General features: G+C 40.3%; 5 protein-coding genes across 16 annotated transcripts; 3 read left to right on the forward strand and 2 right to left on the reverse strand.

Annotated features, from left to right (window-relative positions):
* Window positions 1–491: 491 nt before the first annotated feature.
* Window positions 492–43,850, forward strand: CFAP43 (cilia and flagella associated protein 43). 3 transcript variants are annotated; one of them, XM_064717065.1, is made up of 39 exons: window positions 492–541; window positions 2,480–2,733; window positions 3,550–3,646; window positions 6,375–6,542; window positions 7,475–7,625; window positions 12,047–12,197; window positions 13,606–13,668; window positions 14,598–14,677; window positions 15,383–15,514; window positions 16,294–16,410; window positions 17,505–17,585; window positions 18,393–18,541; window positions 19,597–19,700; window positions 20,709–20,849; window positions 21,707–21,876; window positions 22,602–22,754; window positions 23,241–23,371; window positions 24,771–24,921; window positions 25,549–25,617; window positions 26,404–26,481; window positions 26,929–27,054; window positions 27,491–27,595; window positions 28,321–28,431; window positions 29,059–29,262; window positions 30,184–30,390; window positions 31,608–31,697; window positions 32,419–32,496; window positions 33,314–33,439; window positions 33,986–34,105; window positions 34,186–34,293; window positions 35,493–35,579; window positions 35,886–35,974; window positions 36,343–36,544; window positions 37,305–37,417; window positions 37,885–38,041; window positions 38,879–39,043; window positions 40,968–41,048; window positions 41,957–42,110; window positions 42,755–43,850. In XM_064717065.1, exons 1-39 carry the CDS (start codon window positions 498–500, stop codon window positions 42,910–42,912), a joined length of 4,965 nt encoding a protein of 1,654 aa, XP_064573135.1. In that variant the 5' UTR covers window positions 492–497; the 3' UTR covers window positions 42,913–43,850. The 3 variants fall into 3 exon arrangements, with proteins under 3 accessions (XP_064573135.1, XP_064573136.1, XP_064573137.1); XM_064717066.1 differs by lacking the exons at window positions 492–541; window positions 2,480–2,733; window positions 3,550–3,646; window positions 6,375–6,542 and adding an exon at window positions 7,293–7,334 and having other exon boundaries at window positions 42,755–43,847; XM_064717067.1 differs by lacking the exons at window positions 492–541; window positions 2,480–2,733; window positions 3,550–3,646; window positions 6,375–6,542; window positions 12,047–12,197 and having other exon boundaries at window positions 7,513–7,625; window positions 42,755–43,847.
* Window positions 43,851–43,856: 6 nt separating this feature from the next.
* Window positions 43,857–48,696, reverse strand: SFR1 (SWI5 dependent homologous recombination repair protein 1). 4 transcript variants are annotated; one of them, XM_064717072.1, is made up of 5 exons: window positions 48,495–48,696; window positions 46,771–46,886; window positions 46,621–46,699; window positions 45,285–45,671; window positions 43,857–45,164 (listed from the first exon to the last, which is right to left on the reverse strand). In XM_064717072.1, exons 4-5 carry the CDS (start codon window positions 45,666–45,668, stop codon window positions 44,973–44,975), a joined length of 576 nt encoding a protein of 191 aa, XP_064573142.1. In that variant the 5' UTR covers window positions 45,669–45,671; window positions 46,621–46,699; window positions 46,771–46,886; window positions 48,495–48,696; the 3' UTR covers window positions 43,857–44,972. The 4 variants fall into 4 exon arrangements, with proteins under 4 accessions (XP_064573142.1, XP_064573138.1, XP_064573141.1 ...); XM_064717068.1 differs by lacking the exon at window positions 46,621–46,699 and adding an exon at window positions 48,285–48,370 and having other exon boundaries at window positions 48,495–48,686; XM_064717071.1 differs by having other exon boundaries at window positions 48,285–48,686.
* A 1,048-nt stretch (window positions 48,697–49,744) lies between these two features.
* COL17A1 (collagen type XVII alpha 1 chain) lies at window positions 49,745–106,051 on the forward strand. Its single transcript, XM_064716425.1, has 57 exons — window positions 49,745–49,893; window positions 73,733–73,798; window positions 74,471–74,515; window positions 75,333–75,431; window positions 77,035–77,172; window positions 77,527–77,574; window positions 78,509–78,544; window positions 80,153–80,200; window positions 80,520–80,663; window positions 81,849–81,992; window positions 82,701–82,772; window positions 83,182–83,265; window positions 83,598–83,663; window positions 84,622–84,783; window positions 85,143–85,232; window positions 85,371–85,415; window positions 86,009–86,158; window positions 86,588–86,803; window positions 87,101–87,139; window positions 87,272–87,298; window positions 87,759–87,785; window positions 88,272–88,334; window positions 88,508–88,612; window positions 89,110–89,172; window positions 89,560–89,595; window positions 89,746–89,799; window positions 90,178–90,213; window positions 90,416–90,451; window positions 90,836–90,898; window positions 91,242–91,277; window positions 91,644–91,715; window positions 92,068–92,094; window positions 92,756–92,791; window positions 93,329–93,364; window positions 93,610–93,690; window positions 94,361–94,396; window positions 95,096–95,176; window positions 96,392–96,445; window positions 96,565–96,606; window positions 96,872–96,925; window positions 97,078–97,137; window positions 97,635–97,661; window positions 97,738–97,779; window positions 97,938–97,994; window positions 98,369–98,416; window positions 99,055–99,168; window positions 99,441–99,587; window positions 100,164–100,247; window positions 100,918–101,046; window positions 101,664–101,753; window positions 102,278–102,391; window positions 102,651–102,803; window positions 103,525–103,932; window positions 104,120–104,260; window positions 104,843–104,905; window positions 105,132–105,203; window positions 105,369–106,051. The coding sequence occupies exons 2-57, from the start codon at window positions 73,744–73,746 to the stop codon at window positions 105,416–105,418; spliced, it is 4,545 nt and encodes a 1,514-aa protein (XP_064572495.1). The 5' UTR covers window positions 49,745–49,893; window positions 73,733–73,743; the 3' UTR covers window positions 105,419–106,051.
* A 235-nt stretch (window positions 106,052–106,286) lies between these two features.
* SLK (STE20 like kinase) lies at window positions 106,287–155,713 on the reverse strand. Of its 2 annotated transcripts, XM_064717413.1 has the most exons (19): window positions 154,945–155,713; window positions 134,651–134,815; window positions 132,273–132,321; window positions 131,719–131,868; window positions 129,121–129,193; window positions 128,716–128,910; window positions 127,960–128,041; window positions 126,849–126,977; window positions 123,721–125,100; window positions 122,333–122,463; window positions 121,937–122,060; window positions 121,493–121,672; window positions 119,443–119,535; window positions 116,288–116,417; window positions 115,925–116,049; window positions 114,821–115,009; window positions 113,550–113,675; window positions 111,907–112,020; window positions 106,287–111,408 (listed from the first exon to the last, which is right to left on the reverse strand). In XM_064717413.1, the coding sequence occupies exons 1-19, from the start codon at window positions 155,092–155,094 to the stop codon at window positions 111,262–111,264; spliced, it is 3,732 nt and encodes a 1,243-aa protein (XP_064573483.1). In that variant the 5' UTR covers window positions 155,095–155,713; the 3' UTR covers window positions 106,287–111,261. The 2 variants fall into 2 exon arrangements, with proteins under 2 accessions (XP_064573483.1, XP_064573484.1); XM_064717414.1 differs by lacking the exon at window positions 119,443–119,535.
* A 143-nt stretch (window positions 155,714–155,856) lies between these two features.
* On the forward strand, window positions 155,857–194,320 carry STN1 (STN1 subunit of CST complex). 6 transcript variants are annotated; one of them, XM_064717428.1, is made up of 11 exons: window positions 160,191–160,232; window positions 161,213–161,419; window positions 169,129–169,262; window positions 173,772–173,867; window positions 177,895–177,966; window positions 179,703–179,864; window positions 181,111–181,222; window positions 181,995–182,157; window positions 188,857–188,979; window positions 189,498–189,570; window positions 193,365–194,320. In XM_064717428.1, the coding sequence occupies exons 3-11, from the start codon at window positions 169,136–169,138 to the stop codon at window positions 193,520–193,522; spliced, it is 1,086 nt and encodes a 361-aa protein (XP_064573498.1). In that variant the 5' UTR covers window positions 160,191–160,232; window positions 161,213–161,419; window positions 169,129–169,135; the 3' UTR covers window positions 193,523–194,320. The 6 variants fall into 6 exon arrangements, with proteins under 6 accessions (XP_064573495.1, XP_064573497.1, XP_064573499.1 ...); XM_064717425.1 differs by lacking the exons at window positions 160,191–160,232; window positions 161,213–161,419 and adding an exon at window positions 155,857–155,985; XM_064717427.1 differs by lacking the exons at window positions 160,191–160,232; window positions 161,213–161,419 and adding an exon at window positions 156,023–156,323.
* Window positions 194,321–205,680: the final 11,360 nt, after the last annotated feature.

Genomic DNA, 205,680 nt, shown 5'->3' on the forward strand with positions numbered 1-205,680 from the left:
CCCCTAAACCACATCACCCAGCAGCAGATCCAGACCACTCTTGAACAGCTTTAGGGATGGTGACTGCAGAAAGACACAAGACACAATGGGAAAATAGGTACAGCTGTCCTGCAAAGAGACAGGCAGATGGCACTGGATGAGATGCAGGGACATGCAGGGTGACCAAGAGATGGAACCCACAGACTCTCTCCCAAGGCTGATGCGCTCCTACACTTGATTCAGCAGCAATGATTGCCGAGGTGAAAGGGCACAGATATCGGTGGCTCAGGGGCAGAACTACCCCAGCCTATTAACAATAAGAGCTGCCACAACAGCCCTCACACTTCTCACAGCTCAGGTAACAAGCAATGGCCCCACCTGGGTTCTTAAATACCCGCCCGTGCTCATTGATTGGCTGGCGCAGGGGCGCGGGCCAATCAGCTGCGTGCTCCGAGCCGGGCCAATGGTGGGCGCCGTTGCTGTTGCCAGGGCGCGGGGGTCCCGCGGCGGCGGCGGGCATGGCGGAGGGGCCCGGCGCGGAGGGAGCCACCCTGGAAGTGAGGTGGGGGCGGCCGGCACCGCGCCCACACGCTCCTGAGCCCGCCTGGGGGGCGCCGTGCCCTCAGCTGTGCTCAGCCCGCGGCGGCCCCGTGAATTGGGCGGTCAGACAGGGAGGGGAGGCTGCGCTGTCGGGGACTGTCAGGACAGCGCGGGGGGAGAGAATAATCATGGGCACGGATGGCAGGATCACGGAATGGGGCGGCCCAGGGGACCTCAGTGGTAATCTGGCCCAAGCTCACTGCTCAGGCAGGGTCATCCCCGAGCATGGTGCATGGGATTACATCCACACGGTTCTGGGAGAGCTCCAGTGAGGAGACTCCACAGCCTGTCTGAAAAAACCTGTTCCAGTGTGTGGTCACTCGCACAGTAGTTACCTATCTGTCTATCCGTCTATCTATCCGTCTATCTATCCATCTATCTATCCGTCTGTCTATCTATCTCTCTCTCCCTACCTACCTACCTGTCTCTAAACAGCCTGACCCCTTGTCCCCGTAGGCCTTTACTGGATGTATAAGAATGATAAATTGGACTGTCACCCCCATTAATTTATCCCTACATACAAGTTTTCTAAATTCCATTTTACCTCCTCAAACAGAAGTTAGGAATACTTCATTTCCACTGATTCAGAGCTAATGTTGCAGAAAAGCACATTAGCTTTTAATAAGCGTGTTCAAACAGGTCTCGTGTGCCGTGGCACCCCATACAACCTGGTTTTGTATGAAGGAAGGCCCAGAAAAACATTGGCAGCTGGAATGTTGTTGTTGCCATGGCTTTCAGCTCATCTCCACAAGCACGTCCTCAGGGCTCCCACTCCTCTCTGGCTCCACTTGACTCCTATGTAGCAAAAGAAGTCTAGAGCAGAAATTCCTCAGAAAAGATAATAGGAAGTTATTGCTGGAAATAAATTTATCTCAAGACCAGCAATTTTAAAATGTTCCTAAGTATGAGAGTTCTGAGGCTTTAGTACCATCTTCTCTGAAGAGTACAAAGGATCAGCAACTGAGCTGATTTTATGACTGACTTATGTTTGTGAAAGGAGCATAAAAATATTTCTGGTCATTGCAGAGAAGAAAAGTCCTTCCCAGTCAAATTGTCTGATTTGGAAGAAGAGAAGAGATGGGATGTTTCTGAATAACAGTTCAAATTATTCAGAGGGAGGATGCTAACAGCAGTGTTGTACACAGAGGGTGTCTCTTACACTGCTGGAGCTTTCCTGCCATGGTACCAGCAGGCTGAACTGACATCCTCACTTGGTGGTAAATGCAAATCCCTTTGGTAAGACCACCCTGTTTGTCCACACACTTTTTCAAAAGTAAAAACATCTGCAAGCAGTTACAAATTTGTTGACATATAAGCTCATAAACAGAGTCCTCCTCAGTAATTTATTTCAGTCCTTGTGTAACACATCCTTTTACATTCCAGACTTTTACCATGTTAAAGTACTGGAGTCTTTAAAGCAGAACAGTGCTCCTGGTTTGCTTCATATAAACAGAAGCTGTACCTTTATATCTTTTATGTGTATGAGATGAACTATGAAAGTGCAAAAAAGTTAAGTAAACACAATTGGGTCCCAAGTACAGATCCTACCCATGCAGTTCTTTCAAATAAAGTTACACCCTCTGCTGGGATATGTGAAACCAGAGCCTGTGAACTTGGCTGACTTTATTTTTAGTGAACATTGAAAGAAATAAAAGCATCTCTCCATGTTCTTATGCCAGTTCTTTGTGCATTTTGTGACTATGTTTTTGGAAACAGTGAACTAGTGACTCATAGTACCAGATCTTAGTTGTTGTGGTTTTGCAACATTGGTATGAGGATGAGTCTAACAAATCCCAGTCATCAATTCAGTGTAACTTAGGCTGCAGCATTCCCTTTTGCACAGCATTTTGAGAAATTTGTGTCTGATTCATGTTTTAACATTCAGTTACTCTGTTTGCAGCTGGGTTCAGGGGTTCTCAAACAAGAACTTGGCCTTTATCAACAATGAAACTGTCTGCTACCCTTGTGGTAATTACATCCTCTTCCTGGACATCAAAACAAAGAAGACAAGAGCAGTGCAGTGTCAGAATGGCCAGGTGGGAGCCTTTGCAGCAAGTGCCAGCAGCCAAGTGGTGGCTTTTTCTGACCGGCAGCTGAATCCCCTCATACACATCTACACTTTTCCAGAACTGAGAAAACTGACAGAGTTAAAAGGTAGTGATGTGGTAACCCTCATCATCATCATGATTATTTCATTAAAACAGTACTTTAATCATCAGTTTCTGAAGTTGTGGGGCCTTCTTATAACATTTGAAAACCAGGGACAGTTTGTCCCTGTCACATGTCCTGTCTCATGAAGAGATTCATGGAAAGCAGTGCAGGGAATTTTCCACTGCACTACTTTTATTTAGGTTTAAGCTAGGGAGGAATATGACCATACATAATGAAACTAATTTAAAAGGAAAAGAAAAGAAGTTAAATGGAATTAGTTTTAGGAAAATGTAGTCAGAATAAGCAATAAAATCATACTGCAGTAGACTCCCAGTCAGACTGCTGAAAGCCATATGAGAAATCCAGAATGTGAGGGATGAGGGTTCTTGCAGTTAAACTTTGGAGTCCAGGTTCTAATGTATGGTTTTGCCTGCTTCATGTAATTACTCTCCTTGGTTTAGTAGCTTACCCTATTCATGTTTCAGTTCCCTTGCCATTTAAATAAGGATCATGATGCTTGCTTTTTCATGTATTTGAATAAAATTATGACTGCAAAGGATTTCATGGGACATGGGGAAAAATACTTTACAATTTCAAGGTATTATTGGAAAGGAAATTGAAAAAATTCCAAGCAGTGATACATAGGGAGCATTTTTAAGATCAAATCAAAAGAATAATCTGCAGTGAACAAAGAAATCAAGGGCCTGAAGAATATTTAAGGAGTTAAATGGATATAAAGGAAGTGAGAAGAGTATCTGTGGTATTATAAAATAAAGTCTGGGACAATCAAAGACCATATTCTTTATTTTTACATTTCAGGTGATGCTCAGCTGGACTATACCTTACTTGCATTAAGTTTTAAAGGCCCATATTTGGCCAGTTACTCTTCAATCCCAGAGTTTGTTCTTTCAGTATGGTAAGAGTAAAAAACCAAAATTCTCTTATACCATTTGTATTTAATTCATATTTTTGTGTGACTACTGTTTTAGCACAGATTAAGCTATGAAGGTTGCCTTCATCTCTTTTTTTTTCCTGACTGATCATTGTCTGCAAACTTTCTGAACCAAAAATGCTGTTTATTTTCTAGTATTAGTAGACACTAGTCAAAATGGCTGTTAGTGGTAGTAAAGTTATCTTTTGCCTTCTTCAAAATTTTGGTTTTGGAGTGCTTCCAGAGCCTTCAGCATCAGTTAATTATCTGTTCACTGTTGGAGGGGGAGCACCATGCTGGTTGTGGAGGAAAGTTGCCTGCTGAAAAGAGGAAAAGGGTTCTAAAGCTGATTGGCACTGGTTTGTCCCCCTGGACTGTTCAGTGGTCCTCTTAATTACTTTTGCTTCATCTTAGTTCTGGCTTATAATTTTGCTCAGTGATTACACTAACTTGGATCACTGGGTTAGATCATAATTTTCTGCTCATTGATGTGAAGTATTATATAATGCAGTGCAGATACAGAAAGGTAGAATATTTAATATTTTAATTGTACTATAAAATATAATCCTGCTCTTGCCTTCATTGCCAGCAAGCTCCCATTGACTGTGGAGTCTGAGCACTTCAAAATAAATGTGGAGGGTGGAGTAGGAGAGAGGCAAGTGAGGACATGTAAGGAACAGTCAGTATAGTCCCATTTTACTGATGATCTTTTCTTGTACAATTATAAGTGAAGATGCAGAAACTTCTGGAATTTCAGAATTTGAGTAATGAGAGTAGATACTATTACAGATGCCCCTTCTTTATCCCTTCTGAAGAAGAATAATGTTTTCTGTGATCCTACACAGTAGTTCAAGAAGGATATCTATGCATATCACACTGGAAACCAGCAAAGGCTCGCTGGCCTGACAGCTGACACACTCATCACCTACAGCAGAAGTAACATACCTGGTCCAGTGTGTTCATTGTCTGCTCTGAAACAAAAATGTACTATCATGAAAGACTTCTCTAGATTATTCTTAAAACCAGGAATACCTAGAAGTGTTTAAATGCTTTAAATTAGTAGTAATTTCCAGGGCCAAACAATTTAAACCAGTTTGAATCAGCGTGTTACAACTATCAGCAGGTAATTGTCATAAAAACCATCCTAAGTCACAAAGAATTTAGTAACAAAATACAATTACATTAGAATATTAAGCTTAGAATGTGCAATAATTTGAACAGAGGTGTGTGAATTTACTGTGAAATCCGGATCTTCATTTTTGTGATTGGATTATATTGTGTATTCATGGAAGATCTATGTGTGTATAAAGGTCAGAAGTCACAGTGTAGAGCATTAGATGTCATGACTATATGACAATTGCACAGCCCCAGTACTTTAAGCAGCTAGTTTGGAATCAGAGGTGTAAGAGATGTTTTGAAAGATGTCAGTCTCAAAATATAAAGAGCTTGTGGATAACTAAAACTGACTTTCATCTGAGATATTTTATCCCTAATATTTATTCTTTGCTGTTCAAAGGAGAAACTTAATGTCAGATTCCTTTTCAGATACATGTTTCACCATAGTTTCAGATCTTAGTAAATTTTCTGCTATAAAACCCTGTTGGCATTATCTGGTAGGTATGAGACAAGAACATGCTGACAGAAAGCAAGATAAGCTGATATCTGTAAAAGTCAGAATTGCAGTTTATAGCTTCCGGTAATTTTAATGAGGGCAACTGCATATGTGTGAATAATTCCCATTTTTTGCATATGCTATAAATGTTAACCATTGTTTGCTTCGTGATGGTCTCTGTGAGTGAATTTTGTACAGCCAGGCTAATGGATTATACTGAATCTATTTACAGCAGTGTATGCATTTTACATTTCTTCTCTCAGCAATAATGACAAATACTAAAGCTATAAATGTTATTTAGATTAACAGTCAGATAGATTGTCCAATAAAGTAAAAAACAGTTTTAACCATTTTTTTCAAATGTTGTTAATCAGTTCTTGGATAGCACCTAAAAATGCAATTACCATCAGATATTAATCTGAATATTGAAAAATATTAAAAATAGATGAGGAGGTCATAAAGTAGGTTATACTGGACAAAAGAAAAGTCAGCAGAAAGCAGATTCCCAGGTTTCTGTTAGCTACACATAACAGCTCCACACAAACTCTGCCCTGGTTTCTGGCCAAGTTAGTTAATGCAGCCATAGCTTGTATGTCTGCATTCTCAACACAATTACTGTATTATCTAGGTAATTAATCCATAGATAATCAGAGGCTGAATGTGGTTTCTTTCCTCATTATCACACCGTTCAGCTGCAAGCACTACAGTCATTATGTTACAGATTGGAAAAGCAAGGCTGGGGTGCTGAAGAGTTAATTGTTTGGGCCCATTTTAGTTGTTGCTGATGGAGCTAATGACAAAAAATCCATTTCTCTTGACCATTAGTCTTTTCACAAAAGGGATTGACTGATAATGTTTCTAAAATGTCAGTTATTCAATCATTTTCTAGCAGTAATAATCTTATGTGTGGCTAATTAACCACATCCTTTTCATTCTCAAGAGGACCTTACTGTTTTGACAGCAGAAATTTTTTGTCAGTGACAAAGTATTTGTTTTCCAGACTGGATCTTGAACATTAGTCCTAATCACATCCTGACCTTTGGCTTCAATATTTTTTACCTGTTTAATGGATTTAATTTTCTTTTATTCTCCTTAATGAAGGAACTGGCAAGAAAATATCCTCCTGTGCAGTGAGCATCAGCCAGGGCTCACAGGAACCTCTCTGAGTTTTAACCCCATGAATTGGCAGCAGCTGTGTTTTGTTGCTGAGAGCTCTGTTACCATCTGGTGCATTGAAAAGAGCAAGGACGAGCATCTCCTCATACGACAGTGAGTGGAACCACCCTCAGGCTAAGAGCAACATCTATAAGTATATTTTAATAATTAAAGACTGGCTACACACATCTGTTTGCAAAGGATTTAGTCCCACTTAGTTCACCTAGGTATTGCAGTCAGTAATTACTAAATCACAACCACTATAAATCTGTCTAGTCAAGCAAGTGAATTAAATTTATGATTTCATTTCTTAGTACTCACATGACAAGATTATGCACACCATGAAGCTAATACTAATCAGCTGCTTTGGCAGCCTTGGTCAAAAGCTGTGTGACTGAATAAAGATAATGCCTGGACTGCTTTTCTGTACATAGCTATGTTGAGCATTACTTTTGTAGCTATGAAAGCATCAAATTTAGATCAATTTGTACAAGCATAGTTAAACAATATCTTGTTGTAGTCACAAATTGTACCAAAAGCTGTATCAGTTTTTCGATGTGATTTCCAACTTCTGTGGCTAATTTACAGGTCCAGAGGGCATAGCTCTGTCAACGCAATTCACTGAGCACAGCAAAACTAGAATTTATTTATGCCAAAATGTGTTTTGAGGTTGGTGGAAAAGTAGCATGTACCAGTCAAGTTGGACTTGTTGACATTTAAACCTGTGCTTTTCGAGGTGGCAGCTACTCTGCCATTCCCAGCTGTGTTTAATCTCATTAACTATTAATGTAATCAACATATTGCCACATTCACAGTTACACTAATGAAAGTATAAACAAGGCCTTAATTTGTGATCTGAAAAAAATACTGAAGGGCTTTTGCCTTTTGGCATTACAGAATGCATATGTAAATACATAGGCATACTTATTTTTCCTCCATTCAGTTTGCAGAAATAAAGCCCATTTTAAAAACAGCTTCTCCATTTTGTATCAGTGGTTGCTATTCATATCTCTGCTCCTCTGACTGTGTCTTTTGCCTTTTCACAGCCCTGTGAAACTCCCTGATGAACAGGGGGTGATGAGTGCTCAGGAGGATTTGTTTTTCCCACCTTCTCGTAAAGATGATCCATACTATGGCCCTGATTTGCCAATTTCAGCCATTGGTGGACTGGAAGGAGATGAAGCAGAAACATTTGTGGTAGTTACTGAATTTTTCCCTTTTTACTATTGCCAGTCATTATATTTTCTATACAAATAGTTGTTAATAAATTCATAATTCTAATGCTTATTGAATAGGTACAACCCAGTAAATAGATCTGTTACCTCAACAATATTTTTGAAATCCATTTTTCCAGGAGACTGAGAAGGCACAATGCTGCTGCATAGTGCAGTACAGTGTTGAGATGTTTGACATAGCTCCTAGCATATATCTGTGCAGTGGAGGTTTGAATCTGTGTCAGCATTTAACTGTGCCCTGCTAAAATGACCTGCTGAAAACTTGAAAACTTATTCCCATGCTAAATTGATGGTAACCCTCATGTATTCTTACTTCCCATTGGGATTTTCTTTTTGACATTGAAAATATTTCAAGCTATGAAAACATTGAAGGGTTTTTTCCAGATAGAAACCCCTGCTTCTGAAATACATTCCCATACCACTGTAAGTGTTGGACCTTGCCATTGGTCTCACTTGTATTTGATTATTTACTTTTTATCCTCCTTGAGGTGCCTCTTTTTAGAGGCTTCAAAAGTCTTCTCATTTTTTTTGAAATTTTACTTTCACATGACTGCCAGAAGTGTGAAAACATTTAGTTTGCAAATCTGGGATTCTCTTCTTAGATGAAGACCATCAATTTCTATTTGGTGGCTTGTGGTGTATATGAGACACCAAAACTGGCATGCATCAAATGACACTGGCATTATATACTGCATCTGCTCAATGGACAAATGGGTGTAGAGTCAAAAAGTAAAACCAGGAAATTATGTTTTCCTGACTTCATCATCTTTTTGTTGCCTCATGCTTTCACAATGGTAGAGGTTTTTAACTGTGTAACTAGTTTCCTATGGTTTTCAGGAAAATCAAGAACTATAAAAAAAATCCTTTATTGATTCTAAATCCATGTGAACTGTTCATATTTGAGATCACTTAGAACATTGAAAGGGAAGATAATATATGCTCATCTGGGGCCTTGTCATTTTTTTCTGCATTACTGCCTCTTAGGTTACGTGCAGATGATGAACTCTGCAAAACCCACTTTGTTCTTTATTCTGTAAAGTGAATTACAAGAAGTATTGGAGAAAAAACAGTTCCTGTGTTAGGTCTGTGAGGCTTAATAGAATTTGTCCTTGAATAGATGCCATGCTGTGCAGTAGTGGTGGGTTCTCATGGTTGAACTTGCAGAACTATGTTGGGGACTTTTCTACATGGAAAAGTTTGTGCTTTCAGCCATGCTAGATACATGTACTAGAGATCTTTATAGGGTCTTTGCATTCCCAGCTGCCTTCAGAAAACCTAGATTTCTTTTAAGCACCTTCAATGTGATTATGTTCTCCTTATCCATAGAAATATTTCTGGAGTAAGAGTAAACTGTTCTAATAGTCTTCATTGAAGATTTCATTTTCTTTCAAATTATATGGTAAATATTTCAATAGTTATTTACTGTCCAGTTTTCTTAGATGGGTGTATTTTGGTTGTTAGTAGTGGTAGGTAATGCACAAGTTGTTTAGAAATTAAATGGGGTTTTTCTCAGAAATACAGGCTTTTGTCCCTTTTGTTGTGAGGGTGGTATGTTGTTTCCTGTGTACTAAACTGTGAGGTTCTACACTCAGAGTTTACCTCTGGGAGGCAGTGAATCTGTTTCTGGCATGTTTTCACCTTGCTCCAGGAAATGGTAGCTGGGTAATTTTTTTTAGGACTTGAATTTATTGTGCCTTCCAGCACTAATTCTCTCCTCCACGCATGCCTGTGCACATAAACTCCATCTCTAACCGAGCAGAAAAACTGAACCCTCTAAGATCTTCTAAGCCCTGACACTGGAGGGAAATCCTTGTGATTGTGCTGTCACGTTTAGCACCTCTTTCCAACACCCCAGCACTGAAAAGCCAGCCCAGTGTGCTGGTTTGCCTCTTGGAGGTGCGTCAGTGTTCCGTGCTCCAGAGCCACGTACTGAGGCTGGCTACGAACCCAAGTGTAACCACAGCGGGGCAGCAGAGGGAAAGGATTGAAATATCCCACAGCTTTCCATCCTTTTCTTCCTTCCTCAGAGTTTTCTAAATGTGCTTTACCACAGAATCACAGAATGGGCTGGGTTGGAAGGGCCCTACGAGGATCATGGAGTCCAACTCCTGGTCTTGCACAGGACCATCCCCAGGGATCACTCCCTGTCCCTGAGAGTGGAAGTGGAAACTCTTCTTGAGCTCTGTCAGCCTTGGTGCTGTGGCCTCCTCCTGGGGAGCCTCTTCCGATGCCCAGCCAGCCTCTGGTGAAGAAACTTTCTCTAATGTCCAACCTAAACCTCCCCTGATACAGGCCATTCCCTCGGGTCCTGTCACTGTCACAGAGCAGAGATCAGTGTCTGTCCCTGCTCTTCCCCTCACAAGGAAGTTGTACCTGCAGCGAGGTCTCCCCTCTGTCTCCTTTTCCAGGCTGAAAAGACCAAATGACTTCACCTACTCTTTATATGACTCCCCCTCTAGAGCCTTAACTATCTTCTTAGCCCTCCTTTGGATACTCTCTAACAGTTTATTATTCTTCTTATATTGCAGTGACCAAAACTGCTCCCAATATTCCAGGTGAAGCAGCCCCAGTGCAGAGCAGAGTGGGACAATCAGGCCCACTTGAATCCATTTCACCTCTAGCACCAATTTTATTCCATTGTCTTTTTATAAAACTTTTTGTGTCAAGGATCCATCATGGATTTTTTTCCCCTGATGAGGTGCTACTCAAAAGGGAGAGAAGTCAAAGAAAGACAGCATTATTATTATTATTATTATTATTATTATTATGCACCACCATACCATTGTACAGTCCAAGAAGCAACCTGGTTGGGGATTTACATAATCTCATCCTAGGCTTAGCATATTTTTATGTGTAAAGACAGTCATGGCAGAAGATACAAAGGAACACTGCAGAAATTGTGTTTACCCAGAAAGCTTCTGTTTTGCAAAAGTTCAGTTACAATCTTTCCAAAGATTTGTGATGTTCAAGCCTTATAAAATCAGTGAAAATGCCTATATTAGATGTTTTTTCTGGGTTATGTAAAGCCCTTTTTGCTGTAAATTTGTTACTGTCAGCCTTATTTGATTTATAAAGTAAATATTAATATACTTTATTCCTGTAACATTTTTCCCCTGAGAAACTAAAAATGCTTTGTAGGCATAAATAAATAGAATGTAAGTTACTTACCCACAGTCACATAACAAGGGCTTGGTATATTTTGCTAATGAAATCTAGGTACTTATGGATCTCTGTCCTATGTTTTCATCACAAGTTCATCCATATTTTCTCTTTTTATAGAACCTTTAGTGAGACAAAAGGTGTTTTACAGAATCATACATAGAACCTTCTTTTTTTTCATCCATCATATTGTTTAGTGACCCTCACCACTTCTGCACACATGTATGGTGCTTTGAATCCTCTCTTTAAAATGTTCTCCCAAAGTTTTCTTGTGTTTTGTCCCCCTCTTCTCCTCCCTGAATTCTCTTTCATCTGGTTCTTTCTGTAGAGGTATTTTTATGACCTCTGTCACTGTTTTATCTGAACAGGCCACTCTCTGTCTTTAATAATATTTGCTGGAGAAGTTCTGTTCTTCCTGTTTTATGGAGGACAGATTTATGAGAGTTATTTTAGCAAAATGAAATTCAAGGCACATGGAAAGTCCAGGTCAGGGGTATTTCTAGCATTTATTTGCAGATGACACAAAGATTGACAAAGCTGTTTTACAGAGCAATTTGGATTATACAATAAGATAAGCTATTCAAACAAAATGTGTTTTAGTACTGCCAGGTATGCAAGAACCACATGTTCACGTTTTGGCAATAAAGTGGAAGAATATTCTGAAAAGCAGTTTGAAAGGCATTTGTTGTGGTGAGATCATAATAAGTAACCATTTAAATTTGGGCTTCTAGTGCCCTTCTGACATTTAAAGAACCCTCTAGGGGCTCAGTGTGTTGAATTTTATCATAATTGTATCATTAAAGGTTTGGGAGATGCTCTTGTTATGGTGGGTCAATATCTTTGTGAGGATAGGGAAGATACTGGAGGGATTTCCAAGCTAGAAATAAAATTGTAACAGATGCAAGTGCTGGAGAATAAATCCAGATAAATGCAAATTTAAAAATAGATAGTTTTTCATTGAAAACATAATTCATCATTTAAGCAAGTTTCTAGAGGGAGAAATGACTTCTCCACCACAGTCTCCAGATATACACTTTTTTGGAGAATGTTCTCTGTGAAGTTACTGGTTTCAGTGAAGGGATGACTGAATAAAATAATGCTGATGTTAAACACGATGTCAGACTCTGAGGGAATGATTTTTTTTTTCTTATCTTGAAATGTATGTAACAACTTGTAGAGATATTTGTCAATTGTTGATTGAACTTGTTTATTTTCATGCTGAAGCCTAGAAATTGCATTAAGACTTCAGTGCATCCCACTGCCCACTGCTGGACTGCAGCCTCAGAAATATACATGGGCTGTAAAGAAGGATATGTTTTGGCAATTGATGCTGAGCAATACAGTGTTTCTGTTCTTCAACAAAAATCTCCACCTGGTAAGAAATAGCTGAGTGTGTTTCATTCAAGCAGGAAAGAAAGTAGATAGGTGAAAGCTTTTTGTGCTTTCTTCTGTTCTTCTATTGGGTACCTTACAGAAATTATAAAGCTGTTTTGTAGAACCCTTTTTTTTATTACTAGAGTAAGCATATGAGAATGTCTTTTTAGATTCTGTGGGGGTGTTTTTAACAGCCAATAACTGACTTCCATTTTTCTTCATTAAAAAAAAACCAAAAAAAAAAAACCCCAAAAATTGTAAATACCTCAAAATTTATTAAATTAACTGTGTTTCCAGGAATCCTGAGGTGCTGTCTCCTCTGCTAAGTGCCACTACTCTTCTGTGCCCATTAAGAGGGCTCCTAAATGGAGGATGCTGAGACACAGCCAGCAAAAATTGTTCCTTAGGCAATGTGTACCCCATCATCCTTTGATGGGATGGAAAGTGTCAATCCTGTGGTGCACATGAAGTTCATACCTTGGTCAGGGCTAGGAGGAGTACTGGAATATACTTCTCCCTAACATAGGGATGTTTCCCTGACAAACACTGGATTAGTGGTAATAGATAATCTCCTGGTAATGTTATTTTCTTCTGTTTACATATAGCACATGATTTTTTAAGCTGCAGTAAGTACCCCGACTTCATTTTTGATAGTTAACACCAAAATGGAAGGCTGCTTTTAAAACAATCTAACAAACCAGCATTTTTTTCTCTTTTTGAAATAATCAGACTTTTAAATGTAGCAAATCAAGAGTTGGAAATCATCAAGAAATAAAAACCTGAGGTGTGACCAGAACTGTTTTTGTCAGTTGAGTAGAAGGCAACAAGAATATTGGCCATTTGGGCCTTTTCTTGGCCTGTGTATTCATCTTCGAGTCCTGTCCTAAAACTGTTTAACAAAATGCTGTGTATTTATATTATACTGAAGCTTCTGCTTAATTTAAACCAGGCTGCAATCTGTATCTAGCAGAATGCTTAAGTGCATGGCCAGCTTTAAGCACATGCTGAACTCCTGATATGCTGCTGCAAACAGAATCATAAGGAGCCACAACATTTCACTTAGGTATTGTTTTCAGAGTGGCTGAATTTTCCTTCTACGTGTATAAAAAATAAATTATTGTTAGAAATAAGAATACCATAACTTAGTGCTAGAAGATAAATCTGCATCTGAGCCACTTTTCACACCCAAGTCCATGTTATCTCCTTGTTACAGCTGTAAACTGAATAACAGAACTGTGCTTGCTCAGTTGCATAGATGGCAGAAATGGTAGATATTAGGAAGAATGCACATTTTTCATTTAGCATACTGAAGCTGGCCTTTTGTTGAATAGAGTGGAACACAACTGACTTGTTTTACAATATTGATCTACAAACAAGGTTGACATTATAAATTTTTTTCTTTTGTGCAGAGTTCATGCAGAAAATAGCAGATGTGGTGTCCTATGCTCGTAGTGAAGTGCAGAAGAAGAAAGGTATTTCCATGTTCCAATGAAGCTAATAGATTTTTAGGCAGCACTCCTGATGTCTGGGAGTAATAATATGTGAGTGCAGCTGGAAGCCACTGGTTAGAAAAACTCATCTCACACTGGCCTCTGCAAGACACATTGTTGGCAATCTTGTGTGTGTTTACATGACAAAAGATTAACAGCTTTTCTGCTAAGAGACAGCCAAATTAAAAGCCTCAGGAGAAACAGTGACAGTGGGAAAAATTGTGTTCATTCTAATTTAAATTGGAATAAGTGGTGCTAGAAGAGGTTCCCTACTGCTTAGTTTTAGCATTTCTGTAGAACTGCAATCACTCATCATTTATCTGAGTTAGGATTTAGGGGTTTGTCTCAAACACTTTGTTTTGGGCACCACAGTACAAAAAAGAATGGATGAAGTTCAGCACATTTCCACAAAGGTTGTTACAGTCTTGTTACATTACATACAAATTTGGTGTGAGAAAACTGTTTGTTCAGCCTGGAGAAAAGGAAATGAGGAATTTTACTATTGCTTTAGCTATCCAGTGAAAGGTTACAGAGAAGATACAACCAAACACAGTTTGCATCAACAGGAATTCTGGGTATATTTTAGGAAATAAATACTTTCCAGTGAAGGTAGTCAGACATTGGGACAAATTGCCCAGAGAAGACATGGAATTGCCATTTTTGGGTATATTCAAACCTTAGCTGATATGAGTCTGGGCAACATAATTCAACTTTGCAGTTGGTTCTGAGTTTGAAATCAGCTCTGTGCTGAGCAGGAGGTTGGATTAGAGGACTTCTAGGATCTCTTCCAATCTAAATGACTCATGATCCTTTTACTCACAAATAAATAGTAAATTATCCCGGATTTGGAGTTGCAATACATGGATGAAATAAATTAAATTTGATAATTTTTGTTGGTTTTGTGCTTTCAGGTCGCAAACCAAGCAATCTGCAAAAACCAGTTTTACTTGCCATGGCATTTTGTAAAGAGGGACTGTATGCAGCTGGACATGTAAGGCATCCTTTGTGCGTTTGATTTACTCTGAGTGTGTGAAAATCTGCATTCAAATGGAGCATATTTGCAGAGTTCACTGCAAAGACAGGAGTTAGGAAAAAGTGAGGGGCTGCAGGACCATAAAGTTCCTCTCTGGTGTTGACTATATTACTTTGTTAAAGCTTGATACAAGGGAGCAGAGTGTGAAAGGATTCCATTTTTGTCCTCAAAGAAGCAATAAAAGAGGATAATCCTGGTTTTATTTAAGAATATTGTAGAGGAACAGAAATGAAGGATGGACAAAATAGGAAAGGAGAGAAAATGGCCAATAGAATTACCAAATTATTTTGTGCAATATATAACTCAATATCTAACTCAATCTGAAAATGCCATTGTACATTCCTGCTCAAGTGGGAGACAAATTCTTACACTGTTTCAAAAACAACAATATGAAATCAAAAGCATTATCTAATGAGAGAATCTGTTGTCATCAAACATGGACTGTCACTAAGAATTATATTAAAGAACACCTTTATGTTCAATAGATTTATTATCTCAGTTTAGAGTGCTTTAATTTAAACCTACTAAAGACAAATGACACCATTGGTGATGGGATGCAGTTAAACTCTGCTGCTCTAGTGATATTCTTAAGATCTTGCAGTTTATTTTGCCAGATAGTATAACTGACATAGACCTCATGTGGATTTGTACTTTTCTGCACAGGAGAGCATTTTAATCTTTTATCACATCAAAGATCTGCAGTATGAGATAAAAATCTGTGCTGATATCTCAGAGCCCATATCCAGCCTCGTGTTTTCTCCTGATTACACCAGTCTGCTGCTTGTCACTGACCAGGTACAACATTTGAGATAACAGCACTACATAATGCTATGTTCCTGGGATTTTATATGAGTATGCTAATACTATTAGTACAAAATGTTTATGTAATCACACAAGTATAAAATGTTTAATGTAATCACACAAGTCAACAAATTATATGAGAAGAGAACATAGTCCATTCTGTGTTTTTACTGAAAATTGGAAAGACTTTTAATGAAGCACAGAACAATTGTCTCCTACAGATGATGGAATGTAAAGTACCTCATGTTGGGATTTCCCAACAGAAATCCTTGTGTGTGTTCAGTTGAGTACACGTTCAGGGTCTCTCATGTGTCCAAGTCATGGATCTACTGGGCATGAATTCCAGGCTTGATGTGTGCCTGCAGAGGGAGAAAAGTGTAGCTTGGGTGTATCAGACCTAGTGTGACTCTGCAGTAGAGTTGTTCTCTCTAGACATGAAGTTTTGTGCTGGTGTCTATTTATTCATTTCTTGAGTAACATGCAATCGCATGTGTTTAAATTGCTTTATGAAAGAAAGTTTGAGAAACAAAACTTCTTTGAAAATATGGTTAACTGGAGTGCTCTAAAAGGAACTAACATTAACCAGGGTAAATTAATATAATCCTCTAAACTCAGATGAATCCTACTAGGCACATTTTACCTAAGGTTTGAGTCAAATATAAAAGCTCAAAGAGTGAAGCTCAGAAAGATGGGAGGGTTTTTTTTAAGTCTTCAAAAGCTTCTAATGAAGAGTTTCATATGCCAGTGATGGATTATTTCTCTGTATTTGTCAGGGGACAGTCTATAGTTACAGACCTGCCCATAGTGGAGAAGCTGTCAAACTCTTGGATGCATCTGGCAGTTGTTTTCTGGCAGCTGATTTTCTTACTCCAGGGAACAACTACTGTGTGGTAAATAATTGTATTATTTCTAATATAGAATAATAGCTCTTTTCAGGTAACCAATATGTTCTAAGGCACAAAATGAAAAGCCTTGCAGAAATCAAATTGTTCTGATATTTGTTACAGTTATGTAACTTCTCATTAAGGAAGTGAATAGCATTCATTCAGCTATAGTCTATAAAAGGGTCAGAACTTTTATACTGGGTTTCATGTTGGATAATTTATGTTGTATTGGTTCTGATGCTGATTTGTGTGATTTAGATTGTTCAGGAAGATAGCTGAGCAAAAGATGGATTCAGTTCAGAGAACTGATGTTGTCCAACAATTGCTACTGATCTTTTCAGCCCTCTGCACAGATTGGAGCATCCTGAGAGATACTTCTGTGCTGAGTCCAGGGACCAAGAAGGCCTTACTCATGCACCTGTCCATTCTTAGAAATTCCTTGTTTTTCACTGTCTTTTACCCCTGCAAGACATATATCTTAGCCACCAATTCATTTCCAGGCCATGAATTCTCCAGGTAGCCAGCCTAGAAAACCTGGGGTCATAGTCTATTAAATTGGCTGAATCTCTTTGTTCACCATTAGCATGGGAAAGCTAAATTTTACCTGACTGTGTGTGAGTAGTGTGAAGGTTGAGTGATCTCTAGCCTTACTTCTTGTAAGCCTCACTCCTTGTAATTATGGAATTACAAAATTACCTGGATATAGGAAGAACTCAATTGTTTTGATGCACATCATTTTTCCTGTGAGAAAATGAGACCTCTCCTCAAGGCCTTTCCTTTGCAAATAAAATTATAAGCAGGTTGTTCTATTGCTGGCAGGATGGCAGGAGTGCTAATATTGATCAAGCTGACAAATTTTGCTCTGCATTGTCTCATTCTGCTAGAAGCTGCAGGAATGCACAAAAATTATTGAAAGTATTCCTTAAGTTGATGAACCTTGCAGCACCTGGATTTAATGAAAAGCTAAATAATCCCAAGTAAACCTTAATCTGCCATGCTCAGTGATTATTTGAATCTATATTGTATAGGAGATCACTAGTCACTTCCAGACTATTTGGTTGTTTCATCCTCTTCTGACTCTGTTTTTCTCTGTTCAACAGTCTGTAACAATTACAGGTGAAGTACAAGTTTGGTCCTTGGAAGATGGAACTTTCCTCAGCAAGATAAACCTTGATACTGAGGTACAAGTAACCAGGAGCTTATATCATGGCTGATACTTAAAAATTTCTGTATTTTTAAATTGATAGCATCATAGTCCTACAGATTTGCATCAATCAGTGCAGAGGAAAGCTCAGTGATGTCTTTGAGCAACCCATCAATGAGATTTAAAGATTATCTTTCAGAATGTTTCCTTGAGCTAATCCTGTCATGTTTTTATCTTGACTTCAAAGCAGAGGAAACATTTCAGCCAAATGTCCTCATGATGCATCTTTCAGCACATCTTTGTAAAAAAATCTAAATTTTTATGGTATTCCTTTTTTTTTTCTTTTTAATGAGTAACAGAAAAGCTTCAAAAGTATATAAGCTAAATGCCTTGACTGATAATGAAAAACAGGTTTTAAGAATTGAATTGCTAAAAGTATTTCAAACTGTTAATGCTTTGTCCTGATTTAAGATGCATTCAGACCCTGAAATCTGACATAGTAAAGAATAAAACTCTTTTCTATAACAGCTATACACACAACAGTGCACTCACTGTTTTATTTAGGTGAAACTTCTTTCACTTAAAATCTAGAGTGTGGGTATAATGGTTGTTTTTTTCTCTGTAAAGAACAGAAGTTTTGATGTGTAGCTCCAAAGCATAGATAAAATTTCCATTATGTCTCTAAATACTTTCTTTGTTAAAAACATGTTTTTTAAATAAACCACTTGTGGTTTCTTCTTCAAATTTTAGGGACTTTTAAATAGCAAAGGAAATTGCATGCTAGCAAATAGCATAATATATAAAAATATGTTGAATTGTGAAGTATCTTCTACTTCTCAACCAGGCAACTTCTATGGCTTGCAGTCCCTCCTCCAAGAGTGTTGCTGTAGGGACCCAAGGAGGTCAAATCTGTTTCCTTGATGTTACCAAAGCTGAAGCTCCAAGGGTTGTTCACAAAACTTTTCTTTCCAAACTTCCAGTGCTGTCTTTGCAGTAAGTATGTAGTAGGGTAGAGATATTGTCAATTTATTGCTTGAGTAATGATATTAGTTGAACAAAAAAAATTGACTTTTTTATGCTACAAATAAAAAATTAAAATATTTTAATAGCTTCTACATTTTTTGAGCATATTCTGAATTGCTTGCAAGAGGCAGTAGCAGGATTTATATGAGAGAAATATAATAAATCTCTATTTTAAGAAAGTTTAACTGAACACAGAAGATACTGATGTATAAGATCCTTTCTGAAAAATCACATATGCAGTAATTATGCACAATTCCATGTATCTCACTTTAGAGGGTTATTTCTCACTGAATATAAATTTAAGGTTTTGTGAAGTTAAATTTAAGCCTTTTGGTCATCTCCTCCTATATGATGGATTTTTGTTACCATTGCTAATTATTCATTTACTTGAAGTTCTGGAGATTACCAGTCCTCTTGTAATTAGCTCTAGTTATCTAAAAGGCTTTTGGTGTTTGGTTGGGATTTTCTGTTGGTTGGGTTTCTCCCCCCTGCCACAATTTTTGAAAAATCTGAGAGTATTTTACTCTACTTTGCAAAAGATAGAATGGATTTTGAACTGTTCAACTTTAATATAAATCTGCCTGCTATTTGAGACTCAGATGTATCCCTTTTCACAGCTACCTAAGACAGAACTTGAAAAATAAATACGGAAAGCAACTTGTTCAAAGTTGTTCAAAATTAAATCAATGCAAAAATGGGGTTTTTTTCAAAATAATGTCAAGATCTGTGTAATAGTTTTATTTCCAAAAAAGTGAATGTAAAAGAAATTTAGACTTTACAAAGTTGTTAGTGCAGACTGCTGTGGAGTAGGATCAGCTTTAAATTGACCTCTCACTCAATTAGAAACTGCACTTATAGTACTGAGCTTTATATCTGACCCTAAACTGTAAACCCAGGAGCTGAAATTTATGTTTATGCATTCAGGCAAGTTATGGGAGTGAAATTATTTGACTCTTTTTGTTGACTGTATTGAATTGATTTCTGCTTGGACTGTATTGAATTGATTTCTACTTGATTTTACCTAGTTATGATCAGATGGGCCAGTTCCTCATTGCCAGAGCTACAGAAGGACACATCTTTATTCTAGATGCTCGTCCATCAAAATTGTTCCAGGTTCTGGGATATATAGGTAATACATGTAACAACATTAATTACATTTTCTTTTCTTTATTTTATGCATTTTAAGTATACTTATCATTCAGCCTAAGCCATTCACCTTCCTTCTATTAATTTTCCTGGGAGACTAAACATGTTCTTCCCACCTGTTTTCTAAGGGCCAGAGTTCTTTTTGGGGTTTTTTGTTCTGGTGGGTTTGGTTAGTTGGTTTTGGTTTTTGCTTTTGTTTTCCCCTTTGTAATTTTAGTTAGCAAATGTACCAATATTACCTTTCTTTCAAAGTATGTATAACTCACAGGGAAAAGAATGCACTAACTGACAAACTGATCACAGCTCCAGCATAAAATTAATAGTGATGGCAAAGAAACTAAAGAACTTTGTGAGAATTTGGACTAAAGTACTGTAGGTTATAATCATTGTTCGATCTCCTATTTCAAATTTCTACCACAGACATTTTTTACATGGGAACTGCTGAAATGGTCAGCTTTGATGATTGATAGTGAGGAATAAAATATGATGAATTTTAACTCACAAAAAAAAAATTGGAAATTGTGAATTTATTTTTCCAAAAGCATTATTCTTACAGATCATATCTGTGTGTATAGATCTTCACCATAATTTTAAGTATAAAGGACATTATTTTATCATTTTAATTGGTTTAGCAAACAGAACTATATCTCCTTAAATAACTTATGTAATTTTCCTGATCATATATATTCTCATTGTCTGGAGGACTTGTTAGAGGAGGGTTTTTCTGTTCTTTATCTGGCAGTTATCAGCAGATAGCCTCAAAATTGCTGCAATTCAAGCTTGAGGTAAATTGAGATTTAACTATTTAATGTAATATTAATGTGCTGGTGTTTAGGGATTCCCAGCACCCAGTGCCTCAAGGGGAGTTGAGTGCATGCTCCTGAGCTGTGTTCCCAACAGGAGTCTCATTTTTTGTCACAGGATATTTTAATAAAAACAATGTTACCATGCCACAGTAACAATTTCCATTGATGTTCCTTACCTGCTTCAGTACTGGACGGTGAAGTGCTCCATCTTTGTGTAACTCCTGACTTAAAGCATGACTTAGTTAAAGTGATGGTACTTCTTAATGTAGCAGAGGACCAACAAGCAAGACTGGAAATTTTTCATCTGACTTCAGCAATGATAACAGGTAAAAATTGAAATAGATACTTTCATTTTCTAGGGCAATTAAGGCTAGTGTCAGATTTTCAAGTTTTTTACATTTAATTTTGAAAAGGCCTTACATTTTACAAACTTTTCAAAAAGTAGTTTTGTAGTTTTCAACAAAGTTAGTATTTTCTTTAAATATTCACTAATTTTGGACTTATTTTTCTGCCTGTGTTTAGATACATAAAATGGGGCTTTATTTTCAAAGCTGCTGAAGAACTACAGTTATTGTCTTCATTTCAGTTTTATATCAGGTGCCTTGTCAGTCTTAATTTCTGGTGTCCCTTTAAAGCTCAAATTAGGGAATTAATAAAATATATTACCTTTATATGACTAACTTTTATTAACTAATAAAATATATTAATTTTCTCAACAAATAAAATGCCCTTTTGAAGATGTGAACTGCAGTGCTTTAACCAATACCACCCAGGCTGTATGTTCCTCCTGGCAGAGATTCCTAAAACAAGTTCTAGATGAAGGCAGTGGTGACATGAACCTGCATGCAAACTAATTAGCACTAATTATGTTGACGTAATACTCAAGAAGCAGAGTAAATTAGTGCATGCAAATAGTTACATCATGGTGGTTAAAGTGTTTCCAGTACTTCTTTAGAGCCAGTAGAGCTATTGCTCTGCTTCTCTGCAGTGTCCTGCACCAGCACAACTCACTGAGCTGGTGTTAAATCTAAGTGTTAATTAATTTCCAGTCACTTCCCTGAAAACTCACCTCATGCTCACTCCTTGCTGAGGATCATTTTCATAACTACATGATAGACAAAGCACCTGTATTAATGGTAGTCATGCCTCTTCTTTCTCTCTCTTTCTTTTGTCAATCCTTTAGATAATGAAAACTGTGTGAATGAACAAGGAATATTTAATGCTAGTGACCTTAAAAAGAAGCAATATGATGTGGATTACCCTTTGTGCTCAGCAGTCAGACTGAAGAATAACACTGTGTATGGCTACTGCTCCTGTGCACCTCTCATCTGTCAATACCAACTCTCTGAAGTGGTAATTCTCTGAAGTTGCATTATTTTGGGTGGTGGTTAAATACTAGCTAAATAAAAACAAAGGCTGCAGATGAAATTAATATAGCAGGACATTATCTTAAATCTTCTCTCTGGTCAAAATACCTACTCCATACATACTCATCAACTTTCAGTGTCCTACCACTTGCTCAGAAAACTGGCAAAAATAATTTCCTTGTTCTATTATTTGATTCTTAAAATCCACACAGCTTGCAGGCACTTAAAAGTGGCTTCTGTGCTGGAGCTGTGGGTTTGTGCAGTCTGCTCTGAGGACATGCAGCTCTTGAAGGGACTGAGCCAACATCAGCCCAGGACTCTCAAATGCAATCCCAGCCCAGCCTCACAAGGAAGCAGTGGGGGATTCAGGAAGCCACTCTCACTGAGAGCTGCAGCTCTCTGCAGGTCATAGTTCTCCCAGAGTTTATGAGTCAAGGCAGGCAAAAAGGTGAATTCTAATAAAATCTTTCCTCCTTGACATGTCCCATCCTTTCTAAGCCAAGAAATTTAGGCTCGAATGTACTGAATCCAGACCCTTTTGCAGAGATGAGAAGCAATCAGCAGCACAGCAATGGCACTACTTCCTCAGCTCAGTAATCCAACAACAGTTTAAACTGCAATGCATGTGGTAACCCACAAACCTCTCATTAATTTTCTCAAAATGGCATAGATATCATCTGAACTGCTGCTAACCTTTTGCTTGTTTGGCAGACTACGTTCGGAGGTCCAACAATATTTTCATCAGAACTGACGGTTCCTAGCAAACAGTTTGGATCAGGTTTGCTCTGTTTATCACCCAACAGCCAGTGGCTGGCAGCAGCAGCCAAGGATGGTGTTTTGTTTATCTACAATACTTCTACTCTGGTAGGTGGGCGTCTGGGCACAGGCTTTGTTTGATTTATGTGAGACAAAAGTGTGAAAATTACTTCCTTGAACTGTAAACTTTTCCTCACTTGCATAGAAGTTGTGTGAGAAAAATTTATGTTGAAAATGAACTGGCTTAGCATTATACAAGACAATTATTTTTATAATGAGTGTGTATACATAAAAAAAAAAGCAAACAAACCACTTACTTCCTTCTTCAGTAAATTGTGTAGTATCGATAATTTTGCTATTGTTCTCACCTCCTGCAAAATCAATATACCTCAAACTTGTCCCATGTGTAGTCAAACCTTTTTAAACTTAAAAACCCTAGTATTTTATGTACTTTGTACTGCCATTTTGGATTGAATTTTATCTAAAAATAAAGAAACATTTAAATATTTTTTAAATCTAAGTAATAAAAATATTTTAAAGACATATTCTATTATAAAAACATATTTGCTGATACTGCTTCTATGACTTCTCTAGGATGCTCTTGCTCAAAACCATTGTCACTCATATCAAGGAGGGGGAATCAGATCCATGATATTTTCCCTGGATGGCAATTTCATCCTAGTTAACGGTGAAAATGATTGTGCCCTGGTGTGTCTGAAGTGGAAGTATGTATAAAGTGGCAGACTAATATTGATTGTGTCATTTCTTGTATCCTGATAAATTTTTCCCTCTACTTGTGATTCTAGACTTCTTTTTCCTAGTCTCAAAGTAAGGAGAAGAGTTGGATAGAAATAAAATCATTCCTTTCATCTTTTGAGGCAGCCTGACCTCCCTAGCTCAGGAAAAGTCTTACACTTTGGGTCTGATTGCAGCACAACATACAGGAATATCTTCTGAGAATTTTTACGGAATCACTGAGTTGGAAGAGACCTTCAAGATCATCAAGTCCAACCCATGCCCTAGACCATGGCACTGTGTGCCACGTCCATTTTTTGAACACATCCAGGGATGGTGACTCCACCACCTTCCTGGATAGGTCATTCCTGTAGTTTATCATTCTTTCCATAAAAACTTTTTCCTAATAACCAACCTATATTTCCCTTGGTGCAGCTTGAGACTGTGTCCTCTGGTTCTATCAGTTGCTGCCTGAGGAAAGAGACCCCACCTGGCTACAACCACCTTTCAGGGAGCTGTAGATGGTGATGAGCTCACCCCTGAGTCTCCTTTTCTCCAGGCTGAGCACCCCCAGCTCCCTCAGTGGTTCCTCACAGGGTTTGTGTTCCCAGCCCCTCTCCAGCCTCGTTGCCTCCTCTGGGCGTGCTCCAGCGTCCCGACGTCCTTCCCAACCTGAGGGGCCAGAGCTGGACACAGCACTCAGGGTGTGGCCTCACCAGTGCTGTGAACAGAGGCAGAATGACCTCCCTGCTCCTGCTGGCCGCACTGTTCCCAATCCAGGCCAGGATGCCATTGGCTTTTCTGGCCATCAGGGCACACTGCTGGCTCATGTTCATGGCAATCAGCACCCCAGGTCCCTTTCTGCCAGGGCACTGTCCAGCCACACCGTCCCCAGCCTGTAACACTGCAGGGGGTTATTGTGGCCAAATGCAGGACTTGGCACTTGGACTTACTAAACATAACCTGATACCTCTTATCATTCTCACATCAGCTCTGGAAAGGGCTTTCTGGGCATGTAAGGGATGTAATCTGAGATACTGTTTTAACTCAGCGAAAAGGAGACATCACAGCTTTAATGGAAATTCTACTGTGCCTGTAGAGAGCTCTTAGCACACATTAGGATTAAGAGGCACTTGAAAGTACAGCTTTCCTGCAGGAAAATAAGTGTTCAGGTAGATTAATAAAGATGACTCTGTCAAAGCAATATTTCTAATATGGGTAATCCATCTTTCAGAATTTTTATTTATGTGCAATTCTAGAACTCAAACAATACAAAAATATTGAATGTGCATTTTTAACAAGTTTATAATTGTGTTATAAAGAGTATTTAATACTTTGTCCTTTTTCATAATATATGAAAAATACATCAGTTCCCTTTCTGTTTACCAGGGAGACAAAGAAAACTGAAGTTGAAAAAGCTGCTCATTACTGGCAATCTCTACATGATATACTGAACAAGTCTATTTCAGCTGAAGACTCTGTTTTAAAATCTATGGCAGAATGGAATTTTGACCCAGAATCCACATCAAGATCATTTTCAGTAAAGAAATTTAAAGTGCTTTCTTTATTTTTATTGGGGGGGGAAAGTTTGATCATTATCCTAAAATTTTACATGATAAAAATTGTCCTTAATACACTGATCCTTTTGTTAAAGTGGAAGAATACCCTTGAGGATAGGCTGAATATGCTTAAATAGTACTTTCTGAAAGAGTACTATCAAAGAAATAGGATATTTATGTGAAGATGACATTCACATCTTGAGTTTCCCTTGGTTTCCTCACCGACAGAAAACTCTGTGAAAGTCAGTTTTTCCTCATGTGAAGTTACATGTCCTTCCCAGTGAGATGTTACTGCTGTACATTGTGTGTTACTAATTGTATGGCTTTTCATTGAAACCAATAAAATAGGGATTACAGAGATTAGTCCAGTCAATCATTTCAATCAAAAGGCTGTGCATAATAGCAAGAGTTTGCAGGATCAGATCTGGGGACTAGTTAAGCAACAAAATTGTAGCACCCTCTAATTTGGTGGTGGTGCTGCTGTTTCTAACGGGAGTCCACTTTTTCTTTCATTTCCATCTTTCACTTACTCTTATAGTACCTGAGCTAGTTGTTTATATCCTTAATATAAACATCAGGAGGCACCACTGAAATCTTTTCATGCACAGGTGACAGAAGAAGATGGAGACATCACAGATACTGATGGCATGACATGGATGGGCCAGAAAATACAGAAGGTACTTTCAAAAAACATTAATCAAATGTAAAGTACTAATCAAAACCAGAGTTTTCAAGGGTCATTAGTCACTTGGGGTACCAAAGTATTTGCTGTAAACAAATCTAGTTTCAAAAGCTTTTCTCACATGTGACCCTTTCTTTAATCATTGTGATCTCGACTTGTAGAAATTCTAGGCCAAAGGCCAAGGTTATAAACACATCAGAGAAGGTGCCTAGCACAATGGGAGCTCTGAAGACCAGAAGAACAGTTCTATACAAGGAGTATACCAGAAAAAAAAAAAAAAAGGCAAATAAAAACAAGGGGGAAAAAAGCCTGACAAATTCACTTATTTTAGAAACTTAAAAAACTTTTTATACTATATGTCAAAAAGTTGTCAAGAAGATTATTACCAGAAACCAAGCAGATTACTCAATGAAAAGTAAAAACATTTGAAAATTTTCCACAATGAAAAATCTAAGGATTAAAAAATTCTGGGAGTAGGCTTTATGCAGTTTAATGTGTCTGTAAGCATTGCAGTTGTAATTACATCTTTCTTTAGTATTTTCTTTTTTTCAAGTGCTATTGCCCTACAACCAGTTTACAATGTGTCCTGGCTGTAAAATCTGTTTTCTCTTGTGCAATTCTGAGGATCATCCTATTGAATTAGGGTTGTGTCTGTTTCAGTTATTAACCCCTCTGGCATTTTATTTTCTGTACAGATAATGTTCCTTGAGATTACTTCTGATTTTTTTTTTCTCTTGCCTTTTTTTTTTTGCCTTTCAACAATGCATTGGTTGTATGTCAGGTTATGAGAGAAGAGACTCTGAGGTTTGCTAACCAGAAGAAAGAGGTGCAAATGGGAATTAGAAATCTGCGTGAAACTGTGAGTTTCTTACCAGGGTAATGGCTCAGCTTCCTGGTTTTGTTTACAAGAACACTTCCTTTATGGCTGTGAGCTCTAGTGCTCAGTTACATTTTTGTCATAGACTCTGAGCAGACAGGTATTAAAGAGATGTGCCTCTTCAGGGACCAATGCTGAAACTGCCAGGAGCTACTGTCTGCTTCTCATTTTCCTTTGCTCCAAATGAATATTTTGTGCCAGCCTCATACCTTGAGCTATCTGCCCCCTCAGCAAGCTAATTTCTGCCTGCCTAACAACCTTCCATTATAAAAAAGACTGTCCTCTCCTTTTTCTTCTGTTTCTTCCCATAAGGCAGTTAAAACTGCAGATAATTAAAATAATTTTCTCTGATGTCAAGTTAAAAATAGCAGTTCCTCTATTCACATTCAAATTACTTTTTATTCCTTATATTTTTTTAAATAAAAACAGATTCAGAAAATGCTGCATGAAAATGAGCAGGTGCCAGACATTGAGAAACTCGAGCACAGGGAGTTCAACCTGGATTTAGAAGAACAGGAACAAGTGCAAGCAGAGGCTGAAGAAGATGTGGCCAGGGTATGGCAGAATGGGGGAACATTTTAAAACTATCAGTGTAAAGGAGAAAAGTTATTAAATAACAGAGGATTAGCTCAAAGTTGCTGTTCACTGCTGAGAAGCAGAAAACCAGGAAAGCATTTAAAGTCACTTTTGAAGCAGGTGAAACTGCTGAGGCAGACAAGGCAAATTGGAATATGATTTATGCCAGAAACTATAAATCTCACACTGTGGCCTTGGGATTGTTGGTTAAGATCTAGAATGCTTTTCTTCTAGAAAATGATGCCTTCAGTACTATACAGATAGTTTTTGGAGAAGACAGCTGTGATAGTCTAAGATAATGAAATATTGATAATTCATTTCATTTGTTAGTCTTCTTTCAGTAACTCAATACAAATTGTCCTTATATTGTTACTTTGCACCACATCCTGTTATTTTCTCTTCTTTGTCTTGAAAGGCGAAGAGGGAGATTGAGATGGAGATTTTATCCTACCGCTATTTGCAGGATTTAATCAAATTTGAGTGCTGGGATAACATGTGTGTAAAAGAACGTGCAGTTAAGGTAACCTCTGCTTTCTAAGATATTTTCTGCAGTAGTTTATTTATTCCTTAAGGTACAGAGACAAAATAATGCATTTCTGATTTGCTTACGGTGTGGAAAAAACTTCACTTCTTCCCAAGGCTTGGGGAAATCTTTTATTCTGTTAATTTTGTCTGAGCCTGATGAATTTTACCTTCTAAAGTGGAAAGTAGTGCTGATAAGCAAATAGGGAACTCTAATTCCTTTATATCAGACAATATATTTACACATTATTGCTAATGTTCAGCAATAATTTTTCTTTGTCAGTCCATATGAGTTCTGCTACAGAGAACATAAAAGCAAAATTTGACCCCAAATTTTCCTATTTTAAATAGAGGGAGATGAGTCAAACTGATGATACTGAATGATCCCAAGGGTAGTGAAAGACCAGCTCATTTTACAAAAAAACCAAACAAACTAGTTCTGCTTTAATTCTGTGAATGAAGATGGATAAAGAGGCCACACCCATGGATTATTTTTTTAAATACAATTTTAATGCACAGGTGACAGAAGAAGATGGAAACATCACAAAACAATGTATTAAATACAATGTATTTAATACATTGTCTGTACTAATTGATCCTCAATTTTATTCCTGATTTGAAGCAGTCTGTAACTGTTTAGCATTCAGGTATTGAACAAATGAATTGATAGAAGCATGAAGAAGAACTCCTTACTGTGGATTTTTTTATTTTAAATTTGAGCAGTGCTTCCATGTGGATTTTGCAGTGAGGAATTTTCCACTGAAGGAACGTAGTAAAGAAGAGCTGGAAACTTTGAAGGAAGCTCTCCAGTTAAAGCGGACAGCTGATCTTCAGGTACAGATCATGATCTTCTCAGTTGGCATTTTATCACTTCTTTAACTAGTTACATTCCTAAGGCCCATTTTCTTGCTCTAGGAGTTGGCCAAAAAAATTTAAAAACATAAATCAAGGTGAAATGTTGTTAAAAAAAAATGTATTAGTCTTAAATAATCACAGAATAGCTGAGGTTAGAAGAGCCCTTTGGAAGTTACCTAGTCCAGCATTCCTGGAGCATTTACTCAGGGCTATGTCCAGTGAGGCTTGGAATATCTCCATGGTGAAAGAATCCGTAAGCTCTCTGAGCTACCTTTTCTCATGTTTGACAACCCTCACAGGAAAAAGAACCCTCCAAGCCTTCTCCTTCCTGAGGGTAAACAATTCCAGTTCTTTCAGTCTGTCCTCACATATGAAATGTTTTAAATCTTTACTGATATTAGTGCTCTATCACTGGACTTACTTCAGTATTCCCAGTGTTGTACTGGGGAACCTACCAATGGACCCAGTATTCCAGATATGATCATTTAAACTTGGATTATTTTGATCACTGAGTTAATTGAAGAATATAACCTCTAGAATTTTCTTCATTGTGTGCCACTGGATCGTGTACAAACTTAACACAGTTGCCATGTTTCTGATATGCAGGCTCAGAAGAAAAATCTTGACTCTGAGATTGGTTTATCTGAGGAAGAAGGAGAAGGGGCAGCATGGGAAGTGGCTGATCATGGTGCACCTCTCTGCCTCAATGGAAGCCTCAGCTCTCAGTATGGTGGGGACACATCTATCCTCTACCACCAGTGTGACCTGCACACAAAGGAGCAGAAACTCAATCAGACAATATTATTGAAGGTGATATCTTCTGAAACCTGTCCTGCTGCAGTGACACTCTTGTATCTGTTGGTTTTTAAACCAATCACAGCCACTGTTAAATTTTGGACATACTGACACTAAACAATGGAGAGTGGCACCAGTCTCTGAGTAACTGAGACAAAAGCTGATACATGCACAAACTGCTCTGGCTTTGCCAGCTTGGGTGTGCAAGAACAAGATTTTATGAAATTGGTTATCCAGTTTCAGGGTATCTGTATCCTTTTCATGGTGCATTTTAGTAAATTGACACAGTAAGAGAGACATATGCTTTATCCTATTTAAATTTCTGCTTTTCTTTGTTGAGATCAATTCTTTATGCTAGAAGAAGAATTTATCCAGTAAGAATACAGGCTTTTTTAGATGATTGTAAGGTCTGAGGTGTTCTTAAAAAGTCAGTTTCCAATGTTTGTTTGTTTAATGGGCACATTTTACTTACATGGAAGCATATTGAAACTGCAGGTTGCATCAGGAAAATATATCCTTTGCCTCCCTGAACCTGTGATTCACAGTCTCTAGATTTACAGGTCACATGTGTTTTTCTTTGAAGCTCCTCCTTCTTTTACCTGGAGAGGGCCAAAGAAGAAGCAAATAGAGGAGCTAAATTTTTTATCTAGCTTTGGCAGCATCATGTTTCCTTCAGACTCTTTCTTAAATGCCAAGTGTACGGCGGAAAATGAATAAAAATTTCTGGGGAAAAAAAAAGGAAAAAAGACATCATCTGCCAAAGTCCATTTAACAAACTTGAACTCTATGCTTACAATTTTCACAAAAAAGTTTTACCATTTATTTCCTTGCCACACACACAAATACATTCATGATTCTGATGGCTTGAGGAGTAGTATATAAACATGGATGGATGTGACCTGAACAGTGCTGCTGTTTCCCTTTTTGGTATTCCAGGAAGTCATTTACAAAGTGAAGGCTGCTTTTAATGAGGAATTTGACATAATTGTACAAAAAAAGGAGCAGGAGATAGCACGAGTGAAAGAAAGAAACCTGAAGATCCAAGAAATCTTGGAGCAGCTTGACCTTCAAGTGGAATTGTGGGAGCCAGACTTTACAGATGATGAGATTCCAGAGCGAGTGCTCACCGTTCAGGATTCAGAGGTGTCTGAAAAATGCATCTTTGTATTTGACCCATTCAAACCCAGCTTTCTAATTCTTGTCATTTCCACACATTGTGTCAATACTGAAAAACCCTCAAGCAGAGGGTGTCTGTATACTTAAAATCATCTTTTTGGCCCATTTCCTTTTTAGGCAGAAAAGCCTTAATAAGTTGATATGAAATGAAAAATGTATACAAACTTAATTTTTTGCTGTTAAAAGTTTTAAAAATGCCCATAAATGAGACAGAAGTTCTTTGTTTCTAACATATAAACCAGGCTTTCAGGAATTGCTTCCATAGTTAAGGGTTTCTCTGTTTTCTCTGAGTGCCATTTAGAAACAAAGTAGTTTTAAACTAAAAATCTAAGTATTAGAGCATACTTAGTAATATACTTATAAATTCAATTAATTATTTACAAAGAAACATGATATTTCTTATGCAGTAAATTCCACTGATCTTATCTGATCATGTGGTCAATCTTTTCCCATTTTTCTTTGCTCTCTCACCAGTCCATGTCACTGAACTAGAAGAGAAGGCATATACAAAACACAACTATAGCAACAATAGCAACAAAATAATGATGGCTTATATTTTAGGATATTTAAATGTTAGCAACAAAAGTGATGATGGTTTATATTTTAGGATATTTAAATGTAGTTTCTGTTGCTGTTCAAAATGAGAATTTTCAACTTGAGGAATATTGTCATAGAGCAGAGATACAGCAAGCATTGAGAATTTGTAGTACACCACTGTCATGCTTTAACCCCAGTCAGCAACTATGCACCACACAGCTGCTCACTCACTGCCCCTTCTCACCAGGGTGAGGGAAACAATTGGAAGGGTAAAAGTGAGAAAACTCATGGGTTGGGATTAGAACAGTTTCATAACTGAAATAAAATATTATAATAATGACAACAATGATAATAATAGTGTAATTAATGCAATTAAAACATAATCATAAATGTAATTAAGAGGAAAATAATGAAAAGAGAAATAAATAAAGCCAAGACAAAACAACTGATGCAAATGAAAAAGAACTGCTCACCACCAACATAGCAATCCCCAGGCTGTGGGATGCACTGTACACCAGCTACTTGGAAGAAAATAAACTCCATCCCGGCCAAAACCAGGACTACCATTTTTCCAAAGGTTCTGAGTCCCTGTGATCACATTTGGAGAAAAGAATCCTGATACAAACTTCTTCATTTTCTGCCTTCAGATTAAAGCTGAGAAATACATGACTGAAGAGGAGAAAGAGCAGGCAGAAATGCTGGCTAAGCTTGAAAAGGAAAGACGCCTTGCTGCTACAGTAAGTGAAGAAACATCCCTTTTACATCCCCATTGTCTCTGTTTAGGCTGTTTAATTATTGCAGCACTGAAACATTCCAGTAATGTAGTATGAGAGAACAAATCTAAACTGGTAGGTATTGATGATAGGTGCTTCTTCCTTCTTATTATTGTTTACAATCAGAACTACATAGGTCAGCTGGGGGAAGAAAAGATAGAATGTTAGACTCACAGTTTTTAAACATGTGCTTAGGGGCAATTTAAAATACCATATCAGGTGGCTGGGAGCTAGATACATGTGCAAATTCATGCCTCTCCTCAATCAAGATCTTTTTGCTTGATATGTGTTTGTTGATTCAGCAGCCTCTCTTCTCCATGGTTCAGACTAAAGACTGTACTGCTTTCCTCTGGCTTTAAAATGCATCTGTAAAAAAACTAAGATGGTTGTGTCTCCAAAACAGATGCACAATTACAACTTGCTTCTTCATAGCTTGTCAGAAGTAACCTATGCCTGTGTTCTTTCCAAAACTGCCAAAATGGCAGTTCTAATAAGTTATTTGGCATATAAGTAACTTCACCAGAAAAAACTGAAACTTTTGGCCTGTTTCACACACATCCCCAAAAAGCATCAATCTGCTTTTACACGCTGAATAATCTAGAGGTAAACACTGTTATCATGCCCAAAACTTGCAATTGCTACACTTCCTTTTGTACCTTCAAATATTTTTTGTGGTTCTTCCCAGGATGATGATCGACTGCGTGCTCTTGAGGAAATGATGGGTGGAGTGCTGGAACTCAGGAGGGAAGACATTTTGAAAATGGTGAGATGTGTTTCTGCCATGTCCTTTAGGAACCCTGTGGGCTCTTCTGGCAATGTGAAATTCAACCAGCAAATATCTCCAAACTCAGTGACCAGAAAAAGCTGGAGAACTGCAGAATTGCATTATGACCAGAGGGACTCCATAAGAGAGCATACACATAAAAAGACCACAAGATTTTACTGCCTGTGTAGAATTACCTATCAACATTGTTCCTATCACATTGGAATACTCTGGAACATCATGTATTTAATGTACATCTAAGATATTACCATTATAACACCTATATTGCTGGGGGAAGGCTGTGATCTTACAGCAAACCACTTTGTTTCATTTAACTTACCAAATATAGATAGTACAGCAATAGAGAAAGGAAAGGATGTGAAGGAGGGCCACAGGAAATGGGTTGGTAGACCCAAGCACTCCTCTGAAATCAATCTGTTTTGGAATATTAGGACTCCACATAGAAGCTTATGGGAGCACGGAGTTAGGTTTGGGGTTCTGAAACACAAAATTTGGATTATCTTGTACTGCCAGTAGTACTGGAGTATGAAGTTCTTGTATTTTGCAAGATCCAGTAGTGAATTCCTGTAAGCCAGTGAGTCTGCATATATGTATGATATATAGACAATATAGATACACTAAAATTACTGGTGCAAGTAACAGACCAAAGCAACAGAATATATATGTTACTTTGACTTAAGACTTGTACCTTACTAAGAAATACCTTTTGTTAAATTTAGTGCATGCTGTAGTTTCTTAGTGTGCTGATGTAGACTTAATATTGCTTTTTAAACATGTTATTCTTCAATACTTCCAGGATATTCCTCCACCTGATTTTTTATCCAAACCTGAGGATCTTTGGACTGAAGAAGAAAAGAAAGTATTTGAAGAATATGAAAAAAAAGTCAATGAATTGAATGAAGAAAAAGAAGATTATAGACAGGTAAATTAAAATGAGGAAAAGATGGGTTTATTCACAGTGCTCATGACCAAAGCTTCCAGTCTTTCTTAGAAGCAACTTCTAAAAATGAATGCTAATAAATAGGATAAACTAGGAATAAATGATCATCAAAGAGCATATGGCATATTAAATAAATCCTACCTCAGAATCAGGCAGTCTCCACTTATAACAATTACTATGGGCAAAAACCTGTAAAAGATGTGATATCCTGAGAAGGTAACTTTCCTTCACAAATGTACCAGTATTTCTAAAATGTGTTTTTCAGGTTCATTCCCAGAGTTGCTGATGCCATACAAAAATAATAAAATTTATTTATTCTTCAAAGTGGTATTTGAACAACATAACTTTGTAGCCTGGCAGAACTCTCTTTCCAAACAAGTAATTTCTGTGGCCTTTTGGCTGAATTATACATTTCTATATTGTACATTCTCCATCATCTCATGTATATAGATATATATTGAGAGAGACATAAGAAGTTACTTGTTCCTCCAGATGTAATATTGGTGCTCTTGTCCTTCCCTTCCCCAGTTTCTGAGAAATGAATGGAAAAAAATTGAAGCTTCCATCAAGGAAACAACACAAAATTTTGATGAGCTTGTCCGCAAACTCTCTGTAAAGAAACTGAAATCACAGATGGTCATCTACCAGGTATTGCAAAAAGCATTAATTTTTCATCTGTACCTCTGTGCAGCAGAATTTTTAACTTTTTTATTACAATCATTTCACAGGAAGAACTCAAAATAATCAATCTCATTTACACTTTACTGTTGGATGAAGAGTTGGACACCAGAGAAGCTGGACTTCATAAATTCCTTATGAAAAAGAAGAAAGAAAAAGTATGTTATCATTTGGAATGCTGTTGTTGGGAGTAATGTAATGTTTAAAGTACAGTTTCATGTGAAGTCTGCTCTTTCCAAACCAAAATCTTGCCATAAAGGACTTTCTGACAAGTTACAGTCTTTTTTTTTTTTCAATTTGTACAGGTGACATACATTATAAATACTTCTGGTTTTCTTGATAGGTTCTCAGCTCAGTTCATCTTTGGTAAAACTTCATACATTCAGAAGGGCATGCTGCTATTTGTTTGCTATAAAGAATATTCTTTTCTACCTGGTATCAAGCTGAAAGCACAGAAGTAGGTCTAGGTTTCAATGCAAGTCTCTTACTGTGGTAGTCTGCAGGTTGCTTCTGGCTTTTGGGACAATATTATCCCATTTGCCCACTTTGACTTCATGGAGCTGTTCATGAGTCCTCAGACAATAAATATACAGCTGTCTCCACATGTCAGCTCTCCTGCTCAGCCTGTGTGTGTTTGGAGCTGCCAGCAGCCCATTGTGAGCTGCAGGGAGGGATTCCCAACGGGCAGCTAGCCCCCACCACTGAATTGGCTGGACTAATTTTAAAGCCATCTGAGGCCAAGTGTATACCAGCTTACAATTTTCAAATTTTTTTCCCCTCATTTTCTAAATGGCCTCATTGGTACAACTTTTGGTCCATGGAAACTGTCAAAAACTGTCACAACAACAAGTTTGTCATACAACAGAACTGTCTCCCCACCAGAGCATTAGAATTTAACAGCCTCTATAAAACATGACTTTAGTATCCTTATACATAGCAGAACTCTGCCATGACAATGGGGAAATTGCATTCTAAAGTTAAGAACTCTCCACTGAACAACATTTGGGATTTTTTGACTGGTCTTACCTGAGATGACATGAAAGTAAAGAGAAATCGCTATAGAAAAAAAGCGATGGGTATCAACATACATAGTTACATTCAATGTTTCAAAAGGCTTGTAAGCATTTCTTTTGAAATGTGTTACATTCTTAAGCAGCAGTAAGTTTAATTTTACAGCACTTCATCTTCTAGCAGTACCTGTAAGTGACCACTGAAGAAGGCACTGTATGGTTACTTAAAATAACTCACAAGGTTATCTCTAGAAATAAGAAAGTGTGAGCTTCATCACTGTATGTGAATAGCCATTCTCTGCTTCTGCTGCCTTTTTCATTCCTGAAATCTCTCGGTTTTACTACAGGTCAAGGGTGCAAGAAAAATCCTGGCTGCAAAACAGGCTGTTGAGGCTTGCACAGGCCCCTATAAAGAGGCATTACATGAAGAGAAGGTGAGACTTTTGAAAACACAAGGAGTTTCAGAATTCAGAGTTTCATTAAAAGTTAATGTTATACCTTCATAATGAGAAGAATGTACTGCTCTGTAAGCAAGAGTTCTGGCCAATTCACTGATCAATGAAATTAGGCAGTAAAGGACACTGTGTGCATAGAAGAGTTTATGAAATAGTGCAGATTCCTGTGATGTTTGGGAGCACTTGCAAAAGCACTGCATCCACTATTTCTAAGATATGGGCAAGTTGATGCTTTTTTAAAAAATAATATTGTGGTAACAAAAAAGCTTTCTTCCTCACCCCCAGAACCTGGAACATGGTTTTATAAAGCAGTTTGCTCATACACCTGGCAGTCTCTTTGAGGAGCTTCTACAACTTTACAAACATCGACCAGAGTAAGATCCCCTCTGATTCCATTATTTAAATACTAATCTTCCTTGTGAGTCAAGAATGAGAATACTATTTATTCTAATAGTCTAAATTTTATTGCCTGCTTTTTATGGAATAGTTGACAATAGCTAATTTCTAATCACACTAAAAATTGCTATTTTGAATATACATTTCCTTATTTATTCCACAAAATCTATTTTAAATGCAATCTAAGCAATCATCAGGTTCCAAGACAATATTATTGTTTGGTATAGTCTTATCTGTTTGCTTTTTGCAAGAGATTGAGAGTATGAAACATTCTTAGTTATTTGTGACCTTCTGCGATGCAACAGAAAATACAAAGTACATCCTGTCTGTGCTGTGTGTGCTGTAGGATCCCAGACACAGAAATCCTCCTTGACACAGCTAACCCCTATGTGAAGGGATCACCTGAGGATTACCAAGGTGCAGTTTCCCTTTTAATGAAAGCCATGGATGAACTGGATAGACCTGAGCACATGCCTAGTGGCTTAGACCGGTCTACGTGGGAACGGTTTTGTCTAGCTAGAAGAAATAAAATGGAGAGCGAGGAGCTGGTATGTAAAATTCTTTATTTTGCCCATATACTTCTTGATATTTTTGAGTCTTAAATTTTAGTGGAGTTCTCATGTAGAGTCAAGCTAGTGGTGAAATAACAATGCAGGGTACATATACTCCCTTGGCCTTTGAAAGTTTGTTCTGGCTACATTCAATTCAGAATAACAGGTGAACCTATTCTCTAGTTCTAGCTGTAGTTCTTCAGAGGAAAAATTAGCCTATTAATATGGATGGATTTGATCAGAATGATTGTCACCTTGATATGGTTTCATTAAAATTAAAACCCATCATTTTCCTTTTCTCTATCCATACAAAAAAACCCCTATAAGGTATTAGATTCCCTTTATCTGTTGAAGTCATCCTCTCCCATAAGCATTCTACACTTGCACCAATGCATTCTGATATTTTTCTAGACTTAACAAAAGATGGTTCTGGAGATGTATTTGTTAATTATAAAAGCATGAATGAATAAATCTGAATTATCCAGAGACAGATATACATGAAATTTGACCAAAAGAGAAGAAAATATTATTTCCCTCCACATGAATATTCATATATGAACAAATAATTTCCTGAGCATAGTATAAGGCTTAACCTTTATGTCTTATATGCTGTACTGAGATTCTCAAAATACTGGGCTGCATATTTATATATAAAGATATCTTCTTAAGAACTTGGCTTTTCTGTCCTCAAAGAAGCTTGCCCTGACATACTGACAAAGTTGAAAAGGTTGGGAATGTCACAATGTTGCTTGCCTAGGTGAAATGGAAGACCCTAGCACTAGCAGAGATGCAGGGCTGTCTCCATAGAAGAACAGAGGAAAATGATAAGATGAAGTCAGAATTGGAGAAAGCTTTCCAAGAACTCACTTGGTAATTTTTTATCTTTTCCTATGTTCAGCTGATCTTTAATGCTCCACTAACACAGAACCAAAAGTTACAAACAAAATCATTCACTTCTGTTCTCCTGCACTCTTTTATCTAGGTTTCATAAATTCCAAAGTAAAATATAAAGGAAAATGGGCTCTGGCTGGAAATCTCTTCTGTTTTCTTTCCAATTGATATTAAGATTTCATTTCAGTAATGACGTTTTCCCCAGAACATTGCTAGTGTATGTTAAACTGAATCCAGTGCTTGAAAACTTTAAGTGTATATATACACCATAAGTTCCAGATTTTGTAGTCACTTCAGCAGCAAACAGAAGACAGAGTCTGGAAAAGAGTAAGCCCTACATGAACATACCACCTGCCAGTAATAAATATAAACATTGAGAATCATGGGAGGATTTCTGTAATCCTGTTGAAATCACTAAACACTGTTTTTGTTTTTTGCCATCTTAGGCTGAAGGAGGAGAAGATGAAGCTTCAGCAGAATTTGATTGTCCAGTTTTTGCTAAAACAAGGACAGGTGGAATTGGATGGTACTCGGATCCCAGAGTACAGTGATGCTGTTCTCATTGATAGGAGCGTTGTTGAGGAACTGAATCGCACTGTTGCGGTAATTTACATTATCTGGAGGAGATTTAAGCTTCCTAAACAAATGTATTGTCCTTCAGGGGCTCAGCTTTTTCTCCAGTCTGACATCTAGTTTCAATTCATTACAACACACCAGCAGGCTCAATTGTAATGTAGAAGCTGTTAAGCATTCTCTGTCTGTTCTCATGATGTAGAGATTGCAGTGCAGACTGCTTTCTTGATGTTTGATCAATACAGTTCAGGTCAATGAAATGGTGACAGGCTTTGGACACACCATCACACACATACATTGTAACTAGAAAATGCTAATATCATGGGCACCAGTCCAAAAATTCCCTTGAGGCAAACTTACAGCCATGTTAAGAAGCATTCAAATAGTGGCTCACATTAAATTTAAAAATTCAGTTTCTTATGTAAGGTAAAATTGGTGATGATACTTAAAATAGTTTTTCATACCCTCATGAAATGTTCTTTTTTAAGGCATTCTAGCTGTACAAAAATTGTCTTTTACTGCTACTGCACAAAGCCTTCAGTAACATATGCAAAATACCTTAAACAGAGCAAGCTTGTATTTTGTAGACCTAAAATGCCTTTCCATTCTTATGTAAGATAGATCGATGGGGTGAGAGGTCAGTTGTCATTTTCTTCATCTATTTCTATGATCTAAGGCTGTGACACAGAACATAAAAGAGAAAGAACTTCCTTAAAAGATAACCATCTGGAGCAAAGTCTGGAAAGAGGCTTGCAGTATAGCATGTTTAATTGACTAAAATTATGACTTTGGAAACTTGCCCATCTTGTTGCAAACAATTATTCCATAATCTGTTGTGTGTTAATTAAGATTGATCTATTTTTTTAGGCTCAAGGAGAAAAAAAAATTAATGCCATGGTAGAATTTAAGGACTTCTCCAAAGGGATAATACAGCTGGAATGGGAACACAAGAAAATGAAAATGCAGATACAAGATCTGAAAGAGAAGGCTCGGGATATTGTAATCCTACCTATTTCAAAAGATTGCCAGCTAGTGAGTTGCTTTTTCTGATTTATATTTCAACTGTAGAAAATTATGCTGCCTATACCTATAAGAAAGATCATTTATATTTGTACCTCATAAATCTCTTATTACCAGAGAAACATGATTCCTAATAGGTCAACAATTCAGCTTTCAAATGGAAGTCTTACTCATGAGATTGAGCAGTGATGAAATTCTTTGGGATGTTACAGTGTTAAATTAAGGCAAAATTAGTCCTAACTCAGTGTTTCAAAATTGGTCTTGAATAAGGAACCAGAATTTTGCAGCCACAAGGAACAGATCTCTTAAATCGAGCAGTCCTTTGTAAGTGGAAGTCTGAGGTGCCCCCAGCTGGTATGGCACAGACATTTTTTAGCTTTGCTCTGCTCGGAGCCGGAGGTTCCTGGGGGAGCCTCAGCGGGTCCCACCCTCTCGCTGCCATTCGCTGGCCCAGCGGCAGAGCCGGGAGCCAGGAGGGGCGGCCGCCAGCATGTCAGCACCTACACAGCTTCCTACAAGCCCAGCTGGCAGGCAGCAGAAACAGGTAAAGGTTGTGGGACACGGCCAAGGATACCACTGGGAGAAGGAAGGTTGTAGGGAATGCCTGGGGGTATTGCAGTATGGGACGTTGAAAACTGTAGGGAAATCTTACAGTGATATGCTGATGATGTGGGTGGCATAAAGGTTTGGAGTAAGGGATGTTGAAGGATAGGTAGGCTGAAGATACAGCAGTGGGGACAGCTGTAAAGCACAGAGGAAAAGGAAAGTGTTGGACAGCAGGTAAGGATATTGCAATTCAACCAAAGGATTAGAAGAAAATTCAAAACATATGTTTTGCTTAATCTTCATTTGTATTGCTGCTCTGCAAAATGCATGTTCTGAATCACAGCCACAGGACTTTCATAACTAACACAAATCACCAGAACAGCTTTCCAAAGAGGTGTTGTGACAGTGCATTGAAAAATTCTTGTGGCAAGTTTATCACCAGTGTTGCCATTAAGTCTATTCATTAAACTGATGTGCAGAGCTCTTGCCCTTCAGAGAGTTAAACTGCCCATAGTAAAGGCATTTACCAGCTTAATCAGAATTTGAATGCCCTGAGGGAATTGACTTAGGTCACTTTTGGATTAGAAATATGGGGTTAGTGGGAAAGACAAGGTAACAGATACCCCAACAACAGGAATGGAAAGAAAAATGGCTTATGAAAATGTGAGCAAGGACTTGAGACCATTTGGAATAAGGGCTGTTAATGAAGCAGTGAGTGAAAGAAGTTTAATCCTGTAGGCAAGGAGCCCCTTCTGGGTCTTTCCTGTTTCTCCTCCTGTAACTAGAACAGTCCACAGGATTCTCCCTGTCACTTTGGTGGGACAGTACTCTGGAAGGATGAATCTACATCTACAGAAACCTGTCTACTGCCTGTTATAGATCCATAAAACATTATGTGGTTTACCATTTGTCATTTGATAAAGAGGTATTTTAGTAGCAGAGTGCTCAAAGAAAAAAATCAATAAATTCTGATATGTCAGTTACTATGCAGATAGAACAATAAAAGAAGTAAGAATGATTAGGAAGCCACTAGACAGAAAATAATAATTTTCCTCTGTAGCCTAAAGACAGACTGCCTCCAGCTATGTTAGCTTAGATTACAAGCAAAAGCATGCCTTAGGGTTTCTGACAGCCTCAGCATACTTGCTTGGCCCTTGTTTCCATTACAAATATATAATAGATAACATCCTTTTTAACAGCTGCACAGTCTAGGTACTCCCACAGCATCCAAGCATATCTTTACAAGGTCCATTTATGATCACTAGTAAGCTTTACCACTGCAGAATTCCAGTGTTTTGAGTTCCACATGGTATGATTTTCTTCATAGAAGGGTGGAATTGTTGTGAATGAACAGGCATAAGATCATTTCTTTCTGGTTTTATTTTTTCAGTTCCTAACTGTGCATAACTATGACACCCACACTGCTCAGCAGCTAGCAGGGATGGAGCAGAGCCTCAGCGTCATGGATAAGGTAAATCCAAGGGAACCACCACATCTGAGAGACACATAGATATATAAATATAGATATATCATGTATTTGTCCATTTGGCTTTCAATTGTTTCCTCAACTTGAGCTGTGCTGTCTACAGCAGCAGGTCTCTAGTGTTTGGAAGCACTCATCACACATGGATTGCTGCCGAGATGAAGCCTAGCTTCTTGCTTCTTGCTCTGCTCTTGCTTCTTGCTGGAATTAAATACTTTCCTACCCTAAATGCAGATGTGCTAATCATTTCTTACACAGCACTGCCTATAAGTCATTTCTCCATTCCTAATGAAGCATTCTTTCCATCTTCAGTGTTTAATGTTTCTCTCCAGGAGCACCAGCCTGTTCAAAGTATCCCTCCCCTTTGTATTCAAAATAGGAGACACAACAATCTGATCTGCAGGCTGCTTCATGTATTTCATCATTCAAATTATGATTGTCCTTTTTTTTAAGTGATTTCACTGGATTTTTCTCCAAGTTGTGCTAATTGGCATCAGCTTCCTCTTCCTCTTAGAGCTTCAGAATTTATCTTGTCCCTTTACAGCCCATCCATCAGCTTCAGCAGCTCAGAGCATGTCCTTAACTCACCGATTCCATTGACTTCCTTTTCTCCCTTTGCCTTTCAAGTTTTATCTTTAATATCTCTTTCTTCCTGACATATACCTCTTTATTCCTTGGCTGCTCCTTAAATTAGAACTCCATAAACTGAGATACCATATGTGAAAGACACTTTCCAAAGTAAATCCTATCATGTGCTACTAGTCAATTCAACATACACTAGAGTTTATTAAGGTACAACACAGTGCTTAAAATTATAACTTTTTATAATTATAAATGTGTCTGAACAGTTTTTCTATGACCTCATATATTTGCTTTATTCATCTCAAAATGGACAGTTGCACAAGAAGAATGTGAAAAACCATCAGAAAAAAGTCAGAGAGCTGAAGAAGTGCATCTGTCTGAAAGAGCAGGAGAACTACGAGCTCAGCCTGCAGCTGAAGGAAATGCTGGTCTCTGTGTCAGAAAGGATGCACATCTTCGAGGCAGCTGGTGAGTCCAGTGAGGCACTTAAGGCACAGGCAAAGAACATTCAGAAAATAACTGCAAGGCTGGGCAGTGCTGTTCTCCACCATCAGCTGAGGGGCAGGGAATGCCTGTTTGTTACTGTATGTGCACAGTGAGCAGAGTCCTTCCTGCCAACACCTACCATGGTTACTGAAGAGTTACCTGGAGACTCTTGTGGCTCTTGTAACCAAAGCTAGCTGAATTCCTGGAAATGTTCAAGTCAAAATGTTACAGTCATTAATGATTTCATTAGGCAAATTATTTCATTTTTTTCTGAGAGCTGTTCAATGGGCTTCTTTCCACCCTTCCAAGAGAACGGAGAAAGTAATGTAGAGCTAAGAATAGTATTCACTATTAGGAAAACTTACAGAAATCTTTCCACTAGTGGAAAACAGTTACAGATTTTCAAGACAGTGGGTACTTGTAGAAGCTGAAGAAAGCATGTCCGGTGCCTTTTTGAAATATTTTGCTTTATTCAGTACTATAAAGGCTTTTAAGCCCAACTGTGAGCCTTTTTTCAAAATGCTTGCCTATTTTATACAGAAATTGGAATAACCCCAGGACAGGTCCCATAGAGACCACACATCCCCTATGAGCACAGGCTAACACTAACACTTTGTTTTCTGCAGACACACGGGATATTTCTGAGAAGACCACAAGGCAGCGTTACCGAGAGATTGTGAAGCAGAAATATCTACGGAACCTTATAAAGGAACAGGAAAAGCAGCTTGCACTTCTTCAGTCAAAACTTGAAAGTTGGAATCCAGGAACACTCAATATTGTTTAAAAATCAGAGGTGAATAACAGATGAATAATACCATGGTCTTATCTAAGGGAAAAGAATTTTGATAGCTTATTCTTCTCCCTGAACTTTTCTTTCCACAAATTGTTTCTTCCGTAATTCCTTTAAATAACTTCCATCTAAAAGATGCATAGGTGTCTGATTTGTATTTTTTTACACCTGGTCTTAACCTCATTATATTTCAGTTGATGAGATTTATTTCTACTGGTTTTATTATATAAACCATATAGGTCATTATAGAAAAGAACCATGTGTGCAAGCTGGCCCCATCCCAAAGGCAGCTGTGCCTTACTGTGGGATAATCACCCACAACCAGCAGGAACTGTGGCTGCTGCCACGGGCAGAATCACAGGAAAACCAGGTTTGGAAGCATCTGGCCTCCTGAAATAGTTGCTGGCATCTCCCACCCTTCTACACTGAGGTCCAGAGTATTTTCCTGCCAGCTCCTTCTACGACAGCTAAGAAAAATAAAGGACCTGTGATATAAAGTTACCGACTGCTGGAGCCCAATCTCAGGCATTGTCCCTGCTTTTTATTTCCCTGCTCCATGGTGTGGTCAATCCTTCTCCTTTCATAAAGTCACATAACATCTTAACCCATTTCATTGTGAGAGCAACAAATAGCTTTGATGCCTTAGCTTAAAATTCTGCTATGTCAGTTGTGATCCTGTACATCTGGTTTTTCGCTTTGCCATCTCTACCTGGGATTTGTAAGGATTCTAATTACATCTCACTACAAGACCTTTTGTCTTCTGCTGAAAAAGAAGCAGCATCATTCCAACTTCAGGGAAGAGAACTGGCCCCTGCACCAGGCACCATCATCTTTTTGCACATGCCTAAAATGGTAGAGAAATAGTATTTTAATACTCAAAATGTGATTTGCAATAAAGGCTATTCTGCATTAATTCTCTCTGGACAGCAAGAGTCAGTATTCTTAAGAGCAAATTGTAAGTACAGGCTGAAGTCTAATGAGCCTGACCAATGGTTAAAAGGCTCTGTATGATCTTTGATTTTCTTTCTCTTGAGCTAAGAAATTACTCCCTTATTAAGGTAACAGGATATAGCACCTGCAAACAAAAAAGGCAGGGTATAACCAATAAGAAAACAAGATTCCTAGCAGGGAGAGTTGTATAGTCATTAAGATTTATGTATTGCTACACTTGAGAAGCAGTGATTTTAGGGAAAATAAAAAACAAAAGGTACCATGATGAAAAAATAAGCAATTTCAAGTTAAATAAAAACAACTTTCAAAAAAGGCATTTGTTGGAGAATAAATGGAATTGTAAAGATTTATTCAGCTTTACGATGCTGTATTTGAAGCAATCCCATTAAACAAGGCCTTGTTTTTCTTATTTATTTGAAGAGAGGAAACACCTTGGCTCTAGATGTAGTAGAATAGAAAGCTGGTTTCAATTTTCTTGCCTTCCCTTCTATTACCTCAGGCTGTGGCAGAATGCTTATGAGACAGCAGCTCTGCAGAGACTGTCTGGACCAGAACCTGAAAGCAACTGCATTATGACACATTTTCCTCAGTAGGAGTTAAGATGTTTTCACTAGCTTTATCTCAGCTCTGGAATATTACCATCATGAAAATCAGTTATCTTCACTTAACTCACAAAATGCTGTCATTAGCACCAGGAAGACGTGTAAAATGGGTGTATCTGTAAACAAACTGCACTCTTCCCCAGCTGAACATCAACAGAATTGACAATTTGAGTTATTTCAATACAAGTAACCATGCAGAGACTAATAAAAAAAATTACTTCTTTCTACCTGTTAAATTATGACTTTATTAAATAAAAATTCACTGACCAAGTCATTAAGCCAGATTCTCCAAAACATCACCAGTTTGATTTTTTTCCATTAAGTAATGCCTTTTACAGTGCCTACTGTATGTATGCACACAGCTTTACATGTATCTCTGGAGAAAACCTCCTAACCTCAAAGCATAAAGTCCATTGTCTGACCAACACTTCTGACACAATCAGAATTTATTTAATCTTTTCTGCTTTTGTGTCTGTGCAAAGAAAGCTCTGCAGCTGTAGATTATGCATCTACAAAATCTTCTTCTGTTCTGCTGTAGTGCAGTAACTGGTCTTCTAACCCAAAGGTGTCGATGAGCTGAGTGAGACTCACTTTCTTGCCATCTGCAGAAAAGGCCGACTGCAGCTCATACAGCATCAGCTGGGTGCTGCTCCTCCACTTCACTATCAAAGCCTGCAGCTCACACAGGTTGTTCTGAAATTGGGACACACAAAAAAGAGTCATCATCTGCTGACAGCAGATATTCTTATAAAATGCCTTCACCTGAGACAATACACACGCAGCACAGTAAAACACCAGTGAGTATTGCCTCACCTTGGATCTGTACATCTTCACCATTTTGAGCCTACGCAGCAGCTCTTCCTTCTCCTGCACTTGTTTCTCCAGCTTTACTTTCTCTTCAAGGGACTCTTGCTGACCAACATCAACTTGCAGCACATCTGAATTCTCTGCTGATCCACAGGGATCACTCTCCTGTGAGGGACTTTTGAAACATGTATGTCCAGTGCCATTTCCTTCCAGGCTTTCAGAACCATCTTGTAACCTGGAACAGTCTGCCCTTGTCTCTGGCAAGCACTCAGTGGCAGCACCAGCAGTGTCTTTTTCTTCTGTGTCTATTTTGAGCCGCTTTGCCACTGTAAAATTGGCATTAAATGAACGTCTTGTTTTCCTTAATCGTTCCCTCAGAGCTGCACTCATTTGCTAAAAAACAAAATAAATAAACCCAGAAAACCCAGGTGGTCAGAATATTCTTAAATTTTCATCAAATCTCAAATAACTGTTTAGCAATCATTATTATTTACATAGAATGTGTAATATGTTTAACTATCATTGTAAAGCCAGACTTCCCAATTCTCTGTACAGCCTTCAAAAACTTGAACAAAGTCAACTTCTTCCTCTCACATCTATTTGCACACACAGCTGCAAGATATGGAAAGGTGTGGCTCCACATTTTCTTGGACAAAATCCTGTATTCTAGTGAGGTAAACTTACTCATCTAGTGTTTGTGTAAAAGAAATATAGAATAAAATTAGCCAAGTTGAAATATGCTATCGATTTCCCCTCTAGTTTAATGGAGATAGGGGTTTAATGGAGGTATGTTCTGTATTCTAGAACATACTAGAAATACCTGTATAGTTTCGACCTGTTCATGCTTCGAGAGACTTCACAACCATCTGAAAAGATTTTTTGTTCTTCAAAATAACTATTTTTTATCATCTGTGTCTAACATTTTTATTTATAGAAATGCACTAAAATACAGGAGTGAGGGATTAGTTACGGAATACTTTCAAACCAGGCCTGTCCTGCATAGATCTGGGTGCTGAGTGTGACAGTATCACCATTTCAGACCCCAGGATAAGACCAAAGCAGAGCTCAGCACTATGGAGAAGATACAAACTGAAAGCATTGTACTTTGTTCCACTCAGGCAGAAGTCACAGAAAGTCATCCTGCATGCACAGCAACCCAGAAAATTGGGATTTGAGAAAACTGAAGATGACAGGTTAAAAGAAAGAAGCAAAAAAATCCATCACACACCCTATATAATATTTAAATTTATTAGTAAGACATTGGGTTATGTTGCTCCATCACTTTGTATTCACAGCAAACATCTGCATTTTCACAGCAAAGTACCCCAGGCACCTTCCTTACCTGCACAGCCTCCTAGCTACAGGTAGAAGGTGCCTGTCTCTAGCCCTCCAGCAAGCAGCATCTCGGTGACTTCTGACTCCTGCATGATTTCACAAGCATTCCTGTTACTGTGAACAATCATATTATTGGAAAAGTAGGAAGTTTTCATACCTGTTTCCCTGAACTGGTCCCCTGGGCAGGTGGTGCCCCAGAATCCTTTGGAGTACTGCACAAAGATGGCAATTTAGCCAGCACTGACTCTTCCATCTCGAAATGAATAGCTGTCTCTGTTAAATGACAGGATGAATTATGGTGTCATTGTCACCTGATTATAATGAGCCCTTGGCTGCAGAAACGAGTAAAAAGCTCTAATATAAAATTCTAAGGCTTATTTTCTAACTGGCATGTTCAAAAAGGACATCTGCATAAGTTACACAACTGTTTCATGTGCTAAGTAGCATCTTGTTTTGTGATCAGCTTTTCTTTACCTGCCATAACTAACTGCCATAAAATCCTTTACTATCCATTTAATATATTATTTTTCCCCTCACTCCTAAAGCTCTGTGGAGCCAGGAAGGTTTTTGTTGTCCACAAAAATAAACAATTAATCTTTTCTATAGAACAATATAATTGGGTTTCCAGGTCTCTGAAAACAATCCAGTCTCATTTGAGCCTTCTGGGGGTGCTGCTTAAAAAAGTAATTACTCACACAAGTGGAAGTTTTGATTAACAGGAAACATCCCAAGCTCACTCAGAAAGGCACCTTAATTAAAATGGTTAAGTCACACCTCCCAGCATGAACCAGCTTCAAATCAATTTGGCAATGTTTAATTTCATTTAGCAATTGTGAACCACCTACTAATGACCAGAATGCAGCTGGAAAGTCAACAGCTATACCTCCACTCACCTGCAAATTGCAATTACACGCTTTGAGACAGAAGCCTCTCAAGAATAAAATCCTGAAAACCAAAACTAGGCAACAGAGGGCTGGCACAAGGGGCTGCCTCTTCACAGGTGAAAACTGCCAAAGCTTCAGTATGCCAAAGCCTTAATAGCCCAGCAACCCTGGTCTTCCTGCCTTGACACCAAAGGATGGAGGTCCTCATTTATCTTAGAAGTCAACATTCCTTCCCAGCTGTTCAAAATTGAACATATGGTACTCCATTAAAAAAACCCAGACCTTAGTAAGGAGTCTAGTTAATTGGGTATTTTAGCAATCTATCAATTAAACAGGAAGCCCACAGCATCCATTAAATATAATCAAAGTTTAATACTATTATTTCTTTTTGTAAGGAAGAGCCTAGAAAAAGCAACATCATTCTTATCCATACTGTATATGACAAATATGTTGTGAGTCTTTCCAAGGAGCAAAATAATTTTAAGCCTAAGAGATAGCTTTAAAACCCCCAAACAATCCCACGATTCTCTGCCTTTACTTTCTAATGCAAATTCGTCTTTAAATGACCATAACTAATACTTTTTCCGCTGGTTTACTAATACTGTTACTTGGCAGCATATTCACACAGATCTCCTGCACTCTTAAAATCCTTTTCCTGTATCTTCGGCTAAGAATCCTTGGCATTCTCAACCAGTAATGCTGTTCATCACACAAAAAAATTCTGTCCAGCAAGTAAAGAAATTTTGAGTTAGAAGGGGAAAAGACAATTTTGCTTTTCAATACTTACTTGACTTTTGCACTTTGGGTACGTCTGTAACTGTCCTCTGTTTTCCTGCTAATAGCTACGTTATATAAAGGCACTCACTCCTTTTACTGTCTCAACAACAAAAGGCTCTATTAACACAATACAATTAACACTCAAGCTTTTGCCCTGCTAGTTTTCCACCCGCAGAGAAGCAAGATGAACCCTGGGGAATCCATAAGCACGGCCACAGACCTGTGGAGCTCGTTCTGAGGTGCTATACCCCAAAAACACAGCCACAGCACCGACCCGCAGGGCTGAGGAGCGAAGGGAGGCCCCTGGGGGAGCACAAACCCCAAAGGACCGGGGAGAAAGGGGAAAGAACGCGGCGGAACCGCCCTTCCGTCCCCCGCTCCCCTCAGCGCTTCAACCTCCCGCGGCCGGGCCGGGGCGGCCCCGCGCCTGCGCACTGCGCGTGCCCGGGCGGCGCCGGCTGTTCGCGCCTGCGCGCGGCGGGAGGCGCTGTGGGGCTGAGGGGCGGGCGCAGAGCCTGAGGGAGATCGTGGTTCCTGTCCCGGTCCCGGTCCTGGTCCTGATGCCGATCCCGCGAGTGGGAAACGCGGAGCATCCCCTGGGCCTCGTAGACTTTCCTTTTCCATATGGGCATGCCAGGGGGTGCTATCTCTTAGGCCAGCGTGGGCTTGCCATTCATGGCTGGGGTCTGGGCCGAGGTCAGGTGTCGCCTCACAGAATCATTTAGGCTGAAAAGTTAAGATCATCGAATCCAGCCTATAACCCAGGTCTACGATGTCAACTAGACCATGACACCAAGTGCCATGTTCAGTCTTAAACGCTTTCTGGGGTGGACCAGGACCTCCCTGGGCAGTCTTCAAATTCCACTCCCCATTTCTGTGAAAAAATTTCTCCTAGTGAGCAACCTAAACCTTCTCTGGCCTAGCTGAAGATGATAAGACAATGTCCCTGCATGTGTCCCTGTGCCAGGGAGAGGGGTTCTGCCTCCCCATGGATAGCACAGTAGGCCTTTTTTCACAGCTAAGAGAACCACAGCTCTCCATCTCAAGCTGCAAAAGCCTTTATCGCAGGAACTCTCCACACATAAGGGGAAAAAGTGTAACTGAGGGACTCACTGGGAGATGTGTGACCTGAGCAGCACTGTCATGGTTGTGGGAAATAAGAGAAAATTAAGAAATTTGACTGGAGAAACAGGGAGATTGTGACTGTGAGAAGGAGCAATCCCAGCTGTGGCTGCACTGTGCAGTTCAGGATTAGAGAGCTCCCTAACACTCAAAGTCATTGGTAATCTTTCTGTCTCCATCAGCTGCACACCTGGCTTCCCCATGTGCATTTCCTCAAAACTGATTTGTACAAAATGTTTCTCAGCTGTAGCTGTCAGGACCGACAGGATGAGCTGAAGAAGCCACAGCAATGACAGCTGCCAGCCCTTAGGGGTCGTGTCCCAGCGGTTCCTCCGCACTGCCCACAGCCGAACGGCCCCGAGCTGTGCCTCGATGCCTCACGCAGCCGTGCTGAGAGCTGCACGTGGGGTGCAGGCACCCACATGCCTGGATCGTGCCCTTGGCTTGTGTGTCAGGGCTGCATTGATTTCCTGCCTGGTTCCTCCTCTCTGCTACAGGTGAGGACACTATTGTCTCTTCACCTTGTGTAACTCCTATCTCTATTGAGACCAGAGAGAGTCTGGAGCTGAGGTGAGTAAGCATTGAGTGTTGTAGGTGTGATAACACGTTAGCAGTTGCTGAGGTTTTGACAATGAGTTTTCATAGATTCGCACACTTCAAAGAGGATTTGACAGGGATGATAGCAACCTTTTACTTTCCTACAGTAAAAGGTATCAAAGCATTCAAAGGCCATCTACAACAAGCTGTTTTGGGAAATGTGAGAACTTGAGGCCTTAAGGTTACACCTTGTATAAGATTTTATCCGTGAGTGAAATTGATTTAGAAATAATATTTTCAGTAGCAAGTGTGGGAATTTACCTTATGTGGTGTTGTACTATATTTTGTAACCATCTACCAAAAAATCCCCGTTGAACAATACCCCAAGTGTTGAGGCAGTTTGGAAGCATTTTTTAAATCTGCCTCTTTTCTGGGTTTTGAGTTTAGTTTTTTAAACCTTTAATTTAATATAATAAATATTTTAAATTTTTAATATGTTAAAAATGGACTCCTGAGCACAACAGCAAAAGTGCTAATAGAACTTCTGCTGCAAATTTATCAAGAAGGCTGGATCTCAGATACTCTGGAGCTTTGTGGTGGCATGTCTCCAAGCTCACAGGGTATTTCCTTCAATCTCAAGGATGGTCCCTACTTTAAATTACTCATGCTCTGTTGTACAGACATGCTAACAGATGAGTTGCACAAGAAAAACAGCAAGTTTGAGATTTTAGATCATTTGCCAGGTGAGATTGCAGTAAGATTTTACAGGAACATAACACATGAAGAAGTCATCCTGTGCATTATCATTGCCCTTAATGAGAGCAACGCCCGAATGCCCCACCCCAGTGAGATGACAGATTGTTTGGGACTGGAATCCAGAGCAATGGTGCCACATGGGTGTGTGAGTTCAGTGTGCTACATCTAGAGTAGAGGAAAGGAAATATTGTCATCAGTATTCACTGATGGGCAGTGACTCTAGGAAAAGGTCTTGTTCAGGTTGGTAGTGTTTAGTTGTATTTACTCCATTTACCTCTGAATTTACCTGAGTTTGCACAGTACTGCACAAACATGGCTCACCCAACACTTGGCTGGAAGCCCCTGACAGAGCTGGGAACTGGAGTGCCACCAGGCACTATCCAGTATTTCTATTGCAGAAACACAGTAGTGATGGATATTATGTTTTCTTCAATTGGCAAACCAGAGTTAGACTGAAACCTTCCTCTCAAAAACTGCTCATCTGTTTCCCTTGAGGAAAACAGATTATCCATGTGTCATTGATTCTGGCATGTTTATGGCACTCTGCAGAGTGTTTCTCATGCTGTTCAGCTAAGATCACCAGTATGTGCACACAGTAGAACATTCATTGCAATACAGTCTTTATTAAGCACTGTAATGCTATTGTTTGATTTCTTTGATTCCTCTTGTGACAGAATAGTTTGGGGTAAGCGAAATAATTGAAAAAAATGTAGGAAATTGTGCACTGGGCAATAAAATTATTGATCTCTATTTGCTGAACATACCACTTCCCTTCAGAGAAATTAGTTTCCCCAGGGAATCAAAAGGAAAATGTGCTCCTTGGTTTTATTTCCTTTGGTATTTCTGTGTTGACATTTTAGAGATCAGATTATTTTTTCTTCCAAGTGTACACCAGTTTGGCTGCATAGGTAAAGATATTACCTATGTACCCTCAGAATTACCCTGTGGTAGCAGGAGAGCACTGGGGCTGACATATCAGCGTTCTCAGGACAATGACATGTTTTAATTCCCCTGAGGGCATCATTTGTAGTAGCAAAGGCAAAATGGAAGGTAATAGTAAAGGATACTGGCTTTGAGTTTAGAAACTCCAGTTTGTGCTTCATAGGTCCTTCTCTTCCAGGGTGTCAGGAGCATTGCAACACTTCCATTTGACTGTTTGCTGGGCACAACAACCAGGCCTTTTCCCCCTAAACATTGCCACTGAGTATCTGGGATGTTGGTGAACATGTCTTAAGGCACATATGTGTTACCCCTTCTCTCATTTTCTGAAATCTGTTGATCTTGTTTAAAGCCAAGTGATGTATCCTGATGCACGAGGTACACTGTGCACTGTCTGCATATTCCCTCTTGCCTGGGGCAGGAGGGTGGGGTGCTTTCATGTGCCTAACCACTAACTGCTGCAGAAAGTTTTAAAACCCTACCCACTTCTGCATCAGCCTAGGGCTGTGTTTTGCTGGCTGCAATTCACATCTCTGAAAGATGTTCTGACTTGCTTATAGCCATGTAAATATACCAAGGGAAGGACTTTATAGACCAGCTGGAGTAAAACCAGTTTACTATAACAAAACCTGTCCTTGGGAGATGGATTCTGCTCTCATAATGGTGCAAATGCCCAGTAACTAAAAGTGAAGTCTCTAGAATGACATCAGCATAAGCTAAACCAAAAGTAATTTTTTTTTGCCTTGTCTGCTTTACATCTGTGGCTTGCAATTTTTGAGGTAGCTGTCTTGAAAAGAAGAACTGCCTGGATTTATTGTAGCTGAGGGGCACTGCAATTTGCCATTACCAAAGATAATGTAGGAGCCAGGTGAGATGAGCAGTGTAGTTCTCACTGCTGCCTGTGTGAGTAACCAAGTGGTGAGGCACAGGGCTAATGAAAGGGGTCAGCATATGATTGTCTCTTATTTCTGTGCCTGTGGGATTTTCTCTGACATAACAAGTCAAAGATTACAGTGTGAAGTCTTTATGAGATGTAGGAGATGAAGGAAACAGTAAACAGATGTCAATGTTCTTGTCTTTGCTGGAGAACTGGTTGATCATTATTTTAAGAAAATTCAAGCCTTTTGAATCTAAGCCCTTGCCCAAACTAGTCCCCAGTACAGCTTTTGCCATCTCTGATGGTCTGAGTACATTTTTGTGTTAAAAGTATTTGAATTGTAGCGGAGCTTGAGGAGTTGTTTCATTTTCTCACATACCTGCTGTAAGAGCTCACTCTGTGCTGTGTGCACATAACTCTTGGGTTGCTCACATGTATCAGTACTGCTGGAATTGGTGAAGCTGAAAAAGTGAACGTGCTTTATTTGCAAGTGCAGACAAGCTGCTCTGAGCAGCTACCTGTAGTTTGGAGGCCTCGGTGGGACCCAGTGGGTTAAACTGGTGTACCAAACAAGTCATCCAGTGAGTGTGTAAGCAGAGATGGAGACTTCTCCTATTTCCTGAGCTTCTGGGGGTTTCCCTGTTGCTCTGAGTGCAGACATGAGTGACTAATGTTCATCATCACCTCAGCAGCACCACTGGTTATTTTTTTGTTTTAGAATAACCATTCTACTGAGCACACCCTACACAACTGCAGCATCAGCAGGCAAGGTTTAAAAATACACTTCCTCCCTGGAAATGAATTAGATCATTTACCTGAGGCTAGAGAAAGCCTTATAAAGTAAAATTTTAGAAGTCTTTTCCTGAGGATGAAATATTAAAGTGCTCATGGCAGTTTTCCATCTCTTACACTGCTGAGAATCAAGTCATATCTAGAGGACTGAGATTTCCATGTGGCAGAGTTATTGGGCTCTACCACCACCTTTTGTGGCAAATCAGGCTCACAAGTGAGTGAGAGCTGGCTTAAAGCTCTCCCCTGGTTGCCATACAGTTAATGATCAATGTAATGTTTCAAGTGTGCTTGATTGCCGTGAGATGGGGGATATGTCTATGGAATATTTATGCAAACCACATCACATGTCTAAGGACAGCTGCCTCAGAATTGTGAGGCTGGAAGTTCATCAAAATTTGTGAACAGGTATGAAACTGTCACTTCTTAATGTAAACGTTGAGGCAAATTCTTAAAATTCAAAATATTTAAGATACTCAAAACCAATAGGAACTCAATAAATACTCTTTCTATCACCCCTTCTCCCAAAATACTCAGCTAAAGGGAAGACAGCATAATTGTCTTCAGTGCCATTTCCTTTAGCAAGTAAAATGGGCAGGGAAGCTTCTTTGACTTCTGCCTTTTACTTGAGTGAAATACACTGTTCATGCTAGTAATGGCTTTTAAAAAAGAAATTTTTCAGTATTTATGACCTGTATTGCTTTTCAAAGCAATTTCAGTGCAAATTCAGTTAATATCCCTATCTGAAATAACTGTGTTTTAAGTCTCTTTCTCTACACAGAAGTGTGCAGAAAGTATACAGAAAGCTTTACTGATGAGTGTGTAATATTTTCTTACAACCTCTGTGGGTTCAAGTGACTACTGTTATATTATTTCTACTGTTGTGTTGTCTTCCTGTGGAAAGGCAGCTTAGCCCTTGTGACATTTGCAGTCATTGAGAAAGTTCCTGCTGACCTGAAGGGAAGCAGAATGTGCTGTCCTGATGGAGCTTTGGTGAAAGTGTGTGTAGCATGTGGAGTCAGCTAATGATGTTATTTCATGTGGTGCTGAGGACACTGGAATTGCAGCTGCCTCACGAGTGTGTTTGACACTGTGTGGGACAGCCACCAGTCTCCCTCTCAACACATGAACACACCTGTATTTTGGGTGAAGAGCATTTGTCTTAACTGACCTGATGCTGAGTGAACCAAGCTAGGGAATGCCACCTGCTTTAACTGATGGCAAGTTTTCCCTTCAGTAATCCAGGTAACTTCAAGTCTGTGTCCTGGCTGCAGTGACCTCCACCACACACATCAACAGACACTGAACAAGCTCTCTTTGTCACCAGCCTCTTTGGTGACAGCCATGCCACACCATATTATATGACACTCCTGAAATGAGAAATCTTGCAGTTCATTCACAGCTGAAAGAGTTATTCTGGTTTTGATGCTTTAAATTCAGTGCATTTTTTCCTTGAGTTAATTACAAGCATTTCATGGGTAAGATATGCCAGAATAAGCAATTTCATCACTGTTAAATGCATGGTGGTAACTCAGCACATGGGTATGCACTGACAAGTTTTCTCTTGAAAGGCTCCTCAGGATTTAGATGAGCAGATAGGCCACTCTTAAATTTGACATGGTGTACATCCTGCCTGTTCTTGAGACTGTGAGACTGGGCATGGATAGTCTTGAAGCTGTTCACATTATGTCTGGATAGGAAGTCTTATGTGGGATTCATTTTTCTAGGATCAACAGTGCACATATGGGTGTACACTACTTAATCATGTGTGACATGTGGGTGCAAAGATTAATCATGGATATCATCATCTCCTCCCTACAGTTTGCTCTGTTTGGTGACATGCTTCTTTTCCATCTCACTGAGGAATTCTGGGTCAGACTTTTTTTCCTTAAAGCAGGATTCTAACTATGTAAAATCAAGCCTAGAAGCTGTGAAACTCTCTGGCTTAACACTTCCTAGTCCTAAGGTTTTCTCCCAAATACCACCACAATGCAAGAGCTACTTCTGCTTTGCCTAACCAGTTAATGTGCCTAGCTGTTACTGCTGATTTTCAAAAGATCTGTTTAACAACACAACAGGAAAAACAAAGCAAAAACAAACAAACAAAGGGCAATAGATAGAGCTGAGAAAGTACAATGAGAGCAGTGTAGAGGGATAGGATATAAAAAAATACAGATAGTGTAGAAAGTAATCTTTCCCCTAAGGAGTTGCAGCTGAGCCAGTTATCAAAGATTAGGAACAGGCCTGACTTTAACAGGCCACAGCTGTAACCAGTGAGACGAAGATGCTATAAAAGAGTGGGTTTGGCTGGTTGAGGGGGTAACTGGAGTCACTTGGCTGCTTTGTGAGGACGAGAGAGTCAGGGCTCTGAGAAGCTGCCCATAAGAAATACCAAGCAAGTATGAAACTTTTGTGATAAGGAGACAGCAGTATGGGGTCTCTGCAGTAAGATGACAACAGAGGAGGATCTCTTCCCCAGAGAGAATGTTTGTGCCAGTATCTGTTACTGAAAGATCTTGGTGTTTTACCTTCTCAAGGAGTTTCAGGTTCCATTTAGTACAAATAAATGGTGCTCCTTACCTGTATCCAGCTTCTCAGATAAACATGGGTGCATCTTGCAGGCAAGAAGTACAAATACATCTCAAAAGCCAACACTGAGAGAGATGCTGCAAGCTTATGCTGGCAGGAAAACTGTAAATGAAGAAATTACCCTTTCTGCTCAGTGCTGCAGCCAGATCTCCATCAGCTCTGCCAGTTTCTTTATTGTAGATTTTTCACAGTCAAACCTGTGGTCTGATTTTTGACACCAGATAGCCAACCTGAGGTACAGCACTCTGAAGAGTCTACCTGGCAGTGGAGAGGCTGAAAGAACCTCAAGAAGCTAAATAATCAATAAGTTTTCCTTTTAATAAAAATTCTAGTCCACCAAAGATTGATTGCCATGCATGTTGCCAAGCCTCAGGAGCAGGCCAGAGAGGTGAAGTCATTCAGTGATGCACTTTTATAACTTGGGTGTGTTACCAGGAGGATGGGAGCAATACCAGGGAGGAAGAACAAAATTAAGAAGATGTGGCTCATGCATATTCCTTACAAAGAAGTATTTATTTTATTAAGTTAATCTATGTGTGAGAACCATCCCCACAGGTATGATGGAGAAATAGCAATTTACCATCCAGATGTGGAGGATCAAACCTCACACTCTGAGGTTACCATGACAAGCTCTATTGCAGCTGTTAATTATTGCTGCATTTATTTTTAAATGGCAAAACCACATGGGCCAGTTTCATCTTTAGCTTAGGTGATTTCATGGGAATTGATGATTTTATATCAACAACTAATTTTGTTTAATTAATTTGTAAGAATTTTGTTCATCTGCATAATCTGGGCAGAAGAAAGAAAAGTAAAGTGAGGTAAGATCCAATGCTCAAGTGCTTTTTTCTGGGAAGCAGCTGTGTAGGAGATGCAGCCTTCTTCAGTGTTTTGGTCTGTTAAAGCCATTACTAGAATTAATGCAGCTGTACTCCAAGATTCCCTTTACAATTATGTCCCACAGCCATGTTCAAACTGGTGCTGTAGGTAATTAAAGTGTGAATTCATCAGCTTAGGTGGAGGAATCCCAAGGGGTGGTTACCAGATCAGGAAGGTTTTCATGAAATGATGGGTGTGTGTTCAGAGTATCTTTAGGATATATTCCACAAAGGAATGTTGAGTGTGTTTTTCCACTGATTTTACAAAATGGAGATCCTAAGTAAAGTTTTAAAAAAATTCATTGAAGGAACACTGTTAGTGTATTCTTCTTAATTCTTTAAAATACTGTTTGCATTTGTCCCTGACAGTTCCTGAATACTTGACACAGACATATTCTATGAATATTGCACATTCACACAATGCATAACAAGCAGTTGTCTTGTGTTAGATCATACATTTGCTTATTACTAAGTTGTTTTTGTGTTGGGAACTATAGATTTCTAATTGCACTTGACTTCTATTGGTTCTAGATGCTGGTCTTTTTTTACTGCTTTGTTGCTCATTCATTGTGCAAACACTATGCATTAGTTTTAGGAAAAGCTGGAGGATTCTGCTGACACTGGAAATAGCTACAGTTAAGTAAACAGAACAGAAGTAGGAGCATGTAATTCTTACAGCCCCTTTAACACCAGCCCAGCCATGGTTCAGTGCCCTCCCACCTGTGACCTAATTGCTCTTGACTCTGGCAGTTGCTTAGTCTCTGTTTCCATTCCATCTTATTCCCACTTGGTCTCTGTCTGCCTGAGTTTTCATTATAATATTTTATGCACATGTATTGGCTTGTTGATTTCTTTATGTTTTGCTTGATTGCATACACTTGGCATGTGTCAGCTGCCACAGATGCTGTTGTGCTGCTTTTGGGTACTCAGATGGAGGGGATTGAACCTCCTCGTGGATGAGGATATGTGTGTGTGTCAGTGTCTCACTGTGCAGTAGGTATTGGGCATGGCTGTTCATTAGCAGATGAATTTGGTTCCAGACATTTTAGGAACACCAGTGTCCAATACACCCTGTTCATGCCTACCCTCTTAAGGAAATACCTTACAAGTATTAAACACTGTTAACAAGTTACACACTGCCTGCTGGTCAGGTAGATATGGTGCACAACAGTTTGGCACTGCTTGTCCTTCATTAGCAAAATAGGGTAATTTTTACCTGCAGTTACAATTTTAGTCATTTGCAAAACTGCCAGATTTATCATCAAAACAGTAATTAACTGAAATGTCATCCAATTGAGCCAGACCAGCATGTGTTTGACAGCCTTGGGCAACACTAAAAATTAAGTCCCCAGTTCAGATCAGTACTTAAAATGTGTGTAGCTTTCATGGGTACTCCCTGTGAAGGCTGGAGGTAGCTCCCAATGGTGGGAGGTCTGGGAAACGATGTCTGAGGAAAGCTGCAGGAACAGGAGAATCTTAGTTTGGTGTTGAAATCTCTCATGGCATATGTGACAGCAGCATTCAAATACATAAAAGGTGACAGCAAGAAAGGAGATGAGTTACACTGAAAAGGGAAGAAAGGAAGTGATTGTTGGCTCAAGATACTTGTTTGGAACTTCAAGACATTTTCTGACAGCAAGTATGAGAGGTACAGAGCAGATCACATCAGGAGGCTCTGAAACCTCATGGAAAGTTTTAAAAGTGTTTTAAATAACAATTTGTGAGGAATAATTAACGTGGAGGTAGGCTTTGGACAGAGAGATGGACAAGAAACCTAATTGAAGGCCTTTTCATCCTTAACTTCCACTATTGTGTGATTTTATGTGCTTAAAATTTCACATGTATCCTCAAAGTAAATGTATAAGACTGAGTGTTCTTCTTTGTAGGCTTAGACAAATGCTGTTCTGACTGAAGTGGGAACAGTGGATCAGTGCTTATTTGGCCTCATCTTTCAAAATGAAATGGCTTCAGTGAAGTCAGTGTACTGAACTCCAAAAAATACAGCCACTTGTTAGTGAGGGTACTTGAGATCACCACCTATACTGTGTTTTATCCATTAGTTTTATATTGCTGTTGTGCCTAACAGAATGATTTCTTAATACTAATTTTAATATTTGGGGAGGAGGTGTAAATATTTTGTTCTGAACTCTTTAATTTATGCTGAAAACTAAAAACACCTTTAGGTGTTGTAGTTACAAAGCCTTCAGCTGACTACTTTAATCATGGATATTATTAAATTAGAATCCAAAAAGCACCTTTGCAGGCACTGGGTAAGGAAAGCAGCCACCATACCATGCATCTGGCAACCCTGTGATAACAATAAAAATACCCAAAAGGCTCCATGCCAGCAGGAATGTCTGAAATACACAACATATGGAGTGAGGATGAGCCCAGAATGCCTTGATTTTAATAAGAAAAAGCTGTGTGTTATCACAGGTCTCACAAGACAAATTTCTGATGGAAGCAAATTAATGAGAATCTGAATGGCTGTGAAATGAAAAGTTTGAGTAACAACTAAGTTTCCAGCCAGTCATCTTGCTGAGAAGAAGTGACAAACAACAGACCTGGCTTTTGGAAAAGGCAGTACTTTAGTGCTTTGGATAAGAAACAGGATTTTTCAAGCAGAGACATGAAAATAGAGATGGGCACAGTCAAAAGGTTCAGAGCCAAGTCAGAAAACCTGCCAGAAACTGGAAGTGGAGGCAACTTAAATAGCTTGGATCCAAGTTTTGAGTGTTCACTTCCAAATGTTTTCTTCAGAACTATTTAGAAAAAATAATCTGCTAGTCTGAAGTCAGTGATCGAGTCCTGGAAAGGAAAGCTTCCTTTTTCACCAGGGTTCTGCCCTTCCAGCTGAGCAACTGGAACACAGTGTGTTTGCCATCATGCCATCTTTCATCCTTATACTTTTGATTTTAAATACCTTCTTGGTACTGGAGAAAAGCTGGTTTGTAAAATGAGATCCTCTTCCAGGTCAAGTTGTATGAAGGAGTGATTGAACCACTGCTGTCCCTGACTGGGGAGAGCAAAGAGTAAAAGTGTCACTTGCAGCTTGGGAACCAAATTATGTAGAGGCTTTCCCAGTAAAGCCACTTGCTGCTCATTGTGTTTTCTCTGAATATTCCTTGTTTATATATTTTTTGTTTTGCTCATTGCAACTGAAACTGTAATGCTAGTTTAGCAAAATGTATACTTGTTTAGCAAAAATAGTGAGCTATTCCAGGAAAACCCCCCTTGTGCAAGGCAGAGTGACCCTCAGCTTGCTTGGGATCATCAAGAGAAATGAGTGAAAGAATTCAGGAGGGAAAATGAAGAAGTGTTCCTGCCTAACTGCACAAAAATGAGTCTTGGTGAAAGGAAAAAAGATCTCCATAAGCTCTGGCATATTGGAGAGCTGGTCCTACAGTTGTCATCTTAACATTGTTGTTTTAATCATGGCAAAGAGTGACTGCTCAATTAAATGAATTGTGATAGATGAGCAACTTAAGATTGTCTGAGTTCCTACTACACGTGAGCTGACTGTAAGACTGCCATGCATGAAGGAGCTGCATGATTTCTAAAAAAATAATGTTAGGTCTTATCATTATGTTATTATTACTACTACACCAGCAGACATGGGCAGATATTCCAGAGACTGCATGCTCGAGAATATAAGGCTGTGAGGTGACTTAATGATGGCACTCCAGTACCTGAAGGGAGCCCATAAGGGAGCTGGAGAGGGACTTATGACAAGCATAGATAGTGACAGGACAGGGGCTGAATGGCTTCCAACTGAAAGAGGGCAGGCTTAGATCAGATGTTTGGAAGAAATTCTTTACTGTGAAGGTGTTGAAGCACTGGCACAGGTTGCCCAGAGAAGTTGTGGATGCCCCATCCCTGGAAGTGTTCAAGGCCAGGGTGGATGGGGTTCTGAGCAGCCTGGTCTAGTGGGAGGGGTCTCTGCCCATGGCAGGGGGCTGGAACTAGATGGTCTTTAGGGTCTCTTCCAACCCAAACCGTTCTGTGATTCTAGAATTCTACCTCTGTTCTTACAAGGCAGAATGAAACAATGTGAGAGGGCTCACACTCATCTGTTCCCTTTTTTTTGTTCTTGAACAGACATTTTTGGGTTGGAATTAGCATATCACTTGTGGTGTGTATGGCAAAGGTGTGTCTGGCTAGAGATTTGCTTGCAGAAGCATGATCTCTAATGAAAAGTGAGAAACTTGGAAAGTTTCCCATACTGAGAGAATGGGAGCATAAACAAAATAACCATGAATGGTGCTGAAAACTGCTTTAAACCCACATGAGAAGAAAGCTGCAATCTAAAAGATCGTCCTAGATTAAAGAACAGTGAGAGATCATTAAAAAAAATTGGAAAATACTTGTTAATGAGCTGTAAGGCATAACTTTTTGCTTCTGTAATATTGCTCAAATATTTATTCTTATTCTAACTATTGATAAATGGTGTGTCTCTAACTGCATTGAGACTCCAGCCACAGTTTCCCACTTTTACAATTGTCTGTTCTTAACTGACTCAGAGTCAAGGCAAAAAAGAAAGTGTGAAGTTTGGCTTATTTTAATCCTTGTATCTGGGGTTTTTTTCCAAATGATTTCTGAAGAGAAGTATGGAGTCTGTGTTGTGCCTGTTCTCTGGATCTGGTCTGTTCTTTTCTGTGGGGACATTTGTATGGTGCCAGGGTCATTGATATAGATGAGAAACTTGAGATTGTTGAAGTGCTGTGTGTCAAAATAGAAGCAAGTCCACAAATGCTATAATTTTAACACAAGATATGGGTGAAAGACACTGTGAAAGGGATAAATAATTACTATTTATAAAAATCTATATTTAACAGCAGAATTTGAGCAAGATAGACCTTGCACCTTTTGGCCAAGATCGTAAAAAATAATCCCAGTGTAGAGAAAAAAAGGATTCCAGTTTCAGTCTGTGCCAGCTTCCTCGTGAACAGAGCAAAGGTCTGTGTTATCTCCAGCATAACCATCAGGGAGCAGGCAGCACACTGCAGACGTTTTACTCTCTCCAAACTTTTTCAATGACCAAGTGAAAAAAGAACACTGCTTTCTGCTAATATCATATAAAGGAGTCTCTTTGTAAACAGCCAGTTGAGCCAACAAGTCAAGACAGAAGCACATTCTAGTGAAGACACCTATAACTTCCCTGTGGAAATGCAGGCACAGTTGAAGTACTAAATTTGAAAACCTCACACATCTCTGTTTCAATGTGAATTGAAATAACATCTTCTCTCCTATGACCACAAAACCTAGGAATTAATAAATTTCCATAACTACTTGCTAAAAAGAGAAGACGAGGAAAATCTGTGAAAGAAGTAGAAAGAAGATTGTTAATATCTCTGTCTTGAGTAGGATACTGGGAAATTCCTGAAGACTGGAAGAGGTAGAAAAGTGTTGGAAACAGAATTTCTACAATGTAGGAGAATGTTTCCACAGAAGAGACAACTGAAGTGAGAGCTACTGTCTCAATGAGATTGACTCATTCTTTACTTCAGTAATTTTTGCATTTTGAGAGAGGAGGGTCTCCAGCCTCAGTACTGACAACACATCTGAAGCTTCCAGCTGCCACGTGAGGTGTGCTCTGGAGAGCGATTTTACCCAGCCTCATGTCCCATCTTGTGCTTGCAGTCTTGCAGGAGATCAGCAGTCTTCTAGTCATGTGTATCGGATAATAATATTTTATGCCTCTGGAATGTATCCTCTAATAAAGGAGTGCCATTTAAATTGGGGCTTTGCAAGCCTGCACATGGCAGCTTGAGCCTGTGTGCCCCAGGAAAAGCAGGTGCAGCATGACAGCAGCCAAGAAGGATTCAAGTCTTTCTGAGGACCAGTTCAACTAATAAATAGCAGTAGAAACAGGAATAAAAGCAATTTCACACACTTTCTTGCCACAAGCAATTATAACAAGTGCTTTGTCACCTTTGGAACCAAAATCAGATCCAGAATGCTCTTTTATAGTGTGTTATTAATCCAGATCTAAACAAATGCAACAGGAACAAGCCCAATCCAGCTTTATGCTAATGGAAACAAAGCTCTTGATTTAAAACTGTTTTGCAATATTCAGATAAGCATATGTTTGGAAATTGATTTATGGTTGTGAAGAACCCAGGAGAACAAAAAGCTGGTGTGAGCTGAAATGCCCATCCCTAATTATAACACCAGTCTGTACTGTGATAAATTCCAGTCCATGATGAATCCATAATGATCCGTGGCAATAAACAGGACTTAGAGCAGAGCATGTTCCCTTAGAGGGAACACTGTAGTAGCCCAGCAGGGACTTTTCATTCTGTTGTTTACCTTGGCAGTGAAAAGTGAGCGCCACCCTGAAATGCTTGAGAGCCTAATCACAGGAAGTGCCTTCCTAGCAAAGAAGGAGGATGATGTTGTCGGAGCCCATCTCTGAACAGAAGTCTTGTGGAACTCTGCAGCCTTCCACTCAAAGTCTGACCCAGGAAATTTGCTAAATGGTCTCAGTCTTTTTCATGGGGGACAGCCAAAACTTCTCAGGATATACAGAAAGCATATTTTCTAACATGTTTGTACAGCCCCCCTTTTTTTTCCTCCCTCAGAAACTTTGCACCTAAGCTTGACAATTTCCTCAAAAGCCTCATTATTTTAAAGGAAGCATTTCATCCAAGCCCCTTCAGCTCAGGACAGACTGTCTTATCACAGAGTTGAAAAAAACAATGCAAAAATCACAGGTTTAAATCCCTGTACAGTACATGTTTGCATGTCTCAAGTGACTGTATTCATCATTGCGATGACCTTCTCTCAGTTCTCCACAAAAAATCAAGAGTGTTTTGATTTCCATTTTGTCACAGATTTCAGACTAAGGTTGCAGTTCAGCTGTCCCTGCAGCAGGAGGCCTGGGGCTTTCTTCATTTATTCCCCAGCACTGGTCCCAAGTGCTTGGCCAGGTTCCTTGCACTGGGTGTGAGCTGTGGGCTTTAAGCACAATCTTGTGCTTCATTTCTTCTCAGTGCCCAGGTACTTCCAGGAGATTTTCTTGTTCTATGCACAAACTCACCTGAGTGTCACAGCATCAGTGGCACTTCCATTCTCAGATTCCTGGATTATGAAATAATCCTTGATCCCAAAATTACTGTTTGAAACTTAGTAGCGAAAAGGACTTGCAGGGCAGGAATGTATGGGACTGGAAAAGGGGAAAGCAAAAGAAAACTGCTCTCAGAGACCCTTCAGGCACTGTCCCCTGCATTTGCCTTCCTGCTAATGAGAATCTGTCTCTCTATATAGGAGGTGAGTTGCTACGAAAACTGTAGCTTAGCCTGCCTGAAATTTTTCATCAGGATTTTTTTTGCCAATGTTTGCCTTGAATTTTCTGTTAAGATTGCAGACAGAAAACATGCTTATTTGCCAACACCCATAATTTTCTGGGGCAGATCTCCAAGATAAGCAGAGGTTTTGTCCAGCTTTTGTCTCCAGCTTTTGTCCTGTATGCAGTTTGCACTGAAATTCTCCCTGTGTTGCTTTATGTAAGGGTGCTTAAACTTGAAGGCTTTGGACTGGCACAGGTAGAACTGGTAGAATTATTTGCTTGAAATACTAATTGCTTGAAATTTCAATCATGGGTGAGCTGGTGAGCTGTTCACAAACCATACCTTATTTTCTTTGGAGCTGCCAGAGAGACTTTTTAAAAATATTTTGTTTGGGTTTTGTTTTGGTTTGTTTTTTGTTTGTTTTTTTTTTCCCCCATGGTGACATTTTTTTGTAAACTGCTTGCTTTGACTTTTCTCCACTGTGTGTGTTGGCAGCACCACAGCCAGGTCATCTGGCACTGGTTGTGTCCCTTTGCTGTCTGCCTGAAATGTTTGATAATCAGATAATCAGATATTCAGTGATTCAAATGTGCTGTGTCACAGCCCTGAAATGTGTGAGGTTAGCGCACATTGATTTTGTCTAAAAGGCACTGGTGCTAAAACTCTTTTAAGGGTTCACAGGTGGACTTTCAAACAGACAGGAGTTCTCTAAAAGCCAGAGGACAGGAAATTATTTGATTCTCTGAGTGCAACTTGCACAGTATGGTAAGCAAAATAGTCAAGGACTGGTTCCTTTTGACCCAGCAGATTGGGCAGTGGGCTCATTGGGAATAACTGCCAGCATCAAACGAGAGCCTCAGCCAGCTCCTGGCTGTGCTGCCGTATGCAGCTTGTGCTGCAGGCAGCTCTTACCTAGAGGACAAAGTGAAAGGGATTATTCATCATGCCAGCACTGCGAGGGAGAAGAATCTTATGGATGCAAACGACTTCACTTAAACTCACAGTGAAACCCCTCAGAGAGGCAGTGATCAGGTTCATCTGCTTCACAGCCCTGTTGCCTGGCAGATGCTGTGGTGTGCTGGACAGCTGGGGTAGCGCCTTAATTTCTATGGGGACAGTGGGGTGGGGTGTGGAGGGGGAGATAACAGCAGGTCACCTTTGCACACAGATCTGTTTACGTTGCAGCCTTGATGCCATTAGAGGTGAGAGGTGAGTCTGACATGGGTGATAACTCCTGGTTCTGCCAGCCAACTCCTGCTGTACAGCCTGACCTGTACTGAGATGTGCAATGTGCCCGAGCACTGATGTGAATAAAAAGCAGCATGAGGGACAAGGAGGCCTCTGAGAGGTGTGTTTTGTTTGGATTTGTCTGTCCCCAAAACTTACATTATCAGGAGCAGGCCCAGGCACAAGACAATGCACATGTCCATCCCCTGTCCTTGGACTGGGCTACTTGCTAGTAACTATACGGCAATTGTATTGCAGAGCACCAGGGCCCTGGTGTCTGTACAAACTTGTCTCTGAGCAGAGATGCACAGCTGTCTCCAGCTGCTGGACAGACCCACTCCTCCTGTCTACATGGTGATAAAAAGAGCAGCAAGCCCAAGTCTTCAGCAACTTCCTCCCAGTTGCTGTGGCCCAGCAGAACAGTCCAGCCCCACCTCTCGGGGCCAGTACAGTTCAGTTTGTCCTGCACTGTTGAGGAGCTGTGTTCTATAATACTCCATAATATGAAGGTATAAATTTATAATAAATATTATTATTTATTGTTTGCACTGAGAAGCCATGTGGAATGCTATATAAGGCCAGAAGGAGAGAGGAAAGGCAGTCCTTAGCTGTACAATCTTGATATTAATGAGTACAAACAGCCAAGACTCTTGATCACTGAAGTACCCTGAGACCTGAGAGATGGAGTTAGCAAAGTTTTTTTGTATGCTGACATTATTCACCTTCCTGCACCCCAGAAAAGATGATCAGTTCCCAGCAAGGCTTTTATTCATGCCCGAGGTTACTCACAGTGAGTTTCCCAAGTGATGTGCGAACCATGGACTCGGGGCATTGAGTCAAGGGGTGACTCAAGAGGCTCTGGTTGGTTCAGTGGCTGCCTTGTATAAAACCAAGGCATGGAGGGAACTACAGTTGCTATACAGAAATAGGTGTGGTTTCTTCTTCCTTGTGCAAACCATCCTTGTGTGGGCCTGCACTATTCCAATCAGCTTCTTGGCTGATTCACGAGTTGTGTAATTTATGTTCCAATCAAGACAGAATTATCAGACCAATGTGCACCTTATTCATTCCTCCACAGCTTCCTTTGAAGGTGACAAGTTACCATAATTTGTCTGCTTCTAAACCATGAACACACCTTAAGCTTTTAGAGAATGGCCACAACAAAACAAAAGCTGGTTCAGCTTTGAGAACCTTTATACTGGACTTCCCTTGCAGAGTAAGAAGTGATTCAGATGTGTTGTAGCACAGCCCAGCTCCAGGAGCAGTGACTGTGCAGAGCTCTGCCTCATCTTCTTAACTTTTTCAGTGCAAACATCAGGTGCTGTAAATTCTTTGAGTGTCTTTCACCAGGAAAATGGTGCTTTCTTCAACTGAGATTTGATGTCTCTAACTGCCAGACCAAGACATTGATGAAAGCTCAGTGTCTCTGCAACTTCTTGTGCTGGGAGCAGGAAAGGCAGCAAGCTGCAGCTGGTAGAACATTCCCAGGTACACTCAACAGGAATATGTCTCCACCTCAGCAGACTTCTATGGCTTCTACAATCAAAATTGAGCAGGACAGGTGGGGGATGGAATGATGGTGATTGTTACTCCAGAAGGAGCTCACAGTGCCTCCTCTGCTCTAACCACCAGCCCACACACCACTGTTAGTGCAGGAGTGGCAGCTGATGACCTGAAGCTGGGTTTGCTGCAATTCTTTGCACTCTGCCATTAGACAGCTGGCTTACAGTGCTCTGAATATCTGAGGCCATCACTGACTTCAGTCAAAGCTGTGAACAGCTCAGGACCTCTCTAACTTATATCATTGATGTTGACACTTGCCCAGCAGGGACCTGAGTGACCTAATCAATGGGTTTCAGCTGGCAGCATGCTCAACTCTATCTTATCTGTACTTCATATATCTGTGAAATATGATGTCAGTTCTCAAGAGGCTCTCAAGATGTGATTTATTTTCAGTTTCCTTTTAAATCACCTTCATGTTATACTCTTACCTCTGCCTTCTTTAACTTTCCGGTGAGAAATTGGCCAAATGTCTCATGAAGAAATGCTCCTTGAGCACCTTGTTCTTAATAAACATTAAACCAGGATCTTTGTCTCAACATTGCAGGGATGAAAATACTGTAATTTTCTTATTTTATCAAAATTGTGATGTCTTCATTTTGTTTATACATTAACAAAACCTGGTAGACAGAGGTAAAGGAGGGTGGAAATTTCTCCAATCCTGAGAACTTTGTCTGAATATGTGAGGTCCTGTCTCTTGCTCCAGTGAAATCTGTGTGCCATTCCAGTAAGTCTCCCTCATACTGATAGATTTTACAGAGTTAGAACATTCCAGTTCTTTCAGTGCTGTGTTTCCTTGAACAATGTGTGTGTCTGATGCACACACTGGATTGTCTGAAAGTGAATGTAGAATAAGTTGAATGAAGTGCAGGTTTTAGGTGCAGTTGATGACAAGAGGGACAGTTTTGTGTCATGTTCAAAGGGCATGAAGCTCAGAAAGCTAAAGCCACTTTTATCCTTTTGGTCAAGGTTTAAAGCCAAGTGCAGTTTGACCCGGTCTCAGGCTGAGTTCTACACCTCTAAATGACTTAATTACCAGATGCAGCTTGTTTAGACAACTAAGTGTTCTTTGATTAGTGTTCCAGAAGCACAGTAATAGCTGCTTCCTGCATGCAGGGAAAAAATTATGCTGCATAAATACCTGACTAAAGATAAATATAAGTACAAGGTCTGGGATTACGAGATGGGTTGATCAATTCTGAAAAGGTCCTGATCCCCATCAAAAACACATGGCATAGCCTTTAGAGTGGAGTGCAGGGCTGTAGAGCAGCCATGTCCCTACACACCTTTGGAAATTTCCAACATGGGACTTAAAAGAATGGGATGCTATCTTGACAGTACAAGGCTACACCCCCTCAAAAGTTCTGGGCAAAAATCCCCATGAAGTGTTAACTTCTTTCCTATTCAGCAGAACAAAACTGTCAAAATCTGTAGGGTGGGAAAAGCCAAGGTGAATTCTGATTCTTACAAGAAGCACAGGGCAGTGAATGGCACTGTTATGTTCAGTAGGAGGGAAAATATTTACACAAGGTATAGTTAAGCTACAAAATCTTTGCTGTAGTACACTGTACATATAAAACGTACAGATTCAAAAACTAATTGAACAAACTAATGGAAAGCCATCTGTCAAAGAATGACTGCAGTGCTGTCACTTTTGACTCTGTACACCAGGAAAAAATCTGGATGTGTTTGTCCTGTTCAGCTGGTGTTCCCAGAGCTGTTACAATGAGCTGTGCTAAGAAAGCAGGGTCCTGAGCTGGATGCAGGTTTGCTCTAACTCACCATAGCTGCCCTTCTGCTTCAGTTCCTATGCAGTGAGAAGTTTGCAGGTAGTATTCATGGAAGAAATTTTGTTTCTTACTTAATTTGGTGTATTTTTACTTATTAATATTGCTTCTTCTGAACAGACATAAATATCTGTGGGGTTGGCAAAACACTTCAGATCCCTGACTTAAGGTGTTTTCAGCCAGTTTGTCATAGCTGGTACTTCAGCCTGCTGTATTTGCAAGCAGCAGAATATGCTTAACTTGCAGGCAGCTTTGCAGTGGCATCAGCAAGTGCTGTGTAATTTCCTGCAAGAAAATTCCCAAACAGGTATTAGATCATGTATCAGAAAGTACTGCTAGACCTGTTCACATTCCCTGGCATAAACCTTTATACCTTTGGGATCTTAATAGTTAATCTACCTGAGTGAATAGGAAGAAGCAGTTTTACTTTCAATAAAGTTTGATTCCTGGAGGCAGATCTTTTTTTTCAGTGAGTGTCAGATAATTTGAAGGTTAGGGTGAGGCAGGAAACCACGACACGCCTTTGTTGGGACTTGTATAAGAGCTCGGGAATAGAAAAGCAAAAGAAGGGTGAGAATAAAACAGGAGAAATAAAGAAGAGGTGAACATTTTTGGATGATCACTCAGGTTCCACACACCTTTGGAAGGACATGATATAAAGTGCAGGTGGCAAATTTTTGATAGAAGGGAAGCAGTTGAGGAGAAAAAAAAGATTTTCATTTCAGTAACCAAAGCACTGCAGGTAAGTTACATTACTAAAAAAAAAAAAAAAAAGGCAGAAAAAGGTATCCTTTATTTTGTCTTCCAGATTCCTTTAAGAGCAAGGCTGACTTTTCAGACAGGATAAAGCTGGTGTTACATTTTTTATGGGGAATACAATATAAAAACAAATTTGCTTAAGGGCTGGATCATTGTGGGTTTCTGTTTGTCAGTGAATACTACTCATTTGAAGTGAGTATCCAGTAAAAGGAGTTTACCTGCTGGGAGAAACCAAGTGTGAAGCCAAGTTATGGATACATTGTTTATGTGTTTTGTGAAACGACTGCAAAATCTATAAAGTTTAGCTGAATTTTTCTGTTACATAAGGGTACCAGAATGGTGAAATGCAGATCATCTGTTGGCTGTTTTTAAAAGTGAGCAGAGCTGGAATATGCTAGAGGAGTAGTGATTGTAAATTGGAGCATCAGATGTTGGGTGCAGGGTGTAATATTAAGGAATAAATCTCTAGTTGTGAGAATGCCTAGAACTGCTTCTGAGTGAAAGTTTGTGTTGCCATGGGCAAACTGCTTTGTCTCAAAGAAGTGAGCTTGTTATCAGCAGTGACTCATTGATTGTGTATTGTGTGCTGTATTTTTGTCATGAAAATTATGAGGTGTTTTGGTCACAGTAAGTCAGAAGAGTATGATTTGAGAATCAGTTTGAATCCTTTCTACAGGAAGTCCAGCAGTTTGACTGTAGTGGCATAAAGTAAAAGATTTGCCTTTTTCTGTCTTTAGACTGACTTGAGTGACTTTAGAGAAGGTGCTTTTCCATGACTAGTTCCTTCTTGTGTGAAATGGTGACAGCAGATCTGTCCCATTCTGCAAACACTTTTTTCATTGATACCAGATTGTTTGTCTCCTTTTCTGTGCCAGAGCCAAGAAGTTGGTGCAGGTCAGAACGGCCTATTTCTTTTTCAGCAGCACAGTTAAATAGAGATGGCAAGGACATATTTTTGAAAGGAAAGGTGTCTGGCAGAGCAGAGTGAAGTCTGGGCAGCGCTGTTGCTTGTGCTCTGAGATGTGAGCACATATTGGTGTCAGAGAAGCCGGGACAGGCTGCAGGCAGGGCACAATTTGGTTTGTACAGCATGACCAAGCTTTGGCTGGGCATCTAACCTGCTTCCCTGGAATTTGCATCATTTCAGCCTACAAAATCAGCAGGCTTGGAAGAATGATTTGGTTTATTCAATTCTGACTGTGTTGGTTTTGTTAAAATGACTTGAAAGTAACAGCTTTTGCAGCAGAACAAGAAGATCAAATTCCCAGTCTGTGGGATCAAAAGAGATACGGGATCATTTTTAACCAGTTTTAGTTCCAGGCCAGTGGCAGGAAAAGTCTTGGTTAAGAGGAAGGGGCACCTAAAAGACAGGTGATATGGTGGGAGGCATAGTCAGTAGTATCATTTGGAGACATCTGCTGAGTGTCAGAGTATTTATGATCAAAAGGTTCTGCTGACATTAAATATTATTAATCTCAGCACCTGCAGGTGCCTCTTCCTCCTAATGGAGTGTCTCACAGCAGGAACCTCTGGAGAGAGCTGAAAGGATGTGCTGTGAGTACAACAGCATTGTGAGATGAAAACTGGGAGATCATTGTGGAGGGATCAAAGTATCTGAAATGTGCTTGCTTTTATTTTTCCACCAAAGGACACCTTTGTGGTTATTCCACTCCCCTTTGAAAGATATCAGTAATAAACTTTATTACCATTGCATACAATACCTAGATTCTAAAATGATAAGAGAGGATTGAATGTCCAATATCAGAACAGCTTAGTGTCCTTGCCAGTGTTGCACTGCAGCAAAGTGGAACAGGAGATGCAAGAGTTACCCTGCATTGTCAGGCTTTTGTGGAAAGCACAGATCTGAGCACATCTGGCAGTGCTGGGCAGTTGTTACTATCCTGCTTTCAATGCTGTTCAGAGAAGAAGCAGCCTGCACAAGTGTGGCAGTGCCACACCTCTCCTGGTTCTGAGTGCCAGCAATGGCTGCAAGTTCTGGGTGTCTGTGGGTGCCACAAGCACACCACAGCCCCTGGCTTATGTAGAAGGGGCCATAGTGTTGCTGCCTTACCTGCCTGCACTGTTTGAGTGACTCCACAAGTTGCTGCTTGTTGCTCTGACATGACTGCAGATGACTTCTCTGATTCAACAGCGCTGTTGCTGTGGCACAGACATAGCCCCCAGCTATGCCTTTGTGACTCCAGAGAGGAGCCTGGGAGATGAGTCAGGCCTGGCAGGCAATGGAAATGCAGCACAGTCAGTCTGCTGGCACCCATGTGCCAAGCACACATGCAGAGGCACTGTGTGCTGGGGCTGGACTGTGGCATGCATGGCTCCAAAAATGGACTTTAAACTTCTTTTTTTTCATAATTGATACAGCAAGATACTTTCTTTTCTCAAGGGAGGGCAAAGATGCAGAAGATGCATTCACTCCATGGCCGTGCTAGCCTCTTCCAGCACCCATAACCAGCACCACCTCCCAACAGCAGAGAGAAAGTGGAGTTCTACAAAGCAGTAGGAAAGCAGTTTCCAAATACAATTTGTGCTCCTTCCCAAAAACACTGATAAAGCCAACAGTGCTGGCATCTAGACAGCAGCTTCCAGCATCTGTTTTTAGGGAGAGAGCTTGAAAGATGCTTCCACTGTTGATGAAGTAAGGAAGAGTTGCAGAGATAATGCCTTTTCTTGGAGTGAATGACCAGAAACCCTTCTGTTGCAGGGGACTGTTACCCTGCTGGAGGAGGAACTCTCCTAATGCATGTAGATCAAGCCTTGCATAAGTGTTGGGATCAACTCCCTGGAAAATCCTTTGGAAATCCCTAATGTTAGCAAGCATCCTGCTGCCACCAGGTTGTGTCAGGACTTGGATGTGGCCTCAGGAGCTCCACTTACAGAGCTGTTAGACAAGCTCAGGGTCAGCAGTGCAGAGTGAGGGCTGTGGGCACTGTGGTGTTCTCTGCAAAGTGCAGATGAGTCTCTCATGGGGGCTAAAGTGGCTTGCCTGGTACTGTGCCTTCTCCACTCAAATTGTTCCTGTCCAGCTCTGGGAATAGCAGGAGCTGGTTAAGGACAGAATTAATCTGAATGTGGAATATTCCTGCAGATTCCCTGCTGCATCTTGCCTTGTGTCAGTGTTTGTGCTTGTGCAGTACAAGTGTAACATCAAGGGGGCTGCAGTTTACAGAAGAGAAAATGGAATCATGAGGATCAAACTCAAATCTAACAGAACTGGGGGACATGGTCTTGGATTCTGCATCAAGCTGGCCTTTAAAACTTGGAAGGGATTTTGCCCAAAGTTTTTTTAGACTCAGCGTCTTAAATGTGTTGGTTTTGGTATAGCTGGGCCTTCAGTTTAAAGGAGGAGACTTCAAATCTGGTGAAGAGTTTTGGCCTATGGTGAGCTTGTGTGTAAATTAAAATATCTTCCTTCTCATTGTTTGTGGCTGCACAAGATGAAATGTTATCTTAGCAAGACTAGGAGTGAGCAATTGTGTGGTTCCTTCTGACAGAAGTGTTTTCTAGGTGATGTCTCTTTTTCACAATCATGTTTTTTTTGTGGCACACAGTCATACCTTGGGTAGAGATTATAATTTTGACTAGAGAGGAATCCAGGTAATGAAAAAGAATGTACACAGCATTCACAGCATCAATTCCAGCACTGTGTAGACTGACCTGAATTTGGCATTAAAGTAGATAAGATTCCAAAGCCACAGACAGGGTCTCCAAACTGTTGCTGCACTACCTGTAAAACAAGGTAAAGCACTTCCTACCTTAAGTTCCTTGCTGCCAAAAATAGCTCATTCAAAGGCACCTCTGGTGTTTTTTCTGCTTTGCACTATTATGCACTATTTCTGTTAGCAGAGCAGCAGTATTTCTGCTGAGGCTTTTCTGGCAGTACTGGCAGGGTGCAGGGAGCTTACTCCTGCAGCTTTGCCTGCTCAGTTAATCCTGTGCTGTTGAGTCTTGCCCAGAACAGATGTGTGGGAGTAGTGTTTTGATCCACTGGTTTTCATCAAACCTGGAGACCATAATATAGTCTAGTCTGGTTATTAATTCAGGTCTAAACTCCATCACTGAGTGGATTTGCTTCAAGTGCCTCTATCTCACCTGTTGGCTTTACAGCCCCTCCTGGTGTTTTGGCTCTGCTGCCTTGTGCAGCATCCAGTGTGGCAGTCCATCTGTAATGATCACATGGCTCTGGAAGGGCTCTGTAAACTCCCAGGCACAGACATCTTCCAGGCAGTCTAGTCCCCATCCAAAGTGAGGAAAGTGGTGGGATTTGTGGGGAGCTGTTGTAATTTCTTACTCTTCACAGAGCTCTGAATGCAGTCCCTCTGTTTTCCTTGCAGGTGGCAATGATATGGATTCTGTAACAAAGAAAACGAGGCAAGATGGATCAGAAGTAACTGAAAGACGTAAGGAGGAGATTTTTAATTTTTACATCACACCCAAAAAGCCAAGAAGTGAATGGCCATTTCTGTAAGGGATTAAATGCTGACCAGTGGTCCAGAACTAAATTCTCTTCCTGGCCCTGGAGTCTGTGTTGAAGTCAGAATAAGGAATAGAATGGGCCAAGATTAGACATTTAGAGATGTGTATCATGACCTGATTGTTTAACCAGTTGATTTCCCTGTGGTAGCATTTCTAACCAGTAGTGCAGACATTGGGATGTTGCTCCAACTTCTGGTATCAACGCCCTGGGTGGCCTAGAAATTGTCAGGTGGCTTTGTGTAAAACTGGGTAATTTTCTACTGACTTTAGGAGAATTAACAAGTGTGGGCTTTGCTGTTACAGCAATGGCTGCAGTTCAGAAGTGCCCAGAAATTTTACAGGGATCTTGTACAGAAAAAAATCTTTCATGGCAGTAATGTTCTTATTCAGAGCTAGAAAGACCAGCAAAGAAACACAGCATAGTGTGATAATGAGCCTACAGCTACAGCCCCAGGCAGTGTTGTCTTTAGGGACTTCTATTTAAATGAGTCAATCTTCTTTGAACAAGTCATGCTTCTGCATGGAGAATAGGTAGAACATTGATCCAGTTTGGCTACATTAACATGCCATTAATTCTGCATCCTTTCTTCCCTCAGTTATTACAGAGACTGTAACCACAAGACTGACATCCTTGCCACCCAGTAAGTAATTCTCAGTCATTGCATTGCATCTGCTTGGTGTTCTGTTATTCATGCTGTTTATTTGTCTGCATTATATCCATTATTTCCATAAACCCCTGGCTGCAGCAGATCTCAGTGCATGAAGATCTGCACCCAAAGGAATGTAATTTTCAGAAATGCCTTTCTCCCAAAACACTTGTTACTGGAGAGGAGTAGTATTTGAGGACCTGTCTGGGTATTGTCAGAAACAAAGCCACATAGTGTACTAGGCTAGAAGACCAGACTCTGCAAAGATTTAAGTCCAGATATAGGGTCCCCAGTGGTGATTGTCTCTTGGGAAGAAGGACCAAAAGTGATGGGTATGCAGGTTCCAATGCTGGGGCTGCAGTGTATTAGTTCCCTGTCATCTTACCCAGTTGGCAACAGTGAGTGAATGTTTTCAGTAACATCAAAGGTAACAGGACATTTCTACCTCTGCAGAGAAGTACAAACTCCAAATAGGGAAGAATCCTTCACACTCCTTATCCCACCATATCCTTGATTGGTTTGCTGCAGCTGAGTTGGCAAGGAATTGTATTATCATCTTATTTATGATGAGGGTCAGTCTGTGTATGAAGCAAAACTTGACTACAAACCCGCTGGCTGTGGAGTGTGAATGCTTGTCTGCTCTGCAGACAAGGTACTTCCCTGTACCTCTGATCTCTCACCAGAAATGAAGCTGTACTTGTAACCAAGTGCATGGACAACTTTGGGTCCCTCCTGCCTTCTCTTGCAGTGTCCTTGCTCTTCCTGTCTCCTGCCTGGAGAGAATGTTTCATTTTGTGCTCATCTCTTTCAGAAGGAGGGAGCAGCAGTGGGCTCAAAACATCATCCCACACTGGAGGGAGTGGAGTGGAAAAGCGGTCGTACACCCATGGAAGCAGCCATGTGACCTCAAGTAAGGAAGGAAAGCACTGCCCAGTAGGAGACAGAGAGCAAAGGCAGCAGAAATGGGCTGAGGAGATTCAAGGCAGGGAAGTAGGGTGAGCCAGGGGCAAGGAAAACAGGAGTTGTGAAAGTAGAAGTGCCAAATGCATACACAAAGCAAAGATATTCCTTCCCTAAAGGTGGGTTTGAGAATGTGTGAGTAAATGACAAAATCCCATTTTCCACAGGGAAAACTTAATTTCAGGAGAGCAACAACAAAAAATTTCATTCCTACTGTTTTTAAGAAGTCATTCAGAAACTGTATTTCCCTTCTTTCAGTTTTTCCAAATCACAGTCTTTCTGACAATTTTTGTTCTAAAGACAGTTTTGATTGATCTTTTTGTTGATCTTGTTGAGGGTAGAATATTATTAAAGAAATTCCTAGAAAATGTTTTCTTATGTTTGTGTGCCCATGGCTTTGAACACTTTGCCAGATTTTCTGGATGTGCTAAATCATTGTGTACTGCCTACTCTGTAAAACCATTTCTTTAACAGCAATTTTTTTTGCACAGCTCTTAGGTTGTCATAGCAAAGGCTTCTAAAGACTAAGATTCCTAGCCAGGTACATGGCACGCTTCTCTGTCCCCAGTGGGACTGACTATACAGCTCTCTGAAAACATTCTCTGTGCTCCAAGGGAACTGACAAACCAAAGGGAGTGAAGTGCACTTTGGAAGCTCAAGGGGAGAGTTAGCCATACCAAAGAGATCTGACAGACACCTGCATGCCAGTTAAAGGCCAGAGTGTGGAATCACTTTGCCTCAGGGCACAAGTGAAGTAACTCCACTGCAGATGTTGGGCTAATTGTCTGGACTGGCATCAATGTGAGAACTGAATACAGTGCTTCAAACTCAGAGCACCATTTTTTTTCAGTATGTGGAAAAAGAGAAAATAACCTGAACTTCAGAGACACTGAGCTCTTGAAGTTTCAGAGAGCATTCTGTAGTCTCTTCTTTCCCATTTTCTTGCAGAATGCCTCTAACAGAGGCCTACTTGGCACAGTAGTTCTTTCTGCTGAATTAAACAGGAAAGTTACAGAACAAAACAGGTCCTCTTAGAGGGGAAGCTGGCATGAAAACACTGTTGAGATCAAAAGAACACACTTTTTGTAGGGATGGGTAAACAATCCCTTTGTGCTGTAGCCTGATCATACTCGAGCATTAGATTTTGTGCAAGAGTATGAACAGTTTTTGTAGCCTATGTCGTGTAACGCTTGAGTTAACAAATGAATCTATATCCTTTCCAAAACTCAGCAGCATCCAGAGCTAAATTTGTTCCTGCTCAGGGGAGATGGTTCCCTATTACCCTAGGCCAGAACCTGGTTTCATACAAATCATTGACAAGTTTTGCTTTGAAATAAATACACAGTTGTACACAGTGATAACCAATACTCCTCTCTGCCCTGAATGCTGAGGACAGCCAGAGTTGGACCCTGATATTGTTCTTGTCCATCTCTAGTTGTGAAACACCAGTGCAAGTTTGTCTAGCTCAGAAGACAGTAACATAAAGCACCCCGGGCATCCAGAATGTACTACCAGGACTTCCATTTGCTGAGGGTGTTTTGTTTTGCCCATAGGTGGAAGTGGTAGATTGAATTCAACATCATCATCCTCCAGCTACAGACAAGCCCAGTCTCCCAGCTCTACTCTCACCAAATCACCTGGCTCAACATTTGAAAGAAAAACCTATGTCAGCCGCCATGCAGCCTATGAAGGTATCACAGAACATGCCATAGAAGGGAGGCAATGTGCAGTGCACTCTGAGGTCACATTAGTGCAGAATTGTCCCCAATCCCATTGGGGTTTTCTTAGGAAATAAACCATCAGGGACACAATTTAATGATTAGGTCCTATTTATCCTAGGAGTAATGCTCATTCCTAAAAGGAGTTGTGGCATATTCTTGTTGAAAGACATTAGCAGCTCTTTCATGTGAAACCTGAATAGCTCTTTTTTTTTAATGGAAATGTTTTCTGCCCACTGAGATTAAGTAGTTGCCAGGAAGACATGTTTTGAAAGCTGTTAATGATCTTGTACAAAGTATTAATGAACACTTTTCTGTTCTTTGCAGGGAGCTCCAGTGCCAATTCTTCTCCTGAGTTTCCCAGAAAAGATTTCGGTATGTCCTTTTTAGAGCTGCTCCTCTGAATGTTATGGCAAGGTCATGTGAGTTGATGACCATAAGGGCTTTTTGCACATTTCTGTGTCCTGCTCTACCTTTGCTACCTCTGTACTGGGCCACCATGCAGCTTCTTCACAGGATTTATGTGGGATTTACATTAACAGCTGAAAGTCAGGTCTCTAGCTGATCATATTCAAACAGATAGTGAATACTGTGTATCTGCGACTCTCAACTGCTTTTGTGATGCTCCCTGTATGATATGGACAGGAAAAGACAGACATGGGATGCTTCATAGCATTCCCTTCACCCTTCTAGAATAGCTCAGAGAACAGCTGCAAGCAAGAAAGTCCAGACTCTTGGGATTTTGAGTCATTGCTGGATATACTTTTCTGGTAGCTCATTTCTAGACTTCATCAAGTGCATATGGAAAAATGAAGTGGCTATTCAGTGATATATTTAGTGACAATGTTTGCACTAAACACTGTCAGCAGGTGTTGTCTTGCCCTGTCCAAACTCTGAGCTGCTGATTTTACTCAGTGAAGGTAGTGAAACATTATGATCAGGTCACCTTTTGGCTCATAGAATGAGGCAGGGTTTCACAATATGCAGCATTGGTCAGTGGGATCAACAGGCCTCTTAACTTCTTTTTTGCCATTTGAAATGTGACATCACCATCTACAAACAGCATTTCCCTGTATTAAAAGAAACAGCATCTGGTCCAAAAAGGCTAAAAGTGCTACTGATTCTTTAAAATACCTTATGGTCTAAAGGGGGCCTGATAAAATTACTTAATGGTTCAGTTCTTCCAACTGTGCTCCAAGAAAAGTTACTGCCTGAATGTAAGCACACTGAGCAAGATCAGTGTACTGATTTTCAGAGGTGTCACAGGCAGTAAAGACTAATACAGTGTTTCTTTCATTGCTGTTCACAGCATCTGCCTCTACGAGAGGGAGAAGCCAAAGTCGAGGTGAGTGATTCTGTTCTTTGAGAAGCCTCCTTTTTTCAGTTCAGCATAATTCAGGTGTGTTAAATAGACCTATTCTTGAGCTGGAATCCACCAGTTTAAGTGTGGAGCCGTCAGATGAGGTACATGGATTTGCACCATTTCAGATGTGAACTATTAATCTGTAAGCAGTTGTTTAAACAAGCTTAGTGTAAAAATTGACCTTAGTGAACGTCATGGTAGTTCGGACTGTGTCAGAAAGGAAGATATTCTTGGAAACCTGGATGTGTGAGAAGATGGTCTTCCATCTTGTCTGTTCACTACAATAACCTTAGTCCATCCATGCTCTGGGACCAGCCTCTGACATATTTACAGTAATTGCATTCATGCTTCTCCTACTGTGATCTGTCTTGCAAACCATAAAGCCATACCCTGAAATAATTTCCTGCTGATAGTAAAGAGATGGTGAGGAAATTGCAGACTTACTGTGATCTGTAGCCAGCTCACTGTAAAACTCTGCATTGTTTAAATCATTCAGCTCTTCTAATAAGTTATTAACAGTGTTGGGGAAAGAGAGATTATCTTGGTCTCCAAGAACATAGTATCTGTTTCCAGTTGCTTGAAGAGGAAACTATAATGTCACTTTATTCAAGTTAATTTTAGCAGTGGGTATAAATCACAGCATGGTCTTGCACAGTCCTCCTGGAGAGTGTCACATTCCCAATTATTCTGCCTCAGATCGTCACTCAGATCGTCTCCTCTAGCACACTACATACCTGAACTCCCAGCAGAACTAGGCCATGCATAATAAAGTAGGCACCAGAGAATCAGGTCCAGCTTCTCATATTACTTCAGAAAATAATTCCAATCCATCATCTTCTCCACATGAATGCCAAGATAGTATTTCTTTTCTAGTGCATGCACTGTCAGATTTCATCATGAGGAGCATGTATCACATGTTCTGGCTGACCACTTTGCTTGTGGGAGGCAAGTTTAAAGGTTTACCCCAGCCAAATCACATTAACTGTGTAATTTCTTGTGCTGGACAGTAAAAGTCCAGTAAAAGTAAGGCAATAGTATTGAGTACCTGGTGAGAATGTTGGCTGAAAACTGGGCTGGTTACATTCAGTGAGCTGAAAGAGAAGTCAGTAAGTAGCAAGAGACTGAATCATACAGCCCACTGTAGAGATGTCAGTTGTACCCAAGAGGTAGTACTGAATTTGTGTATTTACTAAACATCTTTTGGCTCTCTAATTTTTTTGTTCAGAAGGAAAATGAAAATAATATTTGTGATGAGTGGAAACATCAGTGTGATTGAGGACTGCATAATTAGATCTTCTGTATATCTGACAGTAGCAACATTATTGACTTCATCAGAGGCCATCAATGAGTGAAATATAATTCCCTGGAATTTAAAGCAGCAAAATGTGGCCCCAAAACAAAAAGTTGCCCAAGCCCATTTGCTACCAATTTGCATGGACCATGAGTACTGCTCAGATTAAGCAGTCAGACAGCAAGGTGGAACATAAACAGCAAGAAGGAAGGAATTCACTTCAGCCTAAGGTTTCATTCCCAGCCCAGGGCACAAATGAATCTCTCTCCATATTCATGATCTGCTTTTTATCTTCCCAGAGAGTGAAATACGAGTCCGACTGCAGAGTGCATCTCCCTCTGGCAGATGTAAGTTATTCCAGGGGTATTGGGGATAAGGTAGAGGGTGTTGCTGCTAGGGTATTACTTTTCCTGTTAAAAACATTAATTTGAGTCCCTTTTCTGGACAAGGAAACATGCTGTGGGTTAAGTGATGCTCTTGCAAATATGTAAAATGCTCTTTAGTCCCAGAAACATCCTCTAGAGCTTTGTCATTAAGTGCCCCCCCCCAGAAAGTAACAACTTCATAGACATGCAGATAAATTCCACTGAACTATTTAGAACCAGAGCGGGATTACAATGAAACACTGGCTTTTGGGTGACTTTGGACATTTGCTTTTCCTGCTAGGGACAGAGTTGGATGATGTGAAACGTTTGCTGAAGGGAAGTCGATCTGCCAGCTGCAGCCCTACTCGGTCATCATCTGGTACCCTCCCGATACCGAAAAAGGCCGTGGTGGAGACAAAGATGGTCACTGAGAGCTCTCAGTCAGGTACTTGGCATTAGCAATGTTGCACTCATTCCAAACAGCATTTGCCATAAAAAGTACTCAGTTGTTAAGACCGTTCAGATAAGAATACATGGTGTTCCTGTACAGAAAAAGGGTCAGAATGCTGAAAGACTGTCCAGGTATTGCTGTAACAAGAGCCATCTTGGGTGTCTTTATAGGGACTAGTCTAATCTCCAAATAAATGAGTCCATTCTTTCTGCCACCAGTTTCAGTTCAGAGGTATTTCTAGCAGAGATAAGAGCTCTAAGTAAATGTGTCTGAGAGTGATTTGATCTCTTATCTCCAAGTGAGACAGAGAGATAGGACTGAAGACAACATTTCAGTGAGTGATTTATTAGCCATTCCATTTCATAATAACTCATCAGGAACTGCATGAGAAGACAAGGGGGAATGGCTTCAAACTGAAAGAGGGCGGGCTTTAATAGATGTTAGGAAGAAATTCTTTACTTTGAGAGTGATGAGGCACTGGCACAGGTTGCCCAGAGAAGTTGTGGATACCCCATCACTGGAAGTGTTCCAGGCCAGAATGGATGGGACTTTCAACAACTTGGTCTAGTGCAAGGTGTCCCTCCCTATAGCAGGAGGTTGGAACTAGATGATCCTTGAGGTCCCTTTAATCCCAAACCATTTTGTGACTCTATAACTGAAGTGGTACTTAAAATACTACAACCTTTTTTAGTTATTTATACACCTCACAACAGGGCTTGAGGATTCCATTATCTTCCATCAATGTCTAAAAACAATATCTTTTGTCTTACTCAGAGCTCCAATCCTGTCTAAAATAGAATTTTAGTCCAGTACACTAGTGAACCAATCAGAGACATTTGGGAAGCAAAAGTCATACATCCCATGGCCCAGGGTGATTTATTAATGGAATGGCAGACTGGGATGGTTTATTCTGGTACCATACCATCTATGAACAATGAAATCTCTTCAAGGTGTTCTGTGAATGATCATGCTGTCAATCTATATTCCATTGGTTAAAATTTGTGTGGGCTGTAATCAGCTGACGTTTGAGGTCAGTTATGCCATGCTAACCTGGAGTTATTGAGTTGACTCTACAAGGGTAATTGAAATGTAAGTTGTTTGCCCTATAAACCTGCAGTGTATGCTAAGCCACAAGCCTGACCTTGTTGAAAACCACTTCTATCTGCTTGGTTTTTTCAGTGTCAGGGACATATGACACAACCATACTGAATACTGCCCTCCCTTCATACATGTGGTCCTCCACTCTGCCTGCTGGCTCTTCCCTTGGTGGATACCATAACAGCTCTTCCTTGATCAATGCCATGTCTCACTCTACAGGATCAGGTATGCTCCCTGGATTGCCCAGTTTTGAAGGATGGAACTATCCTGAAATTGGGTCAAAAGCATGTTTTTTTGCTCAGCACAAGCTAAAATGATGGAATAATCAAAATGGCAAGGGATATGCTTGAATTTTCTCTGGTTTTCTGTCATTTGGTGCTCTCTGCTTCTACACTGAATCTATCTCAAAATCCTTCTGTGTGAGATTTATTGTCCTGGCTCTGTGACTGTCATTAAATTTTGATGTCATCTTTGTAAAAGAGGTCAACCTCACATTCCCTATAAAAACCAGTTTAGATTCAAACTAATATTGGATTATCCTGGCCCGTTGTAAGAATGGCTCATATACTAAAGATATTATAAGTAAGTTTTGTGTGTTCTTACACCTGGTGAGGCCCATTTCTAAATGCCAGGGATTCCACATTCCCCAGCTGCAGAGAAAAACCACAAGAAGCTTTATGATGAAATATTATTTAAAGCTTTACTTTCTCTCACTGTCACATGATCTCATCTTGTCTGAGGCAGGATTTTTTGCCTGTGTCAGTTCAGTAAAAGGGTGATTATTATTATTATTGTCAAGATTTTTCCTCTGTGCAATTATTGTGCATTATCATTAGTTGCATTTCCAAGTTGACTTTTAATTTCTGGGACTGTGCCATTGACCTTTGGGTGCTAGATTTGAGAGCAGTAATAACATTTCACTTCTTTTTGCAGTTTTTGGTGTTCCAAATAACCTGGCTCCCAGCAATCATACTCTGAATGCAGGCCTGAGCTCTTCCTCTACAGGTCAGATTTTTGTTCCTTTCACACTTTGACAGCACTGCATTTCTGGCACTGACAACTACAGTGCAATAATACCAATATACCAGTTTCTCTCCTATCCCTCATCTGAGTGTCAGCAGCTCTTTTCCCCACCTGCAGAAATGTCCATGCAGCCAAGAGACCTCACAATGTAACTCGAGATGATGTTTTAAAATGGTTGCCATGATTGTCCTGAGCCAACAATAACAATACAGCAAGGTGAACTAAGTTACAAGACATTTTGTTGTAAGGCCTGTGGTGCTTCCAGAAAGCTGGTGAAATTTATTGGGAGAGATCATTATTTTTGTGTCACTGGTTTTGTTTGGGTTTTAACCAGAATGCCACCTGCACTGCAGGACTCATATAACCCTCATTGCAATGCTTTTCTTTGCAGTATTTGGAGTTCAAAACAACCTGTCTCCAAGCTCTTCTTCTGCAACCCAGAATGCTACAGCAGTCTCTGCAAGTCAGCAACAAAGTAAGCCTAGAGAAAGTGTGAGGGTCACCAATGTGTGCTTCCTTCTCCCACCTTTTCTGTAGTGATTAGAAGGTTCATCTTGACAGAGGCCTCCTCATCACTTTCTTGTGTGGCACAGTGTGGTATGAAGAGATATTGAGGGACATTTCCTCTGCTGTGCATGTGCAGGAACAGCTCCCAGTGCTGATGCAGAAATTTGCTTGCTGGGGAAACCCTTGGTTATTTGAGTTGTCCTAGGAACACTGAATGAGAACAGATTTTCTAAATATTTTGATGTGTGTAGATCCCTTGTTATCCTTCATCTCAGTCATTGTTGAATTTCTTCTTTGCAGCATATGGGATGAAGAACACTTCTCAGAGCAACACCATGGCAAGTACTGGTGTGTCTGCCTCAGCAGGTGAGTCTGTCATTCACAGGTGTTTAGGCATGGCCTCGTACAAGCATATCATAAAAATGATATGTTAGAGACTCAGTAAGTGACACTCAGGTGCATAACTTGTCACTAGCCAAGTCTCCTACCAGTACCTTTCTAAAAAGAGAGTCAGAATCTAAGAATGAGCAAATGAACTTGTCTGATTCAGTTCTCTGCAATAATTTGGATTGTTTAATTCTGAGCTATTTCAGCTCAGGAAGCTGGATAGAAGATGACATGTGTGAAATTGTACTTTATTTAAAGCCAAAACATTTGCCATGTTGCTCTTAAAAATAATTTTTCAGTTGTACCAGTTTCAGCTTCAACCACTCAAAAATAAAGGAATTGACTTATACATGACCAGAATATGTTTTTTTTAATGAGAGAAGCCCTTTGTCCTTGAACAGTCAGGATTCATCCTTTCCAGTTCTTTTCTGCAATTCTGAGAGTTACAAACTGCACATTTTTTTTCTCTGTATGTAAAGAAAGCCAAGTTTGCCTTGTAATCCAAGGACTCCCAAAGACAAGGCTTAAAAATAGATGTGAAGACCACAGAAGTTATGATAACATTTCTAATAAAGGTTTACTCCAGGTTCTGCTAGAGTAATGGAATGAGTTTCTCTGACTCCACAGGAAGTGTGCTTGAGGAGCAAAGAGCTCATTGAGCAAATCACTTCTACATATGATTGAATTCCAGATGTTCCCCATTTCTGGCAGCAGGGCCTCCCCAGCTAGTGAAATGCACATCTCCGAAGAAACCTAATGACATGCACAGCTGTCCTGTTACCTTTAGTGCCCAGTATCTTACAAGGCTCTTTTTGTACTGGCAACCCCAATCACAATGTGACCGCCTGTTTTTATGAACAGAAGTGATGTGGCTTGTAGTTATGGGCTCAATGGCCCACACTCATCTCCTCTCTACCATCTGTTACTAATATTGCAGGAGGAACTGCTGTGAGCTCCCAGGGAGACGACATTCTGCGCAAAGACTGCAAGTTCCTGCTGCTGGAGAAGGAGAAGGCACCTGCAAAGGAGATGGAGCTCTTGGTCATGACAAAGGACACTGGCAAAGTCTTTAGTGCTTCTAACACTGGCCTTAGTGGAGGTAACATCCCTCGTTCAGGACACGTGGTTATTTTGAGGGCACAGAAACTGATCATAAGGGAAGTTCAATGTTCAGGGCACTACACCTAACTTGTACATCATACAAGAACCTCTGACAGGCAGGCAGCTTTTAACCATGCCAGCTGAAACCTGGGTCTGGCTTTTGCTTTTGAAGCTCCAGAGTGTGCCTTGGGATATTTCACAAAGCTCAGAGTTTTGAGAGAAAAAAAAACTAGATCTGGTTTAGACAGGGAGAGCTATTGTGTCTTCCCAAGAAAAATACCCCTTTACCAATGAAAGAAGATTGGCCTGGTTTAACTTCTGGTGTAATGTTTCTAATTATATTCGGGTCCTGTTCAGGATCTTTTGGAGAAGACACTTTGAAGAAAGAGAAGCAGGGATTTTCCTCCTCTTATACTACAGATACTGGCCTAAAATCAGATGCAAATGGTAAGAATTTGTTCCTGTGGAAGTGCAACACAACTTTCTCCTTCTGCCTCCATTACTACCTTCCCTTTCAAGCCCACACTCTAAATTTTGTCATGCACAGAAAGACTCGTAAAACTTCTTTTACTGTTTTTAAAACAGGGGGGCTGAAATCCATGCCAAAACGGGACAAAGAAACTTATGCAGGTAAGTGATGCCACTCAGACTTTCATTGGAAGAAGCACCAAAGCACAGTACACAAAAAAAGCAATTGTTCTTGAGGGACATGAGTGGTCTCTGAGCAATGAATCAGAGAGAGGGAGGGAATCTTCAGGAGGCTACCAGAGAAATTGGTACCAGTGATTTGATTGTAGATAAGTGGACAGTTGGGTTATTTTTTCATGACTAGAGAAAATCAGATAGCTGACAGTCCAGCTGTGTCCTGCTACTGGGACAGATTTATGGGGAAGAGAGGGTCAGACAGACCATGCTGGCTATGGCTGTCATTTATGGCTCAGATCTGTACAAAAAATTCACGCTCATGTGATCATGTTTTCCAGCTGTTATTTTAAAATACACTGAGTGTTTTTGTCCCCTATTTGAATTCCCTTTGGAAATACTGTTCCCAACTTCCACAGGGCCTAGAATTACACTCACCATGTGCACAGAGTGGCATAAAGATTTTTTCCATAGCCCTTTATATAATGGATCAGGCCTTGATGTCCTTATTGTAAGAGATTCTTAACTCTAAAGTCAAGGAACTCTTCATTAACCAGGAGATTCTTCCTTCCCTTTTCCAGAAATACGAAGTGGTGATGCAGGAGGTGCAATTGGATCAGCACCATCCTGGTGTCCTTGTGGTTCCTGCTGTAGCTGGTGGAAATGGCTCCTGGGTTTGCTTCTGGCCTGGTTGTTCCTCCTTGGATTGCTTTTTGGACTCATTGCTCTGGGTAAGAGATAACTGAGGAAAAAATGTTGAATGATATAGAATGACAGAGGGTTTAAGCTGGGAACAAGCCCAAGCACCAGAGATACCAAGTCAGAGAACTGAGGGAAACATTCAGCTTGATGGTGACTTGCCACTGAGATATTACAAATGGACAGAAAGAATGGATAAGGAATACAGTCTTTGTTGGGGAGTTATATAGTCTTGGGGTGAGTAGGATAGCAAAGCTTCTGAGGTCTACTGCTCCAAAACTGACAGATTCCAAAGCTGTCATTTAAATTCCAGATATCCCTTCTGGGGAAAAAAAAGAATTCTGCAAAATTCAGTGGCCATAGCTACATGACAGTGTTGCCATGTTCCTGTGATAGCATGAGGTGTTTCAGGCATGCATATCTGGCAACATGTTCCCTAGCATTTTCCTTTAACCTTCCAGCTGAAGAAGTGAGAAAGCTGAAATCTCGTGTGGAAGACCTGGAAAGAATCAATGGTGGCCTCCTGGCAATCAACCAAGGGAATTCAAAAATAGAAAAGGATGTTTCAAGAGTAGATTTTCTTCATGGTAGCTCACTCTCCTCAACCTTCCCATATGAAAATGAAGAGTCAGTCTGGTTGATGGTGAAGAGCAGACTGAATAAGGAAATAGAACGAGGTGAGCAGAGTCATAAAATGAGCCCATACCTTATTTCTCATGCTACTTTTGTTAGCAGGAGAAAGGTGATTTACTTCTGTCTAGCACATGATGGAAAGAGATGAACAACAGTGCAGCCAACATTCTCCCATCTTTAGAAATTTCATGTATTTGTGAAAACAAATTTACTGAGGAAACTCACAAAACATACTGTTCTGCCTGTGGCCTGAAAGCCAAATAGAAGTATCCTTGTTCTTGAAATGAGTATCTGCTGTGCTGTATAATGAGTTCTAACAGCCCCTTCACTTCCTCTTACAGGCTACTTCCGAGGGGAGAGAGGAGAACGTGGTGAGAAAGGTACAGCCATACAGTCCTTCTCTTCCCCTGTCCAATTCCTTGGCTCTGGCAATGCACAATTTTGTAGAAGACAAAATGAATGACATGCATGTCTCTTGATTCAATTTTTTTTTTTTTTTTCACTTTTCTCAGGTGACATGGGAATACAAGGTCCCAAAGGTGAGTTTGGAGTTACCTTCTTTCTCAGGTAGATTGGCAGCCTGTCATAGGGCCCGGGTAGAAAATGGTATTTTGTGACTCCAACATGTGGAGAAGCTGATGCCAGTTATCTGTTAGTTCAGATATTGTTGTGAAGGTTGGGGTTTTTCTCCTGTTTTCTGGTCAAAGAAAACAGGAGATCTCACTGTGAATCTAGAAGCTCCTTTTGCCTGGATGAAAGTCATTCCTGAAGCCAGGCTCTACCTGGTTTAATCAGAGAGTGCTTCAGTGCCCAGAGGGTTTTGCATGGTGTGAATGATTCAATTATTTACATGAATTCAAGGGAGACAATTGCTGGGGGCCCTAGAACTTGTAAATATTCCAGGAACATAAACTTCTTTTTATGAGGGTGAGGGTTAGCCAAAGTGACAAAAAGAGAAAATTTATTCCCCACTGACTGTCTCTTTGTTTCTGTCTACAGGTGATCGAGGACTTCCTGGTGTCCCAGGTGGGCTATAGTTCAATTCCCCTTTAAGGGAGGACATTTGTTTATATTACTGTGGGCAAGAACAAATTCAGCACTTTCTTGCAAAATTCCTTGAACTTAGCTCAAGGTGGTTCTCTGAAGAGTCAATATTTAGCATAGATTAAGTCACTTGATTAATACCTTGGTGCTGAGCTACAGACACAGCTCAGAGACTTGGTTACAAGCAAAGCCTTGGCCAGACTTCCCCTTAGTTGGACATGCTGAATTTGTGAAGATTCTAGTCCAGCACTGAAAGAGTCCTGCAGCTGCATAAATACTTGGCTCAGCTTTCCTGTGCTTTTATATGTATTGTGTTCTTCTAAAGAGATAAAGTACCCACCTTATGATTATTATATTCTTTACCCCATAGAATTAATCTCTCCAGGCTTGAGATTTCCCTAAGTTGCATGTTATTGTTTTATGGTACATAGTCAAGAACTCTGAAAGCTTACTGTGTTTTCTTTCCAGGCATTCCTGGTCCAATTGGGCATGCAGGACCAGAAGGACCAAAAGGCCAGAAGGGAAGCATGGGTGAGCATCTCTGTCAGTGCTGAGTCATTCACAACTGACTGACACATGGCACAGGACTACAGACACCTGGCTGTGTGATCATTGATTTCCCCAGTGGAGCCAGCCATGGATCCTTTTGCCCAAGGCCTCCCTCCCATAGACATCTGTTGTTACAAGGCATTTCTTTCCTGTAGGTGAGCCTGGCATGGAAGGTCCCATGGGACAAAGAGGTAGAGAAGGGTTGCCAGGGCCTCGAGGGGAACCAGGACCACCTGGATTTGGAGAAAAAGGAGACAGAGGTAGGAACCAAGTATCTTGTTGTTGGATAAGACAGAGAAGGACAAAAGCAAGAGTTTGGTCCTGATTAATAGAACACCTCAGTGATAAAATTTGATTTCACTATTCAAATCCAGATTTCATATCTATACATTTCCCAGCACAGGTTAATATGTCCTTAGGGATTATTTTTTTGTCAGACTTATAATGGATAAACAAGGATTGCTTTGGTTTCCCAGATCTTACAGTCAAGTCTGAGTCTGACAGAACCAAAATAACTTCACTATCAAGGTTATCTTCTTCCCTGTTATCCAGATCATCAAAGCTGGGCAATTTGTCTTGCTAAAGCCCAGAGAGCTCATATTCTTCTCTTGGACAGTGCATATCTATTTGGATGTTTTGAACTGATGAGCAGATTATTCATGACACTTACCAGAGAAAGAATAACAGTAGATAGGATAATGGAAAAATGGGACCATGGCTCTATTCTACCATGTCTATTCATGCTCTTCTTTTGCAGGTGCTATTGGTGAGCCAGGTCCTCCAGGGCCACCTGGACCCCCAGGTTCTACTGGCCTAAAAGGTAAATGTGAAAACGGAGAGAGAACACCTAACAGAGAGGTTAGGAGTAAATGGGCACCCCAGCTGTCCCATTTCACTTGTGTTGCTCTGCAGTAACCAGAAAAGTGAACTAATAGTCTGAAGCACATATCTCAGCATCTCAGCTGAGATAGATGGCTTGGGTCTCTTTACTTAAGTGGAAAATATTTCTTCAATGTCACAAGGACTACGTTCTCTAAATTTATTGTCCTGGTTTTGAGAATGCCAGTAATGCAAATTCTTCTAGTGGTTGGGGAACTTCCAATCCACTAAACACCTCTTGGGTTGTGGATGCTGTTGTACAAACTGAAAGCAATTTGATAATTTTCTAATTGTGGTGTTACTAAAAGAAAATCCATGTTCCTTACAGGTTTGATGGGTTCTCCAGGCCCACAAGGTCCTCCAGGTGAGTGCTGTATTACTTTGCTGTGGCATCTAAAGACTGAAGAGAAAAAAACCAGAGTGACAGAGTGACAGCTTCTCATAGTTTTTCAGCTTCAGTGATGCATTGTGGTGAGTGGGATGAATGAAAAACCCCCATCTCATTTTTCTGCAGGTTCTCCTGGCCTACAAGGATTTAGAGGTGAAGTAGGACTCCCAGGTCCTAAAGGTAACTTTCTCTTCTTCCTGGCAATTAAAGCAGCACTAGCTGAGGTGCTTTTCTAGCACTGTTCTGAGCAGCAGATGTCATCTGACCGTGTCACGTTTTGATTCTGTGGGCAAAGAAAAGCATAAGACTGAAGAAAAGGGAGGCAAACCAAAATTAGTCAGTGATTGCTAGCAAATATTGAGAAATGCAGAAGACACAGAGGTAACATAGCAGTCTAAGAGAGGAAAAACAGTTGTGTGGATGGAGCTGTGTTAAAGGGAAAGAATTTCCAGTTTGAGTTTGTCTGGTAACACAGAATCTCTATTTCCCTTGATGCATTAAATGCCTTTCCCTCATGATTTGTTACTACCATTGTTCAATCACCCATATCTCTTTCAGGTGAAAAAGGAGCCATTGGACCCCCTGGACCCAAAGGTATGTTGACCAATTAGGTATTCTTTTGTGGCTAATTTTCTTTAGATTCCTTTAGATATGGATACTGTCAATGGGTTTTATCCTTATCCATCTTTGGCTTTTTCTTCTGTGCTCTTGTCAGAAAGCAGACTTTATGTTCTCTGATGGAAACATTTTAAAATGAAGCAATCTCACAGAATTTGTCCCTTTTTTTCTGCCACAGGTGATCAGGGTGAGAAGGGTTCTCGTGGAATGACAGGTCAGTGGATTGAAATACTGGGGTAATAGCCAACCTAATAAAAGCACAGCCCAGCCAATCCCAGTTAGCTTTCTGAAACACTATAGGGATGTTACTGATTATAGGAGTTTTATTTTTGCACCAAAATTATAAACAAATAGATCCCATTCTTGATTCCAGTAATCTTGGTAACAGTCTTTGTATTTAGCTTTAGGAAAGTCCTCCCTTACATGCCCTATATTCACATCACTTGAACATTTCTAATGCCCAGAGACAGTTGTGAATCATGAGGCCTGAACATCCTGTCAATGCTGGTTTTCAGTTGCAAAGCAGCAAATATTGCTGACAGAATTGTCCAAGAGTTTGGACAATTGTTTGATTCATTTTCATACTATTTTGCTACAGGTGAACCAGGCTCAAGAGGATTACCTGGACTTCCAGGAGAGCCAGGGGCTAAAGGACCTGCAGGTGGGTACCAGAAAGCAGCTGTATTTATATGGGAGGCAATGTCATTGCCACCCACATCGTGTTTCTGTGAGCACAGACAAGGATGGGAGTGAAATCATGCTTGTTGTGATCTAGGTCTTACCTTTGGACAGCTGTGGTTAGTCTGTACACTCAGAAAAAATGTCCTACAGTTAAGTTTTGAATGAATGCTTCCTGGACCTTCAGTGATGGCAACCAAGGTTTTTTGCAGATACAATGTGATGAAAAGCCACTCTCAGGGTTGGGGCTGTGCTCCACTTTGGAGGAAGGCAAGATAACAGTGGTACTGTTTCAGAAGTCCCTGACAATCTCTTTCTTTGGACAGGACAAGCTGGTCGTGATGGACAGCCAGGTGAAAGAGGTAAGGGCTTCCTTTGAGGTAGAAGTGCAGGTACTTTCTGATTTGGTAGGAGTTGATTTGTAAAAGGGGTGGGAGAAAGATGGCAGCAGATTCATGTTCTGAGATCTTCTGTCTCAGAACTGTAGAGTCAACCTGTAAACATGGAACGGAGACATATAATGGAGCAGGCTGTAAACTTGTGACAGAGTTACCTCTCTACAGAACTCTTCTGTCATTGATGTTCCCCTCCAGACACTGATGCTGGAGATGGCCACTTGGCTGTGAGAATACAATGGGTAGAAAGTGCTGCAGGACAGCTAGGCTTGAATGGATTTGTAGATTGTATGTCAGTGTCTTCTGTCTCATTAATGGTGATTATATCCCTAGGTGAACCGGGTCTTATGGGAATGCCAGGTGCCAGAGGCCCTCCAGGACCCACTGGAGATGCTGGAGAGCCAGGTAAAAGCATAGAGAGAACAAAAATGCTTTTTGCTCAGTCAGGAATGCTGATGTATTTGCCAATTTCCAGTCTTAATTTGAATTCATGTCTGGCAGAGGATCTCTGTATTCTTAAGGTGGTGATGAAAGGAAAATACATAGAGAATCTAGACCCTTTATGATCCCAAAATTGCCCACAGTGCAAACATCAGCTGCTATGAGCTGATTTACATACCAGTTGCTAGGCCAGTTTCCACCACTTTGAGAATTTTGTGCTATAATTTCACATAAGTGGAATCTTTTTCTCCCTGTCTGTCCTTTTCCCATATGAAATTTTTTAGACATCTTAAGAGTTTTTGCCTTTTTCTGACAGGTCTTACAGGACCCCAAGGACCACCAGGTAGGCTTTTTCATATTCCAGTATATCAATGACACACTTTAATTCGAGTTCAAAAACCCTTGTAATTTTCCCTCTGTGGTACTCAGGATTTCCAGAGTGATATCCCAAGACTTCCACATCTCCTTTGGCTTTTGAGACCGGATTTGTGCAAGATGTGTGATTTTTGAGCAATGCAAGGCTTTTGAGTGTTGAGTTTTGCCTTTCCCCAAAACATAACATTTCAGTTCCCCATGCATCACTGAAAAGTTCCTCTAGTCAGCAGCAGAAACAGAAGGGAGAGGATGTGGCAATAGAGATATAAACAGAGGATGTGACATCTGTAAGCAGAGGTGGCTGGGGGGGACAGTTCAACGGGGAATTCATCCAGGAGCCTCAGGACAGGTAGCAGTATCTAGAAGATGCTACAGGTAAATCTGTGAAGCAGTGTCATCATCCAGGGAGCAGTGGCACCAGGGAAGCCCAAGGACACAACCGGCTCAGTCTGTTCCTCCACTGGCTTATAAAGTCCTCAAGAACCTGCTTATAAAGGCTGAAAGCTGGGGTCTTGAGTAGGGAGCTCCTTCTGTAAACTCACCCAGTGAAACAGCTGGGGTACCTGAAAAACATACAGCAAGCAATATTTGCACTAACTATTTTAAATTGTTTGTCTACCTCATATCAGGACTTCCAGGCAACCCCGGCCGACCAGGGGCTAAAGGTGAGTTTTGTTTCTTCCCTAATGCTCATTTTCTCTCTGAAGATTTCATTTTAGCAAGGATTAGCTGCTCCACTGACCAGTCCCTGGATCAACAGTGGCATCTAGTGGCTTTGGGAAGGGAAGGTTTGAGAAGCACGGTAGGCAAAGCTTCTCTGAGCATACACAGAGGGCAGTGGGGACATCTGCTGAGGGACTTGGCATGGCAGCTCTCCTCTGAGCAAACCTCTGAAGCCCGGTTCTGCCCTGAGCATGAGGTGCCTGCTGACTGCAGTGGAAGCTGTGTGCCTGCCTCAGATAAATCAAGCCATTGCCCGTGCTGGCAGATGTAGTGCTTGGAAAGCTGATCAGAGGGCTTCTCTGGATTAGCACAGCTCTCTTCCCCTGACCATCTAGTGCTGTGACTTCTCAGACAAGAGATAAAGGGCAGAAAGAACAGAAACGACATGCTTAATAGTACAATGTTATTGAGCCTATTATAGCACTTACCCACCCACCCCCCTAAAAAGAAGCTCAACTTTTTTACCTTTGTTTTCCTAGGAGAACCTGGAGCTCCAGGAAAAGTCATAAGTGCAGGTATGTAGTGCTGTGAGGGTCACACTTCTGATTTAGGAGGGTTTTCTCTGGGGTTTTGTTGTGCCTCCTCAATTCATCTTGATTGTATGTCAGACTTGTACTGAGCTCCCTGTGCTGGGAGAATGTATGTGCCATAGATGTGGTATTCCTTAAGCATAGATTTTTACACATTCACTGTGTAAATATAAGTGTAAAGATGTGTGAATATTAGTTTCTGTGTGCTAATCTATGTGTTTGTTTATCAGAGGGTTCATCAACTATTACTCTGCCAGGCCCACCAGGGCTCCCAGGCCCACCTGGCCCCCCTGGTCCTCCAGGTGTTCCAGGTGAGTACTGATGACTACAAAGTAGTGATAGGTCAAATCCAGGAACTAGGATCAAGCTCTTTCACTGCTCAGGAAAGCAGGCTTGTGTCTCATCCCTTTCCCAGCACTGTTGCTGAAATTAGGAAGTGCTTGTTTCCCAGTCTCAGCTTTGAGCTCAAGGCAGCAGAATTCCCAGTCAAGCATCTGTAAATCTTTCTCCCACACACACACTGGCTGTGCATGAGCTTGGGCCTCAGACTCCTCTGTCCAGTCACTCACTGCCCTCCAGCATGCTGCTGTCAGGCAGCAGAGTTCCTGAGCCCTAACTCTCATGGCACTTTCTGCCTGGAGCTAGTCCTGGAGCTGGTTTGGCAGAGGCAGTCTCAGTTTGCAGTATGGAATGTGAGAGGAGGGTTAGGCCTTTTGCATTCCATTTCTTTTGTGGTCAGTAGCATTCTGGTTATTTCCCCAATCCAAGAGGCACCAAGCATTTTAATTGCCACAGGATGGAAATTCAAGTAATATATGGGTTGTTGATTAATTCATACCCCACAGCAATTCCATTTGTTTGTGTAGAAAATACATTTTTTCATAGTCTCAGTTCTTATAAAAGTACTATTGATTATTTTCTGCTATTGTAAAATACAGCCAGTAAAATCTAATGAAATTTGGGTTTTTCCTTTGAAACTAGGTCCTGTTGGACCAGCTGGTCTCCCTGGACAGCAAGGTACCATTTTCCTTCAGCTTTGATTATGCTTCTTAAGAGAAAGGAATTCATTAGTTTTTCTTTGTTTCTAATTCTCTAAGCCCTTGGCTCATTCCCTCTCCCTTTTGTTCACAGATTTCTTCCTTTCAGTTCATTTTGTTGCACTATTTGGCTTAATTAATCTAGTAAAGAATTTTTATAATTTTTTGTTTTCCCAGGGGAAGAAGAAGGGTGGTAAGAGGGTGATAAGAGCCAGTGTAATGTGGATGCTGCAAATGTCTTTTTTTTCTTAAGCTATTTTTCCTGAAGGCTGGTATTTCTAAGGCACTCCTCAAGTGCTGTTGCCTTTCTGTGATAGGGGTTATAGTCCAGCTGGATGCCTCCTGCCATTTTGAAAGGCAGGAGAACAAACTAGAGCCAAATTGGGATTAATGTCACTGTGAAAGCACTGCCAGTTGGGCAGACATCTCTTAGGAAGGGCTTGAAGAGACCTGACCCCTAAGAACCTTTCTTAGCTGGTTTTCTCTGATCCTGTTAGAGCAAACTGGGCATAATTTCCACACTTGAATGCAATGTCCCTCAGATCTGGGACTGAGTTCATGCTCCCAGTTCTCATAAGAACAGTCTGAACCTCTTGTCAGAGTAGGTACAAAATGTCACCCTCTCTCAGTTACATAACTCCCTTTCTCTGTTTCTTTTTTTTTTTTTTCCTGGAAAAAGGTCCACGGGGTGAGAAAGGATCCCCAGGTGAAGCTGTGATAGAAACCATCAGAACAGAAGTCTCATCATTAGCATCTCAAAGTAAGCAGCCCTGCCTTTGCACTCCTTTGCCTGGAGGTGTGTCAGAGCTTCAAGGCCTGCTCACATCCACCAGGAGATGCCCCTAACTCTTTCTTCTCAATGTGGCATGGGGCGAGTATGTGTGTGTTATGGTGCCTCTGCAATGCCAGCTACCTCTTCTTTCCTCCTCATCTATGCATACTAAAGTCCTTTCAAAAGGAGGCAAAGGACATCAGGCCCACATCACAGAGAGGGAAGCTGAGGAATGGTGGCTGATGAGCTGCCACTAACAGGGGAGATACAGAGCTGAGAGCTTCCAGCCACTGAGTTCACACAGGGCAGTTCCCTGTGCAATATGAGCGTGGAGCCATCTGTAAGATGAGAACCAGTTTGAAAAGGCATGTTAATCTAAGCAACAGAATAATCTCTCTTCAAATTAAATGATGAATTCACATGAGAGCAAATAAATTTTAAGGTTAAAAAAATGTAACATTTTGTAAAAATTTTAAAATTTTAAGATGAAAATAAGTGGAGCTGAACAGAATAGTTTAGTGACATCCCAGGAAAAGCACTTGCTCTGTGCAACACTGTTAGAGCAGTTGCTATTCCTTAGAGTCTTAGAGTTGCTATTCCTAGGGTCTGGGACATCTGCAAGTTTGCAGCAAGGTAGATGAGGACATAAAATTATAAATGATCCTTGCCTGATCACCAGCTGAATGGGGCCATGTAGTTTCAGACCATGCTTCAGTATTGTCCAGTTCCCCATTCAGGTGTCCTGGATCACAGCATTCCTGAACTTTGAGTTTGTGCCTCAGCTTGGAGGTGAGAGTACATCACACAGTACAATCAAGATAACACAGTGCAGCTGCTTGATAAATAATTTCTGTGTTGTGTTCTCCTCCCAAAATTTCTCTACTCTTATAAAGAATCTTTCCTCTCCTTGAAGTTCTTTCCCTCCTTCTTTAGCTTTTGGTCCTTTGCTCTTTCTCTCAACAACCATTACTCTCCTCCCTGTTTCCAATATCCTACTCAGAGCTGTATTTTGCTTCATGTCTTACCAAACACATCTCTCCTCTCCCTCCTCTGCTTCATCCTGGTCTTACATAGGTCACTCAGGTCCCATCTTAGTCCACCTTTGATTGTAAGAGCTTCTAGCAGCAATATATTGACAGTTTCCATAGCAGCACTTGCTCCATAGCAACAATTTTCCCTTCTTTGTGTTTTTCTTTTGCACAGTGCTGGGAGAGCTACAAGGGCGAGCAGGACCGCCAGGTCCCCCTGGACCACCAGGTGTGTAATGTACAGAGCTCAGCCCCTAAGCATGGAATGCTGACACAGCATGGCATGTATCTGAGCCATGCAATTTGCTGAGTAAATGTTTCTAATACCCCTGTTTCATCTGTCATCAGGTGAATCTGTGCAGGGACCCCCTGGACCTCGTGGTCCCCCAGGTAAGAGTTTGTTCCTCTGAAACCCAGCTGGGAAGTGGAAGGTTTTTCCAAGGCCTAGGGCTGGAAGCAGAATGCCACATAGTGGATTTCTACCAACACAGTTTCAGTGCAGCAAGATGCTGCCCAACAAAGAACATTTGCTTTTGCAGCAGGTTCTAGCCAGAGTACTAATTAGTAAAAGCCATGTATTTTGGGAAGACACTCAAAGTTTTCAACTTGCCAAGGCTGATCCTTCCTGAAGCCTTTCTGTTTCCCTTTTTCCTAGGAGAAGGATTGCCAGGACCTCCAGGCCCACCAGGATCAGCCAGGTCCACCTCAGGTAGGTCCTTGCCACTCATTCTGTCATCTGGTCCTGGAAATGTCCTGTTGGGGTTCCAGAGAGCACATAAAAGGCTAGGACCTAGTGGAGCCAGGGAAACCTTGTTTCATGTTCTGTTGGATGTCATGAAGAAATCTTTGTTTGAATTGCAGAAGCATTCTTCACAGGCCCACCAGGTCCACCAGGACCACCAGGCCCGAAGGGAGACCCAGGTGGGTATATCATGCTGGCTTACCAAAGTGCTAGAGGGGTCTTAGCACCTTAGACTGAAAAGAAGAAACGGCTTAGGAGCAGAAATTCCTGCCTTTCTCTGTCTGTAAGAAAGCTAGCACAGTTGTCACTAAGTAGGACTCCTGTTTGCTGTAAAACAAGTCAATCTTTGTCAAAGACATTTATTAGTCTCCAGTGCTGGTGCCAAGGCAATTGCTGTATTCAGATCCTAACTTCGCAAGCCCATTATACTCAAGAACATTCAGAACTTCAGATTTGCCATTGAAGGGGACAGCCCTTTTGCAAATGCACTGTGGACTAACTCAGTGCAATGGGGTGGCCTGTGAAGTGTAGCTCAGCTGGCAGGAAAATGTGCTCCCTTTACCCATTTCCCCCCTACAAATTGAAGGCCAAGATGATATGCTGCAGTGTGGGCTGGGATGCTGCTGATGAGAATAAAGCAAATCCTAACACTGTTCCTGTGCTTCCCTGTTCGTAGGTGAACGAGGCCCACGGGGATTCACAGGTAAGGAGATGTCAGTGGGTTTCAGGGTAGCTTGCCTGGGTGTAGGAGTGCTCCTTCATTTCTGTGTCTCTTGCAGGAGAACCGGGTGATCCTGGCCTTTCAGCATTCTCCTCCCACGGTTAGTCTGTGCCCCCTTTCCTCCTTTGAATTCATTGTCCCTGGGCTGAAATCAGGCCAAAATCCTGCTCTATTCTTTCTAACTTAATTTTACCAGAGCCAGGATTTTGTCTACATACTTTATTCCTGTCAATCTGACTCTCTTTCTGCAACTGGCAGGTGAAAGAGTCACCATACAGGGACCCCCAGGCCCACCTGGCCCACCTGGACCAAAAGGTGAAGTTAAAAATCATCTTTCTTTTATTGGGGGTGGCCTCACACATCCAAGCATGGTTGAGACTAAAGGATGGAACAGCCCAGTCTTTTGGGAACTAGAGCTGCGCTCACCCCTGCCTTTTCAGGCAAAGCAGGGCCAGAGCAATAGAATTGCTGTGAGCACAAGGCACCTGACCAGGCCACAGAAGGCTCAGGCAAGCTGCCATGGTCTCTTCCTTATGCTCTTTCCCAGCAAGCTGGCATTTCAAGACAGTTATTGCAAGGGCTAGAAAGTTACTTCTCTAACAACATGAAGCTCAGCTGTTTCACATGACCAAGTATGCAAGGTGCAGTCACACCCATTACAAGTGTCTGTCTCCCTCACTCTTTTCCAGGTGATGCAGGTGTCCCAGGTGCACCTGGCATCCCAGGAGCATCTCGAGGTAAGAGGCCAGACCATCATTGCTCTGACATTAAGAAGGAATGTTGATATCTTGTGGAGGCTTTGAAGAAGCTCCTTTGACTTTTACCAGTGTGGGTGCCAACCTGATGCTGATGGGATTTCTGTTCAAAACCCTTCTTGCATGACTTGTCTTAAATCATAACATTTAAGAATTGACAGGGGTTTTTTTCCAATTTACTGGTAATCCTTTAAGCTAGAGTTTGCCTCTGTGTGGACAGGTCCTTGAACTGGTGCTGCCCAAGCTGACTGGGATTGGGAGCAGCAGGGCAGTGATATTAGACTAATGAGCTTGAGCTCTATGATCTCCATCTGTATTCTGCACAGCACTGCACTCTAGTGCTCAAACCCACCAGGTCTGCCTGTACAAAGCCAGAGACAGTCCTGCTGTCTCTGGACTCAGCCCTGCTGAATTATAAGATGCTGAATTAATTGAAGACATTATACTGCCAAATAGCCCATGCTCAGACTGTGTTTAAATATGCAGGGGAAGTCCTTCCATATTCAATTTCCAAAGGTCTTCCCAGACCCGTGGGAAGGGCTTAATGCAAGTACACTTCACTATCACTTGGTCTAATGCAACTGTGCCAAAACCACTTCTCCTTACAATGCTTTCTGTAGGTGGATCCAGACAAATTCAGGGACCCCCAGGACCTCCTGGGCTACCTGGTCCTCCTGGCCCAAGTGGAAGTTCACCTCAAGAGATTCAGCAGTATGTGACTGACTACCTGAAGAGTGAGTATAATGAGATTTTTGCTGTGGGTCAGCAGTTTCCTGCCTCTCTCTCTTGCTCCCTAGGACCTTGTCTCTCTTCTATTTGAAACAACAGCCCTGCTGCTCTGGGCTTATTTCTGTTGAGTACTGTGAAGTGCTGTTGTCCATTGTGGCCTCTGTAGAACTGCCCTTCTGTTGTCCCATTCTTTGTCAGAGGAAGAGGGTCTGGTAATTGTGCATATGGTCAGTCTTCCCTCTTAGTGATGTGGGCATATCCTGGGCTTTTTACATAGGTGACAACGTCAGACATTATTTCACTGGTGCCCAAGGCCCACCAGGCCCTCCAGGCCCACCTGGCCCACCTGGACTCATCACCACTGCAGATGGGATGACCTTGGATTATGCAGAGCTGGCTACCCGTGTCATGAGCTATATGACAAGTAAGCACCATGTTGGTAAACTCTGTACTGAGTCATGCCCTCAGCTGAGCTTGTGCAGCACCTAGGAGGTGAGAACCAGAGGAGAAACAAATCTTTAAATAGCAGCACCCCAACTAGGTTATTCATCTTCAGCAGTCTAGGCCCAGGACTCTACACAGCTGAGGTGTCCTCTGAGCCTTGTCCTTTTTTAATAGTTAGATTAACTAGCAGTTGCTGCTGCTTGAAAAGTCTTATATTAAACATTTGCTGTTAGATTCTTTGACACCCCAAAGACCCCAAACAGAGATGGCTTGTTTAGTATATGTGGTCTCAAGTATTTGGGGGTTGTCTTGGGTGCTCCTAAATTAGATGAAATCCCCAGAGCTTTTGGAAGTAGCCTGGAATCTGAACCAGAAATGAACAGAGCACACAGCTGTCCGTGATGACCGGGATGTGTGAGAGGGCAACTGTTTCACAGCTGGGGGCATGAGAAGGCCATTCTACCAGTTAATTAATTCATCTGTCCTTTGTTCCTTCCTGACCCCCGCTCACCTTCTGTCTCATACTGGCTCATGTAAAACCTTTGCATTCCCACAGGCTCTTCAGGTCGCTATGAGTCATTTTCTAGCTCAGTATCCACTACATCCATTTTGTACCAAGAACTTCTGGACCTGCTGCAAAGTAAGTGACCCTCAAGGGAAACATGGAATTGAGGGTAAAGTATCCTGGAGATCTCTCTTTCCCTTCCAATCTCCAGTCTGCAACTGGAGTTACCTGCAGCTGCTTCAGGCTGTTGTACTTTCCAGCTCCCCCACTCTGTATTTCCCCCATAGCCTTGCTATGTTGTTGTTCTTAAGGTGAAGGAGATCCCCAACTCTGTATTCTTTTCTATACACACTGTTAGTGTGGGCTGACAGGTAAATTCCAGGTTGTCATTTGGCTGTCCCTGAAGGTAATGATTTTGCTGGCCAGCACTGTGCTCCAAATGGCTCCAAAGTGTCACAAAGCTCAGCATGGTCTTTCCCAGCTGAACTGCTTTTCATTTCCTTTACCCAAGAAGTTGTCCAGGGTGTCCTGAAAAAAAACAGACCACAGGGAGGTCCCTTAAGCCATCCAAATTCACATCCTCCTCATACCCTTATTATAGGAGGTTCCCAGCCTTGTCACAAATGTTTCTGGCACCATATACAGAACAATTCACTCAGAAAAGAGGGAGGAAAGGAGCTTTGCATCCATAGGTTTTGGTGGTCTCCTTGTTGGAGAGGGCTCAGCTCACAGGCTGGGATCTCCTCACACCTGGTTCTGTGCAGCAGCTGGACAGCCTTAAAAACTGGTTTTTTTTCATTTCTAGGAGAAGAAATTCGTCAGTATCTCATTGGACCTCGGGGCCCACCAGGACCTCCTGGGCCAGGGGGAGATGGAATGTCTCTGTCACTGGATTATGATGAGCTGACCAGGAGGTTTATCAGCTACTTGTCAAGTAATGGTTTTATTAGTGTGTGTTTCTCTCTGTTCCTTTGGGAGCCCAGCACAAAGCTCATGCTGTCAAGACAGTAGAAATTATTCCAGTGCTAATTGTGTGAATCCCTGTGTACAGAGACCTCTTCACAGGGACTGTAAGAGACTTGGAAGAGAACAAAGATGCCCTGTAGCTAAGATACCACTGACAGACTAGTAATGAATCCTTTCTTTGTTAAAAATTGAGCTTAGAAACAAAATTTCATCTTAGCCATCTTAGAAGTGCCATCAACACCTTTAAGTGCCTTTCTAACCTTTATCTCTGTGGTCAGGATATATTTCTCTGTGAAAGAGTTGGTCTGTCCAGGGGTGTCCCCATCATGTAATGGGTTCATGAGGTGCAGAGCTTTTGTCAGGAGCAGAAGCCCCTGCCTCTCTGTCTGTGGGTGTCCTTGGGATTGTCAGGTCAAAGTCACAAGTCCAGAACAAGGTTTGAGCTCTGGCTCCTGGCACAGCTGCTGATGGGGACTCTGCACTCTGCAGGAGCCCCTCCTGCATTGCCTGTGAACAAGCCCTGCAGCCTGTCTGCTCACACTGTAACAGCCTGTTCTGATAATGTGGATCTGTTGGATTTTGCAGGTTCTGGGATGAGCATTGGACTGCCTGGACCACCTGGGCCTCCAGGGTCACCTGGGATATCTTACAGTGACCTGACAGCGTACCTGCGAAGTAAGCCAACTTCTTCACTCCCCTGCCATAGGGCGCTGTGTGACCCCAGGACCTTTTTTACAGCCTTAGTCTCAGAATTTCCCTTTTGGCCTGTCGTCACAAATAACCCTCTGATGGTCCTTTGTCCTTAGCAGCACTGCAGGCCTCTGCTGGCACCTGCACACCCCACAGGGGGCTGCAGCTGGATCACCATGCTCCTGTGAGGAGCAACAGCAGTGGGGCTGTCTTGGCATGAAGGAGCCCTTTGTTGTGTCCAAACTCTGCAGCATAAAGGCATCATTTCTTATGCCTCTTTAAAAGTATATTTTAAAAATAGGGACTTTACTCTCTTTGGAATCACCTGACTGTCCAATGTGACATCTACATGCAGGAAGTGAGGTACACCAAGAAAACTACACCAGGAAGTACTAGAGAGAAAAAACCACTTCCACTTGGCTGTATCTGGTATAACTTGTATTGTCAAGGAACATTCATTAGGGTTGGGGTTGTTTGGGTGACTTCTTTTCTTCCCTTGTGTCTTACAGACTCTGAATTCAGTGGTGTTGTTGGGCCCCCTGGTCCTGCAGGCCCCCCAGGACCTCCAGGGATCCCTGGATCACCAGGCACCTCTCTGGAGGACATCTCTGCTTACCTTCAAAGTAAAGCACTTATGTTTCTCACAGCTGGCAGGGTGATTCTGTTTTTAGATGCAGGGGGAACTTGAGGCTGAGATTGAGCTTAGCAGGGATGTGACTGCCCCTGGAAACAAAGTCACTGTATTAAGAAAAGAATTTGTCATTGTTGTCTGTAAAGAGATGGAAATAGGGGTTGGAACCTTTAAACTTTCAAGATCATGACAGACATATGAAATTTCCTTATCCTCTCACTGATGAAAAATAATTCTTTCTCTCTCTCAAGATGTTGGATACTCTTCCCTTTCTGGAGTCCGGGGCCCACCAGGCCCTCCTGGCCCTCCAGGACCACCAGGTTTCTCTGGAACTGGCCTCCTGTCCTATGCTGACATCACCAACAGTGACGAGTTCAGGAGTGAGCTGATCCAGTACCTGAAGAGTAAGGGAACACCATCCATCTTTCCTGCACACATCCCAAAATATGCTTCACCTGGTGTAGGTGACTGGCTCTGCCACAGCTGAGACATTCCTGTAGGAGCCTTCCCTCTACTGCCAGGTCTGCAGGAGTGTGCTGCACCCTGTAGGCTTCTCTCCTCTCAGTCCAACTGCCTGCCAAAGCCTGTGTTGTGAGACAGCAAGGACAAGCACTGGGTAGTTGCAGTTGGCCTGTGCTGAACATGGGTCCCTGGGAAGGTCACCAGCAGAGTTTTACCATGGGAAAAGCATTTTCTTTGGCAAACATCTGCCCACAGAGCCATGGATAATGGAAGGGTTGGAAGGCAGGACTGAGCTAGCTGTGAAGCACCAGTGGTCTGAGCTCATGCTGGCAAGCCGTCCAGGGCAGGCTTTCAAAAACACCTCAGTTTTGGTAAACTGGTCACAGAATGGCTCTTCTGGCAGAGGTGCTAAAATTGGTCTGAGTAGTGCAGCCTTCTGCAAAATCATTGGGCATGTTCCTAAGATTGGATACACAGAATTGTGGGAGAGATAGGAAAGAGGTAGTCTTGCCATCTATGAAGTTCAAGGTTGACACATGCCTGCTGCCTGAGAAATGGCACTGGATGGGGGTCACTGATGGTTGGTGAGACAGAACTCCACACTCCAGTCTTCATTCAGGTGGTATCTCTGTCAAGCCCAGTGTCCCCCCTTGTGTTTTGTAGGTGATGAAGTTCGAAGCTACATCTCAGGACCCCCTGGGCCCCCAGGACCACCAGGACCCAAAGGAGACAGTGGCTTTGTGTCTGGGTCTATGTCTTCATCATACAATGGGTTACGAGCTTCTGAGCACTTGCACGGAGGATCCCTTGGTGCTGAGGGCTCCCACGGGGGCTCAGTGGGCACAGGCAGCTCTTATGGCAGCTCCATGAGCAGCAGATCCTCTTACCACGCCTCAGTGGGCAGCGATGGCGCCTACGATGCCTCCATGGGCACTGCTGGGTCTTTTGATGGGCTGCTGGCAGAGGAGGAATCACACAGATCATCAGCAGGGTCGAGATCCTACAGCAACTCCTTCACAGGTTCCCTGGATTACAACGAGCTGGCACTCCGTGTGTCAGAGAGCCTGCAGAGTGAGTGCAGTGCCTGCTCATCCTGACCCTCCCTATCCCAGCCTGCACCTCCACACCCCCTGTGCCTGGTCACTCTGTTCCCTTCCCTCTCCTTCCTGCTTCCTACACCTCTCCCTTACACCTTCTGCCTCAGCATGCAGCCACAGTTCTCCCAGAGTTCCTTTCAATGGCATCTTTAATTCCACAGGCCGAGGTATTCTCCAGGACCTGATGTCTTACACAGCACAGGGACCTGCAGGTCCCCCAGGTCCTCCTGGTCCCCCTGGCATCAGCAAGGTCTTTGCAGCCTATGGCAATGTCACTGCAGACCTCATGGACTTCTTCAGAAGTGAGTGACATTTTGGTTTGGCATTTCTGGCTCATGCATATTAGATCTCCCCAGCCTCTCACAGACCTACTGATCTTCTCACCTTTGCACAGTGCAAAAGTCAAGGTGCAGAGTTGAGGGTGGATGGTCTTTCCATCTCCTTCCTTGCTTGCTGGGGAGATGCAGCCTTATCATTAGGAAGGACATCAGTTTTTCCCACTCTTGTTAGGAAACTCATCCCAAACCCTGAAGGCCTCTGTGCTTACAAGCTCTGTGGCCCATTTTGACATGGCTGGGCTGGCACACGTACAGAAACATGAGCCAGCTGCTCACTCTACTCTCAGATTCTCTACCCTGAGCATGGGCCAGCTCCAGCCCTAGTGACAGTCAGGACACCCAGAGAGAGTGACACAGCAGTGCTGGTAAAATGACACCACAGCCTGTCCTTGGGACTTTGTTGGGACCAAAACCCTGTTTAGAAACCTTGCTGTCAGTCTAATCCTGTGTAACCAAGAGGAATGTCCTTCTAGTGTGACTCACAGCTTCTCTGGATGGCAGTGGTTTCTCCCATTCATTCACTCTCTCCTTCATTTCCCTCTCCAGCACATGGTGCCATCCAGGGGCCACCTGGTGAAAAGGGAGAGAGAGGTTATCGTGGACCCAAAGGTAAGGCTTGCCATCCTTTCCCTCTTCAGCCTTGTCAGGGCCAGGAAGCAGCACTGTGACCACAGAGGTCACAGCACTGCTCAAGGTCACACCCTCTCACAGTGAGGGTGGCACCTTCAGGATCTCAGCCAAAACATTGTCCTGATTTGCTGTCCCTTCCCCTGGCCTGTCCCTGTCTGTGGGTCACTTGTGCTCAAGGGCAAACTTGGTCTTCTTATTCCTTCAGGTGACCCTGGGCCAATGGGCCCACCAGGACGACAAGGGCACAGGGGAGCAAAAGGAGAGAAGGGAGAGAAAGGTAGGAACACCTGCCATTCCCAGGAGAGCAGGGCTGACTGTCACAAATGGCACCAGCCCATCCCTGGGAATTGCTGGAAAACACAGCCTCAGTTTTTTGGTTTGGATCTTTTGTCTTTTTACATGGTCTTTTCAACTAACTCCTTTTGATTTTTCTGGTCCTCAGGTGAACAACTGTATGTTGGCAGAAGAAAAAGAAGAGCTGTTGGTGTTTAAGGAATGAGGTAGCTCAGTTATGCACAGGGCAGCATTCCCAGCAACCTATAGAAAATTAGCCTGAGTCTTCACTGCCTTAATGCTAAAACATCCTCACTGCTCAGCTGACCCCTTAGAGTTGATAGTTCAGATCTGAATGTCTCTTGTGTGTGTCCAGCATGGCCCCAGTGTGAGTGTTTGCTCCTGTTACTGAAATTTGGCTTCATGCCCCTGAGCTCCCAGGCTGATGGCCTTGGGCTGACTAGGGCTTCCTCTCTCACCTAGTCCAGGCTTCTTGTACTACTCCCAGATATGTAAAAACCTGGATTTTTTAACAACTAGCCAACTATGCAGAAAAAAGAAAACAATCCCATCCCCACCAAATGCATGGTTTGTCAGGGATCAGATGCAGCCCACAAGGCCCTGTGAAAAATCCTGGCCTTGCACTGCCCTGGGATTCCCTCTCCACAAGCTTTGCCAACCCCAAGTGGAGCCCATTTATAGCAGCACAGTGAGACAGGGCACACACGGGGCCAAACCAAAGCACTTTTAAAAGTAATTTGTTCATCTTTTAAAAATATTTTTGTACTTTCTTGTTTTTTTTTTTTTAACTCTGGTAAAAAATAATCTTTAATGTAAACAGCCCAATTAAAGTGTGTTTTTAGCCCCATCCCTGGACTATTGAGGATGGCTGTTCTGTGCTTGCAGGTGGTTGTGGGCAGGGTGAGGCATCTGAGATGGGTCTGAGGTACAGTGGTAAATACAACAGCAATCATTAAATACTTTTATACTCAGTTATTTTAAACATTGTAAATCGTCCTGTTCACTCAAACACTTGTACAAATCACTGGTATTTCATGCAAGTTTTCCAACAACAAAATTGAGGCGATTTCAGCAAACTGTGATTTATTGTATTTACAGCAGAATTATTACAATATTCTACAGAAAGCCATGAAATCAAATTACTTTGAAAAACAAGACAAAAAAACTCCCAAAACTGTTGTATGGCTGCTACTGCAAGTTCACTTCCACAAGCTGTACAGAGACCCTTAGCCAATTATTCATCCATCTCATGATTTTTGGTTGCTTTCTGTAAGGCAAAAATAGCTTGGTTTGCAGTTAACACAAAACATTCAACAAACTGCTGGGAGAACACGAGGGAGGCCAGCGGTGCCTCGGGCGCGTGTTCTGTCACAGGATGCTCCTGCTCTGCTTGGCTTCCTGACAGAAAATGGGGTGACAGCACAACACTGCATGTCCCTTCCTACTTTCTGTTCTTTCCACCATTTTAGGACTGATTCTCATTACCAAAGAAGCTTTACCACCTAATTGTAAGTGTGGAAGACTTTGTGAAATCAGGGCAACCCTGGACTCAGCCACTCCCTTCTTTCAGTACAGGGAAAGCACATGAGCCCTTTCTCATGGGTTGGGCATGAGCATGCTTTTGCTTAAGGGATTTTCCTCTGGCAGCACTGATTGCCCAGATACTGGATGTGCAAAGGAGCTACAAAAAACAAAGCATAATGACTGAGCTGGAGAAAAGAGATGCAGAACAAGTAAAAGTTCTGTAAAAGAACCACTGTAATTTCATTTGTCTTCTCCTTCCCTTTATCTGTTCTCATCTTTTACAAGACTGAGAAATGATGGGGCATCCTGGCCTTGGCTTGCCTGTGAACAAGGTTAATTCTCTCTAATCTATCTTCAACTGCTGTGAAGATGGCAGAAGGAGGCTGGGATTGTGAAATTTGCATGGACACATCAACACAAGGAAGTTTCAGAGATCCAGAAGTACAGATTTTGATGTAAAATGATGAGAGTGTAAATGCTAACACTGAACTTATCAACACTGTGATGGCCCTAAACACTCCCCCCACCCTTTCCTCCAACAACCAGAGAGCCACTGTCCTCAAACTTGCCCCTCTTCCCCACAGCAGATAAACCAAGAAGCAGTAGATCAGTGGAAGCAACTAGCACCAAGCTTCTTTGTACATTTCAGTTTTCAGCAATGATATATGTCTGAGGTCCTGGGAGCTACAGCTGCACAACAGCTCTGAAAATCAGGCTACCTGAAAGTGAACTAAAGTGCCTGAATTTAAACCAGCTATTTGAATCTTTCCTATATGAAAGCAAGCTTGAAATACTTGCAAGGCAAATACTATTTCAATTGGAAAATCAGCCTAAACTTCCTATGTGATGCTGTCACAAGACACGGTGTGACAAAAGTGATTTCATTGCTGCTTTGCTTAGCTCTGTCTTAGTTAAGGTGCTATGTTTCCAATTTCCAATAATTCAGTAGAATAGAGTTATCATAAAGTCCTCTGGGACAGAAGAATAATTTCTTAAACTATGTGATAGATCAGATATTGAGTACCTGTGAATGCAATTTTAAAAGAATATTAGCTTAAAAGATTACCTGGAAAAAAGGATGCAGCTCAGACTGAACATCAGTTTTTAATGTGATGTGAAAAATCACTCTGAGTGACTGCTGATGGTCAAGACGTGCAGCCCTGCCAGGAGGGAATTTGAATTCAAGTGCCAATTCAAATAAAGGTTTTCCTTCTGAAATTGTTTATAAATCAGGACCTACATTATATGAATAACAACTTCAGTATCATATCTTTACATGCTGTGTATAGTTCTCATGTACACACCAGCGACAGCAGAATGCTTGGAGAAGGAAAATGTGTTTTATGGGGATCACAGAGGATCAAATGCTGGAGTATGTCTTCTTCATAATACAAGCAGGAAAGTTCCCCTGGAACTTCAGAAGATCAAGAGCTGCCACAGCCCATTTTCTGCCTTGTTGGTAACCCCCTCCTCAGCCAGAATCTCCTAAAAACAGCTAGCAGGTGCACCTGAAGACCTTTAGCCCCAGCTCTCTCTGGATGCCTTAAGCAGTGCAAAATGCACTTTCAGAGCTTGGGAAACACATGGTGTGAGGCTGAGGCCCTGCAGGCAGGTTTTCCATGAGGATCAGTTGTAAACACAGGAGGACAACCCACACGCTGCACTGCAATCCAGGGATTTATTGCCTTTTCTGGTTTTCCTGTGGACAGAATTTACAATGTAGTAAAACACAATGGTGAACAAATACTGATTTGTGATCAGCTTTGGAGGAGCGTGTGGGGACAACAAGATCTGCCAAACAGTAAGAATTTGTAAGTAAGTACATTGGCTGCAGAAAAAACACTTTACCACCCTGGAGATGGAGCTGCTAACATTCATTAGGGAGGTGACGTGAGATAGTACCAAGATTGGATTTCACATCTTTAGGAGATGTCCTTTAGGCCTATGTGAGACTAAATTAAATTTGAATTGAATTTTGTGACACTGATACAATATTGTAATACCTCTGTGACATTCTGCAACACTTAAACCAAATTTTGTCAGTCTAGATGTGTAAGTACCCATGCTAGTTCTTGTTATCACTCAGTGAACATATTTTTGTGCTTGGTATCAATTCTCAGCCCAGTTCACAAGGCTGCAAGTGCTTCACAGGGCTCCCCACCTGGAGACCTGAGCAAGGCTTCCATCACCACATCTGATCCCTCGCTTCATCCCAGAGCTCAGTTACAGTTATTTGTGCAATTTACAATGAGATCAGATTGCAGGGCCTGTGTGAAAAGGATCTTCAGATAAAAGATGTAAGAGATTCAGACAGAGGTAAACATAATGCCAATACATATTAGCAATGTATCACTGAAACGACCAAAAACGTAAGGAGAAGATTATTAACATTTCCCTGTGAGGATATAATGGAGATGAACATAGACATAATCCAGAAGAGGAAATCTGCCTGCCCTGCCTACTCCCCAAGTAAAGCACTGAGCCTACTTCATATGAAATTGCAAACAAATTCTGTTAAATAGAGATGAAGATTATTTAATGTTACCTAAGTAACAGTCAATTTATGAAGGTGGAGCTTAAAAAGCAAAAGGTCTTCAAAGACTTGTTTCTCCCTACTAAACAAACAATTCAAAAAACTTTGCATTCAGCAACAAAGAACATTCTAGAGATATGGTGTGTGAATTTACAACAGTACACAATACACATTTAAAATAATAAAACGCCAGAAATTAAGGCTAGCTATTAAAGTAATTATGCTACCAAAAAGTTACAAAATTTAAATTAAAACATGCATTTTCCAATTTTCTTTTTACTGTGCTGTAAATTAAGTGTCTTCATTGAGAAGATACTGGTTCAACGTCCAAGGATTTCAGCATCCAAGGTTTCAACCAGAGCTGATTAAAGTCCTATGTTAATTTCTGAGTTCACTGCCATGCAGCAACACTGTTCCCATGAAATGAACGCCATGGAATGGGCACCAGTTGCACGGTCAAAGCAAGCAAACAAAACGGGTGCAGTTGATGCCCAAAAATATCAGAGAACGTCAGGCCTCAAAAGACAGAAAGCAAATACTATATTACAAATGGAGCTCCGACATACCCAAGTACAGCTTGTAACACTGCCTTGATATGACTCAACCTCCATCCACCAAAAGGAGTGCAGCAAAAGTGACCTAATCCAGCTTTATTTCCCTACCCTGCTATAGGAGACACAGTTCAGATTTCCCACTACAGATCAGTCAGGCAAATAACTTATGGTACATCTAGGAACTCAAAAAATAAAACCTGCCTATGTTAGTAGGTGGCAACACAAAAGCAAAACACCCAGCTTCATAAAGGAGTTTGTCTGTATATTTAACTTAAATCTTTCCTTAAAATAAAACGACTGAAATAAAAAAAAAAAAATGAAACTAACACTTCTAGTGAAATCAGACTTTAGCCATGGTTATTTATAAATATGACCATCCACCTCCACTTCTGTGATGGAGATCAAATGAACAGACTTTGGTAAAAACAGAACAATGGCTCTACCCATTCCAGGTACAGTTAGAGAAACCACGTGCATTTTGCACACCGCTTTCTAAAAAATACATTCTACAGTTTTTTAATTTGTAGAACTAACCACCTGTATGTAATAGCTAAAGAAAATAATAAACTGTGCATTTTAAAGTTAGCATTTCTTTCACCTTTACATATTTTAGTGCAAAATATTTTAGGGTGAGGATTTACAACAAAAATGGCAGTAGCAGCAAGAAATCTTGTTTTGTACAGTAACAGCAATGCTAAGGAGTTTTGTGTTTTTAAATGACAAAACAGTATCCTGTTGCCAGGATCAGCATATCTAAGTGTTTCAGGCACTGTATTAATTAAACTAGCACCCCATTTCATTATGGAACTAATGGACAAAACATGTCATGGAGATCAGCTCAGTTTAATTTATGCCAGAGGTTTCTTTCAAAAGAAATTGCAAAGGCTTTTGCTTTTGCCAATTGTGTTTAAACAGAAGGGTTTGTTTTTCTGATTACTGGCATGTTCTTAGTAATTAGTTTCAGTCCTTGCCATGAAGACACTGCTCACATTATAAAAATTTTAAACCTCTCATGGCAGTTTCAATTGTGGAATTCTCTCATGGAGAAATCTGATGCTTAAAAACACAGTAGCAGAACTAATATTACACAATTTAAGTGTTCAGATGAGAAATCATTTTCTTATGATGAGAAAGAGCATAATTAATATTTCAGGCTTAAAGTCAAAACCATAGGTAATGTACTTTTAGAGACTGGGATAAAAAGCCCACTTAGTCTTGAAACATCTGAAGGACGTAACAATACCACTGTACACCAACACTTGGTTTGTTTCTTCTATTTAGGGGAGTGAAGAAAGCGCTCCTGACACTGATTGTCTCCACTGAAAACAAGACAAGCGAGGTCCCCGATGTTCATACGCCGCGGGTAAGTCGGGTTAGACCGTAAAGAGGGAGAATTCCAAACACCAAAAATCCTCCAGAAGTTCCCAGAGTTATGACCCAGTGGAGTGAAGACTGGGGATTGGGTAGAATTTGGAAATCCGGCTTTGTGTTGAAGGATTAAGGCATTCGGATTCTCCAGTCATTTTAAAGAAAACTTCCTGTTCCTGCAGTTTTCTGGCAAATTCTTCTTCCAGCATCTAAAACCAAAATCAGATTGTCACAGGATTAACAAGGCAAAGTACAAGAAACCCATTACTATGGAGACATTTTGTCTGATCAATCTCTGAACCGTGTGAAACTCTATTACGTTCCTTTTTAAAATAAAATAATCCCCCCAAGACCAACCTCCACCAACAGCTGTATGTCTGCTACATATCACTCAATTTTTGCAGTAACCTACTGGCTTCTGAAATAAACTGCCAGCCTCAGATTTTCCTCCAGCTAAGTTTTCCATGCAAACCTTCATACATGTTGCAGGTGGGAGCCCTGCAAAGAGGCTGGTAACACCCAGCCTATTTTGGTGCACCTGCCCTTTGCTCAGCTTATGCAATTTTTAAACATCTTTTATTATACAGTGAACTGCAACAGCTTTGTACGGCAGCTTGACTCTCATCCTCTGCAATACTTTTGTACTGTCTGTATTTTCTAGATCAAACCCTTGATAATTGCCTGACTCATGAACTGCTCCCATTTACCTTTTTTCTTGGTCTCAATTTCTCTCTCCATTCCTTCAGTTCTTGACTGTGCTCTTCATCCAGCTCTTTTAGCTTCTGCGTCTCATGCTCAACCAGTAGATGGCATTTTTCATTCTTAAAACAAGATAATCCTTATGTAAAACTTATTCAGATTAGGCAACTCAACATTTGTACAGTGACATATGTTGTCCTAATTCTTTCTAATTAGCTTATTCCGTGTAAATAGTGACGTGAATAATTACAAGATGAAAGTATGTTACAAGGCTGTGTTTCCAAAAGCTGATCTTTCCATCAGAGCCAATTGAGATAAGAAACACTCATAAATCCAAATACACTGCTGAGCATCATTAAGGCAGCTGCTGAGAGTGTTACTCAAAACTGTGTTTCACTGCCTAATGATGCTTTTCAAGGTCATGCAGCATTTCTGCTTTGCTTTTTAAAGATAGTCTGTATAATTTATTAAAACCAATTACATTAAAAAGAAAGCTGTTTTTTGGAAATATTTCAACTCTTGGTGCCAAGAGCTGAGACAAACAATTGGAGCTTAGAGAAGAGACAAAGGTGGTTGCAGAAGAAGCCTCAAAATTGCCCTATGATAAGGCTCAAATCACACCTCAGCTTCACATTTCTCTCAGTAAGGTACCCTGGCATCTGCCTCACTTTCAGAGGACTTTTGAAGCATGACAAGAAAAAAAATCAATTATTTGGTTTCAAGTCTCTGCACTTTTTTAAGAGCAGTTGGCGATGGTTGTGTTCCTAGGGTTCCAGTCCCAAATGCAGAGTACAGAACCACAGCAACACAAACAACAAGCACTTGACTAGACCTGAGTGCAGCAAGTGCCAGTTTTCCTTGTGAAGCTCAGAGCAGCCCTAATCTGCTGTATTTTACTGCAGCTGAAACTCTCACAAGGCTCCCACGGTACTTGGGGATTTACTGGGGCATATTAGTGGCACAGCCAGGGACTGTTTTTGCAGGATGTAAGAAAGTGAATAGAGTAGAATGAGCTTCATTGGTCCTTGCATGATTTCTCTAAGCAAAGGTTATCAGCAGGTGATCATTTAATGCTTTAAAACTTGCCTTGTGTCCCTGAAACTGGGAAAAGCTGATTTAACAGAAAAGGAGATCTGGCCTCTGGTATCCAGCAGAAACTTTAACAAAATGCATACCAAAAGAGACAAATCAGAGCTCCTTATAACAAGAAGAGAATTCCTTCTAAGTACCTTCCAGAAGCTCACATGCAAGTGGCAGCACTTGGTAAAAACCTCCTCATTCCTGTGGAATTGCTGCAAACTTCTCATGGGTAATGTCTGGTGCTGCCTACCTCTGTTCTGATTAATGACACTCCAGCAAAATCAAATTAAAAGGAAATGCTGCCTACAGAAAATAGCCCTGGGAACTCGACAGGTATTCCAGAAGTGATCATCTGCTTCTGGTTCATACTCTTCTTTATTTAAAATGATTACTCATAAATTGATGGGAACATATGAATTGGGCAGAGCAGTGCACTGCATGCAGGCCTTTGAAAACAAAGCTGAAAAAACTATACAGTAAAAGTTAAGGAAAGGTGTTTCTGCTTTGCCTGCATCTGGTATTAACTTAAGTCTTCTCACTGAATGGCCATTTAATATCATCTATTTTTAACCTGTAACTGATGCAGTTCCCTGATGTTTGCTTCACACTGCAACTGAAGGTCCCGCATTTGGTTTTCATGTTTCTGATGCTGCGCCAGTCTCTCATTCTTCTGCCTCTTTTCTTCTTGAACAGCAAACTAAAATTAAAAATAAGACATTATTTATATTGTGCCTCTGAATAAAACAGTTTGCATGAGTCAAAGAACTGCATCTAATAGAATGAACACATACTGAGAAGAACAGTTCTAGAAGATTAAGCAGTAATTTTCTCCATTTTTTCTTTTTAAAATTCTTACAAAGGAAGTTCCGTACAGTTTTAATTCCATTTCTCTGTCTGCACTCTGATTTTTCCTTAAAACACAGCACATTTCACATCCAGATTCCTGAAATTACCTCCCTCTGAAGCTGTGACACAGCAGTCCAGCTGCAAGCATTGGTTTAGGCTGGTGTTAAACAGCTACAGGAGACCGTATTTTCAACATTTGTCATCCTTCCAGTGCTCACCGTATGAAACCATGATTTGTGACTGTGGTGCATTGGAAAGCAAACCTCTCAACCTCTGCACAGCATTTCCTTTTAAAGAATGAGTGAATACCTACAGCTTTAGTTCAAAAGCTCACAAAAATCAAGCACCCTTAAAAATGTTTCACAGAATCACGGAACAGTTGAGGTTGGAAGGGACCTGCAACGGTCAACCTCCCTACTCAAAAGAAGGTCAGCAGGAGGAGGCTGTGCAGGACTGTGTCCTGTTGGGTTCTGAGCATCCCTACAAGCTCTCTGCACAACCTGCTCCAGTGTTTGACCATCTTCCCACTACAAGATATTTTCTCATGTTGAAGCTGGATTTTCTGTATTTCAGTTGTGGCTGCTGCCTCTCACCCTGTCATTGGGCACCACTGGGAAAAGTCTGGCTCCACCTTCTTTGCTCCCTCTGTTGGGTACTTGTACTCATGGGTAAGACCCTCCTGAGCCTACTGTCCTCCAGGCTGCAGCATCCCAGGTACCCCAGGTGGCTCCTTGTGTAACAAGACACTTGAGTCTCTCAGCCATCTTCTTCAAGGCCCCTTGCACGACTCGCTCAATAAACCTGTGTCTGACTTGTACTGGGAAGCCCAGGGCTGGACCCAGCAGAGGCTCACCAGAGCAGCAGGGAAGGATGATTTCCTCTAACTCCATCCAGTGCATCAGCCCAGTTTGGTACCATCTGAGAACGCATGAGAGTGCGCTCTATTTCATTCTCACATTCAGCATTTACACTATTAAATATTAATTTATTAATTACCTGCTTAATTTTTTCACGATCTTGGTCTGGAGAAGCAAATGAATTGATTCTTAAACTTTTCTTAAACATGGCCATCCGGGTCTTTGCTTCACTTCGCTGGATTTTAGGCAGTCTGGCTCTTTCCTGAGTTTGCTTGTTCTTTAACTCCTCTATAAGGCGTTGATTATACCTCTGCATTTGTTCTGTTTCCTGAAATGTTAACCATGTGGAAATATTACACAGTAGCTGTGGTGTTATACAGTGTGCATCTCTTTTCAATAATAAGTCTCTGATGTGATTCAGTGCCTGTCAGCAGAAATCATTCCCAGCCCCAGGAGTAACAGTGGGGAGGAGAGGCTTCTTGCAGAGAGCTCTGGGTCTTGCCCAACCCAAAGAAAATTCTCTAATAAATGTAAATACACATATTTTACCAGCACTTACTCAACTCCTGCACTGCCTTTTACAAAGCCTGTTATTCAAAAGGAGAAACTCCTTTTTGTGTAACTGAACTTATGGGCTACAGCTGTGGAGGGGCAGTTTGCTTAAAAAAGCTGGGGAAAGCAACAGCCCACATGGGATAAATCAGAGTGGACAAAACAAGCCTTCAGTGGAGGCTGCTCACGCTCTGATCACCAAGAGATCCTCAAACAACTCCCTCCTGGTTTACAGTTTCAGAAATTGAACTATTTGCTTTTGTGTAAAATGCCTAGTGGAAAACAAGGATTTAGCTATAAAGAGACAGTTGTCAGCTACTTGCCCAGAAGCTAATCCAGGTCATTCTGCTCATTTAATTCCAGGATTATTTACTTCTGAGCAGATTTGTTTAAACACAAATCAAAATTGGTTTTGGTGGATAAGCAGAATTTGGTATTTTTTATAGTAAAAGACTGATGTTGTGATTGGTTGGTGGGGTTTTTTTTAAAGAATCAAAAGGGAAAATATCATAATTTATACTTCTATATATTACTAAGGTAAGATTTTTTTAAATTTCAACAAAGCATATAACATCTTCAAAATACTTATCTGGGTCTTGCCTGTGCAAACACTGGGAAAGATCCTAAGACTACTTGATTAAAAAAATTGATATTACAATACACAAGAGAAAATGTCAAAGTCAACACTAACTTTTTCATGCCTCTTAAGCAGCTGGTGCCTCTGCATGAAGTACTGATCCTTGAGCTGCTGCTTGAGGAGCTGGTGTTTCTCCTGTAGGTGCCGCTCCTCCAGCTCCCAGAATGCAGCTTCACGAGCTGGAAAAAAGAGAAAGGTTGGTTCAGGAATTTCAGTCCTACCCCATAATTCCCCAGCCTCTGGTCTAGTTCAGAAGTGGCCTATAAGTGCATTTTAAAAACAATGTTATTTCATAGCAAATGAAACAGCATTTTGTTACAGTTCTAGATTGGTCATGAAATTTTTGATTTCATAAAATGAAGAAAGAGCATTGTTTTACTAAAAACCAGTGCCTGTTTCCAAGGGAGTGCTGGGTACCTCTCATGAGCTGCTGTTTGTTGTTGAGGCAATCTCGTTCAATAGTGGCCAGTTCTGTCTTCTGCTGCTGAATTATTTTCTTCAGAGATGCATCCAGTTCTTGTTGCTGTTTCTGCACAAACTCCTGCTCCTGGTAAAAACCAATATAAGTAAATTAAATTGGGTTCTTCTAACCATATTACATGTTAATGAAACTCCCAGTCCTCTCAGCATTAGCTATATTTGAAAACAAATACATCTATGAAAGTTTGAGCTAGGGTGCCTTGGCTATCAAATTATCCATCTTTTGTATTTTCTGTGTACAGTGTAGGTAAGAGCATATTCATGTTTAAATAATACAGAAATAAGACCAAAGGTAACAATCTAGCCAGTCATCTGCAACTCATTCCATCTCTTGTCTCTCCTCAGAACAAGCTGCAGGTTCAGAGCTAGCAAAGACAATACTCAGTATAAAGCTGATCTCATTCTAAAAAGGGTTAATTATTCATGTAGGTAAGAAAATAAAGGTATGTATGGTTATTCTGCTTTGGGTGATTAGCTAAAGCCTATTTATTTACACAGTTGGGTTTCAGATCTGTGTGGTTTATCTTGTCCTTGGGGCAGGGCTGTTGAGACTGGGAGTTCTGCAGGACCACTGTGCAGACACCCCATGGTTCTGCAGGGGTGCAACCTGCTCACACCTGAGCTGAGCTGGCTCCTCACAAAGGGATTTATCACCTGCATCTTCCCATTATCCAGGGCATCACTATTACATCCCATCATGAAAAGCAGACAGCACTGAGTCCCCCTCCCATGCCCATGACCTACTGCTGCCTTTCTTCTTTGCAACCATTAAAAACCACAGCTATGAGCATGCAAGCATGCACATACACACACACACACACTCACACCTGCCTTAAAACAAGAAATTGAATCAGATGCTTATAGCATGATATCAAGGCCAAAAGAAAGGACAATGTCAGAGCCAAGGTGGGCTGCTCAAATCCATAACAAATGGAATTAAATGTTCATTAAAAGTACTTTTTATTTTGACAAAAAAAAATCCTGGTTTTCATCTTCACATAAAGTTATTCATAGATGAGGCTTTCATGTCTCTTACTGAGACAGGTAACATAAAACCAGAGGTGAATTAAGCTGACAGTAACAGACCTCAGGGTACAAAAAGAATTGGAAGGTGATGTCTGTAAATTAAGTCAGACACACCTAACCAAATTTATAGAGGGACAAAAAATCCTGGTTTTTCCCTTCATACCTGAAAAGGTTAAAAAGACTACTACAAGTTGAATGTTCTGAGGGTGTAGACACATAATCAACACTGTTTAATCTGCAGGGAGATTTTTGATTTGGAGGGAGTGGGGGAAAGCTGTTCTAGTGTAGAACAAGGTCATGGTCAAAAAGTGATTATGCTTGAGCTTTAGACATTTAATCATTTAAATATCATTGCTGCTCTCTACAGAGTAACTCTTATGAAGTTATACCTGCTAGTGCTGTAAGATAAACTAGGCAATCTCAGGAAATAACCCTGCCCTTCCCACTTCTCACATCCACTCAAGTATCACATAAAATCAATGTCACTGACTTTACTAAAGAATGTGTTGGGTGGTTTAAAGGCAGACAGTGCAAGGCAGCCAACCTTTTTCAAAGTACCACTTGGTTATGCCCAGTATCTTAAAATAAACTCAAACATCTTTAAAATACATGGTTTCACTGCACACACAGAGTACAAGTCACACAATGTTTCTCACATGTGCTGAACAAGTGTCATGTTGCATGTGGGAACCCTCAGTGTCTCGCTCAGACTGAGTAACTACTGTCTTTTGGAACTTTTGACAATGGATAGTGCACAATTACCTAAATTGGTGCTAACCAGTTTGGAGACAGCAGTGACATTGATCAGCACATATGAGCAGAAAGAGAAGACACACATCTGGAAAATTAGGAAGATAAACTTGCACTGTGTTGCATTTTAAGACTTACATCCTGCATTTGTGCGTTGAAAAGCGTACATGAAGACAACTGAAAAGACTGAATCATAACCTGAGCAACACCCTGTGGGACACAATGTAATTGTGTGTCATAATATAGTGAAACGTATTCCTATTCTTAAAAAAGGGAAGAAATGAGATCTGCTGTACATTAGTAAGAAACATTTGAAATGTCAAGGCTAATCACACAAGTAGATGCTGATGGAAGTTCTAGGTATTCTAAAACTAAGCAGCTGCACCTTGTTTAGCACTTGTCATTCCAAGTAAGGATATTTCACACTTAAAATCTTCTTTCACCTCTCTTCAACAAATTGAAAGCAGCAAAGGAAATTACCCATGTCTCTACAAATACTATGAAAAATTAGATTTTTGTTTCCTTAAAAAGTTTAAAGACAGATATCTTTGGTATGGGGAAAGTGCTGCAACTCAATCACCTTCTATCCTGGGAAATCCCCTCTTAAATTAAACACATAATGGAATAAAGTTGCTATTATTTTCTACTAGGTCACTCACATAAACATTTAATCTTTAAGTTACTCAATCCAAACCTGCACTGCTGTGGTTCAAATTCACTCTGTACAAGCTGTGGCCATCACAAAGCCAGTATTTTTCTGAAATACTAGCCTTCTTTCTAGCTGGGTCATAGAAAAGCAGCAAGTCTGAAGGCATGAAATCACAGATGATGTTTTGTAAAGTTTCTATACACCTACACTTTGACATTTAAATAACATTTTACCTAATCTGTTCTGCTCCTATAAACAAGATGTCTCATGCTTACATATTAGATACATTTTCCTCCTCTGCATTTGTGTAGTTCAAAACTTCCTCCTGACTACAACCTTTAAAATTTGAAGGACCCATGGAGTACTTACCCCTCGTAAAAGCACTGTAAATAAACATGCTGTAGAAAAATACCATTCTTTTTCAGTAGAGCACACAAAATCCTACACTTGACAGTACAAACCTGGCAACCGCTGCTCCTACATTTCTACCCAGTTAAGTCTAAGATGGGAGTCTAAGACATGGGAGTACTTGAAGAAAAAGAGCAGTTTGTAGGGTTAGTTTGAGTTAAGTTCCATATTCACTCAACAACAACAAGAAGTGAAATCATCAAGCTGTGTGAATACTGCTGCCTTTTGTATTTTAGTAGCTTGAAGCTGCCATTGTTACCTGAGCATGCTGGCTTTGTGCAAGCTCCTCTTTCTTGCGTTTCATGAGCTCTTTTCTCAGCTCTTTTGGTGCTTTCTCCACTTCACATAAAACCTACAGTGTATATAAGCATGCAGAAGGTGGCGAAAAGAACACTTTGTCTCCACAGCAAGCACTACTGTGAACATAGGGACATGCAGGTCAAGCACTAGAGGTAGTGGAAGCATGCATTGCTTCAGTGGCAGGGATGTTAGTTTAGTGAAAGAGCTTAATGAAAAGAGAAGGAACAATAGGTGCTTTATGCATGCCAGCAGTGCAGAGAGGAGGGATGTGCCAGCGCTTTTTGCATGCAAATGCTGCCCAGTGCTCTCAGAAATGGCAGTGCCTCGCTTGTGCTTCCATGCAGCTGCCAGAAGAGTCAATAGTTAAGAAAACCACCACCTGCAAAAGTGGTATTTTCTTGAATCACTATGGCAAAAGGACTACAGAGTATGTTACATCACATAAAGCTGTGAAAAATGGTTGGAAGCTTAAAATAACTTCCATTGAAACGCAGTTATTTCTGACACTGTCTCTAACCTGAATTTACAAGATGCCATTATTAGTGTCTCTGACCATAAATGACATCTACACAGCTTGTGTCTTCAAAATAATCATACAAGCAAACAAAACATTATTTGGTTATGTTTGGTTCTGAAGAATTTAAAGCGAAACCCACCAATAAATAAGAGTGCTTTCAGGAAACTTTTTGTGACACGTACGCTGGGATGGAACGTGTTTCAGTACACGGTGAATTAGACAAGATTAGCAGAAAGATTCTAAATATAACCTGGCTAAATCAAGTGACTATTAATCTGTTAATTTGCTGATGAGTTTTGTTTTTCAGAATTACAAAAATGTAGCATTGTACTCTCCAATATAACATGGACAGTTTTAGAGCAGCAGCTGCATTTTCCTTCAAACTGTACATCGCCTTTTTAAGCTTTAAACACAAAAGTATGCACCCAGAGACAAATGCCTGTTTGTTTAATAGTGGAAGCATCATCAGAAAACAGAGTCCAAATCACCACATGCTATTCCTATGTCCATGAAAGAACTGCTTTTAGCTCAGAGCAATATGTAAAATTCCCCCACTTTCCCATGTAGAACCCAATCACCAGTGAACAGAGAGAGACTCAAAATGCAAGAGGTACCGCAAAAGAAGAAAAATTGTTATTTACATATGAGCATACAATTCAAACTAAATACAACTTATATTTCAACGCACATTTGTGCTACAGGATCATTCTATGCAAAAGCACCGACAGTTCAGCTTTCTAAAGAAATCTCTGAGTCTAGTAACTATCAGAGCAAACACTACAGTCATTTTATATAAAAGGGGCACTATGCAATTGAACCAAAAATGAAATAAAACAGCTTTTAAGATGCAAAATCCATATGGAAACATATCACCTTTTCTTAATCCAATGCAAGTAAATTATTGCACCAGTTGTCAGTGTCAGTCTTTTTGCCTTAACTGTATGACATTTATGAAATTAACTGTAAAAGATTTTAGGTTGCCCAGACTTCTCTCTCCTGGCTTTTCCTTTTTGAGCTAACAAACCAAATTCATATTATTGCTGTCACTTCATATACAGAAATTCTAAAAAAATTACAGCACACATTCAATAAAAAAATCTAACAACAAAAACGAAACAAAACTGAAATTATTATCTTCAATATTCTAATTTATTGAGTATTTACTAAGTAACTATAGCTAGGATTTTTTCACAGCCTTTATGAAAATACTTTTTCTTGATTTAGTATTTGAGAGGAAATATTTTATTAAATATTCTGTGAAAAACAAAATCTTCTCACTTGATGATGTTTTCTAGATTAAATCAATACCTCAAGCTTCCTGTCAGCTGTTTGTATTTCACTTTAGGCAGTTAAACAAGAAACACAATTCTGACTGGTAGTGACACTTCCAAAACTCAGTATAGCACAGGTTTGACAAGGCTTCTGGGAGACCTAATCTCAACTGTTTGCTATGTTTATACTCCTTATTGTCTATATTAGCATCATCTCTTACCTCTTTTTTTTTGTTTTTCAGCACATTCTGGAATTTGGACAACTCCTTCTCCTGCTCAGCCTTGATGCGCTTTGCTTCATCCCGTAAGCGATTTGTGTGCTCCTGCTCCAGGCGCTCGATGGTCTGCTTCTGCTGCTTCTCCAGGTTCTCTATCTCCTGATCATACTGTCGCTTTTTACTCTGTAAAAATTATTTGGTACCTTTTTTTAGAAAGCTGAGTCCTGTTAAGTGAAGTGCTGTAGCAAGGAAGGGCCATGATGGATTGTTGTGGCAGCAAGCCCCCACACAAGCTGGGCACCCCACAACGGCAAATATTGCCTTTTATTTAAGAATAAAGGCTAAGCTAGAGCCATCATGGCAGGAAACACCTGATTGCTCTTAGCACTATTCTGCCTCCTCCATCAAGATGTCATATTTTAAGAGCACCAAAATGCAGAAACTCACTGTCATTTCCTGTTCAAAACGTCTGAACATCTGCTCTCGCTGCTGCAGAAGCTTATTGCTGAGCTGCTGTTGGGCTCTCTGCTCCTCTTTCTGAAGAAGTCTCAGCTCTCTGAGCTCTTGACGTCTAAGAAGGACAAAGAACACTTAATACTGATGGGAAAATAAAAGAAGTGCAAAATGACAAGAGATGAAAAGGACATTAACAACTTGGGCCCAGTAAAACTATTTTAAACTGATTGTCTTAATAAGAAACACTTTATATTCACTTCTACAAAAAAAAAAGTAAATTTATGCCCAAATATGACTGAAATAAGATCATTAGCCCCCTTGCTTTATTCAAAGAAAAAAAATATCAGCTGCTAACCTCTTGAAAATTTGACTTTTCGAAACACTTACCGTAGAAATCGCATTTCTTCACTTTTTGAATCATTTTCAGTAACTATTTTTGACGTGGTTACACTCACTTCTACTCCATCAACAACAAACTTCCGAGTTTTCTTTAACGTTTTCTTCTGCCTTCTAGTTTCCTAAATTAAGCATTGGTAAGTTATGTATTTATTTAGGTTATATTCTTTTTTCCCTTTTTTCTTAATACTGAATTATATCAAATACTTCTGGAAGTGTCTTCTCTGCAGTAATCAAGAGCCCTTCTCACTTACCAGGTGCCTCACTAATCAAGTGAGAATTTGAAAAATTCCAATAAACTGAAACTTTCTAGTAAGGGAAGGAAAACTGCAATTATTGATTATCCTAAGTACCAGAAGAAAAAAAATTAAGCCAGAAACTCTGAAGAGAACTGATGCAGTTTTATTTTCAAGAGCTGAGACAGCTATATTTACTGTTTGCTTTTGATCAGGATTGCCCCAGCCACCAACAGGTATTTAATTCTTAAAACCAGTTCTGAAACTGGATAACAATTTACTCACCTACTTCCTCCTGCTTTGGACATAAACAAGTGAGTTTATTTTTTTATTGATATATATTAGCCAAAATCATATCATGATCTTGCTAACAACTAGAGAAGTCTCAGTTGTCAGAGCTGCTGTTGTTTCACTGCAAGAAGAGAGGGACCCCAGCTGAACCTGCACCATCTCCATTGTGTCAGGGCAACTGCAAACACCCTCGAGTTTAGCACAGCTATGCCAATTTATGATTCTTTTGTTTGGTTGTCTGTCTAGGTTTGTTTTTCCCCCACTCAAGCTCACATTACACAGTTACTACCCCAACATGGCTATATTCATTTTAATACAAAGACTACAAACAAAGTTCATAGTCTGGAATTTGCTTCCTCTGAGTACACTCATTCATAGTGACATAACTGCATGGACACAGTACAACCACTGGAATAAAAAAATCCAGCAGATGCCTGCCCTGGGTGTCCCAAACAGAGAGACAGAATATGGAAGTGGCAGGAATTCAGTATAAGATTAGATATTCAAGAGATTTTCCATTGAACAAGAATTCTGTACATTTAGCTGGTCTTGAGTATCAGCTCTGACCTACAGCCATTCACAAATCTTCATGTGTAGTATTATTACACTTCCTTTTATGGCTTATACTATTATGCAATACAGTAAGAAACTAATTAGCATAACTGCACATAATCCAGACATTGTTGTATGGTGCAATTTAGAATACTTTGGTTTCTACAAAGCTTTATATATATGTGCCATACTGGTTTCTCCCTCAATATTTTTCTTTGTAGCAAAGGCAACACTTGGAGATAATTTCAGGGTTTCACTCACGTGAGATTTTATATTAAAAAAATATATCCTTGCACTTACCTGTAAAGATATTGATCCTGTCTCTTTGTTTTTACTAAGGAAACTAGAAATGGACAAGTTCAAATCAATGCTGCTGTTATCAGCTGTAGAACCAGTGCCTGAATCTGCATCATTTTCCTTCAAATTCTCCGATTCCAGTTGCTGTAAAGTCTCAGTATTGCCTTGATTATCTGTTTTGACCTTCTCATTTTCTTCAGTGCTAATACTAATACTGGGGACTGGAGTGACTTCAGAGTCCTCAGCTTGTTCACTGACAGTGTCTTGAAGCTTATTTTTCACTATTTCATCTGAGGTAACTGCTGGATGTTCTTTGTCTACCTGGATGTTGGTTTCCTGTATATTCTCAGGTCCACGCTCTCCTGAATTTTGGTCCATACCAGTCAGTTTATCCACCAGTTTATCAGGAATATCCTCAGGTTTAGTCTGTAATGCCTTCTGGTCTACAATATCTTTTCCAGAGTCTTTGATCTGTGTTTCCTCTGTGCTGTTTATATTACTGATACCCTCATTTTCACTTTCTGCCAGTTTCTTGTCTACTTCAACCACTGTATCTTGGTTTTCTGATTCAGTTTCTTCAGAGCTGATTATCTCATGGACCTGCTTAGCCTGACTTTCCACTGGCTTATCCTCCAGCTCAGGTATTTTATCCCCATCACTGATGGGTGTTTCAGCAATAGCACCTATCTCCTTAATGTTGTCAATTCCATGGTTTATTAGATCCTTTTCTTCCTCAGACACTTGAACTGTAGCATTAGGCAGAGCTTCTGTAGTGGTATCTATTACTGCCTCTTTCTGAGCTTCACCTTTATCTTCCTTTTGTTCTGTATCTCTATTTTCTGCAGGGACCTTTTCTTCCTCACCATCCAAGAGATCCATTCCCTTCTCTTCTTTTTCACCAGTTTCCTTAGAGATGCCTTCTTCACTTTCTACCCTCTCTTCAGTTACAGGTACTACTTTCAGTTTGTCATCTTCCATCTGTTCATCTGCCATGGAATCTTCTTTCTCTATTATTAAGTCAGGTTCATTCTTTATTTCCACATCAAGTTCTCTACCTCCTTTCTGGGGTTCTGTATCCTCATGCATTTTTTCCAGGCTTTCTGTATTCTTTTCTGCTGGCACCATTTTTCCTTGCTCATCTTCACCAGTTGGCAAAGAACCATTCTGCACTTTGACATCACTAATGGGAGTATCGTGTATGTTATCAGCTGTTTTCCTAAATTTAATGTCCTCAGATTCATCTCCAGCTGTTTTGTCCTCAATGGCATTATTTTCTGTTTTCTCAGAGAGAGATTCCAGGACAGAAGCATTCTGTGAAAGTTTGTCCTCTTCAGAGCTGGCAATACTAAGATCAGAGGATGCACGTTTCTCTGCAGGTAACTGCTAAAAAATTAAAGCAAAAAAAGTATTCAGTCATTTTGTAACTTAACCAAAGCACAGTTTTATGGGAGAATATGGGAACAGAGATCAATATTGTATTCACGTGCAGTTATATGAGTTAGAAAACATCAGAGTCCTTCCCTTGGACTATCACAGAACAAGTGCATGAACTGCAGTCAGGCTCTGAACAGAAAGTTTCACTGTGATCAAGGGAAAGGGATCATGGTCATCAGCTACTCTTCAAGGGTCTTTTTCTTTTCACATTCCTTTTTTTAATCAGTTCAGCTCCTCAACAGTCTCAGCTACAGCTGGATTTGAAAGACTTTACTTTGTGCCAGCTGGGCAAGGAAGCAACTGTAGCTTTAGTGAGTGCAGCACTGATAAAATACAGTATTAAGTTCTTCTGCTTTACTTTGTGCTCTTGGCTAAAAATGCCTGAAAACTTTTCATCTGGTTTTAATCATGTTGAAACCCCATTAAAATGGTGAAAACCTCCAGCAGATCTGATTAAGTGGCAGTACAGAACTAGAACAGAAACAGTTACCTCACTCTAGAAACTGCTGCTGCCAGAATATGAATAAATGTTATCAGATTCCATAAAGACATCCAAAAGTATATAATAATAAAGCATCATTTTAACCACAATTGCCCTTTCACTCTTCAAAGTGATTGTGATATCTGTCTGTATCTACTGCTAGAACCCTGTAATTTGCAGATCAGGCTTTTGATTTGCCATAGAGAACATCCTAGGCTAGCTGTTGCAGCAAGCACAGGTTAGATTGTACATTTCCTACCTTAAGGATTTCCCAAGCATACAGAAAACGATTCCTTTTAAGTCAAAATTGCATTTAAAATATTTCTTTGTGTAATTGTTCAAGAAGTTTAGTGTTGATCTCCCAGGATTTAAAACTACCCCAAGGAAATAACGTGCAGAGCTCTACCTCACACATTGCTGCAATGCCACTTGTGAGATTCCTGACAGAGTCCCAGGGTGGGCTTCAGTCCAGCCCTCCTGGAGGGATGGCTCAGCAGCTCATCCACGGGAGGGGAGCTGCTGGGGACCACGTCTGGAGCCCGTGGGGTGGGCTGGGAAGGCAGTAAGGAGGCCAGGGGCCGTGAGGAACGTGCAGATGGGTGAGGGGGGAATGGAGGCACCTGCTCGAGCTCTTGGCTCCTGCAGCAGTGCAGGACAGCAGCTCTGGGAGGCACAGGGAGCACATAGCCTGGGCACTCTGCTACCTGCACCCCTCCCTGGACTTCACAGTTTTCCCTCTGAGCAACCACACTCACGCTCTAAGATTCTTAAAGCATCTTTAGAACTACACTGATTATAAAATATGTGGGTTTTTCCTCGTCTTTGATAGCCACACTGTAAAATCACAAACTTAGTTAACAACATAACAGTCAAATACTCTTCCTAATCTTTTAAACACTTTATGGAATACAAACACACATTTCCTCATTCACCCAGTCATTATGACTCAAAAACATTTACATAAAAATCAGGATCCCATTTTTAAAATAGCACATATACATCTAAAAAAATTTAAGATGTTAGTCTTTATTAGCTATTATTTACTAGTAGTTTTTAAAGAGTTCAAACATGCTACTTTTTAAATGGCTGGCTACCTATTTTGTAATAAGTTTAGAGTATGATTATTTGATGTCCAAGTTGGGCTAATACAATTGAAACTGAATTCTCCATGGGAAATTTGCCACAGCATATTAAAAAAAGTAAATTTTGAACTGACCAGAGAATTTTCTGTTTCTTCTTCTTCATCCTCATCTTTACCATCTTCAACTTCTTCTGTAACTTCTGCCTTAGCTTCTGCAATCAATTCTCTTATTGGTTTATTTGAAGTAACAGTAACAAATGGATGCTTGTGAAAGCAAAAAAATAAGCACAATATTAGGTGGTGGCTTCATAATATACAGTGGGAAAAATCATAATCTGAAAGAAATATAACTTCAAAGAAGTGTAACTTTGGTTGCCTCACATTTGAAGATGCACACTTAACATAACTGTTCCAACGTGTTTTTTCAGCAGAAGTCTTAAGATCACAACTATATATATATATGTCACTACACTATATAAGTAGTCTAACAAACTTGCTAAAAACACAAACATTCATTTATACTGACCTTTTTCACAATCCAAAGAATAGAAGTAGAAAGATTTCTAAAAAGATTATTTTTCTTGGAATTAGGTTTCATTTCTGTTCCACAGTTAAATTACTTCTTGACAAGCTTTATCTAAAAAATATACTTTCTAGAAAAAAATGTGCTTTGTCTTTCCAACAACTTCTACTAACATGAACTAGAATTCTGCATTTTTCTTTAGGAACAAGCAGGTACCTGTTCCTCTCCTACCGTCTGAATCTTCTTTCTCTGCTTGGCCCCGCTACTTAAATCTATTCAGCATATGCCAGATGGATTGTGGATAAAGCAAATGGGTGCTGACGTTAAACACAATCAAATGTACCTGCTCACATCTATTCCTGTTCAGCTGTTCTGCACTGACAGCATTACAGAGGAGGGCTGAGCATTAAAGCTTTTAAAACACCTGTCAGCAACTGGCCACAGACCTAACAACTCCTTCATCCATTGTAAGTATACAAGTATAGTTACTTACACAAAGTAATTGGTTATATTACAGCAAAATATGTTCAACTAATAACCTGATCTGTGCTTAGTATCATCTGATCAAATTTTACCAAATAAGGATCAATTTTAAAAAGAGATTGTGGACAAAAACCTCATTTGAAAATATTTAAGTAGTTACTATAATAGCACTCTGCTTTAAAGAAAATACCAAATATGCTTGCCTTTAAACAACAGTTCTGAACAATGAACTCTTCCTACCTGTAGAAGTTGACTTGCACTCCACCTTGCATCTACATTCTTTTCCAGACATTTCTTCAGAAAATCTTTAAAATCTGATGACCTACACAACAAGCAAAGAGGCAGTGGTTGTTCTTCTGTCTTAACATCAGACTAGCACATAAAGTGAAATACCCTTGAGGTTCACATGAATCTACACTGCAATTCCAAGCCCTGCTACTGACTCAGGAAAACACAAAGGGAATACAGGAATGCCAAGACCAAAACAGCACAAAGAATCTTTAAAAGGTTTGTCCATTATCAGAAGAATTTACTTTTTGCTCTGGACTATTAATACACTTCATCTTCTACATCAGTAACTCAATCATGTGAAGATATTAAATTGACCAAATAGATAATGGCTTTTAAAAATAATTTCTTAGTGTAAAAATGCATTAGTTTCCTTTCACCCTATCTCTATTAGATGGCCTTTAGATCTGTTACTACATTTTTAAAAAAGCTATTTCACATACATTTTAAGGCAAAGACTGTAAAATATTTCTGTATGAAAGCTTCTATACAGAACTATGACCAAAAAAACGTTCAAATTGTGTCAAAAGACATATATGTGTATATACATATGTACAAACATATATTGGAATTGTATGGACTTGCCCTAATGCATAAAGCTACATCACAAACTTCAACATTCAACAAGGCTGTGCTCATCAAATTTAGCAAACAAATGACTTGGAGTGCCTTACACTGGGGTGGGAAAGCTGTCAATAAAACACAAACCATTTGGAAGGCTGTGCCAACGTTGGTGGGTCAGATTTTGCAATTTTCAGCAGCACTCGCATGGGATTCAGTTCATGGTGAGGTGGCTCTATCTGAGCCATTTCTATTAGAGTAATGCCAAGAGACCAGATATCAGCCTTGTAATCATATGGTCTGTCTTTAGAGGTCTCACACATTACTACTTCTGGAGCCATCCTGCAAAGAGAGCAACAAAGTTCCAGATGAGAAAAAGCTTTTTGATGTGTTCTGAGAACAGTTCTAAACACAGACATTCACGGAAGCGTTGCTAGAATCACATTCCACCATCAGTAGATTTACACAGTACCCATCAAGCTTGTAATATCAAATCAAAAGTAACATTAAGATACTAGTTAATACAAAAAGTCAGCAAAAGAGGACACTTACCAATATGGTGTGCCAATAAAGGAGTCTCTTCTTTGTATTGTTCTGGTGTTTTTAGCTGATACTCCAAAATCCGCTTAAAGCAAACAGTAAAACACTATTATTAATAGGGTGGTGGAAAGCATACTATAATTCTTTTTATTTACAATTGTCTTTTAAAATGATGTGTATTCCAGAGCAAACATTCAGTATTAAAAATTCAAAGTGAGGTAAAAATATTTGTGCTCTGATAGCTGAGTGACAAGGTTTTATACCATTTATAATGAAAGATGTTACACAAAACATATTCTACATTTCTTTAAAAAAAACCCAAACCATAATGCTACTGTTGGGTTGTATGGGACAGAAGCAAACTATGTATTTGCTACAGGAAAAAGTGCATTACATATTCCTTTAAGTAGAAATTAATTTCTTTAGCCTTTGAAGTCTGTATTCATCAAACATGGCACCAACTGTCTCATTAATTCAACAAATCATTCAATTTTAAGTTTCAGGACTCAAATTTTCACAAAGTTACATTTCCTCTTCATCTTACAGGTTTCTTTCCACATGATTTTTGATTTTATTATAAATATTTGAAAGCTTGCATATGTACTTTTCATGAATATCTACCCAAAAAAAAACATTTTACCTCTTTGCAATTAGTTATCTATACAGCACTATATCTCTCACTCTTAAAAAAAGACATTTAAATAAGTATTATATGCTTATAACAGACATAATTTTGTTAATGAAGATCTAGAGATTAAAGCAAAGGGACAAAGAGCCATATGTTGCCATCTGTAATCTGTACAAAATCACTTGATGGGCTCAATACGTGAGAAGTCTAATTTTGCTCTGGGGAAAAAAAACAGGACTAAAATCAATTGGTTCAAATGCATAAAACTGAAATTTTGAGGGACTACAGGTGTTGAAATAATAAAACTCATATATATATATATATAAATAAAATGTAATAAATTTACTTGCCATTCACACATCTGTAAAAAAAGGAATTATACATTTCTTTGGATAACAATCCAAATACAAGTAGTTTATAAGGAGTAAAATGCTCCTTCAAAAGATGCTGTACATTTTTCATAATTACATCATCAAGTCTTTTTTTAGAAATCTTAATTAGCAAACCTGAATGCATCACCAAATGCACGTGAGAAAGAAATCTCCTGTGGTCTAAACTGTTAAGTAGTATCTTGACAGCCTGCAAGGTGCTGTATACCAGCTAAGCTTGACAAAATCTTAAAGTAGTTCCAAGTCTGTATGAGGAGAAGCCAGGTCATGTGAGGAGATGAACTGAAACAAATTATTCTCTCTGACCACGAGACTCCTGCTGTGATCTGTGGTTTCTTTTACAGCAGTGCCAAGAAACTAAGACAGTGGTTCTATTACATTTACACACCAGGCCTATGACCCCAAGTGCATCACTAAATGTTCTGGCTCCAAAGAAAAGCTACACCAGTAAAGTTACACGCACTCTGCAGGCTAAAAGAAAGCCAGATGCAAGGATTGTATGTACAAGGATTAATCTTACACAGGGATCCATGGAAAAGCACAATCACACTGAACTGATCAATACAGCAATGCAGGTTCTTAAATATTCTCAGTTTCTAATGGAGAAGGTGCACAGTACCTTGCTGAGATGTGATCAGTATGAGTTAGGCAGGAGATATATTCCTGAATTTGGACACATCTTGCTTACATTTAAAAGGAAAGTCTGTATCAAGGCTGCAAATTTAGAGCCCCGGTTCCCTGTGGCACTATTTTGATTTTCGTTACCCCTGCCCTCTGTGCATCCAAAGAAATACAACTGATCACACTGATCCCATGCAGAGGGAAGGCTTTGAAACCTGAGCGTGGGCAGGGATGTCATGGAACCATGCCATGGGTAGAGGCACTGCAAAGGCTGACAGCTTATACACATTTTCCCCTGAAACAAAGTGGATCCAGATAATTCCTGCCCTTTCCTGGCTGAATGAAGGGATGCTGTTCACCACCAGCAGCCCTTTGTCAGTTCTGCATGGAGGAATCCTCATCAGACTAAAAATGTGGATGAATGCTTAAACTTAGATTTAAAAAAAAAACAGAAATCAACAATAGTAAGCTGTATTTTGTTCCAGACTGTTCTGTCTTAATTTCAGTGCAACAAACAATTGAAAAAGGAATGAGAAAACTAAGCTGGATGATTCAGATTACTACTCCTCTCTCAAAGGAAGAGACAACAGTACAAGGTACTGCTTTTTGGTGGCTGTGAAGAATGTTCCCTTTCCAAACTAACAACTTCAAAGGGAAGTTCTGATGTTATCAGAGTGAAGGTAAGTATAATCAGGAACTTTATACTAAGAAACAGCATGATCTATGATGACTTCTTGTGCTGATTTTGAAGTATGAAAGATGGCATAAGTACAGTCAGGATATTTGCTCAAGTTTTTCTGTTGTTTTTTTTTCCTTGATAGCACCAAACCACTTGCTTCTGAAAAACCTCTCATTGTTAGATTGGTATTTCAGTAGGTAAATATTGAACCTTGACAAACTGCAGCTAAAGGAAAATACAATTAAAAGACCATGCCAAGTTCCAGGAAAGAGTTTTATTTGCAACATGCTTACCTAGTTTAATGTCTCCATCTAATGTGAAAAGAATATTGCCAGCTTTTAGATCTCTGTGGATGATCTTATTCTCATGCAAGTAGTTCAGTGCTTCCAGTGTCTGCCTGCACACCACTTTGATCTGTGGCTCTGTTAACGGCCTTTCAAGCTCTACAAGAGAGAGACAGAAATAATCACAACATTTTTGCATTTTATGTTACATGTTCATAGCAAACCCTATAGGAATATATGGGGAAACTAATTAATCTGACAGATTCTAAGCATCACATGTCAGAAAAAAATTCTCTCAGAATACTTGCTCCTTCTAGTAAAGATTTTATTCCTTGAGCCCAACCCCCTTCTCATTATGAATTATGTATACCTACCTATCTGAACTGTGAAAAAACTACATCATTTAGAGACTGGTTCTTTTGTGTGTTACATACAGATGTTAAAGACTAGATCTTTTACATAAATCATATCAAAACAATACATATATGAAATAAGTTACAGTATATATTATCACTTTAAGGTATTAGGATCATTATTATTATTAGTTGAAATAACTTATTTACCCAACATTACTGCATCTACTGCTCCTCCTGCACAAAATTCAATCAGGATCTGTATATAAATAAATAAAAAAATATAGAGATTAGAAACTAAATAGTTCCACTGAGGTGAATCATTGATTAAGGGAGCATTTTTGGGAGATCAGAGTTTCAGAATATTTGGCCTCAACAAGTTATTTTACTAACCTGCAAAATACTGGTACTCTTACCCAGCTAAAAGTAGGGGTGTACTGCTCAACAAATTATTTGAAAAATGCCTTGAGACCCTCAGACAAAAGTTTTAATCCAACTATAAAATAGTATAATAAAACTTATAAAACATAATGACACAGTCATCTTAAACCTACTCCTTGTAATGTGATTTACATAATCCCTGCAAACTCATTTCTCGGTTATTAAGCTCTACTCCTATACTATAATCTCTCTGACTGAAAAGTCCAAGAGCTAAATGATTTTCCAGCAGCTGATGCTATCTCCTATATTGTTTCAGACAAGATGAAAATACAGAAAAAACGCTCTGAAAAGCTACATAAAATTGTTAAATTCAGATGTTTACATTAATTTTCCTTTGTTTAATTCATGCCTACAATACTTCAAGGCCTTTATCCCAGGATTTAATAATACCAGAACAAGTTCATTCCCAGTTCTGAGCTTCCTTTTGAAATAAAAATATACTGCAATTATTTATGAGCACAAACTATGCTGCTATGAAGGACAGAAAGAATATATGCAAAGGAGAAAGGGGAGAGACAAAACGAATGAGGAGAGCAAGAAAGAGGAAATTTCATGCAAGACTGATACCCCACTCTTCCTTACGTGTTTATGTGGGTTTTTTCCTTTAATTTAAACTTTAAATATTATAAATTATAATCTACTGTCTGAGAGCTAAGAAGCATTTCTTGCCAGAATGTCAACAGTCAATATGATTGGAAACAGTAAGTTATTTTTTTATTTTTCTGTAGAGTAATTTTAAAATCAGCGTATAATTGCTGATAAAACAGGAAACCTCAAAGTATACCTTGTACCACAGCATTTATATATACACCACTTATGTCACATATACTTCAAATTATTATTGCAATTAATCCCCACAGCAATGGTACCAACAAATATTTTATATAATGCAATTCTTTGTAAATCCTGTAAACGTTATTCCATTTACATGCTTCTGTGTGCCAAGTAGCTAAGTGTGGGAAATTGTACATAAAGAATTTATTTCTCTAAAATTTGTAGTTTGGTCTGACAAAGGTCTCTTTGCTAGAGAAATCACGTTTCTAATCTTGGAAAGCAAACATGTATTTAATGTCCAACTGTCATTCTTCTCTTTTTTGCCCTCACTAAATTCTGTTTATTTACCACATCATTAGCCTTGTGGCTTACAAGCTCCTTACTGTAACAGTAGCTCCAATTTTATTTTCAAAGTGTTTACTTCTATCTTTATTCTGCCAGTGAAGCCTACCCACTCAGTTTCATATTGTGCCTCTATGCCTACTTGCTTTCATGCTGACCTTTAAGCATTGAAATTTTTTCACTATTCCACTGTTTTATATAATAATTTACTCTGCACTGAGATCACCAAGTTTTGAGCTTAACAAAACAAATGTGCATCAGGAAACAAGGTACCACACTTCCACCATTTGTTCAAAGAGTATAGCTTATTTGTAAGACTCCCAGGAAATCATCTTTTATTTGGTTTAGGTATCTTTTTGAAGTATAAGCTCTTTAAAAAAAAACCCCAATCCATGCATTCTTTGTACCATTCCAAAAGCAGCTGTATATATTGCACTGGATTACCTACAAGTGCAAACTGTTTTGTCACAGCTAAAGCCACCCAAGCAAACAGCAGGGATGTGCAGTCCTATGTACAGTATGCTCTGCACGTCAAGGTACAAATACCCAGGGTTTAAGTAAATTAATTATTGTTCAAGTCCTGCTAAACTGTCCTCCCTTCCTGGGAGTGCCAATAAACCCCCTGGCATCTAAAGTATGTACTTCACAGGCTGACCTTTTCAGCTCTTTATTTATTTTTCAGGTGTGGATTCTGAGTCTCACTTAAAATCATGCTAATGTAATTGAAATCGGAGTCCTGTTGTTACAAATAAGCACCAGCTGAGAACTCTCTCAATACACAAAATGAACCGCTAATTTCCACATTTTAGATTCAAACCCCTGACCAAATGACTCAGGGTAGCACAATTCTGCAGCGACAATTACCTAAGTCATACCCACAATTTACAAATTAGTTTTGAAATGGAGTAGTTATCTCAACAGTGACAATCCAGATAAAATCTGACAAATAATATTTTGATAAAAGAAAAAACATGTAATTTCAATAACCTTTTGAAATAAGAAAAAACATTTAGAAAAGGAAGAATACTTACCCACAGATTGTTTTCATAGTAGAAAGCATCTAGGAGCTTGACAATATTAGCATGATCACAAGATGCTAAAATATCAATCTCCACCATGTAATCTTCAAGTTCTTCTTCTGATTTAGTATCTATCACCTTTGCAGCAGCCAGAACTTTAGTTTCTTTGTTCTGAGCCTGTAAAAGAAAAGTCACAGCAAACATATACATGAATTTCACCAGAAAACTGGCACCAGCAAAAAAACCCCTAGAAATAAAGCAACTCTCTCTCTTGACACTTCTGTACAAATTTCCTGTCTCCAGTTTCCTCCTCTACAAAAAGACAATTCCTGCATATTATAGAGGAGATAAAATCTAGCAGAAAAAGGGTTTAATAACTTTTCTCAAGGCCAAGAAACAATGAAAGACATGTAAAACCACTTAATTCTCATCACATTCTTTAAACCATCATCAATAGCTCAGGATAATTGCTGCCTTACTAAGGTGCAGTTTTGTGCTGCTCCTCAAACACCATCTATTAACACAAGGCAAGGAGTGAAGGAGCCTCCACCCTCTGGTTCTGCCCTTCTGACTCTCCCCACGTTGTGGCAGCACCGCTGCTCCCAAAGCCAGGCAGGGAAGCAGATCCTGCCCCAGGAAGCAGCTGGAGCTCCTCTTCAGCCAGGGGCTGTGTGCTGCATCCCAGCTTCAGGAGCTGCCAAGCCATCATTCCTTCCTTTGGGCATTCTGCTCCCTGTGCTTCAGCAGCCTGGGAGGACTCCCCAGGTGGGAGCCATGGAAGGTGGGCACTGCAAATGCTGCCAGCTCTCCTGCACTGCTCCTCACCCACACACCAGGGACAGGGACAAGTGCAGAACAACTAAATCAAGCAAAGGGAAAGCACGATTTTGGGTGCCCAAGGAAAAGAAAAGGCATTTCTGCTGTGCATTTAAATATTCTTTGGATTTTTTCAAACATAAGAGATTACAGACAAGTCAGGTGACTTATTTAAATAGCAAAATATTTTATCAACCAGGAAATACTACTTATTAAAAGAACACTGCTGAAACCTAATCACAAAAAATATATACACTCTCTAATAATTCTCTTGTAAGTTATGTTTGAAGGAATGCTCAATTCCAAGCTGCAGCAAGCTTTAAACAAGTGTATTTTTCTCAAGTCATCAAAAAAACACTATTTTGCCAAGTAGTGACATTTCCAGTGGTTACCTCTGAATAAAGGAAGTGCAGGACTGAAGTCTACTTCACCCATTGAACATGAAGACCATGAAGCCAAGTCCTGCATTTACTCCACTGAGTTTTTGACATTCAAATGAAATTAAATGGCAAGAAGGGACACAGGCTCTCTCTAAAGCAGCAACAGACAAGGATCAACAAGGGGAATTCCAACTTCTGATGTGCAGAATCACAAGGCAGTTCGTGTCTCTGCTGGTGTGGATTGTGCATGGCCCTAAAGCTATTTGGGATGATCCCAGGACAGGATGCAGCAAAAATCCCAAAACCAGTATCAGACAAAAGCTGGTATCAGACAGCAAGTAAGAATTCTTAGGAATAATTCTGAAGGTCTAAATATTATTACTTGCACAGCTATAAATAATTCTCTCTATGTGGCAAAAGATAATAAAATATTTAAAGATAAACATTTACATTAACATTCAGTAAAACAGCAGTAACAGCAAAACACACTTATAAAGCACAGTCCCAGCTGATTCATCTCATGTTGAGGGTAAAGGTTTTTCATTACATGTCTTTTTATCTCAATATTCTTTCCAAAACAAAAAACAACCAAATCTTCCCAACCTCAATATTTGCCCTCCCATGTTTAACAACAAAGATAAGTAATCTGTATAACATCATTTGAAAACCAACTACTGAGAAGGTTTCCAACACACATTCTAATAATAAAAAGGAAAAGGTCTGCTTAGTAACGCAAACAACATTTGTTTTGGTTTCATGCTTTGTAGCAAGAATGAAAGACCAACCTTCCTATTCGAGAGCTGCACTGTAAATTAAACACAAAAAGTGAAACAGATGTCTGACCACAACAGAACTGGACTTGGTAGCTTTACTTGTGCAGAAAAACAGTTTTTAAAGCACCTTTCTATAGAACTCAAATTTTAGCTGTAAATGGGCTTTTTTGAAGCATGCATGGCCACACACTCTTCACTTAAAAAAAATAAAAATACTTAAAAAAATAAAGCTGAAATTAATTTTTACACAAATTTGCTTACAAACTATATACTGGCAATAGTATTTTGTTTAAGTAAACCATCTACATCAGGTAACAGATGTTACTGCTTCCAGATTGAGTTTCACCTTTGAGCAAGAAGGGCATTGCTAAGTTAGTGTGAATGATTACATGCTCAGGAGTTTGCTACATTTACAGCATATATTATTTTTTTTTCTACTGACAGAACACTTTGTATTTTGATTTTTCCCAGATCCTTTTGCTTAAAGCAACTAGAAATCTGCTTTGAGTATGCTTCTATGATTTCCTCCTTGTGCAGCTCTATTAAAACACCTCATTACAAATAATGAATTATTATAGAGACAGTGTGATTATCTTTATAAGCATCTTAACAATTATAAACAAAACAAATGTTTGCCTTTGTTCTGCCTCAAAATAGTAAAATTTTGAAGGTCTAGATCCAGACTTTTTTCCCAGCTTTTAAAAGAAAAAAGCTTTAGAATTAGCATATTTCCACTGGCTATTTCTGAGGACTGATGAAACAATTTAAGTATACATCAAGTAACACCTGAAAAAAATTACATGTTTTAAAGTTCTTTTTGAATAAGGCTTTAGTCATCTCCACCCCACAATGCACTCTATGAAAAATACCCATCTATTTGACTTACTGTAAGTAACATGCTCTTTTTAACTGGGTAGAAAAGGATTTAGCTGTTCATGCACAAGATTTATGAATCACTGTACTGTACAGTGAAAAAAAACCTCTTTGGATTAGGAGGAACAAAAAGCATTTGCAACTTTGTGTGGGTATGTTTGTTTTTTCTAAACTTTGGCTGAAGTCTTTCTTTTTCCACAAAACGTTCTCCAAAGGTCAGAGCCAGAGCAAAAATGATTGTGTAGAAGGGGTCCTGATTTGCACATGGCAATTCTGCATTTGGGTACACCAACAATTAAAGTCAACCTGCAATTTAAGTTACAGGATATATTTTGAAAGGGCAGAACTTCTGAGTAGCTGTAGTCCAGCAGTTTCTTCCTGTATTTTAGCTCTCAACTACCAATTCAATTTATTCCAAATGCTCTGCTTGAATACATTTGATTCTGCATGTAGGATTAAGTGACTTAAACCTCAGTCCTATGCTAAGAAATCCAAACTGGCATTTTCAATGGTTATGTGCAGACAAAGAAGAAAGGGGTAGAAGGATTCATTAACCAAATTTGATCTTTTCAAAAGATACATACATAATAGATGAAAACCAAATTGGAATAACTCATTCCCTCAAGACGTGACTAATGCAAGATGACGTGGATATTATTAACTGTTACATGCAACAACACACAAACATTGCAATCCTTTCAGTAAAACTCTTATTTGGATTATGTATTGAAGGTTACTACAGCAAACATTCTAACTTAAGGAGAGAGAATGCACAAGGAAATAACCAGCTGTATGTTACAGCATGGTTCTTGCAAGGGATGGCACAGTCTCATCAGCTGTCAATGCACAGAAAAACACAATTCTAAGTTAAATACTTTGAAAAGATGGATTGCAGGCTTGTATAGAATAAATCATCTTAAAAATTACAACTTGCAAATGAATATGTCTGAACTTACATCCCTTACACTGGAATGGCAATGTACATCTAATGCACAAAAGTGTTGCAGAAATCTGAAAATGTCTCAAGAAAGAAGAATAACCATTCCACACAAAACCAGGCCCTACAAGTATGTGAAATTAGTGACTCCTCCCTAACAATGCTGGATTTTTGCACGGGGTATCATATAACTAAATGTAAGTTCTAGAGGCAGAAGCTTTGTGAAGAGTCTGACAGCAGAATATTAAAAGGTAGTTTACTATCCGGGCACCAGGCCAAGAAGTTGCATATTCCCAGCCCTGGACAGCAGGGAGAGCAGAGCTACTGCTCCACAGTAATAGGATTACAGCTCGGAGATAACACATAGCCTTTCATCTTCTGATGACCAATATGAAGTTTCAGCTTTGCTTGTGAGGAGCTGTTTCAGTTTCCGATCACCAGCAAACCCTTCCTTCCCAGCTGTGCATCTCCTCTGCAATGCAGCTTCAAAAATTAAACAATATTTACAACTGAAAAAAAGTTAAGTACATCCTTTACCTCTTGCTCAACCAGCCAGGAACAAAGCTGAGATATGAGATAGAAAATTGTTCATCACCTTTCCTCCTGATGCCTGATCTCTTGTGAGATGTTACATAACCTCACTGCATGTTTTGCAGGCAGCAAAACAAATCAATTAAGAAGCTTTTCCTTTCTGACTCATTCTTCTCAACAAAACCATAGTCATAATCATGGATCATCAAAGTTGTCAAAAGGGGAAAAATATACACATCCCTATTCAGCAAAAGATGTTTTTTCCCACATAAAAAGCTCCACTTTTGTGTGAAATTGGGATTGTCAGCTCTAGCTCCTCATAAATTTTCTGACAGTGCCTGGGTAATCAGTACTGAAAGGCTGGCCTTGTACAACACAAAGGCAGGAGCTGTTTCTCTGAGCTACCACAGAGCAGAGATTTCAATCTTTCTTAGAACATATAAATTAAGAAAAAAAAATTGCTCTCATTTTAAATTTTAGCAGCTCTATCAAATAAAAATATAAGAAGTGGCGTGGCCTACTGAAACAACTACAGTGGACTTTTGTTTTGTCAAAGTTTCCTATAACATAATTAACAATGTCCTGTACATTTTGAAACTAAAAAAACCTTAAATGATTGACCAGTATCAAGTGTTCAAATCTCTTTTCAAAACATGGAAAGGTGTTCTTCATCAGTGAATTTTAGAAGTTACCTTAGATAAAAGGAAGCATTAATTCTAACACTAAATGTTAAAAAATGTAATTAAAGTATCAGTTTGAATTCAAGAGCAAATAGCTACTCTTGCAATATTAAACCAGTTTTATCAAAAAAACACAAGTTCAGCCAATGAAAAAGAAAGCAACCTCCACAGACTTGTGGAAATTAGGATGAGTCAATAATTTCAAAGAAATTTTTTGCAAGAATCTTCACTGCGAGATGTTTGAAAATGCAGTAGGAATAAATTTTTAAAAGGGAGATAATTTCAATTTTTTATTTAATTATAGATATGCTTGACCCAAGGAATTAAAAAACAGCTAACTTCAGTTAAACCTGCTGAAACTTGTTGAAATGACAGATACAGAAGATTTATTCAAAAGTTAATGAAATGAACTGTCTCTCAAAGAAGATGATACACCCTTGAACTACAACTGATCAGCCAAACATTTTCCCAGCCTGCTCAATGTATCACAGCTACCCTACTATACAGTTTCTTCTACTTAAACTTAATGAAATTCAGTTTCTCTGTTTAATGCTGGGGGAAAAACACCAACCAACCAACAACAACAAAAAAACCCACCAAAAACCAAAACCCAACCACCGCTGAAATAGAAATACAGATAAAAGTGCCTCTGTTTCCTACAAGCAAATGCTCCTCCTACAAAAGTGGAGGCCAGGGCTCATCCCTGACTGCTGAAGCATCTTTATGATCCTGTGGTCTGGTGCTGCCTTTGTGGCCAGGCTCGTTTGGGAGCTGTTTCCATGACAACTTCACTCTTTTAACATTATCCTTGTACTTCGTACTTACTGTGGTTCTTCTGCTTCCTCCACAGTTGGTTTCTGAGGATTCCACAAGTTATTTTTGGGAGTGGTATGAAATATAATTTTCGTGTTTAACCTCATGTTTCCCACTAAGTATTCTCATTAATTCTGTGGTATTTTGTGTACTAGCTAAGTAGTTTCCATCCTGATTGCACATGCTTTGTGCCACTGAAATTAGAAGGAATACTTATATTCATCTTTGAAGAGTATATGAGCTGAACTGGCAAATATGTGCAAAATAACTGAAAAAATCCTTTACAGTAAACTTAACAGGAGAAGATATCAGATTTCAGCATAATTCTTACTTAAGCAAATAGATTTAAAACAGAGTAAAAAATAAGAAAAAATTGCTAAATACTGGCAAGAAAAAAACAGCCATGCTTTTCTATAATAACACATCTCATTTTCCCTTTTCTTGCTGCATGATGGCTTTCATAAAAGCAACAGGGAAAACCAGCTGACAATACTGGGAAAGCATTTGTAACTAAAGCATTAGGTAGTATCAGAGGTGTATGTGCAAAGGAGTGGCATTTTTTCCCAAAATTCACTTATAATAATTGTACATCCTACTTGCTAAAGCAGCATTAAAACACACAATACTGCATTGCGATCAACTCCTAAGTTTGAGAAGAGGGAGCTGTGACAAATTGAGATTTATCCCCACAGTGCTAAGCTGCTTTGCCAGTATCTTTCCCCTGCAGAGGACACTAACAGTTGCTGGCAGAGGTCCTCAGTTTTATCCAGCAGCAATGACAGCCCCAAACTAACTTAAACCTCCCAGAAAGACAGTAACACAGTGGATCTTCATCTTGGATTACAAACATCCTACAGTTATTTCTTTGGTTTTGTGTCATTAGGGAAAAAACCAACACAATGCTTAATGCTTACCAATTTATTTTAGTGACTACAGCTTAAAATTCAGTCTATTCCAATAATAAACACACCTTTATTCCAAATGATGTAATCAGGAGTGCTTCCAAGAAACAATGTTATCAAGAAATAATTTTTAATCACACCATAATTACTAACTTTAGCTGTTCCCTAGAATTAAGACAAACAAGAAGTCAGAGCTGAAGCTGTGTACAGACTGTGGTTTTATCAGAAAATTATCCCACTGCCAGGTTGAGAATTTTATGATTTGCTTTTGCTTATTTTATGATTTGTCTGAACATAGGACTTAAAAAACTTTCAAGTCCTTCATCTTGTTTCTAATCATTAACATCTGTAAGGAGCTTTAGCTGACTGGAGCTCAGGGCCAGCATTCCTCCTGCTAACCCCTTCCCAAGGAGACATTTGGAGCAGCTGAGCTCACTGGGCCTTCTCCACACACAGACACCTCGGAGTCCTTTGGCTTCATGAGCACCAAGTCATTTTGTTTACTCACACTTTGCAGACTAGCGTACATCCACAGATGTGCAAGTATAGATCTACTACACTCCTTTTTTACTTTTTTGTCCTTTTTTTCTTTAAATACAGTGGCTCAGTCAACCCACAGTTCCTCAGAGTTAAATTACAAAACAAAACTGGGATCTGCTTTGCCCAGAGCTTTTTAGCCAGATCAGATGCAAGATGGCTACAGCTGTTTGCTGACCCAGCACAGCCATTCACTATGACAAAACAAGAAAAAAACAGAGCATCTGACTTGAGCATGGAAAATTCTGTCCTTCCCAACTGGATATCAACAAGTCAACAAAATAATAAAGAAAGAAAAATGACAATTTCTTTGGGCTTTAAGAACCCTTCAACAAAGGCCTTCTGACATGTTACTAGGGCAACTACAGAGCCCCAGAAATGCAATGTGGCATAATCATTAAATTAAAAAAACTTGCTGTCAAAAAAAGTAAAGATTATTATTAAAAACTCTACATTTCACATAGCAGAAGGAAGGCATTAAAAGACCAGCACTAAGACAATTTATTTTATGTATCTACTGCAGAAAATGATGACCTATAACAGATGTAACTTAACTGTCATTTAAAGTGTAAACATCTTACTAGCTCAAATATACAGCAAATTTAAGAAAAGGTTCTGTATAATTTGATACTGCAATGTGAGTCATGTTCAAATTTCACAATAAGCACAGCTAAATAGCCAGAGGGGAAAGATTAAATTAAACAAGATGAATGAAGCATCATCACCTCTTTTCATTCTTTGCCCTCCTAAAATGAACACAACAAATGCAGAATGCTTCATATGTTTTAAGGGAAAAAAATAAACTATATAGCCAGTTTAAGATTTGGTGTTTTACAAAGAGATACAGTTGTAGCAAAGGGAAAGGAAATGAAACAATACATAAATACCACACTAAAACTGGCAACAACTATTGCAAAACTATCAAAGCATATATTCTGTTGCTTCACACATAAATTAGTCTGTTAAAATGAAACTTCCTCTATTTATGAAGGAGTAAAAGAAAGAGTAGCTTTAAAAAGTTTCAACTAAAAAAGCTGTACATCATTATACCTCACTTCTAAGTGAAATTGTTACAGAAACTAATTCATATTCTATTTATAGTATTCACATGTTCTAAAAATAAAATTTGGAATTCTAGCAGGGACTCATTCATTCCTTACATACCATCTCTAAGGCAATCTAACAGAAACCAACTGCAAAGACAGCAACAACAAAGAAATCAACAATTAAGCTGGTGTCATTCAGCACTCTGTAATGTAAGCAAGTTATTTTCAAGTCAGTCCTACTATAATAAACTTTATTAATTATTAAATTCATTCTGCTGGTATATGCTATAGTTTCTCTTGTGCTGTAAATCCTGACCCTAAAGTTTCACAGCACCTCACAAGCACAAAACGAGATTTCAAAAGGTGCCTCACACAGCTCAGATAACCTGGCTACCTTTGTGCTGCAAGTACAATATCTCAAGAGATGAGAAAGAGCATTCTCAATAAACATTTGGTATTCCTTGACAACTGGCTATTCAAGTACCACAAAAATAGCACCCTGGGTTCTGTAAATGAACTTAATTCCTATTCAACACTGTAGTGGAATATGCTGCTTTTTGATGCTGCCTTTCAGATTAACTGTTTGGTTTGTTGGGGTTTTTTCAATTGTTGAATTTAAACAACTAAACAATTAAGAAAATGTACTACTCTGAGAAACTATATGAATGGAAATCATATTACTTATCAGCAATTCTCAAAGGAAATTTTAATTTAGAAGCATGCTACTGATGGTATTTTTAAAATTCTCATGTTCTATGCACTTGCTGTTTGACATTTTACTGATTAGTGTCATTTGTTCAGAATTTACCTAGAATGCTACTGATAAACACAAATGGCCATGGGAATAATTGCATAACTTGATAAAATTATTTTTTAAAAAATCCAGATAAACAAATCAAGATAAAATTCTTCAAGTCTGTGAAAAGCACAATGTACAAAATATGCAAAGGAAAATGTACTGTGTTACTCAGACACCTACAACTAACAAACATTGATCAATACAAGATTTTCACCTAATGTTGGAACATTGTTCTTCCTCTGACAGACCTGTTGAGAGTCATGGTAACATTGACCAGTTAATGCTTCTTCCTGAACATCTCCTGTGCTTGTTCTTGCCTCATAGCTGTGTGGCAATGCTACTTTTCATGGAATTATGGAAGCTTCATCTTGTCCATGTCCTCAAGAAGTGATGTTGCATGGCTCTTACGAGGAGGTCTTTTTATGGGAAAATGACTTCATTTCTTTATTCTTCTTCTCCTTCTCTCTCTTTAATGTTTTTTTCTTTTAATTGAATATTAACTGAAAGCTTTTTGAAGCAGATTACTATCTTTTGTTGAACATTTGTACAGTGAGAGGGAATGAAGAATTCCATTCCCTTTGGATAATTATCAAAGCCACTTCTTGCTCCAGAACACCTTACTCAACTCAAATCCAATTCAGTTTCTGTACTTTGACTAAATCTGACTCATATGAGTTAGATTTAGTGCCAAATGAGAAGTCTTAGAAAATTTTCAATCTTTTCTAGCAGTTATTGAGCATACCTAAAGTAGAAAAGAGAATCACCACCTGAACTAAAACTGGGATCATGGGCTTATAGTCAATTTGCAGTTATGCCTAAATAACAAAATGCACCTAGCATGGACATCAGTGGTGCTAAGGGACAGAACCACTGGCTGATAAAAACACCACCAGCATTTCCCATAAGTACCTTTTTCTTAGTAGTTGCTAACAGCAAATGGTTCCTACAACAGGAACAAGTCTATTTTTCCTTTTGTCCTGACTAAAAGCATTCATCTGACATACCTTAACAACTCCACAATATTAATATGCAACCCTTTGACAGCTACTGAAGCCAACACTGACAATGTGCTGTCAATTTTCCCTTTTATTGGCAGTGTCCCTTGTCTGGCCCTCTCGTGAGCTGGTCTGGGCAGCCAAGAAGATTACATGGACAATCAGCTTTTGCATGGCTTAGTTCCTGAAGCAGATCAGCACGGGGTTGGCAAGCACCAGGCCTGTCACAAGGAAGGATGTGGGAAGGACAATCCCCTGCCAGAACCCTGCCTGCACCGACCTGTGCCTGCCCAAACTGCTGTGGAAAAGAGTCACGGTAAGACCCTGACACTCCTCATTTCAGTGTCACTCCTGCACTTACTAAAATGCACTGCTTTGGACAGCAATGTGTTGTTGACTGTTTCACTTAGTAAATATCACAGTTCCACACTGTTTAAATCCTTTTTAGGGATTCAGAATAATCTTTATATTGCACTGGCTAAAAGTGAGGTTCTATGTCAGGCCACTAAAGGCCACAAATTTACAACAGCATCAATAAACACTGAAACAAACACTACAAACAGCAGAGGAAAACAAGCCTGTACATGAGCTCCTTTTTATATTTCACTTTTAAGTGCTAAGGCCAGTGTGTGGGGTCTTTGTTTGTTTTTATTCAAATGCAACACAAAAATCAACAACTGGCATACTGGGTTCTTAAGCTGGCCAGAACACCTTTATTTGCTACCAAGAGACAGTTTGAAATTCAAGCTACAATCAAGAGCAAAGGGGACATTGTTAGGTACCCAGCTATCCCTGTCAACAGGAAACACTTGTCAGTACTGTTTATGTGGTGATTTTTAAGTTTTCACACTTGCCTTCCCAGAGAGATGAAAAATAGCAGATAGGTTACTTTTAAACTTGGTTAGTACATCTCCACTAATAGCAAAAACTAGTTGGAAAGAGTGAAAGACTAAAAAAGCTCAGCTTAACTCTGAGAGTATCCATTTCTCCATGTTACTGGGATGATTTGAGTTTGTTTTGGGGATAATTCCTTCTCAAACTATTCTGGCAAATTGCCCCATGATGAGCACAGCTCACAGTGTGCTGTAGCTGCACAGACCTGAGTTTCTGACCCTTGACTACCCAGCAATGAAACCCAGAGAATTTTTGCCTGAATGGTGAACTGAAAGATTGGTGGCATCCACAAAAGAAAGTAAGAGAATGAGAAGGACAATCAAAATTATTAAAGGGTCAAGCTGTTGTCTTATAGTAAGCGGACTAAAAAGGTTGGGCCTCAAACAGGAAAAGCTGAAGGTGGGGCAGGAACATGACTGAACTTTACAAAATAAAAAAAGGCAGCAAATGAATTGAATAAATCCTGATTGAGACAATGGTTGTGAAGGAGATGAAGGTTAACTGCAACATTTCAATTTTTGCTGAGGCACTCAATTAACATTTCTCCACTATTGTTTTACTACCTTTTGATTACAAAGGTATTAACTTTACCTGGTAAAATACTATTTAGAAATACAATTTTAAAGTTTTCTTTTATAATGCACAGTGTAGATGTGCTAGAAAAAACCTTTGTTGTTACAGCATAAATCTGTTTCAGGAGAACCATTACCTGGGCAATAAAGAAATAATAAAATCCTGTGTAAAAGTCTTGCCAAGTTATTACACTATCAATTACAAAGCTACAGTAACTTTCCTCAGAACCCTTTCTGAATCACAGCTATGACTAAACATTTCTGGAGACAAAACCCAGTTCCTTAAAGTCCTCCTTTAACAGGGAAGTCTCAGATTTAAAAGGCCTTTCAAGGAGATAGGAAGAAAGCAAAGGGACAGTCTTCTCCCAGCTTATTACTAAATTAGATGGATTAAAACCCAATTCTGTCTTAGGATGGGGATTCACCATTGCTTCCATAGCAAGTAAACCAATTGTGATGTAAGGCACAATTTCAGTTCTGGGGTAATGGTTTCCCTGCCACAAAACATTTTAGTTCTGTTCACCAACTCATTTTAAATTGAGTTTAAATTAAGATTTAAATTAATTGCATTATTGCAACTGCAGAAGAAATCATCCAATCGTCCTGAAAATAATAAAGTTTGTTTAGTCACCATGGCATCATTCATTTTCAAACTTTCTGAAACATAAATTTTCAGGATGGACACTTGAAGGTAACAGCCAGTCCTCTGCAGTAACAAGAGATTTACCCAATTTTAAACACTAATCAATAAATTGATTTGACTATTGCAGTATGGTCTTAACTTTTCACTTCATGTTCTTCTCCACAGAAAGTAAAGTAAAATTTGAAAATCATATCATAGAATAGCATGCCTCAGGTAGTCAGAATATTCTTTAAGCTACATTTTGTGTGGAACTTGATTCAAGCATGAGTCTAGGTTTGAGCAATTTCTTGCTCTAGGCTATAGGCAATCACCTAATTAGAAAATGGCTAAAAATATAAACATGCCAGGCAGAGGGGAAATACTTTGTGTCTCACTCAGTTTCCAATTTACAATTCGTGCTTAGCTGCCTTACATTAACCTCTCTGTGTACACACATGCAATCCCGCAAAAGACTGAAAAATCCAGTCTTAATCCAAAATAGTTTTAAAAAACCAACCACACAAACAACACCACCATCAGGGACAAATCGATAACTTAAATATTTTAACTTGCATTTGCATGCAAAACTCCTTCAAGAAACACCATAGCCTCCTAAAACCAAGTATGGTAGTTTAAGCAGGTGAACCAAATATTAAAAGAATCTTACATTAACATTTTATTGCAATTTTTTTTTTGCTTCAGATACATCTTCTGCTGCATATACTTCAGTTGGTTTGTGTCATGAATGTACAGCATGTTCAACAGAAAATCTGAAATGCCAGTAGAAATTAACATTTCCAGTAAAGCCTTCATTTTCTGTTGAAGTATGAATACCATTAGAAAATGGTTTGAGGGAGCCTACTAGCTTTTATTGAATATTAGACAATTTTTATTGCCTGACATCCTTCAAACATATTCCTCAAATACTGGGTCTTTTTTCTCTCTAATAAAAATTCCTTCCCATTTGTGAGTGGAGAAACTGTATTTCCCCATGACACATTTGAGATATATCTGAGACTTAAAATTTCTTTCAAGCTGTAATCATGTTATAAAGTCATTAAATATGAACTAGAGGGAGAATTTTATATAGTTTTGGAGAAAAATTATAAAACATCACTTCTTTTACTCTGTGCTATTAATTCCATCTGCTTTGTTTTCTAACTGTAAATTTCATGGCTTTTCCATCACTAGACATAGAAAACTGGAACAATCCAAACAGAATCAAAAGAAAAGATAGCACAAGCATTGCAGTTGACTAATTTGGCAGCTACTGTGAAATAAGACAATAGGCAAAAGAGGTGAGACACTATGAATTTGTCAACTCTGTGTATAATCTGAATATAATTAAAGGTTATTGGGGAAGCACAAAGAAGCAAAGACTGAAAAAGTATTTATAAATGACACATCAGCCACCAGGGTCTCAAGGAATGTATTTAAAATCTCAAATCAGAGAGTTTAATTACAGACTCCTCTTGAACACAGACGCAACTGCCACTGAAGGAAAATGATGTTTACAATCTTAGGAGATTCTCAAAACGTGGGTCATGGCCTACAAAACATGGAATTCCTAAGTGTGCTCAATTAAACAATGACAAAATCAAATAAAAAGAAATCTCAGACTGGGGCTTGGGATATTTGCAAATACAAACTCAACAAATTATTTCTAAAATATTGTTTACTGGGTGGCCAAAACTATAATTTCAGTCATTACCAACAGAAACATTTCCCCTATTGCTCTGCAACACTGTAACAAGTGTGTTACTATTTGAAGGCTTGTAGCTCTAGAGAATCCTGCCAGCGATAAAAGGTTTGACCACATTCTCTATATTCTGTTAAAAAACCCCAAAATTCGACAAAACCCCGCCCAAAACCCAGAGCAGAATTATTTAATTAAAAGGACTGCATGTGACTTAAGATAGACAAATTATTTCACTAAGTCAGAACATCATAAAGAAGCTTCATGCTGCAAGCTATTTGACTTGAAACAGTCACATTTAGCTTTGAAATGTGAAGTTTTTCTTTCCAGACAAGAAACCACAGTCCAAACAGTTACACAAACAGTTAGCTAAGAAATATGATATATCAGATGACATGAGAAAAACAAAAGGGAACTTAATAAACATGAATAAAATCAAATAATGAGTTCCTATCTACTTAAAGAGTTTGAAACAGTTTACATAACTATGCTCTCACCTTGGAAAAGATGACTACCTTACCAAGAACTGATCATAAGCATTCTATAATTATCCTCCACAAACTGTCTGCAGTTTTAGTTCCAAATGCAACAGACAGACAATACATTACTCATAAGTTAAGTATTGTGATGCTGATTTCAGGCCAAGTGATGGAAATCTGTCCAAAAAGCAGAACACGTGCTCTGCTCCTTTTGAATATTTCCTTGCTACAGACAAAAAGGAAAAGTAAGGAACAAGTAGCCATTTCAGTCAAGCAAGTTCTCAGTCCACAATTTACAGATGACTTTCTGGCAGTACCATTTCCTCAGAAAACTTACTGGAGTGACAATAGGTGTAAAGAGCTCTGTAAAGCTTTCCCTTTGACAGATTTCCCAGAGTTTAAAACAGACACTGCCTTTTCCTTATCTGCTATCTTCTAATCAGGCTAAAACTGCAACAGTGTGAAAATAAAGATAACGTTGTAGGGCAAGGCACCAAGCTGATCAGCAAAATTACAATAATTCACCTTCTATGAACTGTCAAGCATCTTTTTTCATCATTCACAGCAGCCCGAGAGGACTCAGGCTACTTTTACAGAGATGACTGTTACTAGCAAGCCTTAAGTAAAGTTTAGTTCTATTTCACTTGGACTAGATATTTAAAATGTCATATTGGCACCTTCTACATTCCTCTCTTGAGAGTAAATCAACTCCCATATCTCCTCTATCTGCTAATGCCTCAATGGCTAAACAAAGCAACACAGCACTTTAGAGAATATTATTAATTCAGATCTCCTGAGGGCAACTGCACCATTCCACTGCTCCAGTTTAATGAGAGGTCAACTTATATAGTCAATTATGAATGACAATAAATTAGAAGCAATCATATTTCTCATAGCAAACAATTTTAATCAAAATTGCCAAGAGTTCTGCACCACTGAGTCATTCTTCTGTATTGAACTTCAATTTAGAACATTTTCACCTGCTATTTCTTTCCAGGTCTGGGCTCATGGCAGACCCACAGGAAACTCATTTGTGAAACACTGTGTTTGACTGGAAACTTTCAAATATGAGTTTATCTTCCAACTAGGACCAAATGTGTAGGACTACAGACAAACTCAAGCAACATCCTTCCAGAGGGAACTATACCATCCAAAAAGGAATGTCTGCAAAGTTTCAACAGTTCTACCAAATTCTTCTAAAGAATTAGTGGAACTAATGACACCACATCAGTAAAAAGATAAAGAGTAGAAAAAACAAAGCCTATCTGTGCTTCAAGCTTAGATATAGTAAGTGGTCGAAATCAGTTCTTGGGATTCCTAGGTTACAGATCTAAAAGATATCCACCCTAGGATGCAGCATGATCCATTACTATCAATTGGGTAACTTCAAATTGAAATATCCAACTGCAGGAATTCAGAACAATGTGCTGTAAGACCAAAGAAGTTAGGAAGTATGAATTCTCCTTGTTCTGTCCTTAATTTGTTTATAGGTCAGACTAATGAATGCATTTTCTAGGATTAGAAAATAAGTTAATATGTTAGTGGTACAAAAAAGTACTTCTCAGCAGCTACCAGCAGTCAGTTCATATTTAAATATTTAAAGGAATTAAGAGCACATAATCATTAAATGACATAATTGGTCCAGTCTTATTAAATCACTACTTAAAAATTCTATTTGTTTCTACCTGCTGTAGAAGACATTTAAGACAAAACCATGCTGTCCTGTAAGTCATATAGGCACATTACAGATAAGATGGTTTCCAATAGATACAAAAACATAAATGAAGCAACACCATTGGATTATTTGAGTTGAAGAAACACTCTTGTCCAAAGTCCACTATGACCAGCCAGAGATGAGCTGGTACTGGCCACTACTGCCAATAGAAGTAAATATGAACACTTAATGTAGTGATTTTCAGAGGATAATGCAACTGGGTGATGCTGTTCACCATGATTAGGGTTATCAGCTTGCACAACATTTCTTCTCTGAACCCAAAGAAAAAACAGATTTTTTTTTTTTAAACCAAGCACCAGTTAATTCTCAGAGCTGGAAAACTTGTGCTAGTAACTTCATATGAAGTCTTCATTTTATTTTCTGAACTCCTATGAAAATTTTTTATACAGAATGCTTCCAACATCTTAGATTTAGTGTAATACTATAAAGGGGCAGAACACTCCAGTTTAAACAAAGAAGTCTGAATGAAATTCCAAGCAGACAAGTCCAAAGGATTCCCTATTAATAATTAAAATATAGCTATACTATCTCTATATGCACATACCATATAGAGATACTCTGTCTTATATCATATAGTGCCACATATGTTTTACCTCTGTAGAGTCTGTTCCCACAGAAGACTTAAAATTAGTACATTTGTGCAGATGGTACCCATAATAATCATAATCGTGGCCAAAAGTACATTAATTTCTTGGAATAGTATCCCCTAGTAAAGGGCTCAGACACAACTAGACACTATGAAAATGCCTTTCTGCAATGTAAATCTTGTATATGAGTGTACAATGTTCTTACTGCCAGAAGAGGCTGGCAAATTTTACTGAAATACAGGCCCAAGACTTTATTTAATTCAAAAGGTTAACTGAGGAAGATAAACATCATTAATGAAAATGCAGGTATGTGTAGCAAGAAAGAGTCACACATCAGGCATTTGAATGGTCTGTTTTCACATAATCTGAATATTTACTTCTGCGAATTCAGAAAATAGTTTAAAGTTGATGAAAGTCATCAACACATTGATCTACCTTGAAGCAATGCTTACAATGTGCACAGAATTGTGATTTGACACAACAGGGTACTAGAACACACAATGCAGCAACATGATATAATAATGTAACTACTTTCTAAAGCAAACTGATGTAATTACAATAAGAGCCCATGTTTTTTTCAGGGCACTTAACCTAATCAAATCAAGAGCAGTTTCAAACTGTCCCTCTTTTGTTTTAGGAGCTTTTTGTGTCTGACTGCCAAATTTCAAAGTTGAAATCAGCCTCCAGTGTCCATCAGAACTCTAGCAGTCCACTCAGTTATTCTAAATAATCCATGAAGAGCACATAAAATTCTATCATCAGGAAACTCAAAATTCTCTTCAAGAGCCATCACCTGACACTGAAGTACTGCAAGGATCTATAAATTGTAAAAGGACAGAAATCCACACCATTACTCATTAGCCAAGAGCAAAAAGAAAACAGCCTAAAAGTGGCCTCTTTGAAGAGCCTGAAAAGGGCCAGAATAAAATGTCCTACAGGGCTATAATCTGCAATTACAGAGCTCCCCTGATCACAAGAGACGTGCAACAGCAGTTGAAACAGAGTATTTCTGAACATTACTTACAGGCCTGTGAATACAAATGTATGAACTGTCAGAACCCAAAAACCCTTAGAATGCTGCAACAAACAGCTTCAAAGGAAATAAACTCTTCTAGAAATTTGGCTAAGGTATTAAAAAAAAAAAGCAGGATCCTTGTACTTGATTGCAAAGGAGAATGAATCACAAGTTTTTAATGACCTTAAGACTTCAGTACACAAAATGAATTATCACTGGACAGCGTTTTTAAGTAAATTATTTAATCAGGGAGGCTTCCCAGTACTGTCAGAATCATTTAGAGCTGGTTTTGAGTTTTTACTTTAATATTTGACACTTTGTTCAGAAGATCAGTTGCACAACCAAACTAATTACCCCTCTATGGGAAATCATAGCATGCAACCAATCTAACCTACTTTTTAGAAATTCAAAGTATACAAACATTTATATGGCAATTCCATTTTAACATGCATCTGCCAAAACGCTGTCACACACAGACCCTAAGATCTTAAACAAAGGCAAATGTACTTTTGGCAAATGTAACTGACACTAGGGTGATGGGGGGGTTGGCAAATGAAACAAAATCCATTACACAAAATGAAAACCCCAACCCCCACACTTCCATTACCTAAAGACAAAGTCTTCAAGCATTCTTGACAGCTTTGTTCTGGCTTATAGTTTTGAATTCAAAATTTGAGAAGGAATTGAATGTCTATTCCTGCAGCTTCTCATTCGAGGTGTATGTCCATGAAAGAACAACCTAACACACCTTTCCTGCTTTCCACAATGTTTCTTGGGAAGCACACTCAGGTGCACGAACACAAGTACAGTTTGTATCTGTGTGTAAGCCTCCTTCTCAAACTAGATGGAAACAAAAAGAACGCTGATGAACACATGCAGTAACATACTTTTTTTTTTTTAACAGGGAATTTTTATCAATAATACTGCCTGTTCATTCTCATAAGGGCCAACTGGTCAACTTCAACAAGTTGACCAGAGCAACCACATCTGTAATTCTGCCTACGATCAATTTCAACAGTGAACTCTGTCATTTCACTCAGAATTAAATCTCGGAAGTGAAAAATGACATCCAAGTGGAAAACATTCTCCTGTTTCTGTGCAGAGTACGCTGAAATGCAAATTTTACCCGGTGCCTTGCTCAGACACCTTCATCAACTACTATTGCTAATACAGACATGCCTACAGATGAAGTGAGAAGAGGTTTGAAGATGGGAGGGGAAGTGCACGTGGGGGAAAAGGAAAACACATTTAGTATTATATCTGAGGCATATTTTCAGAAAATGGGAATCAAAACTCCACTATGAAGCTCAAATTAAGACTTCAATTCTCTGGAAGCGCTGTTAGAGACGTTAAATGTTTGTGGTGAGCAGGCTTTATGATAGACATATTGCCAGCCTTTTAAGAAAAAAAACCCAGAAGTCTAATCTTCAAAACTGACAAAAGAACCACCATCTAGACTGTGTATTACACCAGCGTCTAAATAAACTAGATGTTCTTAATATAGAACATTGACACAAATTCCTTGGGTGAAATGACCCCACCTAACATTCTGACCGTACTGTGGCACTTCTGCTCAAATATACAAACAGGTGATACCACCTCAGTACAACAGAACCTAAAATAACTTCTGCCAAAAATAGCACAAATTTCATGAGCACCCAGATTTCATAAACTCTCAAATGCAGTACTCTAAATATGTTTCTTGACCGAATTAGCTCTCAGGACTGTAAATGCCATCCTCTCGTGCTATTTTCTCTTCGTCTCCAGAAGCAGCTCCAGAGCTTCAATTCGTGTCAGTTCCCAATTCTCTCATGCTTATCCACCAGGATGTTTTTTCCACGCTATCCATAAACCAAACATGGAGCATTAACACCCTTTTAGGAAGGGACAAGCAGCTGAAGATTTGCCTGAAAGCTGAAGTCTCGTCAAACACTAGCAGGGTTGTATCTATGCCATTATAGTCCACTTGGCTTGATAAATTCTAGATAAGGATCCTTAAAAACTCTACTTGTACCAGTGCACTTAAAGATTTAAAGAGCAAACAACTGAGAGAAGTTAGGAGATCCAACACATGGATTCCGGCACACACGGAAAGCCACGAGAACACAGCTGTTTAATTCAACTCCACATGGAACAAGATGGGAGCATGCCCATTAAAGCGACAACAGCCTGGCTCTGTGCACTACACACAAAGTCAGTTTTACTGCTCATGGGGTTCCTTCCATACAGGGGGAAAAAAAAATGAACTTCGGATCTAAGAAAATGTAAGGTTAGGAGCCATACTGTATACGAGTCCCAAAAAACCCAAAACACAGAGAAGTGAGCAATCCAGCAGCGGGCAGGGTGGAGCAAAGGCGGGACAATGACCTAATAGGTCTTTTCTATCTTTAGTTTCACCAGGCTCCGTGGCCAAGAGGCGCCGGGATGCCCCGCTCAGCCTCCGGCCGCGTCCCCCCGCAGCGCTCGGCGCCCCAGCCGAGCTGTCCCGAACTCGGCGCTGCCAGAGGGATCCCGACGAGAGGAGCCGGCAGACAGGAGCCCGAGGCAGCGCTGCGGGCACCGGCAACGCTCCGAGTCACTCCTCAGCTATGGGAACGCAAGCGAGCGGCGCTGCCCGCCCTTACCTTGAACACTTTACCGAAAGCACCATCGCCCAGCTCTCCTATGATTTCCCAGAACTCCTCCGGGTTCAAATCCCTCTTAACGTGCTCGTATTGTTTCTTCTTCTTCTCGCCGCCCAGCTTGAAGATCTTACGAAAGTTGAAGAAGGACATTTTGGCTGCGGCCGAGGGATGGGACGGGCGGCGGTGGCCCCTCCGCCCGCCGGGACCACCTGGCGCGGCCGGGGATGCCGGGCGCGATTCCCACGAGGAGACCAAAGTCTTGGCGTCGCCCGGGAGGCGCCGTCACTGCGGGGAGACAACACCTCGCGATGCCCCGAACGGATCCGGGCTCGGCGCTGCTCTCCCCGACGGGCTCGGCGGTCCCTTACTCGGCCGAGCCGGTCACCATCGCGGCAGCAACAAGTGCCGGTCTCGCTCCTCGGGACGGGCGGTGGCGGAGCCGGAGGAGGGGTCACGGCTCCGCTGGGAGGGGGCAGCCGCTGGGCGCCGGGCAGCGGGGAGCGGTCACGTCCCGCCTCGCAGCACGGGGCGGATGCAGGGAGGGGCGGAGGCTGCCCCGCTCCAGGCTCCCGGCCGGTGTCCTCGCGAGCGGCGTCCCAGGGTGGCACCGCGGCGGAAAATGACGCTTCGCTGCCGGCCTCTCTCCCACTCGCTCGCTCTCTCGCCCTGTCGCGGAGCGGGGCCCGGGCGGCTCCGCTTCCTGCGGGGCGGCACCGGCGGCACCTCCGCCCCCTCCGCCCTCGCTCCCGCCCGCCGCCGGCGCGTGCGCCCCGCGCTCCCGCCCCTCTTCCCGCGCTCCCGGAACCGCCTCGCGCCCCTCCCGCCGCTCTACCGCCGGCGCACGCGCAGCAGCGCGCGCGCCCGCCGCTCCCCCTTTTTCCCGGCGCGTGCGCACGCGCCGCACCGGCAGCACGCGCGCGGCCCTCCCCCGCCAACGGCTCGGGCCCGGCACCGGCGGAGGGAAGAGGTGGGGCTTGTCCTGCCCACGTGACGCGCCAGCGGCCGCCCCAGCCAATAGGAGCGCGCAGAGGCTCCGGGCGGGTAAGTCGGTGTCGGGCTCAAGATGGAGGGGGGCGCCCACACCCTCCCCCCCATAGCTCAGAGCAGCGTGGCAGATCGAGGGCTCGTCCCTCCCTCTGTTCTCTTTCCCTTTAGCCCGCTGCGTGCTGTTATGGGAGGGGCATGTGGTAGAGAGACCCTTTTTCCTCTGATCCCGGAGGAGACCCCAGTGTCCCCAGCCCTGTGCAGAGGCTGATGCTCCCTAGGCGGGGCACAGCTTCCCCTCAGGGCTGGCGGGTGCCCTGAGTGCCCAGGCCCGCCGCGGGAGCCGAGGGGCCCTCAGGGGCTCGCTGTGTGTGTCAGGAGCGCTGGGAGGGCAGGTAGTGCCTCTTGGGGGGCTGGGGCTTTGACGGGGAGCTCTGAGGAAAGTGTTGATAGCAGCAGACGGCGTTGGAAAACTTTTGCTTTTGTTTGTGGTCCGGTGCTGTCCGTTGACCTGCTACTTGTTTATCTTCTGTCATAGCAGGGTGCGATGTTCTTGTGCTGCCCGTTTGGTATCTTCGGTATCTTATTTAATCTCTGGGACAGGCCTGAATTTCCTTATCTCACAACCTTCTCTTCCCACAGGTGATTCCTTCCTCACCCTGAAGTATAATTGCATTTTAATAGTTGTGTTGTGTGCATGCCACCCAATGCGGGGCGTTTCCTCACTTGAAAGCGAGAGGCGTTCCCGTTGCCTGGATTAGGGGCAATTAGCAGAGCCGGGCACTGAGTTCGGGCTGTCACGGGCTGCGAGTCCATCCAGCAGCAGCCGAGGCAATGCTGAGACCTCAGAGACATCTGACAGTGAGACAAACAGCCAGGGAAAATCGTGTAATGCCGTATCCTCGTATGAACCTGAGTGCCTGCAATTGCCATTAGCTTAAGCTGCGTGATGAGCTTCTGAAGATCAAGCCTGTGGTGTGCATCATTCCCCAGACCATTTTATTAGCGTGACAGTAGTTTGCTATGAGGATAGTCCGTGTGTAAATTCAGTAATAATAATGAGGCATTGAGATGCCCCTGACACAAAGCGTTTATGAATCGAACAACAGTGTTCTGTCATGAGTCAATTTCTTTAAACTGTATAAAATCAGTTTCATGGGTAGTCCCACCCTATGAATAGAGAGCCTTTCAAGTACTCTTGCTAAACTGATTTGTTGTAATAATCAGCGTTTGTTTTTCAAAAATGATATTCAGCTTTATGGGTTCCTTGTAGTGATGGCTCTGCCACAAAAGGTAAAACTGTTCAGAAGGGTGCTGAAACCAAGGCTGTTTGTGTGTGAAGTCAAAACCAAGAAACACCTGCAATCCTAAGGATGTGCTTTATCTTCTGTGATCTGGCTGGCTGGCTCTACCTATTAATTTCATTGGCAAGTTTCATTCAGATAGATTGAATTAAATGCAATAACAAAGACAGTGTTACCAGCAGCAATTTAGCTTCTCATATCTTAACTTTTAAAGTTCAGTTTCTTTTTCTTCTCTATAATTTTTCTTTTGCCCCTTCAGGTGAGATGATAGTTTTGATTTGGATATTAAAATACAATGATGGCTTAAATAATAATTTTCGTTAATATTTGTAATTTAATATTTTGATTTTGACTTGCTTTCTGTTGGATAAAAGGTGCTTTGGGACTAATTTCTGTAGGTTTATTTAAACTGACTGGTTGATAGAGGATGGGGGGGAAAAAGGAGTCCAAAGTCATAGCATGAATTCCTTGTATTGAGGCAGGATTATCTTTTCTTTAGCCTCAGGGTTAATGGCAATGAAGTGGGAGGGGGGCATGGGGGTGTTTATGTGTGAATGTTAGAGTTTATAATAACTGGAAAAAAATGCAAAACTAAAAGAAAATTTGGTAAGTTATATGTGAACAAGAGCAGTTGAGGTGGCAGCTGTATATATTTATATATATATAAGTTTTATATATATATATCCCAGGCTGGGATGGCAGGGCCTGGTTGCGCCTCAGCTCTGTTGCGAGCACTGGGCTGTGCAGAGCTCACACACGGCGTCTCTGCCTGGGTCAGTTCCTGTGTGACAGAGGAGGCTCAGAGCAGAGCTTGGTGCCATCCTACCCATGGCTGAACCTCAGCAGGTACTGCATTGTGCTGCTTTAGACTTGTGTAAACACAGCCTGCCTGTTCCACAGGGCTTCTCATTCATATAACATTGGAAATATAAGATAAAGTATGGTATCTTTCTCTGGTATGAGAAAGGAGCACTTAATCTAGTGATAAGGCTTTGCTTTTAACTTCTTCTTTCTTACTCTTGAACAAGTAATTCAAGGTAAAACCAGGATATATGAAAAGGAAAACTATGACTCCATCTTGTTTTTCCCTTATTCTTTCACTCTGGAGTTACAGCTTGCCACTCAATCCTGCAAATAAACTCCATGAGGTGAAGATTAAGTGCTAGTAGCAAATCCTTACCAATTTGCTGTGACTTCCTGGTTTGGAGGAGGCTGTATGAAGCCTGAATTTTGTGTGTGTGGTTTTTTCTCCTTCCTGATAGAAGGAGTTCTTAGCAACTGTAAATGTTTCCAGATGGTAAGGATAAAAAGGTAAAAGTGAGTTGTATTAAATTTTTTCCTTTAGGAATTTAAAGCAATGCTTTTTGAAAATTCATTGCTTCCTTTAAATGTCAGAGGAAGATGTTAAAGTGAAGATGTTAAAGAGCTATCTTGATTGTGCATCAAATATTCTGGCTTAAAATAGCTGTAAACTCTTTATGTCAATCTTTTTCATCTCTTTGTGTGTTAGAAATCTCCTTTATACTTGCTGCTGCTTAATACCACCATCCTTTCTCATTGATTCAATCACTTACACTTGCCACTGTTCCTAACTCCCTCTTTAAGCTGTTTCTTTTAAACTGCTCCAATTTCTCTTAATTGAAAGTAAACACTTCAGAAATGTGTTCTTCACAAGATTTATTGCCCTTTTGCTGCAGTCCTATATTCTGTTTTCAGTTCTTTCAAAATATTTAATGGTATATTTTTATATTGACTTGACTTTCTGTCCACCCACGCTTTCACTGATCTCCAAAATTCTTTCTGGTGATTGAGCTCACTGAACTGCTGTAAGGCCACAGGTGGCTTGTTTGTGGTTAAATCTGGAGTGTAATTCTTGTTTCATCCATCTTAATCTGTCTGTCACCCTTGGCACTCAGCACTGTCCTTTCTATTTTCTTTAATCGATGTACCCCGTGTTGTTATTGATATTTTCTCATTGTGTGGTGGCATTTTTTCATCAGCTCTGCCATTTCTCCTCTGATCTGTTCCCAGAGTTAGCACTTTGTGCTGTATTGGGCTCATTCCAGTCTAAGTACCGCTGTAGTGCTCCCCAGTGCAGGGGGATGATTCTGTCCTGGTCCTGTGCTCACCCTGTTCCTGATAAAGGCCAGGATGCCACTGGCTTTCTTGGCCACCTGGGCACTCCTGGCTCGTGGTCAGCTGCTGTTTACCAGTGCCCTTGGGGTCTTTCCCTCTGTCCCAGCCTGTAGCCCTGCGTGGGGCTCTTGTGACCCAAGTGCAGGACCTGGCACTTCCCCTCCTTGAGCCTCACACCCTGGCCTCAGCTCACTGACCCAAGCTGCCCAGATCCCCCTGCAGAGCCCCCTTGGCTCGTGCCAGCCTGGTGTTTGTGAGCTCAGGGGGGCTGCCCTGGATGCCCCATGCAGGTGTTGGATACAGATGTGGAACAGGGCTGTTCCCAGCTCTGATCCCTGCTGGCACCGCTCAGCACCACGCTCTGGCACAGCCCTCCTGGCACTTTTGTGGCCAGCAGAGAGCCCCTGTCCAGGCTGTGGGCTGCCAGCCTGCCCAGGAAAATGCTGTGGAACACAGGACTGAAGAGTTTTCTGAAGTCTTCAATAGGACAGCATCCACAGCTTTTCCCCCATCCATTGGGTGGATCATCTGGTCATAAAAGGAGCTCAGGAGATCAAGCAGGACCTGCCTTCCCAAAAGCCATGTTGGCTGGGCCTGAGCCCTTGGTTAGCCTGTACATGCTAATTACTCAGCACTCCTAAAGGCTTTCTGTAGTAGGAGTCCCTGTAAAATCTATGTACTGTGTAAGTGGCCTTGCCCCAGTTCTAGTTATTCTAAATGAGCCACAGCTGTGAAGTCCTTAGTTGGGCAGCAGCTGTGGCTGGTGAAGGTTACTGGGATAAAAGGGGGTGGGTTGAGAGCCCTGTGGAGCCACAAGGAACAGCACTGCTGAGCAGAGCTGTGTGTGAGAAAGCCACTCAGAAGGTATGGACTTTAGGAATATATTAACAACAGTATGGTTACAACAGCTTTCTAATAAATGTACCATTGATAGAGCTGTGTCTTAGAGACTTCTCTTTCCCTTATGCAGAACAAAAAGAGACTTAGTCTTGTACTCAGTATTTTTTGTTTATGATATGAGTAACAGGAATAATTCAGTCATAAATAATACAAGCAGGAAAAAATGATAATACCAGAGGTTGGACACTCAAGAGCTTGCCCACACCTTAGCCAGAATCAATACTCTGGCTCCTATCAATAACCTGGGTATACTACTATTTATTATTTGGTTTGGGGTTTTTTACTGCCTTACTGCAGGATCAGTTAATCTAAGAATTGCCATAGAAACATGTGGCATTTGGAAGCTTCAACATATAAGGATATAGCTTGATGTTTGCAGTAAAGAAAACATTGAATATTAAACTGTTTAGGAATAGGATTGATCTAATTTTGGCTTCAGAAAAGTCTGTGTGTTTATTCTAAATTGGCCATACTTTTTCAGCAGTCAGTGGGGAAATGTATTTTCACAGGGCAATTCATCTTCCCCATTTTAGTTACTTACCTTTTTCATAGTATTGGACTGTGTGAGGTGAGTATTCCTGGCAACATATAATGGGAGTTCTTCCTACCTATGGAGACTCCATTGCCAGCAGAACTCTTGGAGTGCATTTCTCTTGATGTCAGCAACACTTCTGGGAATGATGACAGAGCAAATATAAAAATTGCCAAATTACCTGAATGTGTCCAAGTAAACCTATGATGTTTTATTGCATAGACTTTATCTGAAATTAAATGGCAGAGGAAAAAGCAATAATATAAATATCAAAGTTTGAATAAAGAGCAGATATTTCAACAAATAATCAAGAATATTTCTTGGAAACATGGCATTTCAAAGCCATTTGAGTTTTAACACGTTGACTTTATTGAAGCTATAGCAAAAAATGTTTTTTTCTTATTGCTTCCAGATGATGTGCAAGAAAACCCTCTCCAAGACTGATATTCAGAAATAGTCTTATGTCTTTGTAGGGGAGTGAGAAGCAAACCTCAGATTTAATGGAATGCATCAACAACTGGAAACTTACATAGCTGGTTCTCTTTGATTAATTGACTAATGCAATTAAGAACTTCAGATCCTCCTGATAAAGCTTTTCAAGAAGGCTGCACACTTTTTGGTTTGTATTTAATGCAAAAAGCTCCTTTTATGGAAATTTTTAGTTAATATTCAACTACTGAGCTGCACTGGCAAATAGTTGCATTTTTTTCATAGAGTACTTAGTCTAATAAAAATTCTCTCCATATTGTAATGACTGTAACACACATGAACCATGAAGGACTAAGTCCATCTAGAACACTTTTTTAATAATAATATCCTTTATTACTATACTACTCTTAGGTATAGTGCTGTATTCCTTCTAACCATTTTAATAATTTGATGTTATATTTCATTTGAAATGAGATTTATTTGATCAAAGCTGTACATGAACACAAAGCAAATTATTTCAAACTTGTGGAGCCCCTCCATCTGATAGCTATTAGAAGCTTTAGTTGAATCACATGAAAGCATGTCTTGCAAGTGCTGCACCATGGTTGCCTTTCCTCCAGATGGTAATTCAACCTTCTCCTCTTGCGTAGCAGTCACGAGCTGATTTGCTCTTTTTGTTTGTGGCTTTCAAATTTGCATTAGTCCACATAGTAGCTAGGATTAGAAATTTATTAAGGGATAAAGATAGCTTTGCATCTCAGTATTGCTCTCAGTCAATACTGGCACAAAAAATGTCTGAACAGAAAGCCCACATGTATTACTGCTTTTCTTTCTGTAAATCCTGATTTTCTTTTGCTGTTTCCCAGGAGCCTTTTTTTTCCAGAATGGACTTTGTGTTCTCTTGTGATCCTGATCAGCTCTGGAATCTTGGGACCAAATAACTTGTTCTGTTATATGAATTTTTTTTTTTTTAAATTATGGCTGGCTGGCCAGCCATCAGACCCAGTCCTGGTTATGTGGTAAGCAAAACCAGGAAGTTTATTATGCCTTCTACAATTACTATTAAAAATATACTATCCTGTTAAATAGGGAACATTTCCAACACACACAATAAAGAAAAACTTGACAAAAAGATAACACTAAAGACTGTTGATATCTTAGTGATATCCCAAAAAGAGACATTGCAGTGGGATAATATTGCAGATATGTCTACCAGCAAAAAGGGGAAATAATGTAGAATGTGAGATACCAACTGTTTATTAATGTAAAGCTAGACTTTCAAATACTACATTTTTTTATTGGGAAAAAAACCAACAAAGCTTTTCATTGCATAATGTTATTTTTGTATTACAACCATGCTTGTACTGATTTCTCTGTGTGTAATGTTCTTCTCTTTTTACCTAGAAAATGAGGCAAAAATAGTTGACTGTTGTAAAGTAGAATTTGGTTTCTTGTAGGATCTCATCTTGGTACAGCAGCAATGAGTGGAGCTGCAATAATATGGCAATTGTTAAGGCAAACAGCAGCTACTGTGTGTCCAACAATAGTCTGTGCAAACTTTGGCCACTAGCACTTGCTTATGACAGAGCAGGGTATTGTGATGTGATGCACTTTTTGTCTCAAGTGCCCTGAAATGTTTATTTTTTGGCAGAAGGGATCTTAAATAGCTAATCCTCAAAATTATGTTTTGTAGCACACTGTGATATTCATGGGTTAAGCCAAAAAAGCCCATTACATTGCATGGACTGAATCATATCAAGAAATAGAATTACTTACATGAAAAATCATTCCTGTGGCTTCTGGCTGAGCACTAATATATTTTTCTGGATAGATTATACAGGAGTGACTTCCTTTCAGAGCATGAGGTAGGAAATGACATCTATTCAAATTCAAATGCAATTAAGGAGACACTTAAATTAGTTTATAAAAGGCTGTTGGTTTCTTTACATACCAAGAAGTCGGAAATAGTAATGAATTTATCATGTTAGCTGTGACGGTGATTCATGGAAGAAGTTACAGCCACAGGGAGGTATTTTCTTTCAAGTATCTAAAAAATGTTCTGTGCATTTGGTGCCTTTCAATGGGATTTGGAACAAGTTTTTAAAGATGGGCAAAAACCAAATCATAGGTTAATGATTTTGAAATCTCAGGTTGTAATGGAGTGCTCTGTGGTGCTAAGAATGTTCATATAAGTTCTGACTTATTCCAGAAGCTGTTCTAATTTAGGCCAGCTACATAAACCAGTTTAAAGGGGAGGGAGGTAAATGGACAGGAATGCTTGCCTCTAGAAATTGAGTCAAACCTGTGGAGTTCACAGGCACAGTAAGCTACTAACCAGTCTTGTCACTTCTATGCAAATTTATGAAATTTGAAAATGTTCATTCAGGAAGTGACACTAAATCTATGTTACACTGCTAAAACAGTGTATTCTCTTTTCTCTGTTAGTAAATTCCTTTGTGCTGTATCAGTAAATTACAGGATCACAGAATGGATAAGGTTGGAGGGGTCCAACCTCCTGCTCAAGCAGGGCCCCCTAGGGCACATTAGTGAGGATTCTGTCCAGACAGTTCTGGAATGTCTCTGGGCAAGCTGTTCCAGTGCATGTTATCCCACACAGATTTCTGGATCCATGGGAAATTGTATCTAATGCTTGGGACAAGGATCAGAAAGAGCTACTTGCACTGTTTATTTTGTTACACACCTCCCTGTTAGTTTTTTCAGAATCAGACTTTTGGAAAATTGAGTGCCAAAACCTTGTTTCGAGGTTTAGCTTGCATATAAAACAAGTTTCAATGCCAAAAGGAGGCAATCTAGCACTTCAGGCTTTGTCCCCATTCCTTCCAAGATTGTGGATGTTGGAGGAGCCAGTTTGGTCTTCTGGAGCCACATGCACCTGTCCAGAGGGTTTTCCAGGCAGTGCTGTGGAAAGGTAAAACCAGAGGGAGGGAAACATGTTACAAGTTATGGCATGGAGACATTAACTCCACTGGAACACTGTTACACTTACAGCCTTGTCAGTTTATTGAGAAAACTGCTTTTTTGCCCCTACCTGTATCCTCACTGTGGGCAGTGCCATTATGGGTTGTTAGATTCCCCACTGGCTAAAGGTTGCAGTGATGGGCCTCTTGTAATAAAAACTAATTAATAAAAATTAATGTATGTAAAAGACATACAATGTTTAGAATTTCAAGAAGTATCTTTAAGAAAAAAATCTATAATTCTTCCTTTTGGTAAATTATCTGAACAGCTTAGACAAATGTTAAACCCTTGTACAAGTAATGTTTGAGGAAGTGCTGAACTTCTGGAAGTTCAGAGGAGTTCTAGATTTCTTAATTTTGTTTTGAAACTATGTCTTTAAATTGGAATTGTATCTAAATGTAAGAACTACAAGACATGCAGCATGTAGCATCAAAACTGACAGGATTTTACATGATGGAAGCAGAAAGTGGTTTATTATGAAAGACTGAAAGTGCTTCCCCCATCTTGATTTGTAATAGAATAACCAGGTAGGAGGTGGTTCCAAACTGACCTTACCTCACTGTTTGATAGTTTTCCAACAGCTGTTTTCCAGGAGCCTTTTTTTGCCTTTCAGTAATGTGTTTTGGTCTCAGTGATGGTGTTCATCTTGTTACTGGTGTTGGATACTTTCTTTTAACTATGTCTTTTTTAAAAACCTCTGGGTGAGTTTCATGTCTAGAATCTTTGTTCCATATTAACTGTAACCAAAAGCTTTACTTCCCAGTTCAGTAAGATTTACTTGTATAATAATACAATGGGTTTATTTGGTTTTAATTTAAAATGTTGTATGTGGCTGTAGGTAATTAAAAACATTTCCTGAAAAATAGTGGATTTGACTGTACCATGCTGGAATTGCCTCTGCTGATCATGAAGAGTTGAATAATAGTCATTTGTCACATAGGGTGTTGACTCAGACACAGATGATTTCAATTCAGATGACAGAGGGTGTTACAAAACCCAGCTGTTGACTCTGCTCCTCTTTCCACAAGTTGCTTTGTCTGTGGCAGGAATGGTTGACCTGTGGAGCAGTTTTTGACAGCCACAGTTTCTGGCCTAGTTTTTTCAAGTAAACCAGTGATGACTTTAAGTTGTTTTAATGCACTGGATTGGCAAATCCAACAGTTTAGGAGCTGTTTCCTGTGTAAATTGTCAGTGCTAGCATGGTAGTGGCAGCCTTTGGAGAAGAGTGAAAGCCTGGTAGGATGTTTAAGTTGCCTGTATTAGTGCATAAATTCTCTGTTTCTGTTTTATAGCTAACTTGAGAAAGAGTTTTTGCAGCAGTGTGCCAGCACTTGCAGAGCAGTTGCAGACAGCCACTGGCAAGACACATTTTCTTGGCTCAAAATTATTAATCTCAAGCTAAGGCAATTTTCTCCAAGAGCTTTGGTTGTTAATCAAATTTGAAGAAAAGACAACAAGAAACATGAAAACAGATATTTTTCTTTGGGGTTTCAATTGCCCTGGGATTGGAAGAAGACTGTTTACCTTTTTTGGAAAAGGTACATGGTGGGCACAAGAATATGAGCCAAGAAACTAATTGGCCAGGGCTGATTTTGAATAAAACTACCCAGTAGGCTGCTTAGGAGGGAAGAAAGAAAATGGGTTTGGGGGGTGGCATGGTTGGGAAGGGTTCCAATTTTCTTTGCTTTCTCTTCTAGGATTATACCTTGCTGAGCTTACAAGGTAGCTCTGGGGTTATGGACTTGGTTGGCTTCTCAGAGTCAGGAAAGCTAACATTGATAGCAGTGGGAGAAAGGGACAGCCCAATCTTAATATGTTAGAATAATCTCAAATTGAGCTTGTTTATTTGTATCTAGATACCTACTATGTAAACTTTAGATTTCTGCCCTTCAAACAGAGTTGTTTTCCCAAGAAGAACTTAATTCTTCTTTTGGTTTTGATTATGCCTTCATAGCCTTTTTCTGGAGTTAAAAATAGAATGTTGATATCTTCTGTCTAATTTGCTTGTGGACTAGATTCTTCTGTTGCCTTTTTTTCTCCTGTAACATGATTGAATTCCTTGCACTACAGCAACCCTGAAGTCATTGCACTGCACTTAAAACAAAATGCAGACAGGAATGACCTTTTGCTAGGACTCTGTGTTGTTTATATTGCTAAGCCTGATCGCCCTCTCCCAGCAAGAGCCAGTTTAATCCTTAAACATTAATTAGATGGTATCTGGTCAGAATTGTCTATTGTTTGCTGTCTGGGTCTTCATTGATTAGAACGTTGTGCATCTCCACAATGCCCCTATTTGCCCCTTGGCTCTTCATTGTACAGGGCAGCTCTTATCTTCTTTGCTGATAGCAAATCACCAATGGTACCAGTCAAGAGCTGCAAACACTTGTAGCATAATGGAAAGTTCCACTTTTGCCAGGATGACTCATGAATTAACCCCGGGCTGGAGAGGCTTCCTGTGCCAACTTAGGAAAAAGTTACGGGAAGATACTATTATATATCAAAAGATAAATGATTGGAAGAGTTTTGTCAGCCTTATAGGAATTATGGTTTTTAATACTCTCAATCTGCCTGGAACGAGCTTGGAAACTCACTGAATAGATTATTTGGAAATAATTTACATCTTGCTTTGCTTCAGGGGCAAACAGACAAGTGCTGAGAAGAATGGACTGATACTAGCGGTGTTGTACATCCAGGAGGCACTAAACATCTTTTCTTTCCAACTGACCACAAACTTTTGGCTTCAAATAGGCCACTGTTCAAATGCAGCTACCAAGCTGACCACTTGGGAGGGAAGGAAGAAAATAGGCTTGGTTTTGGGTGGTGTCAGGGGTTGGGCAGGCTCTTGGGACTGTGGAGAGGCCAGAGAAGGCGTTGGCTGCTGTGCAGGATGCCCTGGTGTGCCTGTCAGACACTGCTGACAGTGAGTGGTGGCTGGGGTACGGCTTCACTGCCCCAGCCTGCTGTGGATGGAGTGTCTGTAACTCAGGACTTCAGGGAATCCTGTGATGCCTTCATAGTGCTGGGGGCACAAGTTAGTTTTTGTCAAGGAATCTTTGCCACATCTGCAAGATAAAGCATTGTGTGTCTGTAGCAGGCTTGACCCAAACAGAATGGTCTCTACATAAAGACATATGATGTCTGTAAGTATCTCCAGTGAGGAGCTGTAACAAGGCCTGGGAGTGAGAAGAAAGCTCTAGAATTTGAGATTTAACTCCCAGTTGTTTTTGAGATGGAAAGAGCTTTCACTGTGGAAATCTTCTGCCTTCAGACCAGGAAAGCAGTAAAAAATTTTGGGGAGATGCTCTTCATTTAGGCTTAAAGTGTGCTTGGACTTGATCTATTAACATTTGGGCATTTCAGGCTTGACAAGTGGCTACAAAATGCCAAAATACAGATATTTTTAATCTTCAGTGGAGGTGCTTCATTGATTTCCCCTCAGATGCACACATGTGTAGGGGTGACTTCTGCTTTTTACCCCAAGGAGTGTCTGTTTACCCAAAATAAAACAGGTTAGACAGACTTGGTACCTGATTGTCTCTTTTTGGCTGGTTATCTCAGTCTGCTGTCTGTCTAGAAGGAAAAACAGGTGCTGAGCTGTGACAGGCTTTGTAACCATGCAGAGTAAATTGGGGGGCATGAAGCAGAAAGGAATGTAACTTTGTACTAGAGACTGCAAGCAAAAAGAGATGGAGAAACTAATTTTGTTAAGAAAATGAGTATGCCAAGTAAAATACAGGTTCAAACCATTTGTTCCTTTGAGAAACTTTATGGTCTAAATTTGACATCGACTGTAGCAAGTATCCAAAGAACTGCCATATGGAGGAGTAGCAGCTTATGTTAAAATCATACACTTAACAGCTTAATTTCTAAAATTCAGCAGGAGAAGAAGGGTGCTTCATGGGGAGACTTGAGTGAGAAAGAAATGGTGTGACTTTTGGAGTAAACCTTGCAGGTGTAAAAAGGAAAGGCTGGGAAGAGCTGTCTGTAGTGGGGAGCAAGACACGAATCCAGGTGTGATCAAACTATTTCAGTTTGTTACTCAATAGTGAAGTTACTGCTGGAACTGACTAAATCAAATATTTTCAACATGTCACCTAAGAAATGACCAGTCCAAGGAAGGGTAAATAACAATGACTTTTTTTTTTTAACTTTTACTAGTAAAAGGAAGATGACCTGGAAAGCCTTACAGGAACAATGTACCTGCACCTACGGGAGAAGCTGATAGAAAGTATTTTCAGCTTCCAAATCTTTATGAGGATCTTCCTGAATTGAGTGCTGGGGTTTTGTCATCAAGACCGTGATAAGCAGAGAATTGGATCTGTAATGGCATAAGATGGCAGGCATAAACTGTAAAATCTGAAAGGGTAAAAGGGAAAAGTAACAATTTCAAAGTTAGTGGAGACTACATGCCCAAAACAAGAAGGGATGGCTGGTTTTGTTTTGAATAAAGTCATCCTCCCTCAACTCCACGATAAGGCACAGCACAAACAATGAGTACGTTAGGGAAGGAGAATGATGGGGAAATAATAATCATCTGTAGAGAAAGTAACCACTTAGGATCCCACAATCCTGCTCTTTTAAACAAATGTTGACTTCAGTTCTCTGTTTATGGATTTTAGAGAAGAAAAGTCTCTGAAATTCTATTTCATTTGAAGTTACTGGGGGAAATGCTGTTGCTGGATTCTCAGTACTTCAAACAAGTCATGAGTATTGATACTTTGAATATTTCATGTGGCAACACATGAAATATTGATAGATAAATATAACACTTTATTAGATAAACTCCAGTGTCTCATCCTCCGCTCTGCTGTGTTATTGTGTGTACACTCATGAGCTGTTTTTTCATTTATGTGCAAAATAATGAATGTGAAAGCTCTTCACCTTTGTAGAAAACAATTTCAGGTCCTTCTGTGTTCACAGGTTTCGGATGCAGTCTGAGAAGTGTGGAGAAGAGATGCCTTCTCTGCACTGGGGTATCGATCCTGTGTTTTCTGCATTTGCAAGGCTCTATATTAAAGATATTACAGAAATGAGAGAATCTATACAGGTGCCAGGTAGGTATTTATAGGTGCTGGTTATGATGCACACAGTATTGTAATTGATTTATGTTGTACTTTTTATGAAGGGATTGAAGAACACTTCACAAACATCAGTAAAGTAGTTTTCCATGACCTTAAGCTAAGTGATGTTAGTTTCTTTTAGAAGTTCTAAGAACAACAGGTTGTATGTGAAATGTATGTGAAAAATAAAATATATTTGTTAAAATGGTTTTCCTTTCTCTCCAGTACCTCTTTTACATTAAGGTAATGTGTTTCCTCTGTGTGGTGGTGCTTGTTAATTCTAAATAATTGCTTGTCCTTTCTGGCCACATGTATTGTTATCTCTCCACTGTCTCTACATTTTTTTGCAAAAATTTGACAGTTGATGATATTGCTGGATGTGTGATTTTGCTTTTTCCTGTGGATATTAATACATTATAAGACAGATACAGGTTTTGAGGTTTTTTTCTCCTTAATTTCTAGATATGATAGATATGTGACTTTCTTCATACATTGGAACAAGCTTATTGTAGATTCTGGCCTCCATGCTGGACCTTGCCCCACAAGTTTCTGCTTTGCAGTCTGTCCTGCTGCTCTGCAGTGTCACCCACATGTGAGCTTTGGCTGAAGCCACACAGCTCTGACCTTGAATTGCTGTTTTCACTACACAGGCTTTAAATAGACTGCAGTGTGTCTTCTGCTGGGGAAGGGTTCATTACTCCCAACTGAAGCCTGACATGGTGCAAGATTATCAGGGAGGGACCCAGAGAACTTAGAATTAATGAGGAAGAGCAATAAGCACAGTGTGTGTCTTTGGTTTGGTTTTGATGTTTTGTTTGTGGTTTTTTATTTTTATTATTTTCTGTCCACAGATACTAAGTACCCCTGTTTGGCTCTTTGAATATGTTTTGCCTTGTAGGTTTTGTTATTCTTCTTCAGTTTTCTTTAACAGCAAGGATAGCAGCAATGCTATTTTTGGAGAAATGAAGGACTGGCGGGTTTTTTTTCTCTTCTTGCAGCCATTTTTATGTACATGAGGACTTCACAAACCACAAATACCAGTCTATCTATCTATCCTGGTTATTTAATATGGAGAGAGACTTTTATCATAAATCCATTGTAATAATTAGGCTGCAGACTGTTGTTGATATTTGTCTTACAGCAAGTTTTTCTTAAAGGCCTTTTTAAACTGTCTTATAAATGTCTCCTAGTAGTACTGGTGTGGGAAATGCATCTGGTAAAAATTGTTCTTCATCATGTTCTTCATATTTTAATTGTTTTCAAACAAAATACAAAACAATTCAATGCCAGCAGAATTGGATTGTAGTTTGGTCTTGAACATTAGTACGTACACATGTGAAAATGTAATCAGAATAATTAGCATTATAAACCACAAACATTTCATGATAGCAGGAACAGTCCTAGAAAGTACAGTCCTGCTCTTTTCTTTACTCCAAAATACCTGAATTTCCCTTCTTACTTCTCTTCCTGTTCTTTTACTTTACTGAGTTGGCTTCTGCTTCAGGAACTTTTTCAGTTTTGTTATTACCTTTGTTTTTTCTAAGATGATCCTAAGGAGGTGGTATCTGTCATGTCAAGATATCCACCTTTACCGTTGGTACATTTGAGCTTTCTCCCCTTCCTGTGCATCTGGCACTCTGCCCTCTGCTTGTTTGTAATCCTGCATCATTTTCTAACCCAAACTTCAAATAAAATGAGATTTTCTGGAACCAACATCCTGAATTTTGTTCATTCTCCTAGTGCTGTATATACACCAAACCAGACATTTTCCAGTGTATCTTATTTGTTGGCAACAAATGATAGCACAACAAAAACACTAAAATTAATACCTTTTGAGGAAGGAAGAATGTAGGTGTTTGTTGTCAATGCTTCCTGCCTTTAATGGGCTTTTAAAGACCAGCTGAAGCTAAGTATATGGTTGGCTATAAATCAGTCATTAAGTAATGGTAATTAAGAATGAATGAGTGCAAAACAAAACGTTGTAACTAGGAAGAATGGAAAGAAACACAGTCTGAATGTCAGGAAAAACATCTCTAGAATGACATCTGTTAGACCATGGCACAGCCTTCCCAGGAAAAAGGTGGGATGCCCTTCACTGGGATTGTTTATATTCTGACTGTACAGATTGCCAGGAATTTACTGTACAAAATGGTCTTATATTGGCTCTGAGGAAATGGACTGAATGACCTAATGAGTTTTTTCTTTCCACTTTTAAGCGTTAGGATTTGATGCTGCAGTGACTAATCCTTTAAAGCAACACAGAGGGAAGCAGTAAACCTGGCCAATTACTCTGCTGCTATAAATGGTGACAAGAAGGTTGGAAAACCTCCCAGATAAAAACAGCAATTGTGTTGTCTTAGCAGCCTTGCAATGAGAGTGGGTTTCAAACTCAGTTGTAACACATAATTACATCATGGAAATGAGCTTTTCTCAGAGTTGTCATGCACCACTGCTTTGTGACAGCTTATCAACAAGGAAGGGAAGCTACAAATAGCATAAAAGGAGGTAATAATAATTAAAGAAATGGCAAACAGCACAGCAATGCTGGTACAGACATGGCCAGCACTTGCCCTAGGGATCTGTGTCTATAATCCCCCTGTAGCAGTGCTGTGGCTGTTATGGTGATGGCATTTTGCTCTGGGTGTTGATTACTGGGGTATTAGGAACCTCACTGAATGTGTTTGTCCACAGCTTCAAATATTTAGTATATATTTATTGCTACCAATATGGACTTAATTTGAACAAATAAACTGGAAGGAGGAGTCATTTACACCTTGAAGTCATCAAGTGCAACAACTTTTTATAGGTTAAATATCATTTCATTCTTCAAATTAGTTCAGGTAGTTTCTCTGAGAGTAAGGGTGGAGTTCTAGGAGAATTTACGGGGACGGAGAGAACCAGTTTTATTTGGTCTCTGTCGTCTGCCAAAACTCAGCTTACTAACTGGGAAGGAAACATAATAACATGTTGCTTGTTTGCATAATCAGAGCTTGGAGTCTCTGCTCCACAGTCTTGCTCTAGCCCAGACCTTTTACAGAGATGCTGTAAGATTCTGTGAATGACTGCATACACTGGGAGCATCTCCACTGGGGGTTTCTGTAGCAGTGTTTATTTGGTAAATGAAATGGGAGACAAGTGGACAGACCTGCTAAACATTGTGTATGCCAGACCTGACCAGTGACTGCAGATTAGTGTAGCCAGATCTGAGATGATAGCCCTAGATGCATCCTCAAAACACTGCTGTGGATTTTTATGAGCAGAATTTCTGCTTATGAGCTGCTTGGCTGATCACCTCTGATTTCTTCTGAAACTTTTGTGTTTTCTTTCTGTATTGTGTGAAGAAAGTTAATTCCAGGCTCATTTAAGGCTGCTAGCTATGTAGGACAAGTTATTTTTGGATTTTGGATTTAGGGTTTTTTTTGTACAGAACGTTTTTCTGACTCCCTTGCTGCTGTGTTTCCCTTTGTAAGAATAACACTTGCCACGGTATATGGAGCCAAATGTTCCCTTCTGAGTCCCTCGAGTTATCTACTTTTCAGAAGACAGTTATTGAACATCCCAGATGGCTTATTTCAGTAAAGCAGCAGTATTTGAAAACTGAAGAAAACACAGTCACTGAAAACTAGCCAGCCCAGGGTATATTTGGAGCTTATTGCCCTATTTTCCTCCTGCTGTTGGACTGTGAAGCCTCAGTGTACGATGTTTACATTAGTGTTTGTTAACAACATTTGTCACTCTCTTGAAAGGGATTGCAGAGCAAGGCAGCCTGAGTGCTCTCAGAGTCCACTGGGCTGTGATTTCTCACTCTTTCCTGGGCATGTTTCTAAGTGTTAAGTTATCTTTATAGATGCACAAAAATAACTTTGAAGGGATGTTTTTAGAACATGTGTTTTCAGAAACTGAAGTTCAGGATGCAGTCCACAATGACTGCAGTAGTGTACTCTGCAGTCTGAGAGGGCTGTTGCCCTCCCCCTGCCCCCACAGCTCCTGTTCCTCTAGAAATGAAAGACAGAATTATGTTAGTTTTCCTTTCGGAGGCTCTGCCTTAATCAGGAACAGCTGCATTGTGAGAAGCTCAAACTGCTTCCTTTGTGTTCTATTATTTATTCTGAAGCCTTATGAAGATATAAAAAAAACCCTAAACCAAACAACAAAGCAAAGGAAAACAAAAACCCAAATGAAGCAACAAACAAAGAAAAACCCCCTAAAGCTTGCAGCAAGCAAACTGTTTTTCAGATTCAAATGTGCAGGAAAACAAGAGGTTAATAAGATTCTGACACTCTACAAAAGCAAGCTTTTAGTATCCTAAGTACAGCTGATACTTTCTCCTTTTAGTGTCCCTAGTCTTCAGTGATACAGGGGATTTTTCCTGTGTAGGTGCTGTATAATTTAAGATTTATTAAATATGTCAGAAAGTATGGTTTTTTTAATTGACAAATGTGACTATGTAGAGTAGGGTGTTAAAAGAAATTGTTACACTAATCAAGCATGTTTTGTGTCTAGGTATATTCTTTTATAATGGACATCCTATAAGACAGGTGGATGTTGTTGGGACGGTGGTTCAAAAGAAGGAGCGAGATGCATTTTATAATTATGGAGGTAAGGAAAATGTCTCTCTTTCTTCTTGCACTTATCAGCCTTTACTGTTTATCTTAGTTACTGTTAGAACTAAAAGGTCTCCCTATGTGGTCCTTGTGTATTCTTGAAACAAATGTGTTCTAATCCTAATATATTATATATCTACAGCTGAGATTACCTGGCACATGTAGGGAAGCTACTGTTTATCTCCACTTCAAAAATAGAGAATTAAATTGTTAACACAGAGTGATTGATTCATGTGGGGTCACGTAGCAGATCTTAACTTTGGGTATTGCTTTGTCACTGGACTCTGCTACCTTCCCCTCCTATTTGCAGTAGCTTTGGTTAGATGCAAATGTATTGAACAGTGCCCACAAATGGGAAATCACTTCTTCCATATTTGAACCTTAGAAATCCTTTCTTACTTTTTGTATGTCTTGTCATATCTTGGAGCCAACTTCTAAAAGCTGTCAGGAGCTTGTTTGTGTTTAGATGCACAAGAGTCTTAACAAACTAACTGAAGCATCATAGACCAGTTCTTGCCAACACCAGCTGGGAGTTGTCTCCTCTGTATTGCTTTTCCCAGTATTCAGTTTTATTAACATGGAAACATCTGATTGTCATTTTGTTCAGCTGTCTTTTACATCTGGAGAAAAAGCAGAGTACAGCAGTGGTGATGTGGCAAGTTTCAAAAGGTGGGGGGAGGTCACCTCACAGTAGGAAGGGGGAGCCAAATGCAGAGATCCTATTGAAGCCCTTATGGCCAGTGTCTTCCTCTGCCATGGGTTTTCACCTGGTGGAGGTGAGTCACAGAGTGCCTCTCCTTCCCAGCTCCTTTGCTTGTAAGATTGCAGTTCCCTGACCCTTGGGAGTGCTGTGAAGATACAGCTGATGAATTAACCAGCTCCCAGATACCCCAGCATCAAACTGCTGCAGGGTGGCATTGACTGCAAATGCATTTATCTCTTCATGAGAACAGAGGAAGACAGAATCAAAATGACCAAGACAAAACCAATTCTGTGGGTAAGGGTTTTCCATGCTGCTCTCAGCATCAGTTTAACAACTACACCTGTGGAAAATGTTTGACTGGAGCAGAAAGTAGAGGAATAGAAATAAAAAGAAACTGCAGAGTAGTGGAATTAAGGCCTTAGATCAGCTGACCTTCAAGTGCAGCTCACAGTAAGCCTGGCTTCCTGCTGTCTTTCACATCCAGCTCCACTCTTTGTTCCAGCAGTTCCTGGTTTGAGTTTTCAGGCTACCTGCCAGAGTGCCCCTCCCCAGCCTGCCCTCCCTTTCAGGCAAGCTGACTCTGGCAGCACAAAACTGTAACTTCTTAGACAGTTTCCTGCTTGTAACTTCTTGCATCTCTCCGTTCAACAGACTCTGGTGAGTCACAGGGGTTGCATCAGTTGGAGTGCCACACACTGCTCAGGACTTGCTCACTTTCCATCTGCTTAAAAGTGACTTACAAAGCAATTCCCCCTTTGTACTTTCCCTCTGATAGGGAACTGAAATGTCTTTGTGTCCCTGCCTTGATCCTCCCCCCTCACTTCCTATTTGTCTGTTTCAGAATACACATCAGTCACTTTAAAGAATTTTAGGTCCTCTGCTGAAAACTCTAGAGCCAGAACTGATGACAAAATTATAATTGTGAAAAAGAGTTAGTTTACTCTTTCCTGGCTAAAAAATTAAAATTACATGCTATGTAATATCTTATTTTGACACTTTGATTTGATTGTTTCTTGCTATTATTATGATAAGTTAGGAGAATGATATCTAATTAAAACATTGCTTTGATCAAGCTCATATTTTACCTAGTGCACCTTTCTGGCCCCTTTTGTCTCCTTTGCTTTTTAACAAAACCAAACATCATATGTGGTTTTCTTTGTATTCCAAAACTAACTTTAAAAGCTAAAAGGCAATCGACTTAAAATAAAAAAAAATCACCGGCATCTCAGTAGGTCCATGCAGGCCTGACAAGAGCCATACCCTTTTTGTCACAAAGAAATAAAAATTTACACAATTATCTCATTTAGGAGGTAGCTTTGAGCTACCCCTCAAATAATTAAGCAAGAATCAAAGAAACCAAAGCCAAACAAACAAAAACCAGGAAAAAACCCCCAACAAACAAAAAGTACACCCATAAAAAACCCAAATAAACAAAAGTTTAAACCCAAAGAGATGAGGAAGGGCGGCATAGGGAGCACAGGAAGTTTTCAAGAGTTTGTAGACCCCTTGTGCATTTAAAATAGATTGTCTAATTAGAATACAATTGCAAGAGTTACTTGTCTTTTTGCTCAAAGCTTTCATCTATGAAATTCCAAAATTTTGTTTCAGAACCTTACTCTGCTACCAGATTCCTTCTGTGGTCAAGTACAGGTCAGTCTCTCCAGAACTCTGTTTTCAGCTGTTACACTGAGGAGAAGCAGTCTGGCCTCCTAATCCTTCAGTCTTGGTTTGTTTCCAGGCCCTTCGTAGGAAGCCTGTCTGTCTTGGTTGGTGCAAGCTGGAACATATACAGACTGTGGGAATGCAGGAGTGAAATGTTATCTGCCCTGCTTCTTGTTGCCATTGCTGGCTTGCACACGTGGCTTGGGCCTGGCTTATGAGGGTTCTGCCTCCTACTAAAATAGTTGCTGTCTGTCTGTACCAAGGAGAGGAAATCCTACCAGCAGATCGTTATCTGTGCTCTGGTACAAAATTAAAGCTGCTGAAATAGTTGCAGACACAGCAGCTCAAAGCATAGAGAGCAGAGAGGAGCATACTTTTGTGATGGAATTTGGAATTGCCTGCATCTTATAAGTGCTGTAAGTTTGCTAATAGGAATGTGCAGCTAAACTGCTTGGAAACTGGAAGGCAAAAGAATAATTTGAAATTAGACCCCCCCAAACAGGGAGATTGTTTTAAAACACGTGAGACAATGCAAAAGCATTTTGCTTTGATGCTATGGTTCCCAGAGGAAATGACTGCAGGTATCAATCAGCACCTTCATAGTAAACATTGCTGTTACTTTTTTAGTCATGGACCTGCTTTAAGGAGAAGAAGAAAATTGCAGGTTTCCACTTGTGAGGAGTGGAATCTCAGTCTTGGAGATGTTACATTCAAGAAGCAAGGTGCATTGGCTGGATGATCCTTGACAGATATTTAGTGTCTTTCTATTTAGAGTGTTTGTTGTACAAGCCATCTATATGCAGTCCCTTGATCTATGGAAAATTGATTCTTCAGACAGATGTTAGTTTCCTTTGAGTTTTGTCTTTTCCTGCTGTCATTGACAATGCAGTGCCTGGAGCAGAAATTGTCAAAGTGATTTTCATTGGTCACTGGCAGAACAGGAAGAACAGCTGCATGCTCAGGAGAAGGTGTTGAGCCTTTTCAGCAGAGGAAGTGGCATGCATGCCACCAGCACCTACACTCTGAATTGGGAATTCCTGGCTTAGAGCAGAGCCACAAACATGCATGTCTTCTGTCCTTCCTGCCTAGGGGAGCTGCCTTTCTGCTCCCTGGACATCATCTTGAATTGGAAAGACCAGCAGACTTTGAGCATAATATTGGCATGGAAACCAATGCAGCTGCACTCTTGGTTTATTGACGTGGTTGTATCCCCAAATGTTGAAGTGCTGTTCCATCACTCTAACAGTAATGCTTCTGTAGTTTGTGCCTGGTTTCCTGTTTGAATTTGTCTGACTTCAGCCTTCAAAACTAATTCTTCTCCTGACCTTGTCAACAAGATTAAAACCCCTTAGTATTTAATATATGTACTGAAGCCTCATAATTTAAATTACTGTATGATCTTTCTTTGAGAATATACCTGTTACTTTGCTGACTATGCACATAAGCACATCTGGTGCAGAGCTACTTCCATGTCTGAAACAACTGTGGAAATTATTTCAGATATGCAAGTAGAGTTTGGACTTTACCTTCCAAACCAGTTGGAATGAGATTCCTTGGCAGTTATCTCCCTACATATTTATGTATCTTCACTTCTTGGAACATGACTGCTTGCTTTCCTAGTCTGTAATGCTTGCAGTTTTTTTTTTTTTTTTTGCAGTGGATGATAGTACTGGAGTTATTAATTGTGTCTGCTGGAAAAATCCCATGGTAGCAGAAACGCCTTTATCAGGTAATTTATCAAAGAAATAAGTCCTCTTTTGACTGTTTTTTTTTTTTTTTACTTATGTCTGTCTTAAACAATTTAATAAGTGATCAAACTTACAGAAGAGCAAATACTACCTGGGCCATTTTGGGAATTTTCTATTAGTTTTTTGTGTTTTGTTCAAGGGTGATGCCAATAAAACTATTACATTATGTCCTGTCCCTGCCTTTTCCTTATTTGAGTAATATGATATTTCATTTCTCTGCTGTGACATTGTTCAGAGAATTTGCCTGTTAAGGTTCTTTCTGTGCCTTCATCTAGTAAGGAACTAGGCTGGAAATGTGCCACAACTTCTGTTTCCAAAGTCAGTCCATTGACCTGTCCTGGTGATTTTGGTTTCAGGATTTATCCTTGCTTTGTTTGGATTCATATACTCTTGCTCATACAGACACTGTCAGCAATGAACTTGAAAGTAGCTTCAAACAGAGTGGGAGGATGCCACAGTCTTTTACAATTTGGGCAAGTCCTAAATGTGCAGTAATTGTGCATTTGAAATTAATGTATTATTGTAACAGAACAACTCACTAGTGTCTAGCTGTCTCTTTGCTTTTTCTCCCACTGTTTCTTGTAGATCAAAGTACAGAATTCTTTCTACTTTGGCTCTTCTTGGAAGCCCATGTAGTGGATTGACAACCCTAATATGGAACTGATCAAATCCTACTGAAATAAATCTTACTGGTGTCATCTGCAGTGTTAGGAATGCATATTAATAGAATGGAGAAAGGAAAGCTTGATGTAAAAGTTAAAAGCTCTGATGTCTGTGGAACAAGCCCATTTATACAGACAGATAATTCATACTTATATTTAACAATCCTATGACAGGTGGTACAAATGGTCCCAACTGGAATGTAGAAGACAGCTCTCACTTTGGAGAGGTGATGATCTGGCACAGCTTTCAAAAAAAAGAAAAAGGAGACATGCAATCAAATCAGTTTTGAGGAACTTCAGTGAGGAACTAAGATGCATTAAAAGGAATTGCATTAAATACTGCTTGAAATAGAATGAGGACCAAGAATGCTTTTCAGCCTTGTATTCTTATTTTACTCATACATCAGTAGTGCTTGGATGGACACTATGCTAAGAATGTAAATTCATTTATTTGTACCTGCTAAAGAAAGCTCTTAGGGGGCACAAGAAACTTTCTTCCAGCCCTTTGTAATTGTGATCAGGGATTCTTGGAGCAATAATCAGGTTTTAAGTTATGAAGGATTTACTGTCCTACAAAGCAGTGTTATGTAAATGTGAGGTTCTGTCAAGTTGAATTCACCTCAGCTGGATTCACCCCAGTGTAGACATCAAATTGCATCACATGAATGCTTTGGCCCCACCTCAGATGACTCGTTCTTCATTTGCATAAAAAGTTCAGCTAACTTTTCCCCTTTCATCCATCTTAGCATGATAAAATCAAAAAATGCCAAAACAATTTCAAATTTATGTTTCAATTCTGCAACCCATCTATGACATTTTCAGAGGTAAATCAGTGTCTTCTCCCTTTTATATTTTCCCCAGGTGAACAACTCAAATAAGTACAATACAGTAAACTAATTTTGTCACCCAGAAGTTTTCCTACCCAGGACACATGGTGCCTGGGACCTTACCCTTTTTTAGTGATATGACTCCTGTGGTGCTTAGGTGGATGAATGCAAAAGGACAATTAATGCATTGACTTTAGTGCCTGACTCCCTTTCCCTCACTTCTTGCAGGTCATTCAAGCACACCCAGCAGTCTGAGTGTGTTTGAACAGCTGAAGAAACTCCAAGAAACAGTAAGCCAGAAAACCAAGCTGGAGATTGGGGATGTTGTCAGGGTCAGAGGTCACATCCGAACCTATAGGCAACAAAGAGAAATTCAGGCTTCATGTTTTTGTGAGTGTTATGAATCTGTGATATAGGTAACTAAGATGTCTGAATCTGTGAAAATATCTGAGCTTTATGTAATTAATTGAATATTTTCCACATTATTTTCTGGCATCTCATTTTTCTAAGGATTCTCATCTGTATATCTTTATTTCAGTTGTAGCAGCATAAGGTCAGAAGACACTATGTAATGTGTGAGGTTAGACTGCCTGTAAATGAGGCATTCCTGGAAAAACTGTAAAAGCTGATTAGCATGCATACAAGAATACCACACAGACACTGTGGTTGGGTGTCTGCAAGAGTGATTTGCTCTTCACATTTCTCTGTGTTGAAGTAGAGCAGCCAAAGCCTGTGGGAAGGGAGCTGCTGACCGTCTGTGTCCCACTTCACCAAGGGTGCTGAGGGCTTTGGAGAAGTGGCTGCTGTTCATCACAGCCAATCCATTCCCTGGGCAGGCAGCAGCATATGGGCAGGGTCCCACTGAAGCCTGGCTTCTCCTCAGCTCCCTGGCTGTGCAGGATGAGGGAGAAGTGTTCCTCAGGCACAGATCTGCATGCAGGTGCTGCCTCTGTGTCTGACAGCTCCTGGAGCAGCAGGGCTCTGCAGCCCACAGCTCTGGGAGCTTCCAGTTACATAACTGCTTCTCAGTTCCGTGTCTGTGCTGTTGTGTAAGAGCTGATTTTCCCCAGTGAGATCTTACATAGATAATACTGAAATGATTTCTTTAGTGAAGAAAATCCTGTCTTTTAAAAACCCTGTATAAGTCAGATAAAAAAATCTAGATTTTTCAGCTCTAGCTTAAGTTTGCAAGGGAGTTCAGCCTCCCTTTCCAGACAGAAGATTTATGAGTATGTACAACCCATTCATGGGTTGGTAATAATACCAAAGAGAGCCATGCAATTCAAATAGCCTCTAAATTGCTTTCACTTTGGCCCAAATAAAGCTCCTTACTACGTGTTAACTTCATTTAATGGATAAAGGCTGCTGAAAGGTAAAATAGAGATCATAAATTCTGGTTAAATAAGTTGTCAGACAAAATCATAATCTGTAATGCACCACAACAGGCCATTTTTCCTCCTTGTAAACTGTAAAAGAAGGATTGGCCTTTGTGGTTTGTTTTTATGAAAACCACAGTGAACAAATTTTGCCAATTTAATACTGGCTGTGAAACTCTGTTGTGCTGCCTTAGGTTTGCTTGCTTTAAAAATTGTGTGGGAGTCCTGGCCAGGTTTACAAGTTCTCATTGCCTTTCCAGATAAAGTGGATGATCCTGTGTGTGATGTCCAGATTTCGAGAATGCTGGAGCTCCCCTGTCTCTATAGAGAAGTTTATGATAAACCTTTCAAGAGCCCTGAGGAAATACAGAGGTAAATGCAGTATGCAGAACTGCTCCTGGGGCAAAGTATGGGATATTATGATTGTTTACTTGTTGTAATAACTCTGGAAAAAAATAGAGCAGGGCCTGACTGTGATTCAGACTGCATTCATTACAGTAGCAGTCTGCTTTTCTCCCAAATAATTGGTGATAGATACAGATGAGATACCTGTCCATAATCTGAGGAAAGAAATATAGTGCTGAACTAAAGTGAATATTAGGAAGGAAGTAAAATAATGTGTACAGACCTCTTTCATCTAGTGAAAAAAAATGGGATTTAGAGCAAGATTTGGGGCTGAGGTCAGCAGAGGATTGAGATGTATCCTTGACTGACTGATGTTGTTTTATGTGTAAGGTTAAGGAGCTGTTCCACTGAAGTGCTCTCCTGCCCTTGTCATTGTCAAATCACAAATCCATAGCCTCAATAAGCTGAGTCAAACACTCACTCCTGTACTCAGTTTCAGGGTAGCTGGATGCTTATTGGGAGGCCTGGTGCATGTAGTGTTGTTTCAGAGACTACAGATCTTAAATTCACAAAAAGCCTAACAGCAAATGATTGAAGAAGAACAGTTGAATGTTTATACTTATAAAAATGATCTGTTTTAATTAAGGATTTAAATTCAAATTCTTTAAGAACAGTAAAACATCCTTTGACCTTTGAAACCAGTCCAGTGGACTGTTGTTTGGTTTTTTTTACAATTACTTTATGTAATTGTTCTAAAACACATTTCTTACCTTTTGACATGTTCTGTGTATCCTTGTAGTGGCCCGGAGGGTCAGAATTTCTCAATCCACATGCTGTATGAGAAAGTGCAAGGCTTTCTATTAGAAAACAAAGTTCAGACCTTTTACCAGCAGGAGTTGGAGACTGTTGATTCTCTGGTGTCTCTGATGGGTGTGCATCTACCCAGCCCCAGCTGTGAGGAGGTGAGTGAATGCACCTGTTCCAGGCTTTTAGTGGGGGGAGATAATACCATGTACTCTTTTAAAGCATAAACAGATAAGAGACTGGTGTCTTCAGAGGATTCAAAAACCAACTAGTGCTTGAGCTTTACACATTAATTATTTACAGAGCTTGAAGAAATCTTGTTCCTTTAGACATACAAAACTGGGCAGGAAAAAGTAATGTAAGAACATTCTTTTATTAGGGGTAATCTTGTGTTAGGGCTGAGCAATCTTACAGCCTGCAACAGTCACTACTGTATCTAGATTTGTAATTAGTAGCTGTGTCAAAAAAAAGAGAACCCTTTAAGGTGCTTGAGTTTTTTGGGACAGAGATTTGAGACCCTGGATCTAATCAGGAGAAGGGAGCACAAAATCTTTGTCTAGTTTCTTTCTCATTTGAAGCTCAGTATATTAATAGAGATGCAGCTCTCGAGAGGAGGTTATGATGAGTGGATGAACCGTGCTCTCTGCTACATTTCTCACATTGGAAGTCCCTAACTGTGAAAGGATGAGAAGGTGGCATTAAATTGAAATCAGTTTACAGGCAGTTATGTGTAACCAAACTATTAAGAAATTTTCCAGTGTGTTAGTAACCTCTTGATCAGCTGCAGAATGGGAAACAGAACAACACCCATTTTGTAAAATGGCTTTATATTATTCTGTATTAGTTGGATAAATTACAAACCAGATTTTCAACTTGTATGAAGTGATAATTTTCTGCAAAGATTACAGTTACATCTTTTATCATGAAAGCAATGGCAATTGGAACTTAAGCTGGAGTGTTGTGATTCATTTGTTTACTTTTTGGTTTTCTGTAGAGAAATAAATCCCTGGCAGACATTTTTACCCTGATTTTTAAGTGCGCTGTAATGTTAAGTGCTATGGTATGTTGAATTCTAATGCTTGTTTCATTCTTAAAAAACCCAAAAAATAACACAAAACTCAAACTCTTGCAGATGAGGTTGAATAATAATGAAAAGTAGCTTTTTTCTTGTTGGCCTTGTTGAACTGCTGCTGATAGCTCTTCTTGATAACTGAGTTGGGGTTATTTGTTTGTTTTCATTAAAGTCTTTTTTCCTGGTTTGCTGTAAAACAAACATGGATATTAGCACTAACAGGAGCTATTCTCATTTTGGACAGAAAATTTTGCTAGTAGATTATCCAACATGGCACCTGGTACATTCTAAACTAGCTGAAGCAGTATTGAAAGTTCCCAAACACTTTGCAATAAAGGAAGTAGTCGCCATTGTGTCCAATACTGGAAACTTAAATGCTTCAGCATTTATAGAAAGACTAAGATAAATAATTTACAAAGCCATTTAAAGTAGGAACTGGTGCAGAACAAACATAGAAAGACTGAAAAAATCCCCCAAGAAAACCCAACCCAAACAAAACACCAACCAACCAAAAGAAAAATAACTCAAAAACCCCAAATCAAGAAAAATACTGTAGCATCAGTGTTATTAGCAGTCATGAAGAGCTATCATAATAATTGTTAGTTGCTCCTGACCCTGATACAAGGACGTGAGTATATGTCCCAGGAATGTGGGTGCACAGCTGCTTATTTAGAAATTGCAGTTCTACTTATTGTCCTTTACTACTAATTTCTTGCAAAGAAGGTTATCTGTTCTTGCATAAGAAAAGACCTTCAGTTGTCAAGTGGCATGAATGCCTTAGGAGTGCCTAGTAATGCTCTGGAAATGTATTTCCTTGTTCGTCTACTCCATCTCTAGAAGGTGTCACCTTTCATAATTGGCAAAGGGTCAAGTACCCAGTTCCATCCACAAAAGGAAGTGTAATAGATCTGATTTCTGTCCCTCTTCCTTTCTTTTCTCTTCAGTAGTCTTTTGTTTTCTGCTGCTCTCAAACCAAGAGGATAAAAGGTGCTGCTGATGTGGAACAATGTTATTGTGGCCTATTTGGCAAGGCAGGAGCTACAGAGCCAACTCAGCTAATTAGGCCATGCCTCAATATACACACTTGTTCACTTCTTGCACTTTTCCTGCTTGTAAAAGGATGAGTTATTTGGATGTATAGGTTTATTTTTTTATCCTGATTCCAGTGTTCTAGAGCACAAGTTGCTGTTAAACTATTTGTTTCCTTTCTCTTCCTTTCCCCCTTCATCTCTTTCCCAACTTGTAAAGTACTTACACAATGTTCATCATAGTGGGAGAGTGTCTCCCCATGGAATATTTTCCCCAGGGAGGTGATGAGCTGCTGTGGAGTCACTGCAGTGGAGTGGAGCAGAGGGTGAAGATGGAAGAGTTAGCTGGGATGGTTTGAGGTTGGCAGCATCTCTGTGTTCCTTTTCAGCATTACTGTGTAGCTGAGCCGTGTCCACATCCCATACAGGTCCTACAATAAATGCCTCATTCCAGTCCTCATGCCTCCCTGGCAGTGCAGTCTTCTGCCTGTCTGGAATAAATTTCCCTCTAGCAGATGCATCTGGCAGAACTGAAATAATTTCCTCTTCTCAGACATATACTAGGGAAAATTTAATTTTATAGTCTACAAATGATGAGGAAGAGAATTTAACTGCTTTTAAAAGTAGTTAAAAATTAACAAATCTTTTATGAGTTTTAAAGCCATTGGAGCTTTAATTTGCATAACCAGTTCTCCATCTATCCCAAAGGTGTAGCCTTTTCCCTCGCCCTTAAAACAAGTGACTTTTGAGTCTGGAGGGGTGGGTACCAGAAGGAAGACTGCGAGTAAAAGAAGAAAAAGTAATTTTGTGCTTAGAGAACCTCCAGAGTGTACTTACTGGACTTAGGCAATTATGTTTGGCAAATGGACAAGCCTTTGGTCCCATTTTTAAAGAAAGCTGCATGTTAAGTGGATCCATCCAATTTCTCAACTGAAATGCTTTAAACCAGCCAGTCTTGATTAACAATATTTCTGCCCTTCTGCCATGCATAAGCTATAGTGTGTGCTATTTTAGTGCTGCCATTCCAGTTTGTGAATGTCACTGCCCTGGACACATGGCTTGAGTTGTGCTTTCCAGAGGGTGCTGTTTGTGCTCCTCTTGATTTGAATGTTATCTCAAGGTCACCAATGGGAAGTAGTTAAAGCAGGAAGTTTTGCAGTGTTGTTCACACTGTCTGTGCCCACCCTGTTCATTGTACTGTAGGTGTAACAGTTCACTGAAAGTTCTTGATGCAGGGTCTTTGTCTTTCTGCCTCTCAAGGAAGTTTCACCACTGCTTTAAATATTATTTAAATATTTTTAAATATTATTTAAACATATAAAAATATTATTTTAAATATTATTTGCTATAATAAGCTGCAAAGCTTATTATAGGACTTCAGGACTGACATGTCCAGGATCACTATTATTAAAATTGTCACCTGCCTAAGCCCAGGATTAAACATTACATGAGGAAATGCAAAAGGTGATTTCCTGAGTAGAATCACATGTGTGGTTATACCAGGAAACTTTAACACCATCAGGGTGTGATTCATAATGAGTCAAAGGTTGCATAGTTCCAGTGTTTTAAACAGGCTCACTAATTCCTTTGCCACTTCATTTCTTTGACCTAATATTGATTGTAGAGAGAATTTGTCTTGTTTTAAAGATCTGAGAATAACTGGTTGCACAGCACCAGCCCACTAAGCTGTGTGAGGCCTATCAGATGGAATATATTGATTAAAGGACCAATTTAATTCTGGATACATAGATTGTTCTGTTGGCTTTGCTACAGAGCCCTTGGCCATTCTTGGGAGTGAGGGTAATGATAGTAAAATTATTATTTAATAGCTGCTTCTGTGTCAGGTTACACACATACACACACAACGTGCTTTACAAAAGGGATGACTGATCCTTGAATGCTCCTAGGTTTTGCATGTACAGCTTCATTTATTTGAAAAGGACTTGATTTGGAAGAGAGGGGGAAGACCCTGCTGTTACTGCTTGAGAGAACCTGAAATGGTGCACCCTGAAACTAAGGCATGCCCAAGGGGGGCACTTTGCAAAAGGAGGTGTGAACATTGGGAGAGATATTGGGGAGAAGAACTATTGACCTGTGCATTTGCAGGATGAGATGCTGGAGTTACATTGGGTGGACCAAAAGAGCAGAATAAGCAATTTCAGTCTGTGTTGACAAAGAAACTGAATTGCTGCCTTACCCAGAGGAATGGAGAAGAGGAAGCATGTTCTAGAGCACACAAAGAAAAAACCTCAAAATTTTCCTGTCATTTTATGGTACTACTAAACACCAATAATACATAATATTTTTGTATTAATATATAATATGGTACTATTAAAGTGGGCAGGAGCCCTATTTTGGTTTTCAGAAACAGTCCTTCTGCCATGAAGCCCTTCTCCATGGATTCTGCAGCACATATGAGAGAGTGCTGATATGGAGCAGCTGCTTACTTATAATAAGGCCTCGCTGCTTTCACTCTGTCAGTGCCTTGACTTGCATTCTTAGTGATTCTGTTTCAGTATCCATCCAAGCTGAGCTGTGTGTCAGTTCACACAGAGTCTGTTTTTAATTATCTCCCTTTTCTGACAGGATTTCAGTGGTGAGCCAAACCGAATAATTATTGCGCTTCTTTGGAAATATTTTTATCTTTTTTTTTCTCCCCAAATGTTTGCTTTCACATTAAAAATTGATCAGAGTCTTGAGTTGGTTGCTTTGCTAGCAATTTCTTACATTCTTGAGGATTTATTACTGCATTTGAGTGAGAGGCAAAGTCTCTTCATTTTACATATGGCTGTGAGAATGTGCTTTTCTGTGAGCAAATATTCCCTCTTCACTTAATCCTTCCTGATGCATTTTATGTTTGTTTCTTCAGTTCATCAGAAGAGGCACAATAAAGAGAAATACCTTAGTGGTATTAATGCAGTGACTGGAACAGTGTCCAGATGCATGGCCAAGTCTGTAATTAGAAGTAGAGTCTGTTGTTATCCAGATTGGTACTATGGTGGACAGGAGGACAGACAAGGTTCAGGCACTGAATCCTTCAGTCTGAAACAGAGGAAACTGAACTGAGAATAAGAGCCATTGTTCTGTTATAATTATCTTGAAGTATTCAGCAATTATTTTTGCTGGTGATTTGAGAGGAAAAAGAGAATTAGCTGTTGTGGGACAGAGAGAGAGATGTGATTATGGCCTGTTGAAATGCTGAGGGTCATCTGGAGGAACAGGAGGGAGAAACTTGTGATGCATGCTAACACCAATATCCCTTTTGGATCCCAGAACTATTCCCAGTTAGGTACATGCTAACACCAATATCCCTTTTGGATCCCAGAACTATTCCCAGTTAGGTACATCAGCTTCCAGGCTGTTGCAGTGTCCCTTGAGAGGTGCAAATGCATTGAATGAGTGTTTTGTGAGGAGAGATTCTTCCTTTGCTCCTGTGGTGTCCATTTCACATATTCATGTACTTTCCTTCTAGTTCATGGTGATTGCCTGCTTCACTCCCCAGGCTCTGAGCTGCTCCTGGTGAGTGAAGTAGGACATGTGAAGTCTGATGTTTCTGTTCAGAACAGGGTGGGAGCATTTCTGGTGATAGTTGAAGGAATGGCTTGGCAGATCTTGCTCTGGTTGCTCTGGTGTGGTTCTAGTTATCACATGGTGGTTTGTGGGAAGCAGTTTAGCTCTCTTCTCAAAGAAAACCACAGGGAGCACAGTGTGCTCCCAACAGATGAGAAAACAGCAATTGGGGAACTGAAGCAGTCTTTAGATAAATGGGAGGTTGAAGGACACAGTAGGACAGATGGAGATGGAGAAGAGTAAATCATAGTCTTGCTCTTATCTACACATACTTTCCCTCCTCCACAAGTAATTATTTCCTTCTACTTCCCTAGCTGTCATTCCACTCTCTTAGATCTGCTCTACTTCCAAACAAACACTGCTTTTCCCTGGTTTTTTTTCCCCTCCCCTTCCTTCCTTCTCTTTTAGAAGTGTCCCAAACCCAGAACCCTGTGTTCTAAATAACCTCAGTTAGGACTTTCAGATACATTGTTCTCCTTTCACAAAAAACTAATTTCCCACCTACCCTTAAAACTGAGTCCTTTGTTTCCTTATTTCATATGCTTGTCTTAATTTCTTGCAAGCTCTTTATCCTTTCACTTCATTAGGCTGTGGAGAAGCTCCTGAGAGCATGACCAGAATGTTTGTAAAAATTTGTAAACAAAGGGGACGAGAAACAAATACTGACTGGTTTTGTCAGTTTTCTCCTTTCCCTGAAATCAGGAGTTGGGAATGCAGTCCTCAGCCCTTGGATTCCTCCTGAATATCACCTTACAAAATACTGATTTTCCTACCTTCCTACCCCTACCTTCACCCTTATTACCAGGAAAACTCTGAAAGTGAACAAATCTTGATTAACAAGAAAGTCAAATGAACTGCAAGCATCACAAGAACGTTCCAAAAAAAGATTTCTTGGTACATCACCAAATAGCTGCTAATCACAAAGAAGGCAGTTTAGAGATTGTGGTTCCTCAGGATTGATACAAGCTTCTGGTGTTTGGGTTTTGTTTAAAGCTCAGCATTGTTGATTATTTCATACATAACAGATATGATTTGTGAATTACTAAATGAAGAAAAATGTGTAACAAAATTCATGTTGAAGAGGATCTGAAGTCATCTTTTTCTTGTAAGCATCTGGAGCTTTTGCTGGTAACTTTGGTTGAGCTTAGATTTCTCACCATCTGCTTCATTCCTTTCTTTCCATCCAGGTGAAGTCAGAAAGTAGCTCCAGTTCCAAAAGGATTCATGGTGTTTTTAAGGAAGCAATAAAGATGCTACAAGAAAAAGGAGTGGTTTTCCAGAAACCTAGCAGCTCCAAGGACTTATACTATGTAAGGAACTGAGCTGTGGTTGCAAGAAAGTTCAGTGGTATGACTGAACTCCTAATCAGTAAAAACAATAAAAATACTGCAGAAATAGTAGAAATGTTTCAGAAAGAGCAGCAGGACATCGAGATGCTCTCAGTTGACTCAGAAGTATTTTCTGCAGCTTACTTCACTGTTGATTGTACTACTGAGTTGTTCCAAGTTCTGCCTGTGTTCACTGGGTTGCCAAACTGCTCTGATCCAGCTGAGCTCACGGAAACCTGGGGCCTGGGACAGTTCTCCAAGTGGGTTCAAGCTTGCTGTTCTGCTGAGGCAGTCACCCTCCTTTGGGTCAAACTTAGTTGTATCCTAATTCATGGATGCTGCTAATAGTAGTAAAAATATTGCCTGAAGATTTGATGTCCATTATTAGTCTTGGAGGCAGCATAAAGTGCAGAGTGTAATTATGACAGTGTTAGCTTAGAATACACCACGTCAGTGGATTGTTTTTCAACAGCAAGGCCAATTTCTTCTTTTTTCTCCAGGTGACTGACCATGATAAGGAGCTGTTTAAAGTGACCCTTGATGTGATTAAAGAAGACTGTCGAAAACCCAGGCGTAAGTAGCAGGGTGATCAAGCTCTGATGAGCTGGTGCTGATATACTGGTGACAATATCTCCTCCTGCTGCCTGTCCTCACCCTCGAGCTTAAGCTGTTGCTGGTGTAGCTAATCAGTAAAACTAAAAGCAGCAGTGCAGGAGCAGCTTCCTGTGAGCATGGAGAGAGAAAGAGCAGGTGTGCCCAGCAGGAAGCAAACTTCTCCCATCTGAAATAAGCAGCCATTATCTTAGATCTGTATCTTTTGAGAATACTTAGATTTTGGGAGGAACCAAATGTAATACAGTCAGGTCACCACCTAGCAGGTGTTGCTCTGCATTCTGAAGAAGTAGCAAATCTTGCTGGTTCAGTTTCTGCAGGGGAGTTGACACAAAAGTGACCATGCAGAAAGGTGAAATCCCCGCCTCCTTTAAGTCAACAATACAACTTGCTTAAGTCAGTAGGATATTCTCTGGAGATTTTAAGCTCGGGTAGAGCTCAGATGGTATTTTTCTGTAGTTAAGGATTTCAGTCGAACAAAGTCTATTTCTTTTCAGATAATGTGCCTCAGGTGGCTTCTGAGTTATCCCTGTCCCTCAAACTATTGTGTTTTATTGTCAGAGTGATAACTTGTGCTTGACGTGAATGTGTTCTAATTACGCAGGTACATTGCTACAGAGTGTATTTCAGTTCATGGGATAGAATGTGTCAGCAGGGATCACTTGCTGCAGGAGTGCAGCTATTTGTGGGACAGAATGTGCTTTAGTACAGAATAAATGACTGACTGGAACATAAGGCATAAAATCTTAAATTGCTCATATCCCTATACTATCATAACTACAATAGCACTTGTAGGACCTGGAGTATGATGGGTATTCTGCAGTGAAAAAAAGGCTAAATGAGGCAGAATCAAGTTTGAGTTTTAACTGTCTCTCTTGAGTGGTACAATGTTAGACAAGGTCTTGGGAGAAGAGGTTACTACTGGGCATGCAGGTTAATATGGGCTTGTTTTCTTGAGGGTGTTTCAGTGCAACAAATTGCTGTATCACATTGTTTTATTGTCTTTTATCCAATTAAAAAACATCATTTCTCTAAGAGTCAAATCATTCCTTTGCTCATTTTATGCATCAGTTAGTTCTCCTGATAACATGCTTTTTTAAATATAACTATGCCACTATCAAGGCCAGAACCTCCATACAGTTGACAGAGGCACTGAATGACTGCCCCCTATTTGTTCCCTTCTTGTGCATTGTCACACTGGTCAAGTACTCTGTGATCCATGGGAAGCTGGGAAGTTCTTTCGGTCAGTGAAGTCAGCAGCAGAGAGTAATTTGTAGATCAGTCACAGAAAAGACTTTGAAGAGTCCTGAGTCCTCAAAGCCATGTTTTCCATAATAAGCAGTTTAGAATTAGCAACTGTTTTACAAACCCTCTTGTTCTCCTTGAAGCTTTCCCCCTGCTTAGTTTCCAGGTCAGTGTCCCTTTGCTGCTTTCCAGAAGGACCATTTCAATGTCCTGGTCCTTGGCAGTGGAAGCAAAGCCAAGGAGCTTCAATGGAAAGCAGCAGGCACGGCGGTGTTTGCTGTCCGGGGATGATGCAAGAGCGCCGAGCTGAGCGTGGCTGCCGGCCCCCCTCTGCTGGTGGGAGCTCCAGGAGCGAGAAAACAGGGACATGGCCATTCACCTCTAGGGCTTTTTCTTGTTTGTTGCAAGAAATTCCTACCCGTTTTCCTCCAAGAGTAACAGTAATCTTCCATGACAAGAGGGATGATTTATGATAAATCAAACTCTTCTCTCCAATGAGTTACTTCTCTGCCAGTTTTCCAGGCAACGCCTTGCCCCGTTGCTGTAGTTGTGACACATTCCCAGGCCCAACCCAGCTGTCTGAAACTATTGTACAAATTTAAAAAAAAATCTTGCCTGCCTACTCAGAGCTGCACAAGCCCTGATCTGTAATGTGCCTACCTGACAATCCTAGTCCTTGGCTCCACTTATAATTCCTGATCTTAAATGCACTCATGAGACACCACTGTGGGTTCATCTAGAAACTTAATATAGCCAGATAGCACATTTTGATTCCAGACTGAACTGCAAAATGGATTTGGGTTTTGGTTTGTTTCTTTCTTTGTTTTATAAATTTTAGGCTTCAATCAGGCTAATGGTAGAGAGGACAAAAACCAGAACCACTTGAAGTTAAATTTAATATTTCAGAATATACTCTGTGTGAGACATCTACAGTGAGCAAATGGCAGTTCTAAAACTCTGTCCCCTCTGATGTTGGTTGTCAGGCAGGACAGTCAATCACAGCCTGGCTTCCCTCAGCTGCTGGACAAAAGCAAGAGCCCAGGATCTCAGTGAAAGAGGGACAGGAGTGTTTTTGGGTTACTTAATAATTGTACACACCTGCAGCTTCCCCAAAGTGCTGTTTTCTACCAGCATCTAGGGGGAAAGTACACATTGTCCTGTTAGGTAACACTTGAGTCATTAATGTAATTCATTGAGATTTAAGTTCCTCTGGATCAGGGATGGGCAATTTGACCTTCTTATGACAAACCTATGACAAATGTAAAGTGCAGCTGCCCATTTTGTTTGCAACAACAGTCACTATGACCAGGTAGAGGCATTGTTCTGTTCTCTGCAGTTATCTCTCCCAGGGTAGTGGACACATTTTTGGCTATTGGCCACAAAGGTCTTTTTATCATGCTGGATACTTCTGAGGAAGTATATCTGCCTGATTCACAGCCTAATCAGAATTAGGCTGAACTGTTTATTTACTGCTATCTATCAGTGACTTTTCTCAACAGCTTTTTCTGATCCAGCTCTGGGGCTCAGCAGATTCTAGAGTAGAGAATTAACTAAAAAAAACAAAACACAACAAAATATAAGGCCCTTCCTGGCCCATGGCAGTTTCTCAGTACCCTTATCAAACTTGCCTTGCATCGCGTGAGCAAAGGAGATGGAAAATAATTTGTGCTGATAAATCTGATTTATGTCTTTTTTCCATTGTCAGCTGCTGTGGAGAAATATGTTGTGGACCTCAGCACCTGGGGGACTGGGAGCTTGCAGCACTGATGATTAGTGGAGGAAATGATGACTGGGACAGCTTCAAACAATGCCCCACCTGGCACAGAACAGATGTGTGCAGCCACCTCTGTGCTTGCCCCTAGCAAAGGGGGTTATTTTAAACTTCTCTTCTCTTGTACATTGCAGGGCTAATTCCACTTAAAAGGAGATAAAATCTGATACTGATGGTTCCATGACTGTCTACTCCCATAATTGTCTGGGTGGTCTGCAGGGTAGGGATGGGATAGCATTGCGAGGTGAATGCAGTTGCAGTGCAGCAATTTTTCCACAAGATGCCAGCGTTGGGCCAGCGGTTACAGGCCTTGGCCAAGCATCTCCCTGCTGTGCTTGAAGGCTGTGAAGTTGGGTCTCAGTAAAATGACTTTCATTTGGTTCCTTCTGAAGTTGCAAAAACGGGATGGCCTGCACAGGTGCACAGTGGAGGTGCCCTTGCATTATTAAACTCCTCATCGAGTTGTACTGTGCCATGTATGTTAAGAGTAGTCAAGACTGAGTTATCTTTCACCCTCATTACTACTGTTACAGCCCTGACACTTCTCAGAAAAGTCACTGGGAACAGTTGATAATTGGAGAACTGTAGGCACAGACAGGATCTCTTTCTTCTGAATACATGTCTGTTTCTGTATCTAGGGCTCTGGGATTTTTCCTGATTGATCTGTATTATGATAGTTCAAAAGAGACACACTGAAGTATTTCTTTCATGCCTGGCTGCATTTTCCTTTTTCCTGCAGATGCTGAAAAAGGCTGCCATTTCCTTCATGTCCTGAGCTGTGTTCGGCAGAGCTACAGCCCCTCTCTGCCTGAAGTGGTGATGCACCGGGTCTTGGAACTACTGGAGAGTAACAGTGATGTTGTCAGCACTATGGAAGGATATTTCATGGTATTTTAAAGAGAAAAGATAAGAAAGAGAGGTTGAGAGACTGAGAGAAACTGTAATTATCTGGTATTATCTAGATAGTAGATAAAAAAGAGCCTTTTGATTCTCCAAATGCTATTTTTGTTCAGCTTCAGAGAAATTGTTCAAATACTTGTTTTAATATTCTTCCTGACTTCCTTGCTATTCCTAGTGAAAGTGGTATCAAACTCATTCTGGACATTCTAATCTAGCAGGGAAACTGGAAAAGAAACTGTGCTCTTGGAGTAAGATGAGACATTGATCATCCTCACATCTGCATCCAGTGTGCCTAAAGAAAAGTCACTGCTAAAGATCACTGTTTACAGCAGTGGTCATCTCAGGAGATATTCTTCTGGCTCAATGATTGATCTTGCTAGGTTTCATGTGGTAATAGCTGTAATCTTTAATTTTATGTGAACTTGGTAACACCTAGAGAAAGGACACAAAAACAGGAGGATTTGCCTGTCCTTCCTGGCAGTGCTGGTGCATCTTTGTGAATATATGTTCCTCAATTTGGACAGCTTTCCCACTACTAAAGCAATCCTCACCATTCTCTGTAAAGTAATGTTCAGGAATGGGGTCCTGCATCCCTTGCCCACTAGTTGTCAAGCATGTTTGCATTCCTCTGCATTCCCATCTGTGCTACTGATGTCTGCTGTTGCAATTTCTCTTCAGACCAGAATTTTCAAATTCAGCTACTATTTTGCTGTTTCAGTTGTTTCTTAGATCACAAATGGTAAAACATAAATTCAATGCTTTGGAAAAGAAAATACAGAAACCATTGAGACCCACTGTAATCTCCTCTGCCTGTTGCTTTTTGTGTCTTTTATTCTTTGTCACTTTTGGGGTAAAATACTGCCCATATCTGTGCTTACAGAAGAACACAAGGCATAGATGAAACAACATCAGCCTAAAGAAGGTTACCATGCAAGATGTTTGATCTGGAATAATTATGTGCAACAGTTAAAAAGCAAAGTTGTTCAATATTTATGTTTAGAGAGAGCTTGCTGCTGCAGGGGCTTGTCTGTTTAATTAATCTGTTTAATTTATGGTGTGGAGGTGAGACCTTTAACTTGACAAGAGTACAAAAGATTGAATTTATCCTTTTTCCCTCTGCACCTTCCCTGTAACAGTTGAAACAGCAGACTCCCAGGAGGCAGCTGTAGTGGTAAAGCCCTATATAAGGATTGACACAGCAGGGAAAAATAAACCATATGCATGAGGAAAGCCAGTGAGTAGCCCCATGTGTGCCAGCTCTCTGGTTTGTTATATTATCTGCCTCACTCCAAGCCCTGGCTGCAGTGAGATATAGGCTAAGAGAAAGGCTTGACAAAATATTTGGCATTTGCATTCAGAGGCCCTGGAAAACTCTGGCCTTAAAGAGACGGTGAGTTTGTTCCTAGTAGAGAACTATGCATGAATCATTCATTTGCTCTGTGTTCCCCACTTGCTGCAGGACTCAGTAGTTGGTTTCCTCACAGATTTCCCTACTCCTCTCATTGCTGCTCTGCTCTGACTCAGGTACCTTCTAGTCAGATCTTAATATGGGCCCTGAACGGGTGCTGAAGGGGGATGTACCTGTGCAGAAGGAAATAGAAGAGGATTAAGGAAGAGTTGTAGAGTGTTTATTCCACACTCCCTCCCCACGCCCTGAATATCTCTGTAAATCAGGGAAAGAAGGCAGATACTGAGTGAAGTGCTACTGAGGGGAATTGAAACTTTTATTTATGCCTATGAGAAGATCTGGTTGGCCACTGGGGAGATTTGCTTTTAAATTCCTGCTCTGATTGTTGATGAGTTTGAAGTGATACTTAAAAACAAGGCTATCTGTGGAAGAAGTAGCTTGGAGTATTGATTCCTAAATTCAAATTCACTTCAGGAATTGCCCACAATCAAGCATATCAAACATATGGTTAAGTTGCTTATTTGGCATGAATTTGAGGATATATTAAAGGAAAGCATTTGGAAGAGCATGGCATATAATTTACAAGACTGTCTTGGTCATTTTCTTGAAATGTTCTGTATTAGCAGAAGCTTATTTTGCTGGGAAAGGGTTAAAGAAACAGTGCTAGCTCAATGGGAAAGGTGATCTCTCTTAAGTTAGAAGAAAGACCCTGGTTCTCCTGAGGATGGCAGCTGAGTGTGTGGGCTGGATGAGTTCGGGGAGAAAAAGAGAGTTTGGAGATCATGTTGCTCTTTAGGATCTCTTTAAAATAAATTCATACCAAAATAGGATAACATCTTCAACTTTGCAGTTTGTGTAGTTACATGTGCAAATTCTCTTGCCTCCAACTCTGAGGCTGCACTTACTGCATTTCAAATGTGTTTCTTTGTGCGAAGTTTCCCTAAAATCCCTGTCCACTGATTTTCTATGCTTGGAGGTAGAAAGGGCAGACACTTGTGTCTGCTTCAGTCCTGCTCCTGTTGCAGTTTAAAAGCACTGGACAACTGCAAAGCCTTGGGAATGAGGTGGAAGGAGCTTATCTCAGGAAACATGGGTAAGTTATTCTGGAAAAAACCTGTCCCTGGAAGTTTTTAAGTTGATCCTTGCTGGGAGTTCTCAACTCTTGTGATGGAGGGTGTGTTCTGATGGTGTTTGTCCCCTAAGAACAGGAAAAAGGGATTTTTCTCAGATGAGTTGTCTCAGGGAAGTAAGATGAATAAACACAAGGGAGCCTATAGTTTTTACAAGAGTGAAAGGTTAAGCTAAAGTTAATGGAGGAGCCTAGATTTAAGCTACACAGATTCTGACTATTTCTACAGAATAGTTGTGTCTTAAGCTTGCATGCTTTATTTTTTCCACAGTAGCCACCCAGCCCAGGTTAACACTCTGGCTGAGAGCATTCCCTCTTGCACCTACAGGGAATACAGGATGCATGTGCCTGCACAGCAGTGCCCCAGGAGCTGTGGGAGCACAGAGCTCACTGTGGGCTGATTTACCCATTCACTCAGTATCTCTACAGTGTGCTTCTGTGACAGCAGTCTAGACATACCCATGTTGGTATAAGTCACCTTTATGTAAGTCCAACTACACACACTAGGGCTTTTACTGCAAATAAACTGTCTCTCTGTTTAAAGATCATATCCTTAACCAACAGAGTCATATCATGCACACTGTTAAAATTCTTAGACCACACCTATGAAATATTGTGCAGAGCATTCAGTGAAAGCATGCTTTCTTGTTTTGTTTAATTTGAAAACTCATTAGGCAACACAATTATTACTGGTTTATTAAAGGACTTAGAAGGTGGCACTTTAAAGTAGGACTGACAAGTGAGAATTCATGTTGTAGAACTGCTTCATGGCCAGTTCCAGTTTCCATAGCAACAGTTACAGCAGTAAAAGGTAGGTAAGGAAAATGGAATTTTTAAAAGCAGTCAGCATTTCTACATTACCTCTAAAAGGTAAGTTTGCATAGAAATGCAGCACCTGAGAACAAAAATTACCTAAGAATCTCAATATTCTATTCTAGCAAAATGCATAGTGTTTGCTTTTCCGGTGAGGAAACAAAGGAACAGCTTTACCTTCAGTCCCTGCCCTCTGCTTATGTGAGAGAAGAGATGAGGTTGCTTCATACCTCAGTTTCCCCCTTCTGTAAATTTGGAATAATACAACTCCCTGTGTAGGTCATAAGCCTCAAATTTTTTTGTAATCCTTGTCATTAAAAGCTCTATGGGAGCTATTAGAGAAAAACAGTATGGCTCTGTGGGAGAGAGCGAATGGATAGATGCTGGAGTGGGACTTAGGAAAAGTTGTTCTTCTACTAGTACTAATAGCTTTGTATTTTTCTGCCTCTCTTTCCATGCATGTTGCTTTGCTTGTCTTGTCATCTTTCTCTCCAAGGCCTATGAGGCAATGGTAGTCTCCCTGTTTTTATTTGTATCATATTTTTTTCTGGAATCCTGTTTCCTCTCATGACTTCTTAGATGGCTTCATAAAAATGGAAATCCAGATAAATGAGTTCTGAGTATTCTTGTTCTGAAATTGTTAGATTGTAAATTTGGACCCACGAGGACAAGCATTTTAAACAACCTGCCTGGGAAATGAAGCTTTACTTTCAAAATAATAAATTACCAATTAAATATTGGTGACATGACTAAAAGCTGTTCCTGTTTTGGATCTGTGTATACTTGTGTATTCCAGTGATGAACAACATAAATAGGACTTGCTAATTCATTATTCAAAGTGGGAATTGATCAATGAGCAGCCAGTGAGGCATGGAGCCACACAGAGAATTACAAGACAAAGTACTGGAAATCTGTTTGTCAAAGAAATGCTGTTTGGTTTAATTTGAGAGTAAGCTGATCCTGTGGGGAAAAGATGTGCCTAGCAAAGATTTGTATCTTTATACTTTCCTCTAAATGGGAAAGGGAGCAAGTTCAGATCCCATGGGCACCCTGAATTTCGAAACTTCCTGTCAGTGCAGTGCTATGTTCTTTACTGCTGTCTTTCAGCACAGTCTCCAGTCCTCCTGCCCCAACCCTCCAGGCTAGAGCAAAAAAAATGTTCAGTCACAAAGATAAAAGAATAGTTACAATAATTGGTTACCATCCTCCAGGAGTCCCAGCATTACAGCCACATTTTTGTGAATCCTTGTGGGCAGCAGGGAAATGCTGAGCCAAGGATCTTGGGTTTCATTCCCAGCAATATACCCTGTCAGGCACAGAGACTTTCCCCCTAATTTCTTTCATCTATTCCTGAACTCCACTCTCCCCTCTGGCTCAATTCTCGGGCCCTTCATTTCATTCACAGTCACAGATCCTGTCAAAATCCCTCTATTTTGTTCCCTTTATCTTTCCTAATTCAAATATCCTTGAATTGTCAATATTTGGCAATTGAAACTTTCAGAATGATCCCCTTGCCAAACTGACTTGACACTGTTCACAGCCCGTTGTGATTCCAGCAGGCTGTCCTTTGCTCCTTGTCTGGGCACCAGAAGAGGCAACTTTCTTCCCAGTGTAGTTTGCAGCAGGAAAGAGCTGCAATTTCAGGAAAACAACTCTCTTTCCACCCCACCCTCCTGAAGATTTAGTAGCACCCTAAATATTCTAGTGGTGGGGTTTTTTTTGCAGGTATCCAAGTACAAAAAGAAAACAAAAAAAAACAAAACAAAACAAAAAAATCACCCCACAACAAAAAAATAAGAGTCGTGTCTTGCCCAAACCTGAACAAGAAGTCACACCCCTGATAGAAGCTATCTGCCTCTCCCTGCCACTTTCATGTCCTTGCAGATCTCATTGCAGACATGATCTGTAAAGTTGATGTGGACTTGTAGCCTGTGTGTCTCTCAGTTAGTGTCTCTTTTCAGCCTGTTTTTTTCTGAGAAGTTGTGACTCTATTCTGATGTGATTGTACTGTGTGTCTGGGCATTTGTCAACCTCTGTCCCACCGCCCCAAGTGACTTTGGCTAGCTAAGATGTGTAAAGGACCCTGAACTGTTATGGTCTGGCACATTTGTAGGAAATGGATGCACTGATAGAAAAGGGAAGCCCAAATCAGTGCCTCTGTGAAAGGGAAGGAAGAAAGTCTGACAACACCAGAGAAACCACACACAGGACAATCCCAAAGAACCCGTTCCTGTAACTTCAGCTGCCACAAGAAGTAGTTGTTCTGCAAGTGCTCTTTTAAGAAGTGATTGGACAGTTTTTGCAGAAGTTTCCTCACAGATACTGCCCTAAGACAGTCACAATGGCAAACTGCAAATCCATTAAAATCTGGTAAAGCTGCACTGGGGGTGCAAAGTTGAGCAACTGATTGTTAATGATGCCACCAGCCCATTTCCACTAATATCTTTAAATGTGCAATGGAGGCTATACTAATTTAGTCACAGCAATTTACAAGTTGAAACCAGCCCAGATTAACAAGACTGCCTGAGAATAACACAGCCAGGAATTTGTCAGTGAAAGAAATAACCTAAAGGAACGATTTTCAGTAAGTGTTAACTACTGAACACTGCAGTGCCAATTAACCTGGCACAGCATGTCCTACAGCTCTTGTTTTAGCTTGCTTTTTTGTTACTCACTGGAAGAAGGAACACTCCTTCCCTACCAGCTAGAACTGCCACCTTCACATGGCTCTGCTGGAAACAAGGTAAGATTAATAGCAAATGTATGTCACTGCATAGCAACATGATTAAAGACAGTATGTGCCAAGTCTGTTATTGGCCTGGAAAGTTCATGGTTCCTCCCAGGAATGGAGACTTCAGCCAAATTTTACAGTGATATTTGGAGACAGGAGGGAGGAGTCTATTCCCTCAAATGTTTTCCCCAACAATGGAGTCCTGTAAGTCCTGCAGGCCTAACAGATTTTAACATGTGCTCTTCTTGGCAAGGAACAAAGGTGGTACAGAAATGAAAAGAGTGCTTGGGGCTGGGTTTTCCTCTTGTTGACAATATTGGTCATTTGCTTTGAGAGTGTAGGGTCTGTCCTTGTGTTCATGTAAAACTCTTCGCTGTATTGTCCACAAAAATCTCTGAGCTGTAACAAGCCAGCTGGTGTTCTGAACTCCTGCCTACACTGCTGACTAATCTTTCTCATTGTTTTCTGTCCTCACCTTGTCTTTTTTCCCCTCGATAAAATCTCTTGAACTTAATTTCTGATTAAAGGTTATGGTCTCTGTCCTCTTGTGAGTACAGTGATCCAGGACAAACATAAAAAGAGCAAACTGATATAGAGAAGAGTTTTTGTTGGAACCCTGAATTTAGGAAAGGATGAGAAATACAGAGGAAGCTGAAGGAGGAGGATTTAGCACAAAGATGTCTGAAATGAGTCCTACTGAAAAAGGCTAAAGAAATAATTGCCTAACGATGCTGTAGACATCTGTTTCAGAACAAGCAGCAGGTGTTGCATGTAATGAAAGCAAGGACTTGTACTGTTTTATTTTCTGCAATTAGAAAGCAGAGGAGGAAATGAGGTCAGGAAAAATGGAATAAGAGAACATTTAGCATAAACAGCTGAGCAAATTTACATAGAGCACAGCAGTATTTATATGCTCTTCCTCTGCCTTCCTTACACTATCCTTGAACAGGTCTGTTCTGCAGAGTATTTTGTCCTTCCTAAAAGACCAATGGTTTGGGTGCTCAAAGTTAGATGCTAAAGTGAAAGTTGGTCACCAATATGCCTTTGAGGACCAAAATGTTCAGGATAATGTAATTGTCACACAGATGTTGTCATGAACTGATGAGAATGATCCTGAAGGTAAAGCTGCCATTGTCTCACAGATGGTTTGTGTGCCTCAGTCACCAGAAAAGTGACTGAGAAAGCATCCACTAGTGAAATGATTCTTTAGGCTTGCATTGCTGATGCTGCATGGCCAGGGCTCAACTTGGGATGATCTCATTTCTTGTTAACAGCAATTAATTTCCTAAAGGGGCATTTCATTTTTCAAGCATCTCCACTACTGCTCTACGAAGTCTAACTCCAGTCTAATGACTGGGAATAAAAACCAAACTCTTTGTGTCTACCCAGGGGGTGAAGTTGCTGTTGGAGAGATCTGCTTTTCCTACAGAAGCCTCTCAGTTGGGAAAACCACTTTGCTTTTGCATGAAGATAACAAAACAAAAAGTTAATGCATTTCACTGCTGAGAGATGTTACAGATTCTTCTTACAGTGCCAAGCTTGTGTGCTCATCACCTGTGTTCAAACTGCAGTTCCACGAGCAACTTTTCCTAAGGTTTTATTTGTATGTTTTTATAGTTCACAATCTGTCAGTCAAATGTTTTCTGGTTTGGATATTGGCAGATAAATTCTTCTACTTTCTCTAGGGACTGTGCAGCCAAATAAAATTACTTTTTGGTTTCAGAAATGGTTGAATGAGTAAAAATAGCGAACAAAGAAATTCTAATTTCAAAAGGGGTTGGCAGAAATTTTAAATCTTAGTGTCCATGTATGTATCCATAGAGGTAACATGGGAAGAAAATGCAAAGAAACACTATTTCTTCCTAGACTGACTTTATTTTAACAAGCCCATGTTATCAATAATGGAGACTACCATATTTTTTTGCAGAGGATAAAGTAGAAACCAGTCTCAAAATGTGCTATTTTGAGAACAATGAGCATGCTGAAGTCAGGGATAGAATCTAAACCTGAGGAATCCAAATCCAAACCTGTGATCAGTTTGGTAAACTTCAGCTGTCTCAAATGTAAGTCTGACACATATATAAATAAATATAGATAAATAATAAATAAAGAAAAGTGTGGCTTGGGCTTGCTTTATTTTTTTAAGTGTTTCAAGAGATATCTACAAAGCCTCTGTAAAAATGGAAAAGTACAAGGTGTACATGGATGAAAAGCAGTGTACAATGTGCTGCTGCCACCCTAAACACTGTGCAGGGCGTACACCACAGTGGGAAATTCTTCATCCACAACTGCTAAGAGAGGACTGAAAAATATTGTTAGTCATGAAAGTGTTAAACTGTAAGATAGCTGCTTCAAGGAAAGGATAATCTATAATTTAAGTCCAGAGGGTGAAGCAGCTCTTTCATAATGTAAGTAAAAGCTGTTATGCTAGTGGAAAAGCATGTACACTCCCTGCAGAAGGAATGATTATTTTGGTTTTTCCATTATAGTAGATTGCACAGAGGGGCTGACAAAGCAGCAGTCTCTGCTGAGGAGGCTGGGAGGGAAAGGGGCACAAGGGTACTGTGCTAGAGGAGGGGGATTTGCTTTGCCAGCATTGCTGCTGGTTCCTTTGGCTGCCTTCTACCATATTAGCTGGGCCTATTTATCTCCAGAGGGAATTTCATTCGAAGAGCAGTAATCTCCCAAGAAGATGAAATGCAACTGGCTTTTAAAAAAATAAGAAAAAAGATCACACCGTGCTTTGTTTCAGAGTCTGAGATTTGAATGCCAGACAGGCTCTACCATTTCTGTCATTCCTATCAAAGGCTGTGTATGTTGAAATGCTGAAGTGGAAGGACTGCATGGAAAGCAGCCTTTTTAAAAAGCTGAGGTTTTGTAAGTACAGAAGCTGAGATGGGAGTGTAACAAAGGCTCTGTGTTGTGCTGTTGCACATCAGAGCCAATAAAACCCTAAGGGGCACATCTCTAGTACCATGTCTAGCAGATTATGCATGCAACTCCAGTTGCCAGTAATGAGTTGTGTGGCTAATCTGTCATGCACAGCACTGCACAGTTCCCCTTCCCCCAAGGGGCTGAGCTCATGGCATTTTATTTCTCCCCCAGGGTGCTGAGCACCGTTAGAGTCTCTTCAGTTAGTGGGACAGGAAAACCCTGTGTTCCACCTGGCTGCTCAGTCAGAAAACAGAAAGGAAAATCATCTTTAACAACAAGTCCAGCCACCACAGACAGGGCTGCTAGACCCCAGCATGGTTAACATTCAGGGGCACTTACCTGTCTACAGTGACATGCCATGAATTAATAAGAGGCATTAGAAATGGCCCTAATGGAGCACAGAAAAGCCTGACCCTTGTTTTATTTTCTCACTGATTTAACGATCCAAGTGTTTTCAATTTACAACTCAAATGCTTATTTACAAAAAAATTGCCAGCATGACAGAGTCCTCTTGAAATATGAAAACTCAAGTCATGCTCCAGCTCTGACAACATCACATACACACATTCTGTCACGGATCAGCTTTTGCTGTAATTGGAGCAGAGTCCAGGCTGCTGGGCTCTAGCTGCACTAGGTCTGTGAGGCTAATGTGATTACCTGCTTGTTCAAAAAAAAAAGTGAAAGAAGAATCTTTACCCAAATACCCATCTAGCAAAAGAGGAGAAAAAAAGGTTTTAAAAATGGCTGGTTTATTTCAGCCTTCAGAAGGTGAATTTCCCAGGGTGTTCCTCAGGTGAATTTTATCAGAAGCATGAGACTTTGAAAGTGAGTTATTAAATCAGCAGTTAATATTTATACTATGTGTTAAAATTGTTTTAACAGCAGTGATATTCCCATGCTATGATAGGATTTCAGAAATGGGGGCTTTAAGAAAAAAAAAAATTAAATATTAGGAGTTTTAGCACTAAAATCTCCAGAGTTATTTTCCTACAAATTAAGTGTCTCAGCCTTGTGTTCATGGCCCTGGTCAGGTACAGGCTGTTCTGCACCCAGCCTGCTGTGCTCCTCGGTGTACCCAGGCTCGCTTCCATTCAGCCCCAGCAGCTGGAGCCCAGCTCTCCAACACAAGCCTGGGAAGTGCCATCAGCTTCAATTTCCCAGCTGCTGCCTAAGACAGGAGCAGATTTTCCCAACCCTGCAGCATAATAAGGGGTTTTGGTTATTCTTCTGCCAGCTTTGCAATACTTGGAGATTGGACTCCCACTAGACTGGGTGTTGTACATGTTTTAAAAGAACTATCCATGCCCCTGGCAACACACATTTTTCCTACATGCATGGACAGATGCAGCAAGCAAACAAGGAGAGCAGGAGGTGGCTGTGAGCACAAACCCATCAGATAATAGAGGAGGAGGGGGACAGAGGTGCAAAGGCTGGCCAGGCTTTGCAGGTGGGATAGGTTGTGTGGAGCAGAGGAGAATCAAATTGTGTTGAATAGAGGGAAGGGGAACAGTGGAGCAGATGCTGTGAAAGAACAGGGCAGACACCAAAGGGCTGCAAACCCCAAGGCACCAGTCTCAGGTTGGGTTGAAAACAGAAACTCCTTCCTTACAAGAGCAGATGAGAAGAGTATCAGTAAAAAGATGCCAATCATTAAAAATGTCAGGTTGGGGGAGGGTGTTTGGAGAATGATGTATTTTGTCTCTCCCTCATAATGACATGTTTTGAAAGCTGTTTTAAAACAAACCCTGAGTGTTCAACAGTGGACAGGACCCTTGATTTTTTTTTTCTGGACAGCGTGATAGGAGAACGGGATGGAATGTGTGATGTGTATTATAATGGTTCACAGGGAAGAGGCATCCAAGACCCAAATCACACTGGCCACATCAGGAATATTTTTATCAATGGGTTATTTGAATATTTACATTTTGAAGAAAGAATCTTCTTTGTTTGCTCTGCACACCAGAGACTTCTTGGCCAGTCTAAACAGCAAAGGTTTCTAATGTAAATAATTGTTCTTCTGCCTTGTGTCATGCACGAGGATTAGAGGTGGGAAGTCCCTCAAAGAAGAGAAGAGGGTGAGTTGAAGAAGATAAGCCTCAAAAGTGACAATGGAAGTGGCACATGAGGTTTTCCTCTCTGTTGCCCTCCTTGTCTCATGTATACCTGTGCACCTCCTGGGGAGGGATGCTGGCATTTTAGCATTTTATGTCAGGTCATTTATTTTGGTAAACTGTGTATATTAGCTGAGAAGGGAGGAGAAGGCTGGCTCAGAGCATCTGTCCTTGTCACCATGCCAGCAGATACCTGGTTCCCACCTGGCAGTAGCTGATATCTTATGCACTGATGGGCTGCTCCTGACTTTTTTTCTTTTCTTTTCTTTTTTTTTTTCCCTCCCTTAGGCTGCTTGTGGAAACCTGCTATGTACTGAAAACAGCCACTTTTTATGCCAGCTTTCTGGCCCAAATACCTAAGGCTTTGTGACTGTGGTGTCTGTCTCATGATTATTGTTTCAGGGCCAGTAACATTGTTAAAGTTCTGTTTCAGAAATTGTGACTAGAGCACGTCAAAGGAAATCACATTGAGATGGACTGTTCTGACTGTAAATGAGCAGCTTATTTTGCTAGGAGCTGGTCCTCTCTGCACTCCTGGGCTGGCAAGTCTTGAGCCGACAGCAGCACTCTGGAATCTTACTGGAAAATCTGCACGGGCTGCTCTTGAAGAGACTTCAGAGGAAGGAGAGATCTTAGTAACTTCAGTTAATTTGGTGAATAGCTAATGCATGTCATAAAACAAGCTGAGGGCTGGAAGATCACACTGAAGTTCCCATTTCTGACGTAACTTTAAAATAATCATATGCAAATTAATGATGCATTACTGAAAAGAAAAAAAAAACCCAAAACCTGAAATTTCTGGGGCAAACTCTTCTTGGCGTGGGACTAAGATGATACCCATTTACCTGTGCATGTATATACAAAGAGCAGAATCAGCTCTAAAAAGCCCTCATAATAGTGGGTCTGTGCAACCTTCCTCCAGCTGAGATGTCCGTGTGTCCCTGCGGGACGGGGCACTGCGGACCTTCCCAAGCCGACCTTGAGCTCCCAGCTGGAGCCCGGTGCGAGCGGGCTCGGCCCCTCACTCGC

The sequence above is a fragment of the Zonotrichia leucophrys genome, chromosome 6 (genome assembly GCF_028769735.1).
Source record: "Zonotrichia leucophrys gambelii isolate GWCS_2022_RI chromosome 6, RI_Zleu_2.0, whole genome shotgun sequence".
NCBI lineage: Eukaryota > Metazoa > Chordata > Aves > Passeriformes > Passerellidae > Zonotrichia > Zonotrichia leucophrys.

Coding starts and splice junctions, on each gene's coding strand:
- STN1 (XM_064717423.1), top strand. CDS start 164,022: ATGCCAAAAGGAGGCAATCTAGCACTTCAGGCTTTGTCCCCATTCCTT. Junction 169,263..173,771: donor AGAATCTATACAGGTGCCAG/GTAGGTATTTAT, acceptor TTTTGTGTCTAG/GTATATTCTTTTATAATGGA. Junction 173,868..177,894: donor TGCATTTTATAATTATGGAG/GTAAGGAAAATG, acceptor TTTTTTTTGCAG/TGGATGATAGTACTGGAGTT.
- SFR1 (XM_064717069.1), bottom strand. CDS start 46,866: ATGGAAGAGTCAGTGCTGGCTAAATTGCCATCTTTGTGCAGTACTCCA. Junction 45,672..46,770: donor GGACCAGTTCAGGGAAACAG/GTATGAAAACTT, acceptor TTTGTTTTTTAG/CAAATGAGTGCAGCTCTGAG. Junction 45,165..45,284: donor TGAAGATGTACAGATCCAAG/GTGAGGCAATAC, acceptor TCCCAATTTCAG/AACAACCTGTGTGAGCTGCA.
- CFAP43 (XM_064717065.1), top strand. CDS start 498: ATGGCGGAGGGGCCCGGCGCGGAGGGAGCCACCCTGGAAGTGAG. Junction 6,543..7,474: donor GAGCATCTCCTCATACGACA/GTGAGTGGAACC, acceptor GCCTTTTCACAG/CCCTGTGAAACTCCCTGATG. Junction 34,106..34,185: donor CACAGATGGTCATCTACCAG/GTATTGCAAAAA, acceptor ATCATTTCACAG/GAAGAACTCAAAATAATCAA.
- COL17A1 (XM_064716425.1), top strand. CDS start 73,744: ATGGATTCTGTAACAAAGAAAACGAGGCAAGATGGATCAGAAGTAACT. Junction 83,266..83,597: donor CTCTGCAAGTCAGCAACAAA/GTAAGCCTAGAG, acceptor TCTTCTTTGCAG/CATATGGGATGAAGAACACT. Junction 83,664..84,621: donor TGGTGTGTCTGCCTCAGCAG/GTGAGTCTGTCA, acceptor CTAATATTGCAG/GAGGAACTGCTGTGAGCTCC.
- SLK (XM_064717413.1), bottom strand. CDS start 155,094: ATGTCCTTCTTCAACTTTCGTAAGATCTTCAAGCTGGGCGGCGAGAAG. Junction 126,978..127,959: donor GTGCAAGTCAACTTCTACAG/GTAGGAAGAGTT, acceptor TGCTTTCACAAG/CATCCATTTGTTACTGTTAC. Junction 116,418..119,442: donor CACAAAGCCAGCATGCTCAG/GTAACAATGGCA, acceptor GGTTTTTACCAG/GAGCAGGAGTTTGTGCAGAA.